The 233,340-nt window shown below is 44.6% G+C and overlaps 5 protein-coding genes and 2 long non-coding RNA genes across 24 annotated transcripts; 4 read left to right on the top strand and 3 right to left on the bottom strand.

Moving 5' to 3' along the window:
* Positions 1-13,585: 13,585 nt before the first annotated feature.
* On the bottom strand, positions 13,586-70,375 carry FAM207A (family with sequence similarity 207 member A). Its single transcript, XM_030018501.1, has 6 exons — positions 69,899-70,375; positions 68,023-68,131; positions 26,107-26,175; positions 21,912-22,065; positions 16,651-16,719; positions 13,586-14,237 (listed from the first exon to the last, which is right to left on the bottom strand). Exons 1-6 carry the CDS (start codon positions 70,046-70,048, stop codon positions 14,111-14,113), a joined length of 678 nt encoding a protein of 225 aa, XP_029874361.1. The 5' UTR covers positions 70,049-70,375; the 3' UTR covers positions 13,586-14,110.
* Positions 70,375-71,823, top strand: LOC121233383. Its single transcript, XR_005932687.1, has 2 exons — positions 70,375-70,726; positions 71,115-71,823. It is a non-coding gene; the product is annotated as an uncharacterized LOC121233383 (long non-coding RNA).
* Positions 71,824-73,904: 2,081 nt separating this feature from the next.
* On the top strand, positions 73,905-88,064 carry ITGB2 (integrin subunit beta 2). The gene is made up of 16 exons (XM_030019020.2): positions 73,905-74,044; positions 80,678-80,744; positions 81,103-81,191; positions 81,473-81,656; positions 81,846-82,016; positions 82,260-82,501; positions 82,850-83,005; positions 83,205-83,300; positions 83,445-83,534; positions 83,866-84,006; positions 84,270-84,454; positions 85,169-85,413; positions 85,679-85,898; positions 86,065-86,270; positions 86,383-86,549; positions 86,841-88,064. The coding sequence occupies exons 2-16, from the start codon at positions 80,681-80,683 to the stop codon at positions 86,904-86,906; spliced, it is 2,322 nt and encodes a 773-aa protein (XP_029874880.1). The 5' UTR covers positions 73,905-74,044; positions 80,678-80,680; the 3' UTR covers positions 86,907-88,064.
* A 1,355-nt stretch (positions 88,065-89,419) lies between these two features.
* On the bottom strand, positions 89,420-100,002 carry KMO (kynurenine 3-monooxygenase). Its single transcript, XM_030018830.2, has 15 exons — positions 99,855-100,002; positions 98,576-98,645; positions 96,893-96,990; positions 95,834-95,923; positions 95,539-95,587; positions 94,699-94,786; positions 93,877-94,042; positions 93,283-93,354; positions 92,614-92,735; positions 91,084-91,231; positions 90,552-90,609; positions 90,354-90,436; positions 89,990-90,091; positions 89,843-89,902; positions 89,420-89,641 (listed from the first exon to the last, which is right to left on the bottom strand). The coding sequence occupies exons 1-15, from the start codon at positions 99,906-99,908 to the stop codon at positions 89,474-89,476; spliced, it is 1,428 nt and encodes a 475-aa protein (XP_029874690.1). The 5' UTR covers positions 99,909-100,002; the 3' UTR covers positions 89,420-89,473.
* Positions 100,003-110,567: 10,565 nt separating this feature from the next.
* C6H21orf58 (chromosome 6 C21orf58 homolog) lies at positions 110,568-126,517 on the bottom strand. Of its 7 annotated transcripts, none has more exons than XM_030019075.2 (8): positions 120,567-120,932; positions 118,964-119,021; positions 117,010-117,077; positions 116,148-116,291; positions 115,558-115,672; positions 114,021-114,160; positions 112,085-112,257; positions 110,568-110,695 (listed from the first exon to the last, which is right to left on the bottom strand). In XM_030019075.2, the coding sequence occupies exons 1-8, from the start codon at positions 120,624-120,626 to the stop codon at positions 110,680-110,682; spliced, it is 774 nt and encodes a 257-aa protein (XP_029874935.1). In that variant the 5' UTR covers positions 120,627-120,932; the 3' UTR covers positions 110,568-110,679. The 7 variants fall into 7 exon arrangements, with proteins under 7 accessions (XP_029874935.1, XP_040980387.1, XP_040980389.1 ...); XM_041124453.1 differs by lacking the exons at positions 110,568-110,695; positions 112,085-112,257 and adding exons at positions 126,063-126,137; positions 126,493-126,517 and having other exon boundaries at positions 112,266-114,160; positions 120,567-120,638; XM_041124455.1 differs by lacking the exons at positions 110,568-110,695; positions 112,085-112,257 and adding exons at positions 126,063-126,132; positions 126,493-126,514 and having other exon boundaries at positions 112,266-114,160; positions 120,567-120,638.
* Positions 114,156-114,734, top strand: LOC121233392. Its single transcript, XR_005932704.1, has 2 exons — positions 114,156-114,297; positions 114,396-114,734. It is a non-coding gene; the product is annotated as an uncharacterized LOC121233392 (long non-coding RNA).
* Positions 126,518-126,920: 403 nt separating the features above from the next.
* PCNT (pericentrin) lies at positions 126,921-228,059 on the top strand. 12 transcript variants are annotated; one of them, XM_041124564.1, is made up of 56 exons: positions 126,921-127,106; positions 133,144-133,371; positions 135,353-135,403; positions 136,355-136,534; positions 138,004-138,147; positions 139,798-139,962; positions 141,277-143,754; positions 143,864-143,956; positions 144,182-144,358; positions 145,387-145,642; positions 147,306-147,364; positions 147,548-147,722; positions 149,259-149,395; positions 149,911-150,022; positions 151,741-151,773; positions 153,226-153,490; positions 153,765-153,852; positions 154,889-155,105; positions 156,573-156,811; positions 158,769-159,244; positions 161,129-161,705; positions 162,825-163,058; positions 164,751-164,915; positions 167,513-167,659; positions 169,075-169,226; positions 170,058-170,272; positions 170,688-170,914; positions 172,362-172,524; positions 173,582-173,725; positions 177,063-177,101; positions 182,019-182,248; positions 182,718-182,837; positions 183,353-183,373; positions 186,092-186,319; positions 190,103-190,273; positions 191,678-191,830; positions 192,419-192,589; positions 192,832-193,953; positions 196,989-197,144; positions 200,015-200,518; positions 201,431-201,536; positions 201,980-202,134; positions 207,118-207,315; positions 207,586-207,759; positions 208,389-208,584; positions 209,265-209,478; positions 210,199-210,349; positions 211,983-212,696; positions 213,420-213,700; positions 214,423-214,525; positions 217,800-217,964; positions 219,327-219,565; positions 220,551-220,639; positions 222,137-222,290; positions 224,186-224,313; positions 227,443-228,059. In XM_041124564.1, the coding sequence occupies exons 1-56, from the start codon at positions 127,053-127,055 to the stop codon at positions 227,490-227,492; spliced, it is 13,683 nt and encodes a 4,560-aa protein (XP_040980498.1). In that variant the 5' UTR covers positions 126,921-127,052; the 3' UTR covers positions 227,493-228,059. The 12 variants fall into 12 exon arrangements, with proteins under 12 accessions (XP_040980498.1, XP_040980507.1, XP_040980506.1 ...); XM_041124573.1 differs by lacking the exon at positions 196,989-197,144 and having other exon boundaries at positions 201,434-201,536; XM_041124572.1 differs by lacking the exon at positions 196,989-197,144.
* Positions 228,060-233,340: the final 5,281 nt, after the last annotated feature.

Below are 233,340 nucleotides of genomic sequence, written 5' to 3'. Positions count from 1 at the left end.
GATGGGGTGGGAGGCACACTGTGTCCCCAGGCTCCTCATCCCACTCCATGGCCGGCCCGACTCCACCGCAGATCAGTCTGGTTCCCTGCCACTGTGGGATGAAAAGGGGCTCCCTCCCCGAATAGTGCTGGCTTTGCTGAGCTGCGCCACTGTAACACAGTTGCTGGTGCTTATGAAGCACCACATTTTTCCAAATCATTTGCTCTTTTTCTTCCTAATTTTCAACCAATTCTTGTTTGTTTGGTTTTTTTTTTTTTTTGTCTTTTGCTTGGTTTGTTTTCCATAAACTTACTTTAATAAATGAATGGCTTTTTAACAATGGCTTTTTCATCAAAGTCCTGGGAAATGGGAAATATTAGGCTGTTGCTTGTAAAACTGAGCACAGCGCATTTCGAACGCCACAAGCAGCTTTACAGTTTCTGCATTCTGAAATGGTTTTCCACCCTGGGGCAGCTTGATTTGCAAGCTGGCCTTGTTCCTTGGGGTCCCCACACCCCAGGACATGTCTCAGGGCTCAATTAGCACTGGTGGGAGTGGGACCATGCCTGGCACAAGGCTTCTGCATGGGCTGATGCTCCCCCAGCATTCCCCAGCTGTGGCTAATTTGCCAGCTAGTGTCACCGGCGAGGCTTATGCAGCATTGGAGGTCCCTGCGGGATGTGGGGTTTCAAGAGCTGAGATGACTGTGGGCTTGCCAGAGCCACAGATTTTGGAAATGACCCACTCTTCCCAGAAGTGTCGCCTGTGATTTCAGGGAATTTTGTCTTGAAATCTTGCCTTGCTGCCATGTCTGACCACCAGCTGAAACCTCCTGCTACTTTTTAATGGTTCTGTCTGCATGTGCCCTCTGCATCACACTGGCATATTCTGCAGGTGACTTGCCCACAAGCTGACCTAGGGAGTGGAGTCCAAGGTGAAGGACGCATGTTTCGGCATCCCGACGGCCTTCAGGGCAGGTGCTGAATACAGCCATTCTGGTGCATAGCTCTTGCATTGCAGAGTTTCCATTCCATACCCACTGTGCTGGAGCCGTACCTTGCACCCGGTGTGCCAGTTCATCCAGACCAGCTTTTAGAGTCCTTGCTCTCACCTGAGGGACGTGGTGGATGCACTGCTGGACCTATCACCTCCATCATCCCATGCCACCAACCCAACAGCAACTGCATCTCCAGAAAGCCCTAGCAGCAGGCCCAAATTAGAATTTCCCTCACTGTTGCCATATGATCCTCAGCGGAGCAGCGGCCGAGCCCAGGGAACCTGCTTCCAAAGCAATGCTGCAAAAAGAAGGAGGGCGGATGTTTAACACAGACCTTGCAGAGGGTGGCAAGCTGGCTGTCCTACAGAAGGACAACAGCATCCTCACCAGGGCAGTGGCTGCGTGCCAGAGGACACCTGGAAGCACAGTTGCCTTCTCCGAGATTCAGCTGCTTGCTGATAGCAATCCTTCTTAGAAAGGAGACAGGGCTGGAGGAAACAGTATGGTCTGCAGCTCCCCACCAGAGCTCCCCGGGCACGTCACCCAGCTCCCTGCACCCCCACCATGTCCCACCTCTCCTGCCCAGGGCCCCAGGCACCCCACAGACAAAGTGCCCACCTACTTGCCTGTCCATCCACCCATGCGGAGCCTGCCATGCTCCCAGACCCTTCCCCACTCCAGTGCTGACCTTCGCCTCGCACTGGGCAAGCTCGCAGGCATTAGCCCTGTATTTCTGAGCAGAGGTCGCTATGGAGCATGTAATTTAACTCTGTCATAAAAATCATCACTGCCTCAATTATTCAGCACGCTCGCCCCACTGCCCAGGCTCACTTGCTGATGTTTCCATGCCATTGAGATATAAAATTGTTTGTTGTATAATTGGCATTGGTTGCCAAGACCCGGCTCCTACTTTGTAACATGCATATGCCTGTATTCCTACCACCTTGTTTATATGTGATTGATTTTACGCATGTGCAGATGCCAGTATATGATACAGCTGCTTTGTAGATGGTCTGTGACATGAATTTCTGAGGCCAGTGCATGATTCAACGCAGTTTGGCAGCTCCACTTGCAGTAACCTCCTTGTGCAGACCTGTAATGATGCCAAGGCGCATACCTGTGCTTACACGATGCCCTGCACTGGGTCTGCAGGATGGTGATGGCACACCAGCTCACGCCCACGAGCATCCAAATCAGGTGCTGGCTGCTAGTTCAAGCGGAGTGCCCTGCCTGCTGCCATCCAAGGGGAGAGCTGGCAGCAGGACAGCCCCAAGACTGAGGGGCTCCCTCACTGTGTTGGGCACAGGTTCCAGAGAAGGGGTTCTCCATCCTTGGAGGTTGGAGGAAGGGTGACGTCGGGCCAACGCAACTTCACGTGAGCAGCAACACTCCCATCTCCTTGTCCCACTGGCAGGGACCCCTCCTGGGGCCAGGGCAGAGGAAGGGCTGGCTCCGGCTCCCCCTCGCCCTCTGCCCAAGCTCACACCCCTGGGCTGAGCAGCTGCAGGCATGGGGCTGCATGATGCCCACCATGGCAAATTGTCCCCCGTGGGTCACGGTGGGCAGGCAGGACCAGAAGCCAAAGTGCAGGACTCCCTTGGGAGCAGTCTCAGCAGTGTCCAACTGCGAAAGCAGGTCATGAACCAATTTGCTCAGTGACCAATGCAAGGCCAATTTTTAAATCATGAGGATCTAGGGAAGTCCTGGTCCAAGCCCAACACCTGCACCAGGCACATCTGCATAAACCACCCTGAAGAGCAGAAACTGCAAGTGCATGGAACAACGTGACCCACAGGAAGCCAGGGGACACAGCTGCTGGAATTCTGTACACACAGGCAAGGGACATCAATTGACGGTGGCTGCTTGGATGTCTACAGGCATTCAACAGGGTTACCCACCAGCAGGTCTAAGGATGCCAAGGTGCAGCAGGATAAGGGGGAAGATCTTTGCAGGGGTAAATCGCTGCTTACAGAGATAGGGAATGGAGGGTACAAGCAACAGGCAGTTTTCATCGGGAAGCCCCACAGGGATCTGTGATGGCAACTGCATTCTTCAGCACAGTCATAAACTATCTGGAGAAGGAGAGCGCAGCAAGGTGGCACAGTTTGTTGCTGATACACCAAGGAAGCAAAGACAAGGCTGACTGCAAAGAACTGCAGAAAGATTTTCCAAGACTGACTGAAGGGGCCCAAAAAACAGAGGCAGATGAAATGCAGTGTAGGCAGTCGCAGAGTGAGGCACCGGGAGAACCCAGTCCTGCAGCACTGGGCTGGCTGTTCCTGCTCAGCTGCGAGGCCTTGGCACTGTGACAGACCGAGCTGACCTTTTGTGGAGCTGTGCCAAGGAGAGGTCATAAAAATAAAAGAGGCAAAGTTAATGTTGGGAATTAGGAGGAAAAATTGGAAGCAAGATCCACCAAGGGTTATTAGGTACAAGAACAACGCCTCTGGCTCAAAAATCCCAAGGCACGGACTATGGGAGGTTGGAAAAATGTGTGAAAAAGCATTGCTTGAACTGGTTTGCCACTTCTATTAGGCTGGTCACCCTCAGCAACAGCATCCAGGGCTCGCCCCAGGTCCCTGCAGCATCCCCTGCTTGGCTGAAGCAGCCTGCATTGCACACTGAGCAATGCAGAGCACCCCAAGTGTTCACTTGGAGCCCACCACCAAGGTCAGGGATTGAGGGCAGGGGACCCCTTAAGGCAGCAGAAGCTCTACCTTTACACAGAGGACCAAAAGGCAGGTGGAGAAACATCAACAGCTTTGTAAGAGTTAAGTGCTCTTCCCTGCTCCCAAACCACCAGCAAATGGGTTCATGAGACAGGCAGCAGTTGTTTTACCGAGTGAAGTGGAAGGTGTTTAGATTAACCTTCGCATTGGTGAGCAGTGATTAAACGTATCCAGAACGGCTGTAAGCGCACTCAGATTAAACGTATCCAAAATAGCTGTAAACACAGTCACATCCCCTTGGCCTGGTGCACCAACACTGCTTCCAGTGAGAGGCTGCTGGCCACGCATCTGGGCCATGGCGCCGCTGATGCACTCATAAACCCATCAAACAGCAGCTGGGCTTGCAGCCTTTGCAAGCTGTGGGAGGCATTGACCCCCCTGCAGCCCCATCCCGGTGCGGGACTCTGAGCAGCCCCATCCTCCCTGCCAAGCTGGCAGAGCCTGTGGAGAGCAGAGGGCTGGGAGCAGCAGCATCCCCCAAGGAAGCAGCTCTCCTTCTTGCTTCCCCCCTCACACATGTTGGCTTCTGTCCCTCAGAACCTCAAACGGTGCCTGCTAAAGCTGGACAAACCACATGTTTAAATACAGATCAAGTTTTCAGCTGTGAGAACAGTCTGTCCTCATGGCCCCTTCTGCTGTCTGTCTGTCCATCCTCCCAGGTTGGCTGAGCGTGGGACAAAGGGGTGCGTGCACCGGGGCAGTTATCTCTTCCTCCATCTCCTTCCCCTGGGAGGATATCCTGGCATCATCTGCCTTCACCTACCCAGGCCTTGACATTTGTTCCCTTCCCAGCAGCTTCCTGCATGGGATATTTCATTGTCTCGGCTTCCTCTCCTACTTGTGCCACTGAAACCAAGGCAACTGTCCTGGGAGCATCAAGTGAACGGGATGTCGCACGCCACTTTTCGTGCTGTCAGCATCTCCATGGCAAACTGCATCCCAGATGCTCGTCAAGCAGACCTGCCAGCTCGCAAAGCCGGGCAGCAAACCCACTACGGCAGCCTCAGTGCCACCAGAGACCCCACCATGCGGCTGTGGTTCCCACCAGCCATGCTGACATCTTGCTCCCTCTCTCCCAGACCACAGCTTGCTCAATCGCAGAGAATCTGCAGTAGATTAAACCACATAAATCCTCAGTTTATGAACACTGAGCACGGGGTCCGGATCCCACTGCTGTAGCCACCCACCCTCATCACCCCGGGGCAGCACAGCAACCCCTTCGGTACCGTCAGGGACAACCGTGGCTCCCCACACACACAGGGATGATGAGCCACACCGAGCAGATACAGGCAGACCTGTATGGTAATGGGAGCAGTTCACGTACAAATCATGCCGAGTTCAAACAGGGTCACCAACACACCCTGTCTGGCACGAAACACTGATCATTAAAGCAGAGAGAAACCCTTAGATTATATTTTATGCATCCTACTTGAAACCAAGTGATCTGGAAAATCCCAGAGCATTCGGATGCAAAGGTCTAAATCTTAACGCTCCTAGCAAGGCTCTGTGTTTTGTTTGCACTATTTAACAGCTTCTTCATAAGGAAACAATTGACTTGGTTAAGGAAAAAAAGCAGCCACAAAAATCCTCGCCCCGCTGTTCAGCTGGTAGAGTTCTATCAGTGACGTTGCTCTGGATGCCGGTTCTGGTTTGGGTTGCTGGAGCTCCTGCACCCAGTGAGGCATCTGGACTGGGCGGAGAGAAACCACAGAGCCACACGCTGTGACTCCAGCTGCTCGGGTGTGAGGAAGGGACCGGCCTCAGGGAACTGAAGGCAACCATTTATTTTTGCCTGTTTTTGGAAACACTTCCTTTAGCATATGTGATAAAAGTTAGTCCCAAACAGGATTCCAATCAAAGTTTATAATTTATTAAATGAATAAAGGCAAGCAAACAGCGCTGGGTGCGTCAGGAGTCTTTGCTCTACCAAGATGCACGCTGTGAAAAACAACCCAGCTTCTTTTATAGTCTAACATTAGTTACATATTCATACTAGGCGTGTCCTTCCAAAAGACTCTCCACCTCCTGGTTGTGCAGGTGCAGTAGTTCTCCTAGAAACTTCTCGAACTCTCCTCATTGGCTGAGGGGTCTTCTATACAATGTATCTCCTACCAAGCTCCTCGCTGCTCGGGCATGCCAGCAGACATCCTGTGCAACAGGCGACACCCTGCACAGCACCAGCTGCGGCCATCAAAACCCGACCAAGTTCGCAACAGACACCTCCCCCCCCCAACAAATGCATATAACAAAGTGCTTACACGCTGCCACTTCAATACACCCTCTATTCATACATACTGAAGATCACCCCGTTCGTAACCTCGCTTAATACTATGATAAATGCCTCACTTCTCCCCTAGGATCTCTTGTTTAACCCTGCGCAGTTAACAACAAAACCGGTTTTGGGCTGGCAAAAAAGAACTACATACATATCATCTGTTTCCTCCCAGCCTGCGGTTATACGAGGACCGACAAAATGGTTAAAGATTACATATACAGTGAGGGTCACATTTTTTTATGCGGCCCTAGCATTGTTTATATTGACACGAATCAGATGAACACATTTCACAGCATATAATGCATTTTTCTCCCATTTGTATATCTTATCGCCCTCAAATATTTAGGTTTTTTACCACAAGTCTAACTTTGTTACAGAAATTTGTGCTTAGGAACTGTAACCTATTTCAACACATGGGTTTTTTTTTCTTTTTTTTCTTGTGGATGGAGGCAACGCTTTTTCACACACTCTGAGCAAGAAGCCCAGCCCTGACAACTGATACACAGCAGAACCGGTGGCCTGCCCAGCACTGGTCACATGCCCTCCATTTACTGCCGTGTGGAGGCAGGGGACGTACCCCAGCAGCTTCAAGAAACTGGAGGAGTTGGGATTTGCAGGTCAGGCATCTGCCTCTGCCCAATGGCCGACCTGCGGGTGTGCCAGGCCAGGTGCTGAAATGCCACCCCACCTCGGTGCTGCTTCCAGCCTGGATCACAGCTCCACAGCTCCCGGGGCGGGGGGGGGGGGGGGGGGGGGGTAACGCCACCTTTTGCAGACAAAATGCCTGAACAGGATTAAATTGCTGATCCAAATGAAAACACAAAGCCAGGTTTAATGCCTCACACTGAAGGAAGCCATGGTTCAGAGCAGAATCAGCAGACGTCCAGATAATTATCACTTTGGGAAGAGTTAGCATTGCAGGTCATTGTTTTCCCTTGGTAAGTATGGAGATAAGGGTGATCCAACTAACCAGACCTTACGTGGATTTCCAAATGGCATGTGGCAATGCTCTTAAGCGCTTAAAGAATGCCCAAAAGCTCTTAAAGGAACTGAGCTGCCATAGGATAAGAGGTAGACACCTCCTGGGATTAGTAACTGGTGAAAGGTCAGAAGTGAAGAGCAGGACCTCCTCAGGGGAGGGCACTGGTGGAGTCCCCAAGCATCTGACCCATCCTGCTCCTCCCTGAGCACTCTGGAAAAGGCCAGGACACAGCAAGGTGATGACACATCTGGCAGGATGGCCATCAAGGACAGTGAAAGCAATGGACAGAGGCTGCTGCAAAATGGCTATGGTGAAATTCACACTTCAGGGCAGGGACACATGGCTTTGTGCTCGGGGGCAAAGGCTTGATCAGGTGATTCACCTTGCCTCTCTCTTGTGCAACATGTGGATGAAAGGAGGCGTTGCTGGTGCCAACCTCATCTGCTTCCAAAACCATCAAGCAGCTCAAATTCGCATGCAGTTGTATTTCCTCAGGTTCCCTGTAGCTGCTCCTGCTACATCTGCAGGAACCCATCCTAGGTTCGTTTCAGATGTACCTGTGCTGTAGAAAAAGTGCAAAAGAAACAGGTATGAGTGTGCAAGCAGCTTTGTAAAGTGTGGGAAATGTAAGGATCAGCCGGGGAAGAGGGCATCAGTGGGGAGAAATAACCCCATGCAGGGAAAGGGCTTGCTGCACTTGCTGGAGAATGCAAGAGGGAGGAGTGGCAGGAGGTCTCAAGTGCCGGGTCTCTGCTCTGCCAGCCATGTTCGTTTCTGCCCCTGCCCCTTCTGGGCTGGAAGGAGCAGGAGTCACTGTAGCTTGAACCCTCTGGAGCTCCCTCAGCACTGGGCCAGCCATGGTCCCTGCAGTGGGACTGTTGAGGGACTGTCTTCATGCTTGCAGGGAGCCTGTTGTCCAGAGCAGTCCCCAAGCTGAGCACCGCAGCCATCTCCCTGGCAAGCTGCCCCAGGCAGAGCATGCAGGGGCAGGAATGGAGGAAGGAAGTTCAGTGCTACTTGCTATTCAGAGGAAAAAATCTGGCTTCCTTGTGCCCTGGGATCTCTGTTTCCATGAGTCACTGTACTCTCCAGGAAGCCGACCCGTACATGGTGGAGCTGGACAATGCTCCAGGTCACAGGGAGGCGACCAGGACCCAAACTGCAGCAAGGAGAGCTGTGGCCAGGCTGAGTTACAGCCAGCCGAGTCCCAGACAGACGCTCCTGTGGGCTGGGGTGTGACTCAGCTCATGGAGTGGCTGCCCCTGCTCACAGCCCATCCTGGTGACACACAAGGTTAGGGAGGGGGAGATACCTCCTCATCCCCAGAAGGCAAACCTACAGACGCACCCCCAAATGACTCTGCAGAGGATCAAGGCTTGACGTGCTCCTGGGGACAGACCGACCAGTGGCTGTGGTGAAGACGTGCATGGGAAGAGAGCCAGTCCCGGGCGTGCCCTGGCCAGGGAGCAAAGAAGAGCAAGCATCCTGCAGCAGAGACCCAATGCTCCCAGCATTCCCACTGCTTCTCACCAGCTGCCATTGACACACCATGTACTGGGTGAGGAATGTAGCTGAGGGCTGGAGTTGCACCAGACCAGGGCATGACCCATGGACTGCTGACAGCTGGTGGAGAGGAGAACCTGGGAATCATCTCAAGGAGGCCATGGCAGCCTCCCAGCCCCACTGCTCCCAGCCAGCAGTTGGGACGAACTGTCCAAGAGCCTCTGGCAGGGCTCTCTCATGGACGGCTCAGACAGCGGGTGCCTCCCATGGCACAGACCAAGGTCTCGCTGCACATCGGAGGCTGTTCCTGGGTCTGGCACAGCCGCGACACGTGTCAGAACTTGGGATCAAGCTTGGGAACCCGCAGGATGACGGTAGCTCTACATGGCTGGAAAACAGCATCCCCGCCAGACATCCAGCTGTTTCTCCTCAGCCACACCAAGACAGGGCTTCACTCCTATGACAGATGATTACACTGCATGGATGAAAGGCAGGGTGACGGTTGGTTTTAGGGATTCAAGTGCAGACTACTCACACAGCCAGCATCCCCTTGCCAGAGTCCTGGGATCTCTTCACTGGCTCAGCAAGACTCAGGAGAAAGCAAATTAATCTGTCATGCTCCCACTCCTCTCCTCCACAAACTGGTGTTGATACGAAGGAGGCGGTGCCAACGGCAACCCTCCTGTCATCCAAGAAAAGGTACTACCAGTACCTACAAATGCTGTCCTGCCTATACCCTGCAATGATGATACTGCCCCTGATTTCTCTACGCCAGCCCAACACACCATCCCAGAGCATTTACTGACAAAGCCAGTTTGACCAAAGCAGTGTGGATTAGCCAGTTTTTGCAGTCCATTACAGACTGTATTTACCAGGAAGGTTTGAGTCCACCTGGGGAGCAGGAAGGGATGCACTTCCAGGGATGGGTTCCCGGTCATGGGCCACCAGACAACTTGCTGGCATGGCAAGAGGCTGCCAGCTGGGTGCCAGTTTGGCACCCAGCTTGGTGGAAAACCTCGGAACAAAACTCCCCGGTGCAAAACTCCCACAAACCTGGGAACTCTGCTGGGCTCACCTGCCTGCTCCCAGCCGCCACAAGCTTTCCCTGGCAGCCTCAGAGGCAGCCAGCTCCACCCCACTGGTAGCTACAGCACTGGCATGTGCCTCAGTGCTGGAGCTGGCAGGGGTTGTGCTGGCAAAAGCCATCACAAATGCTTAGCTCTAGATAAAAAAGAAACCCATGGGGCCAACGCAGCTCACAGCTTCAACCAGAGTGTAAGCAAAAGTACTCTCTACCTGGCAGAAGTCATATTTTCCATACGTTAAGGGGATGGTGGGACTCGCTTGTACAAAGTTTGTAAGGAAAACTTTCCAGGGCAGACAAGCCAGAAAGCGGAAGGAAGGAGGAGGGAGTCTACGTACTCACACTAGGGACTTCCTTGAGTTAGATGAAGGGTCGGGGCCAGGTCTGTGTGACTCACCATACTTTTCTGATACATGCCGCTGGCCTGATGCAACTCCTGCTCCAGCAGAACCAAAGCACGATGGGCCATCACTGGTACCAGGGAGAAACATGGGAGTTGCAAGAGCTGCGATAAAAAAATATCCCTTTACAACCTGCGAACTGAAGACACTACCCATGAGCTGCTGGTAAAGGAGAATCCCCTTCCACCCACCGCTTTGGGTGCTTTGTGTGTAGTAGAAAATATCTGCTGGTACCACCAGATGGACAGGATACCCAGGCTTCTGCTTTCAGTCACGGTTCTGTGAACAGCCTCCAAAGGCAAAATCACCAAGAAAGAAACCAGCTATGAAAAGCAGCCCCAAATTTTTCCAGTTCTGAGTTTGCAGTGCATTCACTGCTTACTCACTTCTTGCTAAGTCTAGAGCTACTGGGTCAGGCCCCCACCCTCCCCACCGGCACAACTACTCCTTACAGCTTGGAAGCTATTTTTTCCCACCCTGCTATCTAAAAAAAAAAAAAAAAAATTGGCGTGAAAGCTTTTATCATCCTGAAAACATGCCAACTGCAAAGGTGACTCTGTGTCTCAGACGCCTTTTTCCTGGCAGATTTTAAGTCCTTTGCTCAACTGCTAGGATGGCGGGGGCAGGCGATGCCTGCAGCAGCAGGCTGTGAACTGTAGTTTCAAACAGTCACATGTTTAACTGCTGCTAAATACCCAAGAGACCAACATTTTCAAACAGCGGGCTAAGAGCTAGACACACAGCCAAGTGACAGCATTGGCCCATCCGAGGGAAAGAAAAGGTGTGAACGTGCTGCACGGTGATGCTGTGTGTGGAGATGAAGGGCCACCAGCATGGCTACAGCTACCAGGCAGTACTGAGGGGGGTCACCCGGCTCAACACCTCCACCTGGTCAGTCACCACTTTGTGTCCCAGATAATGAGGCTTCAGCCCTATTGGGTCCCAGTGGTTTGAAGGGAAAGGATGGGACCCAGCAGTCAGGCTGAGCAGGGGAGAAGTGCTGGGTGACTGCGTTGTTGGTGTTCAAATTTCCAGTGACCAGCTCTGGCCATAACCACCACAGCTGGCAACCTAAAGGTGCTGGGAAGTCCATGTGCAGGCCCAGACATTGGGACAGCTCCTGCCTTGATGTCACCCCAGAAGAGCTACACAAACCGCAGAGCCCTTCACTCTGGTGATGCTTTTTGGGGCTCCAAAGCACTCAGAGCTGGTTTTGCACACAGAAATCCCTTTTCCACTCCAGCCCCAAACTGCAGGGCTTCTTAGAAAAAATTGCACAGGATGAGAAAAGGATGCAGTCCTGTCAGGCTTTACCCTTCTAGAAATACAAGGCAGCTATCTCTTGGCACATGACCCACAGCAACATCTACCCTAGTACCTACCTATAACTAGCCCTTCTGCCAGCTGGGGGTTCTCCTGCACGTTGCAATTCAGGCCATCCAAGCATTGCTTCAACTCTAAGTTACTTGGAACCGCTTGTGAAAAGAAAACTAAGTAGTCTGAGAAGACAGGATTTGCTTTCACCCTAGGGAGAAGTTACTAAGAAGAAACTGGTCTGGAATGGAGGTACGTGGGACAATCCACCTAACTCTCCAGAGGCTTTAAAGGACATTCTCACTCTGTGCAAAATAGATGGTGCCCAGGAAATTGGTGCTTGTCAAATGCAATCACCGCTCCCGCTGGATCTCTGAAAAGCACAGTCATGATGCACCACATGCATCTCCCAGGGGAGGGATATGGTCCCACCCGTAGCACACAACCCAGGATGGCATTTTATAAACTTGCCTGGGGCTTCTCTCCAGCTATCGCACCGATCTGTGACGGTGCAGAGCAACGCATCAACAGCTGCTTGCAAAGGGAAGCATGAGGGCACAGCTTGGCTACTGCATGATCCAGCCGTACAAGGAGGCCAGGGCTCTCCTCGTGTGTCATGTATTATCTAAAAACCACATGACAAAAAGAAAGCTGCAAAGCTCCTGCAACGTACAGAAGACAAGCAGAAGTGCTCCAACATGCCGTGCAAGCTGCCTTCTGTCCCTCTTGCCCTCCAGATACACTTCTCCACCCCCCCGAGTGCCCTGTTCACTAACGAGAGGAGGAATCTTCGTCTTCCTTCATGCTTGGATGTCTTCACCTTCTTCATCTCTTGCCTGCCCTCCATTTAAGCACAAGGATGGTGCCTTTCTCAGGAGACGCCTAGCTATGAGACGGGGTAAAGGGGTAAACAGTAGGCTTACGGAGAAAACCACCCCAAAAAACCTTAGCTTGGTCCAAGTCTTAGTCACATCTTGGGTTGTTGGGAGCCACAGGCAGCAAGAGCAGCTGCAGGCCATGGGCAGGAGGTGCCATTAGTGCACAGCCCCCATGTCCAAGATCCAGCTCTCCAATGTGGTGCCCAGCCTGCATAACATGAAGCATCGCTGCAGCTGGGGCTGGCGTCTGGAGCTCAAAATCCAACATGGCCTAAAAGAAACACAATCAGATGCTGGTAAGAGAGCAAGCAGAAACCAACCAGGAGGCGGGGAGACATTTCCGGTTGTTGGACCCCACCACAGCCCTCTGCTTTCCAGAGCCTGGGTCCCGCAGGGCATTACAGCATGCCGACAAACAGCACAGCAGCGTTCACCTCCCAGCACTGGCACAGGAGCCATCAGGGGAGAGGAGAGCCCCGCCAGCCCTCTGCCAGCCCTCAAGCAACAGGGTGGAGGATGGGACACAGCCAGCATCTCTCTGCGGCATCTGCCAGCAGGACTCTCGTGCCAGGCCTTGGGGAGGAGGGGTGGCACAGTGACATTCCTCTAACAACAAGCAGCATCAGCAACAGCATCTGCACTGCCAGGGCTAAGAGACAGGCATTAGAAAAACTCCCTTTGTTCAACAGTGTCAGCCTAGAGGGAGGAAAAAAAAGCAGCATTACTAGTGAAGCAAGAGACAGGTATGATCAAGGTACCTGCTACTCCCATTGCAGCTGGTTTTAGGCACCAACTTGGGTAAGAGTCAGCTGCAGCTTCCATGATCTGTCTAGGCATCAGAGTAAATTTCTTCCTTGCAGGTTTCAGATGCTCCTCACAGTTGACCCAAAATAGGCAGACTGCTTTTCCAAGGTTAAGAAGCATCAGAAAACTTTTAGTACAGTTCAAAAGACAGCACTGACATTTCAGGGTGTCAAATCAGGATCATCTCAAATAGGGAATGGCCCTGCCTTCAGTTGTCCCCACAAAAATACACTGGAGCTTTGTGAAAATTGGTGTTTGGTAGAAGGCAAGGCCTCCCTCCGCTGCAGCGGTTCCCAAACCCCAAAATGTAAGTGACCAGCTGAAGTTCACAGCCTGCAGCCAGGACACGTTTTGGGATGCTTCCTATAGGGCAGGCCAAGCAGGGAACAAGACACAGGCCAAAAGGGATCAGCATCACCCATGGAAAGCACACATTTCCAGGGCAGGAGGAAGGCAAGTCTGTGAGTTAGATGTGATCTACAATCGATTTCACAAGGCTTCTGTTGCATGCCGCAGCATCAGTCTAGCTGTTCACTGTACACATCGAAAAAACCTATTCTTTTAAGTCATTTTTCCAGTGATGGGAATAAGGCCATATTTCAATTAGTATTTACCAAAACAAGAGCCAGACAAACTCAGTACTGTGTAAAAGTGTGTTTATTGCAAAGCTAAATTTCTCACATAAAACAATGTCTCTGAACAGCAGCATCGGTCCTTACACAGATCTACAACAGCTTTCTGGGCTCTAGGGCTTGGGGTCTTGAACCATCTCAACAAAGCAGCAGAGAACCTCTTTTCAGTGTTTTCAGAAAGGGGAGGGAATTGACAAAAATCCGGTACATTGCCGCTGGCACAATTTAAGAAATTGTGCCTGCTGACAAGAAGAGAAAAGGTGTCAAGACACTTTGCAGGGAGCTTAATGTCTGCACAAAGATCTCGCAGAACACCCTGCTCTCTGCAGGCTGCTTGCCAAGGATCAGCTGCCACTGTCAGGAGAGAACTGCATTATTCCTGCAGACAGAAAACAGGACTGTTGGATTTAATAATCTGCTGAATTGCTTCCAAGGACCGAAGTGGCTGAGAGGTCATGTTAGCGATGTGCTCCTTTGCAGCCTGGAGCCCTCACACCAGCTCCAGCGTGCACATTTTGTCTCAGCTGACACCCTAAAGGGGTTTACCTTCTTCCTCCTGCCTCAGCCTCTTGAAGAGATGTTCACTGATGGCCATGAGGGGGTTGGCTCTGTACCTGGGATTGGTGATGACCTCATGAAACCGAGCCACTTCCTTCTCTCTGAGGAAAGAAAAATAACACACAAATGCTAAGTGCTTCACGCAAAAGGAACTCAGCAGATAAGAACTCATAAAGCAGCTGGTTTCTGTACAGACAGAATGATCCTGGGTGTAAATCTCGGAAAGAAACAGCACAAGAAATATACCTACTTTAGCCAAGGGCAAAGCTCAGATTGCTGCCAGCTTCATGGGAGCCAGAGACTTGGTCTCATGCCACAGAGACAGAAACAATCACGTTAGTGTCCAACATCACTTGGAAATGGGTTTTTTTAGAGCTTTTCCCTAGTAGATCAGGAACAAGAGACTGTGGGTATCTGGTAAATCACTAAGAATGAAAACTACTTTGGATTGCACTAGCACAAAAGCAGATTCTGCTTTCGAGAACTCATCTATTGACTCTTTGTTGCTCAGCGTAGAGGCTTGGTAATCCTATGTGCAACACTAGTTAGACACCATAGGAGAAGCATGACAGAATTACCTCTGCATGCTTGGTCATAGCTGGTTGCTGTGGAAATGGTCTTGTCTTAAAAAGCAAGCAAGCAGGGAGGAACAAGAACAGAACAGGAGTGTAAAAAAAACCACTGAGTTTTCACTAAGTCACATCCATTGTGGCCTCTCCATCTCCCTCAGACAAGACTGCCAGGCTCTCCACAGCCCAGCCAGACACCCATCTTCACGTTCTCAGTAGTTGCTGTGGATCAGCAGAGTGCTCTTCAGCTTGCAGCATGTAGCTAGTTCCCTCCCTAGTACGGCCCTTCCCTTCAACACCAGCCCTGCCCCTGCCAGAGGAAAAGAGAGAGAAGCCAAACCTGAAGCTTGGGTTGTGGCATTTGGGGCAATAAGGTGAGGCTTAGGGAACCTCCAGTCCTAACTAACATCCTGGAAAATTAACCTCAAGACCTTCCTCCTAACTTTTTCCCTCCCAAGAAGCACAGACTTCCCAGACCACGATGGCAGGATACGTGCTGCCACTCAGTGCATCTGTCCAGTTTTGTGCAGAGGAGAAGAGGGGGGCACACAGGGGATCATCTATGAGAAGATGGTGGTGGAGTTGCCTATTTGGATCTGTATACAAGTCCTCCTCAAGCAGTGTTCCTCACCCATGAGTTCCAGCACAATGAGACATTCACTGGTGGCACTCAAGGCCATGACCCTTGGGCTTCTGCAGTGAGCCAAGGAGGGACTTGTCCAGAAAGGCAGAACTGTGCAAGACAGGCATCCCAGCACTGACACAGGCCAGTTTCAGACAGAGAAATGTATTCACAGAGTGTGCTGGAGAGCAGTGCTGGGATCGGTAGGCTGACTGTTCTCCTCAGCCTCAGTTTGAAGTTGAATGGCTCAGAACTGACAGAAATCCTGGAAACAGGAACGACAGAAAGCAAATACTGCCAGATCACAGTGCCTAGCCCCAGGAGAGCTGTGCGGAGGGGAAATTAAGTTCTTGATGCCTAGCGGCAGTATAAAATATCCAACAGGTTATCCAGAGGAATAAGGAGTTGCCAGATCAAGTCCAAGAATTATTCAGAAGCATTTAGTACTTCATTTTACAAGAAAAGGTTTGGCAGATGCCAGTGGACAGCTGTCCTTGTAAGGGATGTACAGCGTGTAAGTTAGCATCCCAGAGGTGTTCTAACAGAGCAGCTGTAGCTCCTGATGCTACACAGAGTTCCAGGAGCTCCTCACCTACACAACTGCAGGATGCTTTCCTATCAGCTAGAGCTACGTGGGCCTGGTGTCAAAAGAGACTCAGCCACAGCTGGATGTTGCAGCTCCAACTCAGCAAGCCAAGACAAGGGACGCACCACCTGGTTGATAACCACATCATCCATGCCGCACAGAGGGACACAGTACAAACATACTCACTTGGTACAGCCAGAAGTGACAACTGTGGCCAGGAGGAACAAGATGACCGTTGGTGTGGATTTGTCCTGAAACCCCACAGACCACACACAGGAGGCCCAAGCCATCACTTTCTTTTCAATGACGCAGGGAAAATGAACTCTTAAAAAGGAGCAAGTGCAGTTTCCTGTGCTCTCTTTGCATAGATTTTACATGAGACAGAAGTGGAAGCAAACTGAATCCATTTAGAATTGACCAAGTCTGAGAGGGACTAAGGCAGAGGGACACCCACAAATATCCTGCACTATGTAAAGGGGAAAATCAAAGCTGCCACCTCTTCTAGGGCCTTCAGATGTGCAAGACTGAAACACTGGAACTGGTTGCCTAGGGAGGTTGTGTGATCTCCATTCTTGGAAATATTCAAAAGCCATGTGGATGTAGTTCTGGGCAACAAGTTCTAGGTGGCCCTACTTGAGCAGGGAGGTTGGACCTGATGACCTCCAGAGGTCCCTTCCAGTCTCAACCATTCTGTAATGCTCAGCAGGGACTGGACACTCTGATAACTGGGTACTTACAAGAGCCGGCATTTCTGAGCTTGTTTCATCAGACAGAAGTCTGCTGGTTCTGCCTTTGCTTTTACATGACTGTGAAGAGAAGAAACAAAACAAATGAGTAAGTGTTATAGAGAAGTGGTAATTTAGCAATTGCTGGGGAGATGGAAAGAGTCCAGGGGTTCTGCATCTGCCTTCCCAGAAAATACAGGTAATTCTCCTGTATGGAAATTCTCCTGAAAGGCAATTACTTCCATAGCCAGACAGTAATGGAGATGCAAACTTCTGCCACAGACTGACAACAGCTTAGGAGTCAGGACTGAATGGGCAGGAGGTAAATGCACTAAAGAAAAATCAGATCACTTAGTTCTAGAACTGGTCATTAGCTGTCCATGCCCAGATCACTTTCTGCTTATCACCAACCTCCAGGTCAAACCAATACTGTTGCATGGAGAAAAGATCCCATTGAACTTCCCCTCACCACCAGGCACGCGTCACCTCTGCACATCTCATGTTCCTTGCTAACACTGCAGAGCTCCAGCATCGGCAGACATCAGTTATAGACAGTGCCATGGTTACTCAGCAAGAAGAGGGAACTGCCAGCCATGCTTCGGATCCTGCAGCAGGACCACTGGGATAAAAGGTGTCACTTACATTTTAAGATAAAGAATGGCAATATTCCTTTCTCCCTGTAAACACATATCCTCGCCAAAGACTTGCCAGTTTAAGTCAGCTGCAAACAGATTAGCTAACGAGAAAGCACAACAACAGAGCTTCAGCTTTTGCCACCAAACAAAGGTTTGCAAGAAGATGGACTCATGGGAACGCAGGATGGTGCACTATGTGTGACTGAGGCACAGCAGCAAGCATAGATCTGCATTCTCTGCATCCATTTCTTATTCCCGGGCAAAGTCCAAGGAGACCAGAGGTGTAATCCCATCCCGCACAGGATGCTGGAAGCACGTGGTGCCCGATGCCAAGCAGCAGCAGAGATTTACCACAAAGCAAAGCGCTGAGCCCAAGCAAGGGACATGCAGGAAGGGCAGTGACTGCTTTTGGGACTTAAAAGTGCACAAGGGGAGTTGCTGGTAGAACTGGACATTAAGGAAAGGAGAAGAAACTTCCATTCTTCAGGATTACACAGATACAGAGGTAAACAGAAGCAAATGGGGAAAAGGGTCTGCCCCCGCAGAGTGGCTTCCCTCTGATTTGCCCTGGGTCTGAGCCCTGCCACACAGCCCAAGGGCGAAGAGGGTCTGCCTCCCACCCCTCTCTTGGGACAGGGCTCAAGGAGGAATCTTCCCTTACTGGTGGGTGCTGGGGGTCAGTGCCTCCCCCACCTGATCTGCCCCAGAGCCCTTCAGCTTTCTCAAGGTTAGGAAACATGACAGTCCCTCACCTTCTCTTCAAGACAGCAGGATCTGGTCTCTTGTTGGCAGTGTTAGAGCGACCTCCTCTTCCTATTTCCCTCCCTGACCCGCTACCCTCCATCCTTTTATTCTGCATTTTCTTCCCCATTCATCCTTTCCTCCTCCTCCCTTACCCCATATTCCTTCACCCTGCTCACTTTCATCATCCATCTCTACTTGATCAGCTCCTGCTCCTTTTCCTCATCTCTACCTCTCCTCATCCTGGCTCATTTTATTTTTCCTCAAGGGGGATCCTGGTGGACCCAAGCTGCTGAGGGCTGCTCTCACCACTGCCCTGATCACATCTGATTTATCCTCAGCCCAGCACAGTGTGCCCCAGCATCACAGCTCCCTGCCAGCCCAGACAAACCCAAACAGTGTGGATGTATGTCAGCCAGCCTTCGCAGCACAGAGCCTGTGCAGGAAAGGGCAGCCAGGCAGATCAATGCCTGCGTGCTGCTCCTGTACCCTTCAGTCCCTCTCGAGGTCACCCCGGCACTGCTGGCGTTACGCAACAGGCCACGATTGCCCATGAGGAATGGTGATCAGCAAAAGCAGACAAACACCTGCAGGGGTCTGAGCAGCTCCCATCACACTGCTGTGTCCACTGGTACTGCAAGACACAGAAAGACCAGGAAGCGTCTCTGCTCTCTTCATGTCCATTAACTGCTTGGCACACGAACAATTTCTTGTCCCAGTCTGCCTGGATTTCTCACAGAAGCACAGAGAAATCTCTTCTCGAGTTGGATGGCAACCTGCAGTCACCAGAGCAGGGGCTTGCCAAGTATGCCAAGTCACCATGGCAGTCCCTTCAAAGATGAGTAGCTCTGCAGAGGGTGACAATGCTTAAAGGAAAGCCTTTCCAAACTACATCCTGGTAAGTACAAGACCACGTGCCCCAGAGGCTGTCCTCTCCAGGACAGCTTCCTCCGCAGCACACCACGAGGGCGCAGGGCTGCTTCAGGCTGTGCAAGCCCACTTCTGCCTTGAGCCACCCCACTCACTATTTTAAAGGGCTTGGTGCTTCTGAAGGCTTTTCAGTTCCACTTAACAGCTCTGCCCCACCAGTCTGGCAGGTTCGAAAGGCTGCTGCCTGAATTTCCCCTACCAAACCACCAGCTCACTGCCTGCTCATTTGGACCTTGCTAGTGGCCCTGTTTCATTACACTTCATTGCCTTCATTCGTTATAAAACAGAATAAAAACCTCACTGTAATGCTCTCTTACCCAGCAGGAGATCAAATTCCTGGAGAATCTAATCTTTTATTAATAATGCTGACAAATCACCAGAGTATTACCCTTCATTTATGTAATGATTCAAATCCTATAAAAGCCTCCTCTGATTATTTCAAACACTTACGCACACACATCCTCATGCAGTCCAGGAAGCCACAAGCCAGCAAGGGGAAGAAGAGCACTGCAGCTCCTCCATGCCAGTACCAGGGGGGACTGCTTTTTGGTTGGCATGTCACAGGCAATCTGGGTGACATCAGTCAACGGCAAGCTCCCACCTCCGCTGGGCCAACTGCAGATGGTGCTGGCCAATCCTGAAATTCTCAGCCGGGGCTGGGCTTCTCTACTGTGCTGTGCCACAGGCGCACTGGGCTTTCTAGACACCAGAGTCTTGTAGCCGAAGTGAAAACAGAGCCAGAGTATGAGCTCAAGCCTCCAGAAGGAGAGGAGGGCTGCCACATTCCCACAGGAGGTCTGGGTTTGGAAAGAGAGGGAACTGACAGTGCTTCTCTGAGGATGTAAGGCTGGAGATACGTGCAAGACCACTGAATGCTTCCATGTGTGCCACACATCCTCTGCCATGAAGTGTACTACAGAAGAGAAGAGCAATTGCAGTAGCTGGAAGGACCATTTTGGCCAATGTTCTGCTTTGAAGCAGCCTGCAGCAGATGGCCAGAGAGGGCTAAGACCAAAGCAAGCATATAGCCACATCCTCTCCAGTATTTGCAGCTCAGAGACCTTGTTCCAGCTGCAGTTTATATACATGCAGTAACTCTCCAAGGAGCTCTCCTTATTGGATTTGTCAGGTCTCACCTAAACCCGCAGGCTTCCTTCAGCCATGACATCCTGCAGCAAGGAGCTATGCAGAGCAGTGAGCCTCCTGCTTGCACTGAACCGGCTACTTGCTAGCTATGTTTGATGTCCTTTATTTCTCATACTGGAAAAGAAGACGAACTACTTCCTAACCACATCACTCTTGATTTTATAGACTATTATGTTTCCAAGCATCTTTGCCTCTATCTCCTGTCTAGGCTGAGGACTCAGCAGCTCATTGAGTCACCCCTTGAGCAGAAGCTGTGCCAGATCCTCCACTGTCATCCTTGTCATCCGTCTCTGAGCCTTTTCCAGTTCTACTGTATCTTTTGAGCTGGTCCAGAATGGCAGGCTGCAGCAATACTGTATATTTGTACTAGATTATGCAGCCACCCGGGAAAGCAATCCCCAAAGGAAGCACCCTACCTGTCCTCGCTCCCCTGTATGTACTTTCTGTAAGCCACTCTCCTGGATAGCAGGGGCTCAGCCACCAAGGGGGCTGGGGGAAAATGATGAGGGGGAATGACTCCTGAACACAGCCTGGAGTCAGATGCCACATGTAGTTGTGGCACATCATCGCAGAAAGAGGACAAAGACACCTAATTCAGGCTCAGGCTAAGCCCTGGCCCAGAGCTCCGTCCAACCAACCCTCAGTGCTCTGCAAGACTTGAAACTCAGTGTGTACTTTTGCTGTTCATTCCCACTGAAAGAGAGGGCAGGCTGACTGAATGGCTGCATAAAGACAAAAAAAAAACAAAACCAAACAAACCACGCTATTCAAAGAATTAGAAGCCAAGTTAAGGAAGGAAATATTTTCCCATGCTTAGATGCAAGGTTAATAGCTGCTGTTTGTCTGAGAAGTGGCTCTCCAGAAGCACAGGGAACTGCCAACTCAGCCATGCTCTGTAGGTGGGTGTCCCACCTGGATCAGAGTTTATTTCTGGGGCATCTAGCAAATCACAAGAAGGTTCATGGTATCTCCAGCCATGATCTGCAACCAAAGAAGAGGGTGCTTTGCCAGACAGCCACCTTCTTGGCTGTTCTCTAATCCAAGTGCCTTCTTATGGTCAAAACAAGTTTCTGGTTCCAACCCCTACTGAGCAACTGGAGAGGAGGGACCAGCGTTTGTGCAGCACGCAGAGCACTTTTATTCTGCACTGGGGGATGCAAAAGCAGCTGCAACACTGACCAGATGGTCAGGCAGAGCACTGCATTAAAAAGGAGGAAACATAAGGGCAACCAGAACCCACCCTACGGCTGGCTGGGATGGTTGACATGTGAGTGTCAGAGGATCAGAAATAGCCCTTCTCTTTCAGTACAGTCAAGGGAACTGAAACACCATCTTTCTGTTCTTGTCCAAAGTCACACTGCAAGCCAAAGGGGCAAACAAAGAGTCTGGCCAGAGCGTAAAGCTCTGCTCAAAGGACTTGAGCTGCCTCAGGAGAAAGCCTGGAGGTCTGGCAGGACAGAGCTGCAGGCTGCAACACCTCAAGTCCAGATTCTCAGGTGAGCTCAGCAGCATTACACGCTGGACACTTGTGTGTCTCTCGTACAACTCCCAGGACGTCTGGTTGCTCCCAGCCTGTCTCATGCCAAGCCTCATCTGAGCAATACAGTTCCCCTCTTAGCTGTGGATTCAGAAGACACATTTAACCTTTTTTCTTGTGGCGAGTGAAGCATGGAAGGGGGCGAAATGGAGTTGAGAACAAGGCCCTGTTTTCCTGACCACTGGCACCGAGCTTGCATTGCCCGTAGCTACAAGCTGAGCTGAAGAGCACTTCATCCTGCAGGAAGAAGGGGAATACACAGCCCATCCCTAAATGGCACATACCTCTTGGGTGGCTTCCTGCCCCTGCCACCTGTGGTCAGGTCAGAGAGCTCAGGTAGGGCTTCTATCAACGGCTGCATGTCTCCCACCACAGGCGTTGCTTTCCGCTTTGCTTCGGCTTTTTGCTTCTGCTTGGCTAGCTTCACACTTTCTATTTCTGAATCAGAAACAAGACATTACTGGAGGAAGGGGAAGCGTTTGCAAGAGATAACCCTTGAGCTAAAAAATTCATAGGCTGCTTCACCATCTACAGGAAAAAACAGGCCAGAATTGATTTAAACCAGGAAAAGACTGAAAATAATGCAGCTGGGTAGTTCCCTCCCTTGCTGTGTTTGCTTATACCTATATACATCTCTACTGACATTTGCAATGGGAAGTGAAATCCCCAGACTGATTTTGTCTGAACTGTTTCCATCCCTTGCACTGCTCATTGCTGACAGCAACACGGTACAGGAATCCTGGGGTGGAAAAAAACACACTGACCTTGCATGGAATTAGGAAAGAGAAACAAGAGGGGAAGGGACAAACCAAATACAGTCAGCTCCACATGTGGCATTAAACAGTCACAGCCCCATCTCTGCTTTGCTGTTGGGACAAAACAATGGTCTCCTAGCACAGGGAGAAAAGATGGACTTAATTTCTGTTGTTTACTTAGTTTGGAGCAAGTCAAAGTCTCACCTTCGTGACTCATGGTGGAGCTCAAGCAGTCAGTCACTGGATAAACTGTGCCCTTAGAAAAGCACTGCACCAAGTGACAGACACAGAGGCTTTTCCTTGAAACCATGTTTACCAGTCTCCCTGCAGCAGCTCTGAGCAAGGCTGTGGGCACATAAGGTTCTACAAAGGTTACGGCAGTCTCCCTTCTTGGCCATGGGAGGTAGGCATTGAAAGCCGCAGGCTTCTGCCTCAGTCCTCAAAGCTCTCTAGTGTAGAAACAGGTCCCACAGCTGCTCAAGCCTTACAGAGCCAACAGCCCCCAGGGTGAGCCCCAGCAGAACATGGTCTCCTCTTGGACAGCCCACAAAAGCCCAGCACTGCTACAAGCCTCCAGCTGAGCTCCAAGATGCCCCAACCTGTCCCAGAAGTCCCTTGACGATGCCACCAGAAACAGCTAAAACTCAGCGGGATCCATGAGCTCCTTTTTCTTCTGTCAGGTAATGACTGGGCCTTGAAGCCCGCTGCATTACCTTGACCCCCATGAGGGGTACCAGTGCTGCGGGGTACGTGATGGAGGACTCCACCTCCTCCACGTGCACCCAGCAGAGGCCGCAGTGGAAGAGCAGGCTTCTGCTTATTGCCTTGGACAATGAGCATATTGCAAGGATGAGCCTCAGCGCTGAGCTAGAAACTCCTTGTCTGGACATGACGGAGCGCAGTGCCAGCAGCTGTGGGACCAAGCTGGCGACACAGGGAAGCCAACGGCTGCCAATGCAGCATGGCCACAGAAGCAGGACTAAATCAGCACAAGTATTTTTGATGGGAACACAAAGGCAGCCAGTCCCACTCTACAGACGGCAGGCAAGATGCCACCAGCAATTCTGGGTCTAATCCTGCTGCCCACATTCAAGAAAGCAGAACTCAAATTCACTGGCTCCTTTAATATCTTTGTCTTGTTTGCTCCCCAACTCAGCCAAGTCAAAGAGCAACAGTTTTTCATGAACTGCAATTTTGCTGTACATGGATGTTTGTGACAAATGTGGATTGTAAATGCTTCTCCTCATAGCAATCCCTGCCAAGAACACAGCTTTCTGTTCTGCATCACTTCTTTTTTTGGTCTGGCTTTATGAAGCCGAGTACTTCAGTGCTTTCATAAACAGTATGTGCTCAAAATTTTCAGACACCTGATTCTGCGCAAACATCCCAAATTCTTTTACTATGAAGTCTTGTTCGTCTGAGGAGCCATGCGATATATGTATTTTTAAATGTGCATACTTCTAATGTCTGAAGCATTGCATAATTTTTTTCCCTCTCTAGTCTCTCCTGAGATGATTTATTGGAATGGAAGAAATCTCCAAGTTTTGTGTTTGCACTACTGGGCTGAACTTTAGTTCCCAGGGTCTTGGCATCCAGTGTCACAAAAGCAGCCCTGGGACAAGAAGAAACAACAAACTCTTGGGAAGATTTAGGAAAACAGAGGTGTAATGATAACAACTTCAGCAGTCCAAGTTGGGTTCTCTTTTGGGAGGCAAACACTGCAAAACCCACAAGGAATCGGCAGAGTTATCTGCATCAGATAAAAATCAATGCATTCCAGTTGACTGCAGCTCTTTAAGGTCACAATGTTAGAATGCCAAGTTTCATTTAAAAATCTCCATCTCTGGAAATACCAGTTCATTTCGCTCCATCAGCTAATAATAGTAATATCAGTTTCTTTACTGATGTTTATATAGGCTTTTTCCAGCTATTCCACTTTTCTTAATAACAAGCTGCACACCTGGTACTAACAGTTGCTGACTTTTCTTACAGAAATCCCCAGGTACTTGATAGCCTTAGCAAAACATTTGCTAGCGAATGCTGGTATTTGCCAACTGGCCACAAATCTAGTGGGGGAGTCAAGAGATCCAGCAATTTAGGTACTTCTGTATCTGGAATGCACTTCTAATATCTAGTATCTTCTAAGACAGAGATAATTTGGCTGGAAGTTTCCTATCTTGGTGTTCTCCTCAAAGCAAAGCCTCTGCCTTTCATTTGTATTCCCTCAGCTTAGTAATTTCAGAGCCAAGAGAAGAGGAAAGAGGCCACGGCAGGGCCAAAATAACATATGTGATCTTGAGGAAGACTGATGCTACCAAGACAAATATGCAGGAGGACACGATTAAGAGAGTGTAGGGATCCTACTTCTGGGTTTTTCCAAAGTGGCTGACCTTGACTATGGGAGCAATGCTGTCACCTAACTGCAGGAGCAGAAGCTCTGTTTCTTGCATAAGACACCATTCCCATGTACCCCTTTTACTGTGGATTCTGTCCTAAAATGCTGCCAAGGACATGTTTTCCTCCATGGTACCTGGTATCAGCCCTGGTATCTGGGGAGAGAAAGCTCAGCTGTGCTCCAGCAGTTGCCTCCTCTGTCACCACAATAGTATCAGAAAAGGAGACACCTTTAGGAGCACCAAAACTGCAGCCAGCAGGCCAGGCGTTAGGAGTAGCACAGCCATCTATGCTTTGTGCCCAAAAGGGACACTGAGGGTTGCAGATGTCAAAGGTACTTGGAAGTTGTTGGTTGGTGATAGGGAGGAGGTTTCCTTCACGCTCATGGTGTTAAATTATCAGCTTTTTCTGTAAAAGGAGCCAGAGACACCTTCACTGCAACCGGTGAAATCACAGGTTGATGGACTTGAGCTCAGAATTCAGGAGCCAAGAGCATATGGTGTGGCAAAAAGCCACATCCCTCAGCCCCAAACAGTCTGTCAGCAAGCCTGTTGGGCAGGAAGGTGTTAAGGGAAAAGACTGTCCCAAGAACAGCTCCAGGTGGCAAGAGGAATTCCTCTGCTACACCAGGTAGCACAGCATCATCTCTTACTGTGCTGAGATACTTAAAGCAAAAATACAGACACTTCCCACAGGAAACAGAAGCATTTCTGCCATGGACTAGTTTTGTTTAGCTCATATTTCACAGCTTCGAGAAAGGCCAGACTGTCTGGTAAGTGGGTTCACTGACCTGTGGCACATGGGAAAGAACAGTAACACAACCAGCAGCATCCAGAGACCTCCCTTACAGAAGGGCAGGAGGGCCCACTGCAGGCTTTCACCACAGAGCCTTGGGATTAGCTGCTGGCTGCATGGGGTTCAGCTCCAGGCTGTCCTACCATCCCCAGAGCTCCTCAGGGAGGAGGAGCTCCACTATACAGCTAGTCATATATGTACCAGAGCTTTAAAAGACAGAGAAACATGCTATGCCTACATGGGCACAGTGTCCTATCTGGAAAAATAAAGGTTTTATGTAGTCACTTACATTATACATGGAGGAAGATCAAAAGGAGGTGTGGGGCAATGACTCAGTCTCAGTGCTGAACACTGAGAAACAATACCTGGGACTTTTACCCCATGTGCTGTGGAGCAGATGTGAAGGTTTCTGAGAAGCATTCAGTCTCCCCCAGCATGGCCCAATGCTGCCACCCACACCCCATGGACAGAGAGATCCAACACAGCCACACTCTGTGATGCCCATGGTACGGCCGTATTTCGGAGGAGTACTTACTCTGTAGCCATCTTTCTTTCCTCAGCTTCATTTTTTCTTTTTTGGAAAGAACCGCTTTTTCTTCTAGACCTAGAAAAGAAGAGAGATGTGAGATGGAGCCTGGCTCCTGCACACAGATTCAGTGCTGAACACTTCCCAAAGATAGCAGAGTCCATAGTATTTTGTTCAACCCTTGATGCTTTTGAACTTGCTGGTAGGTCAGGCAGGCTGCAGGCAGACCAGGGGATACACCACATCTCAACTTTTAGCCGACAAATCAAACCTGGCTCACTATTGGTTAAGAAATAAGAAACAGGCAAGTAGATCAGATCATCAGCACCCTAGGCCCTGTTTTCTCAGGCCAGGTAGCTCTTTGAGACAAGCTTTTTGAGAGACCCTTGCCCCATGTCCTGCACTTCTGCATGAACCTGGCCTGCGAGCTGGCCTTTTCTTTTGAAGACGAGCCACAAGTCACGGGAGGACCTACAGGTTCCAGAACTGGGAGTAAAAAGCAAGTTTTTATCTGAAAATATGCAGGCTGATAAAGCTAAGAAGGAAAACATGGGCTGCAGACATGTGCAAGGGTAGGAAGGGGAATGGCAACCTGCCGCGGCTATTGGCATCCGCCTGCCCAAGCAACGGCCTCAATGCCTGCCCAGACAGCACGTAACAGGCAGGGGAAGGACTGAAAAGGGTCTGAAATACCCAGATCCATGGCAGCCCTAAGGAGCAGCCAATTACTAACAGCCTGTAAAAAAGGCTAGTACCTACTATATACCAAATTCAGTATTTGGAAACCAGCTCTTGATCACCGATATCCAATATCAAGTAAAATAACGTCACAAATATTTTTACTGCAGATCCCTTGCAGACACTATAAAATTTTATCTTATCTCCAGTGTTTAAAACAAAATTGACTTTAGTCAACTTCTCTCCTGAAATGCGCTGTGAATTCTGCTACGGGAATGCCAATGGAGGAATAAGCTCCCCAAAGACCACTCCTCTCGCCTTAGGTTACTCTTAAGGCTGGAAAAGAAAAAATACCCTTTTTCTCCCCAGAAGAAACAGAAGAAAGGAATTCACTGCAGCTCTAAAAACAACTCACTGAGGACTTCTTTGAAGCTGCAAATCTTTCAGGATGATTTAAACAAAAGCAGGATCATAATTTAGTAATTTCAATGCCTGTCGTGGTTTAACCCCAGCCAGCAACTAAGCACCACGCAGCCGCTCACTCACTGCCCTCCCCCCCGCAGTGGGATGGGGAAGAAAATCAGGAAAAGTAGTAAAACTCGTGGGCTGAGATAAGAACAGTTTAATAGAACAGAAAAGAAGAAACTAATAATGATAATGATAACACTAATAAAATGACAACAGTAATAATAAAAGGATTGGAATATACAAATGATGCACAGTGCAGTTGCTCACCACTCGCCGATCGACACCCAGTTAGTCCCCGAGCGACGATCCCCCCCCCCCTCCCCCCCCCCGAGTTTATATACTAGATGTGACGTCACATGGTATGGAATACCCCTTTGGCCAGTTTGGGTCAGCTGTCCTGGCTGTGTCCCATCCCAACTTCTTGCGCCTCTCCAGCCTCCTCGCTGGCTGGGCATGAGAAGCTGAAAAATCCTTGACTTTAGACTAAATATTACTTAGCAACAACTGAAAACATCAGTGTTATCAACATTCTTCTCATGGTGAACTCAAAACATAGCACTGTGTTCCTAGTAGCTGGTACAATCAACTCTATCCCAGCCAAAACCAGGACAATGCCTTAAGATGAGAACAAGCCTGCTGGGGCTGGGGGGATTTCTTCATAAAGCCAACAACCACCACCATGTTTTGAGTTTCTAGAGGACATGGAGAACGAAGCTGTAGCTTTCACTGCCTCGTGTCCCAGAAAAATATGTCACTGCAGTCAGTGCACCCAAGAAGCGAGAAATAAAGCCACGCCTAGAAGCTATCACTTACTCACAAAGCTCAGGGATGTCTTGAAGGGTTTGTATGTGACTGATGCTGCTATCCATTTTTCCGTCTCCTGCATAAAGCACCAATGCATGGGCACCCTTCTAAGCCTGGGCCAGCAGGACAGCCTTGCCGGGACACAGCGTCAGGCAGTAACAGAGACAAACATCTAATCATGTTAAGGGCAAATTTCCTCAATCCGTTTGCTGTGGTATCAAAGCAGATGCTAAAACAACTATCTGCATGTTCCAATAACCAACTCCCAGCTACTCCCACCCTCAATCACCCCACGTTTCTGCAGTTTCAGGGAAAAAAAGAATGAATCACAAGAGGCCAAAACGCAAATTGCGCCCTGATGATCTCTGAAGGGCTGCCTGCACGAGACACCTCCGCCCTGCCTTTCTGGCTGCCCGAGCCTGCCTGGATTTCAGCGGCGGCGGGGCTGGGGAGATTTGCCCCCTCATCTGAAAACACGCTCATTACTTCATTGGGAAAACAGCACCTGGCAAGATTTGTTAATGAAAAAAAAGAAAAAAATTTCAGCCAGCTGGCCAATTCTAGTAATAACATCAATTCAGATTTTTATTTTTTTTCCCCCCCAAACAGCAGCAGCATATTTAAGGAAACACAAAAGCTGTTTTCTTGGCAGGAGCCCAACATCGCTGCAGGCCTGGGACGGCAACCGGCACCCGGACCAGCAGCCGCAGATTGCCAGAGGGGTGCAGGGAGGGGAGCTGGCTCCCTTCTCCACCCGTCAGGAGCAGCCAGCGAAGCAGCCGGTTTCTGCCCTTTTTCACCGCCTGCTCCCTGGACACCTCCATTTTATGTATCCCTTCCTGCCCCTGAGGAGGTTGTTTTGCTGCTGGAAGGTGCCAAATCGTGTTTGGCAACTTGCAGTTGTGATGCCGAGTGCCAAAGCCGCTGGAAACCCACTGGAGAACAGCACAGGCAGAATGTAGCTAGTTAATTAATGGCAGACTGTCCCCAAGGTAGTCTTTTATTTTTATTTAGCTTGCAAGCACCTATGAGATCAAAGCCAGACCGCAGCTCCAGTTTAATTATTTTTCTGTGAAATCAGAAGGGGGTTGTCCCCCCTTCCAGCCCATTCCAAGTGTAATTTAACAACACTTGGCTTTGAAACCTTGTGCACAGAAGAAAGGTGAGCAAAACCCACTTACATTAGCTGAGGGTAATTTACATACTGTAAACTTGACAATTATTCCTTTTAGCAAGGACGTGTTTTTTGTTTCCTCTGATCTGCGCAGTACAAAGCATCTCAAATATAAACAGATTAAAAAAAAAAAAACGCAACAGCTTTTTGCTTCCTACATCAAGTGTTTGATACTACTGGCAATTCTCAGGATCGTGCTTTCATGGCAGACAAGCAGATTTTTTTGGAGTATGGCTTCCTTCATTTCAAAAAGGTTGAGGTTTTTGGGTAAAGGACTCCTTAGACAAAAAAAAACCCCAAAACCCCAAAAAAACATATATATATATATATGTCTGCTTTTCATAAAGGACTCCTTAGACTAATATCTATCTATTTATCTATCTCCTACCTTAAAAGTCCCCATTTTATCCTTTCTAGGCATTCAGAAAGAAGCTGGACTGGGTAAAATCCGTAACACTACAGGCTTCCCTGAGATCCCACTATTTAAGTTTGACTCCACAACCGAGAGGGTGAAAACACAGGTTTCACAGTTCCACGAAACCACATCACTTCGAGGACTTGGCCATGAGCAGAAATATGAAATAAACCTGTGCCTGTGCAATGCCAAAAGAGGAGGGTCCTTCAGCAGTGGGCATCTGCTCCTCCCTGTGCAAAGCTGCAGTGAACCACCAAGCCTCCCTTTGGTATGAGCTATTAAGAAATAGCACATAGTATTAAGTATTATTCCCAGAACTCTGATGATATATAACAGTAAAGCTGTTACTGCTTGAAACATAGTATTTTGGCAAAACAGGGTACCGTATAAATTGAAGTTAAATAACAACAGATGTGTTAATTTTAGCCTCAGTTGTATAACAGCAGCAAAAATGAGCATATGCCTACAGCTGTGGGATGAGTTCACTAAAGAAATTCAGAGAGTACATGCAAAAGGAGAAGACTGGGTGTGTTTGGGGTTTTCTTTGTTGTGTTTTTTTTTTTAAATTACATATTGTCACTTGTAAATTGTCTGATACGCTTTTCCACTGAAAGGGCCTGGGAAATGGTAACCACAGTCTCCTGGGGCAAATGCAACACTGGTGTGACCTGACAGATGCCAGCACAGAAGCACTGAAGGTATTCTTCCTCTAGAAAGAAAGTTGAGGGACAACATGGGCCAGGCAGAAAGTCAGCCAAGATGTCCTCCAGCAGAGACGGTACTCCATGGGAGCCAGCCCGGCGGCCCGCTGCCCTCACTCCACCCGACAGCTCAGCTCCCAACTGGTTGACCTCCAGCTCCACTTCTCCAGAAAGCACTGATGCAGAAGCGTCTGGGGAGCCTGGGTCACAAGCGGGACCAAGGCTTGGAGGTGGCAAGGACAGAAGCAGGGGGTTGATACCCTCCAGGCTCTTTGCCCCCTTGCTCTTAGAGGAGCCCCTGGAGACAGCTTGGTAGTCTGTACACAGTGCACAGAGAACATGGCAGGGGAGTGTTTGGGTTTTACCCAGTCCAAGCCCCGCTACCCTGAGCAGGCTTGGGAACCAGCATTGGAAGAGAAGATGACAGCCCCTGCTGGGATAGGGCAGGTTTCACCATGGATACAGCATTTGCTTTTTATGGTCCAAAACAAGCTACATTATTTTTGTTCATGCTTAATCGTTACACCAGCACGCAGACTTTCCTCCTGCCCCCAGTGACGAAGGCATCCTATTTAAAGTGGGATCTGCACTCTCAACCCTTCCAGATCCCCTGGTTATTTAAAGCAGAGCCTACTTCTAAGTCCGGCTTCCCATCCGAGACCTGGAGGAGCAGTGCGACTCACGTCCTCGCACCAAGGTCATGCCTCTGTCAGGCCCGGTAAACATCCCCAGGCTCTGATGAGCTACAGCAAGGGCACGAAACCTCCCTCTGCAGAAGAGCTGAGACTCATCTCTAGTTAGCCGCATAAGCGCACAAGTGACATGCCATCTGAAGCGGGAGCAGTTCCCCTCAGGAGGTGACCAAGAAGTCACAATCTGCACAGTAAGTAGTCTGCAAAAGGCAACTCCGGAGACAAAGTCTGTCCTCCCAAGCAATGTCTTAAGCACTGCAGGCATGCTCAGCCCCTGCCACAAGGTAAAAGTACCTCCTCCCCCCCGAGACCTTTTTCACTCTTCAGAAGTCCTTGGTCTTCCCACCTGCACCCTCTCAGCAGCTCTCCCCAGCACAGAGGTTGACATTTCAAGGGCTAGTCTCAGATAGGCACACAGAAGATGCTCAAGGTGGCTCAGTGTGTCACTGTCCCTAAAGCCACTTTTGCAGCTGGAAGGTTATTTTCATAACCAAGGCATAAAGAGGTAACATGTCTTGGGGAACCTAGGTTTCTGAACCAAGTGTGCCACGAGGACTGCAAAACGCCTTGTCTGAGCCAGGTGCTTGGCATTGCCAGTTCATGGCCTAGAATGATCCCAGAAACCACTGTGAGCCTCCCAGTGGAGAAACTATGGCTGCCACAAGGAGCTCATCTCATCTGCCAGGTCGTAGGCTCCTTCCTCGGCAAAGTTACCTTTTGCTCTTAGAAAAAGGTCAGCTTATTTCAGGAGTTATCCTCCCCGTAAAACACATACAGGGTACAAACATGGTGCAGTCAGAAGGAGAAATACCCCACCACAATATCTGCAGCATGCAGCCTTCTTAGGGGAGAAACATGCACGGAAGTAGAACTGGGGGACAGCAGGACAACCACGTGGCCTCTGCTTTATTTTGTTCACAAATTTCCATTAGTGCCTTTCCCGTATTACCTCCATCCTGCTGCAAACACCCTGGAAGGCAGCAAATTAGGTCAGACCCATCACTAGTCCAGGGCACTGAAATGCTTTTTTCACATACATTTTGCTGGTTTTGGAAAGTTTCTCATAAAAAATTGAAAGAAACCATGTATTTACTATCAGCATGTCATGCTGAGTCACTGGGTAGGCGGTGAGACTGAGGAAGGAGAATGAAACACAGGATACCAGACAGTGCCACTGTCTGATAACAGACAGGCCATGCCGCTTCTCCCCTTCCTGACCAGGAAAGCATTATGAGATGCAGCCAGGACCCACAGGAGACAAAGCAGCTGTAGAAGTGTTTGCTGGCACCTACAGGAAGAGGAGGACTTGCCTACAAAAAGCAAAGTGAACCAAGTGTTGAACTCATCTTTCAGACAGCCTGGCTTTAAGCAAACCCAAGAGGATGAACGGTAACCATTTGACATCTACTAGAGCTCTTAAACTCTACATTTTTATCATTTTTTCTTTCAACTAATTTGTCCTTATTACATTGCAGATGCACAGTTTTGCCTGAATAATGTAGATGCTACCACTCAGCATCCTTTTTTCCTGCTGCTTGCACATTTGGCTGTCCTTTCTCTGGGATTCTTGGATGACTATAGTGAGCAACAGCCAAACCAACCTCTGTGCACAGCAGACTTGGAAGTACTCTCTTGCTGTCTTCCACTGAGCATGGAAGCAATGAATGAGACAACTTCTCACCTCTTTCTCAAATGCTTCCCTGGTCAGAGAAAAACAGTGTTTGGCAAAAGGTGCAACCGTTGAGGATGTTACTGCACCAGTGGAGGAGCTCCACATTATTTGCTAGAAAAAACATCTTCAGCTGTGTATCCTCACCAGCCAGACCAGTCAGCTTGATGCCTGGATTCAACACGTCTTTGGGAGAAAAGATGCTGGATTACTTTTTACTTATTTCCCTCCATGTCTCTTCTGCACCCAGAAAAAAAACAGTTCTCAGTACTCCCTGAGCTGTAATACTTCAAAAACCACAAAACAAATGCAAAAAGGCTCACCCACAGACTGGTACCCTGGGAAACACATGCCATGTCAGGGACTTTGCAAGACCAGGTGTGATTTCGTTCAAGAAACAGGATTTTCCAGCTTTGGGAGAATGAGTTTGCTTTCAAGAAAATACTTTTCAATCACCCCCCCCCCCCCCGCCCCTTTTCATGTCCACAGGAAAAAAAAAAAAGGAAAAAAAAAAAAAAGGGTGATGTATATGCAACAAGTTTGTGTGCATTTCTTCCAACAAAAAAACCAAGTCCTCCAAAAGTATCCTGAAGTTTCACAGCGCGAATAAGATACTCTTATTTCTCAAGAAATAGCATGTCCGAAAAAGTTGACTTTTTCTTTGCTTCCTCTGGCATGTATTTGCTTTCTGTGCAGCCCTAGAAACAGTTTAAATACCTATGATCACAGTGAATTTTATGCCCAGCAGCTCTCAGCAAGTGCTGCTGCAGCTTTTAGCCTTACAAAAGCTCACCCAGCCAAAGAGAAATGAAGCAAGGGGCTAGGGCATCAGTACACCTTTAAGACACTCCCAACAGCTCAGTTCATGAGATTTCTTTCAGGTTTCATGACAAGCCATCTTGTCCTTCCTGCACACCCTTCTCTGATCACAGCAAATTACATAGGGAACAGTCACAGAAGATGAGAATTTGCCATGTCTGCATGTGAGGCAGAATGAATGGCAAAGCCTTCTTGCAATCAAGCTGATCTAAGGAGTTGTAGGTCTGTAGCAGAGCCTCATTTTTCCCACACTCAGCCAAGAAACCTGACCATCTCCAACCTCCTGCCTTGCTACTGCTAGCAGAGAAATCCCACCAGCTGGCTTCTGAGGGAGACTTCATGGCCCCAGCCACCTCAGACAGAAGAACTAACCAGGCTTTCTTTGCTTTCATTGTCCACATAGAAGCCTAAGAGTCAAGTCTCCAAGAAGTGCAAGACGGTGGAGCTGAGGCCACATGCTGCCTCAGGCAGTGCCAGGGGAGCCTGGACCTGCAGTGCCACCATGCATTTCCCTCCCTCATCTAAGGGAAACAAGTCTGATCTGCTCAAGATATTCCTTAAGAAACATGAACAAGTGCATCTCTGCCAGCTCTCAGGTTAGAAAGCTGGTGAGCTTGTACATTGGCATTAAGTATTACCATACAGGTAAAGCAGCTTCCTCTGTTGTAATTCAGATACAGGGGACAAGGGTGCTATGCAAAGCCCTCAAGACCTGGATCTCAGGGGGAAGGCTCCCCTGGGAGCATGGGCAGCCCTCACTTCCCAAAGACATCAGTCTTCCAAAAGTCGCAGCACCCAGCCCTAGCAAAGTTTTGCAAAGAAGCAGCACATAACCTCCCTTGGGAGTACACCCACGATACCCGGTTCCCTACTCCTGCTGGGAATGAGACCTGGTGCAACAGGATTTGCAGTGTCTCCTGTTCCACTGCCAATTCCTTCCCAGGTCCATGGAAGCCTAGCAAGCTGCTCTTCCTCCTCCTCCTCTCATCCAGCACTCACACTATTTCTGGGAAGTAGCACATAAGCTTGGGGTATGAAGCACTCCACTGTAGCCTAGGCATTTGCAGCCTGGGTCAGCCATGGTGTAAGCTAGGACTGAAACCAGCCTCATTACTGTCTTCTCATCTCTGCCACAGACACTTCTGACCTGTTTGTTTCTCAAATATAGAACAATTTGACATTTCTTTCAATGCAACAGAAAAATAAAATTTTGCTCCCTTCAGCAAGAAGGCTGGCACTTGCTCTCTGCAGAGATGGTTTAAAAAAAAAAAACAAAAACCTAGAAATCTGAGAGCTCAGGCCCTCGGCTCTCACTAGCATTCTCAAGCAGTCTCAGGCATTTGAGCAGTCTCAAATGCCATGCTTGAAGTCAAACAACCCAAAATTAAATAGCCACATCACTTTCCACATTCTGTGTCAGGGCACTTTCCTCATGCAAGCATGACTGACACATGTAGCCATACCTTTGACATGAAAGGACTAGAGAGACAAGGAGGTCAGCCATAGGAAGAAGTAGTGAAGAACACCTTGAGCATTATATCACATGTAAAAGAGCTACAGAAAAGATAGGGGAGGCTGTGTTCCCATTTATAAGCACTGACCTTTGGGAAAAGCTTACAGCAAGGGCAGACTGCACACTGCTACAAGGTACTTGGAACCTCTCCATTGAGCTGGATGCAGAGTTCTAACTGCGCAATTAGTGAGAAAGGTCAAAACCAAACCAAGTGGGCTAGAGCCAACCACCCCACAGAAGGGCTGTGAAGGGTGTGCACACCCAGACGCTGTCACAGCCTTCAGCCGATGGAGCTTTCCACCAGCTCAGTGCCCTAGCTCCCCTCCATCACTGTCTTCCTCCTCTCCACCTGCCTCCTCTCCTCCGTGTCATATGCTTTCCCTTGTCAGAAAAAGACCTGCCCTTGCAAAAACAGTATTTGAAAAGTCACCTTGGCAACAGAGTTCCTTCAAGCAGGCATCTGTGAGGCAATGACTCATAGGTTTGCCATCGCAACCTGAAAAGAAGGGGGGGGGGGGGGGGCACACGGAGGTGTAGTTCTGAGCTGTCTTTACTTTTTGCAGGAAGTATTTTTAAGGTTCATACAAAACCATGCACACCACCAAGGTGGACCACCAAAGTAGACTCCAGGGAGTCCACATCACGGCACAATATGGACAGTCAGCAAGTCCTCTTCCACAGAGGATAAAAACCTGTATTTTAACAACAAAGATACTTGAGATACTTGTGTGGATATTGCAGTTTCAGTACAGAGCAGTGGGAAGAATAGAACACAATTTCTATAAATGCTTAAACAGCAACAGATATCTGGAATAAGATTTATTCTGAGACCAAAAGTAATTCATGTTTACCAATGGGTAAATTATCTCCTTAGGGCTTACTAAGGGAGACAGATTACTGAAATATCCCTATGCTTTTTGACAACACCTTGCAGGCTTGTATTTTAAAGATATTTTCCCCAAAATATCCTTTCCATTCCTGCTAATAAAATTACCTTTGACTACATTGTCCTTTGAAAAGTTTGAAAAATCAGTAGTTCAATACCTTCTTTAGTATTACATAGGGAAAGAGCTAGATCTGAAAGTGTTACACCATTTGATTTTACCTCGTGCTTGTAATTTATGCAAAATGCAAGAAAACATTAATTTACCTTAATTCCCTTGTCTTTTAACTGCGTACTAGCTCGTGGACAATTAAATGGGCATTCTCTAGGGAAGTTTTTCATTTCCAGCCACTGGCTCCTATGACCCCTCTTGCATTTGTTTTGGTGCCTGGCATTTCTTTTACAAGTGTATTCTTACCTATCACTTCGTATATGCTCTTTCAGCTCCTTAGAGGAGCCAGCTCTGCTCAGTTGTACTTGCTATTACGTTCTCAATGCATGGATTTAGTGGTGACACTGCAAACCAGTCTTCAATCTCCTTCCCTAGGTTTGACAACAGGCAGATTTCTTCCCACCTGAATTTCTCCACTCCAGTCCTTGGTTTCTGAAGAGCTCCTTTAATGAGACTGCATACAAAAGACTTCTGTTTTATCCAAAATCCAAAATGATTTTACTGTTTGGCAGTTTTATATAGTTGAAGCCACCCTACACCTCAGACAATTCTGTAGCTCCTGCAAGTCATGCACAAGAGAGGTTTAGCCATAACCAACGTTTACGCATATTTATGAACACACTTACATGTTCACCATAGCTGTGTTTTAACTACAGGTATTTTTCCTCAAAATACACAACAGAGAACCTCATTTTATGCTGCATGTTCCTCAATGCCAAAGCAGTGGCCTGATGGGGTGCTGGGGGAAAGAGAGAGAGCAGACAACAATAGGGAAGAGAGGGACAAAATAAGTATTTAAGGATGTTCAGAGGAACTGCAAAAGCACAGAGGGTGAGACTTCTGAGGCAGACAGGCAAACATGTCACTGTCACGTACCACTGCAGCACTGGCAGCAGACCAGCTGTGCACAGAAGGATGTGCAAGATGATACCTAGAACGAGTTGTGGAGTTGTTTTCTGTTCCTCAGGGATTACAGCAGACACTACAATGTGTTAAGTGCAGAGCCCCACCTTCCCTCCCACTTCTCCAGATAATACATTTCATGGATTTGTTGGTTTGTTGTTAGAAGCACTGAGTTTTCCTCGTCCCCTCGATCCAGGTTTAGCATCTAAAGCCATTTACCCTCCCTCTACTGGGAAAAACAGGACATGGGAGAGATTCAGACAGACAGTATCATCTGAAATTATTTCTTTCAACTGAAACGGGGAAGGACGGGCAACCGGACTGCATTCACCATGTGCCTCGGTGAAACAAGTGCCTGCAGGAACCTTTGCCTTAACCAACTGACAAGGCAAGCACGCAGTCAGTAGGAAGAGTTGCAGCTGGACCTTTCCTCAGATGGAGATGGAAGAAAAGAGGCAGGAGGAATCCCAGGGCTCAGCCCTTCTGGTACTGCTGAGTGAAGGCAGCGTACACTTTACCTGCCAGTAAGAGTGGCAAAGAAGAGACTCTAATAAAACAGTCACACAGCTAAATATTATCTAAACCCAAAGACAAGGCTGCACCTTCAACTCTTCTGTTGCATCTATTTTGATGCAAATACACATGAAGGTGCAGAAAGAGATGTTTCTCCAGTAACATGCAGCTTATGACCCTCGCACAGGCCAAAAGCGCTGCTCTGTCCCTTCTCCATGATCCCTTCTACTTCCTGAAGAAGTGCACAGTAAACCCAGGCTGTCAGAACAAGCTTTGCATGGAAAGGTGGCAGTAAGTAATGGCGACAGTGCTGGCATCCCTGGGATGCAAGAGTTTGCAGCTAGTCTGTAGAGTCTTCAGTAAAGCAGACTGCCCTTTGGCTAGCCTCTGAGTGCTGTCCTCTCACCATGCAGAAGAACATCACACCTCATCGTGATTTTTGCTAAAACACTAATGATGGATGGCAGATGCTTCCTCTGACCTGGGAAAGCCTGCAGATTCCAAATTCGAACTACTTTAGAATTTAAGGATACGTTAACAGAGATTACAAAACTATCTCCATCAAAATCCTTTTGTTTTAATGTTTTTTTACTTTGTTTTGAAAAACCACAATGTTGCAAAATGAAATTATTTCAAAATTTTTTCCCCAATTTTCTTTGGATTTTCCTCACAAACAATTCAGGGATACAAATGGATTTCTAGGGAGCTTTTCATTAGAAAATGCAAATTAGGAACCACTCTATAGCAAAAAAACACCCCTAAGACTGTCCCGCAGTAACCAGACATCCTGCAGGACCACTCTATCAGATGCCTTAAAACAGAGAGAGGTTGTTATATCTATGCTACTAGGGTAAAAAAAATTTTTAAAGTTGCGTGCTTTACAAAGAGTGCAAGATGTAACTGGAAAACAGGTACAAAACCAGAGACAGCATTACGCAGGCAAACCTCACTCTGACATTGCCTGAGTCAGCAACAGCATTTCTCCAAAAGGGGAAAATTACACAGAAAACCATTTTATAAATGATATTGCTAATGACAGATCCTCTCACCCTTCCCCAAGCAGCATACAAGCTTAGTTTTCATTTATGGCTATTTCCAGGCTTTGAACCTAAATGTCCTCCCTACATTCATGTCCCACAAGTCAAGTCACAGCTCTGGCCACTCCATACAGAGCAAGATGTACCACAAGAACCATGGTCTTCAACTCTACAGTCCATCCACTCTATTTTAGGACAATGTGACTTAAGTATTTGAAAATACTTCTTGCAGGCTTGTTCAGACCCTCTAGTTTGGCTGAGACTGGGTACTCAGTCTACAAATCGAGATCAGTAACAAGCAGCATCCCTCAGGGGTCCCTATTGGGACCGATACTGTTCAATACCTTTATTAATAACATAGACAATGGGATTGAGTGCACCCTCAGCAAGTCTGTGGATGACACCAAGCTGAGTGATGCAGTTGATTCACATGAGGGAAAGAATGCCATCTGGAGGGACCTGGACAACCTGGAGGAATGGGCCCACGCGAACCTCATGAAGCTCCACAAGGCCAAGTGCAAGGTCCTGCTACACTGCAGCTGGGCTAACTTGAACAGCCACATAATTGGCTAGCCCAGTGTTTAAATCCCCAAATACCTTAAAACCTTCATAATAAAGTAGGGTTTAGCTCATCACAGACACTGCAGTAACTGAGCAGGAGGGACACAAAGAAGAAAGCTCTGTACCCCCCACCACATTCACCGAGGTCAGGCTACGTGACATTTTTATGCTAGTTGTAGCACTAGGGAAGCCAGCAGGGACACCGTTTCAGGTTAAGCACACAGCTCATATTAAAGGCTGCCTCTGACCAGAGGTTTTCCAAGATTTTTGATGGACAGAATCCAATGTGAACTGGCAGCAAGACTTCACAGCAGAGAAATATTTTTTTTTCCATCTGTACTTCTTAAGCCATGTAACCACAATGGCTCTCTGTAGGCTCTCTGCAGGTCTAAGGGAGGCACAAGAGTCAGAGCAAGGGACACCACCAGGCAGCAAAGGGGACAAGTGGCATTTATTTGCACTCTCTATGATATGGAGACCTGGCAGAGGAAGGCATCTTCCAGCAAGCAGCCACTCAGCTCCTGAATCAGGTCAACCATTGACAGATACTCACTCTGCCTGAGTAAGGGAGATGCTGGCAATTTCCAGGAAGCCCCCCAAGGGTGAGATGTTGACTGGAAGCACTCCAGCCTGGCTTCCAACAAACAAGAGGATTTAGCAGTAATCACTGAGGCGGCATAGGGCATCTCCTGGAAATTTATGACCAGCAGAGAATAACAAGCAGGAATAGGCAAGAAAAAATAGTACCAGCAAAGTAGCAATGCCCAGACCACCACTAGCCAAGGGACTCACAACTATTAAAAGGCAAAAATGAAAGCAAACACACCATGCCACTCCAAGGTCTCTCTATCCCCTTCCTCTTGAACACATACACACAATGCTACTTAAGCTGGTAGGTAACAAATATTACTGGAATGACATACTGTTACACATAATTAAAATATTAACTAATTTGACTGCTGAGTGCACTGTGATCAATACTTAATTATATTTCCAGGCAATACAACAATGTCAGCCAGAAACTGAACTGAGTAGAAAATGCAGATACATAACTTCAGGGTAAAAACAAAACCATCACAAGAACAGCAGTAAGTGGGACTTGTACAGGAATTTCAGCAGCACACGCAGAGTGGAGATAACAAATCACATCACAGATGTCTTCACAGTGAAGGAGGAAGAACTGAGCCATGAAGGTCAAGAGGAGAATGTAAAAACTGGCTGAAATGATAGGTTCAAATGACAGGAAGATAAGGATGAAGCTCTTGCACAGAGAGAAAGAGGGGGGAACCAGGAACTGCTAGGGAAGGGGCAGAAACAAGGGCATTAAGGGAAGCTGGATATCCACATGACACCATTAAGCGTACAGAGAGATTTGTCTTCCAACAGACAGGTGCAGGGCTGCAAGGCAATTGATGCCACAGCAAAACCGAAGCTCACAGAAAGCCCACCTGGGCAGACGGTGGGGGGAAGAGATGCTTTCAGGAAAGCACGAGGACCATTTCAGTTCCCAGCCTGGTGACCTGAGGAGGCTACTCAGTGTTCTCTTCATCATGGAGCACATGAGGCACAGATTGGGCAAGTTTTATCCTCTCCTTTTATCAGAGGAGAAGGAATAAGCATTCAGAGGCACAGAAGAAGGCAGAGAAAAGCTGGGAGAGGAGAGGATTTCCCCCACCATTACTTCCTCAGTCTCTGGTTCACTAGAGGGGCATCAAGCACTTCACCCCAGCATCTTGCCTTTCAGAAATAACTGTGCTCATGCCAATCACTGCTTTGCAGAAAAATCTGAACCTGTTACTTTTTAAGCAGGACAGCTGACCCAAGCCTGGTCTCTGCATCCCACCATTCCCTGTGGCAGCCACTATTCCAATGGCAACAAGGACTTGAACTTGCCCGAACTAGAAGACTGCCTAAAATTTATTCCTGAAGCTCTCCATGCTTCACAAGTGTCCAGAAATACAAGGACACAAAGGAAGCAAATGAGTGAAAACTCAGGAAAACTCTTGAAGATCCACAAAAGTATTCTTCCCAGCTAATGACTTCCCTGCCTCTCCTTCGGAGATTTGCTGAATTAGTATCTGAAGTGTGCATTGTCTTCCAGTTGTGCAGAACCCTGAGCCTGTGACCCAATTTAGCCCCAAGGAAAAGGATTCACTGGATGGCCCTGACTGAATGCATACCTTTAACACTGTCATGGCAAGCAGCTATCTCAGGATGCCTTTTCAGCAAGAGAGCATGCTCAGAAAGCAGAGGGGATGCTCGATCAGTACGAAGGACCATCTTGCCACCATGGTCCAGGGAGCTGTATAACCTCAGGCTCGGTCTGCCTTTAAGTTCAGAGCACAGTGGCAGAGGTGTGACAAGGAAGCTGAAACATCACTCCTCTGCTTTCCCACCCCAAAAGACCTTCCATTAAGCAGAAACAGTGCTTCAGCATTTATAATCAAACTGGGATTCCACCAAAATACATATTCCAGAAAAACATGTCAGGCAACAGACAAAAAGCCTGAAATGTAGCCAGCTACACCTAAGGTATGCAGTCCTCAGCCTCTGCTAGACTATGCATCAGAGGAGCCTTGACTTGATTTAATAAACTCTCCGTTCAGTAAATCTGCTTCCTTGGCACACTAGCAGCCTCTTCCACTACATGCCTGTACAGGCAGTTTCCAGCACGCCACTCCAAGGTCTCTGTATGCCAACACCACACCTACTGTTAAAGGGATTGCTCCCATCCATCAGCAAACATCCATCAGCACAGCAAGAGCAGTTGCTTCTGCACAAGGGCCTCACATGCATGTTAAAAATCGGAGTAACTTCCTTCTAATACAAATAGAAGAGAGCTAAGTTAATTCTCCAGCATGGCTTCCTGCCCGGGTCCAAGTCTATGAAGAAGAGGGGACTGCCTGTGCAGACACACTTCTCAGATTCTGCTGTGATGCTGGCAAGATGCTCAGGGATGGTTTGGGGAGCAGGGAAGAGGTCTGGAAGCAGCTGACCTGCTCCAGGGAATACTGAATACAATATTGGATTGCTCGTCTCTAATGGAACTAGAGAAAAAAAAAAATCAATTGTAATCGACTTCTCTGTTAATGACACAGAGACAGGGCTGTTTCCTCTGGAAAGATCGACATGCAATGTGCAGCACTATCGATACCAGTGGCATTATCAACACATGACATTTGGAAACTTGGCACAGAGACAACAGCAGGCAGACTCCAGCAGAGAGCAGCTCAGGGTGCAGGCAAACAAGAGCTTAGCTTAAGCTTAGCTTACCCAAGGGCTTGTTGCTGCAACAGCAGCAGCCTTCCGCCGTGCCTCACACACACACTCCTATCCCAGCTCTGGTGTGCACCTCAAACAGAAAAACCTAACTCATGTCCACCCAGGTTAGTTTTCTGCTAGTTTAGTGAGCTGAACCAAATCAAGTCAGCATCAGGCCAGGAAGACACATGGTCAGGAGCAGGGGGAGGAAGAAGCAGGCCTCCTCATCTTCAGCAGCAGCAAGGTGAGACAGCTGGACTGATCTTTCAGACTTCAGCCCCGAAGTCTAAAGTGCCCATAATCTATTTTAGACAGAAGTTAAAATTTCTCAGCAGCAACACATCTCTAGGCCAACTGTTGTCTTTATTCCAGCCTGACATGAATGAGCACACGAGCACTCCAGGTCGCCCGTATGGGCTCACAAGCAAGAGCAGAGGGAATGTCTGCAGAACCTCTCCGGGCTGGAGGAACAGGGGGGCTCACAGGATTTGGCACTGGCAGTAGCTACAGCCTTCTACTTCTTCAGCTAAGTCATTTGTTTTTCGTAATAGTTATTAGGCACTGGAAGTTTTAAATGCCCAGCTAAGCATTTTGAGGAAAGTACTGCTATATTCCCCAGCTTTTCCCTGCTGGCTGCTGTCAAAAGATGGGATTGCCCAATTTGGCTATCCTTTTGTTCTGACCCAGTACACCCGCTCATATGCCAAGCTATGTGGGAAGGTGGGAGAGATCTTGTCACAGTAAGATGTTCAGCAGTGACATCACTGACCAAGCCCTTGAAACAAGATAAACCTGAAAATCATTGCCTCATGTCTCTTGCCTAAGGATCTAACTTGGTAATTCCAGCAGTGGGCAGGACGCTGGAAATCAAGTACAATTTCAGAGTTTGATTAATGGAGATTTTTTTGGTTTAAAGTTTCCTTTACTGACCCCAGACCAGAAAACCCTCAATGATCTACTAAACTCAAGCTAAAAAACATAACAAAGGGATGAAGGACTGCAATCCGGGAATACTACTGCCTTGTGCCTAACTTACTCTAAGTAGATTAGCTGAACTGCCACGACACAGGATAAATCTGTTCTAATGCAGAGTGCAGTCCTCTCCTCTGCTCTCTGCATGCTGCCAGGAGCCCAGGTGTGAAAGTCCTGTTGACAGTTTGGGATAGAATAAGCAGCGAGACCGAGCTGGATCCTGAAATACATCCCAATTTCAAGATTCTTCTAGTTTTGTTCAAACCAAGCAACAAAAATGCATAACAGTGCTGCTTCAAAGGGCCAAGAAGTCCTGTGTCTAGCATCTGCATTGCTGAGGGCAGATGACCCAGCTCTCTGTCCAGAAGTCAGGGTGACCCACCCCATCCGTCACCTTGCAGGCCCAGCTCTCCCACCCACAGCAACCACAGAAATGCATACTTCTCGCCATCAGACAAGGAGGGGAAGAAACAAATCTCCTAATCAAGCATCCCACCACCAATTCCCACCCTGATAGCAGCCTGGAAGTACAAAACAGAAGTAGCTTCAGGAACAGGTTGACAGGGGTCAACATCAAACCAGCAGGTTTTGACCTGCTTTAACACCAACTCATCAACAGCCTGAAGAATCTTCCTTCCTCCCCACTTTCACCTGCTGCTTTAAATGTTTCTAGCTACAGATTTCTCAGCTGGGTTCTGCCTCTTCCTGAGGACCTAATTAGAAGAACAAACAGCCAAAAGGCAGCTGCCACAGCTCCACTGGGAAATAAGGCAACATGTGGCATGGGAGAAGGAAGGCGACCAGAGGCAGGACCTGGCATGACACCATGGCTTGATTTCACAGCCAGACTCAGACCCTACCTCAGGTTTGACTCCAGAAGAGCCATGTTGTTAGACAGGAGGAGGTAAGGGAGGGGAGCAGCTGGCAGAGGACTCCTAACAGGGCAACCTGGATGTATGCTCTGAATAAAGAGCTTTTGGGGTGAACCCTGACCGTATCTCCCACATCCATCTGTTGAACACTTGCGATGAACACTGCTACAAGATCTCCTCCCTCTCTTCTTCCCCACAGATTACTTTAGTAACAGCTGAATAGTTTAGCCTCTCATGGCACAAATGCCTCTCCTTTCCTCCTATGGTCCTGTAACTGTCCCATGAATGAGCTTTCCACCATCTCCACAGTACTCCCTTCCTTTCCTACTCACTCTCTAGGGGTACTGGGATGTCAACACCTCCATCTCAATACACAGAAGGGAGATCTTGGTAAGAGATCAGGCCACCAAGACTACAAAATTCAAGACTATCAGCTCAAGGCTGTGCCAGGAAGCTGGCGGTAAGAGGCTGTGCAAGCACACCAAGGATGCAGTAGTTTTCAGATACAGATGACAAGAAAGAAAGTGTCCGCACTGGCTCTTGGAGAGCAGCTGACGTGAAGAAAGCAGCCAGCCAGAAAGATGCCCTCCTGCATGAGCCAAGCAGCACTTGATGCAGCCCTACTGCATGCTAGCTGAGTATCTTGTGTGCAAAGGTTTCAAAGTTACATGGGATCCCAGCACCCGCTGCTATAGCGATATAGGCTCCTTCCTTCTGGCACGTCAACACCTCGGTACTCTAACGGGAGGTCCAACCTCCTTGTCTCTTGCTGACCAGAAGGTCACTAAACTTTCGCCCACAAGGACCTCAGGAAAAAGAACAGCAGGAAACAAAATGCCAATGATGCAAGAAGAAAAATACAGCAGATATGCATAACATTTGGTGACACACACAGGTCTACATCTGTGGCCTGACTGACAGGGTCTTGTAAGTTACGTGTTGTGTGTTTGCAAACAGCAAATTCATAACTGGTCCCAGACACATACATAGAAAGCATCAGATACACATAAAATCAGTGATACTGCATCAGCCACCCCACTGCCCAGTCTGGCCCAGAGCACATACCCAGAGAGGAGTGACAGAAACTTCCCTTCAGATGTGCACGTGGGAATTTTACAAGGAATAAACAGACACAGCTTGAATTTTGGAATAAGCCAATGAACAGAAAACAGAATGGGAAGAGAAACACAGGAGAGGACTAAAAGCTCTAGTCTGCTTTAGGAACGGGTGTGAGGTGAGAAGGAGGGTTTGGGCAGAAGACCACATGATCCAAGACCTTGCAGCATGCAGAGACCAAGCATCAGAGGTGCATTTAAAGGCTTCACCACAGGGACCACCGCTCTGTTAGCTACCTTGGGCAGCCTTCTACTCCTTCCAACCCTCTGTGGGATAGGCTGAAATCCCATCCTATGTAACCCCACGTAACACTAGGAGTTTGTGATTAATTAAGCTAGCCAAGAGCAGGAGCACAGACACAGTGAAACTGAAGGGCATTCTCTGCCTCCAGCTTGGTGGTGGAGAGACTGAGCAAGATAGCAGGTTACACACCATCACCGTGACAAACCGGCCATAGCGTTTAACCAGACCTGAACTACTGCAGAAATCCTGCCACACACTGTAGGGTGGAAATCTATTATCACAGCAGCTTGCATGACTGGTATGGCACACCACAGGAGGGCAGGGGAGGAAGGGGGGATGTGGCAGGAGGCTTCCCTTCCCTAGGTCAAAGCTTGCTATAGGACAACTCTCCTCTCTCAGCTCGGCTCTCCCTGATGTGCTGAACGAGTTGCTCTGGCTTCCCATGATCACATGCCCAAGCCCAGAAGAGCAAAGCTCCAGGCTCCAGGACCGGCCATGCTGGGAGGTTAACCAGACACATCCTTTGCTGGGACAAAGGGGCAGGAAGAAGGTTCAAGCCTCTTCCAGTGAACCCCCCTGTGCCTGATCCTGGGCAAGACTAAACAACAAAGAGGATGAAAAAAAGGCTTGCCCCACCTTATTTTCTTTCAGGTAGTGCATGAATCACTGGTGATGAATTTTGCCTTTCAATGCCACCCTAGTTAATCCAATCAGTCCCTGCCCTTTCCAACTGATTGCTGCCTCTGCTTTCCACTCAGCCTCCAAACAGTTGCTTCCCAGCCACGTGGGCTCAGGTTACCCTTTTTCCAGACCAGCAGAGTCAGCATTTATATTGTCTACTATATTCTTGCCCTGTTTTCTTGTTTAACCATAATCTCTCCTCTCCCCGCCAGTGTGCTACAGTAGCCAGTCTTGGCCATAGGTCTTATTTTCCAGACAAAACCTGCACACCCTATCTTGAAGCAAGAAACATGGAGCAGATGCCTTGTATCTTACAGAAGGCTTTGTGTGACATTTCTGTACTTTACCTGAGATAGCACTGCCAGCAAACTCCTGCCACATGCACAGGACAAATGTCTTTCCCTTTTCTTTTTCCCTCACCAATTAATTTCATGACAGACCTGAAGGCCAGCAGGAAGCACAGGAGAAAAGAAGGTAAGTACAGACTAATAACTTCAAAACAGACTGGGAAGATTTAGCACCTTTCAGCCAGTTACAAGAACGCTACAGGCAGAAGGGACAAAAAAGCCCAAAGCCTAACTTGTACCCCTGAAATATTTTAATCAGCTCCTCTCGATTCCAGCAGGTCTGTCATAGAATTGTATTAAAGGCAACTGTGCAAGGTCAGATTCTTAACACTTTCATTTCAGTTTTTAAATTGCACTAGAAACACAGTGACAGCTTTATGCTAAAATAGCCAAATGGCAGAATTACTGCATTAATCTATTTGGGACTGGGATCAGGAAAGAAAGAAAAAAATTCCACTTTGGTGGTGCTTAGCTGTGCCCCTGGTAATCTCCCTGGCCCCATCCCCAGCTGTAGGTGCCTGCAGCTTCAGGAGACAAAGAAGAGTGACAGGAACTGTGGGTTGGAGGGAACACCCACCATCCTCGCAGGCTCTTCACCGCACACAGAGGGTGACAAGACCATTGCTGCTGTGAAGCACGTGGCTACTTACCTCTTACTGCTGCAAAGACAGATGTTACTGCCGTGTGCAAAGCCTAACTAGCAGAACAGATGAATACAGGAAAAGTCTCCAACATCCCTCTTGCACATTTCCAGGAAGCCTACTGCCTCTGTCCTTTTAGTGGTTTTCATTTGAATACCTCCTCTTTGCAAGGCTCCCCAGAGACTGAAGTACCACAGGCCCTACTGATTGGCATTCAATTCAAGATTAGCAGTCCTTGTGTTTCAATAAAGTCCCCTCCATAGCATTACAAATCCAGTTGCCCGGTTATGCAGTAGATGTGATTAAAGCATGCGCACAAATTAGGAGATATGACATCACCTGCAATTGCAAGCCAGGGTTGCAAACGCAATGGAAACCCCAAGACGTGACATGCGCAAGAGATGCAGCCAGCCTAACATAATGCACACTGGTAATAGCCATGGCCAGTCCCCCCCTTCCCTTTCGCCCTGTCCAGTGAGCAAGCACTGCTCCTGCCAGTCATCAGCAGGAGCTACACACAAAAACCTCGGAGAGCTTTAACAGAAGGCACTTCAAGGACTTGAGTTTGAGCCTTGGTGTCCAGCTTTACCACTAGTAAATAGTACCATTGGGCTAAGAACACACCAGACCTGACCAAAGCTTCACGCAAGCCAATACCACACGTCCAACAGGGCCAGCGATGAATGCCCAAGTATGGAGTGGGTGCATTTAGTACCTCCAATGTATTTTTATTTCGGGGGATCTGACCAGTTGCTTTGAAGCCCATGTGGGTACCAGAAATTCAGAACACCTATGTGCAAGGAGTCCTACAACTTAACTGCCATTTTCCTGAAGGATCTTTGCCCATCATGAACCCAGCATCTTCTAGTTTAATTTGATTTCTTCCACTCATCTCACTGGAAGAGACTGGGAACAAGTCTCACCTCTCTTCACCTCTGTGGCAATCATATTTTACTAAACTTCATCAGCTCCTCTTTTCTCAGACAGTCATCTTTTCCAAGGAAAAGAGCTCTGATCCATTTATCATTGCTCATATTCCACACCCTTAGCATCAATGCTGAAAAACAGGTCTACAGATAAACACAAATGCTCTGAAAGGACTGCATTTGACTGCAGACACTGTTACGAGTGCATATATCCAGGTTGGCTAATGGCTTTTTCCTTTCAGTTGAGGCATGTGTGCTTTTTCTGTCCCTGTGCTAAAGAAGCTCTGTGAACCCTGGCATCACCTTCTACACATTCACAGCCACGAGTACTCAGGCAATGCCTATGCACCAGCAAAAAGAAAAGGAGGAGCAAAGTTTCTAGAGACGCTTCCTTACTGCTCCTATCTAAGTTTTCATGAAGTAATTACTCTGAACCTTACTCAGAGCTCATTAGGACCACAGCAAAATTTCCACTAGGTTATTTTAACCGTTGATTAATTCTCCTTTCCTGGCAGATCTCCTTGGATTCTTTAACGTGTCTGGTCTCAGGCTCCCCATGGCGTGGGTTCATTTCCCCACTCCGAACACTCCATGCATCGACAAGGAAATGAAAAAAGTAATCACATGTCAGAGCTTGCCCTTGATTTTTAAGTCTTTGTGGCAGATTAGTGTAGAGCGCTCCCCCTCCCCATGCAGTCCTATCTACTGCACAACTGTACGTCAAGGAGTTAATCCCACCATCTGCAGCTGTCAGAGCTCTTGCACACTAGGAAGCCCAAACACCTAACAGTTTGGCAGCACCAAGGGAACAGAAAGTCCAACCATAACTTCTACCACTGAACAACCATATATTAAATGTAATCATATTAATTTCTTTTACCCGATAGCCTGCTTAGTCAACACACACAAGACAATTTTAGATTTAGACATGGAAAACACCTCAACAACTCAGCCTGTATAATGCCAGCAGACTTTCATTATTTACATAATCTAAGAATTATTAGCTCGATTCCAGTCACATTTTGATCTGTCGGTTCCAACACCACTTGCATTGTAAGTGGCTTTATAAACTGCTGCACACGCAGAGGACTGCAACACTAACATAAAGTAGGAAGGAGGGTGAGAATACCTGAGAAAGCATCCCAAATTGTTTGTGACAGGCATGTATTTGATCTCCAGCCCCCAACTCACCTTTCAGCTTTGCCTACATGCAGTGGGGCAACAACCGACATGCAGGATTGGCAATGCGTAACATCGCTGGAGCCTTGTTACACATTCTTCCCCTCTCCTTATTTTGGAGCACATATAGCAGATTTCAAAACCGGAAAGCATTTGAAGAATAGAGCTAGACAAATAATCGCCTGGAGAAGTACAATGCATGAAATCCATGCTACTCTGGTCTGTGATGGGGTGGAGAGGTAACTCGATCCCAATCTCAAGCACCTATTGCAGGTTAGCACCTGCTGCACCTGGGTACCCGCTCCTGCCCAATGGAAGCACACAGCCCTCCCCGCTCAAAGGACTGGCAAGCTATTTCCAGAGCAGAAACAAGCTGACTTTTTCTTTGCAGAACTATAGACCTGACTACCATTAATAAGTACACGCTTCACCACAAGATCAAGACTGGAGGTGCCAAGCAGAAGCCCCTAAAGCACAAAGGTGATCCAGTGTCTGCATGAAGACTGTATGACCACAACAGCCCTTTAAACTTGAAAAGGTGTTACTAATTCCAGCATTCAACATGACAGGGTGAACTAATTTTTTTTTTTTGTGGTAGTGGTAGTGTTGATTACATAGTCCAATGAGCCTAACCCATGAAATAATTCATTCCAGGTGGTGCCCAAGCACCTCAAGTCTCCTTCCCTCCTCATGGGCACACACACTGCCCCATAAGCAGAACTGGTCCAAACACTGCTTCACCGCCTCTTCCAGCCTCTGTTGTTTCTGGTAGCTGCTGCTTTTGTGCTGTCTCAACTGCTCTTCTGCTTCAGCGAGCAATTTAGAGCTCCCAAAAGCCCTGAGGCACTAATACGATCACCGGCGCTGCCATCTTATGCAACACACGACACTCCCACAGCATCTTCCCCCTTGGACAGCCCTACATCCACTCCCCGCTCCTCTTCTGCCTGGCTCCAGGGGACACATGGGCACCATCCCACAGCTTTACCAAGCCCCTTAGCAGACCACTGTGATCACTACCTCACTACAGACCTCCTACGGCATTCTTCATCTCCTGCCAAAGCTGGGCTTGACCACTCTGCCAGGGACCCTTTGTCTTTCCAGCAATGATTCTCACACAAGACAATTTCCTTTTTTCACACAAGTCTTAAATTAGAGCAAGCCACTCTACTCCAATATGCCCATTTGGCTCACTTAAATGAAGATGAAATCTTTAAAAAAGAAAAATCAAGATCTGGGCCCCTCTAGGAGAGGCAGCTGCTATTTTTTTCTCCATCCCATCACCTCTTCCCCTTTTCTTTATTTGAAACTTCCAGGACAGGATCAGTCACCCATCCTAGAATGACATTCTCCTGCTAGAATCTATTTTAAAACAAGAAAAAATTTAAAATAATGACAGGGCTCCACCACTTTGTACTTCATGCTCTCTACACTCCTGACAGCAGCACACACAGACAATAACAAGCCTCAGCAAATGGCATGCACTGCTGCACAGCATTTATACCATTTCTACATTAGCAAAATGGGTGCTCTCACCCCAGCCCCATCTATCCCATTGTCCTGGTTTCAGCTGGAATAAAGTTAATTTTCTTCTGAGTAGCTGGTATAGTGCTGTGTTTTGGATTTAGGATGAGAATAATGTCAATAACACACTGATGTTTTAGTTGTTGCTAAGCAGTGTTTATAGTAAGTCAGGGACTTTTCAGCTTTTCATACTGCCTTGCCAGCTGAGGCTGGGAGTGCACAAGAAACTGGGAGGGGACACAGCCAGGACAGCCAACACAAACGAGCCAAAGGGGGATTCCATGCCATATGATGTCGTGCCCAGTATATAAACTGGGGGGAGTTGGCCAGGGGGCACTGTGGCTCAGGGATTGGCTGGGCATTGGTCAGCAGGTGGTGAACAATTCTGTTGTGCATCCCTTGTTTTGTATTATTATTATTTGTATTATTAGTAGTAGTATTTACCCTTCCTTTTCTGTCCTATTAAACTGTCTTTATCTCAACCCACGAGTTTTACTTTTTTTTTTCCCCGATCCTCTCCCTCATCCCACTGGGTGGGGGGGAGGGCATGAGTGCCTGCGTGGTGCTTAGTTGCCAGCTGGGGTTAAACCATGACACCCATGCAGCAATGAGATCAGCAGCTGCCAGAAGAGAGCTGTTGCAAGAACACCCTTGTCACTAAGAGAAATAACACTAAGATTGGGGAAGGACCAAACCACAGTACATGCTTCTCCGACACTCCCTGCTGTCAGTTTTCAGAGCTGCCAGACATTTGGCATTGCCTTGATCTTCTCAGGTCTAGGACTACAGCACCAAACCAGAGAGCCTTGAGATGTACCTGTCCCCTCATCTCTGCTTACCTGTATCCCCACGCTTACAGGGAAACGTGGTCTGGCATCATTTCTGTAAAGAAAGTGTTCCTGAAATAAAAAAAAAAAAACCTACACACCCCTTTCCAAGCAGTAGTCTTGCAATACTTAGGCTCACCATGCCCAAAATACACTACTGAGAACACCTGCATCCCCAACAAAATATCGTATTAGTTCTCAGGAGAGACTTTCATTGTAAAAGAAGGGCCAGCAAAAGATCGTTGCATATTGCATGGAAGATGCTGGCAAGAAGAGTATTTCTCTGCAGTGAAGAAGGCTGCTGGCATGAGCACTGTGCCTGCTAATTTCCTAATATAGACCAAACAGTCAAATGGGTTTAGATCCACACATCATGCACCTACAGACTCATCACTGATGTCTCACTTGGTGTAAGCCTGAGTTTAATCTTTTTACCCTATTGACAGGACATTAATTTTTACCTAATGAACCAAGAGCTGCCAAATGCTATGAGACATTTCGCTGGCTTTGTTCAGCTTTCCTTTCCTGATGAGGGCCTTCCCATTAGTCCTGCCTTCACTGAGGTGTTGCAACAAAGACATGAAGAAATGCCACCTTCCCAGTGGATCCCAAACAGAGAGCGCAAAGCACAATCTGGACTTCTCCAGGAGGTGGGACTAATCCAAGCTGCTGCGCCAGGAACAACATCTGCCAGCATCCAGAAGGCTGTTCCACTTCACCAGTTTGCAGGCTTGGATATTGCCACCCTAAAAAATAATGTAGAACAGAAAGTAGAAGACAAGTACACCCTGCTGTGCTAGAGCCCCCACCCATGTGAGGAACACATGGCACCTACCAAGTCCTGGGGAACCTGCAGCTATGTGTCCCTTTGAGTGGACACGTGCCCCTTCGGGTAGGGGAGAGGAAGATACGGAAATCTGCAGGATGTAATGTGAAAACACCCAACACATTCTGGTAATGAGAGAAAGGTGTCCTGTCTCCCCCTGCCAATCCTCACACATGCTCTACCACCCTAGGCCAAGGAGCTTCAGCAAAGGTTCTCAAGACACAAAACCTATTTGCACATCTCTTGAAATATTCATTTCCTTCTAGTTAATGAAGTTTTGCTTCCACTAAGGACCTTGCAAAATCAGAGCCATCTGTTAGAAACCAAGGGCTGATACTGCTAAAACTGAAAAATCCATTTTTCCTGCTATTCCAGCTGCCTTGAACTAGCTCACGTCCCCCGGAGAGGTCAACAGTGTGCAAAGTATTGCTTAATAAGATGTGCACTGGAGACGTTTGCTCCTAGCCAGGATTTCTACACAGCTCTTTCTGAAGCCAGAAACACACTAGCTGCAAAGTCAAACAGCGCTACAGCCTTCTTCTATGAATGTCACATAATAAATAATGCATTTAACTATTGTGATGTTGGGTTCCAAATCCCAGCCTCACTTAGCCTTTAAAGACTGTGCCATAATTATTTATAGTATTTATATTACAGAGAAAGCGGGGGGGGGCGGCGTACTATCAGATCTCATTTAAAAATTATTTTCAGATGAAGCAATTTTGGTTTTTTAACATTTTCTTCAGGCAGAAAAAGGTGGCAGCAGCAGCTGGGGTACAGCAAACAAATCAATAGATGCATATGGACATATAGGTCAAGTAAGAATTAGGCTGAGCGAAAAACAAGTTAGCTGTGAAACATTCCTTTGGCTGCTTTTCCACATGCAGTGCTAGCCGTTTGTGGTTTAATCTTAGAGGAGCTCCATCTCGTTTGAGCCTGCAACTTACAAGCTTCCAAGAAGCAAGTTTTTACTATAATTGCTCTGTTTCTTTACACTGACTAACATTTTCATACAAGCATCGCTGTTTTATACACTTATTGCACTAGGAAAAACTGAAGGAGGAACTGGAAAATTTTGTTCTGTGTCCTGCAGAGCAGACAATTATAATTCAAAAATATAGAACTGACCTAGAAAAAGGAAGAGTTATTCTGCTGCCCTCTAATGAGCACATCTAACATCTGAAAAAGAGCACTCTCAAAGAGAGATGTTCTGTTCAGCCACAGGCATGTCCTCTCCTGCTACAGAGCTGTCAGCAATGCAGTCACAGCTGGAGCAAGGCAGCACCTCCTACACAGCGAAGACTGGCAGAAGAAACAGCCGGATGGACCCGAGACCTATTCTGTACTTTGCTGAGCTTAGACTAGAGTATATGGCTGTGTCCTGTTCTGTCCCCGTTCCTTCGCCAAATAGAGAGGAGGGGAGGTTCCTAATTCTGACCTTCAGGACACAAGCAAGTGTATCTATCAGCTCACCTCTGCAGCTTCCACGAGGACGATCCTCCCTCTAAAGATACCCCCAAAGTACATTTGCTTCATTCACCTTCTATGCCCCTTCCTTGGGTCTGTCTGGCTGCTATTCACACGTTAGATCTCTTCATTCAACCTAGCAAAGAAATTACTGTAACCTCATGATATGGAGTTAGACCATACGCTTCACTGCCACAGAGGGCCACGATGTTGTTACAGGTATACAGGTACAACACAAACATGGAGCAATGACTTCCTTAACCATCTGTGAGTGTTAATGAAAAGCAAAGGAATTCAGTTCTCATGCAAGGGTCTCTGGATCTCCACAATGCTCCGAAGACATTCAGTTGAAAAAAGCAGTAAGGAAGGCAGAGGAACAGCCACAGAGCAACAGTTCTACCTGGTACTGAATTTAATCTCAACTTTTACTGAGCTATGGTAATGTGGTGGGTTGACCTTGGCCAGCTGCCAGACACCCACCCAGTCGCTCCTTCACTCCCCCTCCTCAACAGGACAGGGGGAGAAAATAAGATGAAAAGTTTATGGGCCGAGGTAAACGACAGGGAGATCACTCACCAATTACCATCACGGGCAAAACAGACTCGACCTGGGGAAAAGTAATTTAATGTATTGCCAATTAAAATAGAATCAGGTGGTGAGAAACAGACAGTAAAACACATTCCCCCACCCACTGCCCTTCTCCCCCGGCTCAGCTTCACTCCTTCATTCCCAACTCCTCTATCTCCTCCCCTAAGCAGTGCAGGGGGACAGGGAATGGCATTACAGTCAGTCCATCACAGCTCCTCTCTGCCACTCCTTCCTCCTCACACTTGCCCACTATGGTCCTCTCCACAGGCTGCTCCGGTGACTGGAGCACCTCCTCTCCTCCTTCTCTGACTCTGGTGTTCACAGGGCTGTTCCTCACTTTTTTTTTCCCTAGTTCCCTGCCTGCCCAGCATTTTTACCCCTTCTTAACTATATGTTTTCCCAGAAGGACCACCACTGTGACCAATGGGCTCAGCTGTGGCTGCAGCGGTTGCACTGGAGCTGTCTGGACCCGACCGTGCCCAGAACAGGACAGCCTTGGCCTCTCCCCCTGCTACCAAAACCTTGCCACTTACATCCAATACAGGTAAACAGGCCAACACTCTCTATTTTGGAGGAAGAAAAGACATGAAGTTATAATAACCCCATATAAACAGTATCAACACTTTTGTATGCTATTTCCATAAATAAAAGCCACTCAGGTACAGGCACTAAAGCAACAAGCGTGCCTGCAGCTGCAGAGGAGTACACGTAAGCCCCGCCCTGGAGTCACAAATCACTGGCATGAATCAAAAGCAATAGCCAGAAGCTTCACTGAGAAAAAGATGAAAGTGCCACTGAACGAAGCAACTTAAATTCAAAATCGTGATTTCTGTCAGTAGAATTCCTGCAGTCTGGAACTGCCTTCCCCTACCTCCCTGTCGACAGGCGCACCAGGTTATTTCAACACAAAGCACGCTGCAAAGTAACCACTGCATGTATAGACACAGCCTGCTCCCGTCACAGCCAGGAATGTCCTACCCATGCTAAAGAAGCCCATTCCCAGTTACATAAGAACACTTGGTGACCTGAATTTACAAATAATCTTTATTTTGAAAGGAAGGAGAAGAAAACAGAGGTAATTAAAACCAAATTTAATAAGCCATGTAGCTAGGAAATGCAACAGAAGCAAATCAGCCCAGAGCATGCGCATGCTCAGCCACATTAGGCATGAATGTCGAGGATACCTGCAGAAGCCAAAATTCTTTAAGCAGACCTATTGATTTTCTGCGTGTCCTCCACACACAGTCAAGCACATAGCACCAGTGGGCCAGGAAACAAGTCTGTGTGCCCCATTTTCCCTCAGATGTCCTGCCAGGGATACTCTGAAACACCATGTTTCATTGCAGTTTGTTAACAATATCACTAAATACAATGCTTTCAAGAGTACCAGCTGACAGTTAGTCCTTGCTTGAACATCTGCTTGATAGCCTATTCTTCTCCTGCAGGATCAATTTTCTGTGGTTAGCTTCATGGTATATTTGCAACACTGCTGGTTTGATCTAAACTTGTCCAACTTACCATTCCAAACAACCCAGAATATTTCAGTAGCCACTGCATTTAATCCTTGCATAGTCTTGTTTCCCGCATTTAGCTTAGACAATGTCCATTGAGATTTACAGTGTTAAAAACTCCATTAAAAAAAACAACCAAAAAAACCCACAAGCCAAACTACTTACTTCCTTTCTATAAGCCACTTGACTAAAAAGCTAAACCCAAATTATGTGCCATTACCAGTTATGCCACTTACGAGCATCAGTAATGCCACTTTTGAAGCACTGAAGTGGGCAAACAGACCTTCAGATGGTGCACACATTTTTATCCAAGTGTAAAGAAAACCTTTGTCTGTAAATTGCTTACAAAGACTCTTTGAAAACCTCTGTATCCCAAGGATCCCCTGTGCAGAATGGCTCTCAGCACAGGAGCCAGCACTACATACTATTTGTTAAGTGTGCATTGCTATCAGCGGTGGCCTGAGAGGAGACAGCTCCGGGCGAGTATCATGTTTTCCCATAATTATAACCTATGGGCCATTAGTACCGTAACTGAAGGATTATAGATTATCTGTGCCCCTATGAACAGACTGTATAATTAAAAAAAAAAACAAAAACAAAAACAACCCAAAACCTCAGGCAAGCTAGACCTGCTACTATTCCAATAAAGGATAACTTACATAGAATACTACTATAGATCCCACTTAGTCTGAATTATAGACATCAACTCTCGAGAGATCTACCATTAAAGACAGAGCCTGCAATTCAGATAGGACCCACATTAGCAGGGCAGAGACTTATCTCTCGGTAAATCAGAAATCTGATTTATGTAGGTGACATAATCTTAGCGTAGAAGTCCTTGGAAAAAACACCCAAGCAAAATAACCTCTCTTACATGGGCATTTCCCAGGAGTATTAGCAAAGGAAAAAGGAGGCTGACTTATTCCTGCACCCCAAAAGCCTGTCAAGGCAAGTCAGAAGGTGCAACCCAGAAGAAGGAGACCTCTCATCTCATCCACCCTTTACCAGCATCTACCAATTTTATAAATAGAGCGTCTATTAAATATTAAACTCCCAGGACACATATTTCAGAAATACGTTCAACAGCTTGACACAACTCCATACTGATGCTGGTGACAAGGGAAGGGCTCTGACTTCCAGAGCTGTCAATCTGCCCTCTCCACAAGCACTTCTTCATCCCTCTTGGGATTCAGTTTCTGAATTCACGCAGCATTAAACTGTTCCTCTCATGCCCCATGAGAGGTTTTCATTATCAGGACTCATGCTGGATGGTATCTTTGCTGCCAGTGCAGAACTGTGCCTCCTCTCTCTTTGTAGCATTTATAACTTTATAACTCGATTATGCCAAAGCTGTAACATTAGAACAGCAAAGGCATGGATTTCAGTTCATAACCCTCTTTTGTAACACTGCAGCTTCAGCACTCTCCTAAGCAGGGCTCATCTATTTTTGTGTAAGTAAGGATGTCTGACCATTTTAAACTGATTTAGCAGGAGAATACCTGGCTAGATTAGTATCCTTTTAAAGCTTCGGGAATCATAATCACACAGAGCAAGACATAGCACAACATGTAATCTGCCATGCCCAATCACACCTGACTGGGAATGCAAGGAGGTACACTGGCCCCAAATTCAGCAAGCCCTTCAGTGGCACAAGGGACTGACACATTTGACCTAAAAAGCACATGCTTGAGCATCCAACTTTTACAAAGGACGGAGGAAGGCTTTGCAAAAGCACAGAGCAGCAACTCAGAAGCCTCACCAAAGGAGTCCCCAATCCCTTACTGAGCCCTACCCTCCTCCTCAGCCACCCAGCTTCAATACAGCCCACAAAGCAGCACATAAAGGCTGCTCCGAGGCAGGCGTGTACCTTCCATCATCACTAGTGGTGAATATTACACAGAAGGCACAGCCACAGGAACCAACCATAATAAGAAATTACAGGGATCTGACACGTTGTTCAAACTCCTAAGACTCATTTCAGGCTCTTCCCACTACTGACAGCCTCCTCTCCCTGGAGCAGACTGCAAACATCTTGGCAGAATCGGGCACTCTGGAAAATGTTACAGTGTTTGTGTAGTGCTGGGTATCCATGACACTAGCTAGTTGGAGGATTTTTTTTTTGCTTTTTTAAATGTTAATTTTAAGAACAAGGACTTAGCCACAGCCAGAGGGAGGGGAAGAAAAAAAAAAGTTAATTACTTTCATAAATATTAACACAACTGATTCCCATGATCTGGCAGAAGGCACTCACAACATGGAAATGATCTATCTCCAGAAGGGAAGTCAAAGCACTTGAAGCAGTGCAAGTTTCAGACACTCATTTAGCTCTTTCATTTAATTGCACTGACTCTAATTATAAAGTGGAGTTTCATACAGCTGTTCTCACAGCCGGCACCACACTGCACAGACAATAAAATGCTAAACTAATCTTAGGCAGTGTGGATTTTTACTTTTTGAAAAATTATTTTTATTTAAGGCACCATTGTCTTTAGCTTTCAGTAGGATTCCCACTCCAAATTCTCCCAGAAGCTACCCACAGCAGGTCACTGTCCTCCATTTCAAGCAGTCCCCACAGCTGTTCACCTCTGCTGGAGAACTAGGTCAACTTGACTCTTGAAGCAAGGTCCCACTGACTTGCATCCTTTGGATCCAAGCAAGAGAAGAGCCCTCTGGCTTCGAGGCGAGTTGTTGCAACCCACAGTCTTCTGCCCGAGGTGTCCTGTACACTGAGGTCATCTGACCTCACTGGAGAGGCTTCCAATACCACAAACCACTATCAGAGCTCCTCTCAAACACCATGCAGTTTTATAACAGCCTGTTATAAAACACTCAGACACCAAAACTACCCTTACAAGGTGATCTGGCGCTGTCAAGGTAAGAGCAGCTCCTAATGATGCAGTCAAAAAAACCAAATAAATTTCAGCCAAAAAGCAAGGAAGAAGGAACATACAGTAAACTGCTACCTAGAGCAATTTACCCAGGTATGGTAAATTGCCACCTGTCACCTTATCAAATGACCAGGGTAGCTATATTGGATGCAGCCTTGGTCTGCCAGTCAGCTCTTCACCTGCTTTCTCCTTTCTACTTCAAGCCGTGGCACAGACTCCTTATGGGAACTCCCATCCACAATCAAAAGCAGCCTGCCAGTAGCCCTAAGCCTGAAATAAAAGTATTTTCAGCTACCATCAAGTCTGTAAACATTATTAATAAGTGGTATACTGGGTTATCAAAAGTTAACAGCACTCCTTCTCCAGGAGGTTCAAGTTTTCTGCTTGCTGCTATGCAAGAAAAGAACTGGGCTCCCCCCTGCTCCATGCTGGTCAGTGCTCAGCTGGGACCGAGGACCTCCTAGCAGGGTCGGTCTCCTCCCGCTCAGTGGCACCAGTTCAGGCTCTCACTGCGGTGCGTCACACCAGTCAGGGTACAGTGACGGACAGGGTTAGTTACAGCTCAGCTCAAGGCTTGGAAGTGAGCAATGCTTTTTGGACTGCACTTCTGCGAACAGGCAGAGGAACTGCTCCCCCAGTTAATGTAATAAAGACACATACAGTGTCCTTCATAGCCATTTCTGGATGCCAAGTTATTAACCTTGGGGCTTGGGAGAGATGTAAAGAGTATCATTTTGCCTGTTTAATCCCTGCCCAGCATTTCCCCTTTCCCGGGAATTTTTCCTTTCTTGCAAATTCTTTTATTGGAGGTTTCAAGCACTTTTACACACGATGTCAGAGAAAACACCAGCGTATGGAGGGAAGTTTGCAGTTTGACCTGAAACCTGCATGCCCCAGTCCTGGGACACATCCTTGACCTGTGCAGGTTACACAAAGTACACGGACACCTTGCAGAAGGTACGTGGGTGGGGAGAGGCAGGCAAAGGAGAGGTGTGCAGCCCACGCCTGCCCTGGGAGAAAGTCCTCAAGGCCGAAGGTGGCTGTGCTTTGACTATTCGTGTCTGCTGGGTAGCTGAAGATACAGTGGAGGTAAGAATACAAAAGAGAAACAAAGAACTGTCAAAAAGGTTGCTGGCTTTCCTGAGCCTTTCTCCCCAGGCCCCTCGAGCCTGCACAGGGAAGGGGAGCTGGTCTCTACCCAAGGCTGGATGCCCACTGGCATGTGTCATTCTCAGCCTGTTGGGGCAAAAGGCAAGGGATACTGCAGAGCTACTCTGTGTGCCCCGAGACTGCAAAAAGCAGCAGCTGCTATCACCTGCATCAGGGGCAGCAGATGAGTGGGACAGGCTGGAAGCACAACTTCAAGTGATCAAGGCTGAGCTTTATCCAAGCTGCAGTAGCTGAAGGCTCCTTTGATGGAGCTTAGGTGCCCCATTTTAAAGCCATGTTGATATCCAGTCCCCACCCATGAAAGCAAGAAATCCCAGCTCAAATGCCATTCAAACAGTCGCTCCTCCTAGGGCAGCATCCACATGCCAAGTAGAGATTTTCAAAGATGGTCAAATCATTTCAGTGCAACACCACCAAGGGCATCACCAACAGGCTACCTCTGACACCAGCTTAAGGGAGAGCATTTCAATGATCCCAAAATTCACACAGACCGAAGCCTGGGCAGCTAATACCAAAGACAGATGGAGCAGGAATATCTTGTCATTTTGGACTAGCACAGCACGTTGCATTTTACACACACATTGGAGATGCTACAGCCACTCCTCACAGGCCACTCACTGTTATGCTCAGTTTGCGGAGCAAACCGTTTTCACCCCTTTCCATCTGAAGAGCGTTACAGTGGGGAACAGCTTGAAAAAGGCACTCTGCACAAAACAAACACAAGACGGGTGTGACAGCTGCCAGCACAGAATTAAATGCTGAAGAAAAGTGACAGCAGCAGAATTGTGAAGATCCAGCAGCTTTCCACACCAGGGACATGGCAAATGACCAACACAAGCAGATTTAAAAATATCCCAAACGCGCATTAAGAAAAAGCACCAAAGGCTTAAAACTGTTACTTAGAAAGGATGCATTCATTAAAACAAGCAGGATTAATTTTTTTTTTAATCCTTCAATTGCTAAATGCTCTAACATGCCAAAAGAAAAAAAACAAACAACAAAAACCCCAAACAAACAGGAAACCTCCAGCTTCACAAGGCCAAGCACTGCACAATACCCAGGAAGGCACAGCTGAAGGGGGGTACATGACATGACAGGCAGCACGCTGTACGGGAGGTGAAGGAAAGCCTCAAAATATATGCAATGGGAAGGCTGCCGACATCTCCAGCCTGTTCTTACCGATTCACGTCACCAAAAATCTGCCTAAAGAAGGTGCACAGCGCTAGGATTAGACACAGCAGGAGGGCAGACTAGCACCATGGCCTGCAGAGTAACACAGCAAACATCTTCCCAACAGAAGCAACCTGCTCCTACCAACAGCACAACTCTAGGATTACGCACAGAAGCATTTCATGGAGAAACGTGATCAGGGGTGAGGACAGAAGAGGAAGAACCACAATATTTAAAGGCCACAAACAAGCAGAATCCAACAAACAGACAGGAATAAATTACGGGACACAAAGATTTGCATCCTGTCAGAGCTCCTGAATAGTAATGGAGGACTGGCCAGAGCTGCAATTCTGCAAGCAATGCAACAGTGGATCCACTGCAGTGGTAACCATGAGTCCAGACACTGCAGGAACAGCGATGCTGGAAGAGGAGAGGTCTTACATTGATTCTGGCACATCACCCATTAAAAAAAACCCAAAACCAAACAGCAAGCAAACCATGTCACATGAAGTTAGTATATGGTCCCATGGCAGGGCCACGATGCCAACCAACCACAGCTTTTCTGCTTCTCATTTGAGGCTATAAAAGGAGAACAGAATTGGACAAGCAGCTGCAGAGCCCAAGGAGAAGGAAGCAGATACGTGACAGACACAGTAAATCTGGAACACCAGAGCAGAAGCTGAGGTGCAGACCAGAACGGCAGTCAGTGACTCTGCAGAGGGAGGTTTGGTAACAAACAGAACTCACAGAGTATCTACGAAAGGGGAAAAACAAGGCTGTACACAGCCTGCAGACTCCAACAATTCCAAGCTGTCAGGTTCCTGCTTGGCCTGATTTTGTTCTCTCCTGTCTCCACATTTCTTCAGGAGGAAAAGGGACTTCCTTCTTTGTCAGATGCTCAGTAATTTCATTCCTCTGCTCCCCTCTGTGCCACTGACAGAGGAACCCATCCTGCAAGACAGTCCTGGTCACCAGAGGACGAAGACTCTCAAGATACAAAGGGAAAGTCAGATACTACAGCATGCATGCCTGAAACTCCCCTATAGTTTTGCATCATGTTGTGCAGATCCAGGCTTCAGCAACAGCAAGGTCCAGCACAACCTCTGTTCAGGCTAATGTCCTCTGTCACTCTGTGCCCCCCACCTCAGTATAGAATCATAGACTCACAGAGTGGTTTGGGTCGGAAAAGACCTTCAAAGATCATCTAGTCCAACCCTGCTTTCATCTTTCACTAGATCAGGTTGCTGAAAACCCTGTCCAACCTGACCTTGAACACTTCCAATGACAGGGCATCCACAGCTTCTCTGGGCAACCTGTTCCAGTGTCTCACCACCCTCATCGTAAAAAAATGTTGTCTTTATGTCCAGTCTAAACCTACCTTCTGGTAGACCTTATGGTCTCCTTAAGGACCCTTTACTGGTCCAGGACCGGTGGCAGCAAATGGTTTTAATCCATGTTTCACATTTTCCTGGCTCACCAGTGGCACAGGAAGAGCTAGAGCAATCTGCAGCAAAAGCTACTCTTGCCACAACCTCAGAAATCAAGGTGACAAGCTAAGGTTTTGCAAGCAATTCTGAAGTGGTAGCACTTGCTGCCATTGCACTTTTGCTTTCTCAACACCACTCATCTTGCCATAGTTCCCTTCTGGAGAAGCTGAAAATAAAGCAGGAAGCTGCCAGTCCAGTTGTTCATATCATTCCACAACTGGTTCATCATCCACTCCAAAAAAAGAGACATTCCCAGGCAACTGGTTTGCCAGAGCCACATTTGAACAGGCCCTTGCTTCAAACACTGAGGAAGGAAAGCGAAAGAAAAAAAAAAAAAAAAAAAAAAAAAAAAAGAAGAGCAGTAAGCCTCCCATACAACAGTAGGACAGGCTATTATTTTTTACTTAGTTGGAAACATTTAATTCCCACGCTACAGAGGCTCACCTAGATGAGATTTATTCACTCACACTAGTAACAGAGGTCCTTGCATGGATTAGATTATGGCAAAGCATTTGATTTACATTACATCAGTGGCTAAGTAAACTACACTGATAGGAAGCAATCATTCAGCAAGCAACTCACTCACGGACTTAACATCAGTGTTCACAGTGATGTTGCTGGATTTTGTTACCTACGAGCATGGGGAAATCATCTGGAATCTGGTGTTAAGATGAGCTAATGATTAAAGACAAAAAGCAGAGCAGGAGAGAGTAGTTGCAGCAGGTCTGCTTCACAGTACGACATGGCTGAGAGCCCCCCGTATTAAAATACTTTCCATTTTAGACCACTAGCTTTCTACCATCACACATGCAAGACTCACCTAAAATGAATTCCATTTGGGTGACATTTTTTATTACAGTTCCACCCTTTCCTTCTCATGCCACAAGAATGACTGATGCCAGAACAGCCTAAGCTGAACCTCACACCGATCACAACAAGCACGTTGAATCAGCCTTGTAGCTAAGGGAAGCAATGAGACCATTACCATGAGAGTAGCAGATACTTCAATGGGGCACCCTGCCTCCACCAGATGCACCAGGAATCCTCAGAAAACCTCAGAAAAACACGGCTTTCAGTTGGTAAGAACCAACACCACCAGTTTATCCTCCCAAAACAAGGGGCCTCTTTCCATTTCCTTTCAGCTCCAGCACCTACCTGCATGGGCACACACAACCACTCGTGTTAACCGAGATGCTAACCCTGCTATAGATGCTGAACTTCCCAACTTGCGTATCGTGCTCCTCCCTGTTCCCTCAGAATAACCACAGCCAAAAGAGCAGCAAAAGCTGGTCACTTAAATTGAGGAAAACTAAGGGGAAAAACAGTAGGGACAGAGGTCTCGTCTCTCGTTGGTGGCTACAGGCAATAGCTCCCGAGACCCAGCATGACAATGGCTTGGTTTCCTACAGGATTGCATCCCTCTGGCTCCAGCACATCAAAGCAGGTCTTCCAGATGAAGGTTTTCATCACATGGAAGTAACCATGCTCTGCTGTTGTTTAGTTAACCCCTAGCACATCACACAGCCCCATGGTCACGGTGCAGGCCTTCCTCTTGCCCCAGCTGTCCCACACTGCCCTGGTGGCAGCCCATGTCCCCTCCCTGCATATCCCGGTGGCCTGAGCCACCGCACAGCCCTCTGGCTGCCTCTCTGCACTGCACAAAGGGACCTCACTGGATTTAGGACCACCACCCCAGGGCAGGGGAAGCCTGTCTCCAGTCCTGTTGCAACACTATAAGCCATTTCTAGACCTCCATATCCCTTCCTTTTTCCACCTAAGACCCAGCAAGAGCAGAACCACCACGTTCCACCTATGCATCCCAAACCAGACGAGTTCTTGCATTAAGAAACCCTGACAGCTCCATCAATCTGTGCAGCTGCTTTCTGAACCCACAGAAACATACAGCACTCGTATCATGCATGGATGCAGAGCCCAGAGCTGAATTCGCCATGTGAGACACAAAATGTCTTGTTCAGGTGCATGTCTACCATCTGCTCTTGCCACTGCTTCTTCCAGGATTGTAGTGGAAGAGACAGCAGTCGCACCCACACTCCCTCACCATGCAGTTTCCAGGCTTCCATCACACCCTGCCTTGCTGCCTTCCCCCAGCTGAAGAGCCCAGGGCTTTTGCTTTAGGAACAACTAAAGAGGCACCCCAGGCCTCTGAGCAGCCTTGCTGCCTTTCTCTGAACCTTTGCTGGTCTGCTACATTTTTCTGAGACGAGAGGACGAGGGCCACACATAGCATCAAATAGCTGCATGCACCATGGATTTATTTATGGAGCATAACAACGCTCTCCAGGTCATTCTCTTTTCTTCCTACTTCCCAACAGCCGATTTTCTTTTTTGACCAGTGTTGAGCTCCAAGCTGACATCTTCTAAAATCTAACCCCATTTCAAGCTCTTCCTCAGACTAGATTTTAATTGGAAGAGACCAGACCTGTAGAATGAAGCACAGTGTAAAAATTCAGTACACGGGGTATTTTTCATTTGTCACTACCAGCTGATTTTACAGGTACTCCAAATAATTCAGTGAATTAAAAATGTCACCTCTCTGCCTCCTGCCCAAGCTGCCCTGACTGTCTTTGTTAGAACCCCACAGTTCAGGCAGCCTTTCCCCCCACTGTACCCAAGGCCCACACTTACACATCTCCCCACACTCCCATCCTTCTGAAGGCTGCTTTGAATGAAGACAGGGCAACTTGAAACCTGCCTTAGGAACTAGGAACATGAGGAGAAGGCAGTCATCCTCTCTGACAACAAAGCTGAACACAAACCCTGAAAAAAAAGTCTGTCCAGGCCAGGCTGGGAGAGAGGAAGGAACTACACAAGCATGTCAAACAGGCAGAGGATGGACAAAGCGGGGAACCAGAAAGTACATCCTAGGCATAGAAGGCAGAGAGGGAGGCCAAGGAACCCAAGAGAAGTAGCCAGCTAAAGATGCTCCATCATAGTCATCTACTCATCCCAGTTAGAGAAGGACAATGAAACAAGACAGAGAGGAAAGGGAGCTCCACAACCCTCCAAGTCTTCCAGGTAGCCCCACAGGAGCAGGCCTGGCTGGCTCTTCCCCCTACACCACCACTTCAAACTGGTCTAGGAACAACGGCTCCCCCTGCACCATACTCTGAGGACACCAGGCTTTCCAGGTCCCTTCCGCTGATCCAGCCAGCCGCTATCCTCTCTTAAACGGTGAGGGGGTGTGCTGACCGGTGGAGCTGCAAGCCAACATCACCACCTCTTCTTCCTCACTTTTCCAGCAACAAGCAATCTCTCAACCCCGCATATCCTTCTGGGCCAGCTCCACATCTGACAGTTTCAGAATTAGCAGAGAGCACTCCAGCTCACATAGCTTTGGTGCTCGGGCTCTGTCAAGACAAAAGTTGGGTCCCCCAGTTCAAGCACAAAGCCAAAACGCGCAAGCCCAAGTGGAGAAAAGAACAGAGGCAGAATAGTAGTAGGAAGGGCAAACGTTTTACCTGGAAACGTCTTATGCAGATACCTTCAACCAAGCTGCAATGCCATGGAAGCACAGCCATGGAGTGAGATGCTGGCTTCCGGGGAACTACACCTCCAAAAGCAGAGAGATGCAGGGTCTAAGGAAGAGCGATAACAGAGCCAAAACCTGTAGCTGCCAGCTGGGCTCGGTAACCCAGCAGAGTGTTTTCTGCCAGGTCCAAGCCCTGTAATGGATCCCTTGTTTCACTCATGCGCTGCAGGCCTCTCTAAGCCCACACTGAAGTTTTCCTGGCTGATCCTAAAGCGTCACAGCACAAGGCCAGATCGTAACACAAAACACAGAGATACGAGCAATCTTAGATAATGTGATAATCTTAGGTAATGCGACGCACATGTGCACGCACACACAGGGAGGACAAATATACCAGCTTTCTCAACTGCTACGTGGCATCCTTGACAGAAAAAAATCTTCTTCAGCTGTGAAAAGCACAGGAGAGAGAGGGGGGGAGAGAGAGAGAGAGAGTAAGCCTACCTACAGTCTGCCCACTTGACCTTCTTAGAGCTTGAAAAGCAAGTGGGAGAGAAACACTTTTTTGCCCTGCTATTAAATCTTAAAATAACAATGTGTAGGAGAATCCTACCCTCCTGCCCTGTGCACTAAGCTAAGGGGGGATGGGAGGAAGGGAGTGGGGGCGGGGTTGGAGTCAAGTTGAATTTCCTGCTGAACAGGCTCCCAGCTGACCAGAGATCCCAGGAGACAGAGCAGGTCTGCCTAGAATTTCTTTTCTAACTCCAGGGCTTCTGCCATTGTATGCACAGCCTAGTCACAGTTCACTGAATTAACACAAAAAAAATGAATTGATTTCCATAATGAAAAAGCCTCCACATGGCTCCAGAGTGATACAAGAAAGGGCACAGCGGCTTGGGAAGATTTAAAAAAAAAAAAAAAAAAAAAAAAAAAAATCACTTTTTGCCTCATGGAATTGCAGTTTTGAGCCCCCAAATGAACAGCTATTTTTAGCTGATCATCTGGAAAGTGCGAGGGAGCACAAAGCATTCAGGTCAGCATCACTGTCTGCAGGAAGCCAGCACGCAGCCTCAAGAGAGGGTTAAACATAGGCAGGCACCGCACATCTGCATCATCAGCACTGCACAGGGACCAGCAGCATAGGTCTATTTATAAACCAGACATGTACAGCTGTAGCCTGCAATGAAAGACTAGGATTGCAGGCTGTCAGCCTTCAACAACATGCTGTCTAATTTAATTAAAGAGATTGCTATGCTTACACGCACACACACATGCACACATGGCCTTTTCCCAGGAGAGTTACGAACAACGAGCTCAGTGTTTTGAGAACAATACATTTCACAAAGGTTTCTGTGCAGAGGGCAAGCATCTCCAGCAAATGTGTCTTCACACAACCTTCCCACTCCCTCACTCTGTGAGGCACAACAAGCAACTTGCTTACAAAATATATGGGTACAAATGGCAGCTGCTGGTGGGGGCTCCAGCTGCACAGCACAGCCCAGCAGCCGCCAGGTAGCCTGAAGCTAGTTTCCCACCAAAGGAGCACTAAGCACATACATGCCCCTCTGCCTCCTCCAACCCCAAACAGAAACCACTTTTGAAAGCCCCTGCAGGAGGAACACAGGAAGCTGTGTTTGGGTTCAATTCTCCTGGGCTTGTTCCGACAGCCACTGCAAATACAGTCCCCAGTGTCTTTGCTCACAACCCAACGTGGCGCTCATTCAAAATACAACAACAAACCTGTTCTGGAGGAGATGATGCTTCTGGAGTCCAAGTCGAGCTTCCTTACTAGAGTACCAGGGTCAATCTCCAGCCCCGAGAAGACATCAGAGGACGGGAAGTCCCAGTCCTTATCCAAAAGAAACATTAAGCAGGAGTCAGTACAAACACCATCAGCCAACGTTCATTTAAAAAAAAAAAATTAAACCCAGCACCAGCCAGATGGGAGCAGGGTGCACACTCCAGCAGCAGCCTGCAGGTGCCTCTCCTGAGCAGGCAGGGTTACATAAATCACCCCACTGGCCTGGCCCCCCCAGGCTCTTCCACCCAGAAGGAATTTTCACAAAGTCACATTTTGGACTGTTCTATTCCTAACAGACTTCTACCTCAACCCAACCTTGCCTCACTCAAGTGAATTCAGGTATTACTCCTAGGAGAACTGTGAATGGCGTCCTTAGGAAAAGCCAGATTTATTACAGGTACATAACAATACAGATAAGCAACAAATGAGCACATTAGGGGCTAAATCCTAAATCGATGGATGTTAAGCAGATTCAGTGACTACTAGCAACTTACTAAATCTTCAGCATCTATTTCCTTTAAGCATGCAATACCCTAAGTTCTAAGCTTTGCAGTAGCTTCTCTGGTTGGCTTAGAAGAACTTACTATGTTAGCCAGCAGTATCTCCCAGCACCGACACATAACTTCATACTGGCATAAAACCAGCATATATGTCACAGCCTATTCCCCCCTCCTCACAAGGAAGGGTAGGCATATAAAAACCATTTACTGCTGTTCTGTGTCCTTGCTGTGAGGGGGCTGGGGGAGACACCCAGCTTTAACCTGAACTGCGTATTAATAAGACAGCTGGTGAAACCAGACACGGTCTAAATCTCCTAAACGACTGCGTGTAAACTGACAGCTCATTTCCACCTGTCCTAACCTGAAATCGAAAAGAACGACTGCCAAACGAGCCAGTTACCGCTCCGCTCCCAACACTTGCTGACAACGATCCCCACTACTGCATCCAAGTTACCCCACCGAGATGCAGCGCAGGCACCCTCTCCCCCCAGCAGTGGTAGCAGCGCTGGTGCCTGTCACCGCCACCTCCCTAAGCAGGCTCTCCTCCCTGCATCCTAAAGGCCTGGGGATTCTGTGGCGCCTGCCGTAGTGTGGCTGCCATAGCTGCCACTATGTGGCAGTTCCATCATGGTGGCCGATGGTTTGGAGCGGCAATAGCCACCACCAGAGGAGCACGCCGGGACTCCCGGGGTGCACCGGCAGGACCTCACCCTGGAGTGCCGAAGGTCCAGGCTCCCTCGTTTCGCCTCCCTACCAGCCCTGACGAGCCGTGCCCTTGCGGGCACACTCCCGCTGGTGATACGCGGCCTGAGAGACAAGCAGCAGCGGCCCAGTAAGGGGTGCCACAGCGAGCTCAGGGCCGCGAGAACCGCAACAAGGGCGGAACGGGCCTTTCCTCAGCAGGACGGCGAGGCCGGCCGGCCTTCAGGACGCCATGTCACCCCACCTCCCGCCCCTCTCAGATCCTGTCGGCTTCGCCGTGCCCAGGACCGAGGGGTGTCCTCAGGCCCCGTCAGGGCCCTGCGCCCGCGACGCCCACCGCCTGGGACTCCGCGGCGTCCCAAGAGCTGGGCAGACCGGGCAGGGCTGGGACCGCCCAGGGACCGAGCGCCAACCCTCGCCGCTGCCGGCGCAGCCGGAGGGGGTGAGGGGTGGGCGGGGTGTCACCGCCTCGGCCGCCGCCGCCAGCCCCGCCCCGCCCCCGCCGTGCGTCGCGTCCCCCTGCCCGCCCCGTGACCGCCGCCGCCCGCGCGCGGGAGGCGGAGCCCCGCCCGCCCCACGTGACGCCGCCCCGCTCCCCGCCCGCCTCCGCTACCTTGCCGGCCGCCGCGATCCAGCCGCCCGCGCCGGGGTCGGGGCCGGGGCCGGGGCCGGGGCCGGGCTGGGGGAGCGGCGGCGCATCCCGGGCGGGCCAGGGCCGGGGGGCGGCGCGGTGGAGCCGCGGACGCTTGGCCTTCCCAGCCATGGCGGGCGGCACGGCGGAAGGGGGCGGGCCGGCCTGTGCCGCGCCTCTCCCGCCCCGGGGCCGGCCCTGCCGGCTGGCACCGACGGCTGCCGGGAGGGCGGTGTCAGCGGGGAGCGCCGCCCCCGGCGGGGTTGGGGCCCCCGGGGACACCACCACCCCTCCCCACGCAACGGGCAGAGCCCGAGAAGCACCTTCGCGGCTGTTAGCGCTGAAGCGTAATGGTGGCGTCTTGAACGCCAGCGCTCTGCCGCCCGTCGCTTTGATGGGCAGCCGGGGCTTAATGGCCTTCAGGCTGGCAGGGGGACAGGCAGCCTGCTGAAGGTGGCTCCTGGAAAGAGCCCGAGCATGTTCTTTAGGTGTGCTTAGGTTAAACCCAGAGACTGCAAAACGGTTAAAAGCCTGGCCTAAGCCCCTGGAAGAGCTGAGGCATCTCAGTAGCACTAACCAGAGACCAGGATGCCACGGTAGGACAGAAAACTGAAGTCAAACTCCCTGTCAGAAATTATTTCCATAGTCACAACAGCAGAAAATACCTCACGAGCCCCCGTGGAGCCCGAGCATGTGTTTGATGGTGCAGTCGTGGACCCAGGTGGAGACCCCCAACAAACAGCCTGAGCCCTAGCTGTACCTTTCCATGCACGCAAGGGGGTGAAATGCAAAGCCGCTTCTCCCCCCTAGGTGAATGAAAAGCTCCAGCCTTGAGAACCACAGTAGTTTTGCTCTTAAAAAGTGCCGATGGGTGCTCTGTGGTTGATGCATCTTCGTTTTCCAGCTGGCCTTTCTCTGCCCTCCCCATCCCTCTCCGAGCTGTGTTTCCCAGGGCCTGATGGTGGGGAGCAGCCCCAGGGACTCACATCGCCCCCCCCCCCCCCCCCCTTGCTTCAGAGTTACCCTGGGGAGCGTTTTTCCACTGCTCTTTTGAAAACTCAAAAAATAAAAAATAATAAAATACAAAAAATACAATGACAAATGTTGTGTTCACTGGTAACTGGTTGCTTAAAGCAAGGCAAACTTCTTGCCGCATACTTCTCTACGCCGACTGAAGTTCCTTTTTCCTTTTCCTCAGGTCCCTTGTTCAGCCCTGGCTTGCAGACAGAAGAGCGAGGCCGGGGGAAGCCAAGCTGCTCCCAGCAGGAAGGCCAACATCGATGAGTCCATCACCTGGGCGGCAGCTGCTCCCAGCCAGCCAAGGGGTTGATGAGTGTGGATCGGCATGGGCAGCACAGGAATGCGAGGCAAGCCGTGCCACGCAAGTGCGTGGCTGGTGACCCCTCTCATGGGTATCAAGGACATGGGGAAATGCAGGGAGAGGTCCGCGGGAAGGTGATGCTGCTTGGAAAGATGCCACATCCTGCTTAGGCACCTGCTCACAATCAAGCGTACCCCTATACAAATACTAGAAGGTTGAAAATAAAAAATATCTCTGAGGATGGAGATCCCACAGCCTCCCCAAATCCCTGCTCCCATTGTGCCATTCATTCAGCCAGAGTATGGCAGTGGCTGGGACACACCAGAGAAGATTTAATGTTCATCAGGGATAGAAAACAACACAGGAAAACTTCCATTACCCTGCTGTAGGCTGGGTGATCATCATTTAGGAGCAAAACACCAAAATGACATCTCTGATCACCAAAATCAATGACCCCAGGGAGCAACTGCTCCGAGTGCCCAGCTGGATGCCCTGCTCCCCACCCCGGCTGCTCAAGAGCATCCTGCAAAAACCACAACTGTCCCACAGTCGCTGGCGGGGGCAACACAATTCACTTTAGTAAAAATAAAAAGGGGAACTAATAAAAATAAAGATGATTAAAAGAAAATAGAAAAAGGAATGTTTAACAGCTTAAAATGCGTACAGTTGGGTTGGGGAGCATACATGCTACGACTAAGCATGTATGTGTCTCCAAAAGATGCCCACCCCCTTCGCTTGCAGCAGGCTTAAACAGCAGCAAGGAGAAACAAAATGTAGAAACAAAAAGACATCCTCTAAAAAATGGACATTGTTCCCAAATTGGGAAGTATCAAAGATTAAAACCTCAAGCAAGTGAACCCCACACCGAAGGAGCATGGGTTTTGCTGGCTGCAGGGCATAGCAAGCAGGAGAGATTGGACACCAGCATCCTAATGCTGCCAGCTCCAGCCCTGGTTTGCTTCTGCTTGGAAATCTTGTCCCGTGTGCAGTTGTGAAAGCACGGACACAGCGTAAGAGTAACTACTCATTGGCTAATACAGGTAGTAAATAGCCAGGCTAGCACTGATATGCTGGAAGTGGAGGACACACGTGTCAAGTGTCCCCTGGGAATTGCTAGGGACAGTGCTTTGCTGTGGATGTCCACTCAAAGCCAAAGCTGCAAGAGGGCATGAGGAACAGCTCAGGAGGAACTGGGAGTACACCAGCAAGCTTCAGCTTTGGGCTACAAGGACCCATGGTATACTTGCTCTGCTCCTGCTGCTCCAGCTCAGGAGGCTCCCAACTCCCCCACCCCCTTCCCTTGACCTTTTGTCGGTGGGAGCAGAGCGGTTTGACAAACCCAGCGAAATAATTGAAGAGAAAAGAGCAGCCCAATAAGGGCTTTATGCAATACAAAAGGAAAAATTATGACAGCTCATCTTACTCGAGCACACTTCCTTCCCCCAGATCTGCAACCGGCAATGCTGGCAGGAAGCCCCCACCAGTTTTCCCAGCTTCATCCACCCTGGCCCACCTGTTCCAGGGTTGGGGACTGCTCTGCAGTGTCCAGCTGCAGCCACCCAGGCTTTCTGAGCAAGCTGGGTTGGGCACCCCAGCTCCCAGCAGGCTCATCCTCAGGCTCCATCCCCGCCGTATCCCACTCCAGCCAGGCGATAGCTGCTCCAATGCTCCCATCCCACTGCAAGCATTGTTATGATGCTTTCTCACTACACCTGGCACCTGGCTGCAATGAAACCAGGCCAGAGCTCTGTTGTCTTCTTTTATAAAAACACTAACCCATGGAGCATTCGTCAGGGCTCAGAAATTTGCTGCTAGCACTGCGATTCTCTTTGCTTGCTGCAAAAATAAACTCAGCTCCGTAACTGTAAGACAGCAGCAGGTGAATTGCATCAGTGTCTTATAATGCATCACGATCACTCAACGTTAGCTTGCTGGAAGGGGAACCTACAAAGCAATTAACAAAAGCTTCACGTTAACTATCTTTTAAAAAAATCTACAAGCCTGTATGTTTTCTAAACGACTTTTTTTTTTTTTTTTTTTTTTTTTTAACTTTAGTGCCCCAAAGAGCATACGAGATAGTTGCCAGGAGCCGGTTCCTCTCTGCTCATGGAAATACTGTTACTGCAGACTGCACAACAAAATTTGAAGGCTGCTTAAAAAAAACCACACAGCCCTGACCTATGCCACAGTGAGAACGGTGCTGGCATCCTCTGCCAAACGAGGAGGCCCTGCTACCCCAGCAGTGAGCCCCGACACAAAAATTTCAGAGCTCAACCCAGAGTCTGAGGGGAGCCAGCTCCCCATCTTCTCCTCAGCCAGGGGCTACCGATGGCTCCCAGAGGAAACAGTTTCCTCCACTACCAGCTTTATTTGCCTACTGGGGGACTGGGCTGGCCTCCAGCAGTGCTGTGAAAGGTTAAAAGTGGGGCAAAAAGGGCGGGTTTTGGCTAGGGTCCCTTTCCTGTGTGCAGCGGGAGGGCTGGAAACCCCCCAGTGTAGCCCAGGGAGGAGATCACCCCAGCCCTGCAGGGCAGGTTGCTTTGGTGGGGCTTTGGCGGGGCTTTGGTGGGGCTTTGGCCAGCGTGAATGGGGCTGGTTGGGTTTGGGGGGGAACACGCCCTCCCACAGCCACTGCTCCGACTTCCTCCTTTCTGCCCCAGCCAACTGTAAGACAGAAATAGGAAGGAAGGATTGGGGTGCGTTGCAAGGCTCCTGATGCCTGGCTGCTTTTCCCAGCCGAGCTTGAGAAGCTGAGACCATCCTTATCACAGCCCGAGCACGGGACGGAGGAGAGGGCTTGATGCGAGGTGAGTGCAGCATCTCCATTTTTTTTTGCTTCTGTTTCTCCTTTCTGTGGGGGGAGGCAGCTGGGCAACAAGGCGGTTTCGTAGCTCTGGTGCTTCCAGTGAATTTGTTTTATAATTCCTCATCTAACCTCTGGCCGCTTGAGTGCTTAGATGGGCTTCAGGGAGCTCGGCGCAGTGTCCCTGCAGCATGCGGCATGGCGCGGCGATCAGTCTACACAGCCTTTGCAAAGGCAGCTTACCTGGTCTGTAATGTTTTTTGCTTTTGGAGGTAGGATTAAGCCTGGAACTGCAGGTGGTTATTGCGGGGGAGGGTGTCAGATCCCAAACAACTCCTTCCTCGCCACCCCATCGGCCTAGAAAGCAGAGCAGAGAGGGGTGCAGCGTACTCCCCCTGCACCCTCACACATGGCACTGGGGAGAGCGGTACTGGCTGCATACCCAGCTGGCAGCACCGGGCAAGCACCGGGGCTGGGGGCTGCGCCGGCTCCTCGCCCGGGACCCCCCACTTCCCCGTGGGATCCATACAAGCGCCCACCGCCCACTGCAGGGTGTGATGGCTCAGAGGGGTAGAGGGAACCGGCGCGGCAGCATGGCACGAGGGCGGTGGGGACGGCTGCCGGGGGGGTGCTCAGCGCGGTGCTACCGCCAGCACGCCAGTGCAGGGACCTTCCTGGGGGTCCCTGTGCCCCTGTGGGCCTGGGAGAAGAGCTGGGAGAGGGGGTGAGACCCTCGCTCTTCTCCTCCATCTCTCTGTGTGCTGTACACACTAAATACTCTGCTGACAACCACTGAAAATGCCTGGTGGCGGCAGTAAAGGCAGCAGAGGCTGCGGGCAAGCTAACCCCAGGGAGAGCAGGTCCTTCCCAAAATCCCGTGGCTCTCGGATGCAGACAAAATGTGGGGCATACCCCAGGTGTCAGGGAAGGCAGCCTGGCATCTGTTTTCAATGCTTTTTCCAACACCGCGGCCCCAGCTCCCAGCCTCCCAGGCAGGTGAAAAGTGAAGGCGTGAACACTTGCAGAGGCGTCGCGCCCTGCGGCCGGCATGGATGCCGGTACGCAGCTTCTGCAAGGTGTGGGAAGGCCTTAAATGGTGCATTTCGCTGTCACGGCTGTCACATCCTGCTTCACACGGTGGTTTTGCACTTTTTCTGTCCTCATCCCAGTGCTGTTTCAATCGCAAGCGATCTCAGCATGCTGGAGAGCGCAGTGCAGGGTGACTTGTTTTCTCAGAGAAAGACATACTCGAGTTACCACACGGCTGGTGGTGATGGGCGATCCCTCCTTTGCTCCCACAAAGCACGAGCTCTGCCAGCTCCAGGGGACGGTCTGTGCCCTCGGGCAGGTCCCTGGGTCCCTGCTCAGCCCCGGGGACTCTGTCCTGTGTCTCTGCAAACCCAGCAGCCGTCACAGCGTCCCTGCTGGGATCAGCCAAGGGGTGATGCCCACTGGAGATGAGACATAAGAAATGGCTTCTCTGCTCTTAAAAATCCCAGGCTACCCAGGGCACGACAGCCAGTGGGGCAGCCCCTTCCTACCCAAGCAGGGCTCTGATCCAGGGAGACCCAACAGCACAAACCCCTGCCCTCCCAGGGCAGGGTGAGCGTCCCACGGGCACCCAGGGACCCTCAGTGCTCAGAGCCAAGGGATGCCACGGGCCAGGGGCTTAGTGCACGTGGGAGAGTGCTCATCCCACACACCCATCTTCTGCAGGCACTGGAGGCTGCTGGAAGGAAATATATATAAAATATACATAGTTCCTATAATAGGACATAGGAATATATTCTTTTCTCTCTATATATATGTATAAAAATACTTTTCTCTATTTTTCTTTATATATTTTTTTCTGTAATTTATATATATATAAAACATATATAAATATATAAAAATACATATACACACACACACTGACTGTGATACTTTGCACAGAGGGGGTCTTAGCCAGCAGGCAGCCCTGGATATGGCTGCCTGCCTTGATGGGAACTATCTGCATCCCACAACCAAGTGATGGAAGAAATGGCCACAAGTCAAGTGAAATCCACTCTCCCGTCCTTGCTGTACCCTGCTCCTCTCGTTTACCACCCATGCATGGGGTCTGGGGCCACCCAGAGCAGGGGGGAAAGGAGCAGCACTGCTGGGTGTGATACCCAGCGTCTCTGTCATAGCATGATGGTGACGCGGCACCGGGGATGCTTGGGAGCATGGAGAAAGTGCCCAGGGGCACCAAGGCATGAGCACTGACACTAGCGGCACCTCACCATTGCAGGCGGATGGTGCAAACCCCCCAGGAGTCCTCCCGGGATACTGGGCACAAGAGCGCATCCTGCCGTTTTTCAAGAAAACAGATGTTTGGCAAAGCACTAAAGGGGAGTTGTGGCTAACAGACTGCAAGACCCGTCTCTGCTGTTGAACACTTGTCTTATTTATAGCAACGAGATCACCGCTAGCATCAACACTTCCCCTTCAGCCCTATTTATAAATCCTAACTTGTTCCTCCATGCTGCACAGCAGCCTGCTCCATCACACCAACAGCCCCCAGCATGCCCAGTGCCCTGAAAGGCTGGTGTGCTCCAGCTTTGCTCCCTGCCCTCATGCAGGACAGCACCCAGCCCTTTCCCTGAGGCCACCTTCACATTTTCTGGCTCACAGACCCTTCATGAGAATCTTGCCCTGCCTGAGCCATGCCAGGTATATAACATACGGCAAGCAAGAGATGCTTCATAGGTGGAATACCCTGGTGGCTTCCGCAAAGGGCTCTTGATGAAGCAGGGCTCTGGTCCTGAGCTGCCCAAGGCATGTGATGAGAAGATCAGAGCTCAGGGCCAAGGAGGAGCCTGGTCCTGGGGTACAGCCTTCTCCCTCTGAAGCCACCATGCAGTCCTGGCCAGGAAGCAGAGCCTGATGGCAACTTGACCTGCCCCTAGCCAGGACACTCGGTCTCAGCACCTTGCTCCCCAGCCCGTGATGAATGGGTTGTAAAGTTCTGCGGTTCTGCTCTTTCACACCAGGGCAGGAGGATGGACTATGTGCATCCCCCTGCTTGCCCTAATTGATGAAAAAGAGGAAAAAAAATCCCAGCATCCCAGGCAGAGCACACCCAGGAGAAGAGCACCCAGGACTGGCAGTAGCAGTGCAAAGTCCGGGACTGAGCCAAAGGCATTGACAAAGGGGTTGGAGAAAACGCTACTGAGGTCTTTGTCTGGGCCCTGCTAATGCAGAGAGTCAGACCAAAAACCTGCTTTCCCCTCCCCTGAACACTGTAAGGCGGCAGACAAAAGCAGAAGCCCTATTTGTTCTCTTTGAAAGTCACCCTACGTCACATATACACTCAACCACCCACATACCAGTGAATAATTTCCCTCCACAGCAGAAGAAAAGAAGTGGTGAGCTTTATGCTGCTGCTTTCCCCTAGTATCAGGGTGTGCTTTACGTTCTCATGACAAGGGAGAGAAACAACTTTGGGGATTAGAAAGGCATCCAAATCCAGCCCACAAAATGAAGCCTACATTACAAAACTCCACAGCAGCCAGAGCAGGGTGTGTGTTGAGGTTCCCATTTTATTTCTGGGGTTTGGGAACTTTTTTTAATCCAGTTTTAAGTGGAAACTTGCTCTATTTTATGAGCCTGTAAGCAGGAATCTCTAACCTCCAGCAAGGATGAGGAGCTTGCAGAGCCTCGGTCCACCCCGTTGCCACCCCACACCTTGGCATGGCAGCAGGAGTTAAACTCATTGGAAACATTGGGCAGGTGGGATGGCAGGAGCTCATCCAGCCTGCAGGTTTGGTCCCCACACCCTGTGTGGGAACTTCTAGCTTGTAAAAGAGCTGGAGCCTAAAGAGGCACATTTAGGGTGTCAATCAGCTAAGTGCTACAGGAAACGAGGGCGGGAACCACTTTTCCCTCCTGCCAGCAGTGGCAGCTCTTGCTGGGCAAAAACCTATTTCCCTGGCCCTGTTTTTTGGGGGGGTTGCAGAAATATGAGCTCACACTATTTTCAGCATCCCCAGGGCACTACCAATTAACTAGACATGTGCAGCAAAGCAGATGCAAGCAGCGATCAATAACAAATGAAGAGTGTGAATACAGCTAAGAGTACAGCAAATGTGGTCATGAAGGACCCAGCTGTGCCTTGGAGTGCGATGTTGCTCTTGGAGGACCTCTCAGGTTGGGCTGGCATGGGTCACTGGGTGTATCCTGGGCACAGAGTGTCACAGCCCAAATGAGTGATCAAAATCATTTCCCAGCAAGGTGCACCCAGGAGGGTCCAAGAAGGATCTGGTGTCCACCCTGCCTTGATAAGAGCTTTTACTGTTAAGACATTTTTCTTTTTTTTTTTTTTTTTTTACTTTAAGAGTTTTTACCTGTTGTCTGCAAGCTCAAACAGTGCTTGCAGAGTTTGGAGGTGAGAAAAATGTGTTGGGCCAGCTGAGCACAGCAAGTGCGTATCATGCAGGCAGGGGTGTTGCAGATGTGACGATAAACAATGCCCTTAAAAACTTACCAAGGTGGACTGTGGTGGTGGAGAGGGACTTGCAGAGGATGCCTTTGTGAAGAAGGGCTCTGTCCACCCACCACAGGATGGTCTTGGGCCAGACACAGCAGAGTGAGCTCCTGTGCCAGTTCACCATCAGGGTATGACCGGTGACCACAGAGGTACCTCTTGTTGCCTGTGCAGTCATGCGGTGCCAGGGTTGCTGGCTCCTGGGCAGGCTGGGGTTCCCAAGGCTGCAAACCCTCACATCCGGATGACCTCTGCTATAAGCAATGGTGGCAACCAGCCTTAGCGGTCCTGCCACATCTCCGAGTCCATACTACAGCTGGGCACCAAACCTCACTGCAGAAATGTCACTGAAATGACACCCATTGACCCACCTAGACCTTCTTTCTGCCCTTGGGAGGAGACCAGACCTTCTTTCAAGGCTGACCAGTGTCATCCTTTGCTTGTCTGGTATCTTACAGAGGCTGCCGAGCTAAGGACATCCTGACATCTTAGAAGGGGATCTGAGCAGCCCTACATACTAACCTGGCCTCAGTGCCTTTTGAAGGCACTTTTGAAGGTTTCGCTTGTTTTCTTGTTTCCATTTCACTCTGAGCTGTTAATTCGGGAGGTTCACGGAAGGGGGTGATGGCACTTTGTGCCAAGTTGGCAGGAGCCAGGGAGTGGTTGTTTTCTTGCTCAGAGCAGCATCAGAACTATTTCAAAACCAATGACCTGTTTTTCAGATGCTGTGTCTAATATTGCTAAAAAGGGTATTTTTTTTGTTGTTCCTTCACGCTTTCTTATTCCTTTTTCTTCTTTTAACAAATTCCTCTTTTCTCACTTCCCCGTGTGCGTCCATGTTGCAAGGCTGCTACTCTGTTGGGTTTTCCTCCAGGGCTGTGCTGGGGAGGAAGGCTTTATGAGAAATGATGGCGTTAATGAATATGATCTCATTGACACCACAGGAAGAACACTGAAAAAATCACTTCCCGAGAGCGATTTAGTCAACTTTATGGATAGCATAAATTTCTGGCATCAGCAGATGTGCTTTGGGCCAAGAAGCGAGTAGTGCGAGCAGCTAGAACAAGCACTGTGAGATCATATTTGTGAAGAACAGGGTCTCTATCATGCTTCAAAACGCTGGTGTAACTGAGGATAGCAAGTGCTTGTGGGGTTTGGATGATGTCCTGGGAGTCCTTCCCCGCATGCTGGTAAGAAATGTGCAGCCACCTCCCCAGCCCCTGGGTCAGAGCCCACAGCCACGGCAGCACATCCTGCCCCCGCCGTCCCATGCGGGTCTGACTCCAGCACCCTGCCCTTCTTCCTCACCCCGCACATTGTGCAAGAGCCAGCCTGATGGTTGCCACACCGGCAGGCTGGACCTCACCATGCAGTGCGAGCCAGCCTCTCCGCTTCCCTCAGAGATGGAACTGCGGCTCTCCTAGCACGTCAGTCACCCATGTTGTGATGTTGGAAACCCTCGCTTGTTGGAAATCCCCGGCAGGAAAACTTATATTAATTCACTACATGAAATATTTCATTTCCTTGATGAATCAGTTAAATGTAAAGCAAGTAGTAAGAGACTTTCTTTTCCATGTATCTATCACACCATGCTAGTTAATTAATAGAAATAATCCTTTCGTTAATTTTTATTCCAATTTCCATCCAAATATAGCTTGACACAGAAGCTGAAAAAACTCACATCTAGCAAAAACTAAATGCAGTGCTTGAGATTTTCCACTGTTACATAGATATAATCATATAGGTAGAAGAGTCTGGATAGATACTACATCAGGCTTTGCAGCAGTTCAGCTGCATGCGTAGCGATATGGTGCAAGTTCCTGCTCTGCTGACTTCCACATTGAGTCCAAAAGCCATGTTTGTTGGAACCCAATGTATTTTTGTAAGACCATGCGAGGACCCGTCCTGAGTCAGCTCACTCACCCGGGGTGGATTCCCTGGCCCCAGTTGCCCGACTCCTGGGGCTGCAGCAGGGTCATGCTCTCAGGCTCTGCCCACAGTGGGACAGCTGCAGGAAGGACATGTCCTCCTGGGGCCGCTGTCCTCTGCAGCCACCTTCTGTAGGGTTTGAGGGCTCCCTTCCCTGTGACTGCCGTGCACCAGGCAGTCACAGGGATGCTTTTTGTCTTGCAGAAAATGTCCCGTGACTGCTGCCTCTGGCTGCTGGCAGTGACCTGGGTGCTGCTGCTGGTGCCGACAGGTGAGCCCGACCTGCCTTTCCTCACTGCCTTCCTCCCAGCACCTTATGCGGGCAGTGAAATAGGGGGAGGGAACCCACATGCTGGCCAACAGCGGTGGGAACATGGCATTGAGATGTGTGCAAGGGCCAGATCCTGCATTTCCTGGGATCTGGACTTAACTCGAGCCAGCCCAGCTGAGGGACAGCAAGGCAGGTGAGGACCCTGCCAGGGCCTCCAGCATGGGTTTTATAGGCAGGGTGGGCTCAGGACAGCATGGGTGCCTGGTGCTGCGTGTCAGAGCACCCTGTGGCTGCTGCTGCTGCAGACTGGTCTCCCCCCAGTGCCCCCCACATCAACTCTGTCTTCTCTCTGTTTCAGCCTTTGCCATGGAGTGCCCCAAGATCAAGGTGGGGACGTGCAACGACTGCATCCAGTCCGGTCCCGGCTGCGCGTGGTGCAAGAAGCCCGTAGGTCCACATAGCCTCTTGTGCAGTCAGCTAACAGGCAGTGGGATGGTCACCTTGCCCGCCTGGCTCTGCCTGTGGTGGAGGGGGGAGACTGCATCATGGGAGTTTCATGTCCTACGTGGTGGATGGGGCCAGGAGGGATCTGACAGACAGGACCTTTCAACCTTCCTTTCTCCATCAATACCGTGGAGAACTGGTTTGGGAGCTGGGTTGTCTTGTAACAAGCCCATTCACTTCCTGCTCCTCTGATTTTTTTTCCCCACTGATGTTGCAACATGCAGAGTTTCACCAAAGCCGGTGAGCCAGACTCCATCCGCTGTGACACCATGGAGCAGCTGCAGCAGAGGGGATGCCCGCGCGATGAGATTGAGTTTCCAGTCAACAACATTACAATAACACAGAACAGTCCCTTAAGCAGCGACACACAGCTGACTCCCCAGGAGGTGCACCTGAAACTGAGGATAGGTATAGTCTGCCTGGCATCCCCAACACCCTTCTGCTCACCCCCAGGCTCACCTGGGATGCAGTGGCATGTCGCAGCCCACATTTCCTCCCCTTTTCTTCCAAAAGAGAGGAGGATCCCAGTGGGGTATGGGCAGTGGGGTGAGATGTGAGCCACAGCACAGCAGCTGATCCCAGCATCCCCATCGACAGGCCAGCCTGCTGTATTTGAGGTGAAGTTTCGCCGTGCCATGGGGTACCCCATTGATCTCTACTACCTCATGGACCTCTCTTACTCCATGCTGGATGACCTGGAGAAGGTGAAGAAGCTGGGAGGGGAGCTGCTCAGGGCACTGGAGAGTACCACCCCTTCTCGCCGCATAGGTGAGCCTGTCTCCGGCATGAGACCCTGGCATAGCTGTTTGCTGCTGGGAAGAGCCACAGGGCTGGAGTGGGATGCAGGCAGTGAGCAGCGTGACCCGTCCTCTGCCAGGCTGGAGAATGTGCCAGGGCAAGGGACGTGGACACGTACACAGGGGCCAGCAGATTGTCCACACCGTGTGCTGCAGCAATGCCTGCTGGTCCCTGCTGCTTGTGCCCCTGACACTGCAGTCTTGGATGCCCTAGGGTTTGGCTCCTTTGTGGACAAGACGGTGCTGCCCTTTGTGAACACGCACCCCGAGAAGCTGCAGAACCCCTGCCCCAACAAGGACAAGAAATGCCAGCCGCCCTTCGCCTTCAAGCACATCCTCTCGCTGACTGACAATGCCAAGAAGTTTGAGAGCGAAGTGGGGAAGCAGTTCATCTCAGGGAACCTGGATGCCCCCGAGGGAGGACTGGATGCCATGATGCAGGCAGCGGTGTGCGGGGTGAGTCCCTGCGTCCGCCTCACTGACAGCAGCTATGCGCAGGTGTGAGGGCTGCAACCCACGCTGATGGACTGTCCCTCAGGAGGTGGCTCTGCCCCTCTTCAGGTGGGCTCTGGAAGCCCATTGTATATAAGTCCTGATTCAGCAGCAGGGCAGGTTACTCTGGGGAGGGAGTGTACAAGAGAGCACCTTACCCCAGAGCCTCCTGACTCTGATCTCCTGTAACCCACCTCCCCCATGCCCCCTGCCCCACACTGTGGCTGACACGAGACTTTGGCAAGGGCTGTACCATGCCCTCTGGCACTGTCCAGCCAGCCCCGCTCAGGGAGAGGTCTCTGCCACTTGCAGGACTTGATAGGCTGGCGCAATGTGACCCGCTTACTGGTGTATGCTACTGATGACGGCTTCCACTTTGCTGGTGACGGCAAGCTTGGGGCCATCCTGACGCCCAACGATGGCCAGTGCCACTTGGAGGACAATATGTACAAAAAGAGCAATGAGTTTGTAAGTACCCAGGGACTGCTCAGCAGCTCTGCACCCTCAGCCTCGCTCCCCCGGGCAGAAAAAAAGTCACATAAAAAGCCTATTGCTGAGACCACAGGGTCACCATAACCACCATAATTTGGGCCATGAAACCCAAACTGTCCACCTTTCTGCTCGTGGGGGAGATGGCACTCAATGTGGCATCCTTCTCCCCACCTAGGACTACCCGTCTGTCGGCCAGCTGGTCCAGAAACTTGCTGAAAACAACATTCAGCCCATTTTTGCTGTCACCAGTAAGATGGTGGATGTTTACAAGGTAAGGGGACTTCAGATGGTCCAGGTGCCTCCCATCCCTCCCCAGGAGGACAGAAACAGCTGTGTGTGTCCTCCTGCTGCTGCCCCCTGCTCCGCCATCACATGGCAGGGGAAGACCACTCACCTCTTTGCTCTCCGTTGGCAGAAACTCAGTGAGATGATCCCAAAGTCGGCAGTGGGAGAGCTGAACGAGGACTCCAGCAACATCATTGAACTCATCCAGGTGGCCTACAATGTAAGTGCTGGAGGAGGCTGTGTTTCACCTGTCTGGCAGGGCTCAGAGCAGGCAAAGGTTTCCATCATGTGTCCTCACTGTCAGAGAGCAGCTGGGACCAGGGCTTTGAGTACAGGACATGTTGATGCCCTCTGCCCACAGCAAGCAAGAGGTTCCTGCCTCTCCAATGCTTCTGCCTTTCCAGAACCACCCCAGGCAGCTGAGTCCCCAGCCTGGGGTGCTCCCTGCCCCTATCCCCTGGGCTGGAGGGAAGCCCTGACCTGCAATCCCACACCCCCTTGCTTTGGTCTCCTCTTGGACTGATGGCACTTTCTCCACCATTTCCCCACAGAACCTCTCCTCACGGATCATCCTGGACCACTCCACCCTGCCAGATGTCCTGGATGTCAAATATGAGTCCATATGCAGTAAGGACAAGGTCATCTCGGATGAAGCGAGAGGGCAGTGCGACAATGTCAAGATCAATGATGAGGTATATTCCCCCGTACCGGGAACGCCCTGCAGTTCGCAAGGTTAATGATGCCCATCCTGTTTAACAGCAGGAACCCAGCCTGTTGTTTCAGGCTTTCTGTTTACATGAATTTAATGCCAAGAGAGTCCAAAATACTGTGGGATGGGGGGATCCTCCATTGCGCTGGATGTGCATGTGCTCAGCCTGGGGTTGATACCACCATCCGATTGCTGAAGCTGCCTGATGGCCTCTGGCCCTTCCCTTTCTCACTCTGCACTTTCTAGGTCACCTTCAAAGTGAAGGTCACAGCCAAGGAGTGCATCAAAAGCCAGTCCTTCACCATCCGGCCGCTGGGTTTCACAGACACCCTCACCGTCCACCTCGATAGCAACTGCAACTGCAACTGCAACGAGCAACCTGACCCAACTGCCTGCAGTGGGAAAGGCAGCATCGTCTGTGGGATCTGCAGGTACGTGCTGTCCCCTCAAAACAGTATTTATTTCAAATGCTGCCAGAGCTGGGGAGCTGCTGGGAGAGGGTCATCAGGCCGAGCCGAGGGCTTGGCTCTGCAGCTTTGCACCAGTTTTCTTATTCAGAGAGGTGGACTATGTTCATGGAGGCAGGGGACACAATGAGCTCTCTCTTCTGTAGGTGGAGCCTCTGCTGCTTTCCTAAGGGCATCCACCCACCCACCCACCCACCTGTCCATCCAACTATCCACCCATCCATCCAACTATCCAACCATCCACCAACGCACCTATTGAGCAGACACTGATTTCTGTAGAAATCTCTCAAAATCCCACTTCTGGGCTGCAGTTCACGCAGGTCTTTAAGTGCAGTTTTTGCTTCATGATGCCTCAGTGACAGGGAGAGGAAGAGGCTGGGTTTCCTCAGGAAATACTCAGATCTCCTTGGCAAGGGTTTGGAAATTATAAATATAACAATAATTTCTGGGCAACCATTTGGTGTTGTAAATACGACTGGGGGAAAAACAGTGTTTCTGAGTTTTGCTCCGAGTCAGCCACCCAACTCCAGCATGGAGTTAGCACCAATATGCTGTGGCTGGTCTTCGGTGAGGGAGTCCCAGATTTGCTCTGCTTTGGCTGAGGTCTGGGCCCTGCACATGCCCCATGGCTTTTCTTGTGGCTGCTGACCTGGGCTTGCTCCTCTCCTTTGACGGCAGATGCAATTCAGGCTACACGGGGAAGAACTGCGAATGCGAAACCAAAGGCAAGACCAGCAAGGAGCTGGAGGGCAGCTGCCGGAAGGACAACAGCTCGGTCATCTGCTCGGGGCTGGGGGACTGCGTGTGTGGGCAGTGCATCTGCCACACCAGCGACGTGCCTGACAAGCAGATCTATGGCACCTTCTGCGAGTGCGACAACATGAACTGCGAGTTTCACAACGGCTCTCCCTGTGGTGGCAAAGGTGATGCATCTGCATGATGGGATCTCCACCGGGGCACCGTTTAGAAAATTAAATCCCATGGGAGATGCTGCCTTTCCCTGCCAAAGCCCAAGTGGGTGGGTTTGGGGGTCCTGGGTCCCACCGCACCAACCTGCAGGCCCTCCTCGACCATCCCATGGAGGATGGCATGCAGAGTGCAGGGTAGGTGATGCTCTCCAAGCACGGGCAGAGGGAGGGTGACCTCGCTCTCTGTAGGGTCCTGGTCTGAAAGGTCTTCCCCCTGCAGAACGTGGGAAATGCGACTGCGGGGAGTGCAAGTGCACACCCGGGTACCAGGGCAGCGCCTGCCAGTGCAGGAAGTCGACGGACGGCTGCTTGAACATCCGCGGCAACGAGTGCAGCCACCGCGGGACCTGCCACTGCAACCGCTGCCAGTGCCGGGAGGGATACCAGCCCCCCTTCTGCCAGGATTGCCCCGGCTGCCCCTCGCCCTGTGGCAGATACGTGTGAGTGACATGCACGGAGACAGCATGGGGGTGGCGGGGGATCCCCCCACCTCCCGGACAGGTGCAGGCAAGCCCTGCCTGTGCTTGGGCAGGGCCCAGCCACAGCAAAGCCAGGTGAGAGGGCCTCTGCCCCTGCAGAGGTGAGCTGTGGCTGCCTGTTTTGCAGCTCCTGCGTGGAGTGCAAGGCGTTCCTGAGTGGCCCCTTCGAGAAGAACTGCTCCCAGGCCTGCCCTAACATCCAGGTGACCAAGGAGTTGATGGGGGTGAGCAGACAGTGCAGGGAGAAGGACTCCCAAAACTGCTGGATCTCCTTCCGCATGGTCCAGGAGGACGGCGAGGAGATTTACACCGTCACTGTCGATCCTGAAAAAGGTATCCCAGCCCTGCTCCTTCTGCCCCTCTGCAGGCAGGCTGCTGGCTCTGCCGCAGCGGCCTCGCTGCCTTGCCAGGGGCTGCAGCTGGACGCTGTCTATCTGCCCTGCAGAGTGCCCAGAGCCTCCCAACATCGCACTGATCGTGGGCGGCACCGTGGCCGGCGTGGCCCTCATCGGCCTGGTGCTCCTGCTGATCTGGCGGCTCTTGACGGAGCTGTTTGACCGCCGGGAATACCGCCGGTTCGAGAAGGAGAAGTCCAAGGCCAAGTGGAACGATGTAAGAAAGAGAGCCCATCCACAGCAGTGGGGGTGTGCTGGGATGCTCACGTACATGTGGTGGGGACACCTGGAGGGGACATCCTCTCCAGAGGCAGCCATGGCAGACCTGAGCCCTCCCCACTGGCTGATTTCACAGCCCAGCTGGATTTTGCAGGGGGCTAAAGCAGCCTGTAGGCTCTTCTGCCAACGCTGTCTGCACTGTCAACATTGGGAGGGGCGGGGTGGGTAATGCTCTGCTGAAAATCCAATATGGCACAACCACATGGGCCTCTCACCTCTCTCCCTCCAGGCTGATAACCCCCTCTTCAAGAGTGCCACCACCACAGTCGTGAACCCCAGATTTAATGGGCAATGAAGTGGAGCAATGCCCGGCAGTGCTAGGATCCACTGTTAAATAAGGAAATGGCAAGCTAAGAAAATCTCAAACTAAGGCTCCCACCTTCTCTTCTTTATCCTGTTGGTTTGTTCCCTTCTTCCAAGAGGCCACCAGCACATCAGGCACTGGCTCAGGGGCTGTACCATGCCTGTCTCCTGGTGCAGCTCTTGACGGTTGGGCTAGTGGAGCTGGGAGAAGGGAACAGACACAGCTTTGCCGTCTGTTTTTGCAGAGCAGGTCTTACCAGTGGGCACATGCAATGGCTCCTGTACCGGTTACCAGCTGCCTCAGCTCTTGATGCTAACTTTGCCTTCTGGCAGGAGTCTTGGACACCAAGCCCCAAAACCAGCTGAGTGCCCAGAGTTCTTCCAGCTTTGATTTAGAGCTGGGATTTCAAAACTGCCATTTCCCTTCTACTCTAGCAGGATCTGCTCCCAGGCTGCTTCATGCCTTCTGCTGCTGCACTGGTTTCCACCACTATGTTTGCACTGGTTTCTAAAGCACTCACTGCTGAGTTGGACATGGAGGGTTCTCCAGGCTGGCGGTCTGCTTTGTAGGTTGCAGTGAGATGATGGTCCCTAAGGGCTAGTAAGCACCTGCACCTGGAGAGGAAGAGCAGTCAGGGAACATGCACTGAATCTTTTTTCCAAATCATCAGCTGCTTCCCGCTGTCACTCCCCTCTCAGACCTACCTCGGGCAAGGTTCTGCTTGGGCTCCTGCAAGCTTGGCTTACCTCCGCCAGGCCTTGAGCCCTCTGCATGTCTAGGAGGCAACAGAGCAACTGTGTTTGTACTATGAAACATCGGCACCGAGCACGTGAAACATCGCCTGCAGCTCACAGCTCGGCCACAGCTTCTTCTACCACTCCCACAGCTAGATCTCTTTCCTGCTCTGCAAGACTTGCTGAGGGCCTGGTGTGCAAAAGCGGTACTGGGAGCATCTCCAGCTCAGCACTTTTCCAAACCATGCACAGCAGCTAGTTTTTCTTAAGTTGTGGGGTCATTCCTGTGAAATAGCGGTACAATTCCATATTTGCTTTAAATTTGGGAATAACTTGCATATAGCTGTATTATGTCACATCTTCATTTGCTCTCTGAAGAGATTTAATGTTAATAAAAGTTAATATATAAAGTAAATACATCTGTCTTGCTACGAATCAGGTGCAAGGGCAGCAGCCGAAGCGTTCATTGGAGAAACTACAGCAAAATCCTGTCATGGTTGCCAGCATCTCCCATAGATACAGTGCCTGGGAAAGATTCTGGCCAGAGGAACAAACTAACTGTCTTCTACGCTGATTTGCCATCTACGTTCTGAAAGGTGCTCCCCTACAAGCCAAGAATGACTCACTAAATGATGCAAAGTAGTTCTTGTCCCTGCCTATCTGCTGGCAGCTCTATGTAAACCACCTTAAACAAAAGTGGCTGTACCGCATCAGATCAGGGGTTAATTTGGGTCATTTTGCTGTCTTCAACAGTGACTGTGAGGGTCTAGGGCAAGGTAAGAAGAAGGAAAGTGTGTCTGATACTCCCCCCAGTACTATCCCAGCCTACAGCTATTTTTGGCTCAAGGACCCCCAACTCAGTGTAGGTCCCGTGCACCCTGCACCTGGCTGCACAAAGACAGCAGAGGTACCTGTAAGGGCTCTGGGTCTTGGGTGGAATGCCCATTGCCAGGGACCCAGGCAGAGGCTGTTACTGGAACATGAAGAGACTATCTATCTCCCCTGTCAGCAGCTGCAGGTCTTACTGCTAGTGTAGTGTGTGCAGTACAAGTACAACCACATATGTGCTTCGGAGGACAATTAGGGAAAATCAATGAGAGATCCAGACTTTTTTAAAAAGAAGTATGATTGGTAATTGCATTAGACAGAAGTATATGCTAGGGCACGGGCAAAAGCTCAGAGGGCAAACAGTGAGCTAAGAAGGGTCCTTCAGGCCCCTGGTTTTGCTTTAGCCCAAAGGCTTGGTGGTCTCTCTGGGGAGACCTGCTTGCAAGTCAGTATTTCTCAGCCAGGTGTGGCATGGCCGTTTCTCCAGGCTTTAAGCACTGCCCCAGGACATCCTTTCTTAAAGTTATTTCATTTCCACCAAGAATAACTGAACCATATTTTTTTTGACTTGGGGTGAGGAGGAAACCAGCTGATTTTCAAGTGAAGATGTTGACTTGATTTTGGTAAGAGCAGAAGTCAGCAGTATGGGCTGGGACACCCCAACCGGTTCAAGTGGCCATCCTGCTGTCTGGGAGGGCATGCGCTCCCCCCATTACTGCACACAAAACCCGCACCCAGCCCATGACATGCTGCATCACTCGAGACAAGGCTGCTGAGATGAGGCAGAGATACACTCGAGCCACTGCAGAGAGCCAGGGGCTCTCTGGGCACTCTGTGCCCCAATGGGCTCCTCTCACCTGGGGAGAGGGACCACCACTGCTCCCAGGAGAGGAGCTGCAGGACCTGCCAGGCCACATCCCAAGAGAGTCAAGATCACTCAGCTGAGGCAACAGCCCATGCCTTCACTTTTATTACAACCAGGAGCTCCCCTTACATTTAAGCTACTTGTGCGCCAAAGGGAAAATTTCCAATATTCTTGAGATAATGGGACCAGCCCCACAAGTTTCCCAGGCGGACATCCAAGTTCCGTGCCACCCGCTTTATGAGCAGGTAGGTGCCACACAGTCCTGCTGCCCCCATGACAAAAAGCCCTCGATTAATTATCTGCAAGTGCAAAGAGAAACCCCAGCGTCATCAGAGGTTTGTTCCTATGCTGCAGCACCAAGCAAAGTCTTCACACCTGCACCCACCTGGCAATATCCCACCACCAAAGCTCCCCCCCTGCAGCTGAGCAGTGCCAGCGTGCAGGATGTGGAGCTCACGAGGCTCATGGCATGGGGAGGACGGGCACCACCGCCAACCAACCTTTTTCTGCCATTTCCAGTGCTGAAGTGCCTCATGGTAGCGAATTCTGGTGAAGGTCACCTAGGAGGGTTGCAGGAGCACGTCACCACCTCAAAGTCAGCCAGGAGGAGCTAGCTCAGGCAGCAGGGACCGAGGTGCTGGCCTTACCATGGTGTACAGCGGGACAATGGTGGAAGGCATGAGGATGTGGAGGAAGTTGTCTACGTGTTTCCGGAAAATGAACCACGTTGAGTTCACGTGCTTGCGCATCTGCAACAGGGCAAACATCACTCCTTTGCAGGGTGTGGTGGCAGAGCCCCCTGCATTTTGCTAGCTGTCCCACTGCCTGTCCTGGGGGTCACCGCAGGGAGCAGAGCCTCCCCAGCCCCAGCAGCATTCCCAAGGAGCTCTTTAGCCTAAGTCTGCTGGAATGAGAGCCCAACCAGAGTCTTGCCAGAGACCTGCATGCATGCTAACAAGGTGCTGCTGTGTGCATGCCCCATGGGACCACAAGTCTCTGTGGCTCGCCTACCTCTATGTAGTTGTACATGGCTAAATCCGAGATTGCGTGGTCATCTGGCACCCTCAGCCTGGAGAATTCAGGGAGGCAGGCACCTGGGAGAATAAAGTGGCAGCTCACGGGCAGCTCCCCGGCAGGGTATCCAGCTGCCTTCAGCTGCAGAGGGATCCTCCTCTGCTCTCGCTCCTCCTCCCTGGCCAGCTCACTCACCAAGGTCATTGTGGAACTGATCCATTAATTCATCAAAGACCAGACAATCCTCAAAGCCCTGGGAGGAAAATTAGAGGGTAAATAGGCAGAAGGAACCATGCGTTCATGAGAAGTGCCCTCGTGGATGCTTAGCTAGTGTAGCTGTTTGCATGCGCAGTGTCCTACTGACCACAGCTTCAGAGCAGGAGTCTTACTCCAGGCCACTCTGCCAGGGGTCTCGCAGAGAGATCCAGGGGCTTACCTTTCCTGGCAGCCTGGGCCTGGTGTGCTGGACCCCCCTGCCACGCAGTCCTCTGCCCCATGGGAAGGCGGCACCACTGGCCTCATCCCCTCTCCTCCCCACAGGACAGCCAGGTCCTACTGAGCAGCCAGGTGCCGGAGGGGAGTTCCAACACCTGCCAATGCTGAGGACATCAGGCTGTGGGACAGGCCAGCCCATGAACTCTATGGAGCTACACTCTAAACCCAGGCATTTCTGGGTGAAAAGAGTGGGGACCCAACTGACATGGCCCAGGGCCAGCCATGAACTTACTGCATTCATGCCCTGTCCGTAGAAGGGCACAACAGCATGCGCGGCATCTCCCATCAGCACACATCGGGAAGCAAGGTGGTAGGAAGAGCACTTCACAGATATCATGGCCTGGGCTGGCAGCAAAAAGTAATCGTGCTTCAGCTCTCGCCTTCAGGCAAAACAACAAATACTTTACTTGTGGGACCACAAGAGACAAGAAGAGCAAGTCATGCCATGTCCAAGCTCAGGAAGACAGGGCCACGGGCACTGTCAGCATTGGGATGCAAAACCCAAGCCTATTCACGAGGCTATTTGTGCTGGGAAAAACGTGGAAGCCAGAAAACCTATTTCATTAACTTGTCCCTATGGACCAAATATTTTGCCTGCAGGTTTTAAGCTCTGCACACAACCTGACTGTAAGAGTGTAATCAACATCTCAGTCCTCTTACCACAAGCAGCGGTGGATGTCAGTCACTGTAGGAAGGCTATACCGGAGCATACCTAAGTTTATATGAAGCCCTGTGATACACTCTCCTTAAGAGGAAAGGAGACTGCCTAACACAGCGGAGACCCTTCCTCAGCCAAAAAAAGCCCATAACAGATAACTATGTTGCAAAGCAGAAGCATTAATAGCATGGGCTGGAGCTCCCTGGCTGGAATTTCCCTCTTTACAGGAAAATGAGGACACACTGAACAGAGCCATGGCCATCAAGACGCGTGCTGGAAAGGCTGGTCCCGGTCCCTGCTCCCACCGGGGCCCCCAGGAGGAGCAGGATGCTCTGGCTCCGGTGCTGCTGCCCTTCCCTGTGCTCTTTGCCCAGCAGCAAGAGGGTCCCCACTGCCTGGGGAGCAGCACGCTGCTGGGAACTGCCTGTTCTTGCATCTCGCAGCTCTGATGTTTGTTTTAGCCATACAATCAATAAGTGCCAGACTTTGTTTAGTCAGCACAGTGGGCTTTTGGGGTTGTTTTTGGTTTTGCCAAGCCCAGCTTTTCTCAGTCTGTTAGCTAAAATCTCAACATTTGTGCAACCCAGCTATCTGAACAGCGGGACCCCCTTCACGCTGCTGATTTCAGTGTGTAACCCTTACCTTCGCTCTAGTAGACTCACTTTGCTCACCCACCTCTAAGGTCAAAAATCCACAGCTTATGAACAGCTGATCCCTCCCTTGAGTTCAAAACCTTTAACAGCAATACAAAACCGGCAGGAGTTGATCTGCTCTTCGCTCCTGCAATGGCAGGGCCTGGGCTGTGCCTCCAAGGGACAGAGCAGTGCTTCAGCGTGACTCCATCAGAAACTGCCGCGGGATGGGGCTGCATCCTGCTGCTGAGCCTGCTATTCCAGCGTGGATGCAATGCGGACCCCGGTCTGTTCACTCCCCCTCCTTCAGACCTACAGGCCATGGGGATCCACCCCAACAGCATTCACAACCCCCTGGGACACCAGCTTCAGCGGAGTCTCTGTCACTGGGACCCCGAGGCTGGGTGGGGATGCATCCCCTGGCTTCATGGTACTGTGTTGATGAGCAAGAAGGGGAAATGTGAACACTTACTCTCCGATGAGGGGGATGGCATCTGGGAAGTAGGTCTGGAAAAAACCCAGTACTTGCTCGCCTGTTGTGAGCTTCTCAAATTCCTCAAAGGGCATGAAGAGCGTGCAGGTGAAGGACTTGTCCTGCCAGCCAGGGAGGAAGGTCAGAAAGAAGCCCAGAGGCCATAGAGAGCACCTGACACCTGGAGCAGCAGCTCAGCGCCCAGCCTGTCACCCAGCAATCGCAGCAACCCACCTGCGCAGCGGGGACGAGCGCCCAGCCACTCCATTTCCCATGGTGGGCTTGCACACGCTGGGGGCAGGCAGGGGGGAGGCAGAAAGAGGCAGTGTGTGATCTGCCAGCACAGGTCTGGCACACTGCCCTGGTACTCCTGTGTCTGGTTTATAACATCCAGCTGCAGAGAGCTGGTTTTCAGGGGGTTCACGTGGGCTCGGATGCATGGGCAGAGAGAGGTAGCACAGGTACCTGCTCAGTGGTGTGGGGCAGGGCTGGCTCTGGGGGTCCTGTCCTGCACACCCCCCCCGGCTGTGGGATGCCTGGCACAGGCTGGGGGTACCTCCTGGCACCCTGTTGGCCCTCCCAGTCCCTGCCACATGCCTGCCACTACAGCCAGTTCATCACCACAAGCTCCATCCCGTGCCCCAAAGGAGCATGGACATGGGTTATCACCATGTTGGGCAGTGCAATCATCATGAAGGTGTTTCTCGGCCAGATATGGAGGTAGTTTGGTTCCATGGCAAACTGAAAGAGAAGGAAAATTGCTTTGTGTCCCTGACCTGTCCTGCTTAGCTTCCCCAGCCCAGCCTCTGGTTCCCCTCCACACCAGCACACCAGTTCCCATCCTTTGTCCCATGAGAATTCACAATGACCACAGGGCCCCTTTCTGGTACCTGATGCTTCAGGGAGACACAGAGCAAGGGCAAGAGGAAAGGGTAGGAAAGATGGGCAAAAATCTGCTGGTTTGCAATTGCTGATGTCCTCACAGACAAGTCCCTGAATCCCCAGGACCTCTCAGAGCTAGAGTTAATCCTGCTGCTCCGCGGCAGGCTCTCCAAGATTTTTACACCCAGGTACCAAGACATTGGCCCCACCACTGGAAGAGGAAGAGATGCCTGCCTTCTCCTAGGAAAGTTTTAATCCTTTGGCTGAGCCCCAGGCAAGAAAGTAGCTTCCCTAGAGCTGCTGTAGCAGAGCCACCATGAGAGAGGAGCAGGATGTCCCACCTGCAAGGGTGGTAGCAGCCCCTGGGAGAGGCACACTTACGTCTCCATCCTTGGGAGGGATGGTCAGCTCCATATAGCCGTGAGGAATGTACTCGTGACTGTAGTTAAAGCGCGTTTGCCTCATGAACTGCTTTCTGACTGTTGAGAAGGCTCCATCGCATCCCACGATGAGATCGTAGATGAATTCCAAGGGCCGCTGGTCAGACCTGAAAGCAAGAGAGTCCCTTGGATCAACCCTGCCGTAACTCCAGGCCAGCTGTGCACCACTGCACACAGTGGTTCTGCCTTTTGCAAAATGCCAGGGCCACCTCCAGTGTTATTAATGTTCTAGGGTGAGGGAAGATTGGCTTTCACTGACTAGGAAGCTCAGTGTTAGGATAAGTAATTATCCTGTAGGTTATCAAAAGCATAACTCTGCCAGATCTGCCCAAGAATGCAATAGGCACTGTTGGGATAATGCTGCTATTTTGTAGAGCCTGCATCCCCGGGTGGACAGGGTGCATGAACAGAACTTAACACAACTATGAAACAAGGTCATTAGCTTCCCTCCCTGATGAGCAATCTGCCCCTGAAAACCAGCGCTGTGGAGACTGGCACATTTATTCCCTGCACAGGTCATCAAGCATGTGTCTAGCCTGCTGCCAGGCTGCTGGGGGGTTAGCAAGTTGCTTAAACATTTTTTAGCCTCCCCATGAATCCTGCTTTGATGTGTCTCCTTTCCAAAGCTGACACCGAGTTTTGCCTGCTCAGGAATAACATGCTAGTTTCAAACTGAGATTGCTCAATTGTTTGAGGTTTTATAAATGATTAAGCAGAAACTAACTGAACACAGCACTTGATCCCGGGCTTGCGCAGGGACTACCTTTGTATGGTTAACTTCCCCAGCTCTGCGTTGCACCCCAGGAGCTTGTGTCCAAAGTACAGTTTAGTGTTGGAGTACTTCTCAGCAGCTGTGAAAAGACAACTAAATGTAGAGGCTTGTACCGTGACCCAGAAAATATTTCCAAGGGATCCCTAAATTATAGGGACTTTTGCCATTAAAGCAAATAAGATTGCTGTGTTGAGTGATGGGTGGCAGGCCGGGCACACTAGGACTGCATTTGGTCAACTCTGCTGAATACTATTTAAAAAGTGCGAGGAATCCTGCAAAGATTTCTTCCTTCCCTGCAATGACATGAGACTTTGATCTGTTTCCACCGTCACTACACTGTATTTCAGGATGGGATGAGGTGCCTGTAGTCAATGGGAAATTTGGGGAAATTTGGCCTGGGCTGATTACATACTTTGCCGCAGTGCTCCAATTTCTATTTGTCTCTGTACAAGCAGGGGGCCACGAACCATGGCAAGACTGAGGCGGTATCATCTATCTCCTGCTTTGGCTGGTGAAGTTCTGGGAGCAGACACCGGTGCCAGGAGCCAGGGAGCAGAGGCAGATCCCACTTGAGGGCAAATGCGGGAGAGCTGCAAGTGCAGAACAGCCTCGGGGGGATTGTTTGAATATCCCGTTGTATCAGACAAGCAGCAGGAAAACAGCACAGATTTTCTTCTTAAAAATACACCTAGTTCACGTTTGCACTTTCTGAGAGCCAGGTTATGCAGAACTCACAGGCAAAGACAGCCTGGGCCCAAAGTTCATGGGGCAAACCCTAAGTCCTCGGTGAACAGGGTGTAAAAGTGTTTGCAAATAGACTTGGCAACCTACCTGTTAGCAGCTCTCTGTTTAAGTTTGCTCTGTCCACAGAGAGAATGTGCTGCAAGGCAAACAAACACGGGGTTCAGGAGGCATTGCTGAAGGATGCTCTGCATGGCCAGATGAGAAACACCACCCTCTCCAAACAGCCCTGCTGAAACCAGGGGTCATGCAATCCCCTTCCTGCTCACAGCATCCTTTCTAAGAGCATGAGGCCCAGGCTGTCCATCACACACAGCTATAAACGCCTTCAAAGACCCCTCGTGCTCTGCGAAGCATCTTCACAGTGGCAGCATGACACCAGTACCTGGTTCTTCTTCCCATAGGGGATGGAGTACTTCTTCCCTGAAGGCATATGTATCCTCCTTGCCCGCATGGGAATGCCTTTGGACACAATCTGAAATGGAAGGGAACACAACCCAGCCTTCTGGCCAAAACTGATTTGCTGAGGGGAAGGCACAAGTTACCAAGAGCCATCCCCTCCATGCACCGTGCTCCAGGCAGAATGGGATGGTCTCTGCTCATACGTTTTCATGTGGTTATCCAAGTTACTGGTGAAAATTTTACAGGGCTCTCAATGCCAAGTCACTACATTTTACTTAGAAGCTCATTCTCATAAAAATCAGGGGGAAATTATTTTTGGTTAGAAGCGACATGAAAAGTCCCAGGGTGCTGGACAAGGCAGGGGATGACAGCCAAATTACATCCTGGTGGTGGGATATGAGCTGTTGAAGCCTGGGCTCTTCTGCAGGGAGCCAGGGGCCAGGAGATCCCACCACTGCCAACAGCTGGATGTTAAACAGTAGCGAGCACCCTGCAGAGGAGTGCTGGGCTCTGAGCCAACTGTGCTGTGCAGAAGTCGGTGCACACAGATTTCAGCGGTCAGCCCAAAGCTCAAGGTTTTGTGGGAAAATACAAATCCAGGCATGTCAGTGGGGAAACTGGCCACTTTTATTGCATCCTGCTGGTACTCAGCTCTTTTGGGAGTCCACCTACTCCTGCCCAATTTGCCCTCACCATCCAGGAGGGAGGAGAACACAGCATGGAGGCAAACACTGGAAGGTGTTATCTGAGTGTTGGTCTCCCGGGGAAGCACCCTCTGCCGCGAGCAGGGCCCAGCTGCCCGGGGTTGGGTGCTGCCCCCAGGCTGGGGAGATCCCCGTTGGCAGCTGTGCTGTGAAACAGTGGATAGCCTGGCTGCGGGCATGCAGTGGGAGAGGTCTACCTCCACCCTCATGAAAGCAGATCTACCCCTGCAGTGGCCCCTATGTGCTTGGGGAGCAGAAGAGAGCCCGTCTATCACTGGTTGAAGTCTACAGCTTTTTAACCACAGAGAGCCCACCACCCACAGAAGCTGCCAGGGTACCTGCTCTTCCAACCCCACGGCTCGGAGGGCTTGGCATCCTCTGTGGGACAGGGCCAAGTTAATGCTTCTGCCACGGGTAAAGCTGGCCACCCGGATATCTGTGTGGAAAGAGCAGTTGGTTATGGAGACACCAATATCACAGTCTGGTGTGGGTGGCATCTCCCGAAATCCCTGCAGCGATAACAGGCAGGGCAGTGGGGAGGTCCTGACCCCCTGCTCTGCGTGCAGAGAGGACAGGTATCAAAAGGCATGTTCAGATGTCAAGAAGGTGGCTGAGCAGCTTTGAGGGCTGCTTCCTCCATGCTACCTCTGGAAGAAGCAGCTGCAGCCAAGTGCTGCAGAGGGAACGCCAGATCCTGACAGCTCCCCACAGTGCTGGAGGGCACATTATCACTAAGAACCATTTCCCCTCTAAGTGGAGAGAGCTGAGCGATGAATGCCTGATGCTTCTGCTGGGACCCACAGACTGATGCTTTTTGGGACACTGGCAGGTCACCTTCCCAATTGCTGTTCAGATAGAAGTGTCTCGGCACTGGCATGTTCCTCCTCTCAATGGCCTCACTCAGGCTTCCTGGGTTGTCTGGCCAGCACCTGTGGCAGAACCTCATCCCAATAGCTTTCAGGCTTGCATCTCAGCATGAGCAATGGGCCAAAAACTGGAGCAGAGCAGTAAAATCCATCCAACTCAGAAGACAGGTAAAGGCAACCAGAGGCTTTTTGAACGTGTGAAAGTTGTAGCATATACAACATCCAGCAAAGAGTTTAACAGTTAAACCACAGTGAGAAGCTGTCTGCTCTTGCTCTGAGCTTGCAGCCTGCTGGCATTGCTTGGGGCTGGCTGCTGTGACCCCTGTTTCTGCAGCAGGGACCCAGAGCTGTGTGCAGGACTTGGGACGGGCCCAGCCAGGAGCTGTGCAGCAGAACTGCCCATCCCAACATCTGCCCGAGCGCGAACAGGTACCACAGAGACCACAAGTCAGATGGGGCTTCCTCTTCCCTTCACTGCACGTTCAAGTTGAGTGTCAGCTTCCATGGTGTCATTCTCATCTACTGCTTGGCTTGCCATCTCTGCCCAGGTTTTATTTGTCTGTCAGCTGATAGACATTGGAGGCAAATGATTTCTCTCCCTTTCAGCTGGAACCTGGGCTTCGAATCATCATTTCTCTGTTGTGGTGTCCTGTGGAGCTGGAGACTTCCTGAAAGCATTCAATCTCTCCTTCTGCTCCTCTCACCACCAGCCCTCCTCACCACTGGTGTCAGTGGTTACAAGTCAAGTGGATGTTTTTAACCCTAACAGAGATGCTGCAGCATTAACAACAGCTGTAGCTTCCAAACTTCTGACCCAGCTTGGTTCAACAGCACTGTGCTATAATTCTTCACGCAGAGACCATTTTTCAAAGGTGAGGATTTCAATCAATATTTAAGCCAAGAATGTAAAAATGGGTTTTAGTAGCTGAAGGGCGGGTTCACACAAGACAACGTATTTCAGATAAATGCTCCTCCCCACCACAGGAGCTAAAGGGAAGAGTGAAAAGAATATCCCCAAAGTACCACACTTTCAGATTTCATTTTTCTTCTGCAGTTTCAGTGAGCTCACACAGTTCCTCTTTTGCTTCTTCAAGAACTGTTATCAATAAAGGGACAGAAACATTAATAAAGCAGTAATGATCAGGCTGAACTTACCTTCTCTGGCTTCATAAACGTCAACATGGAAACCTCGTCTAGCAAAGAAACAGGCATTTAATGCACCCACCTACAAGAGAAGGATCAGGAATGGTGGATGAAAAGTTTCACTAGTAGCTATATCACAGATCACTGCTGAGATGCATCAAGGGAAAGCAGCAGTCAGGGAATGCAGCTCAGCATATATATAGGAAGACCCTTTGATCAAGAACCTTAGAGGACTTCTTCCTGAAGAGAAGTCCTCTTTCACCCCAGATGTGCCTGCAGAGCCCCCAAGACAAGTGTCACCCATCAAAACTCATCATACAAAGTCATACCAAGTTCAGGGCTTGTTTACATGCAGTGATTAATTGCAGCCAGGCTAACCCCTTCAGCCAGAGACAACAGGAGCTGGTACAGGCAAGCTCCCTGCTCCTCTCCAGACTATACTTTCCTCAATAGCATTCAGGATGCTGCAGCATTCCCTTGGGAACACAGTGGGGGAAGCTAGACCTGTGCAAAAGCAAGATGTAACCTTAAAAAGGACAGCACACATATGTCCTGCTTCTTATTTAAATGGATGGCTGTCTTGTTTAATTTCCATCATTAATTGCTGTCAGAACTACAGACTCTTATGTCATCACTCTTTTCCAGCAGCACAGGGACCAAGAAGCTAATGGCCAAAAAATCAAAAGAGAGATTTAGGTGCTGCAATGCTCCATGCTGTCCTTTAGAGTCAGACACTCTGCAAGTAGCAATGGAGGAAAAGACATTCTCAGACAAAAGTGGGCAGAGGAAGGCATTTCCTCGTAGCCTGGTGTTTACCAAGTTGCAGTCCTCACAAATCATTTCATATTAGTGACTTGGTTAAAGCCAGAAACAGCTGAGGGGCAGGAGGATCTGACAGCCCAAATGAGGACTGTTATTTAGTGTACCTGGGCATCATTGCTTGACCTCCCAAACCCCTTCCTCTGAGAAAAGGACTCTTGGCAGCGGGATTTATTTGCGCACACCATTAGAGGCAAGTGCCAACCACAGACATGCATTGCGTCTCTGGGATATGTCAGCAGCAAAGCTTTCCCTCGAGGGAAAGAGCCGTTCTCCTCCTACGAAGTCCTAGCTGCTCAAACGAGCCTCACTGCCTCCCACAGTGGGAACTTAACCAACTCCTCCATAACACCCCATCATCTGAACGAGGAATGATTTTAAGAAAAACATTCACCCCACATCCAAGCAATGCTTTTACAGCTCCGGCTCCCTGGCAAACGCAATCATACAGCAGCCAAATTGCATTTCCTACCAGACCACCGCCGACAATGGCAACCCTTTTCCCCCGTGGGTCACCGGGCTCCATTGCTGTGGCAGCTCCCAGGTCACAGGTTCTAACTGCTGCGTCTCCACTCCCTGTCCTGCTGCACTGCTCTCGCCAGTGGGGAGGAGAAGGGAAAGGATGTGAGCGGCTGAGTCACGCCTGCGTTCTTCTCCCCCGGTTCATATTAAAGTTTAACTCCCAACGCAGAGACTGTCGGTGAATCAGCCTGGCCGTGTGGCCAGCCACACTGGGCTTCAGGTAAAGAGATGTGAATATGGTGTTATTCAGCCAGGCCTTATTAAAAGGCCTTTTTTAAAAATTGTAAAGCAATTCTGCAGTCTTCAAGGACCTCCTAAGGAAATGCGCACAGAGCAGGAGGAGAACTTGCACCTGCCAGGCTTTTGCTGGTGCTTCACTGGGCTGCAACTGCAGAGGCACCGGTGGGATGATGCGGAATAACTCCCGGAGCTTCACGGGCACTCTCCTGAGGGTGGGATGTGAACCACACTGCTTGCCCAGGGGTCTGATCCCATCTGTAAGGACATCTTTTGCCCAAGGATGCTGTGTGTGGCTCAAGTGTTTTGGGGTGTGATGTTGAGCACAGGGTCCATGCCTAATCTGCAGAAGCTTTCCAGGACTTGGATGAGGCTATGAGGAGATGTCTCTGCGTGCACCATTTCACATGCCTATCCTTGGGTGGAAGTGCTCTGCTGAGCCAACACTGCATACAGTAAGCTTTTAGAAGGGAGGAGCCCATTACAGCCTACACACAATAATTAAACAGCAGACAGTGAAAACACATACATTAACATACACTAACTACCATTTACTGCTAACTCTGCAACGCACAGCCCAAAACAGCAGATATGTCTCAAAGGAGCAAGACCAAATCCCTGCACAAGCACAGAGCCATTCTCCATTCCGTGTCCTAGTTCCTGGTGCAGCAAGGGCCAGCTGCTCCTGAGGGGACGGGGAGCAAGCGCCGCACCACAGTCCCAACCTGCAGTATCACGCAAGGAGAGGACATGAAGGACAGGGTCAACAGGACCCACAAGCAGCCCCAGGCCCAAGTTTAAATGGGACTGCTGGCCTTGGGGAGGGCAGGGGTCCCAGCTGGGTCTGGTTGGGGTTGTTAAAGGCTACTGGTGCACATGGGCCCTACCACTGCATCCAAATGAGTCACCACTGAAGACCCTCCATTGGGTTTCTCTGATCTACGCAGCAGTGAATTGATCCATACTGTCTGATTGATTCACACACACAGAGCAAAGAAAACAGAGCAGAGAGGGCAAAGAGCAAGGTAAGTTTTACATAGTAAATAAATTATTCATTAATTGTTTTCAGAGCACAGACAGCACACCATTAGCTTCCAGCAGTGACAGTTATTATTTGGAAATATCACTCACAGCACCCTTTGCATGCTTGTCCAGTAGGCTTTACAGATTACTCCACCACCCTGGCTCACCAATTTGATAGGAGCACTTTAAGGTATGCCAATTAATTAATGGACTCTTGTGGATAACACAGCATACAGTCGTGTAACTAAAGCTGGTCTCATAATATAGCTTTCTGCACAAAAAGCCTCAGCCACAGTCATGTACCTTGCTCTAGAGGCAGGAGGCACAGACACGTGGGGAAGCACCCGACCCATTGGTGAGCAGCACTATGTGGTATGGTAAATAGGCCACAGATTGAAAGTTTTTTCTTCCAAGATAATACACATCAGCTTCTTGCTGCCAAACCTATCTCCTTAGCTGCTGACCATAGTTCTTGGCAAACCAGACTAAACTTTGCCTATCAGGGACTTTCTACACCCAGTGCGATATCTTTTCTTCTGGGTAACCATTCCAAACAAAATTTAGGTCCCTGGGTTATCTTCATCAGATTCACTCACAAACTGCACCAGGCAAAACCAATGTAAAGATGTTCTCCACTTTAAAAACAGGAGAAGGTAGGAAGACATTGAGAAAATGCTACTAATTCATTGTTTATCTTTCTGTATTAAACACCACCAGGCTGCTGAGAGCATGAAAAAGTGTCGCTTGATTAAAACTCTGAGCAAGCCTTCCGAGGAGTCCTAAGTGAAAACAAAAAGAACAGGATAGCATGGGCTCAGATTAAAGCCTGCCCTCTGAAAATTAGCAGGAAAAGTAAAGAAAGGAAAAGTGTTTGATTTATGTTGCTGAAGAAAAAGACATGCCAATAACCAAGGAAGAACCTCAGGATTTTTATTTTTTTTAAATTATGTCTAAACCCTAATTATATGAGGGAAAGCTTGAGAAATAGTGAAACGAATATGTTATAGACGCTCGTGACAAATTGGAGGAGCCAATTTGTATTAAATAAAAGATCGAATTTATTAGCAAGCGATAAAAGAGCAAAACAGCGCTGGGCGGCCGGGGAGACAGTGCTCCGCCACAAGCTCGCACCCAAACTGGGGAAGAGCCTCTTTATTTATACAGTCTTTTTAGTCCCTGATACCTGACGGCTGGCTGGTATCTTCGGTATCTTGTGCCATCAGGTGTTAGGTGGTCGTAATTTGCCTCCTGGTGGTTGTTGGGATGAAGGCCGAAGTCTTCCTCAGCTGTTCTTTAGGTGACTCAAGTCCCATTCATGCTCTGCAAACGTCTCTCTACATATGCTAATCATCAGTATGCAATTGTCTACTCAACAGATACTCATGGTCTTAGATAAGTGAAGAATATCCCTACCTCCACAGGTTTTAGATAAGCGAAGAATGTCCCTACCCCCACATGCGATTTCATGAACAAAGTTAACCCGTTCATTACAATCCCCCCTTTTCTATTTTATCCTGATTTTGTTCATTAAATCGATCTAATACTTCTTTTGCCCACCCGAGGATAGGATTAATTCCTTCATCCTCTATTTGTTCATATTGTTTTCGTAGCAGCATTAAGCGTGCAGCTTCTAAGCGCCCTTTAACAATAGCGATCAACTTATTAAAAATGCATGGCCCAAAAGTCAAAAATAAGATCAACAAAATAAGGGGTCCTGTAATAGTTGACAGTAGGGTGGTTAACCAGGGTGAATATTTAAACATAGACTCATACCAGCTCTGTTGTGCTTCCCTGTCTTTCTTCCGTTTTTCTAACCCCTCCCGTAGCTTGGCCATTGTATCTCTAACTACTCCAGTATGGTCAACATATACACAACACTCCTCCCGTGGGGCTGCACATAACCCCCCCTGCTGCATGAACATTAGGTCTAAGCCCCGTCTGTTTTGTAATACTACTTCTGATAAAGACCTAACAGACTGTTCTAGGGCTGTCATGGCTTTTTCTATCCTAGCCAAATCCTCATCGACTGCTATTCTTAAGGATTGAAATTTTTGATTTTGTTGTACGAGGGAGGTTATTTTCAGTGATGTTTATATTAGGAGAGATTGTAACAGTATGTACAATACTGTTACTATCATCTTCCTCTGCTATGACTGGATTTGGTCCTACACCGGAGGGTTCATTGGGCACCAGCTCCTTTTTTATTAAAATTATTCCCCCTGTATCAGTGCCTGGTTCCCAAAACCTGATTCCCCAAGTTCTCCCTATAGTCCATCCTAGATCTTCAGGTTTCGAAACGTTAAGATAAATATGCCAACATGTGCCTCCCTGAACTGAACCCTGAGGTCCATAGGTGGGTTTTTGACATCCTGGCGGTCCCCATCCTACAGTTAAAAATTGGTCTTTCCCTCCCCCTGGTGCCCATTCTGATGCTATTGTTTCACAGCCCCGATATGCACAGTAATATTCAGTTGGGTGATTGCAATATCCTTTTCCTGGATTGTTAGCTGGACACATATAAAAGGCTTTATGCTGAACTGTATACTTGTGAGTATTCTCATCAATGGGGGCCCATCCATGGTATGACCTTACTAGGGAACTTAAGTGGGCCGTGAAAGAGGGAGCGCCCGGGGTAATTCTGTTTTGTATGATAACTGAGTGTTCTAGTTGTATTAGTGACCACTTGAAGGGTTGATGGCTGACATTGCCAGATACCATAGGCCCAACAAGCAAATACCACAGTAACATCATCCAAACACGGATTGCTGGTGGGGTTTCCCAAGGAACACCAATGGGTGTTGATGTCAATTCCCGATTATCTCTTTGCCAGGGCATACCTGGTCGGGCTCCCAGAGTCCATTCCTCCTCTCGAAGTGTCTGTTTTTCGCCATTACCCGCTGATGATCTCACGGTGTACTCACACTCCCTTTTCCGTACGCCTCTGCCTACTTCGCCTACTCCGGTGCCTGGAGCAGCGAGGTTTCTCATCTTCTCGGCAGCAGTCGTACTTCTTAAGGGCATGTTTTCCACTTGCAAAGCTCTTACGGGATTTAGCTCCTCCCCGGGAACTGTGTAGAATATTTTATATTACCTGGGAAATGACAAGACACTCGCAGGATTCAGGGTTATAGGAGCTTCGGGTTGGTTAGGGATTTCCTGTAGCTACCCCACCCCCCCCCCGTAAGGCGGACGTGTTTAGTCCTCTTCTCCTTTGGGTACACTGTGTACAGCCATCCCTAAATGGGTGGCTGTTCCTGCAGTGTGTCCACCAGCATTCCTTATACAAATTTTATTTAAGAGTAGACGCTATTCTAGTGATAACGTCTAGCTCGCTTCCATGCGAATCTGATAGCACACCGCCTTATAGTTTCAGGTACTAATAATTCCCACCCACAAATTAGTCTATTAATTTCCACTCTATTCAATTGGTCTCCACGGGGAATTGGTACTCTCGACACTTCATGCAATAATAATGTCCCCTTCTAGAACTACAATACCATTTCTGACCATACAGTTACAAAACACCCAACTCCAATGGTTATGGTTACGATGCTTTAAACACAGAATCCCGCTAAATATTCCGGTGGTCTAGGGACCTTAGTCCCCACTTCACAATAAAAAGGTAAGTACATAAAAAGGTAAGTACTGAGGAGTTCCTGCTAATTTATGTATATATACCAGCTCCGCTGGTTTGATGAGGTATCCGTTCTGTACGCCAAGGAGTAAAGTTCACCACCTGTAAATTCTCTCCAGCTGATACCTGGAACCACTGGTATAAACTAGGTTTTACCGTTCTTCCAAAAGGATTTATTCATTCATGCAGTTCCTTTTTCTTCCTTATCACTAGTTTTAAGTCCTCTGAAGTCTTTGTTACTTCCCACTGATCTCTGGGTAAAGGTCCTTTAATTCGCGAGGCGTGCGTCCATCCTCGTTCTGCAGTCTGGCCAGCAGTTTCTGTGGTAAGTAAAACAAGAAAGGGCCCCTCCCACCTAGGACTGAGAGAGGATTCTTTCCAGGCTCTGATTAATACCATATCACCTGGCTTTACTGAATGTATGGATATATCTAGGGGTGGCCTCTGTACCACCATTCCCTTCTTTCGCAATTTCTCTCTCCTTTTCATCAGCTGAACAATGTAAGGGTTAATACTATCTTCATCTAAAGTAGGGTAATTGGCTGGGCATTCCATATCATAGGGCATGCCATGTAACATTTCAAATGGGGAAATTCCAGTATCCGTTCAGGGCTGAGTCCGAATATTTAATAAAGCAATTGGCAAACATTTTACCCATGACATTTTGGTTTCTATCATTAACTTAGTTAATTGTTTCTTTATTTCTCCATTCATTCGTTCTACTTTCCAGGAGCTTTGGGGGTGCCAAGGTGTATGGAACTCCCATTTAGTTCCAAAGGGGGCTAGAGCTTCTTTTACTACTTTGGAAACGAAATGTGGGCCTCTATCTGAATCAATAGTTTCAATATTTCCATATCGCGGTATGATATGTTCCAAAAGTACTTTTACCACTGTATTGGCAGTTGTCCTAGCAGTAGGGAACGCCTCGACATAGTGAGTGAGGTGGTCCACCAATACAAGTAAGTGTTTCTATCGCCCTACTTTAGGGAGATCAGTAAAATCAATCTGTATTTTGGCGAATGGTTGGTGTGTCAATTCCCGTCCCCCTTGTACTTTTTCTCTAAGATGCTGCTTATTGATCTTCTGACACGTTAGGCACCCCTGTACGATTCCCTTGGCTACATTATAAACCCCAATACACATGTATTTTATTGCGAATTGATCAACCAGCGCTTGGACACCCCAATGAGTCTTTGAGTGCATACCTCTCATTATTTTCCATGTTAGTGCTTTTGGTAATACTTGTCTCCCATCGGGTAGTTCCCAATTACCCTCTTTTTCCACTACTCCCATTTCCTTCAATTTATCCATTTCTGGTTTACTAAACTGTGGGCTAAAGATTTTTGCCGGCGTTTCACCTGCTAGCGGGGTGATGGTCACAGCAAGTAGTGCTGCCGCCTTGGCTTCTTGGTCAGCAAGATTATTCCCTCGAATTTCGGGGGTTGTTCCTCTTTGGTGTCCCTTAACATGTATTACAGCTATTCGCTTGGGCCCTCTTATTGCTTGTAGAATTTTGACAATCAGTTTCTCATGAACCAAACCCCTTCCTTGAGAATTAATAAGTCACCGTTCCTCCCAAATTTTTCCAAAAGTGTGTACCACTCCATACGCATATTTTGAATCAGTGTACACGGTTCCTTCTTTGTCCTTCAAAAGTTCCAATGCCCTAAGTACTGCATATAACTCACATGCCTGCGCCGACCAACTAGGACTGAGCGGTCCAGATTCCTTTACTTTTAGGCTCCTCCCATCCACAATTGCATATCCTGACTTCCTTTTCCCTGTTATTACTCGAGATGACCCATCAGCGAATAGCTTTTCTCCCTCCCCCAGTTCTACCTCTTCTAGATCTGGCCTAATTTTCGTTTGTTGTTCTATGGTTTGGAGGCAATTATGTGTTAACTCTTCTTCAGGACCTCCATACAAAAATTGCTCCGGGTTCTGCAAGCTCATTGTTCCGATCTCTAATTTAGGGGAATGGATCAGGATTCCCTCATATTTTAAAAGCCTAGCATCGGTGATCCATTTTTCAGCCTTTTGTTGGAGAACTCCTCGAATATTATGGGGGGAGAACACCCTTAATTCACTTCCAAATGTTACCTTATTCGGTTCTTCCACTATCAGGGCTACAGCAACGACTGCCTGTAAACAGGTGGGCCACCCTCTATTGACGGGGTCTAATAATTTGGAAATATACCCTACAGGTTTCTTTTTCCCTGCCCACTCCTGGGTTAAAACTCCGTATGCTGTCCCCTCCTCAGTGGCCACAAATAAATAAAAGGGTCTCCTCACATCAGGCAGACTCAAGACAGGGGCGTTAACTAGATCAGCCTTGAGACTCTCTAATCTCTCTTCATCCTCCGGGGTCCATTTAAGCAACCCATCCATAGTTAACTTTTGATACAAAAATCGTGCTTTCGCACTAAAGTTTTCAATCCACTGCCTACAATACCCAAATAGCCCCAACAATTGTCTAATCTGTCGTTTACTCCTCAGGGCTTTCAGTGATAAAATTCCATTTACTCGTTCGGGGTCCAACTTCTTAGTCCCCTTGCTTATCCAGTGTCCTAAATATTTCACCTCCTTTTCCACAAACTGTAGTTTTGGCCGTGATACCTTGAGGCCTTGAAGGCCCAAGAAATTTAACAACTGTATGCTTTCTTTTCTGACTGTTTCTTGATTTTCTCCTGCTAACAATAAGTCATCCACATACTGTATTAGTACGACCCCATCCTGCAGTTGGTATTCCCGTAGAACCCGTTCTAGGGCTTGTCCAAATAAGTTTGGGGATTCTGTAAACCCCTGGGGGAGTACAGTCCACCTTAACTGCTGTCTCTTATGAGTGTCTGGGTCTTCCCACTCGAAGGCAAAATAATCTCTACATTCCTCCTTTAGAGGGCACGACCAGAATGCATCCTTAAGATCTATTACGCTATACCATTGGTTCTCGGGTCCCAATTGACTCAGCAGGGTGTGTGGGTTTGCCACTACCGGGAACCGCTTGACAGTCCGTTTATTGATTTCCCTTAGGTCATGCACCAGCCGATAGCTACCATCGGATTTTTTTACTGGTAAAATCGGGGTATTAAAAGGGGACATGCAGGGTTCGAGTACCCCCTTTTCCAATAGTCTCTTGATCTCAGGTTTTAGTCCCCTTTTCCCTTCATTAGATAAGGGATATTGTTTAATTCTCACTGGAATCTCGGGGTTCTTAATAACCACCTCAAATGGTTCAATATCCAGTTTTCCAACCGTTTCGGGAGTATACCACACTTCGGGGTTAATTTGTTTCTCGTCCACCTCTGTAAGGGGACAAAGCCTAATTTTTAACTCTTCCTCTTCCACGTCTACTCGAATCCCCATTTCTATGATTAAATTCCCTTACATCCCCTGTATTAAGGGGAACTGCCACATACCCCGTTCCCGGTCCCCCCTGTCCATCCGCACCAGGCACTAACATTTCTCGAAGAGGAAACAATCTTTCCTCTCCTCTCCTTATTTTATTGCATGCAGACCTGGGAGGGGGTGTCAGGGTCGAGGAATTAGGTTCCGAATCTGACCCTTCCTGGGCCTGGGCTATTTCCTGGCCTTGGAGTGGGTCCTGAGGAGGAGGGGCCTGAGGGGCATAGGGAGGGGGCCAAAGGGGGTCCTCATCATCTTTTGGAGGTTTATCTGGTCTGTTTTCCCTTAAGGCAAAGAGGAATGACAGTTCCCAGGATTGGGAAATCCATAAGGCAGCATATTCACTTTCCTCTGGGCTGGCTGGTGGTCTCTTATTGTTTACCCATATATTTAATTGTTGACACACCCAATCCTCAGAGGACCTGAACACAGGCCAGAGTACATGAGGACTGCTGAGAGGTTTTCCACCCCAAATCTCAATACAATAACTAATCATCTTTTCCTTAGACCTATCCTTTCTCCTTGGTGAACTGTCCCAATATCTTAACATCAGGCCTAGGGGACTATCCGGGGGTATGTCTGGTAACTTATTTCCCTTCCCCATCCCCATGGGTCCAGAGGGCTTGCTTTTCCTCTGTCCCATCTTCCGAGGTGCCCTTATCCACACACACACACTCACTTCCCCTCGGTCGTGACTCGCTCCCTCGCGGGCTACGAGAACTGCACTACTGGAGGGTCCGCACTCGTGTGATCTCAGAGAGACCTCTCACACAATCGCACCTCGGGATAACCACCCCAACCAAACGGCTCACGCTTTATATACTCACCCGCTCCCGGGGTCTTCGTTTGGTCTTCGTGCACAAAATTTAAGGGGTCCTGCAGGTTCTTTTGCTCAGTTATCGTAATTTAGAGGGGTTCGTGGGTCCAGGGTATGGCGGCGGCAACTCTTCAAGACGGGGCTATCCGGGGATAGGGCGCCTCCCCGCTTGCAAGGGTCCGCACCAAAGAACCTGGATCCGAGTCACGGCACCAAGTTTGTTATAGACGCTCGTGACAAATTGGAGGAGCCAATTTGTATTAAATAAAAGATCGAATTTATTAGCAAGCGATAAAAGAGCAAAACAGCGCTGGGCGGCCGGGGAGACAGTGCTCCGCCACAAGCTCGCACCCAAACTGGGGAAGAGCCTCTTTATTTATACAGTCTTTTTAGTCCCTTATACCTGACGGCTGGCTGGTATCTTCGGTATCTTGTGCCATCAGGTGTTAGGTGGTCGTAATTTGCCTCCTGGTGGTTGTTGGGATGAAGGCCGAAGTCTTCCTCAGCTGTTCTTTAGGTGACTCAAGTCCCATTCATGCTCTGCAAACGTCTCTCTACATATGCTAATCATCAGTATGCAATTGTCTACTCAACAGATACTCATGGTCTTAGATAAGTGAAGAATATCCCTACCTCCACAGGTTTTAGATAAGCGAAGAATGTCCCTACCCCCACATGCGATTTCATGAACAAAGTTAACCCGTTCATTACAGAATATACACAAGTCCAGGCTGCTTCAATTACCTTTCAATAGAGCTTTGTGAAGAAAACCTTGGGTACTTTTGTAAATGTGAGATTTGGGAGAGATTTTGGGAGTCAGAGCCCTCCTGGGGCAGAAAACACTGACTGCGGTTAGCTGGGGGTAGGCATTGCACTTCAACGTTCAAACCCCATGACTGCAGGAGCAGATTTCTTTCTGTTCTCCACTGAGAATTATTTATCCAAACAGTGTGTAAAGCCAACTCACACAGGTAGGGCAGAGTGCTGGTCTTCAGGAAAATCCAATGCTAGGGTTTTTCTCTGCTATGCAGGTAACTTGCATTTGGATTGTTCCTGCTCACCTTTAGTTCCCTGGATAGGTAATTGCTGTAGGACAAGTATATCTGTGAGGGAGTAAAACCAAAAACACTGAGGGAGGAACACTTCAGGCTGATAACCCTCATTCAGGCATCCTGGGTTAATTTGTATCATCCTCCCCAGGACAGCAGCAGGCCCCTTTGCAAGGGACATTTCCTCCATTTGCACATGAAGGGGACTCTTAGCCCTGGAGCTGGGTCATACTCATTTGCAAGGGCTCGAATAACACTGGTGTTAAGCTTATTTCATGTCCAGGGGCCGGTGTGGGCTGCCAGGCCTGCAAGACACTTTGGGATGGGTTTTCTTGATTCTGTGACGAGACAGCAAAAGTGGTGATTGCTTGTGGCTGGTCTGGGCTTCGAGGATGAGAGGAAACAACTGAACTAGCAGAAATGGGTGAGCAAACAACAGGTGCATGGTATGTTTGTTCTGAACATCTGCCATCTTTCTCCTGCTCACTTCTTGTACTAACAACATGCAGTCTTACAGACATTAGGCTGTCAATCAGACAGATCATTTAGGAGCTGTTCAAATACAGGTTGACCTCAGCAATGCTACAGTCCATTTGTAGAAGAACACGTACTGTCAGTATGTGGGCCACCTGCAACAAGAAAAATGGCTTTATTGTGTTTGGTAATAGCCAAAAGTGCATGCTTGCTGCAGCTGCAGAAGGACAGCATAGATGTGTCAGATCTCATAATTCATGGTGGACGGTAGCTAAAGAAAAGGAAAAAGACAGCTTAAAAGCCAATTCTGGAAGGAGCCAAGAGATCTTTACCGGTACAGATTACAAACCCATGTAAAAGTGAAAGGGGTAGAAATGTTTATCCCTTACAATCCCAATAGGTAAATAATCTGTTCAGGAATTCAAATCCCATGCTAAAGAGGGCCATAGAGATATCCCTGCCAGCAGGTCGCCCATGCCTGAGGATGCAGCTGCCTCCATCCTGTCCTTACGTTCCCTAAGGCTTTGAAAGTGCCACAGCACAAAAATAAAAGCTGTGTTGTGACCGATGCAAGAGTGAGTCCCCATTCCCAAAATCCCCAGCTACTGCACCACACTCTAGCAATGTGCATTTCTTTACCAGCCTCAGCACGTAAGAACTTTCCAGCACCGCTGCTTCCATGCCTGCTTTCTTGCTATCCACTCCTGATGTACTCAGCAAGACCACTGCGCTCTCTTGGCTCAGATCCTCGCCCAAGGGCCCTCCTGCCACAGGCATTTGCATGAGCAGACTAGTTCAAACCCTAGTCCCAGGTGTGATCTGCTCACTCCTAGAAAGCCAACCAGGACAAGCTCAGAGACAGCAGGGAAGGCACAGGCAAGTGAGCCCCTGGAGGAGCTGGCTGCTGACCTCTGCTGAGGGCTCTACAGACCTGGGTGCAGCATGGGGAGAAGTCCACCCATTTCTGCACTTGAAAAAACACCCAAGCTGCAAGCAGAGGCTTATCGCAAAAGCTCAGCTTTATTTCTGAGTACTGCCCTCCCTTTGTACCATTTTTCTTAGCGAGCGGTGGTAGGTTTTTTTCCCAGGAATTTCTGATTAGCAAATGTCATAGCAGCATTTTAAGAATATAAATCCTACTGGGAACCTTAGCCTGAATGTAAACCACATGCAGCCCTTATTTAGCAGGTGTCTGCTGGGTTCACGGGGAGACCCAAACCCCAGGGTAACAGCCACTGCAGAGCAGAGCCATGCAGCATTGCTGGGTGGTGGCTCTGAGTGGCAGGGATGCAGCTTGGTGTCATCTGTAGACCTTGTCTGATCCTCATGTTTGTTCCACAGTAAGCAAGGGTTAATTACTCAAGTTATAAGATTGAGTGTATCAAATAATCACTTAACCCACCTCAATCCCATTGTTGCATTAAAGACAATAATCAGGACTGGCCTTAGTGAAGAACCATGAAGGCATGGGATTGTCTGGCCTACCTTGCTACCCCACCCGTGCAGGAAGGAAGGGCTAAAAGTTTACATCGTGTCTTACTTACGTAGGCAGGGCAGGGAGCGTGCTCCCAGTCCAGTGATGTGCCATGGACGTGGACGGGAAACCCCCATGGGGCACGGGGAGCACCCCTGTGGGAGGGTAGTGGTGGTGGTGGTGCACTGCAGATGGCCTGGACCTCTCTGCTTTCACAGCCAGGGGAGCAGCAAACTGCAGGTCCTTGTTGGAGAGAGACAAAGGGCGATTTGTGAAATCTGTGCCCCCACGGGAAGGGTCCCTGGCTGAGGGGCTGGGTTCCCACTCGGCCACCCCTTGGTAAAGGAAGTCCTTCTGCATGTGCCTGGAGATGGGTTTTGCAGGCTCCAACATAGAAGGTCCAGCAAACACTGGGTGATATCATATTTCACCTGATATTCAGAGGCACTCTGAGCCCACTCCCCCCAGTTTATTCCACCGGTCTACATCAGGTAAATGCACAGTGACAGGATGGCCTGGGGAAGAAGGTAGGAACCAGGGCGAGGACACGCTCTTCCTCTGCCATCTTCCCTTAGACACAGAGTCCTCCACAGAAAGCTGCAGATGAGTCCGCTGGCTCTCCCAACACCACTGTCTGCCCCAGACATCTCCCCAAGGCAAGGGGGAAAGAGTATTCAAAACGAGAAACTGCAAAGTTTAAGGAAAATAGAAAAGGACTTCCATCCTAGGCAACGCTCGGTGCAGCTCTGACATGAGGAAGAGTCAGTGCTGCCTGCCATTTCCACAGCTAGTCCACCCTGGGACCATGGCTGACGAAGCCAGTGGGCCTCTCTGCACTGTGGGTGGCCTCCTGGGACATCAGTGTCCTGCAACACAAGAGCTATCAGCTACTGTTGGAGGCTTTCTGTCTGGGGCAGACATTTGGTCCCAACAGGTGCAAAAACCCATCAGCTCCCTCCAGGCCATGGGATGGGCTACGGAGGAGGATTGCGTTTCCTACCCCTCTGTCAAACCCAGGGCTCCGGGCCTTTTAAGCCATCTGTTGCTTTTGCAAATAGCATGTAGCAAAGGTACGAGTGAGCTGGGCAAGGACTGCAGAAGTGTAGGAGTTACTTTCTCAGTACCCGACAACCTTAACATCTGAGAAAAAGAAAACAAATCTTTCTTACAGCACAGGGAAAAGACATAGCTAGCCTGAAAATGGCAGAGTAGGAAAAGTACAGCGGAAGTTTTTGCAACACTAGGACATCCTCTCCTCCCCAAAGATCAACTGCCCTTGCTTCTTAAGTAATAAATGCTACAGAGTAGAGGCTAGAAATACATTTTTCCAAAGCACTTAAGGACACTAAGGAGCTCTATCACCTTGTTAAAAATAGCTTAGGAATTGGGCATCTAAGGCTATGTTCAAAATTACCTACCTCTTATCAGGCACTGGACACGTTTTGGAAAAATCCCTATAGGGATCTACACACCAAAATATCTTTAAGATCTGTCCTTTCAGAGCTCAGTAGCCATTCATTTTCAGTGAGACAGGAACTAGAGCAGTGGGGCTCCAAGTATGATCACAAAATCTGCTTCAGCTCTAGCCCATTTGAAACTGTCAGGTCAAATTTTACCAATTGCAGGATTTGTAACACAAATATTGCCTTGCTGTTTGCAGCAAGTGGACCTGCAGCAGCAGATGCCCAGCATAGATGGCTTCTGTGCATAGGCTGTTAGTGGTTCAACTGTACAGACCAGATAATTTTCAGAGCTGGACTGAATCCAGTTTGCACTTCTGGAGGAGACATTCTTCCATTGGGTCCTGTCACAGTGCTCATCATGGGTAAAGAGGCAGGCTGTGCTCTGCTCAGTAACAGTCTTCTGGTGCAGTGCGTTTGAAGATGTGTACAGCTATGAAGCATCCTAGACTTCCTGCATGTTTTGTCCAGGCCCTGCATCCTCCCAAGGAGATCAACCATTGCCTCGTGTGAGCAAGGATGCCCTTCAGACTCCAGTGTTGTTACCTGCTGTGCATGCTGAAGCAGGGGAGAGCTGGCTCCAGCAGGCTGTGTGAACGCCATCGGTGGCAGAGCCTTCAGCATCATGTTCTGCATGATGAGCTGGTGCATCTGAGCGTTCTGCATCAGCATCATCTCTACCATATCTGGGAAGAGGTCACCCCAAGGAAGAAAGCAAGAACTTTATCAGCAACTGACAAGCAGCAGAGGCGTCTCACTAAGAAGTGCCCTCCAGCATACAGACTGGTCACTGCAACCAAGAGAAAGCAGCTGAAAGGGACACGTGAAAAATATTAGCATTATTTGCCTAGGCAGTGCAAAATTACTGTCTATGAATAAGACTATTCATACCAGCTTTCCTGTTTCTCCTCCCTTCTACAGGAAAGCTGCTGTTGAGCATCTTTTAGTTTCCCTACAAGCCCACTCCTCTGGCTATGCTGACTGGCAGGCTGGAGAAGGGCTGAGCACTAGAGCTTTCTCACTTACTCCAGCATGGACCGGCTCCTTACAGTGCTCTCCACTGCTTCAGCTCAAGATCATTGCTTTCCACGTGGGAGGTTTCCTCAACTTTACATGATATTGCAGTGCCACCTTGAGAGTCCACTGCATGCACATCAAATCTACTTACCATGATCTCTGGGTTCTAATCACAAAGGACCTGTGCAGCGGAACTACTCTGCTTGGGGAGGGAAGGAAGGAGGGAGAGGGGAAAAAAAACAAAAATCAAGGCAACTCTCCTTTTTTTTTTTTTTTTTAAACTGGTCATACCAAAAGTAATTTACATGTATCAGCTTCAGAAAAGTCATGCATGAATTGGGACTGTTTTGTTTATGAAAATAAACTCTGATTTAAAAATTCAGACACATAGGTGAAGAAAAAGCTGACAAATACTGCAATTTTGTGACTGAGGATTTCTCTGTGGGATGAAGAAATCTTTGGCTGAAGGTTGAGCCAGGGAAGTCATCCCAGGTTTTCGTTCATGTATTGTTTCACAGTAGCATCCACCTATGTTTAGAAACAAACTCTTTTTATTGGCATTGCACTATATTTGGAACAGCACTTTAGCTGTTCTGTCTTGTTTCCAGACATGGGGCATAATAAAAACCTGTATTGTTCTGAGGAGATTGAACAGCAGTTTAAGAGGGAACAAGAGAATAAAAACACATTTTAGAATTCTGTTTGATAATTTTGGAATCATCCGCACGCATGAGTTTGACCTTGTCAATATTACTCAGTGCCTTGGGTTGAGCTGGTTTGCTTTCCCAAGCTTCCCTGGCAGCTTAACCTGGCTTTGCTGAGTTTGTAGTCCCTTTTTCTTTAGTTTTAGCAATAAGAGTTTGTCTGAAAGCCTCTCAGAAATGCTATCATCTAGCCCATTTATGGAGTGCAATTCCCACAGCTCCAGCAGCAGCCCAGTCGTGAAACAGCATGTCACTGACTAGTTTGGACGCCATCCCATGGCCCCGTCCACTTGCTGTGGCACCTTGTCTGCCCTCTCCAGGGCTGGTGATGGGAGCTGGCTGCTAGACAGAGGGTACATCACCTTCTTTAATGCTTCCAGACCGGGGGGCTGCAAAAGGCTGGGCCGGGGGGATCTGCGTGATCAGGGGGGGCGGCTGAGGTAACTGCTGGATGATGGTGGCAGGCTGAGGAGGCATCTGAAAATGAAAGGAAAATGGAGAAGTTGGGGTTGGTTTTGGCCAGCTCCCTCATCTTTGTGAGGGCAGGGCAGCGGGTATCATCTGCCTGGACTTCAGTAAGGCTTTGGACATTGTCTCCCATGAGACCCTTGTGGAGAAGCTGTTGAGGTTGTGGGCTGCACGAGCAGACAGTGATGTGCATTGGAAACTGGCTGCACAGCCAGGCCAGAGCGTGGGTAATCCTCTCACTCCTCTTGCTACTTCGAAGGTTCCTATGGTAAACCATTCACACTGTTAATTTTGTGCTTTATTTGTAAGATGATTTCCCTTAGATTTTGCTTAGGCCAGTAAGGGTCCCATATCACAGCAAGAGACATATCTTCTCTTTTGGTGGGATGAGTGTTTCCACAGAGCCCCCAAGTCCCTCCACCTGCGGTTGTTGTCTCAGTCTGGCACAGCGCTAGCGGTGTTTCCGAGGAGAGAGGATCCTTACCGTCTGCTGGATAATCCTTGGTGGCTCTGCTTGGGGACCTGGAAAAGGTATCTGGTAGACGTGTGGGGGGGTAGCTCTGTGGTTATGACAGCGTCCTCCAGCTGGTGCAGGGGGCTGTGAAAGCTCTTCTAGAAGGTGCTGCTCCTGCAAAATCAAGTATCTTCTTAAACAAGACCTGGTCACAGAAAGGCAGACAGTATTGTTATGCTCTCTGGAATAAATGGGATTAGCCCCTGGGACCCCGCAGCAGGGCACATCCTCGCTCACCAAAACACTGCTGCAGAAACTTCCAGCACTGCTGCATCTGACAGGCAGACCACAAGTGACTGCTGCATGTAGAGAAGCACTCAAATAGTGCCTGCATAAGTATAAAGAAAGTTTTTCTTCCCACATATCTTGAAGCCATACAGTTTTCAGCGCAAGCAAACAGGAATGGAAAAAAGGTGAAGAAAAAACTGCCAAAAGTCTACGAAAACATTTCATTAACGGTTGATACCCTCCACAAACTAGGAATAAGTAACAGTTACTATTGTCCCTATTTTGGCGGCATTAAAAATCCCTTCTTTGCACTTTGGCACTACACCAGAGAGCTTATGATACAACAGTTCAGGACAAACAGAATCAACCTACCAACAAACTGAAGTGGGTGCAAGCTTTGTTAGCTGTAGCAAGGGAAGACATACTGCTCTCTGGCACCTCTCCCTGATTAGCTGGCCCAGCCTCTATACTCCAAACCAGCAGAGAACTGAATACTGCCCAGTCCAAGAACCAAAGGACAGGAAAGAACTGAATCCACATTGGCGGTGGACGTGCAGATAACCTGGCCCTTTCTGTTGTTCCTGTCCACAGAGAGGGCTCTTACCTTAAGCTCCTGCAGGAGATCTTTCCTTCGCCTTAGGGCACTTTGGAGCATAGCTTCATGTCTGTTCCCTGAAGGAAGAGAAGTCTATTATCTTCTCAAAGGATCACAAAGACAGAGCTATTATACCACCTACATTACGAGATTAATTCTGGAAAACGTGTTATAAGATAGCTTCACTTCTTCCACAAAAGGCTTTAGGCTACTTTTCTTGTCAAATCCACAAATGGCTAATGACTTTATGCCACATACAGACATAGCTGCTCAGCAGCTCTACAAAGGCAATGCACCTTCTTTGAAAATAAACTTTTCAGATTGCTCTCTAAAGTCCCCTTTTAACCTCCTGGCTTAGAAACTCATTTCAGCCTGAAATCTAGATATACTCTGTACGTGCAAAGGATGATTGTGCAATATGTAAAAAAAGTTTGTTCTGACATATCAAAACAAACTCAGTTTTGAATGTCAAACTTTCTGTTTCCTTTTTGTTCTGAATCAACTTCCTTTTCAATTCTTCCCACATACAGCTGATTTTGAACACACTTGCAATGAAAATAAGAAAGAACGTTTTCAGATACATTGGAGGCATGCCCAGCATCTGCTCTGAAAAGCATCACTTCTTGTTTTGAAACTCTAAGTTGTTAAAGGGATTTTAAATTTTTGGCCACAGCATTGAAAATTTCCAACTATTTGTGCATCAGCTCAATGGATATGAGCCCAGAGTACAATCTAGAAATATTACTGATCATCTACCAGTAGCCTTTAATCCATAGGTAATATAAACACTACATGTGCCATGCAAAGAAATGAATGCACTGCCCATAGCATGCGTAGCTTCCGTGGGAGTATTGTTGAAGGGAACACACTACTTGTACGTGAAACGTCACAGCAGTCTTTGAAAGGGTTTGATAAAGACACAAGTTATTTTCAGCTCCCTTATTTATCAACTTTTAGCTGGTTTGCTAGCTTTTATAGAGAATTGTCTAAACTTTGGAAGTTTTATAAGCATGCTGGGATTCCTGACCTCTCTGCCCAAATCAAAGTCAGGATGTAATTGTACATGCATGGTTTCCTGGTGAAATGGTTTCCCAGCTCTTATCAACACAGTGCTCAAGACCAACTCTTTCAGTATAACGATTTGTTTCATAAGCTGAGTCACTTTTGTTTATACTGGAAACCATGTTCTGGTCTGCACAAGGCTGCATTGGTCAGCTTCAAAGGTGCAAAGCAGCATTAGTAGTGGAGTGTTCCTCCTGCCTGGGTCCCTCAGCGACACACGGCCATCCTAATGACTTCTTTTCAGGATCACCAAAGCCAAGCACACAGCTGGACTGCAACAGGGGCTCGCTCCTAGGTATAGGAGCTAGGATGAATAGGATCACCAGTAGTTTACTCCAGCTGAACCAGCATCCACAGCTGAGAGGCTGCAGAGGACACCTGGACAGGAGGTCATTCTTGTGTCAGTGCTTGGCTGGCTGATTATTTCCCTTTGTCAAAAAAAACAGTTGAAGAAATTCAAAAGATAAAATGTAGATAGCTGCACAGGATAGCAAGCCCATTCTCCTTGCATCAAGGCTGCTAAGATTCACTGGCTTGGTTAGGACTGAGACTAGTATACAGACTGACATTACTGCACAGGCTTCACTGGAACTTGCATTTTTGCTACTTCCAATCCTCAGGGCTGCATACAGATTTAGATACGCAGGCTGAACTGGGGCAGCACTGACTCAAGTTCAGAGTCTCCCTCCTGCCCTCCAGACAATGTTCCTGTCACAGAAACCAAGGCAAAGCAAGTTCTGACCACCCAAATGACCAACCACTGAGCACGCAGAGGCCTCTTCCAGTTTTTAGGGAGGAGATGTGATCATCTGGTGTGACCTGCTGAGGAACTCATGCCTGAGAACATCACTAAGCCCTTTCTGTATCATGTCCATAATTAGAACAAATGCTTCTCTTTTACTTGCAGTTGGGAGAGGTGACTCCATCTTCCCTAGGTTCTCCTGTTCATTTTCTAGTCTCTGTTGGTAGAACCACAACAAGAACTGGTTATGAGACAGGCAGCAAAGTTCACAACAATTTCCAACCTTACCTTACAGGCATACGTTTGGGATGGAGGAAATAAAGCAGAAGTGGAGACAAGCAGTGCTTCTTAACAGCTAAACCACAGCTAGTGAGGGCTACAAGAAGTATTCATAGAAGTATGAAATGTCTCAGTACTAATCTAGTTACGGTAACAGAACAGTCACGCTTCCAACCGGCCAGGCTATCCCAAACCTGGAAATTGATAGCATGGTGAATCAGGAGACTCATACATAATTCATCATAATGGATCATATGAAGAACTTGGTGCCGGACAGTTTTGGGTATTTGGTACACTGATAGGCCTAAATGGCCCTGGCCAGCCTCACCAGGGACTTCCACATCTGCTGCTCATGTGCCCAGGAGCCCCTTTAATCTCAGTTTTAGGTCTTCAGTTCTTACCTGAGCTATACTGGATGAGTAATTGGTCTGCAGTTCAACCACGGCCATGCCTGTGACTGGCCACGGATCCTATTAACTCTGATCCCAACCTGCAGGCACTTCCCAGGTTGGCCTTGGACCTGCCTCATCGCCATGAGCTTGCCTGATAGATCTGGACTTTTGGTTGAATCTGGCCACCATGTCTGGCTCTGCCCTGCTTGCCTCGCTTGGGGGCTGGCCGGGCAGGCCCCTGCCCTGCTGGCTGTGTTATTGTGCTCAACTCCTTGCTCCTTGGGGAGCAGATAGCCCTTGTTGCTCCCTGCTGCTCAGAAATTAGAGACCTTTCACTCATGCACAGGCTCTTTTCTTGGTTCTGCATAGCTCCACACTGTTGAAAGCTTTGCCTTCAAATGGCTGCTGCATCTAAGACAAAAGACTCCACTGTGGAGACAGGTTAGATGCCACTTCCAGCATTCATGTCTCCAGGAAAATTGTTTTTCCTTCCAGACTTCTCTTTAAGTGGCTTCTGGAGGACACTGAAGCAGGTCTATGCTAGCAGATTCAGATGTGCTGAGGGGGGAGGAACAGGGCTGAGTGGAGAACCTTGGGTGCATTAGTGTGCAGTCACAACAAAGAGCTACTGGGATTCTGTACAGCACCTCATGTGCTTCCAGCATGGGTCTACCCATGTTTCATCAGGCAACATATCTTATGTGAAAGCAGACAAAAAAGATGACATGAAATTGCCTTAAAACAATCTGAGGTCCTCTTTACCCAACATTTACTCCTAAACTTTGCCTGTCACAACTCAAATTGGTTTTGAGCTAACTGGTGACATCTCCCATAAAATCAAAGTCACTTTAACTCTATTTTTAATTTACTGTAGGTCCATGTAAACTTGTACAATGTTATTTAAGAAAGTGATAGTGACTGTAGCACCACCGCACATTGGTCTGCCTCAGCTTGCATGAAGAAAGAGGTTCTCAATTGGCTGCAGATCCTCTTTGTGTCTCAGTTGACATATATTTATTTAAAATACAATGTTAATGCTTGAACATGCAAAAAGCAGAGCAAAGGTGACCACTGCAGAGTTATTCTCTTACCTTTTCTAGGACCTTGAGTTTCAGTTGTGCCAGGTGATCCACCACTGAAGGATCTGTCATTGTAGTAGTCTCCTGGAAGAGTAGGCAGGAAAAAACATGCTAAAAAGCTAAGGAAAGGCAGATACGTTTCCAGTGGTCATTTTTTCCCCTCCACGATCTTCATAGAAGAATAATTCCATTAGAAAAAAAAAACAAACAAGATTGTGAGCAATTGAGGGAAGAAGATAAAAGCTTCAGTTTCACTCCCAGGTAAAAATGAGTACAGATATTCATCATGATGTCACAGATACAGCTTTTTCTGCCATTTCTCTCAATGCATTTTCATGCTGCAGGTTGCAATGGTCACAGAAGGGTAACTCTGGGTGAATATTTGTCTGTTCTTACTGGTTGCTAGCCTTTCCCTGGCAGTGTCACTAAGTCCAGCCCTCTGTGTTGTTAGTGTCTTCTAACTAGGTCAGAGTTTTGTGCCTGTAACCTGGTTGCTAAGTTTGTAGTGTCAATCCATAATATAAACAATTTTATCTCTGGGGTAGAAGCTTATGTACCTTTTGTAAAGCAAATGCCCAGCACATTAGTGGGCAAGAAGAAAAGAAATAAAAGCCAATGGTTCTTTAATACAAGCTCAATGCTAGGAGTCAGATTATGATCTTGCTGATTGATACCTGATAGCAACCTGGGGTAGGTAGGCATGTTTGTCCCACTCTAAGGGGCCCATATATGTTTGACATAGCCCTTCACATGAGTTTTCACCACCAGATAGTAACCAAAAACTCAGAAAATTAAGGAACATAGCTGGAACTCATCCCCAGCTGAGTAAAAGAGTAAAGAGGCTATGGTATAACATCCTTTTGCTTACCACCTCCCAGGCGACCTGCAGGGCATCTCCCTCTCCCAGCAAAGCCCTACCAGCATAAAAAACAGGGCAACATTTATCAGCAACATCCATAAAATCAACACCAAGGCATGAGAAAGAAGCCAAGTAACAGATACTCATTCTCAGTATCATATTTTAAGCCCAGTTCTGCTCCTAGGAGAGCAAAGTTACAATCCCTTCCCTACTTGAAGGCCATAGCAAAACCACAGCTGAGCCACTGCTGGCAGCTGGAGCAGCTGATAGATGCTTGTAGGGAGCTGTGTGGGAGCAGCACAGATCACCTCCTCCAGCTGTGACCCACATAGTATGTGTGTGCGATCTGTCCTTAAAAATAATACACAGGCTGGTAGTCACTGGAGAGGTTATAGAAACTGAGATGTGGGGATTCCAAAAATAGCTGTGCCGTGTCAGAGCTGGGGCTCAGCTTTCTTTGGCAGGGCTCATCTGTGAATGCTACGAGTGACACGGCAGAACAGAAAACCCTCTCACCTGCCAGCAGTTTTCCTGAGAAAGAGCTCTGTGTACATTTTTGTACTTTAAAACCCCAATAGATTTTTCTCCCATTATCTCTGGCACCTTTGATCTCTTCATCCTTTGGGCAGCTGCAACAACCTTTGACAAGGAGTTTCCTACTTGTCCTAGACTTAAGCATAAGCCTAGTCATGCAAGTAAACTGCATAAGTATAGTTGACTTAAGTGTTAGGGAAAAAAAGGATAACATTTAGACTGTTTTATATCTAGATTCCTGAAAAGTTTATTGGAAATCTTCTCATTTGTTATGTGAAATTTATACAACTGTTCCCCATGCACTTTTTCCGTACCATTTGCAACATAGAATCATTTAGGTATCATATTCCCATTCAGGTGTTTCTTTTCTAAGCAAGAGAATCTATTTAATTTGTCCTCAAACAGCAGATTTTCCTTGCTCATTGATCTCGTAACTCAGCTGGGAAGGTATAATGCAAGAGCCCACACAGACTGCTCTCATACCCACCTCTTAGCCTCCGCTATTGGCCACTCTCAGAAGGTGCTGCATCAGCTGGACCTTTGATCACACCGTGGCTGTATGTCTGTTTGTACGGTCTCGTGTTTATCCTAATTGCTTCTCTCTGTACCTTTCTAGTTCATAAACCCTTTTGTGATGGGGTGACGGGGGTTGTGGGCAGCATTTGGGAAGTGACATAGCAAAGCAAGCTGTGTTGGTGTCTCCAGACAATCACAACAGCAACAAACCTGCTATTAGTCATTGCTGATGCTGTAGTAGTGTTTTTGACTGCTGATGAATATTGAGCTGATGTTTTACCATCAACTGGTTTAATACAGTCCCCCCTAGAAGTTAAATTTCTAGAGCCTTCATTGTGAGAGGAATAGAGGGTTACATGAAAGGTTGACAACAAGAACGAAGTATAAATATACCATTAAAAATAGAGCACCTGTGTTAAGCAACCGAGTTGACTATAGAGGAAAGGAAGAGAGAGAAACTTCTGCTTAATGTGACAGGTATCCCAGAGAAAATCCAATCCTAGGTAAAAAAATGCTTTCCAGCAAATCTGCTGAGGGATCTTTCTTTTCCCACACTTACAGCTGCCCTGGTCACAGTGGGATCCCAGCTCTAGAGACATCTTACAACCTGCTAATTAATGACTTGCCGGAAACATGCCAGCTGGACATAAGAGAATCTTGCCAAAAGGGATCTATAGCTACATGGAATCACAAACTAGGGATCACACATAAACATGATGATGCAAAAGAGCAAAATCAGACAAATTTAATTCTGCAAATTATTAACAGGAGTGTTAGTGCACCTCACAGGAGATAATTATTCTGCTCTATTTAGCAGCACTGAAGTCAGAGTTTTAACACTCTGCCTAATTTTAGACATGATGGCTTAAGAGGGAAAGAATGTCCAGAAAAAAAAAAGATAAAAATGGTACATTTTGTAAGTTCTGAGGAAGACTTGGAAGGACTGGCTTTGTTTAATTAGTAAGTAGATGGTGAGAAGAGGACAGGCTAGCAATCTTTAAATAAATGAAAGGGTACAATCAAGAACAGGGTGGGTTTTTTTCTGTCTGGAAAGGCTGGGCAAGAAGCATTTGGCTTAATGAGGGAGAGGAAAACCTGATAAAACCAAGAAAAATTCTTAATTATATAGTAAGATAAATGATGGAGCAGCTATCTAAGAAAAAACTTTCACAGAATTTGTTTAAAAACAATATAGAAAAACAAATGTGATGAACATTGTAGGACTATTAGTCCACTCCTCAGATACAAAAATGGATTAGATAACTGGTGAGGTCCATACCAGTACTACATTTCTATGATATCTTTTAGTGATTTTGATACTTTATGCCCTTAATTTTAATTACTATGATTTCTAAAACACAATATAAAAAGAACCAAACAAACTGGCATACCTAGAAATATCCAGAGACTAGAAATTTTCATGTTCTGGTTCCCCAAGGAGGAGGCTCTATCATTTCAGTCTTAGAAGAGTGTTTTAATTTATCAAAAGAGAGTTAAAAGAATAAAAAAAGAAACACACACACACACAAATCACCAACAGAGAAGTACATATAATTTCCTTCCAATCAATTGTCTGCTTCTGCTAATTGTAATGTTGCAAATTAACAGTCGAGAGCTCGTTAGGCTGCTTGGTGGTTACAAGTATTGTAAAAATGTCCTATCTCCATTTAAAGCTAAGCATATGAATAAAACATATTTTACAGTCAAGAGTTATTTCATGCCACTATCATATAACAATGTGTAATGTTGGTTTTTACTGTTATTTCTGAAAACAGTGACCCCAGTTTGAACCAAATTATATTTATGATTAAGTATTCTTACTTATAATCAAGTATACTATACTAATCATATACTATACTTATGATTATTGTCTTCTTATACAACAATGGCAAACCACTAGTCTCTGCAAACACTGCTCATTTATTTGCAGATACGTTGCAGCAGCACCCAGAGTTCTCAGTAAGGTTTCGTTACCAGCCTGATCTTAGTGTGGCATTTTCAGTGCTACTGCTAATTTAGTCGAGGTATAAATGACCTCTACTGCTTTTATGGTTATGTCAGGTGGGATTGGCCCCAGCAGAAACAGAGGTGGTGGCCCTGCCACTCTGCCTGGCTGGCTTCAGCTCCCGCACTGCAAAGCTGCTCTAACAGTGCAGAACCCCAGTCCAGCTGCTGGCAGGACAATTTGGGTAGTACCCAAACGGTGTTGCTGGTGCTGGCTGATTGCCAGCTAGCCGACGCGTCGCTGGAGACAGGTTCCTTTTCAAATATTTCCACCTGAGTCAATTTAATTAGATTAGCACTAGAAATCCTGACATTTTGACAGAGACAGGGATATAAGAAAATATATTGCATGAGTTGGTTATTTAAAAAAAAAAAAATTACCAATAAACCAAAATCCATTAAACCCAAACAAACATGACTTATTTTACATTTTTAGCTGGAGCAAGAAGTCAAAGCAGTAATTTATTTTAAACCAATTTTTTTTAAGTGACATATCTGATTTAACAAAATTGCCGTTATAAATGCCATGATATATTATCTTTTTTCTTTTAAGAAACTTCTTTTTGCTGAGCTTACCAGTTTCCTTTTGCTTCTCAGATTACACAAGCTTTTGTGCTAAGAAATTTCATAATTCAGACTTTATCTCTTAGCATAGACTCGGGACAAACTCAGAATCCTGGCTACAGGGTCAGAGGACATGGCAGTACTACCAGGAGAAACAAATAAACAAAAAAACCCACAAAACAGCCACAGGCTGACAAAACAGGAGGTGACCCAAATTAGCATCAGGAGTCTGTCTTCGCTGTCAGATCTAATGTCCCTGCATGGTTTGCTCACTGAAATGTCTACTCTTCCTTAGAAGGGCCAAACTGGTCGTAAAGAAAAGGAAAGCCAACGCATACTGTCCACTGGCAACCTCTGCAGGAGTTTAAAACTTAATCTCTACCTTGGCTCTGGACACAGACAGGCTTTCTGATGTGTAGAGAAAGCCTTGCCAACCCTGCCTTGCTCCTAGTGTCCTCAGCTTTCTCTTTGGAGCACTGGGCACACACTGCTCCAGTCTTTTTATTGTCTATGCTGAAACGTTTACATAGAGATAATGTGGGAGACCAGGAGATTGGAACAAAATGGTGTATTCCAAGAACACAAACATGTCCATGTTTCTTCCCACATACTTTTCAGATTGTGGTTGACATAGGGATGGGAAACCCATATAGCACAGATGCAGTCCACAGGAGCAGCTAGGCCCACCTCACGACCTGGAGGGTGCAATGTCTGAATTGGGGGCAAAAGCCCATACAGGTAAGAGCCCAAATGCATAGAAAGGTCCAGGGATAGAAAAGGAGTTGTCGGATCATGAAGATGCTTGCATTTCCATGTTTCTTAGAAAGAAAAAGTCAGTGTATTACAAGAGGTTACCTCTGAACTGAGCCGAGTAACAAACTTGATTAAAGCATGCGTTTTCCTGTATGATTTAACGCCTTCAAGAGACAAAGAAGCTGCCAGTTTTGTAGATGACTGTAAGGTTAATTATTCTCAATATTAAGAAAAGAGCACCTTATTTCTCCCTTGTTATCTGACAGTCATTTTCAGACCTCAGCTCTCGCTGTGCCTGTACTTCCAAGGTGAAGGGGCTCTGCAGGTGAAGCCCTCACAGCCCGCTTCCTGCACTGGAAACAAAGCAGTGGGCCGCTGTAAAACCCACACGCAAAATATACACAACAGGCAGACTAGGCGTGCTGTAAAGGGTCATATTTCCACACAGAAGGTTATAATCAAGCTGGATGGTCAACCCCCTGCCCCAACACCTCCCTCTGCCTCCAACGGGGCTAGGGACCAGGCCGCCAGCACCGGGACCGGTCACGGAAGAGCAGACGTGGCAGATGGAAGGGCAGGGCAGCCACAAGCAGCATCTCTTCGCGGAGGAGGCCGCCTGGACCCGAGGCACCAGCGGCGGCGGCCGCAGGGCGGGCAGAGGGAGCCGGGGAGCGGCGGCCGACGTCGCAGCCTAGGCCGGCCCCGCACCGCTGCCCAGCAACGGCCGGGTCAGCTTTCCTGCGGCAGCCGTCCCCCTCCCCCCATTGGCTCTCGCTTGGCCCTGGGCGGGGCCGCGGCTGGCGGCCCGTTTGAAAGCGGCCATCCAGCGCAGACAGGGCGGCGGATCGTTACCTCTTCTATTGGTGGCTGCTGAGGAGGGGCGGGCACTTGCGGCAGCGGGGGTGGAGGCAGAGGACGCGCTCCAGCTTGCGCTGTCTATCCCAGGAGTCAGTTAGCCAGGGTGGGCGGGGCTAGGCTAACGGCTGCTCTCGGCATTGGCTGGCTTGCCTCTTGCGTACGGCCATCCTCGCTAATTCCCGGAGAGCTTCCTTCCTTTCGCCGGGAGGGCGGGCCAACTCCTGCTCTCTTATTGGCCGGTGCTGACTAGGTCTGCCTCGTGGTTGGCGGTAGAACTGAGGCGGGTGGGGAGAAGGCGTTGGGGCGGCCATGACCGAAAGTTCTGTGCCCCCTTCGCTGTGACAGTTGGAGGAGCGAGGGGTGCGGGCCAAGCCCGGCTGCCGCCTCCAGGCCTCCGGCTTGCCCGCCACATGGACGCGGAGGAGGAGGCGCGGAGGCGGAAACTGGAGGCCGGCAGGGCCAAGGTGAGGAGAAGGGGTCCCGGCTTGGGGGGGGGGGGGGGGACCGGGGGAGCCGCGCCCGTCCCGGCCTGGCCTGGCGCCCTGCGGAGCCCGTGGCCGGGTACCGAGCCGGAGGGGGGCCTGGCGGGGGGGGGTTGGCTCCCGGAGCCGCCCGCGGCATCGCCTCTGCCCGCCCCGGCTCTCTCCCCGTCGGCGGGGCGCCGGCGGTTTTTCCCTCGTAGCGTGGTGGGGTCGGTGCCGCCCCCGAAGCCCGGGCCCGGGGGTCCGGGCGGCGGCAGTGCTGAAGCGTTGCTGCCAGCTCGGAGCTGTGTCTGGAGGTGAGAGGTGTCTACCTGGGCAGCGTGGCTGTGCCAGAAATAAATGTGCCTAGTGGTGCTCCCTGAAAGGAGGTTGCCCAGGAGACTTCCCGAATTACTGCAGAGGTATATAAACATTATCTTCAGTGAGCAGGGAGCAGCTTAAAGCAGTGCATATATTTTCCCCCAGGTTCTGGGGTCTTTTTGTTTTGTTTTCTCCCTGATTGTCCCATTTTTACCTAGGATTCCACTCAGTTATTTGTGGAAATACTGTATTTCCAGGTGAGAATCCCCAAGAATAGGTGGTGCGTGTTTTATACTTCAATGACTAGTCCGCTTGCCCTTGCATCTGCAGGTGGGTTGTTGGAGAACTGGGTTGATTTAGTTTGTTTCCAGTCATGCTGTTAGTGAACACTTCACATGCTTTGAGCAGTTACATGCCTTCAGCTAGGTGTAGTTTGGTGGGACGGTGTAGAGAGCTCATATGACACAACTGATGTACAAAGGTGACATTCTCTTAGTAATTATTGTCTGCAATGATGTAATTAGCACTTGATATGTATATGTAACCCTCTTAGATTAAAAACTTCTGCTTTGTTTTGGTAATGATGATCAAGAAGCTGGTTAGAAATGCCTGATTACTTTTCTTTCAACTTAGCATTTTGGCTGGTTTTTGAGCTGTTATTGTCATATTTCCCTTCTGGGAATCCATTCCTGAGTAAGGCTTGCCACCCTGCAGCTACAGCGTTTCCCTGTTCTCACCATCCCGGTAGGACTGGAATGGGGGACTGTAGCTACAAGAGGATAGCTGAAGCTGCACAGGGTGTTGGGAGGTCTGGACAGATCAGATCTTTTCATGATGTGCTACAGCCTCTTCACCCCTGATATCGCTCCTAGTGATTCTCCCACAGGTGTAGGGACATGGCCCTTTCTGCAGAGGACCTGTCTGGAAATCTTGCTAGTGGGGTTGGAGGTCGCTTGGAGCTGTGCTGTCTGCTTCAGATCTTTTCAGCAGTCTTCTGTGTTTCTGTTTCAGCTCCCTCCTCCCAGCGCTGTGCAGAAGGCAATTAAAGAGAGTGTTACTGGGAGGGGAGCAGGGTTGTGTCTGGAGCTGTGCTGAAGCAGCTTGATGGTGGGCAGTTCAGCTCCTCCATCCCTGCCCTGTCCTACCCAGATGCTGCCATGGTTGCCACTCTCCCTGCTCCCTCTCAGCAGCTCCCCATCAGCTTGCCCTCGCAGCCTTGTTATGTGCTGTGTGGACGCAATCCCCTGTTGGAGAATGATTACATGATTAGTTTTTGGATTAATACAGAGACAGGAAATTTTGAGAACAGGAGTTCTTCAGGTTGAAAAGTTACATTAGCTGTGGCAAGACTTATGTTAACATTTCTTTTGTAACCCTTCTCTAAGTGCAGTATCTGTTTATAGTTAGAAAAATGTGATAGACTTGCCTTGAATAAGTTATTAGTTCCCACCTGTTGTACAGCTGTTGTTTGCCATCGGAAAAAAAAAAAAGTAGGGACTTGCATTATGTTTCAACTTATGTGTGCAGAGCCAATGTTGCATTTATTTTTTTTTTAAACTATGTGCTAAATATCTCTCATCTTACCATTTAAAAAAAAATTGTTAGCAGCCCCATCAATGTTGCTATTGCGTGGTATCACATACCTGGTTATACTGAGAGGAGAGGAAGGGTTTAGAAAGGCAGAGATAGATGTAGTGCTTTCTCTGCTTATTAAAATGTCACAGAGATCCATTACTTAGCTAGCAGATTGTGGGCACCAGACAATTTTCAAAAAAAAAAAGCCCAAAGAAATGAATGGAAGCAATATCCATCAGGGCTTATTAAACGCAAACATAGTATGTTAGGGTTTGGAAGGCAAACACGTGAGCTGCACATTCATTAGTATGCTCACGCCCAATTTCTACCATGTATGCCTGCATGCTTGCCCTGTTTCTGTATCTTTACTTATATACCTGAAGTTGCGGAGCTAACTTACGGAACAGATGCATATTGGGCTAATTACACCAAAGGTGCATTTATTCCAGTTACTTGGCATAGTCCTTTGCATGTTCTTAAGCCCATAGTAGGATGTGGTCATGCTGCTGAGTAGGTGAGCTGCAGGACTGTAACTTGCCTCAGAAACTTCTTTTGGGTAGCTTGTGTTTTGAAAGGCTCTTATTTAATAGAGCAGTAGGGACATGTCTCTCCTTTTTGTTCTTTTCCTTTTCTTTTTTTCTTGCTTTCTTTGTGCTGCCTTCCTCATGAATACAAAGGCAGTTTTGAAAGGGAGAAATGACCGTGAACAGGTATAGTATTTCCTTCCTGTGGTGCAGGCCTACAGCAGCTTAAGGTCATCCCATCTCCGACCAATACAGCAGTGTTCAGTGTTCATCCAGATCAGCTTCCTGAATCATCTCACCGCATCACTGTGAGAGTGCTTACGAGAGCAGGGGACAGGATTGCGAGGCTAGTTGTGTGTTGCAGGCCTCTGTTGTAGCAACCTGACTTGTAGCAACCTATGCAGTCATGCTAACTGCAGTCTGATAATGCTTCGATCTGGAGATGTGAGCTGCTGTGGGGTTTTCTGCCTCACCCTCCTCCAAAAAAAAAAAAAAAAATTTTTTTTTGGCTTTGGCATCCTTAGAATTTAGTCTGCTAAATAACGACTTGGGAAAGGAATATAATGTGAATGTTTTCCTCTTTAAACCAGTACTTGCATTATTCTTTTTCATATAGCAATAAAAACTCCATTATGGAAATGCATTTAAGTTATCACCAAATAATAATAATAATAATAATGATTCCAACTGTTGTATTAATTGGAAATTGTCATGATTTGGCAGCTAAGTACTGACTGTATCAGGTACTTCAGATTTCCATTTTTAATAAATGTAATACTGATTGCCAAGGTAGTAATTGAGAAACAGAACAAACCCCAAGTATTCAGTGCTGCTTTTTTCTCCTTGTGTTTTTCCACCTCACGTTAGCTAGTATGCACGTTGGCCAACTGTGCCTCTAGTTACAGACCTATATATGCCATACCTCATGTGTATGAAGTTTTTGCCGTTCTTGCATTTTACATGGTAGGAGCTCAAAAAGGAGTGTGTGTTTTCTAGGAAGTTTTCCTGCCTCATCAGTTTGAGCAAGCTCTAGAAAATATTTCTGGGTTTTGTCTAAGAGTACTTGTTGCTTATGTTTACTGTATCTAAGAGGTGGACTAAGGTTTATTTGAACAACCAGTTTCTGTTGGTTCTGACGCATGTAAAGCAGTAAGTCAATGAGTAAATTATGTGTGAGGTAGGCTGGAGAGAGCCGAACAGTGCTGCCTGTGCTGTAGTTGCCCTGTCTGCTGGCCCATGCTGCTCGTGTCAGTCAGCTTGCAATAATGTGGTGGAAGGATGTCAGCACAGCAGTTAATTGGGACGGGAATGACACGGGGACCACCGGACACAAAACCTAGCAGGCTTGTTCTAGTTCTGGGATGTCATGTGGTGCTGGCCATACCAATTCAGAGTGCCTTGCGGTTGCCTCTTATTAAGTGACTGGTCATGGTGAGTTGAAGTTGCAGTATATTGGTACCTGCAGGAAGGCCGAGTGCTCTTCAGTTACGGAGAGCTGCCTTGGATGCTATGGTGGACAGCGCTGTTGGTGTTGTGGCGTGCTACATCTTGGCTAAAAGTGAAGCTTTTGCCTTTGCATGTGCTGCTAGAAAGCAAACTGAGCTCCTTCAAAAGGGGCATGATCTCACTGGGATGGGGAGAGTCAGTGTTATGTGCTTTCTTTATATTCACACATACACTACTTCATGTTGGATGACTGTCTGCATATCTGATGATATGCTTATAATGACACTTAAATTTATGTAGCTGATTAAAGGCTTTGGAAACCTGATATTGCCCTAAATAGGGCTTTTCCCCATCCAGTGATTCCATACATCTGGAGTGTGTTTGACTCCAGATACTTTCATGGACCAACAAGTCCAATAGTTCCATAAAATTATGGAGTAGTTGGATATTTTTGCATGATACATATTATGATTTCATGTTTAATGCTTATGAATGGGACAAAATAAGTTTTGTTTTCTTTGAGCTGTGCATTTAAAAATCCATACTCATTTAGATGTTCAGTCATGGCAAGTCTTGGTATTTTGACGTCAAATACTTGATCTCCATTCATGAAATCATTAACTGTTCTCTATGATGGCCACTCTCTGCCTTTCATTTCTTATGTTTTCTGATTGTTTTACTCCTGTTTTCCCTTTTTTCCTGCTTCAGCAGCTTTCTCGACTCTCCATTTTTCTGCAGGATTCCTCCTATCCCTTTTCCCCATGTTATCAGGTTAATTAGGGCTGGTTTTGACATACATTGCCATCAGTAAGTGCTAGAGTTAACACTTGATTTCAGAGAATAGTATTTGTGTTTCACTACAGCTTTATTTACTGATCTGTTCATCTTGCGTATTATAAAAGGCAACAGGGCACCTGGCAATCTTTGTTTAATCTGCATTCAGTATTAATAACTATGGAAACTACAGAACGTAATCTTAAAATTAAGCTATTTGTACATAAACATCTGAACTGCTGGTGAGAAACTGATGTCTGTCTTCAAATACACCTTTTAAACAGGCTGCTCAGTGTAGCAGGTGTGTAACCATGTATCTGTTGAGTAGCTAAGCTGTCAGGTAGAAGTTGCTGTAATGGGTGTAAGGAGAAAGGACTGAATTAAATCCATTTCAAATGTTGAATGAAAAGAAACGGACAAGACTTTTCTGCAAGGTGGCTGTTTTACAGGAAAACCAAGCTGTCAAGCAGTGGATTATTGTATGTATTGCAGGTAGATCTTGCCAATTATGTTTACATCCCACGATCATTTGACTGTCTGTTTTATTTTGTCACAAGGATATATTAATAGTGCACTTGATAACCTATGTTTGTAACCTTGGAGAAAGCTTTTTCCTTATGAGATGGATGTCTGGATTTATGTTGTGAGGGAGATGTTACTTGGAAATGCTGCCTAAACACAATACTAGAGTTCAAAATAGGATAATCCTTTTTAAGCAGTTTAAGGTGCTAAGGAAAGTTGGGTAATAAATTGTCAGTGACATTCTTTACCAAGTCCCTGGTGCTTTGTAGAGCTGTGATAGTCTGATAAAGTAGAGCATCTGATTCTTCAACAGAAGAAATTAAAATGACCTGGCTTAATTGATTTTCTATTTATGTACTGTAGGCTGCTTTCTGGCTAGGAAGTTTTGCTGTATTCTCTTAAGGGGGTGGCAAGGAAGGAGCATGAGGATTCACTTCCGTTAATTTTAATCTTAAAGCTTACACTGGCAAAGATCTGTTTAGATACATTTGTAGGGGGTTACTGTTTTTGCTGGTCTTGTAGAAAGACTGCTCAATTATTATTTTTTCCTAATGATTCTATATATTAACAACTTGTTCTTTTTCTAATCTGTCTTGCTGTAATTCTGGATTGTCATTGACACACAGTTTCACTGAGTAAAATTTGATTCTTGTATTGAAATGAGTCTTTAGTATTGGTGTGAGATTTTTTGCTTAATTGCACAGTTATCCAGTATGTTCTGAATGTGTAGAAAGTAGGAAGATAAAGCAGTTTTTCTGCAGATGTATATATTTTATCAAGATAGGATCTTCAATACCCATGAGTGTGTTAATCTTGTGGTCCTGTTACCTTTTTCTCACTTACCTCTCCCTCTACCTCTTCCAATCTTTTCTGCACAGTTTGCTTACTTCAGACAACGAAAAACAAAAAGTGACATCACGCAGTCGCAGAAAAAGACGGCGAAGAGGAAGGGCTCGTCTGTCCACACGCATGACGTTCCGAAGGAAGAGTATGCACTAGCGGCCCAAGATGTTGGTAAGGGTATAGAGAGTAAGGCTGAAGAGACCAACCTACTACAGCATAAGGCTGAAGACACCAACCTACTAGAGACAACAACAGAGACAGAGGTAAATGTTAGTATTTCTTGTGTTTCACTTCACTCCATCTGCCGATAACAAGTATTCCAGGTGACTGTTTTACTTAATTGGGTATTGCCTCTCTGGCACTGTCAACTAGCTACCATTGAGAAGTAAACTGATGTATTGTCACTTGTAATAATTAACTCTCTTACAAAGTGATGTAAATAACTGGAAAGAACTTCTCTGTTATATGGACTGGACAGCTGGTATTGTCAAGGAGCTGTCTGCTGTTAGCCTGCTAAATTGAGGTCTTTCACCTTTCACTGCCATGAACTTCTCTTTGGGCAAACTTCTGGTTATGTGGCTGTGACTCCATGAAATGGCAAATCCAGATTGAGAGGTGTAGTAGATGAGCAAAACTGCCAGGATTGTATAATGCACAGCATTAGTTTGGTTTTGTATCACTTTGCAGGCTCAAATGTGCTTAATGTTTTCTGAAAAAATATAATTTGTTCCAGCATGCTCTTAGTAGCCATTGTAAAGCCAGCCATAGGTGTTATGTTCTCTGACAAATTTGTTTAAAATGTGACTCTGTTTATGCCTGATGTATTTCAGTATGTTTGTACTGGTGACGTGCTAAAGGTGGTCGTGTCAATAAACACAGAAACATAGCTTGTGATATAGTGTGAGATTACTAGACGTCTGCTAATAGATGTACTGGTCTGCCTGAATTAAGCAGTTGCTTTCTTGCTTCAGCTCACAAGCAAGATTTTTATTTTTATATCAGCTGTGTATTAGACAGTCATGTAACGCTTTCTCTTTCTTTCTGTCTTGTAATAAAAATAGGCAAAATGTAGTTTTGAACAATTTTTTTTAGGAGTTCAGCTTGCTTCAGAAGTGGTTGGCTAATGCTTTCACAAGCCTCAGAAGCCACAAGGCAACTCTCTGTCTACAACAAACTATATCTGTCTTGGTCTGGGAGTTTGTTTAGAAAGTAGTTTCCCAGTGCATTTCAGCATGTTGTCTATGCAAAGATTCATGAGTTTTGGGAAGGCACTGCCTTCCGCATAAAAAGCATCTCTCCAGCTATTAGTGTGCTTTCATAACATACACCAATAGCATCAGTCTAGTGTATTTGAAACCTGCAGTAACAGAGGATACCGTTTGCATGTATTATCCTGCTTTCTGTTGTGAGGATTTCAGGATATCCTGAGCATAACGTTAGCATTGCAAAGGCTTTTATGAAGCTACATGCCAAGCTGTTTGCACTAAGGAAAAAGCATACAGAATTTTGTCACTCAGCCATAGCAGTGTCCTTATTACATTCATGTGAACTTAAATTAAAAACCAACAAAAATCACTTATTGCTTCTAAACAGCTTCTGTCCAAATAGCTAGTTTTAGTAGTAAATAGTAAAGCAAATGGAATTGCTTTCTAAGTTATGTGGAGGGGGCACCTCTAGGGGGACAGTAGTCATTGGAAACTACTTCGTGCGGATTCAAAATACAGGGAGGACTATGGGCTGGGTTTTCTAAATAGTGCTACAGTCATCTTTGTCTTGTTGTGAATTTAGTGAGAGGTAAGTATCTTTCAAGATATCAAGCTCCATTAAGTATATGTGTCAGAAAATAATACTGCTTTTGTAATTGTCAGAATGATTTTAGCATGTTTGTTAAATAATCTCCTGTCAGTTAGTTTACTAATATTTAGTAGTAAAGAGTACTGAACCGTATTTGCAAGCCACAAAAGCAGAATATAATACATTAAATCTCAGTGGTTAGACTTAGCCCGAAATTTTTGAGTAGACATTCGTAAAAATTAATTTGTTTTGCATTTATTTCATTCATTTGACCTTGAATGACCCTCTGAGTTTACTATTACAAGTCAGTCTCTCTCTCTCACTGCTATGTTGTCTCACAACATGGACCTTTCTGGCTCATGTGTTTAGGGTGTTTCCAGAATAATTAAGCTTTTCCTTATGTATCTTTAAAATGGCCATGATTTAGTGTTTGTTTTATTTAATTACCAGGGGAGTGCTGACTTGTCCAACTGGGATGTACTGAATGATCATGCAGCTGAAGTAAGTGTGAAAGAAGGTATCTTTAGTAAAAGATGCTGATATATATTTGAAAGATGAGTATGATAATTGGTTACTGAAATTATTAGTTATTGAGCATTGTTATCAAATATGATAAAAGTGATGCAATTTCACTATTTTGCAATCTAAAACAGGTACTTATCTGTATGTACTTTTACTGGCTGCGAAACTGGTTGCTAAGAGAACTGGTTTTAGTGAAATCATGGACCTTGTCCAGAGAAATTTGAACAATGTTTTTAATTGAAATGTAGGTTTATTCTTTAATTTTTTTCATACATTAAAACCAAAAAATATTTAAAATATAATACAAGATACTGTCTCCTCTGTGAAAATTGTAATAATACTGCTCCTAAGAAACCACAGGATTGATTGGAACAGCTTTTCTCTTTGTACTTATTTTTTTGTTCTGTTGTTAAAGCCGTAGAAACTCAGAGTATGTTGAATATTTATTTGCAATAGCTGCATACACTTGAATTTAATTTTAAGTCCAGAACTTTACATAATTATTTTTCCTGTGGGTGGACTGTTCTCCAGTCAGTACAGTTGGATGTAAAAACTTTATGTAATTTTGGTAGTATTCCCACCCCCCAAAATTGTAAGTTGGAATGTATTTTAAATCCCAACACGTCTCAAAATGGTACTTTGCCACAATTTGGTGCTGTATAATCACAATGCTCTTCTCCCTAATTTGCCTTTGCGCATTAAAGTATCATATGAAAATATATTATCTTTGAAATTTTTTTATTTGAAATCTTTAAGAATTAAGGACTTTATGTGTAATGTTTCTATTAAAGTCCCAGTGTTGAATTACTTTTAAACTAGAATTTGCCCAGAATTTCAGACTGAAGCTGAATTTATATTCAGAGTAATTGCAAACCAGAAATGGCATATTGTTTTGGTGAATAAATAAATTTTTTTGTTTCTTTTATGAAGAAAGTTACGATAAATTCTGCTGCAGAATACAGTGAGCTTGATGCTAAGGTGTGTCAGGCGAGAATAGCTGACTTAGAGAACAGACTTCTGGAGAAACAGGAAGCGGTCAAAAGACTCACTGCACAGATGGAAGAGCTACAGCAACAACTTACCCAGCACAGTGACTCTATGCAACTTCAGGTATGTTTGATAGAATTGGGTAATGGGGATAACACTACTTTATTTTAATCCTAAAAATATTTAGGAGGCAAAACTCAATAAGTATTGTGTATTATTGAAAAGTACTTCAGCTTGCTAACATGTGCTGCAAAAACCAGTACTGAGGTTTTTCCATTCACCAGTGTCTAGGACTTCATATTGCTAGAATCAAGTGAGAGTAAAATTAAATTTGAAATGCCTCTATTTTTAGAAAGTTTTTAGGAAATGCATAGTTAAATTCTTCTGAGAAATGGTTGGACACTTGCTGCTAGTTTTTATTGATAAATTTTCTTACTATATTGAGGAGTGGGCCTTTATAGAGAGAACCTGCAAGAACCACTAAGGTAAGTGTAGTTAATCATACATTGAGGTAGGGGCTCAATGTAAAAACACAGGACTTAAGTCAGTATCTATAAAAACTTTATATATATGTATTTTTTTTTTTTAATATATATATATTATATAACAAGGTCACGCTGAAAAATAGTGCAAAAAAAAAAAAGTTCAAACTATTGATAAGGAAGTACTTATTGAAATGTTAATTCTTCTGTGGATATGTCTGAAAACCACTTCATAGATGCAGCTAGGCTCCTTTTCAAACGTTCACATGGGATGACAGACACCACTACCACCACCACCTCAATGACTTTCCCCTGAGATCATTCACACTTTTTGAATATTTATAAATACTTGTGGCTCTTTGGTTTTGGGGTGTGATTTTTTTTTTTTTTTTTTTTTTTTTTTTTTTTTTTTTTTTTTTTTTTGTAGTATGGGCAAATGATTAAGTAGGATAAGTCAAACTTTATTAAACTGACATGTACCTTCCCCTCTGCCAAAATATTAAAAAAGATATTTTGAATTCCCTTTCTCTAGCATTTCTATGTAAAGGTAAATTATCAGCTGCTTCTGAAGAATAGTTGCTTCCCCCTTTACATGTTGTTTTTCTCCTTCTAGGACTGGGGAAACAAAGACATTTCCTGTTGGTGAGAAATAAATTGAAAAGATTAATGTGATTAACATAAAATAGGATTAATGTATCCCATCTCATTAGCTTTCTCTTACATGGCTGAAAAGAAGAGCTGACAGATAGGAAACAATTTAGGGGGTACTAAATATTCATTATGTCCTGTAGAAAACTTGATTGCTCTTAAATCGATAAGAACTACAAAATTTTTAAGTAAAAATATTTATTTCATTACTGGTATCCTATTATTTGTTTGAAAAGTCACTTTTGATTAGCTTTGTCATCTCTGAGATCAGTGTAAGATTCCTTTTTCATCACCCTTGCCATCATGTTTGAACACAAACATTTCTTGTCCTTTAGTGCAAGTTTGTTAAAACTTAAGCGTAACTATAGACTCTTAACAGCTTTGCTTTAAGAAAACTTACTAGGTTCCTAATATATTAAGAATATTTTAATTTGAAACGTGCACTTCTTGTGATCCATGTAGGAGACTACGGTTCGGGAGCAGAATGAAGTCATCAGGAAACTAACAAGCTGCCTTCAACAGACAAAGAAGGATCGGGATGATCTACAGGAAGAGGCTTCACGCGTAGCTGGTCAGATCCATGATTTGCAACTTCAGTTACATCAGGTGTGCCTCTCCTCCAATTTTTATTTTCTTACAAAGAGAGTAAGAACAGTTTTGGAATATGAATGTAAAAACATATTGAACTTATCACGTAGCTCTTCATAGTTCAGTTTGCAATGCAGCAGTGAAAATGATTTGAGGGCGAGGCAGAGTTTTCTTCGGTTGCGAGGGAGAAGTCCCAGAGACATCCTGATATTTTCCACTTGCCTGTGTAATGTTTGGGAGGTCATTACACTTCTTTGTCCATCAGTTTAGCCCTTGTTAGGGAATTTTACCCAATACTGTTAGTGGTTTGGGATCTATACACAACAATCACTGTAATGTTATGGGCTTAAATGTGATCAGTTTTCCTTGCCTTTGCCAAAGAAAACTCTGAGTATATACATGGGCAACTGTAACAGCTCAGCTGTTATACAGAAACTTGCTATGTTGAGGTAATGTGACTTGGCTCAAAGAAGGACATTTAAAATAACTGAAGATGGTTGATGCAGCCCCTATGACACATAGAAACCTGCTTCGGTGCAACAAGTTGATCATGGAACTAATCCCTGGATAATGAGGGATACTAAGCCTTTCATGTACTTAAAAAATATATTTATAAAAATACTTTATTCTTTTTTGGTGATGCTCAGTGTTCTAGTGGCTATTCTCTCTGAACACCTGTATATTTCTTGTCTCAGGAGCCTTGTACTATATGCCAAAGGGTAATATTTATGTTTACTTACTATTTCAGGTTTACAAGATAAGAATTGCACTAGGAGGGATTACATGTCTTAAATGTCTGGATAGGAAGCTTTTTTAAAAAAAAAACAAAAAAACCCAAAACAAAACAAAAAAACAAACAAACAACCAAAAAAACCCCTGGGATTTACTGAAGTCAAGGGATTATCTTGAAGTTGTTGGTCATGCCCTGGAAAATAAATCCTCTGCTAAATGAAATTTTGGAAAAGGACAAAAAAATACTGCTTTCTATGTACAATTCTGATTGCTATTGACAAAATAAGTAGTAATAGTGAAAATTACTCTACAGATGATTATTGGGATTTGCTCCATAAGCCTTTGAAAGACAACGATAAAGCCTCTAAATAGCACTTCGGACATATGCTAAATAAAGCTAGGAATATGATGCAAATTTTTTGTGGAAGCATGTCAACTTTGATAACAGATGAAAATACTAATATGGTCTTAAATATTATCTTCTTGGTTTTAGCAAAGTCTTTAGAAAAAGGTTTTAAAAATGAATAAGCTACATTTTATTTACCCCCATAGGGGTATATGTTTTCTTTTCATTTGGGGGGAGGTGTAGAGTAAAAAAATACCTTTAGTATTGAGCTGTAAATCCTTTGCAGAGAAGACTGGTTTTGTTCATTGTCCTTTTACCAGTATGTCCAGTCCATTGGAAGTCCTGCTTCATTTTGGAGGCTTCATAGAGATGAATTATCTAACATTTACAACTTTACAGTAAGTAATAGTATCTAAAACATGACAAGTGTTGTCTGACTTTTCAGGGAGTTTCTTATTCATTGAGAATGAAGGACATAAGGTAAATCTATAGTAAATGATTACAGTATATTTTGTGCATACCGTGAGACTTGTGTATGAGTTATTCTGATATAAACTTTCTTCTGACTGTGAGTACTTTTATGTGTTCAGGTTAATGAGATGCTGAGGAATAAAAGCCATGGGAAGAATGAAGTATCAGAAGCCCAGCAGCAGATGTCCTTGTTTCAGAACCATCTCAGAGAGCAAAATCAACATTTGGAGATGCTGCGTCAGAAAGCATATGACCTGGAAGTACAGCTGGAGTCTTCTCAAAAGGTAAAAATGTTTTAAAGTGCCTTTATAATTACAAGCTCTAGATAGTTAAGTTTTTGGTGTGTTTGCACAAGCCAAGGTAGTACTTTTTGGAGGAAGAACCTGTAATGAACATTTAATTTGTGCATGAGGTAACATTGATGCTTCAGGACTGAAACTACACTTTAGTGTGGAATGAAAAATCTATTCTTCTGAAGGTAATGATATTCAGCTAAGGCAAAATAGCTGCTCACAATTTAAGATTTTTTTTTTTTTTTTGTATGAAATAAGGATTCAGTTCTGGCTCTTTAAAATTTGCTTATTTGTTGAAATTACTGCATCAGTTTCTGTTGCAGGAGGGTTGGTCTCTAGCTCTGTTACTAAATGTTGTATAACATTAAGAAGTTTCCATCAGAAGCAGGTCCATCTGGTGTTTCTTGAACTGAGGCATGTGGGAACATAACTGACAGAGGCTTGCAGTGGGGTGAAGGTTGCTGGATGTGCTGTGTAAGCATATAACGATACAGTTGTGTGTGAACTTGAAACACGTAGATGAGAGTAAAAGTGAACTGTCTGTAATCATGTTAGCTTCAGATACAAAACAAAGTGAAAACCTTGTGTGGGAGTATTTTGATGTAATCATTCCAGAAACAAGCACTATGAATAAAGAAACTCAGTTAAAGTTAAAAAAACATAACAGATACTTACTTTTTTTTTATAATATGCATTTCAAATCTGGTGATAACTCTGACCTGCTGTAGTGGCATGGTCATGAAAAAAAGTCTTTTTTTAGAAACAAATTTATAGGGATTGTGGTTACTAACATACATTAAAGGAACAGCCTAAAAGGTCTGATTTCCTTTAAGAACATAACCAGCAATGCCATAGGTAGAAGCCTTAAACTTTTAAGTGAGTCAGATGAGTCAAAATTTGACATGGCTGTTCTGTTGGCCTACTCCTGCCTGCAGGAGGTGTTCTCTCTGTGCACATAGCTGTGAGATGAAGAGGTGTCTGTAGCTCTGATATTATTTTATTTTATTTTCGTTAAAATACCTGAAGTTTGAGACAGCCACTGTTTTCTTTCTCTCCAGAGTCAGTGGTGCACCAGTTGTTATTGCTTAGGCAATTTGATATTTGTTACCACATTTGAAGAGTCTTTCAGTAGTACTTTCCACTCTCAAGGATGTGCTTAAATATCCTGTTACCTAGGCCAATGATACACCCTGCACTTAACTTATCTTCACAAATAATATTTACCATTAAAAGCATGAGGCTTAAGGAAATTAAAACATGTCATATTTTGATGGCATATTTCATATGTAATATTTTATTTTTAAGAATACCAAAGATAAAGAAAATCTGCTTGCCCAAATGGAAGAGGATATGAAAGATACAATGCAACAGCTATACAAAAGCATAGAAGAAAAAGACCAACATATTAAAAGTCTTCAAGATCTACTGACATCAGAAAGATTTAGCTTGTCTATATTGCAACATACCCTTTCTCTCCGGGACTCAGAAATAACAGAATTAAGAAATGAAATAGCTTTATCCAAAATGAAAGAACGGCAATGTATTGAAGAACTGAAAATCAGTCATGAAAAGGATATTTGCAAACAGTTGGAAAACTTGAGGGCTGAGCTGGAGAAGTGCCACAGAAGAGAGATTGCAGAAGCCAAGCAGGCATATGTAGAAGAAACTCTTTTAAAATACAAGAATGAACTTGAACAGTTAAAAAAAGAACTCTGTGCTCTGAATTCTGAAGAACACATTCAGAATTTGAATGGGATAATAATTGATTTAAATAATAGTCTTTGTGAGTCTGAAATTAATAAAGAAAATTTGAGAAAGAAACTTGAAAACCAACAGGAAGACTTCCAGAGAGAAAAATCTGAAATTGAGACTAAATACAAGAATTTAATTGATGGCCTTAAGTCTCAACTTTCTGATGCAGAAGAGCAGGTTAAGGAAGCCCAGCAATATAAACAAGAAAAACAATCCTTGAATGAAGAGATTCAGAACCTGAATTCTTTCATCCAGAAATTAAATGAAAAGCGACTTTATGAGGCTGAAAAAAGTATAGATGTAGGGCAAAAGCATGATGAAGAGATTGTCTCAAATAAAAAGCTAATGAAATTGAGGGAAAATGAGATTTTACCGGAGGTGTTGCAGTTGCAGAGAGGAGAGCTTGAGGAGATGTGGAATAAACCGCACCAGTTGAAAGGTGAAGGTGAGCTAGTTCATGAAGAACTAGAGTTCCAGTGTGACTTGGGAGTAGACTCCTCAAGGGATCAATTAGAAGAAATTAAAAATTCAGACATCACAGAGAATAATGAAAATAGTGAAGGAGATAAACTGTCTGAAGAACACTTGTCAGAACTAGGGCTTTTCAGTGGTGTTGAAGGCATATTGGCTAAATATCTCATCTCCACAGAGAGACCAGAGGAGTCATATGCATCCAGCACTTCTGAAGGTTATGCCATTGAAGAAGGTACATGCAGTAGGTATGGGTTAGACAGTAGTGTGCTTCTAGAACCCAGCAGAGATTTTATACCTCCTTCATTAAACTTGGTCCTTGATGAGGAAACATGTCCTAGCCGTTTGGCTCAAGAGACTTTTGAAGAGACTGAGGTGGGAGCAGAGGCCTTTGTTTCATCTTTGTCAGATAGCTCCCCGCAGCAAAACAAAATAAGTGACCACAATGACGTAAAGGATGATGAGACGGCTTGTTTAGTAGAGAGATGTGTGAAGCTAACTGAGCAGCTCCATAAGAAGGAGTCAGCCTTGATGAAATCTTATAAGGAGGCCCAAGAAGCTGTTGGAAAATGGGAAAAAGTAATGGCTGAGCTCTCTCATATGCATGTGGAACTGGATGAGGAACGTGAAGCACGGATCCGTTGTGAAAAAGAACTTCTTCAAAAAACAGAGAAGGAGAAAGAACTTGAAAACAAAATAATGTTTCTAGTAAAGCAGCAAGGTGTGGATGGAGGCCAGCATTACTGTGCTGTAGAGCCTTTAACACAAGTGTCAACATCCTCTACCTGGCAAGAAATGGTAAAAGACCTCCAGAAGGAAAGAGAAATGTTGATGGTGCAGCTGCGAACTCAGGAGCAATTAGTGAAAGATGTTCAGGAGCAGAAAACAGCTGCTGATTCTGTAACAAGTGAAGTACAGTCTCTTTTTGGACGTCAGTTAGCTGCTTTGCAAAGTCAAAGGGATCAAATGCAAAGCCAGCTTGATGCTCAGAAGGCCAAAAATCAGACAATAGCAGAGCTGCTTGGTCAGAAAACCATATCTGAAGAAACATTGCTAAAAGAACAGGAGTTGCTCAAAGCTGAAATTGATAATAAAGAACAAAATTTAGCAATCTTCTTGAAGGAAAAAACAACCTTAGGAGAAAGATTATCTGATGTGAAGGAGGATCTAATAAAAGCACAAAAAGCACTAGCAGAGAATGCTAGCATCATTGAGGGTCTTGAGAAAAACATACATGAACTTAATGCTGAAGTGAAAAGCCTCCAAGAAATACGGGAGTGTGAAAGACTGGGATATGAGGACAGGTTAAACTTCAGCAACCTAGAAATTCATAAACTTAATGCTGAAATAAAGGCAAAAAGTACTGAATACAGTGAGGAAAAAAGCCAGCTGACCAAAGAAATTGCCCATTTGAAGAAAGCTCATGTGGAGCTTGAGACTCGCTTGCAGGAGTCCCTTCAGTCTGCACAAGCTCTGCAGGAGACACGATCCAAGATGGTGAAACATTACAAAGAGGAAATGGATAAACTGGAGACTCAACGCCTTGCCGAATTAACTAAAGTGAGTTTGACACATAAGAAGGAGGTAGGAAACCCCTATAGCAGCAGCAGTCTTGGCATTTCAGAACGCTTAAGGTAGTCATTGCAAATGTTTGTATGCCTGTTTTCAGATAGAAGAATTAAATGCTGAAATAAAAGATAAAGTGGAAAAACAGCAGAAGTTGGAAGAAGAAAAAAAGGAACAGATTGCTTTAATAAAAAAGGTAAATGCTATAATTGGGTTTATTCCAGAAAAATAAATTCATTTTGTATTGTTTGTCATTTAAGCAGTATAAATGTTTTGGAGATGCAAAAATCTATTAATTGTTTTTTTCCATGGTGTCGTTGATTTGGGGTCAGGAGGAGGGAAGAATTTTGGGTCAGTAATTTATCGGGGGGCTAACTAGCCATATTTTGAAGAAAGCTCTTTATCTGAGTATTCTCTGCAGGTACATGAACGAGAGCACGATCGTGAAATCTCTGAACTGATTACTAAACATGAAGAGGAAATGGAGAAGCTCCGTGCTGAACTAAATAAAGAACATCAGCAGCTGTTGGATGAACTTCGGCAGCAAATGGCAGCCACACACAAAGCAGAGATTGAGCAAGCTCAGCTCCAATCACAGGTAAAATAAAGAAACACAGTAATTACTGTAGTGGTTACCTGACTGTTGCAAAGAGAAGGCTCCTTGATTTTTGTGCATGCTATGTGTGCTTTTTTTATATAGTGCTGCAATTGAAGAATTAGGAGTGTTCTCTTGGTGGGTGGTAGTAGATATTTTCTACAGGAGTTCTCCAGGATCCTCACTGCAGTTATATTTTAACTTTAATTCTGAAGAAAACTGGATGGTTAAATAGGTGAGGTTAAAAAAAAAAAACCACAAAAAACCTGTAATTTTTCATGTCTTTAAGTTTAACAAGTAAATTTATAAAAAATAGTAAACCCCTCTCACTGTTTATTATCCCACTAATGTAATTAGGAATGCTTCCGTGCTAAACTTAAGTATGTAAACCTGAATTTTTCCTCTAACTATTTACCGGGTTTTTGAACACTTCCACTAAATGCAAAGTGGAAATGGAAAGAGTATGTCTTGTGTTAGGTCTAATTACAAGTTGTTGGTGTACTGTTAAGTTTATTTAAGAATTGGAAAGTTTGGTTGGTCTATTTTAGCGGCTGTTTCTAACTGTTGTATATTCCTTGCTTTTTTTTTTTTTTTTTAATTGAGGGATGGTGAATTTTATTTCCACTTTTCCAATACCGCTTCAGAATGTTGCTTTTTAACAAATTATAACCAATAGCAAATATGAGGAATTTTTTTAATAGACAGTGAAGGATTGGGGTGAGCTTGTGTTCTGCTCTGATGACATTGTGAGGAAGTTGACAGATACAAGGTATTTGGTAGGAGATGAAGTTAAGAGGAGGGCAAGGAAAGCCTTTTACTTCTCACTGAAAACATTATGCAAATCTCATTGTAACAAATGTTAGCTTATTTTCAGGATTCTGTCCCTACCATGAAGAAACACTCTCCAAATACAGAAAGGCAAAACTTAGATGTGTTTAAATTGAAAGCAATTGAAACTGAAACTGCTCATGAAAAAAGTGAACACATTTCATTAGGGGGGAGGGAAAAAACCTTTTTCTTCTCCATTACAGGCACTGCACAGCCTTGAACTGGAAGCTTTACGCCTAAGCTTAAATAATATGCATACCTCTCAGCTTGAGCTTACACAGTCTAACTTGAGAAAAGAAAGGGAGACTGCCCTTGTGGAACTACGGGAGATGCTCAATGATAAGCGTTCTCAAGAGGTAGCAATTCTGCAAAGCCGCCATCAGCTGGAGTGGGAGAAGATTAAAGAACAGTGTCTGAAGGAAAAAGAAGACCTTAAGTCAAAGTATCAGCAAGAACTAGGTATTAAAATTTGGGAATAATGGACCAGAAATTGGAACTCTGTCAGTATTTTTCTTCCTCTGCAGGTTCCTGTCTTGACGTAGAGCTGGCCTTTTGAGTGACGGCTGGCATTGCCTTGAGTAGGGACAGCGGCTAGACTGGCATGTGCAAGAGTGCATGTTTTATATATGCAAATGAAGTTGTCCAGACCTAAATTTAATTTTTCTTCAACTATACGGGTGTTTTGCTGCTACCTCTGTAAAATAGCACTATACTGAACTAGTTGCTTTCAGGAGGCATAAGACAGAGCTCTCATAAAGAGTTTAATTGGTGCAAAGAGTAGAGCTCTTACCCCTTATGTTTCTTAAGGTTTTTTATTGCCCTAAGTCAGCACTGACTACTGTTGTGTTTCTGACAAGACATGGAAATGCTTCCTGGCTTGCCCTCTCAGTGGTTTCAAAAGGAGGATAAAGGGAGTTGGAAAGGAACTGAAAGGCTCAGTGAGAGAGAACCTGCAGCTGGGTGTCCTTTGAAATGTGTTTGTTATAAGATTGTATTCTGACATCAGCAAGGGGAAGGCTGCACTTGATAGTATTGAAGGCCTGCTGGTAGTGTGCTTGACATTGTTTGGGATATTTGCCTTTTCTCAGGTCAGGAGACCATTTCTGACCTGTATGGCAGAGGTTGAGGAATTTCTGGAGAAAGGTGAGGACTGCAGCAGTTCACTGAAGAAGTTTAGGAGCCATTCTTTTAGTTGTCCTTCCCTGAGAGCAAGAGAATGTGTCTTTTTGACTCGAGTAGAAAACCATTTGTTATCACCAGTAATATAGTGAACCGATGGCATGATGGGATTTGGGAGCAGGAGGAGGTCTAGATGCAGTTCTTAAGATCAATGCTGTTTACGTGCGTTATGGCAATGTAACTTAATATGAACGTAACCACTTCTGAGTGGTTGAATGTAGAGGCTGAGAAGGAGAATTTGGAAGCAGATGATGCAGGAGACCTGGAAGGGAGTTGTGGATACTGTTACCTGCGGGGCTAGAGGAAAGACATTTCTTGTCAGGGAGGTGATGATTGGACATGACGCAACTCACTTGAGTGCTGGGAGGCTGTCTTGTAACTTAGAAGATATTTCTTCCTCTACTGGACCATTAGCTGGGTAGCTGGCACCACCTTGGTCTCTGAGTTCTCATTTCCCACAGAAAGACTTGAAATAAGGTTGCAAGCTAAGGCAAGGGTACTTTGAAGCTGTGAGAAGGGGACTTTACAGGGTTCTTGCAGACCAAGAAAGGTGCTGAACAAGAAGTTGGAATGAATCTGGGGAGGAGATGAGAAGGAAGAAGCTGTTGGTGTCAGTGATAACTGGGCAGATAATAGCATCTGTCTCGCAGTCTGTTTCCTAGGCATTCTTAGAAGAAATTTGAAGAGTTTCCTACTTACCACTGCCGCCGCCTGCTACTCTTTTGCTGTGTCTCTGGAGATAAAGATGATTCAAACACTTAATAGTGACGTGCAGTGAAATGCTAGCATCTAAAATGGCATTAACTGGTACTTTACACTGCTGTGTGCCTACTTATTTAAGCCCTGAGTTTGATGCTGAAAATGGTAATCTCATCCATATTTCTACTTACCATTTAATCATAACCTTTTATGTAAATTTATTAATAAGTATTTTATTTCACAGTTGATCAAAGAAAGAAAATAGAATTGGAAATGGAAGAGACGCATACCCAGGCATTAGAGGTACAAATTCTGTTCTTCATACAAGAAAAAGTAAAACTCCTTTCAGTAAACTAGAGCTGGTAGAAGTCCTGTGTCTACTATATATTTATTGTAGAGGACAAATAAATGGAGGAGAGAAAAAAAAAAAAAAGTAGTAATTTACTAAATGTGTTTGCTTTAATAATGCATGTCTTGCTCTCTTAGACTCTCAAAAGAGACTGGGAATTGGAGTCTGATGTGCGTTTAAAAAACACGTGTGAAGAGCTGTCTGAAAAACATCAGGCTGAAATGGTAGAACTGCAGAAAACTCTGGAAATGGAATTAGAAAAAGTCAAAGCAGAGCTGGGGCTTCTTTCTCTTGAGAATGAACAGTCTAAAAGTAAGTGCCATGGTCTGGGAAGCAGTTGTCTTTATTGAACAATGGCAAAGCTAACTAAGTGGTTTTAGAACCTGTATAAAAAGCAAATACAAGATATATCCATGTACTCTTACTTAAAAACTGGATGGATGGCATGAGACTGTCTAGAAAACAGGACGTAAATGAAAAATTGTTTAAAGCCTAGTTAGCTGTCTTGTGTTTTGACTTCCATGAAATATGAGATGGACTATGTTTTCCTTCGAGTGTATTAAAAGGAGGTGCTGTTTTGCTTCCAGCTGAAAACTGGCTTTGGCAGTTACTGAATTAATCAAAATGCTGATCAATAGCAGTAGAAGCTTTTAACAAAAAAAATTGGGGTTGGATTGTGAATAGTTAAAGCTTAATGGAACAGTAGCTTTTTAAAATACTGTTCTGGAAGTGATGTTTCTGAGACAACTCTAATTGGAGTTTTCATTAACTTGAAAAATGAAATCCGGATGTGTACCTAGCCTGATACATCTGTTCATGTCTTTTGCTGAGGTGCAGATAGGAGATAGAACTATGAAGAGTTTGTGTAGATCTCAGAAATCTAAGGCATTTGTTGAGACAGTGGTTGACTGGCACAACAGTGTCAGATTTGCTGTCAGTGATGGCATGAAAAGGAGCCACGACATGAAGTGAAGAGAGATAGCTAGTCAGATTGCCTAGCCTCTGAGGCACTATGCAGGTGGGAGACAAGGAAAATAATACTGTCTCCAAATAAATGGAAATGCAGTGTTAAGGGTATTGCATGATGCTGGCTGGCAGGCAGCAAGACCATCTTTTGAGAAGTTAAGAGCAGCCTTTTTGACCTGCCAAGGGCTGGATGCTTTCACAGTGTTTGGCTCACCTTTGGCTGCTGTGAGGACGTATTTGTAGCAATGGCTTGTTCCTCCCAGTCTGTACTGACTTCACTGAATTTCCCTGAACCTGTATCATTAAAGTTGATTCTGTGAGAATAACGTGCATCTCTTGCAGCTCACTGTGGCTGAAATGGGGTCACTTGATTGCAGGTTCTTTCTGGGCAGGTCAAGATTTGTTGAACAAACGAAGTAGTAGCAAGTTTACAGGGTTCAGTGAGTGCTAAGTGCAGGGGCAGAGCATACCTGGCATGAGCTTTCCTAGTCCTTTCTGTTCATCTCTTCTACTGCCTGCTGCTGAGTGTGGTTGTAGGAGAAACTCTGTGTTTGTAGGCCATGAAGAAATGCTATATTCCCTGTTCCAAGTATGTGTGCTTCTAGTTCAGGATGCTTGTTCATATATGCAGAGAGCAGATGCTCATCCCTCCAGCACTACTGTTTGTTATCTCTTGGCTAACAGCGTGGGATGCAGAGAACTAGGAAGCACTGTGTGGAAACGTTTGACTTTCAAATAGTTTACTAATCAAGTGTTTTTGTGATTCCCTGTAAGCTACCATTGTAGTCTAGAGACATGCATTTCTATTTTAGTTGCACCAAAGTTGTACAGGTTATTGAGTAATCAGGATGATGGTGTAACAGAACTCATTTTTAATTTTAGTAAAATGTATAGAATTGGAAAAGCAGCACCAGGTAGCCATTATAAAATTACAAGAACAGCTTCAGACTGAACATAACCAACTCCTAGAAGATATGAAGATGAAGAGTCAAGAAAAAGAACAGAATCTCCAGAAGGAGGTAGATAAGATTTCTTTACTCATTTAGAGTGGTTGATTACTTTATATATAAACAAAAACTAGACCATATACATATCATTTGGGTGACTTGTTTGTATTTAGGGATTTTATTGAAAAACTAAGATGCATCTCATGAAGCAGGTAAATGCTTTGGGATTTTCTATAGTGGTTCAAAATCTTTTGGATGCAGTTGCCTTTGCCATTTGATGCTGTTTCTTCCTCTGTATTTATACGCTTAATTTTCTGGTTCTTGTGTTTTGTTTTTATCTAACTAATACTTTGTTTTTGCCAGTGATGATAAATATGGCATCAGGAACAAATACCTCTCTTTAAGGAGTGGGTCTAACAGTTAAGTGCCACTCAGTATCTCTGATAGCCTGGGTCATGAGCTGAGAGTCTGGTTGTCACTGTTTCCACCTATTTCTCACAGAATTGTCTGTTGCATATAAAATAAGAAATTAGAACAAAATTGTTTTTAAAAGTTGGGTTTTTTGTTTTTTAACATGTCTCCCATAGCTGGAGAAACTTCAGGTCATGCATGAAGAACTCAAGACTCAGTCGCAAGAAGAAATCAGGCAGCTTTGGTCTCAGCTTGACAGTACACGAGCAAATCGACAAGACCTAAGTGGTATGTTCAAAACTGATGTGTTTTATTTTTTTGCCTCCTCTTCATATAGAAGTATGCATTATTGACATGAAATATTTTTAATCGTGTACCAGAAACACACAGGTAGGTCATAGCATTGTCAGCGGGTTGTACCCTAGTGATCTGTTTTGGCAGTGAGAGGTGAGTCAGTGTCAGATGATTAGTTGGTTCTGCAATGTCAAAAAGCATGGTATGGCTGTGGGGAAAAGCTCACTCCTGTTGTTTTCCTTTCCCTTCCCACTCTGTTCCTGCACACTATAAAAATCTTTAGTGAAAACCAAACATCTTTCATTGCAATGTCAAATTCAGTATAATGTAGTTAAGAAGTGGAGAAAATGCTGGTCAATGCAATAACATGCTCCTATTTGTATTCGGTATGGAAGCAGGTGTGAATTCAGTTGAGAAAACTGTTAATTGTAGGTAGACAGTAAAGCTCACTGCTTAGTTTATGACTTTGAGTGGTTTATTGTGGCCATTTTCTTTTATTTGGAGATAAGAGATCAGTCTGCTTAAAAAAAAAAAAAGGGGAGAAATATTTTAAGACTCTGATTAGGTTATATCTTGAGGTAGAAATGGCTTTTTTTTCCCCTTTCAGTTTTGAGGCGAGTTAAATAAAATGCTTTTTCATTGACACTCAACATGGGGATTTATCATCTTCTGAAAGACTTTTAATTCTTAAATATAGAAAAGCCCCGGGTTAAAGATATCTTTATTTTTAAAATGAAATAAAAATATTCAGGTGATACTTCTGAAATCAGAATGAATGGTAATGTTGTTTCCCTATAAGGCTAAAAATAACCTCCTTTTTCCATAATGCTTCTATTTAAAAAATAAACAAATCCCCTAAACCTAAAAGCAAAAAAAAAAAAAAAAAAGGAAAACATTGTGCACAGCAATTAAACATGAACAGTTTTGAGGTTTTTGTTCTTCAGTTTGGTGGTGGTGTTTGGGTTTTTTTTGTCTTGTTTTGTTTTTTTAAATTAGTCCTATGTATATCTGCATTAAAGTTATGAAAAAGTTTTAAAGCCTGAGAGAAAATAATGACTGGATGAAATCTGACATTGTATGCTTTATATGTCTTAAGATTTCTGTGTCAAGATTTAGGTGTGTTAAACAAAACAGTCAGCTTTACAGTGTAGTGATCGGAGATGATGCACATCTTTGGTTGAAATCAAGTAGAACATGTCTCAGATGTGTGCGCGCAAACAGATGTATAATACAGGAAAGAAGACATTTTTGAAAAATAAAAAAGCTAGAGACCATGATGTTAACCTTGTCAATGTGTGTTTTCACCTTGTATTGAGACTGTAATATTAGGTGGTGTTCTTTACTTCTGCTGAGGTAGTTAAAACAAATGGCAAATGTAATATACTTCAAATACAATTTCAGATTTTCTGAATAATATGGCTGTAAATAGCTTTTGAAGTATAATAGTGTTTTGTGAGGGTGGGGTGTTTTTGTTGGTTTTTGGTCATAAATAGAAAAATTATTCAATTTACTCAGACTTTACCTTGACTTTTTCAGATCTCTCTTTTGATCCTACAGAATTATAGAAGATAGCACTTTATAGTATTTGCTGGAATTCTTGTATTTCCTCTCTGTAGCCCTAATCTTTATTAACCTTTCAAATGTCTTTCCATGTTTCTAATCACTCACATTCCCATTCTTTGGACTCTTTCTGTTTCTTCATTTTGCTTGAGATGGTGAGACCAAAATGCAAGCCCGTGGTCCAGGTGAGGATATCTCTTTTGGTGTGTGAGATCTTAAAGGTGTTTTGTTGTACTCTGCTTTTCTTCACTTGAGTGATCATTTGACAATGCATTTGAATTGATTTGAGGACTCATGGTGGCAGATTCAAAACAGCAGCTGGATGATGGGATCGCTGCTCTGACCTAAGAATGACATGCCAGTTCAAAACTGTTAAACGCTTTTCTGGGTTAATTTTGTGCCAGCAGACTTTGCTGGTTAGGCAAAACCTACCTACCTGTGCCACATTGGACTTCCCTTGCCTATCTCATTGGTGGTGTTACTAAGTCCCTGCTTGTCACTTGATTCCTCTAGTCCCCGTGCTTGGCAACTGCTCCCTTTGGAAGCAAACTTGAGCCATGTACTTAGTTCTCTTATTCTTTCCGTTTGCATGTTCATTGTGAGAATTTTTCATGCAAAGTGTGCATTTTCTGGTTTGCTACACAAAACCACACTGTGACAATCAGCTGTCTTGCTTCCTGGGTGGCATCCTCTGTTTCCATAAATGTTTCTGAAGTTTCTCTTCTTGTATAACATAAGCAGCTGCTTGTCTCCAAGTTCTTTCTTCTTGAAATGCAGTTCCATCTTCAGTTGATTCTGTGGGGATTCAGCTAACTTAAGTCATCTGGGAAGTTGAGCTGTCTGGGAAACTTTTTTAATTCCCTCTCATGATTTTTGTCCTTTTTTTCCTACCTGTTAACTTCCTGATACATTACTGCTTCTTTAATACAGAATGTGAGGAAGAAAGCTCTCAGAGTTCATGAATACACTGCAATGCTGGCCATTGTCCTCACTCCCTAAAAGGAGGGTAGCTTGCCGAACCAGCCTTGATTGCTGTTTTCTACTGCATTCTGTTTTTTTCTTTTTTTTCTTTTTTGTTTCGAAGGTTCTTTTTAATTCAGTGAATTTAGCCTCTGTTTGAGCTAATGATGGATAGCCAAACCATCACTAAAGTAATCATGAACTGATTTTATTTTTTCTTTCTTGTGATTTTGTTTTTCTGTGTAGTTTGTGCTAAAGTGGTGGTTTTTTTTTTTTGTTGGGTAGTTTTCCCTAGAGCAAATTAAATGTTCTTGACTAAATTATTGCTTCTGGTTGCTACAACAATCAGATGTGAAGGTTAAGCAGTATTGCAGGACTCTGCATGCTACTAGTCGAGACCTGAAGCACAAGGAAACGAGGAGGGCTACCAGTCTGCTGGTAGTTTTGATTTTTGTCATGAGGATAGTTTCTCTGAATGCAGTGTAAATGGAGAACATGGTTTTGCTGTCTTCTAAGGAAGGAATGTTTTGTCTTTCAGAAGTTCGTTTTCTTACGTAGCTTGTGGGATAACATTTTATTGCTTGCTCAACAACTAAAATATTGCTGTTCTTCACAGAATGACTTAGCCTAAAGATACGTACTTCTGAGTACTTGTGTTGGTTTTGCCTCCATTCTAGAGCTAAAAGAGCAGCTCCTGGCTCGTGCATCACGGGTGGAAGAAATAGAGCGCTTAAAACAAGAATTTGAACAGCAGCGTCAGCAAAGAAAAAGTGAGCATGAAACTGAACTGGAACAACTGAGACTTTATTTTGAAAAGAAGTTAAGAGTTGCTGAAGAAAACTACAGAGAAGAATTGACTTTGCTGCATCAGAGACTGCAAGAACTGAAGGAATATTCACTGTCAGAGTTGGTAGTGAGTCAAGATCAAGCAGGGGACATCAGGTGATCTATTCTTTTTCCTTTCATCTCATGTTATGACAGCATGCTTTTTTTTTTAATATATATATAAAAGATGATGTTAGCCTCTAAACATATTGGGATTGAGCGTTAGGTGATCTGTAGTTAGAAACCTAGCGACGGAAGTCACGAGTGCGTAGTCCTGAGCAGTTGTTATATTTGCTCTGTAGTACTTTCAGTACTACATGGTAAGTCAGCAAGTTTGTTTAACCTAAGATTGTAACATGTCACAAACTAAACTTTAAAATCCTTTTCTCAGTTCTTCTGTTGCAGTTTTTGAAGAGAATGCTGAGAAAGAGAGTAGGGATGCACTTGGCCAGCTAAATCAACAGCTGGAACAACATCAGGTAGGATTTTTAATATATCAAAGTTCTACTGTTCATTACATGACCTGTATGAAAATTGATGTCTGATTCCTAGCTCTTAGCAAAGTTAGTTACTTTGAGTCATTTATTAAGGCTTAATTATTTTTGACAAGTATATTGTAAATTATCAACTTTAAATAGTTCTCAGTCTAGCAGAATAGATGAAACAGTGTTCTGTAATTTTGTGTGCTTTGGGTTATCCCGTGCCTAGCAAGGAGCTTATCAAACCTCTTCCACACAAGTGCAGATTTCATGATGTTTCTCTTCTCTATAGCTTCTGTAATAATTGTGTCTTATTGCTGTCTGTTCTCTTCAAGTGGAGATGCTAATTTGGTCCCTCTTCCATTTATACACCTATTTTCATGTACCTTGTAATTTAAGGTCTTGACTTTGCTCAACTTATTTGAAGTTGACTAAGAGTTTCAAAAAGGAATTTTCCTTTTTTTTGGCTTTAGATTTTTATTTTTTAAGTTAATTATAAAAAGCAATATTTTTTTAGTGAGGGAATGACAAGCAGACAAGACATATACAAGACAGCATGAGCTCGATTTCATTAGTAAATCACACAAAATGTTTGAGTTACAAATGAGAAATGTATATGTCATGCCTTTTTTTCTTGCTACTATTTGTACCTAGCTGAGTGTGAAACTGCATTCATAGATCGTTACTTCTAAGTTCTGTGGTGTGTGTAGAAGGGGGTCTCTTCATTGAGAGTTGATAAGTTTCTCTGCCCAGATGCGTGTGGGACTTCCTCCTCTATTATACTTTCAAACAGCTGCTGAAACTCAGATCTGCCTTGTGGCATGGTTCCGGACCGTATCTATCTTGAGGGGATCTGCTGCTCTAGTAGCAAATGAAGTGGCAGGAACAGAGCAAAACCAGTAGGGCTTTTGGAAACCAGATATGTACATGTCAAGCAGGTGCTTTATACTGCAATTCTTGTAGTGCTCTCATTGAAAGATTCTCGGCATGGTTTCTTCAAAGCTGAAGATGTCTTTCTAACCCACTTCTTATGTAGGAAGAACTTGCGTGTTTGGAGGTACAACTTAAAGAAAAACACAGGCATGAATTAGACTCCTTAAGATCTTCCCTTGCACTTCAATATAAGGAGGACCTAATGAAAATGAAGATGGATCTGTCAGACAAATATATAACAGAAATTGAGGAAATGAAAAGAAAGCATTGTTTAGAACTTGAGCAGCTCCGTGCCCGACTTTCAGAAGAACATATTAAAGGTAAGATGATCTGACAGACTGGGAAGTAAAACAGTAAGTGCTTGTGTGGCTTATATTTTTCTGTAAATAGGCTTATCTGAAGAAGTTTTCAATTTGTTATTAGTTTACTCTAAACTATAGGGAACACTTAACATATGTTAATCCCTGGCATTGAGCACTTTGCTTTTTGACTTCTGTGGGCATGCTGAGTTGCACTTCCAAAGGTGTGGTGACCTGAAGTTGATTATTCTGTAGTAAAATCTGCTACAACTGTGGAGCAGTTGCTAAAAGGAGCTGATCACGTTTCTGTTCTTGGTGCCTAGAAGGGCACTGAGTTCCTGAATTAATATTTATTTGAAAATTTATTAGTGTTGTCTGTCAGCGATGTTAAATGTCTCATGTATTTACATGAAATAGGCCAGTTCTCAGTCTGTTCCATGGAGTAGACCCGCTTCTGTTCTATGTTCCATACCTCTTTCCCCTGCATTCCTTTTGTGGGTTTGAGAGTGCTCTGCTTATTTAACGTAAATATTTCTTTCTCCTCCCATGTTTTCTACTAGTTGGCGTACATATTGGGATGAATCTTTTGAACAGAGGAAAGTATCCATGGGTAGCAGAATTTGTAATAGGCATTTTTTGCTGTAGCTTTCAGGTTAAAGTTCCTCTTAAGGCTAAATTTAATGAGACTTCCTATGTGATCATGGGTTTCTTAACAGTTGTTGCTTTTCTTGGAATTGTAAATAATAGAAATATACTACCTTGTACTGGTTCAATATGAAATGCATATGTTGTTGAGGTGCAGATAAGGGATCGTGGCAGTTCTTGTACCTGCAACCTCTTTCTGGGAGCACAGCATGCTACACAAACATTTGAATTTATAATCCATAACTTACAGTTAGCTATATAACACACATGGCTATAACTATATTCCACTGTATGTTGGCTAAAAGGATCAGTACAACTTTTTTAATTTGCAGTTATATTTCTTATCTTCATTTATTTATTTATTTATTTTTAATGCTAGGCAGTATATCAAAACTGCTTAAATTAGAATGTTTAGAGATTTGTCCCATCTGCTTTTTTGGGAAATACCTTATATAAATAGTATGTGCAGAAGAGGAGATAAAACTTCCATAAATCTACCATTACATTGCCCAAAAGGAAAGTCAGCTCCTGTGGCTATTGCTGATAGGAGGGAGGTCCTGCCACGGGTTTCATGATCCCTCCCCATTATTCTGTGTGTGTTGATACTGATAAATTTCAAAGGTGGTGATAAAGAAAGAGGAACAGAGTACAGAATCATCCTGATAAGGGATTCTTGTTGGCCTGTATTTAGTAAGGCTAGTGATAAACTGTACAGCTGACTATGTTCAGCATTTATTTCTGTGCATTAATAGGACCTGTTAAAATAAAGTAAATTCTAGAATGTAATTTTATTGTTCGTTTTGTGTTTGGGTTTTTTGTTTTGTTTTGTTTTTTTCCTTTCAGAAATCACCAAACTGCGGCTGCAGAGTGCTCGAGACACAGCATGTCAAGTTGAAATGGAGGTGGCTGAGCGAGTGTCTGTGCTGGAGGAAGAGCACAAAGCTAAGCTCTCTCTCCTCCACTCTGAGAAAGAGCATATTGCAGAGCTTTCAGAAGAAATAAAGCACTTAAAGGAAGAGATTACTAGACAGAAAGATTTTTCTGTGCAGAATGAAAAGCATCTGAAAGAGGAAATGGAAGAGGTAATTTGTATTACAATACTGTTTTGTATAGAGTTGGGCAAGCTCACATCTGTTGGGAAGGCCAAGGGAGATAGAAACAGCTCTTATCTTTAAATGTGCCTAGTTTAGTGTTAGTAGCTTCAGCTTTAAATGGACTTGCATGGATACACACGAATACTGGAATACAAGTCAAGTTCAGAGCATTTTAATGTTAAACGCTTAGTTTCTCTGCAGGTGAACTTTTCTTTAAGAGCTCAAATAGTGTGGGACGGCAGGTGCTTTAAGGGTTGATCCAGTCCACCTTTTATATTGATGTGGGTCAAGCATATGTATACCACTCCAATACAGGCATGTACAAAAGTTCCTCATCCTAAACATCTCCCTGCAGCACATTGTAGTGTCCTGGTGCAAAAGTAACATGGTGCACTTGCATACTGTGACATGTCATGTGGTAATGGAGAATACAGCAGAAAGTGCTGTGGCAGATAGAAAAAGCCCCTCTGCTGACCAGGTTCCCTCTAAGAAATTTCTGATTTTGATAGGACTGTCTCTTAAAGCAAATAACCAGAAACAATTTTTCAGACCATTTTTTGAGGTAAGAAGAGAGAATTGGGCAACAGATTTCTGCTTTTACTTTGCTTTGGTGTAGCTCTTATACCTTTACTGTCAAAATCTTGGAGTTGAGAGAACCATATCTGGCACCTTCCCTCTTACCTGTTAAATCAGCTCTCCCATCTGAGGATAAACTTAGATTGGATGTTAATTCATTGCTTAATTTGTTCCAATATTTGAATACTTCTGAGAATTAGATGGATGAAGCTCTTATTTTTCAAGTCCTCCTTTTCTCCCTTTTTAAAGAGATAGGTATGTGTATCCTTTTCCAGACTTAAAAACTGGCAGAGAAGGCCAGAGAAAACAATTGCAGACTGACTGTAGATAACACGGAGACTCAGCTGAAGCTTCCAGTAGCGAAGCTTTCGATACTATTGCTTTACTCTTACTGCACGTGGTTATCTTGTTTGTGGCACTGCTGGCTGGGTAAAAGATAAGCATATACAGAATGCGGTGTTTGAAATGAGCTTGTCTCGCATGCTGACCCTCTGCCTGGAAATACATATTTTGTTTGCCTTCTGGTCTCTCGCTCTCAGAAACGGAGTGAACCGATTTCCTCAATTGCCTCTCTATTGCCAGTGCCTCCCACAAAAGATTTCATGGATTGTGTGTTAATCAAAATCTGGGTTTTTTGCCTTTCTTTTCTGCCTCTTCATTTAGGTTGTAGCATAAATGAATGCTTAAGTATTTGTTCAAAACAAACCTAAGTGAAGACTGAAATGTATACTTTATACTGATGCTCCCATGTGACTTCTTACTTTCTTTTAATTTTCTTTTAAGAGATGACCCTGTTGTTTCCTTAGCCTACTGTTTATTTGTTTACCTGTTTACCTCTACTGTATTTTCAGTGTCTTTTTTTGCCTTTTGTCATTGAACAATCATTTGGTGCTTTGGCTTCTGTTTTTATGCTACATGCTTTTTATTTTGCTTTTATGCTATGTATGAGAACTGCCCTTGTCATGGATTTGGACACTGCATATAAAATACCACTGGCATGTATAAGGAGAGATTTAAAAGGGATTTTCAATCATGCTCAATATAAATACCTAAGGTGCTCATAGCTTTATAAGTTGAACTCCTGAAATGAAGAAAAGTGGCCCCAAGAGAAAACAACATAGAGTACCATATTAATTCTAAAATTTTGCCTTAAATTTTTCTTATCTTCCTTACCCCAATTAATTCTTAATAATGTGTTGAATTCAAGTACCTATGAATTGACATTTCAGCCTTACTTTTATTTGGAAGGGTTACTTCACTGCAGGAATTTAATCTCTCCAAGACCTTGAATGCCTGAGAATGTTCACTTCACACACTTCAGTTTGGTTTTGGTATTTTATGAATTTTTTTTTTTAATAACTGTTTACAGGTAAAATATAAAATTGCTGAGGATCACATGAATAAATTAAGGGAAGCCAGAGAAGAAGTCCAGAAAATAGAGACTATGTACAAAGAAAAAGAGAAGAGATGGAAATGTGAAAGTGAGGACCAGAGAATCCAAGCAGAAGAGAAGTTATCATTGTTGCGTATAGAACTGCAGAACAAAGCGGAATATGAGAAGCAGAATTTACAAAAGGAGTTTGAACTTCGGGAAGCTGAAATGAATCAACTTCAAGATCACCAAGCTGCCAAAATTCTAGAATTGGAGAAGCTGGTAAAAGAGCAGCAAAACAACTTGCAGCAGCTAGAGGACAGCCTAGCAAGCGCACAGGCTATGCAGAAATCTCAGGAGCAATATGACACTGACCTGCAGGCAGCCAAAGCACTCATGGCAAAAGAAATGGAAAAGGCCACACTTTGTCTGCAGGAAGAATGTGCACGGAAACTTATGGAAGCACAAAACAAGTAAGTCCTGAGTATTTGAGCACTTTGACTTACCAGTTCAGTCATTGTTATTGTTGCTTTTTCTTATTTTAAACTTAATGAGTGGTAGTGATATAGGTTTGTCACTTGATGGCACCAACTAACTTTACATATATAAGCTTACTCTCCCAAGGAACAGTAATGCTGTCCATTATGGTTTATTTTGCTTCATGTACATGCATTTAGTCTAGTCTAGCAAATCAAATGAAGTGCAGTCAAGTTCTGCCTGTTACAGTTAAGAATACAACACACAGCTGAAAATCATATACTAGCCTTGGAGGAGGGGAAGTGTTACAGGACATGTAAGTGGAAAAATTCTCTAAATTTATTCAAAAGTTTTCAAACAATTCAAATTCATTTGAGCAATTTTTTCCTGGTGAATGAAACTTGTGTTAACCACTGAATGCTGCGGTTGATGGGCCACATATAGTATTCTTCAGTTCTGGTTAGACATGAAGGTTGTAACTGCTCAATTTTTCCTCCCCTTCCTACCCCCATTGTTTTTAAGTGTATTAAAGGAAATACTCAAACAACTACATATCTGTATTTGCATGCACTGTTTCAAATTTATCCCTTCTTTCTTCCCCAAACATAGGCTCACAGAACAAGATTGGGGAAATAATTGCAGTAAGAAAACACTGAAAGCAGGAACTTAGCCTTTAAATAACCAATCACTTTTTAATTATTGGTGTCTCTAGCCAAAAATACTATAGTTCATGATTACAGTAAATTGCAGCACTTTAGATACTAAATCTTCTGCATCAAGCTTTAAGCAGACCTTGGAGGGCTGAGATGAGTTTGGAGGAGCCCCCAAGTATTCCACATGTAATTCCACAGTGGTTTTATGTCTCAATCTTAAACAGATGTTTTTAGATATGTTTCTTATGACAGTTTGTTTACTTGCAGACAATGCTTTGAGATGTAGACAATGTATATACTATGTCCTAGATGCTCTCATATGGCAGTGTTTTCTGAAACAGAGACAGTGAACGATGTTTGTATGTTGCTCTGTATTAGTGAGTAACTTAATAGGGGTGCCAGTCTACCTAGTAATAACCAGATACTACCAAGTGACATTGCATAAACCTTTAATTTTGTGGCTATGAAATCATCGTTGTGGCTTGCTTTGAATTAGTTCTGTATTTGAAACTGTCGTGGTTTAACCCCAGCCAGCAACTAAGCACCACGCAGCCGCTCACTCACTCCCCCCACACCCAGTGGGATGGGGGAGAAAATCGGGAAAAGAAGCAAAACCCGTGGGTTGAGATAACAGTTTAATAGAACAGAAAAGAAGAAACTAATAATGATAATGGTAACACTAATAAAATGACAACAGCAATAATGAAAGGATTGGAATGTACAAATGATGCGCAGTGCAATTGCTCACCACCCGCTGACCGACACCCAGCTAGTCCCCAAGCGGCGATTCCCTGCCCCTACTTCCCAGTTCCTATACTATATGAGACATCACATGGTATGGAATACCTTGTTGGTCAGTTTGGGTCAGGTGCCCTGGCTGTGTCCTGTGCCAACTTCTTGTGCCCCTCCAGCTTTCTCGCTGGTTGGGCATGAGAAGCTGAAAAATCCTTGACATTAGTCTAAACACTACTTAGCAACAACTGAAAACATCAGTGTTATCAACATTCTTTGCATACTGAACTCAAAACATAGCACCCTACCAGCTACTAGGAAGACGGTTAACTCTATCCCAGCTGAAACCAGGACAGAAACATAAAGTAAAATTTGTGGAGGCTGAGTAAGGCCTACTTATTTTTCTTTGATTTTTATTTATTAGTTCAATTATTTAAAAAAAAAAAAAAGTGCCTTTTTGACAATGTTCTCTTAACTTTCTTGGAAATAATGTAGGTTTATGGAGGAACACAAAGCTATGACTCAGAAATTCACAACTGAGCAAGAGATTATTCTCCAAGAGCTGAAAAAGAAACATGTCAATGAGCTGGAACTCCAAAGGCAGCAGTTACAGGATAAGCATAAGCAGCAAATTTTGTCTCTTACAGCTGAGTTTCAGTCAAAGCATCAGGCCGAAATGGAGACACTTAAATCTACACTAGAAAGTAAACAGCAGATTCAGCTTGAAGCTTGTGTTGCTGAACTACAGACAAAGCATCAGGCACAAATTGATGAGCTGGAGGCTAAACACTTATCAAATCTGGATTCCTTGGAGTCGTCCTACCTATCTGAAATTCAGAATATAAGAGATGAACACAGTCAGGCTCTTGAGAAGCTACAGCTACAGCACACAGAACAGCTCCATGAAAAGGATAAAATGGATCAAGCATGCTTGGCTCAGGAGATAGAGATGTTGAAATTAAAGCATGCTGAAGAGCTTCAGCTTTCCCAAAATAATTTGAAAATAGAGCTAGCTACTGTTCATATGGAAAAACTTAAAGCCATGGCTGTTGAAGCAGAAGAAGCTCATAAGGTGAGTCAGAAAGAAAACTTGGCATAGAAGGTGAACTTTCACGGTACATTGTGTGGGATCACCTTTTCATTTGTTCTTCGGGTGTATTTCTACAACCTCTTTTGTGCCAGCACTAATACTTGTGTGTGGCCATATTGTGAGCTGAAATAGGAAACTGAAGCTGAAAATTAAGTCCATCTGTCACTTCCCCCCCGGGAATGCTCAGACTAATGAGTTTTCTATCTCAATGTATGGAAAAGTTACGAATGAGAGAAATATTTTTTAACATAATTCAGATTGGAGGGTCTCCATTTTGCAGCTCAGAGCTTCTTTTCCTGGTAGGGTTATCATGTAATTCTTCAGAAGTGATTAGAACAAAGTAAATGTTATTCTGTAGGTTAAGCTACATCTCTAGGAATCTAAAGTTCCTCCCCAGTGGCACAGTCTCAAGGGGAAGAATAGAAGAAAAGTACCTCTAAAGGGCCCAGATGGGATTTTGGGAGCAGGTCATGGGTGAGTGGGTCTGGTCTTAGGACCTGTAACAGAAGGCCATAGCTTTACTCTTGATGGGGCAGAGGTTTGAGCTTTTTTTAGATTTCAGATGGGTAAAAAATTATCCCAAGAGTTTTCCAAGTCAAAGAGGTAAGAAGGCTCAGCTCACTGCTAAAACTCCAGAGCCTTCCAGAGAGAGATGTACTTTTTTTCAGACTTGTCTGTCTCCATGCCCACTTCCCAAACTTATGATTATACGTTGTTTCTGTGCCCACAAAGGCTAAGAGGAAGGTCTTGCGGGGCGAAAGGTGGGTATTTTTCTTCTATCCTATCTTTGCTAACTAATCTTAAATCTGCATTTTAATTGTTCTTGAGTGGAAAGAACTTCAAAAAGAAAAAGTTGAAGATTGTACTGATGGGGAGTGCTGTCATGGGTAGAGGAATAAGTAGGGGATTTACAAAACTTTTACTAGATAGGAGAAATAAACTCATTTCAATGATATAGAGAGTGTGTATATGTATGTGTGCTCATCATTCATGAGGCAATATGGTTCCTGTTTACTTAAAAAGCTTTGATACAGCAGGACATGTGCTTTAGAAATGAGTTGCAAAAATATTTGTGCTTACTTTTGATTAATGCTTACACAGGATGATTTAAACACAGCTCTTCAAAATCAAAGGAGGTTGCTGGAAGAAGAAAAACGTCTGGCCCTGGATATATTACGTGAGGAAGTATTGCATATGGAGGAAAAACATAGAAAAGCACTCCAAGAATTTCAGGATCTTCATGAGGCAGAAATTAAGAAACATAAAGAAGAATTCTCCAGGGAGCTGCAAGAAGAATTGGGGAAACTAAAAGCACAGCATGAACATGAGCAAGAGGTCAAAATGTTGCTAATACCTAAGCCCCAAATAATCCATACTTTATGATAAAGTAAATTCAGTTTTATTAACCTTAGAAGTAAGGCTATATATCTAGATGCTTTTTGCATTTTTTTAAATAGTGCCAGTAGATAAGAGACAAAGTTAACACTTTTAAGACTTGCTTTATCTAAAAGGACTTAAGAGAATTCATATATGTGTATTAGCCTGAATTTTTAAAATTTAAATCCGTGCTTGCAGCGCTGTCTTTACTGGGGGAGTGAGGGGGGATGGGACTGCTTTCTTTTGAGTTCCTGCTGTATTTAATTCAAAATTTTAAACCTGCTATTTTGATAGAAAACTCATAGGTAATAAGTTAGGTCATTAACCATTTGTGGAAAGTAACTGCTCACTTCAGGCTTTAAGTGAACAACGTTTGCTAACATTGATTTCTTCTTTTTTTAGAGAAATTATAGTAGGTAATACTTTTCCAAATATCTTTTCTCAGTGAGGTTTGGAAATCTTCCTAGTTGCCCTTAAAGCTTTACCATTTCTTCATGTTGGGAATGTTTATGTGTAAGCTTGATGATGTTTACTTCCATACCGAAGGCTAAAAATTTGATGATCTACACTAAGTTCTCTTTAAACCCTGAAATGGAATAAGATCTTCTATTTATTCAGTCTTTTATATGATCTGACTTACGTTGGTGCAAGCAGCCACAAGTGATCAAGACTTTTCACTTTTCTATATTGGATATTACATTTATATATTAGGAGAAGTCACAAACAAAATGAGCTTTATCCAGCTATAACCCAACAATGTATGTTATGTTAATATATAACTTACTTTTGCTTTTTCACTTACTAATTTGAAAAATGGATAGTGTGTCAAATAACTCCCTAATCACTGGTGTACCTTTCTATTACCTGGTGCACCTCACAAAAACCATTTAGGTTTAAGGAGATCCCCTTTTGGACTGTCAGGCCTTAGAGTGGGTAGTGATTTCCAGCTGACTGGACTACATTGCAAACTCTCTTTACTTTTAGAAGAACAGCTTGCCTAGGAAGATAGTTTTGTTAGTTTTCTGGGAAGTTCTCATGATTATTAAATTTTTAAGCCCTTCATTCTAGAAACAGGATTTCTCTCTATTTTGATGACTACAGTGACTCTTCTTGGAGACAGTAATAGAAAAAAAACCCTAAACAAATAAACAAAAAAACCACCAAGCGTTTCTCTGCTATTTTTGATGGACTTCTTTGCAATATCTCATAGGATAATTGCATTAAATATAGCTGCATAATGTTTAATCTCATTTGAACAAGAGAAATCACGTCTTAACAAAATAGGCTCTCCCTGTGTTTCTCTCCCCCTCTTTCTTCCTTAGTTCTTTCAGTTTCTCTTAGGGAAGTGTCTGTTGGAAAGAACAAGTAGGGAGTACTTTGTTAGTCTGAACTGGTGCTGTCGTGAATACAGGAGTTACTTGCTACCTAATGTCTTGCTGCTTCTTACCTATTTTTATCAACTTGCTTTTTTCTATAGTCAGCATGATGATAGATGGCAGCTCTGTGTGACTTTGAGGATTGGGGAGAACTATTGTGAAAATACTCTTAAGAATTTGGTTGAGCTCGATGGTTTTGCTGTGTTTTGGTTTTATTTTTTCCTTAATTATAATACTATGGCTAAAATATTTTATATTACTTACTTGTCTGCAGATGTATGCTTCTGCATCGGCCTCTGAAGTAGAAACTGTGCGAACAGCTCTTCTGGCTGAATTTGAGGAGGTAAAATTGAAGCAGCAGCTTCAGTTCCAGGAAGAGATTGAGCTGCTGAAGTGTCAGTCGGAGGTACTGCTTGAACAACAGATTGCACAGCTGAAGGTACGGTCTGATTAAAATCAACTTCAGTGTACGCACTGGTAGTGTGGTTTGCTGAAAAAGAACAATTGGTATACATTTTTGTTCTTCAGCTGTATGACTCCAAAATAACAATCTGAGTTGGGTATCTTCCTTGCTTCACAACATTGGAGCTAGAAAAGCAGTATCAGAAACAATGTGTAGTTCTGTAAGCAGTTATGGTATTTACTACAGCGTTGTCTTAAAATCCTGAATTGGATGTGAAGTAGTGTCCTTCAAATAAAACAAAAAAATCAGTGGAAAGTATTTGCTCTAAGCAACTTTCCTTGTATATGTTTATGTTCAGTTTGTCATTTGAAACTTTTTCTTCTTGGTATCTGCAGAGACTATGCCCTTGGCCTATCATCCCTTATCTACTGTGCTTGTGTATATGTGGCAAAAACACGTCCAGTGTTACCTAAGCTTTTACCAAGAGTGTGATGACAGTGAGCACTTTGTGCATGAGTTGGTTTTTTTTAGTTGTTCTTAATTTCTGCTTTCTTGGGTTCATCATTTGAGTTCCAAACTTGCATCTTGATAAGCATCTTCAAGATGCTTATCCCTGGAAATTATCTTTGTTTGCCCTTGTGTATGATGTAGTAATTGCCTGTCATCTTCTGAGCCTTGTGCAAAATCCATTCATTGGTTAGGTGACAATTGCATGTCGAGCTATTAAATGAATGGAGAAGACACATCCTGTGTCAGAAGAGAGAGGGGAAACACGCCAACACACTGAGAATAGTGCTTACATTCATCTCAGTGTTATCACTGTACTGAGCGTGTACTGAGCACAAAGATTAGATGAAGTACCTTCCCCTTGTTTGCTTCTCCTTGGGAGATTTCACCAGATACTTACTGTTCCTGTCAGCACTCCAACCTCAGGTGGGACTCTTCCTAACCGTTCCACAATCCTCTAGAACTGCTTGCTGCAGACATGCAGAAAATTTCTCCTGTTTCCTGCCTCTGGCCCTCTGTGGAGTCCTGGTCATTCTTTGACCTCTCTCTGTCTGGTGCAGCTGTCTTTTGAAACGGAGGACACAAGCGTATCCTGAAAAGCTGCTGGAGGTATATTTGGCATTGCTGTCCTCAGCTGAACCCCAGCCTTCAGTCCACAGAAGCTGGGACTGGACTGACTGCTACGCATATACCCCAGAAGTGATTCCTGCTTTTCTCTCTCTTGTGCTGCCAAGGTGCTTTAGTTAGAATTTGGGACACCAGAAACCTCTCTTTTTGTTGAAATTTTGCCGCGGGTAATTCTACTGCTAGTACAGCTGTGTCTTTTGGGATTTTTTTTTTCCTCATTAACTTGATGATCCATGTTTTGTCCCAGAAGAGGCTGGCTGGATCTCTTTGCAATGTCAGGCTGAGCTGCGTCATGGTCCGATACAGGTTTTTACAATGAGCCTTCCCCTGCCTACTTCCCCCATGCTCATTCATGGGATTGCCTTCATGCCAGCCAGTTTCCTTGCTTTCTTCCCCCCTGCCTCCTGTAGCAGATTTTAGGTATTCAGAGTTCCTTTCTACAGTCTGACATACTCTTTTAGTGGATGCACTGCTTCTGAGGAGAATAGGCAGGCTGTTTCAGAGACTTTATCCACAAGTTTACTGTACTGGTTGAGTAAAGTCCTTATACTGCTTTGTGTCTGTTCATTTGTATCTTGTTAACTGCTAAGCGTGCTGCTGTTTGAGTCTACTCAGTGCAAGGACTGGCTGAGTCTTCCACAAAGGATCCAGGACAGCTCAGGTGACTACCGATGTGCTGCTCTGAAGTCTTATTTCATGCCTTGGGGAAAAAACTGTTTTCTTGACTTACCAATAAAAAAAGAGGCAGCTATCACCTTGGAGTGTATTGGTGTTCATAGATCAAATTGCAGGAGTTTGTTTTTATACTGTGATCAGGAAAGCTCACTTCCCAATTCTGGTGTTGCAGAAACAATTACTAATCAGGGTTCCTTTTAGCCTCTTTGGGAAAGGATCCAAGGATCTTGTTTCACCTCCCTTATTTGCTGATGCGCAGGAGTGGGGGATGTCTAATAATCCCTTCCTTTAGAGTGCTTTAGAGCACTCTGAGGTAACTGAGATTCAATTTAATAGCTTCTAGATCATTTAGCCATGTAAATCTACCTTGTAGATTTTCAGTTTGTTCTGGTAAATCACTCCTTCTATGTGGAACTCAGTACTATGCATGTTGTACTACTTGCAGTTGCTGAAAGTGGCTTCTGTCCATCTTTGTCTTGACTTGTCCATCTTTGTCCCCACTTGCCCATCTGTTTTCTGTTCCTCATCAGTATCTCAGCAGTCTGAAATGACCCAGGTCTCAGTGAGCACATTCAGATAGTTCATTTACCTGCCTAACTACCTTTAAATCATAATTTTGGCAGGATTTTGTTGATTGGGCATGTTAACTGTGTAAATTACTGCTAGTTAATCTGAGAGGTAAGGTGTGCACATTTAAAGAAAAAAAAAGGGGGGGGGGGCAGGAGGGTTTTGGTTGTGGTTTTTTGGGGGGTTGGGTCCGTCCGTCTGTCCCGTCCCGTCCCCCCCCCCACCTTGATAAATCAAAGTATATGTGACTTACGCAGGATGAATTTGAAGCTGAAAAAAAGGCATCACTACATGACAAGGAGCAGATGTTGATTCAGGAGAGGGAGAAGGCACAGGCTGCTCACCAAAAGGAGCAGGAGATGTTATCAGCCCAGCTGCAGGAAAAAGCAGCAATAATTATCCAGGTGCGTGGAAAATATTTTAAACCTAGATTTTTAAATGTACTTTTGTGGTTGTATTTTAGCACAGTCCTCTCACTTTTCTCAAGATGTATGTAGAGGGACTGTGTATAATTCTTGTGATTGGTAGTTTTCAAGGTGTATTGTATGATGGTCTCTGTCTTAGCTGGAGTGCTACAGCAGTTACATGGAAATTGAAACTGGTTATCAGCTTGAAAACTGGTCCTCAACCATTTCTCAGGGAGATTAACACTGCTTTATAAGTGAAGGTTTGCCTTTTTGTTGACTGTGTATTGATGCCATCTGTATCTATCACGGGTTTTTTTGTCAAGAAAATAGTGCTCTAGTAGCTTTTGTTAGACCAACTGACCTATAGCTTGGAGGAATTAAGACAGGCAAATGGTAAGTTTGAATCTGGAAGTGGCAAAGATAATATTCGTTTGCCAAACAAAACAAAATTCTATGCTTTCTCTAAAGCAAATATCTAAATCGAATCTAGGTTACCCAGAAAGCTTTAGAGAGAGAGGAACAGCTTGAGTTTTCAAAATAGAAGATAAAATGAAATAAAACATTTATGTCTTGTCTCACAATTCAGGAAGTTCTGACCAAAATGTAAATTTGGTATATTAGACTGTTCTGTTAGGCCTTTATGTTTAGTGGGAAAACTGGGAGTAATACTAAGAATTTCCCCCACTGGAAGAAATGCATTATTGTTTCCTGCTCTTCATACAGGATTTGATGAGGGGTGAGAAAGTTGGCACGGGAGTAGAATGCTTTTCTTTCCTTGCAGTTTCCTCTGAAATAGATAGACTGATTTGTTGGCTTAGTTATGAGCCAAAGTTTCTAACAAAATAGTGATTTGTTTGGCAGCAAAATCCGGGGGTCAGGGGTAGGTATATACATACATATATGTATTTTTATATATATATGTATATGTGTGTGTTTTAATGGGATGGAGGTGTCATCTGAACATATAAATGAGAGACAACATTTTTCTAGAAACTTGTTTTCAGGCAGAGCTTATAAAGCAAAGAACAAAGTTAGCTGGCACTCATGATACTGGATCAGGTTGCTGTTCAGGTTTGTGTGCTACAGTGTCAAAATTTATGCTAGGACATTGCTTTGGGTCTTTGAGGCATAACAATGAAAGCAAACTAAAGTATGATTTGAAGTTTTTACGAGCTTTTTGCATTGCTTGTATGCACTGAGTCTGAATGCAAGTGAGGCAACTCCCTGAAGCAAAATCAACATCAGAAAAGGAGAACTAAAAAAATAACCATTCATTTTTAGCCTTTCTGCTGTCCTTCATTTCTAGTACTTGTAGAAGCAAATTTGCATAATAGCAGACGATGATTGGGTGAAGTTTGTCTTGTTTAGGCAACAAGATCAACTTTGTTGCATTTTTACTGTATTTTCCACAGCTGGAAAAGAAAGTGGAGTCTTTAAACCGTGAAATAGAGGAGACCAACTCTGAACTGGAGACACTCCTTCAGCAGCGGGAAAGAGAAAACCAAGAAGGAGGGAATTTGGTAGCCATGTTGAGATCCGATATTGAGCAGTCCAAGGATGAAAGGTTTGTACATCTTGGGTTACTTAATGCTTATTGGTTGGTTTTTTGTTTGCTTGTTGTCTCACTTTTCAGAAAGAAATCAGTAACTAGGCAAAATTAAGCCAGCTCAAATTAATAGTGTAGGATGACGATATATTGCTTTTATTTGCAAGGTTTTTTGAGGTTGGTTTGGTGTTTTTTTTTCAATTACCAACCTATCTTGATATGGAGAGCAAGATTCTTTTTCTTCCTTTTTTTCTTGTGGCCTGATGGAGTCTTTGCTGTTTTGGGGTTTCCACTCTCTATAATCTTGGAAAAAGCTAGGAAATGGAGAAAACATCTTGGTCGCAGAAACCTTTCAGTGCAATGTAGATTGGTTTGATATGTCATTGGACTGTGTGGGTTAGAGAGAAGCTGTCATGCTGAATAAGCTTCTAGAAGAATTCCCTCTCTCACCTTTAAGAAACTGGCTTACTGTTTTTCTCAAAACTAAAATGTTTTCATAAGTAAAATTTTTGTTGTCTGCTCTGCCAGAACACCCCTAGTTATTTTGATGTCACAGATATTATAGTAGTAGATGTTCTCCCTACCGGTGCTTCCACAGATGTGGAAGCCTGAAGTGCTTGTGACTGCAGTATGAGCTCTCCATCTACCTGTGGAGAAGGCAAAGGGTTTTTGCTGAGCCTGCTCTGTGAAAATGGCCTTGGTTTTTTGTGAGTCATCTGAATCATCTTCACTGATAACTGTCAAACTATGGCAAGATACCCATTGTAGACTGTCAGTTTTTCAGTAGGTTCAAAGTGTCCTTTAAATCAAGTGCTTGCAATTTTTGAAGTGTTCGATATGCTGTTCTAGGAAAAAACTGCAGGAATCTTACCAGCATGTTTTGAAATTGCTTATGGAGTTGGTGAAGGCCACAATAGCTGTTGAGGACCTTATCTGTAGCAAGATTGGTCTTTGCCTTGATGACAGTCTGGCTTCTGGAGATTCTAGAGAAAGTCACGGTATTATGGACGAAATGGGATTCATGCAGTGTTTCAAAGCCAAAGAAAAGCATCACCTAGAAAAAGGTGAGTATAAATCTGCATAACTGGATGTAGTCAATTCACATTCTTGAAAAAAGCCTTTTCATTTCCTTTCATATGGATGAGGTTCAGACAGCCGCTATCTCTTCTTGCAGTGTTTTCTGTGTCTCTTTCAAAGTTGCCACACACTTAAGATAGTGCAGCTACTAAGATGTTGCTGGAAAAGGCTGAATGGGTTATAGGGCAAGAAAGATGAACTTGGTGAATGCAGAGTTTCAGGCCCTGATGTGTAGCACAGTATTTTGAAACATTGTGAAAGACTGTCTTGATTTTTCAACACTGAGTTATTGATGTGTACAAGTTTTCATCTTGTAATACATCTTCAGGATGAACCAATGTCTGATGTCAGTTGTTATCTGAGTGGCCAGTTCTGTGTCATTTTTTCTGTGTTTTTAAATAGCTTGCTTGTTTTCAGTGGATGAGCTGCTTGATGAAACTCTCGCAGAACACAACCAGCTGTCTCCAGTGACTGACGAGGAGTCTGAGTTGAGCCAATACTTATGTGAAAGTGTTTTTGCCAAGCCAGAATTGGCATGTGAAAATGAAGAAATGATACTGAAAATTTGTCATCGTTTGCACGCTGCAGTGGAGAGACTTCTGGAACTGGTTACAGAATCAACTAAACAAGTAAAAATTTGTGTAGATATATAATTATACTGAAAATGTGAAATCTGCTTTAAGGCTTGTGTATTTAGTACCCTGTAGGATTGGCTATTAAAAAGAATCAGATTTTGTCTGAATACATGACAAGTTACCAGTATAGGGAGGCATGTGCATCCCCTGCTGCTTACAGTGAAGGTTTTGCCCTTATTTGATCATTTCTTATAAATGACACTTGAACAACTTTTTTTCTTTTTCCTAGCAGATCCTGTAGGAAAGCTTGCCTTAAGTAGATTTAAACTAGGATTTTAGATGCATTTGGTAACTTCAGGAGACCAAAAGTTAAGTGTTTTTGAGGGAGTTTTATGGCACTTCACATCAATGGTTCTTCAACGTTGATAAGCAGGTTCAGGAAAACTCAGTCCCATATTAAAATGTTTTGGGAATATGTAGATAGCAGCAAGGAAACATCCTTGTAATTACATACTGTTTAATTGTGATAAAAGGAGCTGGACTCAATATCATAAATGAATTTGAGTACGTCCATACTGAGTTATGCAGTGTCTAGACATTCAGGTTTGGGAAGAGAAGCTGTAAATCTGAGGTAGATGCCTGAGTACTGTATACATTTAGAGGATTGAATTTAGTGCTGCAGTAATTAGTTTGTTGAGTAAGGAAGCCCCTAATTTAAGAGAAAATGTGAAGGGAAGGAATATTTCTGAAATTCTTCTTCTCATCAGGTGTTTTGTGCAACCCAGAGATAAGTGTCTGTGAAATGTATATTCACCATCTTAAAAAAAATCCCTCCAAGAATGAGGTGCTTAAATTTGTATTTTTGGGTACTGATGCTCATTCCACTAGCTTGTGGCTAATTTGTGGCTAAAGCACTTGCCCAAGCCATGGCAGATCTGGATTCTAGGTCACCTTCATCAGCTGCATTCAAGCATACTTTGCTTAGGTCTGTGAAATGTTCTATCCACCAGGATAAGGTAAACTAAATGGGAATGGGGCTGCTCTATTCCTTTCCTTTGAACTTGAGACATTGCACGTAGGAATGCAAGATACATAGTCTCAGAGAACGGGTGCCATACCTTGGAAATCTGATCATGTATTGACTTCACTGTCTATTAGACATGACTGAATCTCTTGAAGAATTTAAGTGTAAGGATGCTTTGAATTTCAAGTGGCTCAGGAAGTGTCAAGCTGAGCAGTTTAACCAACAGGGAGGTATCTCTCTTTATGCACAGTAAAGAAACTTACGTGCCTAAGGAAGATTTGTGGCGAAAATACAGGTACGTGAATACAGGGAGTCACCAAAGTGTCCAGGGGTTTTGGGCAAAGTCAACCTAGTACTAAAATGAAACTTCAAATCCTGGGCCTTAATGCATAAATGTTATAAAATATTAAGAAGGCTTTTGTTTAAATGCACATGTGCATCTAAGATCTGATGCTAGGGGAAATTGTTTACTTTTAGCTGGAGAAAATGCATGAAAATCATGTGCAATTTGAAGAAGAATTCAGTCGCCGAAAACAGGAAACTGCGGAAGTGGTTAGTCAGCACCAGGAGCTAATGGAGTGCCTCAGTGAGGAAAGCGAGGCCAAGAATCAGCTGGCACTAGAACTTCATAAAGCAGAGGGTAAGAAAATGAAACCAATATAGAGATTTTGGTGTCATTTACTCATAGTGCATTCCTCCAAATATTTTGTTGTTGATTTGCCTGTTTGTAATCCATTTTCTGCATTTCAGATTGCTGAATTACTTGAAGCATGAGTCTTCTCTTGCAAATCTACTACTTAATTCTCTTCATGTGTTTCCCTGGGGCAAGCATGATAGTGCTTAGTCCTATACTTACACCATTGACTACCATAATTTTTAAAACAGCAGTTTGCATTCCTGCGTGTCTAAACATGGGAGCTTGGATTATTGGAAAGAAGATATACTCCCAGTGTAAATCAGTCCATCTGTCTGACCTTGGAAGGCTTCAGCATGAACCAGAGCAATGTTTGATGGTAGCGCAGGCATAAAGAGATTCTGTAAGAAGAGACAAAAAGGCTGAGGCTGTTGATCTCAATGCTATCACAGACTGCATATTGTCAGTTTGATTCCCCCTTGTGAAGATTACGACTTGAGGTCTTCGCCTTTATGTAGGAGAATCTTTGAGGGTTTCCATGTCCTTCAAGTTGAGCTTCTCTCCCTAATCATGACATCTGCTTTCCATTCCTCTTCTCAGTCATACCCCTTTAGGCTTATTTAGTCTTTCCAAAATCCTGTTTCCTTCCTTTCTGTGAATCATTCCTGGATTTCTTGGGCTCTGAATTTGATCTTACTTTCTGGAGATTCTGTTTCTTCAAACCTCATCCCCCATCAGAGGTTGTGTCAGGCTGTCCTATGTTGTGAGGTGATCCCAGGCCATCAGGGCTTAGTGATCCCCATATGTATTCTACATGCTTGGGGACACTTTGTGACATGGCAGCCTCATAAAACCTGTTAGAATACATTAACTAGTACATTTTATTCCTTGAGATATTTCACAAAGCCTAGCTACAGTGTAAATTTAAGTCATCTAGCACTTCTTTCTTTTTATGTCACCTTCCATTGTTTGCAAAAAATTGTTTACTCATGTTTTCAAGATGCTTTTTTCCAATAGATAAGTTTGTCTATTGCTTTATTTGCATTCTAACTTGGGATTTTAGGCATTATCGAAGGCTACGTTGCAGAAAAAGCTGCATTGGAAGAGGCCTTGAATCTGAAAGAGGAATCTGAACGTCGCCTTGTTGTGGAGCTGGAGAGTATGCGTGAACGCTTCCAGGAGCTAACGCAGGAGCAAGCAATTCTTGGTGAGGAGTGGGTATGACACTGTTAGTGGAAAACAAAATTGTGTCCTGTCAGGGCACACTGCAGTGTGTTTCTATACTGTATCAGTCTTTGGTTTGATGACCTAGTGAACAGCTCAGTCTGGTACAGAGGTTACCAGGGTCTTCCTGTAAAAGCAGAAAATAAAATAAAGCAGCTGGTTCTTTGCTTATAAGACAATAGTACTGTTAGTGGAGAGTACTACTGCAGTCTTATGTTTAGTTAGAAATGGAAAGTGTCTGAGAGAAAGAGGCATGTATTAACTACAGGTAGTTAGTTGCAACAGATAATTAGCACCTAGTTAGTAACTGAAACGCTGGTTATTTGATACTGCAGTCAAAGAGAAGAGTTTGAGCTTCAAGGCTTTTGACAGCTTCCAGGACTAAGGAGGTAGCTTGATAATGACGGAGGAAATAAAATACTCCTGGAAGGTTATTTGAATTATGAAAAAATTGTGGTGGTGATGAGTACTTAGTTTCATACTTAAGCTTTTCCCCTGCTCCCCAGCCTTGTCCTATCAAGACACACACACATGACCAATAAAGGTGACTGGAAAGATTTTAATGGTCAAGCTCAAAGCCTATTTAGGTTTTTAAAGGAAAGTATATGTGTTGAAAAAGCTGAATGAGGTAGTGTTGTTGGAGCGGATAAGATGAGGCAAGTATCTTAAATTTTTGTATAAAGGGTGACTCACTGCAAGCCAAAGACAGCCACTGAAGTACCAAATCAAACTCAGATAAGTAGGTGCAAATAAGCAATCTACATAACTCCTTCCCCCACTCCATCACTCCCTCAGCCCCACAGAGTATGTGATATGATGTAAGCTAACTGAAGGGAGCTTGTGTAGGGAAGTGGAGTAGGATGGGGGGAACTCTCTAACATACTGGATGGAGTCTAGTAACACTCAATGAGTGGAAGTTGATGCTGTGATAACTCACACTGCAAATGAAGGAGCGCACATTTTAGCAGTGACAGCAGTGATTTAATAAAGACACTGAAGAATCTATGTGTAATATAGCTGGCTTACATGTAAGATATTTTTTTGGTTCACAGAAGAAAAGTCAGAGATGTTATGTGACTTGCACTATGCAGGATCTCAAGACTAGGTTATACTGGTTCTTAATGATGAATCTGTGAATCATTTAAATAGTATTATGTAGTTTTGACTTCTTGAATTTGCAGCCTTAATGTCATTCTAGCACTTCTATAAGTGAATTTCTCTGTATCATCTTCCAGTAGAAATTTTATCATTTGGGATCACTGCCTTTCTACTTCTGCTAATGCCAACATTATGCTACCCTCAGCTATGTCACCACAATGCCACCTTCAGCTATGTTGCATAGATCTTTACTGCCTGAGCAGACTGCATAACAGGTAGTTGTACATAGTGCATGCTTAGGTCAGAAATAAAGACAGCAAGAAACTGTTTCCTAGTGAATTTCTCCATTGTCAGTAGTAGAGGAATGTAAAGACTCTAGGTTTCAGGGTACGGACCCAAATTCTATAGGAGGGGTGTGTTTGACTGGACACAGTCTATATGTTGCAATTATCTGTCCACTTCTCAGGAGCCTCTGTTATAGACTTCTGACTGACTTTCAGCCCTACTGTATCATTCCTCTGCAACTTTTGTCTGCTTCTCGCCTCTCCCCCACCTCACCTTCTCCTCTTCTCTTCACCTTGCTGCTCTTCACCTCTCTTCTGACTCTTGACTGTATCATTGTCCTGCTCTTGCTCACCACGCCTCCATGTTCTTCCTTTTGGCTCTGCACTCAACCTTTCAAATATAGTGCAATCAAAATCTCATGTTGTACATGAAGTTATAGAATGGTTTGGGTTGGAAGGAAGCTTTAAAGGTCATCTAGTCCAACCCTCCTGCAATGAGCAGGACATGTTCAATGAGAATAGAATTTTTTCAGTTGGAAGGGACCTACAGCAATCATCTAGTCCAACAACTAGCCTGACAACTTTTGGTCAGCCCTGAAGTGAAAGCATGTTATTAAGGGCATTGTCCAAATGCCTCTTAAACACTGACAGTCTTGGGGCATCGACCACCTCTCTAGATAAAGGGTTCCAGGGTCTGACCACCTTCTCGGTAAAGAAATACTTCCTACTGTCCAGTCTAAACCTCCCCTGGCACAGCTTTGAACCATTCCCATGCATCCTCTCACCGGATACCAGGCAGAATAAACCAGCACCTCCCTCTCCACATCCCCTCTTCAGGAAGATGTAGTGAGCAATGATGTTGCCCCTCATCCTCCTTTTCTCCAAAATGGGCAAACCCAGAGTCCTTAGCTGCTCCTCATAGGACATTCCTTCCAGCCCTTTCACCAGCAACTAGATCGAGTTGCTCAGCGCCCTGTCCAACCTGACCTTGAATGTTTCCAGGGATGGGACATCTACCACCTCTCTGGGCAACCTGCTGCGGTGTTTCACTGTGCTCATCGTAAAAAATTTCTTCCTTATATCTAGTCTGAATCTACTCTCTTTAGTTTAAAACCATTACGCCTTGTCCTAATGCTACAGGCCTTATTAGAAAGTACAGTACTTATGTTAGTGTTAAAAGTTGTGTCATTCTCTGACCTCTCATATGGCATCTTAATAATATCTTACTATTACCTTAAGAGAAAATTGAATAGTGGTCTTGTGCAGATTGCCCTGGCTTACAGAGCTTACGCGCTTTTGCCCTGGTAGGCAGAGGAGGTGGTGGGGGAAGACCTCTTTTCCTCAGGGGAAAGACAGCAGAACATAAACAGATTCAGGGGCTGTAACTGGAACTATATGCATGTTGTGCTTGCTTTACAACAGTGATTATGGCATTGAGTAATATGTCCCACAGGAAACACAAAATCATTCCATGATATTGTTGAACAGAAGTATATCTGTATGTCATGGAAATGTATGACAGAGTCTGTAAGTCTGTGCCAGTGAGTCCTGCTGGACTGAATCCTGCTTTGAATCTGCTGGCAGGAACTAAAAGGGGGGCTTGAGGCATTAATTATTCCATCTCTGTATGGGGAAAACTGCAAAAAGAGAATATTGATTGTCTTAGAAAATGTGTAAGTGACTAGTCAAGAATGTTGCAACAAACTTGCATGGTTATAATGTAAAACCATTTCTATAGTAGCTCTAGTCCAATTATAGACATGGATCAACGTATGTCATCAGGAGCTTTGTGTCATAATAAAGATGAAATGCATTTCTGCCGAATAAAAGCTAGGCACTATCTCTGTATTACATATGAATTTTTAGTGATTTAGAAGGTGGAATGGATCACGATGTCCTATTCTTGTCTTGTACATGTCTGCGTGTTTTGATTTCTAGGAACACCTATTGCTAATGTAGCACAAAAAGAAGGTGCAGGTTTGTAATGATGTGTGGGTTTTTTCTGGTTTGTGTTGCTGTGACACTGAGTGAATGAATTGATAGGTTTGATTTTATTTTAACAAAGAGGAATAGTACTTCATAAATAGGCCCAACAAATTACTGGGATTATGAATATCTTGGCAAAAAATAGTTATGACTTCTGTGATGCATCAGAAAACAACTAAAACTAAGAATATTTAATTCACTGATCAATATTTAAAGGAAAAAATGTTTTGCTGCCGTTAGGCTTAAAGTGCATTGTAACATTATCTTCGTGTTTGCCAGGTTTATTTTTCTTTTGAGGGGATGGAGTGGGTTGTAAGCTTGCTATGAGCTTCTAATGATACACAGTGGGCTATCAGAATGATTAAATTAACTTAAAGGGGGAAAAAACAAAAATATTTGAGGTGATGTAAAATGGTGAGCTAAAAAAAAATACAGCAAGAACTGAATGAAGTCTAAGGGAGACTAGAGAAATGTAATTGAATGGATAGGTAGATCAGAAAAAAGAAGGGGAGAGCAGAATGGTAAGGAAAGGCTAGTAATGGGAGGAAAGATGAAACCAAAAACAAGCAAGAAGGATCTGTGGAGTTTTCCACTGACTTTGGAAGTCTAATGCTGAAGTAAAATTTGTAGGTGCCAAATTGAAAAGGCATTTCCTGCCCCCCCCCCAACTAAACTGTGCATACTTAACTCCTGAGTAGCAAACATTTAGATCTGATAAATTCATAGCTGCCATGATTACGTCTTGTGGTGTACTCAAAATATAATTCTCTTACCATGTTCTTAAATAGATTTTATTTATATGCATATATATATATATATATTCATAGATGTGTTCTCTTGCATATTCACTGTCTCTTGTTTCTAGACTTTTTCTTTTCCCCCAAAGGGAAACCAAGTCCCTCAGGTGAATAAAAATGAATTATCTAGGTAAATTTCCATTAGAGTTAAAAAGCTGCATTGGGTGGTCTTGCCCATTACTGTATCTTTATTCCTTCTGTCCATTCAGATCTCTCTCAAGCACTATTTTTATTTAACATATTTTTGGTGACCACCTCGCTGTCCCTAAATTTGCTGCTGCTTGCAGCAAATATATAACTTAACTGGTTAGAGTGGATTTGGGGATTGACATTCTCCTGGTAGCTGCAGTCCAGCTCTTGCCAGTAGCTCATTAGAACCTGAAGAGTTGCATTTGCTGCAAGTGCTGAGCCCTAAAATTCGCCCCCTTTCTCCCACCCCAGCCATCTGTAGTACTCTTCCTCTGGTTTGGCATTGTTTGTAGTATGTGGAAAACACACTAAACAAAAATCACGTTGTTTGGAGTTCACTGACGTGGCTTATTCCTTGAAAAGCTGATGCCTTCTCCCTTTTTTGATGTGGGGTACTAATGTGAGTAGAATGGCCTTGCTAATACAATGCACTTAGAATGGAGCTTGACGTTTGCTAATGATGATCTTGGGAGAGGGGAGGAGTGTGCTGGGGCATTACCAAAGTGGAATTGCATGATTTGAATTAGCATTAATAAAATAGCAGGTTTGTCCCTACAAAGAAACAAATCTGTGATCTGATGATCTATTCATGTTGCTTGAAATTGTATTTATAGACTTGGAGAACATGTGCTTAAAAAAAAAAAAAATTAAAAATTGCTCAAACAGCTTACACTTACTGAGATTGCCAAAATTTGATACCTGCTTTCTTTGAAACATTTTTAATTCCATGTAAAATCTGTTAGTCTAATGACTTTTTTCCATTAACTTGCATTTCTGTCTGAGGAGGTGACCCTGACTGTTTATTTCAGTTTTATCTAATCAGTATTTTGTTCCTCAGAAAGCAATAGTATTCCTTTTGAACCTAAAAAGAAGCCATCAACTCATTAACGATTATGTTTCTTAGGATATAGAAGGAAAAATTCCTGTGCTTGTTTTCACAAAAGCATCAGTTCTTTTCTCAAGGGGTCAGTCTGCATACGTGCCCTTCTTGTGGGTGCACATATATCTGTACACACTATACCTTGCCCTCCTCTGTGCACCATGTATAAGCAAAATACAGTAGAGTGGTATTTCATTCCCGTCTCCTGCCTGGCAAAACACAGCACTTGGTAAAAGATATTCCCTGTTGTGCAGCTATGGCTGGGATTCAGTCTCCTAATGGAATTCAGACTGTTGTCAGCTTTTTTCTGGACTGTGTGTTTCAGCCTTGGATAACTTGCTGTGTTGCATCTCCTTGATAGCAGGAGGCTATTACAGCTCCAAGTGAATTGTGAGGGAAATTGCTTTGGGGGAGACTCTTCATTTACCTGCATACATTCTGCCAGAGCCTGAGTTACATCCATAACTCAATGAACGTTTGATTAGGAAGCTTGAAGCTTACTTAGTTCATGTGATTATATTTAGCACTGTGCTAGAAAAAGTAGGGAGCGTGGCATAGGCGACTGCACAGTTGTTGTGTTATGTGGGCATCTGAGATACTGCTCTTGGTAGTTGTGAGTTTGCAAAATTAGTACTTGGAGTAAAATGTAGTTGGAATGTAGTTGTGGGTTATCACTCAAAGGCAGAAGGTATGTACCAGCACTAGACCTTTTTGAAATATGTGGTCTGTGTAACTCCAGCAGTTCCTCAAAGTCCTTTATTAATCCTGTGATTTGTATTTATCAGCCAATAGCAAATTTAAAATGGCAGGAGAAGCCCAGTGCCAGCATACCCATGTGTAAGGGAGGGCAGGGCTCTTAACATGTTGTCTAGAGTGACTGCAAAGCAAAATGTTTTGGGTTTTTTTTTTTTCCCTTCAGCTGGTGTGTGTCATGCTCTCACATTGGCAATGTACATGTATGCTACGCATCTCAAAGAATTCAAGTGACTGATAAGCAATTTTGTGTCCATTTCAGTTGGTTTCAAAAGCTACCATAGGTGCTTAGCAAATCTGACAAATGGTTAAAGAATCTGGTACAGTTCCATATCTGCTCAGTTTTCTTTTGCTCAATTAACCTCTTAGTTTTATATTGGATATTTTAATATTGTCTTAATGCAGAGAAAGTACAGTTGCTACAGTAAGAGACTAGGGTGACTAAATCATGGCATCATAGAGTTGCTGTGGACCTCAAGCTCATTTAGTCCATATTTTTGTCCCAAAACAGAATCTCCTTTACTTGTTTCTCTTTGTCCAGCCTCTTTAATTTCTAGAGACAGACTTCACAGTCCTGGCATACTCTGTTCCTTTATCCTTACCACAGAGACATTTTCCCCAATGTTTAATGTAAATGCTATTGCATCATTCTAAGCTTGTGATGCTTATCCTCTTAAGCATGAACATAAAAATGTTCATGTTTCTTGGCTTGTTTTAAAGTGTCTAGAAATTTAATTAAACATCTGTGGATAGTGAAGCACTAGAAAAGATGTAAGGAGGCTGTGGTATCACTTTAGTTCTTGAAGTTTTGTAACAGCAACTTAAAAAGATGTTAGGTCAGAAATCATGTGGGTTGAGTTGATCATGCTTGGAAAAGGGAATTGTCCCATTCTGGGAACTGAGCTGGATGACCAGTTAAGGTCCTTGTTAGAATCATAGACTTACCTTTTTTTCTATGACTGAAAACATTTAAGATGAATAATGGAACATTTGAAAAGTAAAATAATGAGCTTTTGTAGGACCTTGCTTTAAATACTAAAGAGCTGGACTTCTGTATTCGTGTTCAGCTATATTCACATTATATTCACGTATAGCTTTTAGCTATATTCACATTAAAATAGTTTTGCTCCAGGTGCCTTCACAGTAGAGTCTCACTTTGGGTCTCCTAAACAGTGTATTCAGTGCGTCCAATGGACTGAAAATGCAGTTTGTAGGTATAAATTAGCTCTTGATAACTTAAATAATCTTGAGCGATGTATGTTTTCATAGTTGTTGTTTTCCTTTTGCAGTCTATATAGGGCAAATGTGTCCCATCTTTTTCCCAGGTGTTTCTTCCCTTTGTAACCTCAGAACTGGACTGATTTTCTGTAAGCGTGATATTTTTTTTCTGGGTTTTAATCCCCATTCAGGTTCAGAGAAGAATATTAACTTCGCTTTCTCATAGCAGCTAGCTTCAGGGTAGGCCTGGGCACTGGTGACCCGTAAAAAGATGGACTGGGTGCTAACTCAACAGGGTAGATGTCGGCAGCAGTATCCGGCATGGCATGAGGCAGAGGAGTAATTGAGAGGCTGACCTGAGACTGGTTGTTGGAGCTCTAAGGAGGATCTTGGCATGACAGTTTGGAGGAACTGAGAATTCAGTATTGGATGGCTTGATTGGGAAGAGATTTGAAGTGAAGTGGGAAGTTGGGATGGAAGGGGTGGCAAGAATTTTAGGATAGAATAATGAAGGATAGGGCAGTTGGAAGGATGGGTATGAGAGACTAGCTGGCTGAAAGTGGGGTGTGGGTCTTAAACTTAGGCATGGAGCACATCTGGAGTGGAGTGAATTTGGAGGATTGAGGATCTGGTGTGGTTTGGAAAGAGTCTCTGGGGCAGGAGGAGCATGGAACTGGGGTTGAGAGGGCAATGACCTAGGGAGGGAATTTGAAGGACTCCTGGTCAGGTGAGATGGGGCTTTCTGGAACTGTGAGGTCTCCAGGGGCGAAGGTGAAAGCTTTTTATGTGCTCAGAATATCTCCAACCAGGATTCACTTTGGGATTGAGAACAGATGCCCATGTCCGCCTTACTACATTGTACAGCAGTCTTAATAGAACTGGCTTTCAGAGACACAGTGGGCAGCCAAGTATCACACTTCATTTTGTGTCACTTACTGACCATCTCAGGAGATTTTTTTTCCTTGGTTTTGATGCTGTCCAAAGCACCTGAATTTAATCTCATCTTAAACTCAATTTGATTTTTGTACCCTGCACTGACAACTTTGTTGTTATTTTTGTGTTCCTGTCCAGGTCTACTGAAGGAAGTAGAATTTTTAGCAAAGGAGAAATTAGAGCTTCAGTGTCAGGCAGAAAAAGACCATTCCAACTTACGCTCTCAAATGAAAGTTTTGGAGGTGGAACTGGAAGAACAGCTGCATAGTAATCAAGACCTGGCTACACAGTTATTGGAGGTTGCTGAATTAAAACAGCAAATTCAAGTTCTTGAAAAACAGCTTAAAAACCAGCGGCAATTCATGGATGTAAGCAAGCTTGGTACCATATTTCCATGGTTTTAGACGTGATAAATATTCATCCTAGTGATTGAGACTTGGAAGATGGTTCCTAAAATGGGATACTTTCCATTTTGTTTGAAATTAAGACTTTGGTATTCTAGTCTTGTAAAAGACTAGACTCTTTGGTTCTTTTTTTTTTTTTTTTTAAGGTAGTTTTTTAATTACCTTTCTGTAGTATTACAGAATATTTTTTTTCCTTTTTATTAATTGCTAATTGTAGTTTGTATGTACATTGGGGCCAGAAAGGTGGTTTTTTGTTGTTGTTCCTTGTAATTTTAGCTATGCTTTTAGGACTACTAAAAGAGGTTAATTATTTTTAAGTGAACATAGTTTCTTCACCACAAAAACAAGCGCCACATTTTTCTTGTACTCAATATTTTAATTAAATGAAAAGTTTCTTTAAAAAGATTTTCATTATCTCTGGTTGGGTTTACAGGAACAAGCTATAGAAAGGGAACACGAACGTGATGATTTTCAGCAGGAAATTCAGAAACTGGAAGAACAGTTAAAACTTTCAGCAAAATCGCAGATGTCAGGAGAGCCCAGAGAGTATAGGGTGAGTAAAATCACACTTAGTGGCCAAAAGAGTTTGTTTACTACAATTAAAATACAGAAATCTGTATTGTCTTGGGGGACTGGCTCTTGAGAGACTTTTTTTTTTTTAGCTCTGTTGTCATCCAGCAAGTGGATTTTTCCCCAACTGACTGGACTACATTTAGGCACTGAGAGGGTACTTGCATTATTTCTTATGGCGATGGAAAGAAATGTTGGATGTGCATTACAGTAAAGTTTCACAGCCTATGAGCATAGATTATATTAGCTGAGGAGGACAACAATACAGACACTCTGCTCTACAGAGCACACCTGAGTGACTACTTCTGGGTTCTAAACGTGTTTAGGTTTTTTAGCTGTACCAGTTGTAGTAAGAGATGTTCTTTGTCTGCATGCCTTGTCCTATTTATATTTATAAATAAGTCCTTTTTTTCACATGTTCATTTGTTTGATGCTTGGTTTCAAAGATTAACTTTTGCTTTTTGTTTTTGTTTTTTCACGTAAATGAACATTATACAGAACTATGAATTGATTCTACAGGTATGGAAAACAGCATGAACATCTCTAACTTTTCTTTCCTTTTCCTTCCTTCTATTAATTAGATCTGCTTTGGCATTTTTTCCTGTTCTTGATATATCAAGGCTGCTTCAGCTTGACTTGGAGATAAGGATACATGTTTTAGGGTGGCAGAATTCTTGCAGGGAGTGAGGAACCGCTTTCAATTTTATTTCCTGTACATAAGTTTTATTCTCCTGGCTTATTGCTCAGATGTATCACAGGCAGTTACTTACTGTAAAAGAACTTTTTGGCATGAAAGGAGAAGTTGAGGTTTGGAGTATGAAACAAAGATAATGGAATTACGATGATACGCTGTGCCTTAGCCTTCAGCTTTTGTTTGTGGCCCTGCTCTTAACAAAACTTAAATGTGTATACTACTAAAATGAATAGAAGGAAATAAAATTATGTACAGCTTATGAAATTGTGTACCTTGGTGTTAGAGAAGCAAATCTTGTAGGAAACAACTGAATCTTTGATAGAGTGAATTTTCCATGCTGGAGGGCACCTGATTGTCACTTGCCTTCTGTTAACCTCTGATAAGAATCCATTTAGGCTTCTTAAGAAGTAGCATGATTACATATCATTCTGCATCAGTCTCAGCTTCTCATTTGCAAGAGTGCCATTGTCTGGTGTTAAGATTTTCTGAGTACATCACTCACGTAGCCTACGTGTTACACTGTGGCAAAGATCAGATGATCTTAAAGATCTTTTCCAACCTAAACGATTCTATGATTCTGTGATTCTATGACGTGTTGAAGATCTGTTTGTACCCAGGTCTGTATACCTCTGTGGCAGTCTTGGGCATACAGACTCATAAAGGATGTACATCAGGTTATTAAAAATATGTCAAACTGGTAAGACCACAGCTTGCTTTCTATCCAAGGAGTTAGGTGGATGACAGTTTGTTGCTAGTGTGCTTGTGGCTTAGTAAAGAGGAATATCTGAAAAAATTAAGACTAGCTGCTGTAACTTTGCAATCTCTCTCAGAAAGGATTAAAACTTAATTGGAGAAAGGCCCACAAGGAAGGTAACTAAGCAAGTGACATTTGCGGGTAGGGTGAGGTATGTATGCAATCTGTGCCAAAATAAAATGTCAGGGTTTAGACAGTTCTTGTACAGTTGTTTAATGCAGTTGTAACCTTGGTAATTGCATAACTCGCTCTGAAACAAATCAGTTCAAGTGAACTTCTAATTTCTGCATGTAGGATTTATAACAAGTTCATAGTTGTTCTCTAGGCTCAAGGTATATGTGAGTCAGATTATTTTGTGAAAAGAGTGCTGGTTGGTACTGGGAGCTACCATCTGAGAGTATGCCACGAGAGTGAAGGTGGTGAAGGTTGTGCTTTCTTAGCTACAGGATTGCAGCACTAGCTTTCTAGCAGTATGCTTTTCATGTGTAGTGTGTCATACTTTCTGAGATTCTGATGCCAGAATTTTATAGCATTAGAAAATATTAGACTTCTACAAGATTTTTCTATACCAAAAAGCTTTACTGTAAGCCCTGTATTATGCTTAACAGTTCATTAATTGCTGATGAGATGAGAAGGGAATAAGATATATACATAATTAAGGAAATGTATATGTGCCTGTAAGCAGTTGAAAATGTAATGTTAATCACTTTTGGTATCCTAACTAGTCTGTGACGCTCTCCATGCTTATTAATTTGACTAAATTAACTCTATCCTTCTGTATTTTGCTAGAGGGTGTTTTTTTCTGGTTTAGTAATATCTGTACAATACTTTGAAGATGTAAAGTTCTATATTAATACAAAGAATTTTTATTTTATAATATTGAAGTGGAATTTGCATAAATTCAGACACTTATTGATGAACAAAGCATTCATTTTATAAAATCTCATCTTGCTTGCTCATTGGTGTTGACCAAATTGTTTCTCCTTTAGAAGGTTTCCCATTGCTTTCCTATCTGAGCTTGCTTTCAATATGCTTGATGACTTTATCACTGCCACTGTAGTCTGTCTGTCACACTTGGTTCTCTCCTGCCTCTGTTACCCACCAAAGCTCCTAGCCTTGCCTTCATGTTAATTACTGGGATGAATAAGTCACTGTTTTCCTGCAGCTCTGTGCATGATTGGATCTCAGTGAGCTCAAATGCAAAATTGTTATCCTCTTCACATTTAATCGATTTTTGGAAAAAAAGAGTACCTGTTCTTTGTTGACTGCTGTGAATCTGTCTGATTTGCAGGCATTGAGTATGTTACATTGCATATTTATCTTTCAATTCTTGGTATCTTCCTTTAAACTGGAATTCCCTGAAGTAATGAAACAGGGTTCTGAGGTTACAGAAATACATCTAATGCTATTAGTAATAATTCATGTAATCCTGGTTTTTTTTAATCTTAAACAAACAAAAAAAACCAACAAAAAACCCCACACAGCACAAGGCCCCTTTTGATGACCACTGGGCCTTGAGAGTATGCCTTCATCCAGTACTTCGAGAATACTGCCAATATCGAGAGAGTAATCAAATGTGTATTTAAGAGCTGCTGCATTTGGAAAACATGATTTCAGAAAGTTACTTTTTCATCCTTTCTGTCCACATCTAGTTTTACTTTCATCTCAGATTTTAGCACTAGTTTAGTCCATAGTAAAACTCTACCTGCTTTGCCATGAAATTACTCTTGCTTCCAATTGGAGGTTTGTTATATTGCCTGAATATCTGTATAATGTGATTTCTGTATAGGTAGAATCTTTGCAAGCAGAAATAAAAGAGAAGATGGATGATTACAATAAGCTGTTATTAGAAAAGGAGCAAAAACACCAAGAAATTGCAGCTCGTGATAAAGAGATAGAAAAACTGGTGGCACAGATACGAGAACTGGAGCACAGCAGTACTGAAGTCTCAAAGACTGTACACTACTTAGAACAACAACTGCAAAAAATGAAGAAAGTGGAAACCGAATTAAAACAAGTAATTTTTAAATACTTACTTAAATGGGAGTGGCATTATGCAGACAGTGTCTTCATGGGGGATCTCAACGACTGTGTTAAGTGGTATTTGAGACTATCCCTGGCACCTAGTGGTGAGTTAAACTGTTGTATTAATGGCAGGTATCACAGCCACAGCTTTAAACAAACTCTGGTTTTATGAACTATAAGCCTACTTAGTACAGAGACTGCTTTTTGACAGTTGTCATGTTTGCATGGATCAGAGTTGCTCTTTTGCTTCTCTGGAAGTTCCTGAGAAGGTAATGTTACTGAATATTAAACATCATGGATCTTGAATAAGTAACTGTGTTTAAAATCATATTATCTTAATTGGTAGCTCTTCTTGCTATGTGTCTTTGGAGCCAGATCTGTTTGCCATACTCCGAAATTTTTAGTGCTTTGGTACTACTGCAGATTTAATCACACCTTAGAGTTAAGAATTACATTCCATTTAGCAAAAGTATTTGTCTTTTACCAGACATCTGAGTAACCTTTTCTACCTTCTTAAACTAAATGTTTTGGTTTCCTCCCAGCAGTTTTCCTTGGTTAAGTATTGTTGGTGTGTATGTCAGGTTTGAAGATTTGAGATTGGCATGATCTAAACTAAATTTATTAGTTTAATTGCTAATTCTGTAAATACTTGCTTCCATTATTTTTCATTCTAAAAATATTGAACAAATTTGTTTGTTTTAGCTTCAGTTAACATGATATAGACTAGCCAGTTGTAGTTTATTAGGTACTATTATTCCCATCTGTGTGGCACTTGTGAGATTGCATTTGGAGAACTGCTTGGTTTTAGATTCCCATGTACGAGAAAGACATTGGCGTACTGGAGCAAGTCTAGCAAAGGAGCATCAAGATGGTTAGGGAGCTGGAGCAAATGATTTTTGAGGGGAAGCTGGGAGAACAGGGTTTGTTTAGCGTGGCGGAGATCTTGCTGTTGCCTACAACCACATAATACAAGGTTATAGAGGAGATGGAGTCAGACTTGGAGGTGCACAGTGAAAGGATGAGAAGATACAAGCATGAACTGCATCAAGGGAAATTCCAATTAAATGTTAGGGGGAAATGGTCATACTAGGGGCAGCCAAATGTTGAAAAAGGGGCTCGGAGTGGCTGTGGTGTCTCTGTGACTTGGAGATGGTCAGAATTCAGCTGGCCAAGGGCCAAGGCCCTGAGCAGAGCCAAACTGGTTCTGCTTTGGGTCAGACGTTGGACCAGATTGCTCTAGACACCCTTCCCAGCTTAAGCTATTCTGTGATTTTATCCAAACATACAAAAGTCGTGCCCATTAGCTTTCTGTCTGGCTTGCCTTGAAGTGGATGGAAACTGTGATAGTGCTGTTGACAAGTTGCTCTTGTCTCCAAAATCTCAGCTTTCTGTTAAACAGGCTTTCTTTATCCATGCGAATTCAAAATATTCTTTTAGCTGTCTGAATGTCCCAGTAAATTAGTCTTTCTTTAAAATCCTAAATAAGCCAAATTCAGACTCTTGTTTTTGTTTTTCTTTTTTTTTTCCAAGAAACTAATTCATTGGCTTTAGACAAGGTTATGCTACTCAGTTTGCCAACTGTAGGCATTGTAATAGCTTGCCTTGAAGCAATTTTGTGCAGTAAATAAGTGCCAATGGAGCTCTGAGAATGATTGTGTGTCATGATTTTTTTCTGTAAAAATATACTTGATGTGAATGGCAATTAGAGGTTTTTATTGTCCCCCAAATTCCAACATATGAAAAATGTAGGTATTACAGATAATGGAGACTAGTGCTAATGAGAAATAGGTCTGGAAAGAGTAATTTTGAATATGGAATGGTATCTTTTTGTGAAGAACACTGACTAAACTCAGATCCATTTATCCTGCCATTATGTGCATGAAGCAGGTCTTCGTTTTTTCTTGGTCCAATTCCTTCCAGTTGTTCAGGTGGTTGATATGTAACATTGACGCTTGTGGTTAGGGTTGTGCTGGGAGGATTGCTCATCCTTTTGCTTGAGGTCTTGAAGACGGGGCTCATTTAGGGAGTCTGCTATCCTATGCATTTTGGTATTGGTGAAAGAAGATACCACGTTAGACTGTATCTGCGTGGGCATCCAGAATAAGGTTTTAGAGTGAAAGTACATTACATAAAGCTCTGATTTTTGGCTGGATTGCCACTTGTTTTTGCTGGGTCACTGTAGCAACCTCAGAAAGAACATAGCAACTGGAGAATGCTAGGAGAAACTTAACTCTTGTGTGCAGAGCCGTGCTGATACCATGAGCTACGGCACACTTGCAACTCTGCTGTCCAGTAAATGCAGGAACATTTGAGGTAAGGCAGCCCAGTTCTGCAGGAATCTGGATTTGCACATTGTTACTGGAGGGGTTTTGTGAGTGACCAACATGGTGTGGGTAATGTCTTACTTTCAGTTGATATAAACCAAAAAAAGGCTCTATTGTTGTTTGGGTTTTGTTGTTATGTGTGTCCTTTCATGTATGGCAGCAGGATGACTGAGGGGCTGATTAATATCATAGGTTTCATGTGAGGGCAAGAAAAGTTTTCATTTATCCCTTCAGGACAAACAAAAATATTTGTGATAGGTGCTTTCCTACCCAAAAAAGTGCAGGTGATGCTTTCATAATTATTACATTTGGTTTTTATCCTGCCAGTGATACTAGGTGTGAATGACACAGCTTTGTACCCTAACTGGCTGTCTCCCCTATAATTTTCTCTTTCTTGTGTGCTGTGTGTGCCTGCAGAGCCCCCAGAGCTGGCCAGAAAGCCAGCAGGGACTGGCTGGGAGCTAGTGGGTGGAAATCAGATGGCCTATTTAGTATAGGATGTGAAGGTTTGGACAACTGTTTTAAATACCTGTTCTTGGGCATGCTGTTTTGATGCTGCGATACAGGGTTAACTTTGTAATTGATGCTTTCATTTCAAGATCAGAAGATGCTGTCTATGTACTCTGGGTCTTAGTTCCCCTTGATTAGAGAAAAGATGGTCAAATTTTACATAATTTTTTGGCAAATCGTATGATGAGTCTAAAATAACCCTTCTGTTAGAGGTATGTGTGTTGAGCTATGGGCAGAGTAAGAGTTGAACAGCAGAGGCAGTTACTGCCTTAGGTTTCTTGTCCAGCTTTCCTTTGTTGTATTAAGTGCAGGTATGTATGCTTGCTGTTTGGACGAATTCCCAAGTGAAGCTTTCTTCCTTGGACTGACCCAGCTGCTGAGAAGGACTGTGAGAGAAAGAGGATCAAAGTAGAAGTTTTTAAAATAAATAAATGAAACTATGGTAGCTTGACAGACCACAGATCTGACAAACTTAGTGCTGGTGCTTCACATTCTGACTTAACATGATGTATTTGTAGTAGGTTTTCGATCTACCCAAAACTCTCCAGCTCTTAAATTAAGTCTCCAGCTCTTAAATTTAGCTTGGCAAATATATGGTATCATAATAAATTTGGAAATGGCTACAAGAACAAGATGTTTAGGTTCTTAAACATACAAAACACTGTGTAATTGAGAAAGTGTAATGTATCACCAAATGCTAAATTTTCAGAAGTTGTTAAACTTGGGTTAGAAAAAATAAAGGGCTAAAAACTTAAGTGAGCTAAAAACATTCAGTTGTTTTGAATTTCTATTTCTTCATAGGCCATTTGGATTATGTACGTTTCTTCTTGCACTGGGGTTTGTTAGGGATGATGAAGTATTGTGGCAGGATTGTTCTGGTTAGATGGGTGTGTATATTGACAACAATAAATTCTAACATATAAAAAAAATATATATTGCAGGATAAGGAGGCATTACAACAACAACAGTACAATAACCTGATTCAGATCTCTGCCCTACAGTCTAAATTGGATGAAGCAAGGCACAGAGTACCAGCAGACGGCAGTTCTGCGCCAGTGCTGAAGGAGCAGTTACAGGCAGAGCAGGAAGCGCTTCAGATGAAAGAGAGAGAGGTAAGAGTTTTGGTAGGGTCCTGTAGACTTCCGAGTCCCTCACATAATTGCAGAAACATTTTGTTCAAACTTGTAACTGGGAATTGAAGCCATTCAAAAATGCAGTGACTGATGTTGTAGTAAATGTGCCTTCTTACCCAGTATTCTCTGTGCTTTGGTCTTAACTAACCTTTTTCTTGCTTTGTTCTGTTTTGTCATTCCCCTATCTGTCGGTCTCCCCTCCCACTGGAAACTGTCTTGTGATGATTCACATCAGCTTTGAGACTAATTAATCAATATCTCTTGTAAACTGATTTTCCTTTTTCTGAAGTTGAAGTGGAGCAGAAGGTAGATATATTTTTGTTTGACTTTGAGAGTGAGTGATAATTCCTCTAAGAACAGAAAGAGCAACTACACATAATAGTGTCATCTGACCTCTATTTTGTGAGCCAGAGAAAGTTTGTGATGAGTTATTATGACAAGCTAAGCTGAAATGCAGTGTAATTGGTCACATTATTTAGAACTTTTATTGGATTTATATGCACAGATACACCCCCCCGTATGTTTATGTAATATTATATAGCTATTATAGTATCTGTAATATACAAATATACAGTCCAGTTTAGGATGTGCAAAGACAACAAACATGGGTGATCCTCCAGTTAATTGTACACCATTGTTTCAAGAGCAGTAAGATAATAAAGACTAATTTCTTACAGATGGAAGTTCCAAGTCTCTTAAGAAGTCTGACCTCAGGAGCCACTAAGTCTTTTTCATTCTCAAAGCCCCTATACCTTGCTACCCATCAAGGGAAGAGCTGATCAAAGCTGTGGGTGGCAAGATCGCAGTGTTTCCAAATAGCTCTTTGCTCTCAAGCTTTCAAACAGCTACAAGCAGAGAAATGTGTAGTTACTGACTCTTTTACGGGTTGAAGGAGTCAATGCTCAGAACTTTTTTGATTGCTGTGTTACTGGGATTAGCACTGCAGTGCTAATTTCTGTTTTCTAGGAGGAGGGGAATGGTGATTATATTAACTGCTTGTGATTACATTAGACATCAAATGCTAACGTGTCTCCTGTTGTTATGTTAAATTACATCAGTGGTCAAGCCTTGATTAGAACAGATGAACATAAGTTTTGTGAGCAGTTAGATTTTTTTTTTTTTTTTTTTTTTTTAAAAAGAAAATGGAAAACCACCTTTGCAGTACTTTGGTTTTGCAGCTGAGGAGCTGGAACATTAGCTTCTTACTCTTTTTTTTATGTCTCAAGTATTTTATTTATGCAAATTGATTAAGAGAGAGTTTAAATCATAGAGTTTGCTGAAGTTACTTGCTCTCAGTAAATAAGGTGTTGAATGAAGCTTTATTTTTTCTGCTTAAATAAGAGGACTTAATTGAAACAACTATGCCTTTTCTTCTTTTTTTAGATTGCAAGCTTGTTAGACCAACTAGGACAATATAAAGATAATTTGATCAGTAAAAACAAGGAGATACTGCAGCTGAACTTGCAGTTAGAGATGCAAAAAAACCTTAGCACTTCCACCATCAGCCAGCTTCAGTTAGAGAATGCACACTTGAAGGTAGGTTTCCTTAGCTTTAGTGTGTATCAGCTAAAACTTCCGAGACCTCCTTTCTTGAGTGTTGTGGTCTTCGGACATTTTAAACAGATACTTTGTTTCTCTTGTCAAGGGAATATTGCATTACTGTTACAAGGCTAATGCTGGTTATCATAGAACAAAAACCTTGTGAAACTCTAGGTTCCTGCTTATGGCATTATCTTCTACAGTCATTTGATTTAAATAAAAAGCTTAGCTTTTTTTCTAGCCCTGATACATTATGAACTACAGTGTTGTCATTTAGTAAACTCTATACAGTTTTGTGTGCATTCCTGACCTCTACAGCCATAGCAAATGTTAGAAGTTAGAAAACTGGTTGGTTGTCAGTCTGGCAATTAGAGTGTTCATCTCTTACCTTGAATGTTCAGAAATGTTGTGGCAATCTAATCCAGTGGTACAAATCTAAACTAAGTAGCTGTAGTTGTGTTCTTGAGTTCTTTAACATTGTAGTAAGGAGAAGAATGTTTAAATAAAGCCCTTGGTTCTGTTCTGCCATTATGTTGGGAGAGAAAGTAAGTTCCTTCTAACGAGACTGATGTTTTTTCTGATCAGGAAGATCTAACAAAACTTCAGGTGAAGCAAAATCAGGACCTGGGTATTAGTGATTCCTCAGCTTTGTCCTTCCCACAAGCACTACTTAAAGAAAAGAATCAAGAAATTGATCACTTGAATGAGCAGATGAAGAGGCTCCAGCATGAGCTAGAGAACACTTTGGAGAATAAAGTGAGAGTACTTACTATATGTTCATTGCTTTATTTTGAGGGAAGCAAGGTATGCAGAATCTTATTGTAGATGAAATCTATTTGATAATTCTCTTAGGAAAGTAGAGAGTATTCTGAGTAGCTACCAGCTGAAGTGTGCAATTCTTCCTGCTCTGATTCAGTAAAAAAATGTAATTTAAACTCTATGTGCAATAATAATTCTGCCTACATACAGTAATATTCAGACCTTATCCTTTTGGTCAGGTTGTGGAAGACCAAAAATCTGAAATTGAAGAACTCAGATCACTTGTTGAGCACCTTCGTGGTGACCAGGAAAGGCTGCGTAAGGACAAAGATGAAGAGGTAGAGCAACTCCATGGAGTAATTGAGAAGCTTCAAAAAGAGCTGGCACAATTTGGACCAGTATGTCATGAAGTTAGTGACAACCAAGATGATTTCTATCAACTTGCATTGGGAAAGCCAGTGGAAAACCTTCAGAATGAGTTGAGGAAAGGACTGGTAGACTGTCAGGATGATATTGATCCAAACAGAAGAAACGCATTGCTACTCTCCAAAGTGAGAGAACTTCAGGAAGAACTAGAGCTTCTCTCAACTGCTAGAGAAGCTCTGCAGCAGCAACTGGAAGAGAAGGAAATGCAGTTCAAAATGGAAGTGGAAATTTTGGAGAAAAAATGCCAAAAACTACGAGAGTCATCAGAGCAGCACATTGCAGAGCTAACCTCTCTGAGAATACAGTACGATGAACTTCAGGAAGAGTACAGCCTTTTCCAAACACATTTTTCTCAGAGAGAGGTTGAAGCAAGGATGACTACTTCTCGCATTCCAGAACTTGAAGATACTGTGAGAGAAAGGGAAACAAATATTCTAGAGAAAGATATGCAAATGAAGACAATGGCAGATCAAAAAGAAGCTGACACAACTGAGTTACAGTACTTAACAAAAAAGGCAGGAGAGCTTCAAACTGAATTGGAAAAGAGAGATGCAAGTCGGGCTCAAGATGTTTATAGTCTTCAGTTAGAAGTTTCTAGACTTGATTTCCAGAAGCAAGCACTGAATGAGAAAGAAGTAGCTTATCAGAGAGAAATCAATGAACTGCAAAGTAGCACAGCAAAACTGAAAGATCAAATCAAGGCATATGTGAAAGAGCTTGAAGCCTTACAATTGGAAAGAGGTGAACTTGTTTCATGCTTGAAGTTGTACAAGCCAAAGGAGCAACGTGATCATGAAGAGACTAACCTTCTCCAGCCGTTCTGCTGGAGAGAAAGAAAAGGTGAAGCCCTTGGAAAAGGAGCAGAGGAATTGGAAAAACTGGAAGCAAATGGTGATCAGTCATTTTCAGTACTGGCTTCCCCTCCTGATAAACTGGTATGGTGTTTGTTTTTTAATAGTATTATTTGGTTTTTTTAAACAATCCAGTTTTGTGTCATATAAAGCCCTACAGTTTATCCTTTTTAGTGCTGTAAGAATGGGTGAAGATGAATACTGTGGCATAAAAATGGCTGTGGTGAGTCAGTTGAAGGGTCTGTCTATCTTTGTGTAGTTTCTCCAGCAGTGGCTAGAGGTAGATGCCTAGAAGGTCTAAGAACAGGGCAAAGATGTGTGGAACCCTAATCCAGTCAGTCTTTCTGAGCTGGATATGGTTTTGGGCATGGATCCTAAGGTATATATTGGGTGTAGGTGGCAAGGTTGTTGACAGTGGGGGAGCTGCAGGGGGGCCTCTATGATAAAAGGCTGGGGCTGCTTCATGCTGGGCATAGCTGGTTCCACTGCAGGACACCACTGAGCCTGTCAGCCATGTGCATGGCACTGCTGCAAAAACATATTTAAGGGCAAAATGCTGCACAGCCAGTGACAAGTGAGGGGGAAAAAAAGTGTGAGAAACAGCCCATGGAAGAGACCATGCTAGAGGAGATATCCACACTGCAAGGGAGGAGGTAGAGCAGTTTGGAATAAAGGAACAAAATGAGCCTGGGGAGAAAAGGTGGGGCTGGGTGGGGAGCTGTTTCAGTGTTTGTCTTTGTTTCTCGCCATCCAACTCTATTTTAATGGCAATAAATTTTCCCCAAGTCAAGTCTGTTTTGCCTGTGAGAGTAATTAGTAGGTGATATCCCTGTCTTAATCTCTACCCATGAGCTCTTTCCATCTTATTTTCTCCCCCTGATCTGTTGAGGAGGGAGAGTGAGAGAGCGGCTGGGTGGGCATCTGGCAGCCAGCCAAGGTTAACCCACCCTGAGCTACTAGGACTATGTTTGCTATGGATCGTGGTTTAACCCCAGCCAGCAACTAAGCACCACGCAGCCACTCACTCACCCTCCGGAGAGAATCGGAAGGAAAAAGGTGGAACTTGTGGGTTGAGATAAGAACAGTTTAATAGAAAAGAAAGGAAGACAATAATAATGATAACAATAATAAAATCACAATAATAATAATAATAATAATAATAATAATAATAATAATAATAATAGGATTGGAATATACTAAACAAGTAATGCACAATGCAATTGCTCACTAGTCGCCGACCGATGCCCAGTTAGCTCCCGAGCAACGATTCCCCCCAGGCCAACTCCCCCCAGTTTATATACTGGGCATGACATCACATGGTATGGAATACCCCTTTGGCCAGTTTGGGTCAGCTGTCCTGGCTGTGTCCCGTTCCAACTTCTTGTGCCTTCCAGCCTGCTTGCTGGCTGGGCATGAGAAGCTGAAAAATCCTTGACTTAGTATGAACACTACTTAGCCACAACTGAAAACATCAGTGTGTTATCAACATTCTTCTCATACTGAATCTAAGACATAGCACTATACCAGCTACTAGAAAGAAAATTAACTCTATCCCAGCTGAACCAGGACACCATGCTTTATGGCTGTCTTGGAGAACTACTTGAAAATTCTTTGTCATGTATCATATTTTTTTAGAAATCTTTATTTACTGTGACTCCCTCTTGTATTTACTCTGAATCTTTTCTAGAACCATTTGCTCCAGATAACCTAATGTGAACTTTTAGAAAGCAGTAAGACCCAGATGTCCTGTTTTTCAGAGAGCTGTAGTTGACTGTCATGTGCCAACTTACTGTCTTTTAAGGCTGGCTTACAGAGGTGATAAGTGTTAGTAAGAGGGCTTATATGAAGAGAGTTTGAGTGTATAGGAAAGGAAAAAGGTTAGGTGTCAGACTCATGTGGATTTTGGGGGTCCTGACTGGCATGTGATATGGGTATAAAGCCCAAGGTGGTTGACTTAAACTGTACTACTTGCCCCATTGTAGTGGGAAGGGAAGATGGCTTTTCAGCACCAGGTAGAAATCATGGTTTGTAGGTAGAATTATTGGATTTCCAAGTTAGGCAAAATAACTGTGCTTTAATATTGGTATCATTAATGGTAAAAACCTACTTGCAGCATTACTGTGATGTTACAGAATGTTTCATATTACTTTGCCATTTTACTTCATAGCCCAGCAATTAAAACAGGATGGAGTTCTTTGTTTTAAAACCTACTCGGTAATAACAGTGGGTTTTCATTAGGCTTTTGTCTGTTATCTTTAAGCTACACTGAAGTATTTAGGATGTATCTTATTTAAATTATACTTGAATGCCATCTCTCCTTACTTAAAGAAATGATAGGATAATTACTATGTAAAATGACTTATGTTTATTTTTTAAGCAGAAATGAAGAGTGTAGCTATGCAAAATGTGTGATCATTACTGGTGTTTGTATCTTTATTTGCTTAGAAGTTCTAGTTTGGATCAGTGCCATTTGCCTAGGTGATACTATACATTCAGGGTCTCTCAGAAATCCCGCAGAAAAAGGGATCAGGTGGGAATAGCGTTGAATGATCTATGCAGAATGATGTCCATCAGACCATTGAATGTGTGTATACAAGGCCGTATCAGAGCTTAGCCACCTGACTTGCAGTGTAGTGGACCATGTTGCTTATACGGATAGTGATTGTTAGATCCCTGTTTAAAGAACATAAATAACTGCCATAACCAAATACATTATGTACCAGATTCACTGGCTGTGCTTTTTATCTGTCTCTATAGGTCTCTCAAGTTGTAATAGCCACTTAGTAGTAGCAGTAACTCATGGAGATCAGTTACCAGCTTTCTGGCGGAAATCACATGCAGCAACAGTGTCTTTCTCTTGTCCAGAATAAGAGTACAGCTGCTTGATCTCTGCTTAGTAATGATTATTTGTTACAAGCTTACATTACCAGAATATGCTGTGTGAATTCCAGCCAACTCCCTTGTTTATGCCATTTGTCATGTAAAATACATACACAGTGTCAGGTGCATGCACAACTTTTATATCATAGTTACTGTAGATAAAATTTCAGAATGTGTGGAAAATACACAATCTATGTATGGCTCACGTAAAAAATATTTCTCCTTTGAACACAATGCAGGGAGAGTTGAAGGCTATGAACACTTCACAGAATGAAAAGTATTTAATTGTAAAGATGGCATCTCATAAAGAAGAACTTAATTCTGAATTAGGTTCAGCAAAAAAGGAATTAGGATTCAGTGAAGAGAGAACTGGTAAAATTTTGAAGGATGTAAAGGTATGCTGGAATTCTGGGGGAAGTTAAATGATTTAAAAATCATTTTTCAAGTAGAAACTTAGATTCTGCAATGTTTAAGTTCATGTATATATGTCAGTATATGTATTTCCATGTTTAAGTGCTAAAGTTTTAATGTAGGCTGAGGAGGGACGATCATCAAAGTTGGAGAATATATTAAGTCAAAGTAAGTAAACTAAGTAAGTGTCTTCAGGCATTCATTACGATAGACCTTTTCCTGTGAATCTAGCTCATCCCAGTATAAGGAAAAGTACAGCATTTGGTTTAGAGTATCAACTAACTGAGCAAGGTAAGTGACCATGAGCCTGAGAGCTGGAAAGGGGGAAAAATAACAATATTTGGGTACTTTTGTTCTAGTATGGATTAGCTAAATGCCACTATACAGAACATCTTCAGAGGAAAAGGAATGACTGCTGCTTTGAGTACCAAGACAGAAAACCTACATGACATTAAGCAGTTCTTTACTTAACCCTGAATAGTGAATGAGAGTTGGTTCAAATTGTTAACATTGAAGAGCCGTTGTGTAATAGTGAACATAACATAAACAAATGCAGCATTAATAGAGCAGCAAATAACCCCCCTACAGTTATTCTTGGGTACAAAAGTGGAAACTGAAAATTGGGAAATGTATTAAAATGAAAGCTGGAGGAGTAGCTAAAAGGGTAAAGTACTTGCAGCTAGCACTAGGCTTAAAACAGGCTAGGACTCATTAGCTAAGATGGATGATCAACACAAAAGGATTAAGGTGATGGTCTAAAATGAGAGAGAGAACAATTATTCACTGTATCTTACAATGTAAGAGGTATGGAGAATGAAATTAAATTTTCATGGTGGCAGGTTTAAAATAAATTAATAGAATATCCTTTCAAACAGTGCATCATTTAGGCTCTTAGCCACAGAATCTAAGAGGACAAAAGAGTAATTTTATCTTAAAATGACTTAGATGAAATGATTGAAGGAAAAACCACCCAAGAACTGTCAAACTGTGTATGTGGCCTGGGATGTGTAGACCTTGGATTGCAGGGAGCTGGGCAGGTATGCTTTGCAAAAGCTCTGCTGTCTGGCAAGGTTCCTTTGCAGAAAGATTATTCTAGTCCTGTTAAACATTCCTCGGGATGATGGTGGTAAAAAGGGCAGCAAGGAGGGAAAACAGATCCCTCTTAAAGCAGTGGGTGGGCCAGCTTGGGAGTGGGCTTTGAGAGGATTCAGTGCCTGGGGCACTGAAGATGGAAAACGTGGAGGGAGCAAGACAGCCAGACCTTCTGTGTAAGTTATGGAGGCATTAGAAGAGAAGCTGCAGCTTGGCATGCTCAATATATGTTCTGGAGTCTTCCTCCTGCCACAGAAGAGGCACAGCCTTTGCCATGAGCACACCTGTGCCTACTTTTCCCTTAGGTGTTTCTATATTAATGGCATCAGTAAGCCCTGGAATTATAGTGAGTGGGGCAGTAGCCTTAGGGTTCCTTAATCACTTGGTGATGGCACACTGGATCCCTGAGGTTATAAGGATGACGGTAAAGGTATTTTCATGATGCGGTTCTGAGGTGTTCCATTTGGATGTCAGCCTCCAGGTGGAGCGAGTAACAGGTTTAGAGGGTGAAAGACAGGAAGAAGGTTTGACTTCTTGACTTCTGGAGCAAGCAGAAGTTAGCACTTGTTAGCACTTGGGACTTGTTGAAGCAGTGGCTCTGCAACAGCAGCCTTCCCGTGGTGTCTGTGACACACCTCCTTGTTGAAAAGAGTGTTAAGGTGATAGAAAAGGAACAATAGCTTCAAGAGGCCTTGGGAACAGAAAAATTTTATATACAAATGCTGACTAAATGAGAGCCCTTGTAGCAAGGTAGGCAGGGATGTATCTGCATACTCGGTGGCATGGTATTGATATTATTCAGATGTCTCTGCAGTTTGAAGGTGGAAGTCTAGCCTTGGCCTGGTCAGTGACCATGCCCTCACACTATGGGAAAGATGCTGGAAAGGTTCTGTGGCCATTCGGATACTCAAGCCCTCAGGCTGGATGGACACCTTTTGTGTCTATGTTAGCTGTGTTTCCCTGTTGGCCTCTGTCAGAGGTGGTGTTTGGGTAGAAAGACTTCAGTCTGACCTAGTGTATCTGGTTTTACAGAGTCAGAGTTTGAGAAATGATCTGCAGTGTTGCTGATCAGCAGAGACCTAAGTCTGTTGTTTGGTGCTTGGAAAAATAAAAAATAAAAATGGGTAGAGTACCCCTGTGGGAACAGGACACTAAAAGGTACAAGTATGGCCTTACCAAAATTTAGGATAAAACGCATTGGTATGTATGGCTGCTGTGCGTCTCACGTGATGGGACATGTGAATCCACGTTGCTCTTCCCTCCAGTGACTAGAAGTGGATTGCCGACAGTTTCTCCTGCGTTGAAATGGCAGGCACAGGAACCATCTGTAGTCTTCTTAACCATTTTTTTTCCTGGTGTCCTGGGTCAGGAATTAAGCTTTAAGATAGTTCAGGAGATTTGTCCAGTTAGGAAAGCAACAGGTTTTGATTTGTATTTATTTGAAAGTAGGAAGATTATCTACACAGCTACAAGGATTACCCTTTTTTCCTGATCCATACAAAAGTCAGATCCGCATAAATACATTTGCTTATTTGCACAGATAATTATTTGTTTTTCCTCCTATTGATGATATGCTTGTTAAATGCCTGGTTAGCTGGCATATAAAATATGCTAAAATGTCAGATCATTTTTACATAAAACCTGGGAATAACAGTAGATAAGACTACTAAATCTGGGAAGATCTTTTTAAATGCATGTTTTTCAGTTTGTAAAATAATATTTAAATTCCATTAAACAATTAATATGTGTTATTTAATTGTAGGAAAAAGGTGAAGTTATGTTTGACTTGACAACTCACAATATAAATCCAAAAACTCAGATTAAGCAATCACAAGAAAATATCTTGACTCAGGAATTGGACACAATCAACAACTCTGAAGAGGAGCAAGATTTGAAAAAGCATTGCCAGCAAATGTTGGAAATTCATCAAACTCCTGATTCTCCAAAACACACTTTGAAAGACTTCCAGAATTTCATTGCAGGTATGGCTTCATGGGGCTCACCTGAGATTGTGAGAAAGCAAGATACAAGCATGGATCTTCAACCAGTGCTTCAGCTGACTCCCTTTTCGGAAGTTGAAAGCACAGATTTTGAACTGATGCACACCAGGTCATCCGTTCAAGAAGATAATTCTGTATTGCTGGGATATTCTAACCTGTATGAAAATGACAGTGAGGAAGCAGCAGTGGGAGTAGATAGAAAATCCCCAGCTTTTTCTGAAAGCACCTACTCTATTGATGATGACCAAGATATGGAAAAGATTTTGGTAAGTGATATTTCATGTCTGATTTCATTCTAATTAAACAAGACTGCTCAGCTGTGTCCCCCTCGGATCATTGTTGGGCCATTGGCTCCAAGTAGTAGAAACTTACACACGGAGACGGGTAGGTCCAGTAACATTTTGGACATACGATTGTTAGTTCATCTCTCACTGTTGTATGGTGGAGCAAATTCTGGCCTGTATTAAAACACTGTTTACCACTGCTTCTCATAATTGAAAACAGTCTTCCAAAACCTAAAACTGAGCGATAAGCTGGTTACAGCAGGCTTTGCATCCTGCATGTCTACACGCTGCTGATGTGGTGTCATTGCTTTTGTGCTCTCAGAAGATTTGTTGAGAGGACTCTTCAAATCCTGGTACTTTTGCAGTGATGCTACATGGAAGTAACTGATAAATTTGTGATAATACTTCATGTGCAAGTAATTGAGCTAAAACCTGTAAAACTTTTTTGCTACCATGGTATTCAGTTTACTGTAACAGTTCTCCACTTAGGAATATCTGTCATTGAGCATTAGAAGAGACTGTTTCCAAATTGGAGAAGAGAGGTTTTTCTTTTTAATGCAAATATTTTGTATATTTGTGTCTGTATCATTTCACAGGAAGATAAACTCCGTACTTCAGAAAATTAATCTTCGGTTGTATATTTTTGTGCCTTGAATGGCAGTTAATTATAAATGCATATCTGTTTCTTAAGACTATTGAAAGGGAAAAAAAAATGAGATGGACTGGGTTCCAAAGAGCACCAATGTGGCATTCATCATGGTATTTGCCATCTCTAACACTATGATCAAGTAGGCATTTGCTAAATTCTGCATTAGTAACAAAAGTTGTTATAAATGCAGAATAGTCTACAGCTGGATTCAGAAAGCTACACTAATGTGAAAAATTATTTCCAAGCAGATGAGAGAAGCTGATAATCTGACTTTAACCCCTTCCGATTTACAAGATGATGTAAGATCAAGAGCATCTGCCATAGATATGATGAGCGATGGATATGGCAGCAGTAAGTTTAACTTTGTACATTCCTTTCACCTTTTGTTAACTTTGGTATAAAAATGTTATAATGTTTCCACTTTCTCCCATTTGCTTTTAATGTAGATCTTTTATTTGAAAGCTATGCCTTTCTCAGCTGGTTCTTTGTTTAGTAAGACTTGTATATTTGTGCTAGTGGAAGTCTGCTTTTACCTTTTCATCTTTATATACTGAAAAAAAGGCATGGGGTTTTAGTGAGTCCCAACTTAGCATGGGAGAAAGTCTTGTAGTTAAAGGCAATGTACAACCTTTTTACTTGTTTAAGTTAGTTGAGATCTCAACCAACTAACTTCAGCTGACCCTGCATTCATACTAGCAGAAGAAATCAGGGTTATTTTGCAAGCAGTTATGCTGGTTTCAAGTTCTTTTCATCTTTGTAACACTTGTGGGGGTGGGGGCTATCTCTTTCTTCAGATACCAGCTCAAATTTGGCAGCAAAACTAAAACAGGAGCTACAAACATCAGACCACCTAGATGCTAGTTTCATGGCTTATCTGCGGTACCGTGGAATATTTCCGGATATTATGGAATCAAAGAGAGAAAAGGAAATACTTTCACCACAGCTGAAGGTAATATATGATTAATATAAACATACCAGGAAATTAAAACTGAAACAGCAAAAATGAACTGTTGATATAAAATAGAGTTAGCTGCTACCTTTACACTGTAAACTGTTCTGCAATGGTTTAAACTTCAAGTTGATTATGGTTGTTGAGTCATTTTTGCATCTTTCCTGTGACAAATCTACTGACATTTGTCTTGCTAGTACTTGCTAGAATTGAAAAAGTTTTGCTAGGACAGCACTGGTGATGTTCCAGAATGTGGTGGTACAAGGACTGATTGATCTGATGTATGGGTTTGTCTTGGAGGCTTTACAGAAAGCTGTTTCATAAATAAGCATAGCTAGCTGACATTGTGCTCTCCTGCCTATTCTTATCATTGTGATATGATGGAGACCTGTGTAAACACCACTGCAAGGTGTGGAGGGATCTTCCAGAGTCAGTTCAAGGAGCATTAAGAATATACAGTAGACTGAGCAGCGATTGCTTCTTCTAGTCAGTAAGGCAAGCTTAAGAAAGTATACACCTGGGACTCTTTGATTTGGTGCTGCAGCTGAGTAAGCTCTCAGGCATTCCAGGAATTCCAGCAGGTGTAAGGGAGAAATTCAGTGCTCCAAATCACCTCATCTATGAGGCTGGTGAGAAGTACATGGGTAAGTGCAGTAGGCTACATGGAGTTTGAATACTAGAAGAAACTTGAGTAATAAGAAACTGGAAGAAATATACTTCCTAGAAAATGAATGCAGCCTCCTAAAATGTTTAGCAGATTCTTTCAGCTTGCTCAGCAAAATGAAGGAAGATCTGTGCAATGAAGGAAGGCTATGTAAGGGGATGGTAAGCCTAAATTCAAACTCAAGCTGACACAAGTAACTCATGAGATGGAGACTGGACCTTCATCTCTCCTCAAGGCAGAAAGAAGAACCTTCCCCCATTCTCTGAAGTGCCCCTTCATAATAGACATGATGCTCTGGGGTTGGACAATGAAGAGCATGTTGAGTAAACTGACATGATCCAAGAAAAGCCAACCATGCAAAGTTGAAGCAACCAATTGCATTAGAACCAATGTCACCAGAAAAGCATGTGAAGTATTAGCAATTGGAGATTCCTTAGTAAGACGCACTGAAGCACCCATTTTTCATCCAGACAATTTCTCTAGAGAAGTTTGCTGCTGTCATGGTTTAACCCCAGCCAGCAACTAAGCACCATGCAGCTGCTCACTCACTGCCCTCCCCCCCACAGTGGGATGGGGGAGGAAATCAGGAAAAGTAGTAAAACTTGTGGGTTGAGATAAGAATGGTTTAATAGAACAGAAAAGAAGAAACTAATAATGATAATGATAGCACTAATAAAATGACAGCAGTAATAATAAAAGGATTGGAATATACAAATGAAGCACAGTGCAGTTGCTCACCACCTGCCGATCGATGCCCAGTTAGTCCCCGAGCGGCGATCCCCCTACCCCCCCCCCAGTTTATATACTGGGCATGACATCACATGGTATGGAATACCCCTTTGGCTACTTTGGGTCAGCTGCCCTGGCTGTGTCCTCTCCCAGCTTCTTGTGTCTCTCCAGCCTTCTCGCTGGCTGGGCATGAGAAGCTGAAAAATCCTTGACTTTAGACTAAACATTACTTAGCAACAACTGAAAACATCAGTGTTATCAACATTCTTCTCATACCTAACTCAAAACCAGCACTGTACTAGCTACTAGGAAGACAATTAACTATCCCAGCTGAAACCAGGACAGCTGCCTACCAGGTGCTTGTATTTGTGACATCACTGAAATGCTGCCAAGCCTGGTGAACCCTACAGATTATTGTCTGCTCCACGTAGAGTTTAACAATACTGTAACAAGGCAATTTGGAACCATCAAAAGAGACTATATATCCCTCGGATGAATGTTAAAAGGATTGGGATCACAGGTGGTATTCTCCTCTATCCTCCCAGTCAGAGGAAGGGGTCCAGGAGGGAGGACATGAACAGGTGAATGCCTGGCTGTGTAGCTGATGCTATACTCAAGGTTTTGGTTTCTGTGATCATGGATGTACATTTGAGAAGCTGCATCTGTTGGGAGCTGATGGAATTCACCTGACCAAGTGGGACAAGAGTGTCTTTACCAATAAGCTGGCCAAACCTATAAGGAGAGCTTTAAATTAGACTTGGCGGAAGAAGGGGATGGAGTTTTGAGCAACAGAGAAGAGCCAGGGGCTGCTGATGTGTATTAGGAACCAACAGGGAAACACCTATGAAATGCCTCAAAGAAACTGGGCCTTGTTCCTCCAAAAAGGTGACACAGTTGACAGCCCAAGTGAAGTGCCTCTATACCAATGTACGTATAGCATGGGTAACAAACAGGAGGAGTTGGGAGTCACCGTGCAGCTGGAAAGCTACAGTCTAATTGCTATCACTGAAACTTGGTGGGGCAAGTCACACGATTGGAATGATGCAATTGACGGTTATAAACTGTTCAGAAGAGACAGGCAAGGAAGGAGAAACAGCTGTTTCTCTCTCTCTAAAAAAAAAAAAATTTAAAAGGATTGATGGTACAGAGCAGTCTTTGAAAAACAGTAGAGTCAGGATGCAAGCATTCATTTGTTTAAGGGATTTGTGGATGGGACTCCCTGGGAAACTGCCCTCAGGGATGAAGGAGCAGAACAGAACTGGCAGCTATCTAAGGACATCTTTCTTAGGGTGCCAGAGCTTTTGGTTCCCATGTGTAAGAAATCAGGCAAGGAAGGCAGGAGACGAGCATGGCTGAGTAAGGACCCCCTGAGCGAACTGAAGTGTAAGAAGGAAATGCACAGGCAGTGGAACCAGGGATATGTAACCTGGGAAGAATATAGGGACACTGCCAGGATGTGCAGGAATGGGATCGGGAAAGCTGAGGCACAGTTGGAGGGGAATTTGGCAAGGAATATATGCAAGTTTGTAGATGACACCAAGCTGAGTGGTGCAGTTGATTCACCTGAGGGAAGGGATGCAATCCAGAGGCACCTGGACAGGCTGGAGGAATGGGCCCATGTGAACCTCATGAGGTCCAACAAGGCCAAGTGCAAGGTCTTGCACCTGGGTCGGGGCAAGCCCGGTATCAACACAGGCTCGGGGATGAAGGGATTGAGAGCAGTCCTGCGGAGAAGGACTTGGGTGTACTGGTGGATGAAAAGCTGGACATGAACTGGCAATGTGCACTTGTAGCCCAGAAGGCCAACTGTATCCTGGGCTGCATCCAAAGCAGAGTGGCCAGCAGGTCGAGGGAGTGGGTTCAGCCCCTCTACTCTGCTCTCATGAGACCCCACCTGCAGTACTGCATCCAGCTCTGGGGTCCTCAGCACAGGAAAGACATGGACCTACTAGAGTGGGCCCAGAGGAGGCCACAAAAATGATCAGAGGGATGGAACACCTCTCCTATGGAGAGAGGCTGAGGAAGTTTGTGGTTGTTCAGCCTGGAGGAGAGAAGGCTCCAGGGAGACCTTATTGTGGCCTTTCAGTATATAAAGAAGGCTTATAAAAAAGATGGAGAAGGGCTTTTTACCAGGGCCTGCAGTGCCAAGAGAAGGAGCAACAGTTTTAAACTGAAAGAGGGTAGATTTAGATTGGACATAAGTAAGACATTCTTTACGATGAGGGTGGTGAGACACTGGAACAGGTTGCCCAGAGAAGCTGTGGATGCCCCATCCCTGGAAGTGTTCAGAATTAGGTTGGACGAGGCTTTGAGCAACCTGATGTAATGAAAGATGTCCCTACACCTGTGGCAGGGGGGTTTGATGAGATGATCTTTAAAGGTCCCTTCCAACCCAAACTATTCTATGATTCTGTATCTAAAAAAATTAATAATTCTCAAAAGCATAGTTTCATAGACTTCATGGAAGAGGTGAATTTCATTTTATCTTAAGAAACGGAGGATTTTTCAGTTTAGTTTCTTTTGTGGCTCATCAATCTAGATTTTACTGGCTGTAAGATCTGAGTGCATGTTCCAATACTGAATGTTTAGTTTGAACACTTTACTGTGCTTCTGTTGTTAATATTTACTAAAGGTTTTCATCATTTGTCATTGGTTCGTGAAGTTACTGCTATTTTGATTCCAGTGACAGAAAAGCAACTCAAGTTGGTTCAGAAGTTAAGTCACTCAAAGTTCAAAGAAAGAATACCAAGAGTTAAAGAAAAGTACTCCATATTGTTGTTGTCGAAGTGAGTAGCAATGAGAAACAGCTCTGCATCGAGGCTGGGATGTTTTTTTGATGAGATGTATGTAGAAAAGGACTTAAATCTAGTGACCTTCCTTGAAAAGAGACCAGGAAACATCTGTGCGTGATGTAATAGTTTGTGAACAGGGAATTTATTTAAAAGAGATTATTTTGCCTGACAATGTCAGAGGAAACAATTTCCACTGTGTAAATTATTAAGACTGATTATTTTGGGAGATGTTATTTGTACATAATCTGCTAAATTAAACCAAGGTTGTCTAAACACATAATTCAGTTTTCTCGCATCACTGGGGTTTAGTAACATGGCTTCAGACTTGATGGAATTTAATTTATTCCCAGAAAAGTTAGCTAAATAGTTCAGAAACAGCAAAGGTAAAATACTGTCCTTTGGCTTAATTGCATATTAGTATATTGATGTACACAGCAATAAGATGTGCTGGCTGAGGCTGCCATTTGTACTTAACATTGTGAATGCAGTATTTAAGAATACAGTGGCTGCTGTATTCTTAAATATTGTCCTCAGTTGTTAGGAGATGAAAATTCTTAGGTAACTCTTGGCTCACTCTGTGTGTGTGTATGTGTATATGTATATGTGTATTCTTAGTTTATTAAGCTTACCAAGTAGCAGGGCAGACCTGCATGCCTTTATCTGTATCACAGCCTTGGACAGGTGCCGCCTTCTTTTTATTGTCTAGTGCTATTCTGTCCTACTCTTACACTGTCAGGATGCTGATGCATCTTTCCTAATATTATGCCTTATCTTTTTTTTTTTTTTTCTCCTTCTCAGACTGTGCTGAAGATGGTGTATGAGGAGAGCCGCAAAATACTGGCTTTGTCAGAATGTCCCTTTAGTTTTAGGGAGCTGAAAAATGTTCATCAGACCAGAGCAGCAATGGAGGGATGGCAGAACGAGGGCTTAGCCTTGCTGGATGCTATACAGTCGCTGAAAGATTACCTAAGCAAGGTGGCAGATAGAGGAGATAAGGTATGACAATAAAAATACCCTTTAAAGCAAGGTACCCTGTTTTTTATATATATAGAAATGTATATTGTTATGTAGCTAGTGTGTGTGTGTGTATATATATATGTATGAGGAGCAAGGGACTTTCTGAGATTTGAACAGGCCTCTTTAAACACCTTTGGTCTGCTTAAATTAAAAGATAGGTATACTCTTACACAGTAGTGATATGAAAGACAGTGGGTTAGAGATTGAGAGAGATGCCATTTTTAAAAAAAAAATAATTATTTTTAACAGGAATTTTCAGGTATTGCTGCTGACTGGAGAGGAGAACTTCTGCAAGCAGTACAGAGTGTGTTTGAGAAGGAGAGAAATGTGTTGCAAATTGACTTGAAGTCTCACTTCTCCAATCCTGGGTCTGGTGATGAAGGTTCGTTAGTGGAAAAACTGGAGTATATCATGAAACAACAAGTAAGAAATCATCTTAAAGTGTTATGCGTATAAATCACTTCTTTTATTCCCTCATATTTTTTAAGGTTTTTCCAGTTTTATTACTTTCATTGTTAAATCTTAGCTTCTGCGTTAATTCAGATTGTGTGGGATCAGTAGGTTTTTATAGTCTATGTTTTGGTACCATTTTTTTCAAACTTTGTATGTTGTGTTACAAAACCTATTGGTTATTTTAGCTGGCATACAGAAAGATTGTGATAGCGTAAAGGAAATGTCTGATGAAAAGGGAAGGAGGGGAAGAATTCTATCTAGAGCTTCACAGACCTCTCTTGCAAAGGGTATACATTGAGCTAACTCTGAATCTGGGATTTTTTGCTGATAATATTTAGTTTTTATGTTCTGACCAGATGGTTTGTAGTAACTATTATGTATAAACTATTACTAATACCTATTATTCTATTTGGAAGCTAGTGACTTGGGGTTTTTCTTTGTTACTTAATGTTAACATTTTGCATTAATATGAAGCATGAACTTAGTCACTTGAAGTGCCTCCGTATAAAACTTGTACTGCAAGGGTTTCTCTAGGGTTTATTTTTGTAGAAAATATGGGAATAGCTTTGTAGATTTAATAGGACTTTGTTCATTTTCAGGAGGAACAGAGGCAGATGGTTGTAGAGCACCTTTTCTCCTCAGACCGGAATAGCTTGCTCTCTGAAATACAGGACCTCCGAGCTCAGCTACGCATGACACATCTTCAGAACCAGGAGAAGCTACAGCAGTTACAGGAAACCCTTACCAATGCAGAAGATCATGGGAGCAAACAAGAACACCACCTTCGGAGGAAAGGTAGTAATCACCAAGTTCTTGTTATCTGGTCTTCTATGTCAGTTCTTTCCTTTTTTGCCTAGAAGATAAAAGGCAAAAAAAGATTGTTTTGCAAAGAAGCAGATGCTGTACAATTATTCAGTTTTACTAATGCACTCAGGTTCCCTACAGTTTTAGCAGAGGAAGGAATTCTAGGAATACTTCTTTCTAATATTAGTAGTTAAGAAAAATCTGTGAAAAGCAAAGAAGTTTTAAAATAACCCAAAGCAATAGAACTGAAGGGTGACTCTGTTAAGTAGTGTGTATGTGTAGAAAACCTGTCAAGGATAGTAAAATACCCTTGTTGGTTTTCAGGAAATTCTTTACATATATATATATATATATATATTTGCTAGGAAATGGATGGGTTTGCTTAATGAGGTTTAGAATCCATTAGTAACAGGTTACAGTATATTACAGTAGCTCTCAGTCTCACTTGGCTTTCATGTTCTTCTCACTTTGCCTGGTCCACTAGCAGCAGATCTGTAGCGTGTATGTGCATCTTTCTGCTGATTCAACTAATGTTTGAAAAGAAATGAATTCTCCAGACAAGAACACTTTAATATAGCTGATTTTTTCCCCCCTATTTGGACTAGTGTAAGTGATAACATAATGTCAAGTTCTCTGTAATACAAGTAACTGTTAACATTTTCTTATCCTAGTTGAATTACTAGAATATAAGCTTCAGCAGGAAAAATCTATTGTGAGTGACTTACACAGCACCCTGTCTGAGGAGCAGAAGAGAGCCTCTGAAACATGTGATCTCTTGAATCAAGAAAAAGCAGCCCTGAAATCAGAGCTTTATGAAAGTAAGCAAGAGAATGAAAGGCTGCAGAAATCCCTAGAAGAGCTTAGGAGGGAAATAAGCCAGTTATGGTGAGAAGTAGATTTATTATTTTATTTTATTTATCAACAGGTCTGAAAGAGCTTTATACTCATTGGATCCACAAATGGCTTAGCACTTGGAAACACAAGGAAGAAAACTAACCTCTCTCACTTCTCATTGATATGTTAATTTTTCTTTACTAACTGCTTAAATTTATTTATTCTTCAATTCAAATTTGCATATTTACCTTTTCTGTAGCCTTGACTGAGAAGGTTGTGGAAACAAGTGCATATTGTATGGGTGTATTAAAAGTGAACAGACTAGATCCCTGTATCCCTGATGCACCCCACTCCTGCAGCTTTTGTCTTAGTCTTTTGGTTGGTACTTCTGTTTGCCTGTCATCTTGTGTGTGGGTTTTTTTTTTCCTTCCACCCCTTCTCCTTCCCACTTATTCCTAGTGTATGCCAATGTTTTTCTTTCCTCTCACAGGACAACAGTTATGCTCTGCCAGGATAGATAACTTCTCCCTATCTCTTAATTGTTACTGAATAGAGCAATTCTAGCTTTGCTTGCAGGGAGGTAAATATTTTCAGATGCTAAATAGCTGTGACTTGAAAACTGACTCTCTTTAGAAGGAGCAGAGGCCACCTTAAAGAAAAAAGTCAACAAGACTAATTCACAAAAAGTAACCCAAAAATGTCTGTCTTGCGTTGCTGGTGAAGGATGTTCTGTTCTGAACATAGATAGAAGTGTTGTTTTGAACTTTGCAGTTTTGAATTGGAAAAAAAAGAAAAAGATTTGACAGCTGCACATGAAGACTTGCAGAGTGAACGTCTGAAGGAAACAGAGCTACAAGGTTTGTTTGAGGAACAACAGCTTCAGCATAAGAAAGCAGAAGGTGAAAAGACAAAAGCCTTGGAGGTAATGCCCTACATCTCAATGCTTCAGTTTACCTCCCTTGGTGCATGAAGTTAGCTTACAGGTTATTTTTGCAGTCCTTTTCATGTCCCGTGTTTTTTTTGTTTAATAACTGTTTAAAAAACCCCCAAACTTCTAATGAATGTGCATAGCATTTACTTTGTTTTCATAGAATTAAAGCTTTCAGTTGCCCTCCTTAATTACACATGCAGAAATAAGCAAAAACGCTTTCACATTTCACATTTTCACTAGTTTTGTACTGGCCCTTGCTGTGTAGGGAGAGCCAGATTCTACAATGGTGTAACTGCACCCTTTATTCCAGAGCAAATGCGCTATGAGGATGTGATGTGTATGATCAACTGAGATTATAAAGAAAACCACCCAGTGATACATATGCTTGGCAGAGAGTAACTGGAGGCTTTCCAATGTAACTTGTATTTTTGGAGGTTAACCAAAGTCTTTTTTTCCCTTTTTTCTAAATTGGACAGAAAATAAATGAACAGCTTTCTCTGATACTGTGATAGCAATGACTCAGTTCTTGTAAAAGGCCTACAGTGACTGGAAAAGGAAGAAGATTTAACATAAACCTTTTTTTAAACTTAGAAACCAAATCCAAAATCTATCTGCTAACTCCAAACCAATCCTAGTTAAATGCCCTAAGTGAGGAAACACAATTCGGACTCTATTTCCTTGTAGTCTGGCCTCTCACATTATCTTTCTGGTAGGTGTTCAGGTTTATGGGTGGGTTTTGTTTGTTGGGATTTTTGTTACTACTTGCATGGTAGGACATGGTGCCAACATCCTCCATCTTTTAAAAAAGCCACTTGTGCAGGGAAGGCAGGGACCATATTAGCCAAGGCAAAGAGAAAAGTGCAGGTGTAGTTGTGCAACAGATTATACCATTCACAGTTCACACTGCTGCAGTCTTGCATTCCCAAATTGTCCCTTGAAGCCCTACTACAGAAAGCTGATGCCACTTAGCATCTGACCTGGCTTTCTAGGAGATCAGAGGAGAGGTGGTGCTGGATGCGGGGGGTAAGGCAGACTCCCCTGCTAGGAGGACAGCAGCTCTGGCTGCTAGCTCTGTCTGCAAGCTCGTTGGGACTGCCTTTTCAGTTGCTCCCTGTCCTTCTGAAGAAAGGCTGGCTCCCAAAATGGATTTAGGGATGTATTATTTTTATCAGTCTGTGCTGTGTGCTTTAAAGAGAGGGACTGTAAAATCCAGAGGTTTTGTATCTACTCATACTGCTTAGATTTTTTGGTTCTTTTTAAATCAACATGGGTTATTTCTGCTTCAGATGTCACTTATTAAGGTGATTGAGTGATGTAAAGAATAGTGATTTCCTAATGAGGGTCTTACTAATTGAAGAAAAAATAATGTACTGGAAGATATTTTAACATTACGATCTTTGGTTTTGTTACTTGGCGTCATGTTGCTAACAAGCATGCTTCTGGCACTTTTAATTAGAAAATTAAACTTGTACTTTTAATTTAAAACTTTTTAATACCTGAACTACTCTAGTTCAGTCTTCAGTTTCTTCCTGGATAAAACAGGAGGTTGAAAATTGCCAAATGCCAGCCTGCCCCACAGATGTTTGTGCTGGATTATTAATATGTGTTTCCCCCTTTTGAACAGGAGCTGCAGGCTGCCTTAGAGTCGCAGTCAGTGCAGAATAGCCAGCTGGCCGTATCCTTAGAGCATGAGCGAACGGTAAATGATAATCTCCGCAAGGAACTTCAGATCGAGCACTCCCGCTGTGAAGCATTGCTGTCCCAGGAACAGACCAAACTGTCAGAGCTACAGAGAAATTTGGATGCTGAGAAAAATCGTTCATTGGAGCTCCTGAATTCCTTGAATCACGAACGCGTTTTGACAGAACAGTTGAGCATGAGAGTGAAAGAAGGTGCTTGTCAGCACAGGGAGTCGCTGCTGGAACAAGCCTTTGTTCGAGAGCTCCAAGCCCAGCTGGAAGAAGAGAGGTCCCGAACTATCGAGCTAGCTGCTATTATTGAGAAAACACACCAGGCGACCATTCATTCCAAAAGGCAGCTAGAGGCCAAGGTACAGATGTGCTGCAAAGAAACCCAGAAGGAGAGAGAGGTCAGTGACAAATTGCGAGCTACGCTGGAATCTCTTCAGGGTCAAAAGCAAGAGGTAATCCGTTCCTTAGAGGTCCAGAAGGAAAGAGAGGCGAAGCTGAAAGCTGACTGGGAACAACTGCAGTCGCTCTTCAAGACCATGAAAGAGCAAGATAAAAATAAGAAAGAGGAGAGAGAGAGAGCGCGAAGACAGCAGCAACAAACAGAGCTAGAGAAACAGAAGGACTGGCAGAGAGATCAAGAGAGACTGGTGAGAATCCTTCTGCAAGTCTTGCCTTACATTGAAATAGCCACAAACTGGGATCTAACCCTGTGGATGGTGTTCTTTCATTGAAGTGTTTCCTTTTCTTAAACAAAGCATTCTGAAAAATGCATTAGATGAGCTCTTTTCCTGCATTTATCAAACACAGCTATTTTCAGGGGTTTGTGCCTGGGTTTATTGTTGACAGAAGTTGATCCTTACATTTTTGCCTATGGTAGGAATTGCCGGTTGTTAACAGATGGGGAAGAATATGGTTTAACACAGAATGGAACCGAACTAGGTGTCATGTTATTGTCCTTATTTTGAGCTAGACTCCTAATTATGGTTTGCAGCAGTATCAATTTCACCCTTCTCGCTTCTCAGCTGCTTCACTTTCATTAGAGGAGGAAGGAGGCTTTGCAGACTCTTTGGAAATTTGTCAGTCACTATGTCTGGAGATGGATGGAGAAAATGCCCACTCCGGAGTCACTAAATGGCTTCCTGGTGGCCCTGGAAGTCAGTACTGTAAGCCTTCCCCTATAAGTGGTCTGTGAGTTAAGGAACACCAAGGTTAGGTGTGATGCTTTTATTTGCAGTCTGTGTGTATAAAAAAAAAAAAAAAAAACAAAAAAAAACAAAAGCAAAAAACACTTATATGTGAGTATGTATATATATGTATGTGTGTGTATATATATAAACTGCGATTAACTACTACTTATTCTGTTCAAATAGCAAAACTTGGAACGGCAACACCAGAGGGATGAACAAAGAATTAAAGAGCTGCAGGAAATACTGACAATATTAGAAGAAAGAGAAAGAAATCTCCCATCTCCAAATCATCAGCAAGTACTGTTGTGTACCTTAAACAAAGATCGAAATGCCAAACAGGCCATGACAAAAGAAAGTGAAAAACTGCATTTGCAACAGCAGCAACAACAGCTAGAGAAGATAAGACAGCAGTTGCTTTTTGTAGCTGTGCACCTGAATGAGTTCATATATAAAACCATAGATAAGTGAGTAGTTGTTTATAAAATAGTAGTTTTCTTTCAGTCCTGCTTCTGAACTTGTGTGGGTCATGGCTGAAAGCCCTGTGCTGAAGGGAGCAAGCGGTATATCTGCTTACAAGACTTAACCTTGTGTGAAACCGTGGTTACGTGGTGGCAGCAGACTCTGGTTGCAGCCATTCCCATTAGAATCTTGTGTGCCTGTGTTTGAACTAGATCTGTGAAGTGATCCTGCTTAAAAAGAACGACTCCAAAAAACCCACTGGGAAGAGTTGTTTGGTTGTTTGGCAACTGCAGCAGTCTGATTAGAGAGCAATCAAAAAAAACAGGTTAATCAACACATCTGCAGGTTTAGAATTGGAAACTCCATTGAACATGGCAGGGAAAAGCTAGGGGACAGGAATGAGTGGCCAAGTAACAGTAATTTCTTACTTCTTTGGCAGCAGAGTAAAATACTAGTGATGTTTTGCTGCAGCCTGAATTTGCATGGTAGAATTTCAGACTGGTATAAAATTCAGACTTCTGAATAAATCCTATGCAGTACTATTTAGAAATTCTACTCTTAAAATTTAACAAATCTTGCTAATTTCTGTGTGTATTCATAGTATTTTGTGTGATGAATAGTGCATAAGTACAGCCTCAAAAGGTCATCCAGTGGGGAGAAGGAATCAAATGTTCGTTAACATTACTACAAATCAACCTGATACTGAAAAAGTATTTCTGTTTAACAGAACAGCTAATGATTGGTCTGCATCAAATGATGAAGCTGTAGTGTCTTTACTGCAGACATTAAAGGAACTAAAATCAGATTTATTGTCTCCTCCTGCATCTCAGGTAAGGAAAACAGCATATATTTGTTGGTTATCAGTAAGGTGTTATGTATTCCTTGGGTTTCAGTACACATACAAATTGATTGATTGATTTCCCCCCCCGCCCCCGTCCTTCTTTGGTAAACATGCTGAGGAAAATTGTGTTTTGCCTTGGGGATGGAAAAAAGATGTACTCTTGTACTCACACTGTCGTTACGTTAACATATTTTAGTATCGGACTCTTGCTTTTTTGTTGTATTGCAGTCTGCTTCTGACGGCATTCTTTTTCCTAGATATGTAATATGTCCAAGGATATCAAACCCTGGGATGTGTTGCTGCTGCTTCTGTATGCATCCAGAGACAGTTGGTTTTCAGCAAATTGTCAAGTAATTTTCAAAAAGTGCAACAGTGGTTTGTCATCTCAGGAGGGGTATTTTGACTGATGGTTGCAGTATTGCAAATATTTTATACAAGCCTAGGGATTATCAAAGACTGAGCTCAGGTCTATTGATACAAAAAACATCATAAAAACATAGCTTTTAGATTCCATCTTATTCACCAGATAACTTTGCTCTATCATTTATGTCTTTCTCCCATAGTAAAGAAAGATCTTCAACCACATTTCAGCTAAAATTTGGGGATTTAGGGCTAACTAACAGTCTTGGCTCTTGTTTGATTCAGCCTCTCTCTATTCCCTCACCCGCTTGATAGCGAATCCCCAGAAAACACACCTTTGAGAGAGTTCAGATTGTCTGGTACACAAAGAGGCTTTTGTAATTTCTGTTGTTCTCACGTGCTCTGTAATACAAGTCTGATGTATGACAAGCTGGCATGGCATAGTGCAAGCTCTCCCTGTGTCTAACTGCGTACAAAACACAGTAAATGTTCTCCTTCTGTTGCCTGTGCAGCCACTTGGGTGGTTGCCAAATGGATCATCTCCAGCCTTGAGGAGGGGGATGTAACCTCTTCCCAAGTAGGTGTTCATTGAGTTATTTTGATTAAGGCTTCCTTTCACAAAGCTTTAGGGCCCTCTGCTGTGGACAAAATGCTCGAAGAGACTGGCGGGGGGGGAACCAGACAACCTTAATGGCTCTGTTTAATTCTGACTTAGCAGAACTCCCTCCAGAGCTGAGCTGTTTTTCTGGCTCAGCTCCCTCCAAGTCATTACTGTACTGGAAAAGAAAAAATAGTTTGGGTTGTTTGTTTTCCCTCTAATGCCATTAGGTCTTCTGCGTTAGAAACTCTGTTGCAAATGCTTTTCACAACTTCTAGGTTTTCCAGGGCCTCATCACCATCAATTAGCAGGCTTCTTAATGTTAAGCCAGTGAATGCCATGCAGAATAGCAGTCCATTCTCTTGTTGGACGAGACTTTGCAATTGCTTGCTCCAGGGACTATGACCACACTAAAATGAAGGGACTCAAGTTTTCTGACTTAAGTTTGGCTTAAAAAAAAGAGTTTAGTGGAGCACTCTAAAGACATATGCCTTTCTATAGCTTAGAGAGCAAAAACTCTTACCTTGATATCCTTTCTTCTGTGGGCACAAACGGTCTCTCCTCTCTGCCCCCTTTTCAGGCTTTGATTTTTTTTTTTTTTTTCCAGACTCACCTCCCGTTTCAGTCTCCTCCCTGAATTTCTCCTTCCTCTAAGGTACTGACCACTTGCTCTGGAGACCAAAGGAATTTACTGCTGTTACCTCCTTGAGTTGCGATAACTTGGGGACTATTAGACAGGGAAACTGGCAAAATGCCAAAATGAAACATCTGTGCCAAAATAAATATGGAGTCCACTGGTCAATCAAATGCCAACTGGTGCAGTAGTAGTCAAGTGGGTAGATGGATCATGTAGAACTTATCAGATATTGCAAGTATCTGTTACTGCCTTCAAATTGAGCTTTTGTAGGTCTGTAAAATGCCTGGGATGGTGGGACCGTAGTCCTTACTGGGATGCTTGCTGAGGAGGCCAATATAAAGCAGCTTCCCTCCTTTTCAGTATGGTACAGATAGGTTTTGTTTCCCTTGTTTGAACTATTTTTAATAATTCTTGCCTGAAGTGTGTTTTGTACCTGAATTCCTTATCTCTGCCCTTGTTCTCAAAATGCTCTTCTGACCCACCTCGGTGTGTGATAATGGCCCAACTGCCCTGCCAGTGAAAGCCATATGTAGGGAAACACGTGCTTTAGTTTAAAAAAGTTTTAGTGTAAAATCCTGAAATTGCATAGAACATCTGTGAATTAGATAATAAGTACAGGACAAGAGTTTAACTTGGACAGAAATAAACATCTAATTTCAAAACAGTACTGAAGGTAGTAAAAGATTCTCGCAGCATTTTTTTTTAGTCTTTTTAAATATGCTGAGAAGTGGAGAGCCTTTGCTTTCTGAAATTTTAAAGAAGCTGCAAAGTCAAAAGGGAGGGCAGTGGATTATGTGCCCTGAAGGTACAGATAGCATTGGAATCCCCATTTGTTGCTGTATATATTGCAGGCAGTAAAAAGACTTAGATGGCTGTGGTTTATTAAACTTTATTATATAAGATTTTTTACTGAACGAGTTGTGCTCTTCACAGAAGACAAACATAAATGGCATGTGTTAGTGTATTAAGGTATTGATAAGAAATAACTTCTGAAAAAGTTCAAACTTCTAATAAGGTTGTACTAAAACAAGTTGCTAGGAGAAATTGGGGTCAGTTGTGCGTACTGTCTCGTCTAATGTGTAGATTTTATTTCAAGGGATAAAACATTAACCGCCTTAAAAAAAATCTTTTATTTCTCTTGTGATCTGCTGCATCACACACTGATGTAACTGTTGACCATTAAAATGATAGTCTATATGAAGAGGGTTATGAAGGCAGAACTTCTGCAAAGAATTGGACCTGGAGTTGTGGGTCTCGTTCCTACAAGAGATGACTTACTACAAAACTGAATTTCTCAGAATTGAATGTGATTTTTCCGAATTTACTGCCTGTGGAAGAAAACCAGATGATTTGTTTCCATTTCCAAGTGTTTGGAGACTCTGTTATCAAAGGAAATGGGATTCCTGTAAAGCTGATCAGACAGATCTGTAGAGAAGGGGTAGCTTGATTAACAATTAATTTGATACTTCTTAAGAAGGGCTGCTTGTGTGTTTCAATTTCCCATCCTACCGTTTAACACCTGAATGCTGTTGCTGATTTTCAGGCTCATTATTTTTATGTTTCAGTTTGTCCATAAAGTTAGGTAATTACTCGGTTTGAGGTGTTTGGCTGTGGAAGTAATGTGCAAAAACCTTCGTGGCTCACTTCCTTTGGGTTTCTTTTTTTTAGATCAGATCTATGGATGATACTGGCTCTGTTCAAGAACTGGAAAGAGATGCTTGGCAGCAAGAGAGAAACATTTTGCAGAACGCACTGAAACAGGCTGAATCCAAACTGGCTAAAGTGACTGGTGAAATTGAAAACAAACCAGTGGTAGAAACTTCCAGTCCTAAGGTAAAATGATCGCAATGGCCAGCAAATGGGCTGTCTGGAGCTTGGTGCATGAGCAATACCATAGTCATTAGCATGTCATTTAAACCTTTGGCACTTGGTTTGCTTTCGCTATCTTGCCTGTTGTACAGACTTGCTGTGTGAGAACTGTTACCAACTGAAGATCATAAAAACTTCTGGAGAGTTCAGTCGTTGGTAGTATTGTTCTTGGGCATTGTCTAAGGGATTAATGTCACATGTAGAAGGGGTAATTTAGTAATTCTATTTTTTCTAATCAATATGATAGAGCTTGCTGTTGCAGAGGAGCCAGGAAGTGTACAGCTCAGATTTCTGGGGATATAAGTATCCGTCAGATTATGGCATTTAATTTACACTTAGTGCTGTAATCTTTTTCACTTGCTATTTTAAAAGGTGATTTTATAGATTAACAGATTTATAAACTGCATATTAAATTAGGAACACTTTCCCCATATGTCCCTTATCAGAAAAATTCTTCTGTAACTTTCTTGGTGTTACAACAGGAACTTACACCAAAAGTAACCTAGCTCTTTGGAATCCCTTTCTACTCTTAAATGAGAGGGAGAGTCAGATTTCTTGTCTAACCATGAAAATATCAAACATCCATTATTTTAAATTTTTTTCCCCCTAATCTTAAATACTTTTTATTCCTCTGACACATTTGATTGTAATCAAGTCTGATGGGCACTTATACCAATATGCTTTCTGGTTAATATTTATTTAAAGCAGATGTTATTTTCTTGGTTAAAGAGTTAAACTGTTTTAGAGTTTCGGGTATGACAATTTTGCTTTGAAACATTCAGGAGATTTAAAGAAGTCTGACGCTCCAAACTCGGGTGCTTTTTAGCTATGTACAGAATTGTTCCAGCTGCCCTTGTGTCCACAGTATGGACATTTGACATGAGGACAGCTTGTTTATAGCTGGTTTTTTTTGGTTGTTTTTTTTTTTTTTTTTTTTTTGCACACCAACCAGTAACCATGCCAAAATTTTCCAGACTAGCCAAGACTTCATAGACATACAGAAATTCAGTAGACTTGGTACAAGCCTCCATGTATGGTGTCCAAACTGCCAGAGTGTAATACCACTACTTTGCACCAAAACTGGCCAAGTCAGAGTCTTATACTAATACTTGCTCAAAATTTCATTTTAGAGATAAATGTGCACTGTTTTCGTACTTCATAATTATTAACTAGCTTTCTACAATTTTGTAAAGCAAAATAGGTTTTAAATACCCATGCACAACCAAGTTGTTGGAGATACTGGTGGACAAAGTTACCAACTTTTGTGGGTTTTCTGTAGCTAAATCTTACCACCTTGGATTTTTTTTTTTTTTTTTCTTTCTCCAGTTGCAGAGATTATATAGGAAGTACCTTAGAGCAGAGAGCTTTAGAAAGGCTCTAGTTTATCAGAAGAAATACCTCTTGCTGCTTCTCGGTGGATTTCAGGACTGTGAGCAAGCAACTCTCTCTCTAATAGCACGTATGGGAATCTACCCCTCACCTGCAGACCTGCAGCTTTCTGGATCACGTTCCCGTCCTTTTACCAAGTTCAGATGTGCAGTCAGGGCAATCATTGCAGTATCAAGGTAAAGCCAAAACACTCACCGTCTCTCATATATGGTGTTTTCTTGGAAATGTTAAAAATTGATAGTTCCTAAGGTTTATGCTACATTATTAATATTGAGCAAAAGCTATCTCCAAAACTAGTTCAAACATGATTTGTTAGCTATAACTTTGGCTAAACTGCTGTTTCAGAGTCAGTGCTAAGTTGGATGCGTACTAAACTAAAGCTTGATAGAAAGCTGCTTCTGTCCTGAGAGATATCCAGCTGCAATGTATTTGAGAATCAGCGCACAACAATGACAAACTGATGTCCTTTCAGGTGTGACCATTAGCTGTTTGGACTCACTGGATAGTCTCTCTTGTATCAGAATGTGATCGTGTCATCAGTGATGGGTTTTCCTCTCTTGAATCCTGTAGCCTGTGTTTCATTGGGTATGATTCTATCATACTCTGTCACTTGCTATCAAATGGATTTTGCTAGCTGTACTTGGGACAATATGCCATCTCATAATGGCTTTTGAGTCCATGTAATGAAAAGAATAGTTTTAAATGTAATAGGTGGTTACTTCTGGGCGATTTCCTTGTCTAGTAAAGATGATTACTAGCAAGTTTAAGACTTCCAGGAGGTGGCACAGGATGTCTTTAGGCTGTTGACTTTGATGTGGATGCTATAATGATAGTGATATCAAAAGATGTAGGAACAGTGACCTCCAGACTACTTACTCTAAGGCAGGAAGAGCTGCTACAGAACTCTCTGGAGATTAGGGACAGAGTGGAGGAGCAGTGTGAAAACGAGCAAGCCTCTCCAACAGTTAGAGGATCGTTGCAGAGTAAAATGGGATAAGCCTTTGTTCTAAAGACTGAAATTGAAGAATTCCTTCTTCCATTCCTGCCAGGATTGTTACTTACATTGTTTAATACATTTCATGCCAACAAAGAGTTTAATATTAAAATTCAGTGTATTTTTGTGTATTTTTAATGATTGTACAAACTTATTTTGTTACTAAGGTTAAAGTTTTTGGTGAAAAAGTGGAACAAATTTAACAGGAAGAACGGACAGGGTGAAACCTTTCCTCACAGTATAGGAGGAAATACAAGTAAGTGTGTTGGACAAGTACATTGTTTTAATCACAATTTCTCTTTAGTGATGTGTTTCATTTAAAAACAAAAACAAAAAAATAGCCACAGAGGTGGCAAAATGTGTTTATCTGTTAACACAAATGTGTTTATTCATTTCCTGAACACAATGATTATGAGTTTACAAGGACATTGTAAGAAATGACAATTGAAAACTTTCAGAATTCGTAATTTACAATGGTGAGCTCCTCTTCTTCTCTCTTTATTGCAGCTACTCAAGCTGCGAAACCGAGTCCTGTGTTCATAAAACTCATCAGAGAATTGTGTGGTACAGTTTGAAGCTACCTGTAATGGAAATTAATGCCTTGATTTATTAATAAGGCAAGGACAAATACTGCTGTAATAGTATTAAAACAGGTACATGCAGTATTAAAATAAGTCTTAGAAGTGGTGTACTTGCTTGTGTTACCGGAGGTGAAAAAAGGGGTTTTAAGTGGTTCCAGAGGTTCAGAGGAGACTTAATCTGATGGCAGATATCCCATAACTATTTTCTCTGGAGTTTAAGTGCTATCAAAGATGACAAACTGGAGTGGATGGACAGATGGTCTGATGCAGTTCAGTGGGGACTGTGTTCCTTTGAGTTACTTATGGATTTGGTTGTAAGAATTTGAACAAACATCTTAATGCAGTACCCAATATTGTGGAACTGTCCCATTTTATGTAATATTCCATTACTTGTGGCTTTTCAACACTGAAAAAAATTCAGATGAAATAGTACATTTTTCATTACCTGGTACTATATAATTTTCTTGTTCGAAGTTCCTGGAAATACTTATTTAAAAAAACAAAACAAAAAACAAAAATACAAACCAAAAACTTCCTACATAAAACCATTGTGGTGTGGTTCATGTGAAACTTGAATCCTGAAATGCATGCTGAACTCTCTACCTTGCTACAAAATAGCATCTTGGCAGCCTCATGAAAAATATTTTTTGTTTCTTTTTTATTTAAAGGACTTATCTACAGGGGTTTTTCTTTTTTAATGAAAACAAACCGACACCCCTCCCCCCAAGCCTTCACCAAACCAACCCCCAAAATTCTCTTCCTTTCTCTGCTGTCTCTAAAGTTGGAGAGTGTAAGTCAACACTAACATATAGTTAGAGCAAACAACAAGTATTAAAATTTCTTGAAAAAATATTTTGCTCATATCAGAACCTCCCATGTGGATATAGCAACAGCTACTGAAAAAGCGAGTCTGGAGAAAGAAAATGGTGCACATTCTCCATTTGCAGGAAGCAGTTGTTCGACATTAAAATGTCAAACTTCTGTTAAATCTGGTTAAAACAAACAAAAAAAGCCAAACCAAAAAGCTGTAGAAAGTGTATTTTAGCTGCATTTAAAACCAAACACAATCGTACTGTGCTGTAATTCGTGGGGGTTTTATTGGTTATGTTTATGATAGCCTGTTTTGAATGGTTCCCAGCGCATATTTTTTAACTGTTTCATATTTAACACAGCCTCTGGTGCTAGAACAGAAATTCTGAAAGAGCAGCAGCCCCCATCTGTTCATGTCGGCTCTCCCCCGACCCGGGACACTGGGCTGTGCCACAGAACCAGCTCTGCAAGAATTGTGAGCCACTCCCCCAGATCCTCTTACTGCTTGCACAACAGGTCAGTCTGCAGCCTCTGCCTGTGTTTGATCACCCCAATAGACAGTCTTTCATAAAAATGTAACCACTTATTGGAGGAGGTACTTGAACAAGAAGAGGAATTTGTTTTCTTAGATCTGGTAAATGTTTTCTTTCTTTCAAGATGCAACAGAAGAAAACTTCTCATTTGCTTTAATCATGTCTGATATTCTTGAACTGAGAGCATTCCTAGTGGTGTTCCCCAATTTAATTCGGACAGGCTACAGGATTTACAACGGCTATGTCTGTTATCCTTTGAGGGGTAATTCTTGTTGCCTTTGCCGTCCAAGTTGGAGATTAATTTCTGAGCATCCTGCAGAAGTGGCTCCCCTACCATATGACAGTGCCGCATTAATATTAGCTGCCTTCAGACTCTCTGCATGCACACAGAATGGCAGGTGGAGAGCTCACAGGGTGTGTGGTGGTGCAGTTTTTCATGAATTGCGGCCAGTTCTGCACACAAATACAACCTCAGCTACTTGTTGCTGGGTTGGATTTCACAGGTGACATTCTGCACAGTGCTGCTAAGACAATGCCTGAGCCGCAAGCTCTGCGCTTGAGTTGGAGGAGGGTGGCCCTTGGTCATTACTGGCCTTCCCACTCCCAGGACTCTCCCTGGGACCCAGAGTAAGCTTGGGCACTGCGTAGTCCATTACTGGGTGTAGCATCTCTTCTCCCAAGCCACTCCTCATATGTGGCTTCCTCCGTAAAGTCAGGATTTGCAGGAGTTGATGTGGAAGGTAGCTGTTCTCAGTCCCACCAGCTTGGGATGTTTTTTTTGTTTCTTAACCTCCTTGCTACGTTAGAAGCTTCAACCAGCAGGCAAGAATTTTCTTCATAAAGAAAAAAAGAGTAGCAAGGAAGTAGCTGTGGTGATCTTGAGGTACACAAAGACAGCAGATGCTCCGAATTATTTTAGTTTTTTTAACATTGCTGACTGATTTGGGGGACAGGAAGGACAGGTAGTGTTCTGGTTTGCATAGAACTTAGCAAAACATTTTGGAGAGTTAGAGACCTGCAAGCATTTCTCAAAAGACTTAATTCTACCCCACCCTGTTCCTCTGTCATGGCATGTATCTGGGTCTGACAGCCAGAAAGAGCAGGTGGCAGCTTACCTATCAAGAAAAGTCATCTGTTTTGTATGGAACAAGGATATGAATAATACTACGCCCTGACTGATCACTCAGTGTGACTGGGTTAGTGGTAGCTCAAGTCAAACATGGATCCGAGTGAGGTTAAATGATGCCTGTTGCTGCTTTTTTTTCCTGGCAAAGCTATGCAGAAGGAAGGGGTGGATAGGAACTACCTTCCACTAAGGAAAAGGTGCAGGGGGAAGGAATAAATCCTAACTCTAAATAGGAGTGTGTTTGCACAGTGTCCCCTCCAATTCGTATTTCTGCTAATATTTGAAATTTGTTGTTAATGTCCAGAAAGGAAACACAGTGTAGCATCTAAAGGGTCCCCTTTTCCAACCTTGTCCTTTGAGATAGCATTTTACCTGCTGAACCAGAGAGTACGCACCTGGATGCAGCATGCTCCTCTTAAGTCCTTTTCCACAGAACTGGGTCTTTTCTCACTTGGCCATTTGGACTTGCCTCTGGCTGCAGCTTTCTTACCTGAGGGACTGTGTGTTGCGTATCAGTAGAGAGAGATTCATAGATACTCCAGCTTTTATCAAAATGTCCATTCCTTTGACTCCCCTGTATACAAAGCTGCCCGGTCTATATTGTTTTATATGTAACTTTTTTGGTGGTGATGGTTTTTACTGTTGTTCTAGTTTGCTTTGCACTGAATTACTGCCTATATGAATGTAACTTTATTATATTTATTTGAGAGTATAGCATGAGAAGAAGACAATAATTTGTTTTCCTTTTCAAGATTGCATCCATCCACAAGTTCAGCTTCAGAAAAGTCACTTGTGCCTCCTCAGGATCCTGAGCAATCGCTAACAGAATACATCCATCACTTAGAGGTTATTCAGCAAAGACTAGGGGGTGCGCAACCAGGTAAGAAGCACCTCGTTAGCCCTCACAGCTGCTAGCAGTCTGGGCTGCTTTTTGCAAGGTTCTTCCTATGTATTGCCTGTAACACTTAAAGCATGTAAAGAGCATCATTTTAATGAATAATTATAATTGGGGCGGGGGGGATTAAGTAAGTTTCTGAAATGAAACTTTTTTGTGGTTCATATCTAAAACTAGTTCAAGTGTGGCATTTCTCAAACTAAGTTCTTAGTGAAATTCTTCAGAGATAAGACTGAGCAATTTCATGTGATTCCCCCCCCCACCCCTCCTGTTATCAAGTCTAAATAAGCATGTGTTGCAGTTTAAATGAAGTTGTGTATAGAGTTAATTTGCTTGAAAGTCAGAGAACCATTAAAATAACTGAACAGGGCTTTCCCTGCAGCACAAACCATAATACTTCCCTTATTCTTTGCTTCCTTATATTCCATTGCAGATTAAAAAAAAAAATTTGGAGGCTGGTAAAAAAAGCCATCTAGTTCTAAGATTGATTGAAGAGCACACAAAGAATTGTAGCGGCACTTATCTTTGCTATTTAAAACACTTCTACCTAATTTCTAGACTGAATTTACTTTAATCTTCTAGTTAGTCGCTTGTGTTATATCTTAGTTATATCACAGAAATTCCTTGTCCCAAGGAAGAACTTATAAATTGTCATCATGTCATCCTCAAATCATCTCCAGTCAAGATATGATTAGATGTGTTTTTCCAATGTTTTGTTATTTTTGAGACTCATGTCTCAGCCTTCTCCAGTGTATTAGTATCTCTGGATTGTGAAAACAGAGCTGGACCTCCAGCTGCAGCGTCGTTTGTGCCAGACCAAATACAAAGATAACTTGTTCCTTGTTTATACATGTAACCATCGTGTTGCAGGGGCAGCATCGTGCTGCCTGCCTTCCCCACTGCAGGGCAGCAACATAAATTAAACAGCAATGTAGTATTTACAATATCCACGCACACACACACAGGGCCTGCGCAGACAGCCTGTGCCATGGCTATGCCAGGGGAAGTCCTGCTCCAGCACACCGATCCCAGCAGGTTACTGGGGGAGGGCACCTGTGGTAGCTCACGTCACCAATAAGGATGGGATCATCATGACCACGGTCCACATTGGGGTGTAACAAAGAGCTTTGTCCCAGGCCCAGGGAGAAGCACAAAGCTCCAGTGCTGCCTCCTCTGCAGAGGTTCCTGAGGAGCCAGCTGACAGCTATTTTTCCAGGGCCTTTGGAGCATCTTCCCCAAAGCTTGCTTCGCCCATCCAGGTTTATGTTGCTAGTTTCCTGGTCTGAGCTAATACGGGCCACCAGGTCAGATAATGCCATGGATGTTTTCATCAAACCTTTATCCCTTTCATCTGCTATGGGTGGTTCCCTCCCCGTGTGACTTCTGGCTGCTCATCCACACAGCTAATTTATTTTGTCATGCTACTTTTGGGTCACTATGGTGCTTGATCTCTAAGCAAGCACTGACTACTTCCTTCCACCCACCTCCACCCTTGGCTCTCCACAATTTCAGCCAAAAGCTGGGAAGATGACTGGGTAGATATTTGGCTGTGGCACTGTGGGGGGGGGCCATGTGCATTCCTTCACACATTGCACATACACATCTTACATGTTTCTTTTGCTAAGCATAACCATTGTCAACTGCTGTTTCCCAGGCAGACTTTCCTCCTGTAAGAGAGAAAAGGCTCTCTTTCAGCCTTTGCCCAAAGATGTGTGCCTTTATATTGGTTGTGCCGAGATGAGAAAAATATTTGACCATATCGGGAAAATCTCTGCCAGTCACCAGTACTCTTACTGCTGGCCACTCCTCTGGTCTGTATCATCAGCAGATCATCTCTGTGGTGATTTTTAGGGGAGAAGGGGCGGGGATTGGGTCACTGATCACAGCATTAAATAGTGACTCTTGGCCCTGCAGTCATTGCAGATGCTCATTCAAATCGCATCGACCGTGCTGGCTCCTCAGCAGTATCAGGTTTGAACATTTAATCTACACTGTAGAGGTGCTGCATTGTTCTCATTCAGTTTGTCCACAATTTATAAAAGGCATTATTAATTGTGACTGCTGACTTCACAGCTTTTGGAAGAATAATGATTCTTAAGTTAACTTCTGAGGCGAATCTTTTATGATTATGTGTTGTATTCATAACACATTTTTAGCGTTAACATTGAAAAATTAAACTTGAAAATTATGTGTTTCTCTAGAAAGAAAAGAATCTTGGCTTTGTCAACATTCACAGGAGCCTGGTATAGCTGGACAACAGCTCTGGGGAAAGTCTAAAACATTGCCTGTTTTTTCTGGTGCTCTGAGCTCATCTAATTTAAAAAAAAAAAAAAAAAAAAAGCTAGCTTTGCTTAGAAATCCTAGTCTTGCTTATATCACTAAAGTCAACAACTACAGTGACACTTCCATATGGGAACTTTGACGTTGTTCTCAGCAGGGTTTTACCTAGAAACCTTAATACCATGACTTTGTGTTTTTTTGGTTTGTTTGGTTTTTTGGTTTCTTTTTTTCACCCAAATACTGCAATTGTTTATGGCAGGTATAGATAGATAAACAAATTTTAGAATTGAAACCTGACAGCATTTATAGAAGTAAGATATTTTGCTTTATGCTAAGTGTGGAATAAGTATTCCACAACTGGGACACCGTTAATAGCAATTTTGTGGAAAGTGTGTACCATTTTTCTAATTTTCACATTACCAGAATGATGATGTCAGGAATTACAGAATGATGTTGCAGCCTTTAGAACAGTGCTGTGAGCAAAATGATTTCCCAGTTTCTAATGAACTTTAAAACATCTACTCAGCGACAAGACCTTGTCCAGCACCAGAATGCGTATTGAGTCATTGCAAGAGCAGTGGGGTTGAACTGAGCAGCCCCATTGCTGTGTGTAAAGCAGGCCTGCGATGGAGCGCTGGCCTTAGTGTGTGAAGGGTTGCTTTGGCAGACGTGTGAGCTTTCAAATCTTGTTTTGTATTGTTCCTAGGTGGCTCATGAAAATGGTAATCGCTTTCAGTGTAGCTCATATGAAGCACACCAAGGAAATTACATGCTGCTAACTGCACCCTGTTGCTTCATAACACAAGCAGTTTTCTAATCATTTGTTTTATTTAAATTTAGGACAAGTTCCAGGCCCAGCTCGCCAGAGAAACATGAAAAAGTGATGAGAATGCTTCTGAAATCTGTACTTGCGACCCCCCCCGAGTTACTGCTTCCTTCTGAGTTGCTCCATACTGAATGGAGGCATCTGCAATCTCTTGTGCGACTGAATAAAGGGCAGTGCTTTTGCATCAGATTTTTATATGACGCTTTTTATGATATTTTAGTACTTTAAGAGGAAATTACTTTTCACTAAGAACAATGTTTTACATTCTCATGTGAAATTACTACGAAGTTAACAGCTGAAGTGTGCCTGCATCACTGCATTGTAAGCTGCAAAGTCTCTTTGGTGTTTATTTTTCTATAGTGTATAGCTGGATTACTTGTAAAAAAAGTTATCAAAATGGCATTTTATTAGTGAATTCTTGCATTGTCATCGTTATTTGTTTCCACCTTGCCTATTTACTTTTTTTGCTGTTCCTAAAATTGTTTGGGTTTTAATATTTCTGTAGGCTCATTCTGACTAACAGAACAGCTAAAACACTCTCCTAAATATCAAAGATATGTGTAGCCTTCTGTGAATTTTGGGTTTGCTCTTCTAGTTTTACAATAAATAAGTCCTCCCTCCCTCAGTCTTTCTCATCACATTCCAATTCGGTGTCAAGCCACCACTCCTTGAGCTCTTCTGTGACGGAGCTATGCATGCATGCATGATGTATTTGGTCTGACTGAATTCATGCAATATAATTAATCTGTGCCTGCTCAGGAAGTCAAATGCATGTTAGATTTTCCTCCAGTGTGACCATTGCCTATCGGACTGATCTTTCCAGCCATGACCTTGATTCAGTATCAGAGCTGTCCTTCCAGTTTCCTCTCGTGTTCCCTCTGGTGCAGTACCTGGTTCTTCCCCCTCCCACCACCACCGCAACTGAGCAGAGCTTTGGGGGGAAATTGCCTCAGTGTTCAACGTATGGTATTTCCACACAGTACAGGATGTCTGCCTTTACTGTGCTGCAGGTGTGTCCTGTTTGGTGTGTGTCCTCCACCCTGCTCCAAGTGACAGCTTGGGCAGGTATCTTCTCTCACTGCCCTGTCACAACCAGCTACTAGTGTGCTGGGTTGTATTTGCTGATGATTTCAATAAAGGTAATGGGTGCTAGTCCACATACGAGCAAACCCATGCTGGAGCTAGTGAGGTAGAACGGCACTGATCTGGAAGGCTCCGTTACAAGTAGTTTGGAAATGGCTGAAGTCAGCTGGCTGCACCCTTGCCTCTCCCTCAACTTACCAGAGACTCCAAGAGAGTAGTCTGAAAAGGACCTACTTCTGACACTTGGCAGACTGGAGCGTCTGTGTTACAGAAATGCTTACGTGTTTAGGAACTTGAAAAAAACCAAATTGTTTCTGTAGTAGATTTGGATTAGACTGGCGTTTATAAATGGGAAAATAAACAGTCAATGCAGGAAAGCAGAAATTCAGTTCATTCTAAAGTGCAAATAGATGGGATAGAAGAGAAATAAGTAAAGCTTACAAGCACTGAATTAGAAGCTTTTAACACAACTGTTGGACTGCTGGTGTTGATCTGTCCTATTTAGTCTGGATCCTTTTAGCTTAATTTTCCTAATTCAAAAAGCTCATGACTTTTGTTTAAATGTATGCATTTTTGGCAAAAACAAACAAACCAACAGCCTAAACTGTATCTACCTCTAATGTAAGTAAAACTCCTGATTGCAAATCCTAGCTCTGCCCAGTACCTTGTGCTGTAGGTACCTTTCAGGGAGGTGTATATTAAGTTGCTGGTCAGAGAAGAGAAGAGAAAAGAGGCAGCATTCTGGTGGTACACCCATTTCCAGTCATAAGGTATCACAGTGCAAAAATATTCCAAATATCATGCTAAATAAGAGTTTTTTCTGTGATATTTACTTGTGGTATTTGTTGTCATGATATTTCACAGAAGCCAAGTGCTTCTTGGGATAACCCTAAGATCCATTCTTTCTTTTTCTCTAGAAAAAGTTTAGGCTGAATTGTAACATCAGAAGAGCATACATAGTGTTTTAACTTTGGGGTATCGGAAAAATCTCTTCTGGAGGCAGATTATTCTACTACAGCCTATTAAAAGATTTTTCTCTACAGGATATTTGACAATTGGATATTGGCTTTTGTCTGAGACTGTGCGGAGGAAATGCTGTGGAGCTTTAGTACTGACCCTCGGTGAAGAGTCTCTGCTGGAGTTACTGGACTGCCCCTGGTACTGGTGGTCCTCAACAGGTGCTTCTGTCTCTGGGTTGATTGGAGCCTAGCTCATGCAGTGCTGTACCTGACAAGTTTGTGTATTTTTATCGTTCAGTGGTGGTAGCATCCAGGGTATTCTTGAGTCACTGGCAGACTGGGAGCATGGCCAGCAGGCAGGATGCTGTGTGATTCAGGCTTGGGAGACTGCACAGCCACCCTTGGGCAGCCCTGTAACTTTGGTGGTAGGTGCTCCTGCTGCCTCTGCTCTCTGCCTGGCTGCCCTTTGGGGAACCCTTTGCTGGGTTCCTTGGCTACTTGCCAGGCTGCCCGTTCCAGAGGCAAATGTGCTTGTGGGAGCTGGGAGCCATGTGGTGCTTTGCAGGTGACCTTTGGGCCAGCCCCTGAAGAACTCATGCTGGATACATCACAGGTGGCATCCTGGCTCTTCTGCAGGAAACTGGTACCTTGCTGCCTTCTGGATGTTGGCAAGACCTTTCCCAATGCCTGCTCTTACTCTTGGCAAGCTAGCACTGTGCCACCATGCTAATTCTTTAAACTTTTGAGAACGTTTATTTGGCCGGCTGAAAGTTATGTTAAAAAAGAAAGTGGCAATGCAGCTAGCTAGCTTTGGAAGCTAGCTTCGGGCTTCTCATTGGTATTGTTTTAACGGGTAAGAAATATCCTTTTACTCGAGCAAAAAGGTGCTAGGTGACCTGCATGGAAGAGGACATGAAGGGTACCATGTATGGGAGGATCCCAGCTGTGCTGCTGCAAGGGGTGACTCAGAGTCTGGTTCCACAATCCCTGGTAACTGTCCTACACAGGGGTTGGGCCAGTGTGCACATATGACCCATCTGCGCGATGTTACCTTGGCACATGTACAGAGTATGTTATCCTATGACAGCTATAGGAGAAGCTATTAGCTGATTGAGCATAAATTTAAGAGGGCCATGAGCAATTAGTACCCAATTTAGTATAAAAGCTAGCCAAAAATAACTTTACTTGTCCAGAGTTCCAAACCAATTTGAACTGAGTAAGTTTATGCTGGATCAGTAACTGTATCCTGTTTCTTTCAAAAATCTGATTCTAGGAGTCTTAACGTTAGATGTAGCATTCTGTCAAACTGCACACTCTGAATGGTGTTGGTGTCCTTTTTGTTTAGTATAGCATGAGTTTATTTTGTTATAAATAACATGCATTCCTAGACCAGAGTTCAAAACTGGCACTAAATCAAATCTGTAATTTCACACTCACACCTGAACTGCACTTTTCATTTTGACTTTGTAAGCAGGAGGGCCTGGACTCGTAATGAGCCAGTAAGTAGTGACATTGCAAATCTAAATAATGACTAGTTTTAAAATCTGGCACTTTTAGGTAGACAATAAAATACACCTTTTAAAGGACAAAAAGTAAATTTTATGTGTGTGTAGTAAGTTAGTTTCCCAGCATGCCCTGGTGTTTGTAGGCTGGCACATCATAAGGATCAGTTGTGTTTCAAGTGAAATTGGCTTTGCATTTGCACATTTCTAAATCAATCTACAGCGTAAGTAATTTAACATCCCAAAGCTTCACTGCTCTTCAGTCAGTCACTGACAGGGTGAAAAAGATTCAAGTATTGCCTTAGTGTGTACACAAAAGCCCTAGGAACAAACACTGTTTTCCCTTAGCACTTTGCACCAGATGCAAGCATGGTGGAATAGTGGATAATTTAAGTGTTCCTATGCATAGTCTACTTCATCCTTCTCAGAAATGAGGACTGTGAATGAGGTAAGGCTGGCTGTTAGCAATTCACCTCGAGGCAACAGGAGCTGTCAGTAACTTGATGCATTGGCTGCTGAGGCTTCCCCAGCCATGCTCCTCCCACCACCCGTGGAAGCCAAGCACTCGGCACCCACTGAACGGCAGGGCTTCTCCCCAGCCTCTGCCCAAGCCTCTGCAGGGCTTGCATTCTGCTGTGCATTGAGGTAGAACTTTTCCATGACAGTCAGTGCTGTATTATTCCCCTGCCTCACCTCTTCTCTTCATAGAGGCCTCTTGCCCCACAGGTACCTCAGTCGCCCCTCTGAGATGGTCCCCTTGGGCATTCTCTGTTTCCAGAAACACAGGCAGGATGTGGGGGGTAGGAGGCAGATGCTGCAGCCCCCTATCCGGAAAAGAAATCTGGAGAAGTGAAGCCTGTCAGTCTTTCAGGATCTGTGAGCTATAGTTAACATGTTGCCTGCTTTTCTGAAGGACTGTGGAAGCACTGTGGCAGAAATGTTTCTGCCCAGTGTAGGGTGGTAAAATTTTTAACAGCATGGCTTTCCAAGGACTGGTGTGGTGTCTCTGTGCCCTATGAAGGGCAGTCGAACAGGACATGCTCTCTTGTGATGTGTTGACCTCAGCAGTGTGAGCAGAGAAGTCAGAAGCTGAAGCATTTCAGGACTGGGTAGGAAAAGAAGAGAGAGGGCAGGAGCAGAAGGAAAGGGAAGGAGAAGCAAGGACCAGTTGTTGGTAACAGAGCAGACAGTGGCTGATCCTCTAAGTCATTTTTTGGTAATCTTTCCTGAATGGAGCATGAGTAGAGATTTTCCCACTGCTGCAAGTGACCTGGAATATCTGCCAATGCAAATGTGTGCCTGTCTCACACTGAGCTATGCTACAGTATGCCATCGATCCATGTTTCACAGAATACAAACATGGTGCTGGCAAACATGAATACCATCCTATCTCTTGCTGCTTGGAGACTTGCAGCCCTGAACTGCCCCCTTGTTTCAAGGTTGTACTGTACTGTGGATGCTGGGGTGCTGTGGGATGTGACCCCATGCTAACCCATGTGAAACCCCTGTGATTGTTTTATACCTGTCATGTACGGGTGCGAGGAGGAGAACAGCATTCACGGGATGCCTTCCTCAGCAGCGAGGTGTCCTGTTTTCAGATTAAACAAACTCTTCAGCCTCTGTCATTGTCCTGCCAGCTCAGGAGCAGGGTCCACAGGGATACTAGCTGCAGTGCTGCAGAAGCTACAGAGAAAACGCTTACTTTGGAGGCCTGGGAGGACTGCATTGCCCCTGCCCCACATGTGATACCAACACAAGCCTGGTCACCCCAAAAGGGAGAGCTGTTTCTGACAGAAGTAGTTGTTAGTAAAAAAAAACTTCTGCCCAGCTTTTTTCTCTACTTCCTGGCTCCAGGCAAGTTATTGTTACTGGCAGAACAGTCCCTGTGGTCAGGAGCAGTGGCAAGGTCTGGGATTTGCCTTTGCATGAGTTTCTGGGGGGGGCTGCAGGAATGCCACAGGAAGATCACGCCTCGGTATCCTGCTACACGTTCCTCCTGGAACCTGTGGTTAAACTGGGGGAAGCCACTGCATCGATGCAGGCTCCAAAACAAACGTTTCCTGCGGGTCTCTGTAATGCCCTTCAAAACCGCTTCAAAAGACAGCCTTTTTTTCCTTAACTTCATGCAGGCCCAAACACCGCTTTACATCCAGGCTCTCGCGTTTCCAGGTTTCTCACGCTGTAATTCTACTCCACGAAAACCTCCGTGCCCCCTCCCGGGAAACGCTGTGAGCAGGGTGGGCCCCGCGGCTCTGCCGTTTTTACCGTTTTCTGTGGGGAGGGAAGTATAGTTTCGGTATTTTCAGAAGGGGACGCAGCACCAGCGCGCAGGGCAGGGGAGGGCAAGGACAGCAGCTCGACG

Source organism: Aquila chrysaetos, chromosome 6 (assembly GCF_900496995.4).
Source record: "Aquila chrysaetos chrysaetos chromosome 6, bAquChr1.4, whole genome shotgun sequence".
In the NCBI taxonomy this organism is placed as follows: domain Eukaryota; kingdom Metazoa; phylum Chordata; class Aves; order Accipitriformes; family Accipitridae; genus Aquila; species Aquila chrysaetos.
Note: the sequence above shows the minus strand (reverse complement) of the source record. Positions and strands in the feature narration are given on the sequence as shown.

Excerpts from the sequence above, each read along its gene's own strand:
- ITGB2 (XM_030019020.2), top strand. The coding sequence starts at position 80,681 with ATGTCCCGTGACTGCTGCCTCTGGCTGCTGGCAGTGACCTGGGTGCTG. Across the intron at positions 83,006-83,204 it reads ACAAAAAGAGCAATGAGTTT|GACTACCCGTCTGTCGGCCA; the intron begins GTAAGTACCCAG and ends CTCCCCACCTAG. Across the intron at positions 83,301-83,444 it reads AGATGGTGGATGTTTACAAG|AAACTCAGTGAGATGATCCC; the intron begins GTAAGGGGACTT and ends CTCCGTTGGCAG.
- C6H21orf58 (XM_041124453.1), bottom strand. The coding sequence starts at position 120,626 with ATGACAGATCCTTCAGTGGTGGATCACCTGGCACAACTGAAACTCAAG. Across the intron at positions 115,673-116,147 it reads CAAGGATTATCCAGCAGACG|ATGCCTCCTCAGCCTGCCAC; the intron begins GTAAGGATCCTC and ends TTTCATTTTCAG. Across the intron at positions 114,161-115,557 it reads GTCTGGAAGCATTAAAGAAG|ATATGGTAGAGATGATGCTG; the intron begins GTGATGTACCCT and ends ACCTCTTCCCAG.
- PCNT (XM_030018606.2), top strand. The coding sequence starts at position 133,027 with ATGTATATATTTTATCAAGATAGGATCTTCAATACCCATGAGTGTGTT. Across the intron at positions 173,726-177,062 it reads GCAGGAGCAAGCAATTCTTG|GAACACCTATTGCTAATGTA; the intron begins GTGAGGAGTGGG and ends TTTGATTTCTAG. Across the intron at positions 210,350-211,982 it reads AAAAGACAAAAGCCTTGGAG|GAGCTGCAGGCTGCCTTAGA; the intron begins GTAATGCCCTAC and ends CCTTTTGAACAG.
- KMO (XM_030018830.2), bottom strand. The coding sequence starts at position 99,908 with ATGGAGCCCGGTGACCCACGGGGGAAAAGGGTTGCCATTGTCGGCGGT. Across the intron at positions 98,646-99,854 it reads CCATTGTCGGCGGTGGTCTG|GTGGGTGCATTAAATGCCTG; the intron begins GTAGGAAATGCA and ends CTTCTCTTGTAG. Across the intron at positions 94,043-94,698 it reads GGGAAGTTAACCATACAAAG|GTCTGACCAGCGGCCCTTGG; the intron begins GTAGTCCCTGCG and ends TCTTGCTTTCAG.
- FAM207A (XM_030018501.1), bottom strand. The coding sequence starts at position 70,048 with ATGGCTGGGAAGGCCAAGCGTCCGCGGCTCCACCGCGCCGCCCCCCGG. Across the intron at positions 22,066-26,106 it reads GAAAGAAAGATGGCTACAGA|AAATAGAAAGTGTGAAGCTA; the intron begins GTAAGTACTCCT and ends TTTCTGATTCAG. Across the intron at positions 16,720-21,911 it reads GGCAGGAAGCCACCCAAGAG|TCATGTAAAAGCAAAGGCAG; the intron begins GTATGTGCCATT and ends TTCTCTTCACAG.